The 219,813-nt window shown below is 40.4% G+C and overlaps 3 protein-coding genes across 11 annotated transcripts; all 3 read left to right on the top strand.

The window, feature by feature from the left end:
- The first annotated feature begins 21,785 nt into the window (after positions 1-21,785).
- Positions 21,786-22,430, top strand: CLDN34 (claudin 34). Its single transcript, XM_068395285.1, has one exon. It carries the CDS (start codon positions 21,786-21,788, stop codon positions 22,428-22,430), a length of 645 nt encoding a protein of 214 aa, XP_068251386.1.
- Positions 22,431-58,007: 35,577 nt separating this feature from the next.
- WWC3 (WWC family member 3) lies at positions 58,008-165,476 on the top strand. 5 transcript variants are annotated; one of them, XM_068425094.1, is made up of 23 exons: positions 58,008-58,481; positions 98,879-98,988; positions 103,775-103,978; positions 107,040-107,116; positions 109,527-109,606; positions 115,833-115,962; positions 121,645-121,794; positions 123,884-123,957; positions 132,961-133,203; positions 136,419-136,508; positions 137,652-138,226; positions 146,127-146,247; positions 147,023-147,097; positions 147,810-147,896; positions 150,424-150,616; positions 154,727-154,894; positions 155,537-155,688; positions 156,449-156,608; positions 157,792-157,956; positions 159,268-159,360; positions 160,395-160,625; positions 161,382-161,509; positions 162,940-165,476. In XM_068425094.1, the coding sequence occupies exons 1-23, from the start codon at positions 58,273-58,275 to the stop codon at positions 163,004-163,006; spliced, it is 3,582 nt and encodes a 1,193-aa protein (XP_068281195.1). In that variant the 5' UTR covers positions 58,008-58,272; the 3' UTR covers positions 163,007-165,476. The 5 variants fall into 5 exon arrangements, with proteins under 5 accessions (XP_068281195.1, XP_068281199.1, XP_068281198.1 ...); XM_068425098.1 differs by having other exon boundaries at positions 58,196-58,481; positions 146,127-146,175; XM_068425097.1 differs by having other exon boundaries at positions 58,196-58,481; positions 154,727-154,876.
- A 668-nt stretch (positions 165,477-166,144) lies between these two features.
- On the top strand, positions 166,145-213,050 carry CLCN4 (chloride voltage-gated channel 4). 5 transcript variants are annotated; one of them, XM_068423526.1, is made up of 15 exons: positions 166,155-166,206; positions 171,705-171,950; positions 173,704-173,814; positions 180,521-180,783; positions 181,150-181,301; positions 181,647-181,746; positions 187,623-187,810; positions 193,299-193,421; positions 195,018-195,224; positions 195,317-195,397; positions 195,947-196,492; positions 198,789-198,975; positions 201,398-201,796; positions 207,415-207,631; positions 208,749-213,050. In XM_068423526.1, exons 4-15 carry the CDS (start codon positions 180,774-180,776, stop codon positions 208,837-208,839), a joined length of 2,301 nt encoding a protein of 766 aa, XP_068279627.1. In that variant the 5' UTR covers positions 166,155-166,206; positions 171,705-171,950; positions 173,704-173,814; positions 180,521-180,773; the 3' UTR covers positions 208,840-213,050. The 5 variants fall into 5 exon arrangements, with proteins under 5 accessions (XP_068279633.1, XP_068279627.1, XP_068279652.1 ...); XM_068423551.1 differs by lacking the exon at positions 180,521-180,783; XM_068423532.1 differs by lacking the exons at positions 171,705-171,950; positions 173,704-173,814 and having other exon boundaries at positions 166,145-166,206.
- Positions 213,051-219,813: the final 6,763 nt, after the last annotated feature.

Here is a 219,813-nt window from a genome sequence, read left to right as displayed (position 1 = left end):
ATGACTTTGTGTATATGCCATTTATGTTGTAGTACGGAAAACATTTATGTCTCCGTAAACAGGTTGCCTAACAAGAAGCCATTTTTGAGGCAGATGTGAATGCCAGTCTGTAGCTAAGCAGGTTGAAAATACAAGTATTTAGATGTTGAAAAGAGAGAGAAAATAATTCTTCCCACTATTCCTGCAGTAGCAGCATTCACAAAAGGTTTTCTGTCCTTCTTACCTGAATCCTCTCTTTTGCGGTGAGAGAAACAGAGAGGTGCTGATCAGCGAATTCCTTGCGAGTTGGGGAACTGGGGAGCAAAAATCTTCCAGAAGCAGTTCCTTTACAGACAGATGCAAACTTTAAAAGGACTGTTGTCCCCCTTATACTGCACTACTTCTGTATACCTGGACCAAATCTTTAATGAAATTACGTTGATGTGTATCAGCTGAGGTCAAATGGAGCTACCATTCTACAAGACCTACAGCTGACTTTAGTTTCTTCCTCCTAGTTCAGAAATGTAGTCTCTGGCGTCTCACAGTTATTTGCTGCTATGTTCCTAGGACGAGTGATCCCTTTGTACTTAAGCTTATCCCTTAACCGTAACAAACCCAAAACTAAACAATTCCCAAATAAATTATGCTTGTCTTTTAGCTCGGAGAAAAGTGTGCATTGTTTTATCTGTGGCATTTTAAAAATTTTACATATTGTGGTTACTCTGAAATGTGTATGTGAAATGTGAATAATAATATAATTGCAATGTGTTTGTATACAGTACTTTGATTTAGATCTTTCTGGTAAAAGGTAGCAATATTGTGAATGCTAGATATATTGTCCTTTTCACAGAACAGTTGCGTAGACACCGTTCTCTCCTTTCCTTTTTTAAAACTGTGTTGAAAACCTGTCACCCTGGGAACCTGAAGATGGTTGCCTCCCAATGTTATATGTAAATCTGTAAATAGCTACGCTGTTGCTTTTTGAAAAAATCTGGTGCTAATGTTTTGCCTTTGGCATCCTGGGGATGGCTGTTTCTTCACCTTACTTTGTTCTCAATTCTAGATCTCTTTGTATAGTGAAAGATTCCTGCTATGTTTCTCCAACTGTTTAGATCCTGCAGCCCAGAGTGAAAATGTACAGTTTTCCTGCCTGACACTTATCACTTACCTACTGACAAATGGTATTGCTTGACTTTGAGAAAATAAACTGTATATTTCGATACAGAGTTAGTTTTTATGTGCAGTTTAAACTGTCAAAACCTACTGTTTTGCTGTGTAGCGTTAGCCATCCTGTGGTGCCCATCAACAGTGCCTGTAGCTTTTAAAGGCCAGGACAGTTATCTGATGGTCTGAAGTAGCTTGCTGTCTTTTCACAATTATTTAACATGTTGACTTAATTGATAATTCTCAAGTTCCCACTGTAAGTAAGTACCAGAAATGTGTTCATGTCTATTCAGTATTTTAACTGTGTGAGTATGAGAGCACAGAGAGAAAGATGTGTTATGAGGTGGATAAAATAAATCAGTTTCTTGTGACTTACGAAGTATGTACCAGGGAAGGAGTTAAGATTTTTCTACTTGTGCAATTATACTGTTTTGGCTTCATCTTCATCCCATGTTTAGAGTGATACTTCATATGGAAATATCTAAAGTCAGTGGTTCTCAAGATTTTTTGGAAGAACGGATCACTGTGAACTCTTCATCTCTAACAGACTTCCACAGAAACTGTTTGATTTCAGTTTAATGGAGGTTCTCAGATTAACTGCAGAAATCTTCTGCCTCATTGGGAAACACTGTTAAGGGTACACAGATTTGTTGTAGAGGTAACCACAGATAATGTTTTATGGCTTGATAAATCATTGTGGAAATTAATTGTCTGTGAAGGTCTTTGTTGTAGAAACTATCTGGGAAAAGGAAGTTAAGGAAGGAAAAATACTTGGGTATTTGTAGGATTTTTCTCAACTTCCAATGATGCTTTAAACCCTCTTCTTCTCTCCCTCTGCATGTGCATGGACCCACCTCTTTGTGCCTGCTTTGCTGGGCACTTCCTATAATCCAGGATGGCAGCTATAGGGGAATAACAGTCTAGTTGTTGTGTACTGTTTGAACTGGAAAAAAATGCTTTTCTTTAAACCGAAATTAGGCATTTTATTTTCTGTTTTGGGGTATTTGAGACCCTCAGTTTCAAAGGAGTCACTGTTTCACAGTGTTCTTTCCTAATCAGGCTCTATTGATTAATCCTGATGTACTTAATTGTCTGTTTTTACAGCTGAAGTAATCTGTTGGCAATTTAGTAGCTAGCAAGGTGTTAACAATGAGCATGCAGTAGTATAGTAACTCCTATTTTAATGGTGTCCAGTCATTTATTGCAGAAGTTCATAGATTTGTCCTAATTAAAGGCTTCTCAGTTGTGGGGTTTTTTAGAGTATAAATTGTTTTTTCTACACAGTTGGGTGGAACCTGCCCACAGAGTAGATGTTATAAAAATTAATAATTACATCTTAAAACTGCTGGACTATATCTTGTCAGTTGTCAGCAGTGGTAAATTGGACATCCCATTCACTTACTGCAGTTCCAGTCTGTAACTTAACTACTTATAATGATCCACAAATTGTACAATGGGTTACACCTCAGGTGAAAATCTGAATTGATGTAAATTTAATGTAGTTCAAATAGCAGAAGGTGATTTCTTTCCCAGACTACAACAGCACACCTACAAGCAGAGCAGGTATAATATTTTCAAGACGAGCCATGCTTAGGACCTTTTTCTCAGTTGTCGCTGTGTGGGCAGATACTTTATACAGCTGTTGTTTATCTTAGGCTAAGAGTTTTATTTCCATCAAAGCAGTTGAGCCTTTCCTGAGAACAAGGCTAGTAAAATGCCCTTTTTTTAATCTCCTATATTAAAAATCCTCACAACAGCTTCATGTTTAGGTGCTTTGATATCTCTGTCTTGGAGGCGGTCTCCTAAATTTGGCAGGGGGAAGTGGCCTTGTGACTAGGCTGTGCCTTCAGCTGCTGCCAAACATGTCAGCATTAAAGGAGTCTGTTGCTACAAACCTAATTCTCACTTCCTCTAATTCTTCTGGGTGCAACAAACTGCTAACTGTAAGGTTAACAAGAAACTTACCCACTAACTGTCATTACCTATTGTCTGCTGCTTCTTTCAAAAAACTTGCTGGATATTGGCTGCTGCCATGGGTGGGATACCGAGAATATCTGGACTACTAATGCGGTGGTTCCTGGTATCTCTTCTGGGATGAAGCAGGACAAGGAATTCTGTGCATCTCCTGCTCACTAGGTGTGAGTTGTTAACCTAAAATACAATAGCACCACTAGAGAAGAACCAAATTCCCACCACATATCCACTTCTATTTAAATATTTTTATTTGCTATTTGTGATTGCCTGTCTTGACAAGGGAGAAAATTTGATTAAAGCACATAGATTTGTGACAGGGGAGCTGAAGATTTAAAAGGTGTTGAAAGATACAGAAGAATAATCATACTTATTTTCAGTAACAGAAATCTCTGGCAGAATGGTATCTAAATGAAACCTGCATGCCACAAGTCACAGATGAGAATACTCAAGAATTCTAGATCTGTGTTCATGGAGTTAGTGAAAGAAAGGCTTTTCTTAAGCGTATACTAAGTTGCACCTATGTTAACTAGACTTTATTCATTCCAAGGGACTGTTTTAAGAGGAAAAAAAAAAAGCTGTGGTCTGACAACAAGAATTGTTAGTTTGCCACTGTTCCTTGCGATGTCATCATTCGCTAGTGTCCTGGTGGAGAGCATATTCTGTAAACCAGGTAGCAGATGTATAGTTACGAGAGTTTTACCAAAACGTTATTTTGGTAGAGCTATGAAGTCCAAAAGCCTGAGAGGAATTCGCAAAATCCTCCTGATGAAGATTGTTTCAGGCATTTAATTTCAACATCTGTTTCACTTCCCAGCTGTCTTCTCTTCATAAAGTGTTTGTTACTGATAAATTAGGCTTGTGTCTTTTCTAACAACCTCAGAGAAATATAAATACAATGAGCAATTGCGGACTAAGTAATAAGCAATGGAAGATAAGATTATTTATCTTAGTATCTAAATATAAAAGCATGAGTCTTGTGGGTACCATTCATAGCCACTCCCAAGAGTCACAGCTTCAGCAGTTTTCACAGGCAGGTATGGTTCCTCCAAAGATAAAAAGGGAAATCAGACTGTTCTGATTGAAGTGGCCAACAGTGACCTGAAAGGGGTGGAGCAGGTCAAGTTCTTTTTATTTAGTAATAGGGTGATACAGATCTCAAGGAAGTGAATACTAAGAAAACCTGGAAGGATCAGTGCCCTGAAGGAAGAAAAACTGAACAAGCAGCAAAGTGCATCAGGGCTGTGAATTTCCTGCTTTTCTCTTTCAGCATAATGTGATACAGCAAAACCATACTGTCTCCATATACTAGGCCAGGCATTTTTAATTACTGTAGTGTATAAAAAAAAATTAAAGCATCTTTGAAATTTAAACTTACGGGGAACAACTCAGAATTTCAGATTCTCAGGTCTTACCGTGTTAGGAGGAGATCATCGTGCTGTTAAATGCACTCAGTAACGCCCCTTTCTTGACTCGGGAGACACTGGCACGGCTCTCTGGCACTAGCGAACACTCAGCATTGAGGAAGGAGACATCCTTTCTCTCTAGTCATCCTGAATTCCCTAAACAGCCCAGCTAGCTGGGCGTGCTGAGATCCTTAAGTCACTCGGGCTGCGAGGTGAGGGTGTTCTCCATCTTGTACAGCACACTGCACATTTACCAAGTGACTGACCTGGCTTGTTCTCTGGGGTTTTGCTTGCACAGTTGTCGCCCCTTAAGAGCTTGCTTTACCACCAGCCTTTTGGTTCAGGGCAGAGCAATATCCAATTCCTGCTTAAGCTGGATCATCGTGTGCTGCCAGAAAAGCATGATTTAGAAAGCCAGAAGCAAAGCAGGCCTAAACATTCAGCCCTGGCATCTGGGTATCAGTCGGGAGCAGAGGATCCTAGGACTACTTACATAGTTCATGTCAGGCAACCAATGAATTAGAAAATATAAATAGTCTAGGGAGAAGGGTGACCAGAATCTGCCCCAGTGCCCTACCTACCCTCCAGATGCAGGAGATAACATCAGGCTCCGAATCCAAGCTTAAAGTGCTGGCTGATTGCAGCATAAGTGCCAAAGGCTGTTGAGGATACAGCTAGAGATGCACCTTTCTCCTGTGTTGTTTCTAGTCTGAGGTGCCTGGGTGCAGAAACTGATATTAGGATCTGTATTGAAGTCCAACTCTTCCTCTTCAGCATGTATGGGGTGCTAATCTGGATTACCATTTAGGTACGTAGCTGGTAGCCTAAATTAGGAGCCTAACTGGCCTTGATTCCCTCTCTAGGCAAGCTGAGATCAGGTTACTGAAAGAGCTTGGTTCAATCCAGATATCTCTCCCTTCCCCACCTCCTCTTTCTCTAGGAAGACAAAGCTAATTTAGGCATTGAAATCAAAAGTGGGATTAATCAATGCCTTAGGTCCCTAACTCCACATTAAATTCTAAAAGCCCGGGTGCTGTGGTGCAGAGCATTAATTGCAGGTCTGTTTGTCGACTGCCTGCGCATACTGAATCCTTTTCGTTTGACTACAGAAGACATGTCTGCTGTTTGAGATCTAGGGATTCTTCCAAAACTCTGTTCACCTACTCCATTCTCCAAATCCTCTGTGGTTTTGTATACATTTATAATTTGAGAAGTAAACAAAATAGCTTTTCCTCCTATTTTTACTGCAGTGCGGAAAAAAAGAACTAGGTGAGTAAATTCTGTTGTCACGCTGGTTTTGCAAAGGTGGAGTTATTCAGACCAGTGTTTTTATGCAATGGGCAGTTCCACCACACAAATAAGAGATGATTACAAAAGAGGCACGGTGATAATGGTCACCACTTGTGACATATACAGCAAACAATGAAGAGGAAAGTTTTATAGGCCAAGACTGGTAGTCTGGGTGTGTTCAAACGAATTGCTTTTTCATAGGGTGACATGCAAGCAATTAATTAAGGAGCAAGTGATAGAGATCACATGGACAGGGTGATGGCATATAGACCAGAAAACAATGACTCTCAAAAACTGTGTGGGGTCACAGTAAATGAACAGCTCGTATAATTCTATGCTCTAGGAAAAATGCTGAAACAGTACCTCAGAAGAGAAGGGGAACACAGGGAAAGTAGTATCTTGCTATGCAATATTGCTGAAAACTTTATAACTTTCTAAAATATTGTGTCTAATTCTGCTATCCATATCCAATGCAAAGGTGCTGAAAAACTGGAAAACATGAGAATAGACTCGTCTAAATTATTAGAGTAGAGAGAATATCAAAACTGAGATTTAAAGATAGCTGTGTATGTGCTGCCAGCATCACATACAAAATGAGATTCACTTAGGAGAGAAAGTCCTACCAAGAACCCGCAAGCACAAGACAGACACATGAAAATAAAAATTAAGTGCAAATGTTCAAGGGCATCAGGAGTACAGTACTGGTGTCATGAACGGCGGGGAAAGTGTGCAGTGTGAAGGTCGGGCGTTAAGTCTCTGGAAGTCGGGAAACTTGGAATGAAAATTTTATGGTCACCATAAATCCACCTTTCACGTTTGAAGTTCTTACATTACATGCTCACCAAGGTGTGACTACTTTGGTAAATATTTATATTGCCAACGGTTTTATAATTGGGGTCTTAAAAGAACAAAGGTAATTATAACACGTGGCTTTTGTAGGCTGACAGGTCAGGAAAATAGGTGGGAGTTTGCAAGTCCTCAGCTTGTGAGTGGGGCTTGAATGCTCCAGGCAGCACGTCTCAGTCAGACGATCTTTCTTCTGACTGAGATTACAAACTATTACAGACCCTCTCCACACATGCACCTACAGAAATTGCCACAAATTCTTCTACTTGTAGTAGGTTGGTTAGTTACTAAGTTTGCTTTTGGTTTTCCTCCTGTCTTCTGAGATAACGCATTGTATGTGGGCAAGTCTCCTACCAGTGCTCCCATACTGACAAACTTAGCTGTCCGTAAAACATTCCCTGGGCCAACATAAAGCTGATCTCCCTTCATCAGCTCCTTCCAGGTGGTTGCTTCCGCCCTTTTTGAAACTGTCCCCCGTGTGTGCTGGAGCACACATCATTGGAGGAGGGATGGCCTTTCATCTCCCTTGCCTTGTAATTTATAAGCTGGCTGCGTAGTGCTTTGAGGGAAAGCAGGGGCAGTTTGACACCTCTTTCCCCCAGTGCCCAGGTAAATGACAGACTAGCACAAGGATCAAGAGTAGAGCTGTCTTACCTTTGCAGCAGTGTTGCTGCAATAAAACTTTTTTGAAAAGCAGCTGCTCCTCACATATTTAAGGAATTTGCCTTGTCTGGAGCTCTTCTTACAGAACTGCATCCTTCTGCTCCCCACCAGCACCCTGCTCGTGGTGATAAGGGAGTTAATAAGAAATCATTTTGCTTTCTGCAGAATCCTGTTTTATTTGTGTTCTGTCTCTCCAGAACCTTTGTATCTATTTCCTATTGTGTCAGCCTTAATAGGGTATCGATCCGTTGAAAGCTCATGGTCATTGTACAGCTATGTCGATAACCAGGAAGGGGGTTAAAGGCACAGAAAATCTTTTAGGGTGTCGGTAAAGATCCTGAAGATCTTCACGTAGCAGGGGTCACAGCCATGATCGAGTTCAATTTCAGCTAATGAGCAACCAGTGATTCACATGTTTCTCCTAAAGTAGTACTTTAATAGTGCCCCGTCATTTGTGCAGGGAGTTGCTTTGTAAAGCTTTAAAACCCCCATGATATGTTACCAGCTAAAGGTTCCTGTTGATCTCTTACTTTTGTTCCCTTTAATGGTAATTTATAGGAATTTTATTTTCTTGTGACTTCTAATGGCTGATAAGAACAAGCTGCTACGGCAGCTCTAATGAAGTGAAAAAAGCCTGGCGTTGGAACGCTGTGGCGCTCTCGCGGTGCAGAAACGCTGCCAAGGCGGAGTGAAACCCGAGTGTGACATGTTGATAACATCCTCCCATCAGGTGGTCTTTTCCACTAGCTCTAAAATGTCAACAAGTCTGAGGGAAATGTCTTTGTTAAGCTTTGAATGACCTACTTTTGGGTATGTGGGAATAACCAGAAGACAACCCAAACCACAAGAGTGCATCTAATTTTAGCAGCCCTTCATTTTGTGCATGCGAGCTTTTGTTCTGCATCTCCAGGAAAAAACATCAATTCCCTGCTGAGCCAAAGGCAAATTTTGTAGGTTTTAAATCAGCCACTTGTTGAGTCATGATCACAGTTTAATAATCCCTCTTAAAATTATTGAGCCTGTAACTGTCACCTCAATTTTGCTTCAAAAACTAATACTGAGCCCATTCCAAAGGATCTATGGTTGCTGGTCTCTGAAGAAAACATCTAAACAACCCATGCTGGAGATAATCTGGGCAGCTCTATTTTGTGTGTTTCCATTTCCCCCTTGTTTTTCATTGACCAACAGTAAAAGGGTCAACTTCTTCATAGGATGTTTCTGCAAGTCTTCTAGCTCAGTTATGAGGGCAATCGAGGAAAAGTTAAGGACAAAAAAATAGTTGTTAGTGTGTCAGCAGGGAGTCTGAGGACACTGCTGGTGGTGTTGATGGTGGATGAAAGATCTCTGACATAGTTTGGATAGAAGAAGCACTAAATAAGTATTTGACCATTGATAGGGATATTAGTGCTGTGCAAGACTGTTTGGAAGGAAGCAAGTCCAGACATGGGTGAAGTACAGGCTCCCCAGCTTCCAATACCTAAATTGGACATTGAACACCGTCTCTCTTGCTAGGAGGGACAACATATGATGTCCCTCATATAATGTCAGAGTCCACTGGAGTGTTAGACTAAAACATGTGTTTAAATCTCATACACGCTGGACAGAAAAATTATAAACAGAACTGACACAGAGGATGGTAGGGACTGAGCATTTTGGACACTTATTTGGGACTTCACAAAATAGAAGAGAAAACAAAGCCAACGAAATGCAATGACATAATGGCAGTAGCACAACAAAACTTATTACCAAGTTCTCTGCAGCCAGAGAACCTCCCAGCTGATGGGATCAACCATAAAGCAATCAGCACCTGCTGGCAACTATGAACGTGGTGAACATAGTTTGGGATTGTGTTGAGGATCTGATAATGTGTAGCATTTCCCAATGGAGTCAGTTGAGCTTGGCAGTGCGTGCGTCTCTTTTGAGGCAAGCCTTGAGCAGTCTGACTGCTGCGTGCTTGCAGCCTTAGCCAGGCCTTGCAGGACAGAGAGTGAAACCACTCTAAAAGGAAAAGTCAAGCTGTTTAATAACTGAGCCCTTTGTGGCGCCATGACAAGAGCACCCCTGCCCCAGGGTTGTGTTTAGCAACATGGGGAGGATCCTGCTGTGGCCCATCCATCCCACCACCGCTGGCCACCTCCATCTGCAGAGCAACAGGAAGCCTACCCACTTGGAGGGCTCCCAACCCCCTCGCCTAGAAGCTTTCTTCCCCCTTCCTAAGGCATGCGTGATGAAGTGCAAGGGGTTTTAACTCTTTCAAAAGCCCATCTTGCTTGTGAGTGTTTATTATTGCAACAGCTGAAGAGTTTTATCTATGCAGGTGTCCAGTGGGCTGTTTATGGGATTAGCCTCAACAGTGGGACAACGATTGCAACTAGGTCATCGTGCATTCTCTGTAAATTCATCCTCATTTTTTAAGTGTCTTGCTTGTCAATGTCATTTAATGTACTGTTGATAATGTATTTGTGATCTGCGTTGGAAGAGGCACAGGCAAAACGGGCAGGGAGTCTACTGCTGCTGGGCTGTGAAGCACTTTGTCATGTGAGTTGTGTCATTTGGTAGAGTTGTTCATCTCATCTCTGAATTTCCCAGGTTTCAAAGGACAACTTATTTTGGCCGTTAAGGTGTACAGTTAGGAAAGGTGTTTATGTAAACACTTTTCTCAGACTCAAGCTGTGATTTTGGAGGCCCACACTTAGGTTCAGTGTTGGATTTGGAGAAGCGTCAGTCTGATGAACTGCTGAGGACAAGTTGTGACAAAGAGTGAGGATGCAACAAGTCTAATCCCCAGTTCACCGATCACGGACAGGCAAGCTGCGTGCAGGAAGGCTGCTGTGCTTCCTGGGAGAAGTAACCTTTGTCTCAAAACAAAAAGCGGGAAAGTACTTGTATCTGAGCCTCTGAGCTGGTTACGGGGCTCCATCAGCTGCCAGTTTGGTACCAGTCATTGGGCAATGTGTCTTGCACAGCATCGTGATTTCAGGCTGGCTTTTTTAACGTGGTAAATGAAAGGAAAAATAACTTGAAACAAATATTTCCTGTTCTGTGGTGTTTAACAATGAAATTGTAAACCACAGAAGGGACCGGGCTTGCTCTAAAGGTCTTTGAAGTCAGCAGAACTATTCCTACTTATTTCAATGCGCTTTGGGTCAAGGCCACAGGAGGAAGAAAGCAAATGTTTTCTGCCCGAAAAAGTATTAACCATTGGCATTCAAAGAACAATAAAGTCTGATGTGTAGAATGTGTTGCTTTAAATAAGGCAATTAGAAACTTATTTAATTTCCATCTGCTTCCTAGTAATTTGTCACTAATACACTAAAAAGGAACATGTCTATAAAAGTCATAATCATATACTGGGAAGAAAAAAACACTTAATACTGTAGTTTTTTTCTTATCTCGCCTCCATTCCATTTTGTGTGTATCGTGTTTTGCACTAATGTCGTGGTGCTTACGCTGCTGGTTATGGTATCACAGACTAGGCGCTGTAAATTTCCAGTTGAACTAAACTTCATTGCACTGATCACGGTTGACAAATATATCAAAATTATTATTTTTCTGTACAATTCAATCTTTAAAACATCACAATGTTTTTTTGTGACTGAGAAGAAATAGGTCAGAGATACAGAATTTGAGGGGCAAAGGACTGTTGTTCTGGGAGCAGCATAGCCCGCTCCTGTTGCATGGTCAGTCAAATAGGCTGCGTGCAGCAGCTGCGTATGTAAAATCAGCACTAGATTTGCCTGCAAATGTTGTCTTGCACAGTTACTAAATCCAAGAAAAGGAATCTATCTGCCAGCTGCCTACTGCCCAAGGATGCTGTCCTTCTGAATCAGCAGACCCATCACCATGTCAAAAGGCCATACTCAAGTCTAACACGTGACAACAAGCCCATCGGGGTCTATACGTGTCAGGGCTTTTGGGGACACAATAGCAAAGCCTGAGTAGCTGAGTTTGCCTGTGCAACAAACTAACACCATCTAGCTATGACCAGCCAGAGAGGAGATCCCAGCCTGGTGAGCTGCAGAAGGTAAGACTGCGTTGCCATAGCCAGGCTGTGTTACCTGCACATGAAACCAGTGAATTAGCATCAGCTGGAAGATACAGCAAGAGAGGAGGGGAACTGGTTTAAAGATGATGCAGAAAACTGAAGGATATGGATTAATGCCATTTTGCAGTTTTCTTTAGTGGTGGCAATGACCAACCATGGTGTGTGTTACAGGTGAGAAGAATTTTTCAATGAGGGCTTCCCATGTCAGGATATTTCGGTGAAATAAACTTCATCTTTCAACACCAGCCCTGGAAATGTCCTCCCACTGTAGGAGCCAGTGCATCATTTGGAGATTAGCATAGTTTATTCTAGGTTTCAAAGAGGAGAAACCAGAACGGAGCTTAGGATTCTCTTACCATTTGTAAGAACTATTGTTTACATTCCCGGGCAAATTACAAAGCAAGGCAAACATAACATAATAAAAAAATGTGTTGTGTTTTTTTTTTTTTAAATCATCTGAGATATCAAGCATGGTACTCTTTCTACTAAAGTATGGGTACTGCCAACCACAGTCCAACGAGAGACCAGTTCAGCTTGAGTTTACTCCGTGGAAAACCTCCTCTTTCTCCCCTATATTTCTTCCCACTGCAGAGCTGCACTAATTTGCGTTGCATAAATACAGGAGGAAAACTCTAACAAAGAAGAAAGGGTTATGAAATCACTTCATTCTCTTTCAGATGAGAATTCTATGTCCTTCAGGCTGTCAGGCTGGGACATTGTGGTGGTCTCAGGCTGGAAAATCATGTAATCACAAAGGCAGATTTTGTGAAAGGGTGTCTTACAGAGAACTGAGTTTTCCATGGGAGTTATCTATATACTTTGATAAGTGTTTTAGAGCTATTAGAAAAAATGGCATATGATAAAGCTTTCATATTTTTATAATATGTTAATGATTAACGTACTTCCTACATCTTTGTTGACTTAGTGGGAGAGTGACAAGGAACTGTGAGGTACCTATTTGGTAGCATAACAGGTCGGACAATTTGCACTGGCATTTTTTTCCACCTCCCTTCTGGAACTTGCTTCATCCAGCTGACACTGCTTCAAAGCCTTAGGCAACTCTCAGGCTCACAGAAGTAAGTCTCCTTTTTTTTTAATATGACTTATTTTATGAAGTGCTGATAGAGAACAGATGGAGAGAGATTTAAATATTTATTTGTTTCCTATAAAGAATGTTTTCCCAACTGGGAACTGAAGAATTAAGTTTTCAAGCATTAAATCATAGGGATATTGCTAAGAAGAGACATTCTTAATTACTGTGCTGTTGGGGTTTTTTTAAACTTTCTTTCTGCTGCAAGTTTTAGATTGAACAAAGGATTTGGTTAGTAAGCCATGTCCAGTATAGACCAAGAAAGCTGCATCTAGGCTATAAAACTTTACAAAAGCAGGACTTGAATGTTGATTTCAAAATGCATGTGGTGCCTGGCAACATCTAAAGCAAAAATATTTGCTTTAAAACATGAAATAAACAGAAATAAATGAATTCCTGCTTAAATGGGCTGGGGAAAATAACTTTGTGTGTATTTTATGTAGGAAGAGTTTATCATGAACTTTCTCTTCAAGGTGGTTACAAGTTGCAGGAGAATTCCTAAAGCGAAACTGTCTTTCAACAGGTAGACAGGCTGCAAACAGGGAGACTCATACTTCGCTGTGCTATCGCAACATTTTTTAGTGTGTTTTATTTTAGCTGTGCTGTCACTTACAAAGAAACAAGTATTGTGTCCTATCCTTTTGGAAAGCTCTCCTTTCAACCACCCACCCAATGTTTATGAAGAAAATCTCACCATCAGGTTGTTGCTGATGATGATCAGTGTGCAGGTCGTGAGCTCTCCGATTCCCCCTTCTGTAGGCAGTTCCTTACGCAGTGTTGGCACAGGCAATGCACGTTCCTCCTGACTGGGTGCCTGTGCAGCGTCTCTTTGTTCTTCAGGTGTTCTTCATTTCTCCTGCAGGCACCAGGCAGCATTAGTTCTGTTCTTTTGGCTGGAAGGTGAGTCCTAGGTGACATCTTCCCATGCCCCAAGCCTGTATTCAGTGCCCTCATCTTCCCGGTCATGTGTGAGCTGTTTGGTACCTGGATGTGGTTGCCTTAGTCACACTTCTGACCCCTTAGTGCTCTTTACTCTGTGCCAGACACCCAGAGTAGGCAAGCTTTTGGGCTTCCCTCTGCTTTCTAAAGCTTCCTAAGAGGATCTCATCTCAACACAGCCAGTGTATCTGCCTTGTTTATTCAGGGGCTGTCATTCCTGGCATGTCCCTACACTGTTCTACTTAGGCTCTAAATGGAGTTCCCTTCAAGGCAGAGGCAAAACTGCCATCTTACTGCCTACAAGCCTGCAACATTTCCTTATTTAACAAGAGCTTAAGGTGAGCTCAACCACAGAAAAGTAAATTATGGCCTGAAAAAACAGTGAAGAATATATAGAAATTATATATTCCTCACCCAAGCTGACTGGGGCTTGGATGGGTGGACTCTTAAATGGGTTAAAAACTGGCTGGATGGCCGAGCCCAGAGAGTGGTGGTGAATGGGGCAAAGTTCAACTGGCGGCCGGTCACTAGCGCTGTTCCCCAGGGCTCAGTTCTGGGGCCGGTGCTGTTCAATATCTTTATAGATGATCTAGACGTAGGGATTGAGTGCACCCTCAATGACACCAAGCTGGGTGGGAGTGTCGATCTGCTGGAGGGTAGGAAGGCCCTACAGAGGGATCTGGACAGGTTAGATAGATGGGCCGAGACCAACAGCATGAGGTTCAACAAGAACAAGTGCCGGGTCTTACACTTGGGCCACAACAACCCCATGCAGCTCTACAGGCTGGGGGAAGAGTGGTTAGAAAGCGGCTCAGTGGAAAGAGACCTGGGGGTGCTGATCGACAGCCGGCTAAACATGAGCCAGCAGTGTGCCCAGGTGGCCAAGAAGGCCAATGGCGTCCTGGCCTCTATTAGGAATAGTGTAGCCAGCCGGTCTAGGGAAGGGATCGTCCCTCTGTACTCGGCACTGGTGAGGCCGCATCTTGAGTACTGTGTCCAGTTCTGGGCCCCGCACTTCAAGAAAGACGTTGAGGTGTTGGAGCGAGTCCAGAGGAGGGCGACCAAGCTGGTGAAGGGTCTGGAGGGTCTGACCTACAAGGAACGGCTGAGGGAGCTGGGGTTGTTTAGCCTGGAGAAGAGGAGGCTCAGAGGTGACCTTATTGCCGTCTACAGCTACCTGAAGGAAGGTTGTAGTGAAGTGGGAGTTGGCCTCTTCTCCCGGGCAACTAGCGATAGGACAAGAGGACACAGCCTCAAGCTTCGCCAGGGGAGGTTCAGGTTGGACATTAGGAAGAATTTCTTTACAGAAAGGGTTATTAGACATTGGAATGGGCTGCCCAGGGAGGTGGTGGAGTCACCATCTCTGGATGTGTTTAAGAAAAGACTGGACATGGCACTTAGTGCCATGGTCTAGTTGACAGGGTGGTATCAGGGCAACGGTTGGACTCGATGATCCCTGAGGTCTCTTCCAACCTGGTTGATTCTGTGATTCTGTGATTCTGTGATCAGTTTCTCTTCATCCTACCATCAAAGCAAATCAAACAAAATCTTTTCCTGAAATAGGCAAAGAACTTTTACACAGCTAAATTTCAATGTATTCTTATTCTTTGGAACAGAAGTGAAGAATGCTTTGGTTTGCTTGTTTTGGAACACAATGAGAAAGTGGAAGCAGCAGAGTTCATAACACTGTGTATTGGCATTTGGGAGGAAGGGGGTACATAAGGTGTGTTAAATCTGGAGATACTCTATAATGACTTTTAAGACACTATTGCCGACTAGTTTTGTCTTTTCTAATTTAAAATGAGTATGTTAGTGACAGCTGAAACCTAAACATGAGACGTCAGGGTTCAAGACTTCATGAATGTCATGGAGACTGTATTCAAGGAAGGGGACATAAATGCAGCTAACTTTGTATCTAGGAAAATAGAAGCAAAAGAATTGCCACACTGAGTGTTTGTTTAAATGTCTTTTGAAGAAGCTAGGAATAGACTGATTTAGCAGCCACTGCTGGAAACTCTTGTGGCGAGGACCACAGCAAGAAGATAACCTTAGAGATAAAGCCATACTTCAATCAGAGCTGTGCTGAAACAGTAATGACAGAAGGACAAAAAACATTTCTGAAATTCTGTTCTAGATGCATCCAAATTCAAGGGTCTAGAGCATTAGTACAGTCTTTGAGTATCATGTCAAGGATCATGCAATTTGTGTAAGACTTCCACTAATTCACATGACAAGCCCTAGCTCCATCTCACACTTCCCTGCAGCCTCTTTCTGTGTCTGAGATCTTATGTTCCAGGTGTTGATGACTGGCCCATCCAGCTCTGCCTGGTGCTTCAGGTCCCAGAAGGGAAGAGATACTGCAGAGGGGATGCTGCTGCTGGGGAATGTATTACCTAGCACATACCAGCTTCTAAAGGACCTCTGCTAAATGGCAAACTCCCTCCATGCCGCTGAAAGCTAGTGCCATCTGGCCCTCAACCCATCATACGAAATGATGCATTTAAAGACAAGTCTCGTGGGTGATGGCGTGATTGGGGGCATTCTCTTATGCTGCCCTACACATTGGACATCACCCCTGGCACAGGCCCTAACCCCACAAGGGAGTCTGAGACCCAGTAACCCACAAGGCCCAATTACATTTAAATGCACTAATTAAGAAAGTATGCTAGCTGCATTTACCTGAAGGTTTTTAAAATCTTTTTTTCAGGAGCTTAAGGCAGGTTGAGTTTTAGAAAGCAGATCTAAAACCCAGCTGATGCATATAGACTGCTGAATGTAATTAAAACAGCTTTTCAGAAGGCCCAGTATTAATTCCAGAAGTGAAATGCATTTGCTGCCATTTAGATTTCTCTGCTCTGAGAACTGATATCATAGCCCCAGCCTTTTGTCACTGACAATTACTGGAAGTAAAAGAACTATTGACAAAATTTCAGGTATAGCTCCATTTCTGTTTGCTCCTGCTGCTGAGAACATCAGGAGGTGGGACTGTGGCCACAAAGAACTGACCTTTACCTCTTTGACTGCAGCATTTCCCCCTCTACTCTGCCCTGGTGAGGCTGCATCTGGAATATTGTGTCCGGTTCTGGGCCCCTCAGTTCAAGAAGGACAGGGAACTGCTAGAGAGAGTCCAGCGCAGAGCCACGAAGATGATTAAGGGAGTGGAACATCTCCCTTATGAGGAGAGGCTGAGGGAGCTGGGTCTCTTTAGCTTGGAGAAGAGGAGACTGAGGGGTGACCTCATTAATGTTTATAAATATGTAAAGGGCAAGTGTCATGAGGATGGAGCCGGGCTCTTCTCAGTGACATCCACTGACAGGACAAGGGGCAACAGGTGCAAGCTGGAACACAGAAGGTTCCACATAAATATGAGGAAAAACTTCTTTACAGTGAGGGTAACTGAACACTGGAACAGGCTGCCCAGAGAGGTTGTGGCGTCTCCTTCTCGGGAGACATTCCTGTGTGATATGATGGACGCGTGATGGACGCGTTCCTGTGTGACATGATCTAGGTAATCCTGCTCCGGCAGGGGGATTGGACTAGGTGATCTTTTGAGGTCCCTTCCAATCCCTAACATTCTGTGATTCTGTGATTTCATTTTATTCTTTTTAAAGGTAACCCTGATGCACAGATGACCCAAAAAACCCTCTATGAAACCACTTGGCAGTTGAGAGAGCAGCTTGCTTCCATTTTTTCTCCTAGAAGCAAGCTTGCAGCTGTAGGAAAGTCAACACAGCTCCCGGGCATCCTCATCTGTTTCTTGTAGCTGAGGGGAAAGTCCTGTCTCATTCTGTCCCTGAAGTGTATGGGCAATGGCTCAACACACTTTTCATAAACAGCTACTCACTGTGCGATGCTTGACTTAAATGAAAATAAGCAATAAAGATGAAAGGATCTTTCAAGTTTCTACATTTCGATGAATTCACTAGCATGTATCATCTTTTACCATTAGCTTCTGTCTTCTCTGTGCAAATTTCTATTGAATGCCAGCAAGTTTACACTTTTCTTTTAGTCAGGTAGGGTATTTAGTTAAAAATACATCCATGAAGGAAAGCCCTTACAAATTAAGATTAAAGATGTATTAAGAGAGAAAATGACAGCAAGGGACTACCAGGTAAGAAGCCTATAGAAGCAGTTCTCCTGTTTTAGCTATTGCTTCTAGACTTTCTAAAGACTGTCCCCAGAAGCTGCTGGAATGCTTGTTGGATTGGACTGAATTGATTTGAAATTAAAATGTTGATGAAATCATGGGACACCAAGAGATGGAACTGTAGCTGCCTCTTATCACAATTCTCTCGCTTCTTTGGGTGAAAAGGGTTTTCAGCTGTGCTTTTTGTCTGCTGGCATACACACCACATAGACCTAGCTTGTTCCTCCTGGCAAGATTGCCTTTGTAGGCTAGCTCCATCCCATGAAATAGCTGGCATGCAAAATTTGAATGATGAAATCTGCAGCTCTGAGTGAGCTTCCAATTCAAGAACTGCAACACCAACTAATTGTTCAGAAGACCTCCTGTAGCTGACTGAATATGAGTTCATTTGTGTTAGGAAATTTCATATAGTGATCATGTTACATCATTTTATTGTTCAGACCATATAGGTAATCGTACTATACTAATTAAATTAATTCAAAATATTTATATAATTACTAAAGCATGAAACCAGCCAATAGATTATGCCAATGCTGTCCATGTTAGTACAGACTGCCATATGATCTGGGCTTTGAACAGTGTTTTATCCAGTATACATCTAAACATGCAGGGACTTTTACATTTTTCTCTCAGAAGGCTGGAGAGGGCATTTGCACGGGGACTGAAAAGTTTTATTAAAAAAAAAAAATTTCTTCGCTTTTTTTATGCGAATGGCAAGTTAGTGATGGATCAAATTCTTCCTTTGCTAAGGGGATGCCGCTGTCTTTGTAACCCACAGGAACGGCACTGCTGGTGTGGGAGCCGAATCAGCGCCAGCATCACTTCCCGTGGATGGAGACTCGTGTGGGGTCACCCCAGTCCACACGCTGCCCACCCAACCTGGCTGCCAAGGCCATCGCTTGGTCCCTGGCCGCGGAGGGTGCTGCTAAAGCCACTTGTCCCTGGCTGTAGAGGGTGCTGATAAAGCCCGGCACTGCTGTGAACCCCAGCCATGCCCAGGGCCCTGTAGCTCTTCTTGCTATGAGGTTTCCTTCTTCCTTCCTGCCTTCTTCCTCGAGGTCTCACAGCAAGGGAAGCTGCTGAGATGGGTGAAATCCTGGAGGGAGCCGCCCTCTGCAGCTCACTCCCGGCGTTACTGGGCACCTGCAAGTGAAGTGTCTGTGTTTTTTTGGAAATGCTTCCCACAGTAGTCCTGAAAAATAAACGTTTCTCACTACATTTGGGCGAAAATGTGTTCTTCTGATGCTCTTTGCCCGCTAGTAGGCCCACGGTGTGACCTCGGCTGGTGCCATGGCTGGACCACCTCGTGGGATGGTGGCATGGCCGAGGAGCCGTGGATGCTGCGAGCTGCGGCAGTGCTCAGGCTTAGGGTTTATGTCAGGAACTGGAGACTAAATATGTTCTTATCCAAAGTCTTTCCTTAAAATCAATGCTTCTGGCAAGTGATACGTATCTGTTCTCATTTGATGATACCAGAAGAACCAACTGTGTGTTTATTAATATTCATAACCATAGAGACTGGAATCAGGAACTAGAACTTTGTTTTGATTTTGACATGTTTTCATATGGCAAGCAAATGCTTGTAACTACCACACCTTGATATTTTGTTCCTTATTGTCTTGCTGAATCTTAATACTAAGTGGTCATAAGTATAGGCTTCTGTCTGACTTTTCAAAACAAGCAATATGATAACTGTAATTCAATTTCATCATCAATCTCAAAAGTACACCTTCTTCACCTTGATTTTTCTCTGAGTCAGTCAGTACTATCAGGTTAGATCAAATAAGTTCCAGCGGGCAGAGTGTGGAGAAATGAGCCAAAATGAATCATTTCCTACATAAGCAATTTTTTGCGTCTAGACATTTGGTACCTTCTCTAAAGCCCATCTTTGTTAGCTGGTTATTCTCCAATGTTTTCAGAATTTTTGTATAAGCCTTGAATTCTTTCATCCTGCCTGTTTGCTTGTTCTATGTTTTTTGTGCATCTCATGGGGAAAAAATATCTTTTCCTATTTTTTAGTTTTATAATTCAATTCTGGACGCCACCTTAAGTAGCTTAGAACATGAAGGTTTGATAGAGGGCTCGGTAATCACGGATACAATCTCATTTAATTCTGTGAGCAGGTAGGTGGGTAAATTCAATCCATAAAGACATACACTAATATCATACTGTGAACAGCTCTCAATGACACGGATCGTCCTGCTTGCGTATCTTTTATGACCTTGATATCAGCAAGTTGTTTAAATGTATGTTTATGATGTACACAAAAAGTGTTACAGAAATATGGGCTCTGCACAAAATGGTTTTTTAATCTGGTTCACGTCTGGCCTCTGTGTGCTCAACTGAGTGAAACAGAAGAAGAAGGGAGTCAGCGCAGGACTCCTTTGATCGCATTCTTTTCCGCCTAGCATCTTCCCATCACTAGACAAAGACAGAAATGACGTTATTTGATCTGGAACTGGGACAGAAAGAAAACCATTCCTAATGTCCTGTGCGGCTACGATACTGTATGGCTGGTAACAACTGTTAATTACATAGGGGGTTTTATAATCACTTTGTAAATAATGTAGCAGATTGAGATAGCATTTATAAATTGGTTTTGTTTTAAGTAGATAAAAACACAGAAGGCTATTCCAGAGCAATTTCCTCCACGCAAGAAAGGATTAAATGTACATTTGCAATAATGGAGATTAATATGTCCCGCAGGAAATCAGTCCTATTGGAAATACATAGATGAACTGGGAGGCCAAAATGATAAAATTGCAGATGTTGCTGTGTTTGGCTGGCGTCAAAAACCACTCTCTCCCATCCTCTTATCACTGGCATCAGCTTCGGGACTGAAGTAAGTATATAGTAGGGACCACTATGAGAAGATGGACAGTGTTTGCTTAAGGCCACATTGTTATGAAGATATTTTTTATTTAAGACTTCCACAGATGGATTTTTGCAACGGATTGTATCACCAACTGAATCTGTTAGTTTAAGACAAGTAAATAGAAAAGTTATTGCTTTAGTAAAAAAACATAGTTGCAGGTTTATCTTCTTGTTATTGGAGTGAACTTCGTACAATATTTCTTCAGTCTTGAATGCAATGGGAGCAGGATAAAAAGTATTTTAGGTAACTCCTAAAACATAAAGATGCCTAGAACCTTTCAAATCTACATAATAACTTCAAGGCCACATCTTCCCTGATCACAGATCATTCCTATAATTGTTCAGAAGGTTGTATGAAAGGTGTGGGAATTTAACAGATTTTTTTAATTAGAATAAAACCCTAATTTGCACTCAGAATGTACAATCAGCAAACAAACCTAGAATATCTTCCTAGGCTAAATGACTACAATCTTTTCCACCACAGTGTTAGGATGATTTGAACCAGAGGAGTTGGGCAGGTTATGAACAAGTGTGGTTTGTGAAGGGAAAACACTAAAGAAATCTTGGTTAAAGTTTGAGGCTGGGAAAGCAATGGCAGCACATCCAGGCTCCAGCCCCTCCACAGAGCGTTATATTTCTGGTTAATTCAAGTGTTTTTGCTAATGAATTCACGGCTAAATAAGCTAAAAATGGTCAAAGTTCAGTGGTCATTATTAGACTTTGTGACCTGGATGTGCCCGTGCCTCTGAACTACGGCACTTTCTGTCTGATGCCGGTCCCAGCAACCCTCAGTAAGGGCAGCACAAAAGCAGCAGTCTGTTCAGGCTGGGCTGCTGCACCGAAAACACAGCTGCCAGGGGAGAGGAGCGTGGCTTCTGCAGCTGCTTCGCAGAATCTCTTGCAACAGCCAGGATCCCGACGATTTTGTCAGATTCAGTTTCCGTTAGCCTGTAATCCTAGGGCCTCTGATTATATGTGATGTGTATACGGATCTTTGAACCAACGTTCATTACCAAGGAAAAAAATAACTTGGAAAAAGATATGAATTTTCCTTTTGTGAAGGAGATTGTAATAGGAGCTAATCAGAGGCCCTTTCTTCTCCATATGATACAATGATATATACAGAATTAAATCCTAGATGTTATTTGTCTATGGGCATTAAACTTCAACAATTCATTCCAGTTGGGGAAAGATGACTACCAACCTCCCTCTGTACACATATTCACTCCTGTTTTTTTCTTTTTCACTAACAGGTTCACCTATTCACCCAAATAATAACTGCCTTTGTAATTTTGTGCTGTGTTTCTTTCCAGTGCCTCTTTCTCTTCACATGGCAACCGTGTCTGCGACAGGGTAGAGGGCTTCCAGAGGATGAGCTCCCTGGTCAGCACCTCGCACCTCCAGCTAGCCGCCTTTGCTCTGGGTACGGTAGGCTGGATCCTGTGCACCGTTTCAATGGGAATTGTGGAATGGAGAGTGTGGCACGTGGACAACACCACCATCATCTCCTCTGGCGTTGCCTGGGTGGGGATTTGGAAAGTCTGCTTCATCAGTTACCTTCACGTCTCGCCTGGCTATAAAGAACAGTTCTGCCATAAATTCAGTGGCTATGACTCCTCCATCCCCCACGAAATTTATGCTGCTCAGGGTCTCCTGTTGATTGCCATGTTCATGGGCTTGCTGGGACTGACTGCCACAATATTTGCTCTGAGAAATATTTATATGGGAATCACTCACAAAACTCTCATTACCCGTTTCTTCCTGGTGGGTGGCTGCTTCTACATATTCGCTGGTCTGTGCGTCCTGATTCCTGTGAGCTGGAATTTTTATTCTGTAACGCACAACCAGAGCATTGCTTTTCCTCCTTCTTACTACATGCCCTCCAGCCCAGCAGCGCAGGAAGCTGGTGTTGCCATTCCTATCGGGATTGTAGCTGCCATCCTCCTGCTGCTAAGTGGGACTTTTTCTCTCTCATACAGATTTCCAGTTACCGCAAACACTGTCACGAAATCCTGACAGGATAAATCCCTCCCATGCTGTTTCAGAACAAGAGCAGAGTCAAGAGATAAGGATGGCAGCACGAGTGATTTTGTAGTCAAGGAACTGCAGAATTTGATTTTAGTCTATAGTAGCCACACTATTTTGTTATATGAACCAGCTGAATTGCCATCTTAGTTGTCACATATGACCACAGATTCATCTTTGAGATATTTGCTGTTGAGCAGCAACTGTGATTAAGTTTTACCAGTTGTCCTCTTTTGTATATATAAATATTATTGATTAATTTATTTTTTGTGTAAGATATTTACCATGCTCAAAGAGCTCACTTTAAATTAACTGTCCTGTTAGAAAAATGTGAAATAACACGTGTTAAATGTGAACTTGTTTCCTTGTTGGTACTAAACTATTTTGTCCATTATTTAATTATATCCGTAGCAAAGTATGTTTTGCGACAAGTCAAGACTTAATACCAATAACATGAGTGTCATCATGGTTTTGTCAAATGACTCTTCTCTGAATTGTCACACAAAGGTCTTGCCAGTTTCTCTTCCTCCTCCAGGACACGTAAAGAGCTGTGTCTTTAATGCTTCTATTTTTCTTTCAAGGTATTTGCATTTTATGTTGCAACGTGTTTGCCTGTGGGCAAGGTGTGCTCTCAGTTCTTCACTTAGGCAGAGCCAATAAGTCTGCAACTGTTTGCTTCTTCATCAGACACTTCACCGAATCCAAAGGTATTGCAAAAGACGGAAACAGATTCTACAAGTTATTACAAAACTGCTGTCAAAATCAGTGCTTTCAGTAACCAGGAATATTCAGTGCAACTTTCAGGGTATGATTCATCTGATGTAGTCATCTATACCTAAATCAGTCACTTCAGGCTCTGTTTATAGTCAATTTAGAGACAAAGACAGTCTTTTTCCAAAATAGATGCTTAGAATGGCTGGATGGTGACATGCTGCCTAAAAACCTGTTTCTCTCAACCCACTGTAACGGCTGTAATAACTACAGTTGCTAACTCTGGCGTACACAACCAAACTTCACCTAAGATAGATAAAGTTAGGTGAAATGAATCTGACATTTAAGTGGTATTTCATGTGCCAGTGCCATTAAAAAAAAAAGAGAGAGAAATGTCTCAAATGCTGCAATAAGGGCAATTAAAAAAAATTAAGATGTTGGGAGGAATGAGTAAACGGTGTTGACAAACTGATGATCTCTTGAAAACAGGTTCCTCAAAAAGTTATTATGCTTTTAAAGAAATGCTACAGGAATCCAAGTAATTTAGTTTTACTCTCTTAATTGTCCTCCATTTTCTAAAATACTCATGGATTCAGAGAAAGAAGAAAAGAAAATGCAACAAAAATGTAACAGTTCTTGTACATTACAAGGAAAGGTAAAATGCCAGCAAACCAGGTGTTATTGCTTGTGGCTGTTACTACCTCAACTTGTTCGAGCAATGCAATTTTTCCTCCACATCTTCCACACAGCCTCGACTTTGCTGTACTGACTGTCTATACAGATTCCCTACAGCACCTTCACTTCTTAACCAGTCTTCCAGTCTCTTCTGAAACAGTAGCTTATCACATCATTGGTAATTTTTTCATCTGCTGCAAGGGTTTGTCTTTTGACTGTTTACAATGCTGTAAAGCACTTTCAAGTGGTGTTTCAATGAAGGCAACTGATTTAATAGCTTGTTTATTCTATATTGTTTCTAGTTTGATTTCTACTATACATCCTTTACAATGTTGGTAGGTTTCATTTTTAAATGTGCAAGTCAATAGAACTGTTATCTCTTCCCACAGGGCCTACAATAATACTAGATTTTATCTTATTGCTGTTGTAAGGAAAAAAAAAGATCTACCCATGTATTTATGCCAGCATTTCCCCACCCTAATAAACCACCAATATACCCTGGCAAGGAATTTGAACTTTACCAGAAAATGACTGATTCTTTAACTTTATTTGAGCTCATGTATGCACAGAAATGTCAATAACCACAACTGTATTTCTCAGCTATATTCACTAAATGATTGGGTTCAATTTACATTTATTCTTCTTGGCTAAAAGAAAAAACAACAGCATCAGACAGATGCCAAGTTTCTGCACTGCTGCCATAGCTGTTTCCATCAGGGATTCTGTTGATCTGTCCTGACATGTGGCTATAAAACACTGGTGATTTCTCAGACATAGGCTAGATGGTGAGGAAATTCCCCATCTGAACACTGGAATAGACTACCTAAGGAGATGTGTGGTTTTTTAAAATAACATTTTGTCAAAAATAAGTTTAGACAAATAGTGCCATGAAGACTGTAGGTATGAGTGAGCCTATCTCAGGACAGAGGGGTGATCTAGATGGAGCTCTTGGCATCATTTCCCACTGTACCTCTGAGATCTCTAATGCAGAAGTCCATCAATAATCATATGGTCCAGATTACATGTTGATATATGATAAAATGTAGTCTATAGTCAAATACCAGGCTATATTAAAACTCCCAGTCCTTCCCTGAAGAAAAGATAGGAGAAAAAAAAAAATCTTAGCTCGAAACAAGGGAGAGACAAAACTTCCATTGATTTCAGTGGGATCGGGCCTGTCTAATCTTGATCTCTCAAGGCTGTGTGATTCATTAAATTTTAGAGAATGTTTGTGTTCATTAAGATTTTGATATTGGAGGAAAGTAAAGCTCCCGTGCTTTTACGCCGCCAGCGAGGAGGCATAGTTTGTATGTATTTTCATGACACATTTGTTTCAGAGTTTGAGAAGCTAAGTTACCTTTCCATAGGTCAGTTTGTTACCTACTATTTTTAGGGTTGTCTGCAAAATCAGGCAGCTGAAATTATTTCAATTTAAAACCAGAAAATGTAAAACTCTCCTGGTAGGCTATTTTTAAGTTAAATCAATTTAGGGAGTTATGCTATAGCCTGGCCCCACAATCATTTGTAGTAGCACAGTTGAGGACAGGCAGTGAGCTGTAGTGCACAGACAGGAGTGAGCGGTCGGGGCCTTGAGGTAGAGAGATAAGGGGCAAGAACCTCTTAAGCAAATTTTGACACTGAAGAGATCACATCGCCCAGCTCAGTCTCCAGCTTCAGTGCAGACTGGGACCCGCTGCCTCCCCAGTGACAGCACCGCTCGCCTTGCGGGCTCCACCCTGTCTAGGAATGTCTCCACGCTGGCCTCAGTCTACACATAAACCAGTCTCACTTTATTTTTTCTCAGTTGACAATAAACAAGAATCTTGTGTTTCACTCGTGTGTCTGAATTCACCGTTGGGGGAATGATCTGAATATCAAGACTCTCTTTGAGTTCTGCTGGGTATCTGGGCATAATGATAAGGCATCCATCTTTGACCTCCATAACATACTCTCTGGCATTAATCTACTACATGATGTGTTTTGTTAACCTTATTTGTGTGTACCATCTACCTCACCTGTCCATTCATGGCTGCAGACCAAAATGTGTATGAATATATATTCAATATTCTTCTCAAAGACGGATGCTCAAATAGCAGATGGAGCTGAAAAGTGCCTAATAGTAAAACACACCAATAGCACAAAGTCTACTGAGATTTTCTTCCTGGGTAAATATGCAATTCTGACTAACATCATTTGTGTGCAGCTGAAGGAAGAGGGAGGAACTGGAGATGTTGTACTGCAGAGTAAGTCACCAAATTATTCCAGTTAAGTCTGTAAACAAAATTTTTATTCAAGTCAGCAGTTTTATATAAAAAGAGTCTTAATTGCTGATTGTGAGTTCTTTAGCTGATTAAAAACAACGCTAGTCTCAGAAAGAAATGTCTTTGTTGTCACATGGCTTATGGTATATTACGATGATGAGAGGGAGGGTGGTTTTCAGGAGAGAGCTATTTTTAGACTTTGGACCGTTTTTCCCTTAGAATGGAAAAACTGAAATGTCACAGGCAATTTCCTGCTCTTTAGGCCATTAAAATACTTCAGGACAAAGAGTTTTTGCTTAAAAAATATAAGTCTGGCTGGCATAGTGTTTAACAGCAAATTGTTGTCTTAAAATAGGAAACCAACGTACATTAAATTAAAGGTTCCCAGAAGAGGGATGTCATCTGAAAAAATATACCTTTTTCAAAACTGAACTGGGATTCCTTTCATTCTTGCCAACATCTGTATTGTCAGATCCAGTATCGGTTCATAAAAACATATTTTTCAACCAACATATTCCCTTTCCACTACTCAGACAATTTACTCAATTTCCCTTGGTTGAAAGAGGTGAGATATTGTTCAATAATTAGCATGGTGGTTTGCAGTGTATTTGCTCTCAATGGTGTCAAAACCAACTAGATGCCAATCAAGAAAACATAAGTGAAGCTCATCTCAGAATCATAAAACCATTAAATACCAGCTCATAATTGGGAATGGGGTACAGTATACACTGTTAAGATCCAATCCGCAGAACGTCATGTCACCCTCTTTCTCTTGGGATATATGATGTGGAAAACACCAAGTGTCAGGATAATTCCCAGAATGATGTTTTGAAAAAGCATTTACATTATGGGCAGGATTTTATACCCAGCACTGTCCAAGGTTACTGCACGTGCAGGCTGGTTTCCAGCAGATGAATATGCATACCCATTATGGAATAAATTGGTAAAAGTAAAAAAAATAGATCTCACATTGAATTAACATTGCCAAAATATTACCAGATGCCCAAGATTAGGTGATGAGAACAATTTGTACCTGCCCACTCAGGCTGCCCCACATGGTCTCAGGAAAGATATTGCAAGTAGGACAAAAAACACATGGGAAATTGGAAACTAGAGGCATTGCACCCACTACGAAGGTATATCGCAGCTGCTAGATGACTGAAACTGAGGGGGAAAAAATCGCTTGCACAACAGAAATGCTTAAAAACCCCCTCAGGCTACAGAACTGGAAATGAAGCACTCATCGCTTGGGGAAGAGATTGGAAATATCAGTGCTATTGCTGAATAGCAGTTTGAAGGTATGGGAACAAAACTGGCCAATATGGAGGTGTTTCATCTTTCTCTAAAACAACTATGTAATATCCAGTAGCTAGCCATGGCCAAAACAAAGGACTAGATCTTGGGGTGAATTTGAAATTAGTTAAAGCCAGACTTCTAGTGATTTGTCCATGTAAAGATGTGGTCATCCACATCCTCTTTCAGAAGTCCTACTGAAAAGCTTAAGCTGTCCATACGTGACTTTTGGAATAATTAATGTCAGTGGACCTCAGAGCCTTATTTACATCTGAGCTTTAGTATTACAAATATGTGTAAAGTCTGACCCATGGCCTTTCCATACGACAGTTTCTCGTTTGTAAAATGAAGATAGTGGCAACTCACAAAAATTTAGAGCAATAAATACATTAAAGATTAGTATGATGTGAGCCACAGAAGGCACTGAAATAGACCTGCTGAACTGCTGGGTTTTGTTTGTACTCCGAAGCCATACTCAGGGATGCAGAAGTCCCTTGGGTGTGTGAAGCTGCCTTGCTGATATTAACAGAGCAGAGGCAGAAGAGGAATGGTGTCAGGCAAGGGAAAGCAGAGGGGGAGAGGGATAGCAAGGGAAAAGAAGGAAGCAAAGGAGGGAGTGAAAAGGAAAGAGGCAAATTCGAGGATGCTATAAAAATACAAAATATTATCACTATTTGACATCATGATAATAAATATTTAATAGAAATTCCAAGAAAAGGCAGAAGGGCTGACTAACAAGTGATGGGTCAAATATGGAAAAAAAGATGAACAAGAAAGCAGGAATTGTGTTTTGAAGAGAAGTGAAAATGAACTGAAGAAAAGCAGAGGAAAAAAGAGGTAGATGATACAGAAGGCAACATGGCAAAAGAGCAGGGAGGGGTAGCACCATGCTCCCATCTAACCACCAGCTTTGGCAAAGTCCTCCTTGATGGCAGTGATTCAGGTGGGAACCATGTCCTTTCACAGCACTGAGGATACCAGGGGCCCGACCGACCGAGTGCAAGCAGCAGCCGCATGTGCTGAGCCCCACTGTGCTGCTCAGGCCAGGCAGTAAAATAATGTCCCCTACTTATTTTTTCCCCCCAACGCATCCATCCTGGGCCACGTTTGCCTGTGGCATGGCTGTGGCAGTTTGCAGAGGTGTCTGGACCATGCCCTGTTTGGTACTACCTTCAGCTGATCGGTGTCAGGTATGCTGGGCTGGATGCTGGGTGTCACCTCCCAAGCAGCGCCAAGCACAGCACACCAATGACACCTCCATCATCTCCTCCAGCACTGCTTAGGTGGGAAATGGGAAATTTGAGCAGTTGCTGCGGAGTCTCCAGGGACTTTGGAATAAAGGTCTTTCAGAGTTAGGCTCAGTGAAGATGTTACCCCCTGGAAACCTTCTTTGCTCAGATGCGTTCACTGGCTGCTACGATCCTGGGAGCACTAGGAAACCCTACAAGCTTTGCTCTAAGAAATATTTATAGGGTTGTGCTAAAATTCATGTACCAGCTTTTTCCTAGCTGGCGGGATGTTAAAAATGTTCATTGGCATATGTGGGTTAATCTCTGTGAACCGCAATTTCTGTTCTGCAGCGTGGTGCCACCGTGTCCCATTTCCCCTTCTCCCCACGCCAGCCCAGGGCACAGGAAGCTGGTGCTGCCGGGATTACAGCCCTCGTCCTGCCGCTCGTGAGTGGGACCCTTTCTCTTTAACAGAAACGTGCTATTGTGCTGGATGCCAGGGCTCCTTCTGACAATACAAGCTTCAGATGCCTGTGAGAAATGTGAGGCAGGGCTACAGGATAAACATAGCAACCCAGTGACTTCATCTGCTCAAGGAGCTCTCTGGGCTCAGCTGTGACTCTTCAGTGACATTTGTAATTTGTTGTTTGAATTCAGGGGAACAGAAATAAACTATGAGACAAATTATTTTCACCCCCAAAATTGTTTTTTATTAACTAATTGAAACACTGCTATGTCTTGGTCAGGTAGCTGAGTTCACTTCAGTGTTGCTGAGTTTTATTTCTAAGGTGACCTTCTGCATAGGCGGACTTTTTCAGAAGTATGTAAATTCAGTGTGCATTTAATTGAATTTTGCCTAGTGTAATCAAATACTGTATCAACGGACTCTTTACCAAAAGTCACCTAAAGGATCCTTTTTTTAATAACATAATTTTAGAACTGACCTGCACTAGTTCACACAGAGATCATGGCCTGCATTATGCAGGAGGACAGACATGATATTTGCCATGGTTAAGTGTAGCTTTAAATATTATAACCCCTGGTAGGAATAAAATGGGATTGTTGAAGTGACTGTACTTTTTACTGTCAGGCTTTCAAACTAACTGGCATAATCCCTCTCTGTCAGGAAGGTACTCAGCACATGCCAGTTCATCCTATCTTTCTGTGAGCGTAGACCGTGAAAGCATACCCCATGAACCTATCAATGTGATTAGTTGCAAGAGCATAAATACCTTATCTTCTGGCCTCTATTTCTCAGAAATGTTTATATCCGCCAGGACATCTCTCTATAAATATCTTCATTTCCAGTGATAACTCAGGAATTCTGAGACTGACATTTTGCAGCTGTACATAGTAAACGTTGCTTGTTTTGCTAATAGTCCAGAATTCCCAGATGGTCCTGATGACGTTCAAAGCCAATGCAGACATGCACCGAAGTTGGTGGCAGTCTTCAGTGTCTCCAGGGTCCTTGTAGCTGCCATGCTCAGCCCAGGCCTCCAAAGCTGCTGTCAGGTGCTGCTCTCTCTTTTGAAAGGCTGGTCATCAACCCAGTCGAAGACAGCATTGACATCATCCATACCCTATGCCAGGAGGAGTTTTGTCCACAAATTTCACAGGCTTTGACATGAACATTTAAACAGCAGTCATAGGAAGATTGTTATTATGAGTCAGAAAAACTTGCTTCTGACAAAAGCATTGCTTGCTTCTCAGAGATCTAGCAGTGCCTCAGAAAATCTGTTTCGTTAGTGAAACTTTGTATTTGTGGCAGCAAATAAAAAGTACTCTGGAGTAGGTATAATTAAAACTAACCGGAGCGTGAAAAGATAATTCAGGCTTTTAGCCTGAAAAGTGAGTCTTACAGGAGTCTGATCATGGAAGTCAAAGGGAATTTAAGAAAGTACTTGCAGGGTTGCTCTTTAATTTTAGGCTAAAAAAGCCAAGCTCTGACATGCAATGTAACTGCCTAAGGACATGCTGTCAAATTTCTTCGTTTAAGCTGAAGAAAAACTACATAGTTTGAAGAAAACTATCAGAAGTCCATGCCACCTAAATGACCCAATTATTCTATTTGCAAATCATGTTGTTTCTAGAAAATCTGACAAGGAACTCAAATTATTTTTAAAAACCTAAATTAAAACCATTGCTATCGTAATGGCCATTCCAATGCCTCAAGAGATTTTTTGTTGTCTAAACAACCTGTGCAAACTGAAGATCAAGAGTGAGACAAAAGAACACACAGGCATATGAGAAATGAAGGACAAACCATGGGAGGCACAGGAGAAGAGCAACACTGAACAGGAGAACTATATAAAAAAGGTTGTGAGGGGTAAGGGAGAAGAAAGTCAAGTGAGTCACCAAGGACAGAACTGTGTAAGAGGCAGGAAAATGCGAATGAAGAAGAGAGAAGCATAGAGGGAAAGCTAGAGGAAAGTGAATTAACAAAGACGGGGAAGAGTAGAGGATAAAATCTGGCTGGAGGTTCAGAAAATACAGTTTTTGCATATGCAGAATTCAGCCTGAAATGTTTTTCTACTCATAAAAGGAGAATAGACACTTTTACTTTAGGGGTTTAGATTCAGAAGGAAGACAAAAAGAATAAGTTACACAGAGAAATAACTTAGCTGGCCTCTGATTTCATGGTTGACTGAGGGCCTAGCACTCAAGTCTGGAGAGCTTAGGGTTGGTACATCTGGCAGTGGTGAATGCAAATGACTGCAGATTTATATAATGTATATAAAATATATTTTCCAGCATACACGAGTCTTGGCAGTTCCTGTCCTCATACTAGTATTCATCGACCTAAGCCTTTCTCAGGAATTAACTTTTGGAGTTACAGGGGTTTGTAAATGGATCACCAACATCTTCATCCTGAGGGGGTATATCCACGTTAGTTTCTCTCAACTAATAGTTTTCTCTGTCCATTCACTGCAGTCTGATGAATTATGCTGCAAGAAGAAGATTTAACTCCAAAGCCAGTTTAATCCATTGTTTATACAAAATCTTAGAAATTGTGCTCAGTTACTGGAAAGCCAGCAGAGGAAGCCCACGTTAACACAGCCTTTTACAAATGCGATCTCTGATGAATTCAGTGCTCCTGAGTAAACAAAGCATTGAACAAAGAAAGTCCCAAAGAAAAAGAGCTCTTTGTCCTTTAAAGCAGGAACAGTTTACAGCAGAGTGGATAGACTTGATAAGAGTAGCTTCTGCTTTCAAGCTTTTACAAATAACAAAAGTTTTTTCTATCAGTCCTCTTTGAGGTGTTGGTGACCAAAGTCTGGATTAGGAACCACAAAAATGCTATTACCCAGCCCCTGTGGTAAGTGATCTAATCACTGTACCATGGCTAGACACAACTGTCTAGAGGCATTCATGTCCGTGAAGTACTCAGAAAATTTTTTGCATTGCTCAGACAACACCTGGATGGGTGATCTAAGGATCAGTGATTTAGTATCATTCAGAGTGAGTAGTAAGCAAGTAGCTACAGATACCAGCTTGGTTTTACAACAGGCTGCATTTTTGCCAAATTATCACTGGGAAAAAGATTATCAGCTGACATCATAAAATGAAACCAATTAACACTATTTGAAAAACTGGGTCTTGTCCTATAATAGACATACATGAAGATTAAATACGCTTAAAAACTCTACTAACCTTAGTTCAGCCTTCTTAGAGTAATCACCTGGCAATGGCATTATGGAAAAAAAAAAAAACCCACAAGTAATTTGTGATGTCTGTGCTAGTTATTTGAATCCCCTTTTCTGATCACTTGTCCAATAATGCTTTATTTACTTTGCATGAATTCTTTTTCCTCTTTTTTTATTATAAGTATTTCTGATGGGCTAAATTTTGCTTCTTTAGACTGAAAGGCTGGAAGGTAATTATTGAGAGAACTAACTGATTCAAGTCTGGGAATTCTTGCAGAAGGAAATTATGAAAACTGAAAGGAGTTGATCTTGACTGAGAAACTCTACTCCCATGAAATGCATAGAAGTTTGTTTCCTTCTTATGTATTTAAGCAAAGTTGTTAAAAGAGAAAGATTCCTCTTAAAATAATTTGGTCAAGTGTTTTAGACAACAGATGCAATTACAGTGCTGTTGATTTGCAGCTGCCATCCATGGCTCCTTACCGCATTCATTTAATGGAAATCTACCTCCTTCAACAATTTCAATGTTGATTAAATAAGTTAGGTTATCATTTTAGTAACAAATCAAACCGAATCGAATAGAATAGAATCATTTAGGTTGGAATGGACTCATCGAGTCCAACTATTAACCTAATGCTGCCAAGTCCACCACTAAACCATGTCCCTAAGCACCACGTCTGCATGTCTTTTAAATGCCTCCAGGGATGGTGACTCCACCACTTCCCTGGGCAGCCTGTTCCAATGCTTGATAACCCTTTCAGTGAAGAAATTTTTCCTATTACCCAATCTAAACCTACCCTGGAATAACTTGAGGTCATTTCCTCTTGTCCTATTGCTTGTTACTTGGGAGAAGAGACTGCTACCCACCTCGATACAGCCTCCTTTCAAGTAGTTGTAGAGAGTGATAAGGTCTCCCCTCAGCCTTCTTTTCTCCAGACTAAACAACTCCAGTTCCCTCAGCTGGTCCTCATAAGACTTGTTCTCTAGACCCTTCACCAGCTTTGTTGCCCTTCTTTGGACATGCTCCAGTACCTCCATGTTTTTCTTGTAGTGAGGGGCCCAAAACTGAATACAGTATTCGAGGTGCGGCCTCACCAGTGCCGAGTATAGAGGGACGATCACTTCCCTAGTCCTGCTGGCCACACTAGTTCTGATACAAACCAGGATGCTGTTGGCCTTCTTGGTCACCTGGGCACACTGCTGGCTCGTATTCAGCCAGCCATCGATCAACACCCCCAGGTCCTTTTCCACCAGGCGGCTTTCCAGTCACTCTTCCCCAAGCCTGTAGCAGTGCATGGGGTTGTTGTGACGCAAGTGCAGGACCTGACACTTGGCCTTGTTGAACCTCATATAATTGGCCTTGGTCCATCAGTCCAGCCTGTCCAGATCCCTCTGCAGAGTCTTTCTACCCTCAAGTAGGTCAATACTCCTGCCCAACTTGGTGTCATCTGTGAACTTACTGAGGGTACACTCGATACCCTGGTCCAGATCGTTGATAAAGGTTAAATATCTAAATTAAAATCTTAGGACAGTAACTTGAGGATTTTTTTATAGATGCAGCCCACTAGAGTGAAATCAAGCAGTAATTTGTTATTGCTACAAGCTCCTGAAATTACTCCTTTGGTTTACCTGCTGGAGACCTGGGCTGGGATGAGGAATATCTTGGTGCCAATTTCAGAGAAAAGTTTGGGTGCCCACATGTTAACATGCTCCAACATACAAATACTAGAAGCCCAGAAACCTGAATTTTTAAAGCTTTGTTCCAGCACAGCAAATGGGAATAAAATTCAATATTTTTCTTCAATGGGATTTTAAAAAAACAACCACATTCAAATCTTATGCACAGCACAAAATACTACACAGAGTTAAATGTCTGGAAACTCTGGGAACGTCCTCCTCCTCTGTTCCCTCTGATGAATCTGGATCACCCAGTGACAAAACAAAAAAGTAAGATTTTGATCATGTAGAAAAGCTTGACTGCACAGCTGAGGGCTCAGCAGTGCTAACCACAGAACCTGTTTTGTTGCTCAAGACAAGGAGGGCCTTGAAACCGGGTCACACACTTTTAAAAGAAATGTGCTCTTATGACAGAAAATGGTGATTAAAGTCCTGCAGGCATTTTTAAAGTAGCTGTTACTGTATGTTTGGAGAGGCTGGATCGTCTTGATGAGAGTCAAATGTGCTTTGTCTGCAGCTGCTGAGTTTTAGGGTATTCCAGAGGTGTGAATGGATCATGTTTCTAGAGTTTAATGGGCTTTAGCAGGAGTTACCTACCTGGCCAGGAAAGTCTTGGGCTCTTGCTCAATCCTGAATTTCAGGCATCACTAAAGCTTTGCAGGACACAAATATCATAACTTAGACTTTGGACCATCCCAGAACTCAGGCCTTTCCTCCTGTGAATTCATACTCATCTCATGCACTGGGTTTTTCAGTGAATGTTTAGTTTTCTGCATGGCTAATATCATACCCAAAAACATATGAAAACAGCTGATTACCTTCAGGTTAAAAACTTCTTGTCCATAATTATTTATATCACTTAATTGGAACTGCTTTCCATATGTTAGGGTGGAGTTTGTGTATAGCATTAATGCTTTCTATAGAACTAAAAATGTGGTATACTGAGAACGCTACTTTCAGCTCATCTGTAGATGTTTTACGGTTCAGAGTCTCAAAAGCCCCACATTATTTGAAAGAACTCTCCTAAAAGTTTTTGTCATTTGTGTTATAATCTTCCTGCCTCCACAGAAATTACTGCCAACCAAGACTGCTGTGCTATCTGCTGCCATAGAGATAGCAGCAATATGCTGGGCCTCTTTGCTCTCCGGAACATCTCCAACAAAGAGTTTCAAAAACATATCGCATTTTTGTCTAGTGGGAGGAATCCTAAACACCATTCCCAGCAATGCAGTTTTTAATGCCAATAATCTTGAGTTCAATTAGTAGTTAAAAATCAGGGCATTTCTTTTTTTTTCCTGAATTCAAATTCTCCTCCAACCCAGGAGGAGGGTTCCTCCTCAGGAAGCTGGGGATGCTGTTTCTATTGATTTCACTTTTGCTGTTACGCCATTCTTAAGTGGGGTCTTAGTGATCTTTGGCAGACATTTTTTATAGACTACATCCTACCAATAAAATAAAATAATCTAACTTTGGGCTCTTGCAAACAACAAAAAAAGAAAATTCTTTCTGTTGATTCAGAACAAACCTGTCCTCCTTGTAGCTCTGCGTTATCAATTGATTCATAGAGCTCAAAGAAAGTATGTGCTACCGACAGTTGCTCTGGGACTGTCTGCATGAAATATCTTGCGTTTTTAAAAGAACTTTTGCAACAAAAACCTGAGATGAACCTCTCTCACATTGCTTTTGGATATCTTCCATGGCAAAATTGTAGGTATGTAAGGGCTATCATGGATCTTTCAGCAATTCATAGAGAAAATATTTATCTTTAGTTTGGCTAACCGGTTTCAAACTGCATCTTTAAAACAGGAGTTTCATAAAATCTCTGGAAACAGAATAACAAAGTGAAGGATATCTGTGCTTGCCAGAAGACGGAATGCCACCTCATATGTTATGTTGTTTTGAGGCTTTAAAAAGCTTTGGCCTCTTATCTGTTGCTTTCATTGAAGTTCTTTACATTACGCACTTAAATATATCTACAGTGTGGGTAAGCAAATTCTGTCACTTGTAACACAGGTGTTGCACCTGTATAAATGGGAAGAGAAACCAGCTTGGAGTGTCTTCCAGTGTGTGCTGTGTCTCCTACTGCCTCCTGCAGGATATTATCCCCCATCAAGGTCACACGTTGGCCTGACCCCACCAAATTCCAATCTGATACCTGTGGGCATGTACAAACACTAAAAGACTGAACGCCTTTACATCATTAAAGGTAATGGATGGTGATATTTTACATTTTAGACTCAGCATCTCATTAAATTGTCTTTGAAAATAATGTATTATTATTGATTGACAAAGTCATAAGCTATAGCGATGTGAGGAATTGTTTAGCTCTACAGCTGGTCTTTACATTCAGCTGTTGCCTTCTCTGTCAAGTTATTCCTTTAGTAAAATTAAAAAGGTTTTAAAAAGTGAAAGAAAAGGTAGGTGTTTTTTTTCTTGATGATATCTGGTTCATGAGCAGACTTTCTACCTCTTAATGTCCCATGCTTTGGGAAGCAAAACTTGATGCATAAATTTGTTGTGGCACTGCATGAAAGTAAGTAAATCCTACATTTAAAAGTGCAAGAAATTAGTAGAGAGTGCTCTTTAAAAGCAAGGACTGCAAATCTGAGAAATGTCATCAAGTGGGCAAACTTGCCAAGACTGGGATGGGGACATATTGTCCACAACAGCTGTGTCAAATATTTGCAGTTTTTTAGGCTAGCTTTACTTTCCATGGCTTAACTCATGTATATGTCCACAGCCACAACTTTGTGTTTGTTTTCACCTTTCAGAATGTATGAGGATTAGAAAAAATTAGTAATAATCTTTGTCTGTCTGGAAAGGGGTTGTCCTAGAGGAGTTTTCTGCATTGCCACTGAGATGGTGCAGTATCTTCGGAGCTGCCCCGAGTGCATGTGCAAGGGAGCTGCAGAAGAGGACACAAGGAACCTTAGGCAGCATGGTTGTGAGCCCATTGTACCTGCCTTAATTCTTTTTGCAAATAAGTCACAACCCTGGTTTTCACAGTAAAGGAAGAAGAGGTAGGTTTAGCACTCCATTTTCTTGCCTTTAACTGAACTTGCAAGGGGAGGTACACACCTGCCAACGATTCACTATGAAAACCAGCTGGGAGATCAGCGGGTGGGCACCAGGATGCATGAGTAATTACCCTGACATACCCAGAACATGGCAAACTTTACTGTAAATGTGCAGGTCAATACGAAGTCACATACATCACATACGACTAGCATCGTTGTTTTGTATCGCAGAGAGGTTTTGGTAAGCGTCAACTTGCTTAATTTTTGAGAAAGGTAAATTAGAGGAAACACTCTAAATATGCACCAGATGATACACTCAATGTTTTTGGAGAGGCAGTGGGTATGCCATTCTGTTGATGAGGGCTGTTATGCCTTTAAAAGGGATTCATCCTCGTGGGCAGCCATGGAAAGCAGAAGTATCGTGATCTTGTCAGGATCTCCCAGTCGCATTATCTGAATGCAGAGTGTTTGGAGTTTGGCTTTACAAGCACAGCTTCACCAGAACTGACCAGCCACGCTGGTAGATATGTGGGGCTGCAGTTCTCCACAGGGCACAACTGCACTTCAGAGCTCCCCGTCAACATCTTGGTCACTGACTACGATTCTGTGACTCTAGCTGATGGCCAGTGGTCTCGGCTGTGCACTTCTGCATCTGAAAGTTTTGCAGCTACTCCTGTTATCCCAGGGGTAATGTGGTCCCAACATACTCTGGGGGAAAGCAATTGTGGTGACAAAGGTTTCCCAGAAATCATTATCTGAGCCTTCCTCCTCAGACAAAAGGACTCCCACGGAGGCCAGTTCATTTGGGATGTCCCTCCAGGGTTTGTCTGGGAGATGATGGTGGCAGTAAACCCACAGTTCCTTCCCTACGGTGCTTCTGTTTTGAACAATAACCAGATTCAGGGTCACAAAAAGGTGTGGACAGCCTGCACCATGCTCATTTGTGAACAAGCCAAAGCAGAAACAAGGCAGGAGTGTCAGCAGCAACAGAATTAAAGGTTGCTGTCACATGCAAGGCTTTATACAAGCAATGGTGGCAGGGGCAGGGAGCCAGTAACATCATTTGTGAAAGACAGACACAGGGACTATAAGAGGCATCCTAGGGCAGCCTGCTGAGGGGTCTACAGTTGAGAAAGGAAAGCTTTCCTTCAAATAGCTTCAAACCATATATATGGTTAATAATTGGGATGTTCAGTCGAGGAAAAATAGACAAGTCTGAGAGAAAAGCCTATGAAAAGGATGTAGTGTAAATGTCAGGGGCTCCTCAGGTTCTAGGGCCAGTTCTGTTCAATATATTTATCAATGATCTGGATGCAGGAGTTGAATGCAGCATTAGCAAGCTTGCTGATGATACCAAACTGGGAGGTGCTGTTGAATTTCTTGAGGGACAAGAGGCCTTGTAGAGGGATCTACATAGAGTGGAGCATTGGGCAATGATTAATGGGATGAAACCTAAAAAGCCAAAATGCCGGATTCTGAACCTAGGACAGAGTAATGCTGGGCACAAGTATAAATGGGGAGAGGAGAGGCTGGAGACCAGCCCTGCAGAAAGGGATCTGGAGGTGTTAGTTGATAGCAGGTTCGATGTGAGCCAGCACTGTGCCCTGGCAGCCACAGCATAACCAGCTGGCCAAAGGCAGTGATTATCTCGCTGTATTCAGCATTGGTTCAGCCTCACCTTGAGTACTGTGTGCAGTTCTGGGCCCCTCAATTTAAGAAGAATGTGAAGGTCCTTAGATGCGTCCAGAGGAGGGCAACAAAGCTGGTGAAAGGGCTGGAAGGAATGTCCTGTGAGGAGCGGCTGAGGACTTTGGGCTTGTCTAGTTTGGAGAAAAGGAGGCTGAGGGGCGACCTCATGGCTCTCTACAGCTTCCTGAGAAGGGGACATGGAGAGGGAGGTGCTGAGCTCTTTTCCATGGTACCCCGTGACAGGATGTGTGGGAATGGCTCGGAGCTGCACCAGGGGAGGTTCAGACTCGACATCGGGAAGCATTTCTTTACTGAGAGGGAGGTCAAACACTGGAACAGGCTTCCTAGAGAGGTGGTCAATGCCCCAAGCCTGTCAGTGTTTAAGAGGCATTTGGGAAAGGCCCTTAATAACCTGCTTTAACTTTTGGTCAGCCCTGAATTGGTCAGGCAGGTGGACTAGATGATCACTGTAGGTCCCTTCCAACTGAAATAGTCCAGTTCTGTTCTATTCTATTCTATTCTATTCTATTCTATTCTATTCTATTCTATTCTCGAGGCCCTCAGCACCCCTGGCTTCAATCGACTGCTCTCTTCCCATCAAGCGCCGTGACTCGCTGGTACGGGCCTGGCGCTCCAGCACCGCAGGGCTCTCTGGAGGCGGTACGCGGCTTCTCGCCCCCTCCCTCCCCCGCAAAAAAGACACCGCAAGCTGTCAGACGGCTGCCGGAGGACCGAGGGCACCACCGCACACCCCCAGGCCGGCCCGGCAGGAGGCCGCGGGGGCGTGCAGCCCGCCGTGCCGCGCCGCGCCGCGCCGCCGGCAGGGGGCAGAGGGCGCCGGGCGGAGCGTCGGGGCGGGGCGGCCCCGGGCAGGCGCCGGCGGTGGGCGGTGGGAAGTGGCTTCCCCAGGCTGCCGTGCCGTGCCCACCGGCCGCCCGTGTGTGTGTCTGCTGGAGCCCCGCAGCGCTGTTTGTGCCCCGTCGCTCGCAGCCCGGCAGCCGAGGCTGTCGGCAGCAGGAAGGCGGATCGAGCCGTTCGCATCCGTACGCGGGGCAGGCGTTTGAACAAAGCACGAAACTTCCAGCACGCAGCAGGGAGAGCAAATAAATAACGCCTTTGTGGTGGTGGTGCCTTCTCCCTGTTCAGGCCCGGCAGACCCGTGTGGTCTGCACGGGAAAGCCAGCGACTCTTCCTTCGCACCAGCCAGAGAAGGAGCGAGGGAGGCTCATGGCCGGGCGGGCACACGGATGCGCTCCCAAAGGGCTTCAGCTGCCTGGGCCGCCTCTGGGTAACGAGACAGAGCTGCTTTGGGCACAGAGAGAGCTTCGTCTGGAAGCCCTACCCCAAATCGTTTGCCTCAGAAGGCTGCATCTCCCCACTGCCGACAAACGCGATGGGGAGAGCAGAATACTTGTCCAGGCAGGAGGTTTTTAAGGTGATTTATTGTAACCCCCCATAGCGCACCCATGGAGAAGACAAGGCGAGGCAGCATGTGAGCGTGCATCAACGGAGGTGTCCAAGAGTGATGTTCGTAAATGTTTCTCAGGAGATGTGTGGCCCAGGTCCTGGAGAACTGTTTTTGATGCAGGACAGATGTGATACATCCTCTACATCCTTTTAGCCCTTTTTCTCATAATTCCAATCATTTAAGTAGTACCTTTTTTTTTTTCCGTTCCTTCTGTTGTTTCATTGATTTTTTTGTAGGTTATGGTGCAAGGTATATGAGTTATGGTCATTCAATAAAGTTTGTTTCCGCAAAATGATACATAGTTTAACAAACTTGAGATATATTCGTGCAAACCTCAAGGCCAAGTGCAAGGTCCTGCATGTGGGTCAGGGCAATCCCAAGCACAAATACAGGCTGGGCAGAGAATGGATTGAGAGCAGCCCTGAGGAGAAGGACTTGGGGGGTGATGGTTGACGAGAAGCTCAACATGAGCCAGCAATGTGCGCTTGTAGCCCAGAAGGCCAATCATATCCTGGGCTGCATCAAAAAGAGCGTGGCCAGCAGGTCGAGGGAGGTGATTCTGCCCCTCTACTCCGCTCTTGTGAGACCCGACCTGGAGTACTGTGTCCAGCTCTGGGGCCTCCAACATAAGCTGTTGGAATGAGTCCAGAGGAGGGCCATGAAGATGATCAGAGGGCTGGAGCACCTCTCCTATGAAGACAGGCTGATAGAGTTGGGGCTGTTTAGCCTGGAGAAGAGAAGGCTCCGAGGAGACCTTATAGCAGCCGTCCAGTACCTGAAGAGGGGCTACAGGAAAGCAGGAGAGGGACTTTTTACAAGGGCATGTAGCGATAGGATGAGGGGTAACACTTTTAAACTGCAAGAGGGTAGAGTTAGATTAGAAGAAATTCTTTCCTGTGAGGGTAGTGAGACACTGGAACAGGTTGCCCAGAGAAGTTGTGGCTGCCCCCTCCCTGGCAGTGTTTAAGGCCAGGTTGGATGGGCCTTTGAGCAACCTGGTCTAGTGGAAAGGTGTCCCTGCCTGTGGCAGGGGTGTTGGAACTAGATGATCTTTAAGGTCCCTTCCAACCCAAACCATTCTATGATTCTATGATTCTATTTTTTTTCCTTTGAACACAGTGACTTTTTTACTATTGATGTTCACGAAGTAATTCTTGAGGCCAAATTTAAATTTGCAGGATGAGGAATAAAGATGCTCCTACTTCCTTAACATTGTTTTTTTCTGACATATCAATACATTGTGTCCTATTCTACCTACTTTGAAGTTTCTAGCACTTCTAGAAAATTGATTTCAGAAATTCATCTGACTTCAGGTTATACAGGACTGAGACCATTAATCTTGTTGAAATGTGCAATACTGGCATGCTGTATTGAGCTGGAGCCCTCCTAGCGTGCTTGCTCTGCTCCCACAGTGCCCAATGCTACTCTGGTGTGGTAAAAGGATGTTAGTGTTACTTGAAAAACATATGGTCCCATATTACAAGAGAAGGGACTGGTATGTCTATATCACAGGGTATAAGTAAATTTACATATAACATTTCTAAGGTTCTGGTTTGTTACACTGAGGATGAAGCCCAGAGGCACGGGTCCAGTATAGGAACAGCACTGGACCATAATGCTGGTTTAGTTGCCCTGGAAACTGCAGCTGAGTATGGCAATGTGGTAGACCACTCTTGTCTACTGCAGCTTGGGCTGAGACAGTCACTTGCATGATAATGTATTGATGTAACTACAAAGGATGTTTATTGTACAGCAACTCTATTTTTTTTAATGCCTAAATTACACTACTGTGGCAAAAAATAATTCTGAAAGACCATTATTCTGAAAGACTTCTTTCTTTTTCACTTTTTAAGGCAGAAAGACAATCTTTGTCTTCTGAGGACCTCAGTTTCCTACTGCCAGAGAGGTTTTTCTCCTTTCTCTCTTTAGTTTTCTTGGTGCTTGATGTTGTTTGGTAGTCCCTCCATGGTGTTACCACATCTCTGACAGTTCAGGAAAGCAGACATTACAAAAAATGTGTCCTGAGAAACACGCAGTGTATCACATGCCAGACTCTCACGAATGTTTCAGGTTGTTCACATTTTAATCTGGCTGGTGAAGTCAATCTGGAGGAGGGCCTGGACAGGCAGTGATGTGATGTTTGGATTCAGTTTCAAGGCAAACCATCAAACGACATTTCTTATGCCAGTAAAACGAAACCAACCTGAGGAGCCTTCTGGTAAAGACTTCCTTCCTTTGGAGAATTTATGGAAAGGAAAAAAAAAAGCTTTTTATTTAAAAATAACTTGTGGTTCTCTCGAAGACACAACTAGAAAGACTCTTGACCAGGTAGGAAACACACAACTTTTAATATTTTCTCTACTTTTAAATCTATCATTAAGGTATATGGGTAGCAGAGTATGACGTCTACTTTAGACTGTATGATAAACATTCAGAAGGATTTATATAATTAGATATTACAGAACTAAGATAACACAACGGTGCAGAAAACTTAGAACTATCAAAGACAGCTAAAGAGCTGCCCTTCACTCTACCATTTAAACACACGCTACTTGAGCTGGTGTCATTCCACATTGATTGAAGGAAGCTGGGAGAGGAATCTAGCTGAAGAGAACGCTGTACTCACACACCATTTGGGCTGGGATTTTTCAAAAGATTTAAGAGTGATTGGTGCTCAACTGCTTTTGACCAGAAGCTTTTCTTTCTCTTTGACTGGAAGTTAGTATCGGATACCTAAATCTTTAAGTTCACTCACATTCCAGCTTTCAGGTTTTTATCTAAATGAAAAACTGAAAATTCAACTGCATGAAAAAGGGAAACTCCTTAGCAGGTAACATTGATAGGTAACACAAGACAGAAGACAGAAGGCAAAAACTAGCTATGCAAGACTAACACTGCCCACAAAATGAATGTTGCTACACCTAGTTTAATTCAGATGCTTTAATGACAGCTCTAATTTGGATAAGCATTACCCATAAATGTACTTTCTAATAAAGATCTACAAAGCTGGAAAGAAATTGCAGTACTGTGCAGCCAGAGAGAGCGTTTGCATGTACATAGGTACGTGTGTGCCTGCCTAGTGCACAAACATTTTTTTGGCTGACAATTTCTGGCTTCGTCTGGGTTCCAAAATAGATGAGATGGAAAGAACGAACTTAAAAGTAACCTTAATTCTGGGAAAAGATGCTATGACCTATATATAGGCAGCTTTCAGTAAATACAATGATATAAAAGATGACAAAAAAGTAGTATAAAATACTGAATTAAAACAACAGACAGAACTATGAAATAGGTAGAACTTCTATTCTTTGTTCATGATTTTTAAATATAGGTTGATCACCAAAATGCATATGCCATGCGAGTGAGCAGCTTCATCGATATGAATGAGTAAAGTTCCTGTTGAACAATTTGTAGGACTGTGGCCAATATTGCAAACACATTTAAAAAGATTTTATTTTCTTACAACCAGGAAATAAAAACCCACAAACAATATTAGCAATTAGACTGTTTTACTTTTAATTGGCATGTATATAATGATAATATTTAATGCATTGGTTTTTACTTCAGTGCTGCCATAATAATCTGTTTGGCTATTTAGCTTTTATAAAGACTTCTGAAGGTTTCCTTGTAATACAAGTTATTTCCTTTGAAAAGATAGCTCGTTTCTCTTTTGGCTACTGGCTTTTAACCTGCAGTACCAGGAGCAGGCAAAACTGGAGGCTGTGGTTGGTGAATCACACCACTATCTCTGCCTCTGGCATCGCTTGGGTAGGAATATGGAGAATCCGTTTCCTTCCAAACTAGAGGTGTCTGTTGAATATAATGTAGTGTGCTGCCTTGGTTTTCATGTCAATTAAATATTCTTCCCTCTAGAAATGTGTGTTGTTCAGATGCTCATGTTCTGTGCATGTTTGGTGGGAAGATCAGGAATACTTTTCACCTTCTCCTCATGGAAGGTAATTATGGAAACGTTTCTCAAAGACCAGTTGGAGGTGAACACGTGAGGCAGAAGGAATGTCATTACCTCTTTTCAGGCCTCTGCCTCTCTGTCTCTTCGAGATGGAATTTCTATTCTGTTGTAAACAATGGAAGTATCTCCTTTCCTCCTCCTTTCCGCCTGCCCTCCATCACAGCCAGGCAGGAAATTGGGTTTGCTTCTCCTCTAGGGACCCTGCACAGCTTCGCATTGCTTACATACGGGATCTTTCTCCTCTTTTTCAGATAACCTGTGAAGTCTTCTGCCGAGATAAAGCCTACAATCGTGCCACCTTAGCTGTCGATCAATGGGGCACGCTCGGTGCCAGCAGCCGGTTGCAGGAAGCTCTTTGGCCTGCGATCCTATACGTATAGGTAATATTTGAGTTAGCTGCAAACAAATGAAGCTGACGGTTGGAAGTCACAAAAAGAAAACTGTTGTTTTTGCTAACTGGCTAACATTTGCAAGGATTTGGCAATGTGATTGCCAGCTGCTACAGCTTGCAATTGATGTCACCTTCTCTTTGTATGTAAACATTAGTCATTTACTAAAGAATGTGAAAAACAGGTGTTCAGGGTTCACTGGTAATCTGGTCTTTTAATGGGATGCTGTAAGATAGCACCTGACATAGAACAATTCCTTGTATGCTTGTTGTTATTAACATAAACACACTTGTACTGTTACTTATGCAGTGCTGCTGGTATGCGTGGTAGAGAAAAGATAAACAAAATGACAGATGCCTAAGCCAGATGAAATTACAATTAACCTAATGACAGACAAAAATAAAGGAAGTATGGCAGGAAAATGTGAAAGAACATAAAAATCACTGCAAGCTATGCTCACTAACATTTTTTTTTCTTTTTAAAGAGGCAGTTCTGCATTTTGTGGCTTATACGGGAAGTGAAGGTTGAAGCCGCAACTATCGCAGGGAAATCTGGCTTCCGGACATGAGTCTTTAGAAAGATTTTGAAATGCAGGAGTATGTTCACACAGGATGAGAGAAGATATTGAAGACCAAGAAATTTGCATGGGAAAAAAACACAGTGATTTGTAGAAAGAGGGAATTAAGCTGTCTCCTGAAGGTGTGCCCTCCAGAGAGCTTTAAACTTAACCTTCCTATCAGCTGTATAATGTAGCAGGACTTCTGATGCCGTGGCCTTGTCTACACTCAGACCTGCCCATTTTGTCTGAACTGCCAGGAACAGATTTCATTTGATCATCTCAAATTTATATGTAGACAAGTCCAAAATTAAATTAAGAAAGCATTTAAATAAAATACATCTAAATGAGAACGTATTAATAAAAGGTACCCTTTTTTCTACAGTATGTTTTAAATTTCCCTAAAAGGGTTACACACAGACATTTACACATAGCTGCTTCGGTAGAGGAAAGGCTTAGTCAATCAAAATCAGGCCTCTCCGCTTTTCAACCCACCAAGTACCCGTGGAGACTGAGATTCACCTAGCTGGCTGCTGGCCGTTGCTGCCCCGCAGCCAGACCACTGGGTCGGTGACTTGCAGCTCAGGTCCCGCTCTCACAACCCCGATGGAGCTGCCTGGCTGTCGGTTCCCTGCTTTGCTCGTGGGGGTACAAAGCAAAGGCAAGAGGGGCACACAGCAGTGGGGAGCGTGCAGATAGTGGGCTCTTGCTCATGGGTGCTTCATTCAGTGCGGTATTGCTGGAGCTGGAGGTGAGCCTGTTTGCTTTGGTCAGGAGGTAACAGCTGCATGGAGCCGGGAGTTGGTCAAGTCACATGTTCACATGATGTGAACATGCACGTTTTACCTATGTTGACTATACCCTAACAACGGACTGTCCTTTCCCATTGCAATGGGATGATGTGATTTACGTCGCCATTGAAAAACTCAGCATAGCTCTAAACTAAAGACACTGGATTTTTTTTCTCCCAGGTATAAGACGGGTGCTAAAAATGAGAATGAAGAAGCTGCTGTTCCTAATTATGCTAATTTTGCTAATTATGGGCTAGTGATTAAGAATGGTAGGAACCTATTGTGCTGAAGAAGGAGCTTGAAAAGTCAAGATAGACACTTATAAGGAAAGCGTGATAGAGTATTAGTGTAATACACAGTCATAGCATACTGGCAGTCTAACTGCGGTCGGAATGTGTGCAGATATCATCAAAATGTACTGAGAAGATTAGTGGGGTAGCTTTGAAGATACTATTGCAGCACTCCTCCTCTTCAAGGTAAGTTACACTGGGATGATACACATCCAGAAAAACAATGATCCAAAGAGAAAGTAATCTCAGTTTTCATTGATGTATGGTAGTTGCAATTACATTTTTAATGTAGAAGCTAGAAAACTACATGAAGTAGCAAATTTTTTAAAAGGTTAAGTTCTTCCAGAAGAGCGTGAAGTGCTCAGCTGGGGGTGAGCAATCAAGCAGCACTCTAGCAGAGCTAAAAGATTTTTCTGCACTTGTGACAGCATCATTTTCTTTCTGTCACAAATTGTCGTAGCCTCACAGCCAAAATTATTGGAATTTTTTCCATTGTGCATGAAGCATTTTTGCACAATAATTCCATCTATTCTTAGCAAGATGTTCTTTGGTGTGAATTCTATCTATTGTTAGAAAGTGTTTTTGAGAAAATATGATTCTAATCTTGTGGCTTTTTGCCTTGATATCAAGAGAGTTGCTACCAAATATGCAGTCATATCTTTTGTTAATAAAACCAAGTTACAGGATCTATTCATAGAGTAGTAATAAATAATGGTGGTGTTGGGGGGGGGGGGGGAAGATTACATGTCATTTTACTTCTAGTAAAATGATACTCCCAAAGGGTAATGATATTAGGAAAATTAGCTGCTGTTAACCTAGTTCATATACAGTCTGTCTCACAGACAAAAAATAATGCATTGGAATAACCTCTGTGGAAAGGAAAATGTCATTTATAAGTTTTTCCAGCCAAAAGCAAAATTCTACTATTTCAGCCTTAAAGCATACCACTGACATATGCTTCAAGAGGCATATTTAGCACAGTGCGGTCCTAAAACTTCATCTTAATGTTGACAGCCATGGCAAACAAAGAAACCACAGACAGGAATCTCACAACGGAAAGAGAACGCCACCTGAAATGGTCATTGCTTATTTTCTAGACTTTCCTATTCTCACAGCAGAATATAGGACATCCTAAATATGCTGACCAAAACTTCAGCAGAGCTAGTGGTTATAGAAAAGCACATACTAATAACGTATGCCAGCTGGATGGCAACAGGAAGATACCGTGGACTACCGTAGCTTTCGTGCACATAACTATCGCATTCTGAATAGCATTGTAAATTAATGCTTTCTTTTTTCTTTTTTTCTTTTTTCTTTTTTTTTTCTGTGTCACCTCCCTATTGTTCTATCAGATCTGATAATGAAATTAAATCAATATAATCCATAGTCTTAAATTCAGGCATAAATTAAAACTATGTCTCACCAGACATAAAGCACATAGCACATACTGATTGAGTTTGGGTTTTTTTTTTGTTTAGTTTGGTATGGTTTTTTGTGTTGATTCAATTCCATGAAACGTTTAATGGCTTGCAGATTTGTTTTTTCCCAGTCATATCAGTGATTGGCAGAAATGGTGTCCGAGACCTACAAACCAAGGAATAATTTAGTAGGCAGCTCACCTTTTTAGGACAGCCAGCCCTGGAAGCTGGGCATGGCAGCCCCCTTTCCATCTTTCGACTGGATATCTGCAGGTTACTGGCAATTACTAAAAGGAAAAAGCTGCAGTCCCTCAACTTTCCCCCGCAGAAATTTCCCCCTGGATATCCAGTGTCAGAGCTTGTGAAGGAAACACATGTGGCCCTTGGACGCACGTTGTCTAATATCAGTGGCATTGGTCATCCAGGAAGGTCTCTTCAGCTGCATATGCGGTGTCATTTTTAAACCTTTCAACTCTGGCTTTGATAGAACTTCGCATTTTTCACTTTCGCATCCCAAATGCTGGAAGTGTTTAGTGAATGATGCAAGACACTGCACAAAGAAAGTCTAGTGATAAGTCTAGTCAGCTGCCTCCCACCCCAGAGAACTGGGTTGTGGCCCTGCCTTTGCCACAAAATTCTTCATTCTTCGTGATGATGGGCAGCCATTTGTAACAGATATTACTAAAGGGTAGTGTCTTCCTTATCTGCTTCAGGCAATTCAAAGTGTGTAACTAACTTGGACATAAAAATCCAGAGCTTCCAATGCCTACATTGCTGGTAGAGTCAACAGAGAGGAAAATACATTCACTTTTCCAGAGGTGCACAGAAGAGAAACTCTCTCTGCTTGGAGCCAGACCAAATCTTCACTGTCATATTGGCATGACACAAGGAGTAACTCAGCACGGATCTCCTCAGCATCAAACCCTTCTGAGAGTACTGACCTTGACATAAGGATTTTTTTCTGTGCAGATGAGGCACTGGATAAAGTAATGAATAAAAAACTAGATTTTTAACTTTGTGCCAGATTGCTCTGTTTAGTGGCAGAATCTCACTGCTGGATACTGATCTTAATTCAATATAGTGAGCTCAGCAGATGCTTTTCCTTAGGCTGTATTATTGCTATACCACGTATAGCAATATGGGTTTTACAATACTAGGCATTACAGAAACTTGCAGATTTTCCTGTAGTAAAGGTAAAATAAAGGAAAAGAGCCTTGATTTTACAAGTTTGGTTTTAAAGGGCTGAGATATCTTAGAATTAAATTTAAAAAGCCAATTACAGGTTTTTAAACACTGGAAAAAATTCTAAGCAGCCAAAATGACCATTTAAGTTTTCCTTAGCATTATATGTGATCCACTGAGAATATTAATCCAGCTATATTTAAAAAAATAATCTCTGGAGGTCAGTTTAAATGTAAACGTTAATGTAAACTTAACAAGAACTTGAGGATATCTGAACTTTAAAAGCTCTCAGAGCACACAGAAGTCTTCTGCCTAGGTAATTTGTCTAGGTAGTTTTGGTGAGACAATGTTCACTAAGGGATAATGGAGAACAAAAATGACAAAGGACAATGATAAAACTAATTTTGCTTCTTTTTATTTTGCTGTTTTGAGCATTAGAAATTAAAGAAATGAGAAATTCTTTGCATATATCCTGCATCCATCAATGACCTGTTACACCACTACAAAATATTGACTTGATTTCTGAGGGTATTGTTGGCTTACAAGAACAGTATCCATCCAGCTGTGTTGGCAGTGCTGTCCAGAATAAATTAAAAATCCAAACAACAAAACCCAACAAAAAAGAAAAAAGAAAAAATCCCTGAATGAATATCAATGACTGCTATATAAGAGGAACTATTCTGGTTCTGAATGTAATACTCCTATAACATTAATATAATAGTACTATGGCTGTTTTTTTCTGATCTGGGCATAGTGGGGAATTCTGTAAGGAATTCTGCTTTTCTGAACTGGTATAGCCTTTGGGGGTTCTGAGATTCAGCACTTCCATGCACATCTACCACCCGTGAAACATACACCAAAGGCCAAAATAAACCATCAAATTGTATTTTTGCCTCATTTCAGAAAGGACAGACTAGTGAGGACTACTATCCAACTCTTGTTTTCTATTTTGTCGGTCAGTCATCATGGTGAATGAATGAGGGGCAATGATCACTTCAGTCCAAGCTGAGTGAAATAAAGCAGAGATGTGTTCCTCAATAAGTCTGGGAAGATCACAAAACACACATCACAGCAAGGATGGAGGGGGGATATGATGCATCTGCATGAAGAAGACAGAGAATAATCACAGTTTTCTTTAGCACAACAGATAGGAGGCATCAACTGGTAATAGCATGAAGGTTCAAAACAAAAAGTAATACTTCTCAAAGTGTACAGATAAAGATCTTTGCCATAGATATTGAGGATGCTAAAACAATTGGATGAATTCAATAAAGAAAATCCCTCAGGAGCTGTTGAATGCAATGATAGGAGCTCTGGGCCAGAACATCCTGTGCTGGAATTCGCTGGAGATTGGAAGATGGTTCTTGAAAAATGTCACTTTGTGTCTGATTTGTTCTTATACACCTCTGGCAACTGGTAGTGGCCACTGTTAGAAACACAGTACTGGGCTGGATGGACTTTGGTTGTACTTGATACAATCATTCTCATGTTACAGAGGTTTTATAGGATGTTTCCAGTATCTGAATCACAACGCGCATTGCCAGTGTTATTCTCATATCACTGAATTGGAATGTGTACTTACTGGAACACATGTGAACTGGCATGTTTCTTTAGGTGGAAAAAAAAGGGAGGTTGTGGGGGGTTGTTCTGTGTTGTTTCTTTCCCTAAGAGTATGCAATACCACAGACAATACATCTTTGGATGAAAATGAAAAATGAACTGTAATAATGTGCTTTTGTAAAACAAAATTGGGCATATTCTGCACAGCAAACATCTTGTGTTGGAATAAATATCTCTCCGGTGATGTCAACGTGAGAACAAGCACTACAGTGTTGAAGTAATTGGGAGTCACTGAGCGAATGTGCTGGGGAATCCTGCAGAAAGCCTATATATGGTAATTTATCTATAAAGTTCTCTATTTCTATCTTTTGAAAGCTTTGTGCAGGAGAGTGAATACATTTACCATCTTTCAAATGGACACAAGACGCACACCATCCTTCAGGCCTTCCACCGAGCACCCTGCCCGAGTGGTAGGCAGTACCCGCAGCAGGGAGGGGACCCCCTCGCCATGGGGTGGCACGGCACGTGCGCTGTCTCTGAGGCCAGGAGGCAAAAGAACATGTTCTATTGGGGCTGACATGCGGTGGGCTGTGGTCACCGGCTGTATAGAAGTATGTGGCGCATGAGAGGTGTCTTTATAAAATCTAATGGGACAAATAACTCTCTCTTACTTTAAGTATAAAGTGAAATGAAAACTCCAGAAGATAACTTTTTTCCCTCCAAGTTTAATCAAGGTAAATTCACATCTCAGTTAGTTGAAATATATTTTGTACACTGGAGTTCACAGTTTTCTCTGTTCATGTCTCCACAGGTTCTCCCTAGCACCCACCATCTCATCCTCCAGCCTTTGGGTTACTCGAGGTCAGTACCACCCTCTCTTCCACCGTCCTGTTTTACTTTGGGCACGTGAAGTCTGAACTCGGACTGAATCTCTTTCTCAACATTATTTTTTCAATAAAAATTAATAGCAGTATGAATAATGAGGCAGAAGGAATAATAACGTGCCAGTATACAATCATACTGCAAAATAGTTTGAACCGTTTAAAGTGTTCCAGGTCCTCTGTGGCCAATTGCAAAGACCTGGATGGAGGAGGAAAAAACAATTGCATTCTGCCAGGAGAAGCTGTTAAATTCCTGCGAGTGAATGTGGTCCTGACTTAATTACCACTTCTAAGAGCCTATTTATAGTTGTCTGGGAAAGCGCTTAAGTGAAATAGGCTTAAGTTTGCAAATAGAATAAGTGGGTGAGCATTCACACTGAAGACAGAGATGAGAGAGAGGCGACTTTCAAGTAACCAGCCCCTACCCTCTCAAGCCCTGCAGTGGGATGTTAGAGCAGGAGTTTTACATTGACTGAACTACCTTGATGATGCACCAGATCCCCACAGAGAATTTTAAAAATCTGAAATTTTAACGGGTGTGCAATTTATGCACAGCACTACATGATGAGCTTCAGACTTGAAAGTTGACTGGGACAGAATGTACCACAGGAAGACACATGAAAAATTTCTTGTGTCTCCGTGAGAAAAAAAAAAATTAAACTTTTTATAATTATAAATGTCCTAAATGTTTTGGTAGATAAAATGCTGAATCTGGGCATTTAAATGTTTGGCAAGCTGGGGTATAGCACAAAAAATGGGATTTGTCCAGGGAAACATGGTCAGTGGGATTTACTGCACTTACACCTTTCGAAGCAAATACTACTGACAGCTGATAAATAACTGGAGTGAAATGTTATATTAGGAATGATAAAGAAAAATTCACATTGCCTTTATCCCAGGCCTTTTAGAGACGAACGAGTAGGTGCCATGCAAGGGAGAATTAGAAAGGAATGTGCAAGCTGGACATAAGCAGGCCTGCACACTCAGAGGAATTGATCTATATTTCAGTCTATTGCTACAGTTATTAATATCTAACTCCTGTATATTTCATAACTTTTCTGTTTGTAGCTAATATAGTCTTATTAAGCTGTGAAGCCTGGAGGATTATCATGTCATACTGTTTCTATATAATTTGGTTTCTTTAAAATTTTCTGTTTAATAATTCCACCTATATACTGTGTATTAAATCAATGTCATAAATGAAGAATTTTGGCATGCCATGGAATTTCAAATGTGCATTATAAAAGCATATTATATACATATTTCAATGCTGTATGGGCATAATTACACGAGGACAAATAGTTGTGTATACATTTCAGTGTATACATTTCATTGCAGTGAGTATCTAAGCACTTGATTCGCATTCATTCAAAGGCTAACCACACCTTTAACACTTGAACTAAAAATACTGTAAGGCAGTATTCGGCTTCATGTGCCCCAGATGTACTGTCCTATTTGTCATCTACCTCATGTGTCATCTATGCATACTATGCACTATGGTAATGCAACTCTTTATACTATTTCCCTACCAGGAAGTGAAGCATCAAACGATAGCTTGTTATTATTTCTTTGGCTGGATGTGGACTACTGACCCAAAGACTGTGACTACAGACCTTCCATGGTCCATTTAATTGGAATTACCATGAAGAAAAGAAGCAGGGGGAAAAATATCAATGACTACAAAAGGCTTGTAGGACTACTACTCCTTTTCTCAGATGGACTTGTTGCTGCAGAATGAATAAATCTTCCCCAAACACTCTTGTTTGTGAAATCTTTCAGTTACACTTCTTGTTAGATTCAGACTTATCCTCTGTTTTTTTTGTCACTGATTTGGGATTTTCAGTCTATTTTCTATGTGGAAATACCCTGCCTCAAGAAGAGTATCTTATCAGACATGCTCAGTGTGTAGAGGGAAAGATGTGCTTCCTTCGTGTGTACACAGACCCAGCTCCCTCCTCTGTCTGCCATCCTGAAAGCTTGGTGATTTTACATTTATGCTTTCCATCTTGGCACCCTTCACACCTGTAGCTGAGCCAGAGAACGATCATTGACACACCTTCTATTCCCAGAGCCCTGCTCTTGGCTGCTGACAGCAAGTGAGGGTTGAGGGTTTGCTACTTTTTGGTTCCTCTGAAGTAGGTGACTTGATCACGCTTCCTACTACATACCATATCTCTCCATGTTGCCTATTATGCCATACCTGAATCCCTATGTAATCCACAGGGACTGGTGCTCATCCAGTTCCCCTTCCATGCCCTCTTAATTGCTACCTTTAAGGAACAGCCAATAGCCCACCTTGTTTCACGTATTTAAACACAAGATCCCAAAGGTCTCTCCTTGGCCCAGTGACCCTCTGAAAGAACTTCAGACAACGCACCAGCCATTGGCTGCAAAAGCAGGGCAGGCAGCCCAGTTTCCACCACGCTGGAGGATGCTTAGGCAGCCCAAGGAGAACCTTCCCCCGGACAGATTTCTCAGCAGTGAAGAACTTCAACCAGCTAATCGGTTGTCATACGCAGCGTGTAGATTTATTTGGTTTGGAGATATGAGTACATGTATATGTGTGCGCATCTATCTCTATCTCTAATTTATCTTTACATTTATATTTATATTTCTACATATATGTGTGTGTGGTGAACAGAAGAAACCTGGAGGGACAGAGCTAACATGTCCCAGTCTCTTATGAGCCTTTTATTCTGTTGGATATGGGAAAAGTAGCATGCCTCAGCTTGCAGGACGAGTGTGACAGCTGCCCATCAGAAGGACAACAATGACAAAGGAGCCTTTGCTTTGCCTTTCCAGAAAACATTTATGATCCCACAGAAGCAACAATTTTTAGTTAGGTGTGAGGGCAGTATAAAGGGCCCACTCAGGTTGGAAAATATTGGAAATGGGAAATAAATTGCAAATAAGTGCTCACAACTAGAAGATGAGGATGGAGTTGTTTGTTATTATACACAACGAGATAACAGTTCTGACTGGCTGCCATTTTCCAGCAATTGTGAGAAAGAAGTAGAGTGCCAAAATGAGTTTGGGATTTTTATGCAGAATTAAGGGCTTTTCCTGTGGACAGTAGGAAAGTTAGAACTTGTTATCTACAACCTACAGCGGGAAATGTTATCTACATTTTCTATGGAAAATGTTGTGATATCAATTATGGTCCTGGGTATAAAAGCATGTATAACAGAGAAAAATGTGTAGGTAGAATCTGTGATTATAAACACTGAAGATGGCAAGGGAGGGTACAGGAAGAAAAGCTACTTATGCAATTTTGAGTTAATGGGAACAGGTGTGCCTGAGGAATGAGTGAACGAGTGAGCAATGTTTGTGGGTGGAAAAAATGGAAGGAAAGGAAAACAGGTGTGGAATGAAGGTGTGTGAAATACATGAGAACTGAGATCTGTATTTTATATATATGGAAAAGATATAAGTGAAACAAGGGACTGGTGTAAATTTATGTCGATGTAACTTTATACAAAATATGATATATTGGCGTTTCTGCACATTGATTAAAATATGCACTGTAAGCATTTAATTTCCTGTGGCAGACTTCTATCTCTTCTAAGTCGAAATCTTCCGTGTTATTACTTGTTCCATACTATGCAGGTTGTCTTTGTTGGGCAGAGGGGTTTCTTTCTGCAACCAAAACAGAGATATGCTGTGTTACACCAGGTTCTCCAACCCCCTCTTTCCCTTTACCCTCTTGAAACATAACAGGCATTGAAGAGGAAGGAAAATAAAAGGGAGGGAGCAGTGATGCAGGCTCAGGAGGGTTTCATTGTAGGGTAAGGATGGCACAGAATGCATTGCAAATTAGTGCTTTGGCATGAAAACTACAGTGACTTTTTCAGGTTCTTCTCTTCTTGCCTTTTCATGTTACCCAAAAATAATCCTTGGCTCCTTGAATGCTTTGTTCATTTCCTCCTGAGGAACAGGCAGAAGGATGAGGTAACACCCAAGGAAGGGTACCATTCTGGCCTGAAAAATAATTGAGAGTTCCTGCCTGGCATCTTGGCATGAGCGTGATGCAGACAGAGGGAGTTTCTGTTCTCATGAGGCAACTGCTAGCCCTATCTTTTCCTACTGGTTACTGTAGGCTGCTCTGTGCACAGTTGGCTGGATTCTTGGAATCAGGTTTTTCAACACCTTTATTCACGAGCATTTATGAAGCTTCATCTCCTAACCAAAGCTAATGATTTTTCTAAACACAGGAGAGCCTAAAACTTAAATCTGAAGTCTAGGACAATTTTAAATCTGAGGGTTTTAGGACATGTTCTCATATTTAGCCTGCAAACTTTTCCCAGGCAGAAGCTAAGGATTTTTTTCATGTTTGTTCATGACTTAGGGAGATGTAACCTATCAGTTGCAGAAGCAGCTACAGTGCACCTGAAAATCTTAGACCTGTCCTTTACACAGCGGCATAGGCATCCTCAGCTGCATTTATAATGAATCCATGAGATCCAGGCCACGCTGGACACAAAACTCATGTTTTACACAGAACATGTGCATCATAATTCTGCCTGAGAAACCACAGCCCAGCCAAGTCCTTTTCTGGCTCTAACCTGGAGCAATTTGCCAAAGTTAGGACAAGAACTTAGTCAAAGGGCTATGAGCTGAACAAAATGTTCCACATTTAGTCCCATCATTTCCCCTCTCGCCCACTGCTGTGTTGAGCTCTCCACCCTCATTTGAAATTTTTTTTCTGCCTCCATGGTCAGTCCCACACTGTTTCTGCAACCTCAGTCTGTAGGTTCTTCACTGAAGCTTGACCCTCTCTTGGGACTCTGGGGACCGATGAGGAAGAACCAGCCCATGCTGGAGGGCGATGCTGCACATATTCTCAGCAGGGCTAATTAGTCTTGGTGGATTGTTACAGCAACCTGGCTCTACTGCTTCCAGGTATAATGAACTAGTCCAGTGTCTTGGCATGGCGCTGTGCTCTACAGACATTGTGCTAAGGCAATTGCTGCAAAGACCTTAAAAGCAATGAAGGGAGAGTTGAGCTGTGGTGCACAGAGGACAGTTTGGGTTTTTTTTAAACAAGAAAATCCAATGTCCCAAAATGTTGTTAACATAGACCTTGGCCATTTGAGAATGCCTACTTTGCTAAATAAAACCTCTGAAAACCTAGGAGACATACTTAGAATAATAGAAACTGCAAGTGCTGAAAAATATCTAATTTGTACTGTGCCTTAACTCTGCACTCTTTGAAATACGCCTCAAAAACATCGTAGCACACAAGCAGCACCTTGCTCCTGGAGATCCTGATGAATGCTCGAGACAATATGAGACAGTTGAACACCCAGTCTTTGCTGAAGGAAAACCTCTGTTGAGATGAGCTGATCCAAACATAAGCTGTTGTGCTTTTGAAGATCAGATCTACAACCTCACATTTGCTAAATTTTACACCTTTACCACATTTTTAATTTATTTCACTATTGCCCTCAGAGCTTCATACGCTGCTTTGCTTTCATCACTAAATCCACGTATTACTCTCCTATCAAACCTCACTACTGACGACAGTCCCGGGAAGAACACTCCAGTCTACTCCTATTGAAATAACCTACGAAACATACGTAAAATGCCCCATCTGTCCTATTATCTATACTGCCTCTCTCATGCACAGTTCTGTTCTTTGATAGCTAATGGTTTGGGGGGGAATAAAAGAAAGAGGAGAGAGAAAGGCCTAAGAAGTCAGGAGCAAAAGTCCTAATTTCCTGCATTTATAACCACTCTGCAGCAATTAATGTTCATAGAGCTGTAACTTAAAATGTTGAATGCAAGTGGAACATAATTGCAATTGCAATATAATCCCTGGTAGAGTATTGCCAGTTTCAGGGGGCTGAGTCAAGGTTGTTTGTGAATATATTGTTAACTCCTTTCCTAGTTTTCAGAAGCTTAGGCTGCATTACCTTAACTCTTTAATTCCAGATTTTCAAAGGTTTAGCTGAAGTCAGCCTCCTGGAAAGGCACGGAGTACCACAGGCCAACTTTAACTCAGTTCTAACTAAGTTTTGGGGAATTTAATGCTAGGTGGTAGATGGAACTCTGTATTGCGGTCTCCAGCAGGCTCAGGTCAAATCAGACCCAGCTGCTTTTTGCTCTACAGGATGAGGTTAAGGGACCGGGTTGAGATGTCAAGCAAGTCGGGTGTATATTGTTCCACCATCCATTATCCAAGCATTGAAACAGCGTGATCGCTGTGACTCGTGGTCTTCAACACCTCTCCTCCGTCACCTTTCCTGGCCCTGCAGAGGAGCTCTGTCCCTTCCCCACGTCCCTACACGCATCCAGATTGCTCAGCACCCCCGAGGTTTTTCGGGTGGGCACGGAGGGATGCATGACCCCCCGAAAGCCGGGCATGGCTCCCCTCTTCCTTCGCTCCCCCGGTCCCCAACGAGCCGTGGCAGAGCACAGGCCCCGGGGCAGGACAGGATGGGCCTCGGTGGGGCCGCAGCCACCCTCCCCCGGCCCGGGCGCAGGCGGGAGGGCTGCCGACCTCTTTCCGTAGCCGACGTGTCTGGGTTTGGGCCCGGCTTCCGCGCCGCGGGGTGCGGCCGCCCGGGCGGGCCTCGCCGCTTCCCTCCTCCCCCGCACACCGGGCCGGGGAAAGGGGCCGGAGAGGGACCCTCCCGCTCCGGCCCCTTCCCCTGGCCCGGCCCTCCGCGGCGTGGGAACAGCCGAGCGGGGTGGAGGTGGGGGCCGGGCCCTGGCAGAGGGAGGGAGGGAAGATGGCCGGGGCAGGCGCCGGGCGGGAGCGGGGGGAGGCGACGGCGGGGCGCTGCTGAGCGGCGGGGCGGGGGCGCTCGGGCCGGCGGGCCGAGCTCGGGGGCTGGGAGCCGCGGCGGCGCGGGGCAGGTCCCGGGCGGGGTTAGAAAGCGCGGCGGGGCTGGTCCCGGCGCGGAGCGGGGCTTGCGCGGGGGAGGATGAGCCCGGCGCGGCGCAGCCGGAGCCGCCCGAGTCCCGCTCTCTGCGGGGCTGCCTGTTAGTGCTGGAGGAGGAAGAAGAGGAGGAGGAGGAGGCGGCGGGCGGCCGCGGCCCGGGCGGGACGGGAGCTGCCCCGGCGGCGGCGGGCGGGGAGCGGGTTTCGGCCGAAGCTGGGCGCCGGCGGCGGCCCGGCGGCGGAGCGGCCATGCCGTGGTTGAGTGGCGGTAGACGGCGGCGGCAGCAGCAAGTGGCGGCGGGACAGGGCGGCGGGCCGCCGGCGGGCGGGCAGCGGGGCCGGGAGAGCTCGGAGCTACCGCTGCCCGCCGGCTGGGAGGAAGCGAGGGACTTCGACGGGCGAGTTTTTTACATCGACCATAACACCCGGCAGACCTCGTGGATCGATCCCCGGGACAGGTAAGGGCGGGAGGGAGCCGCCGGCGGACGAGGGAGATCCCGGGGGAAGGAGGGCCCGAGCCCGGTTCACTCCGCCGGGCGCCGGCACGGCCGCCGGGGGGGAGAGGGCGCGGAGAGAGGGGGACGGGGAGGCCTCGGAGAGGCCCTGTCTCCGCGCCCTTTCCCCCTCGGCGGCGGGGCCGGGCCCGTCGGCGACATTTTCCTTCCCCCGGCCGTGGCCGCGGGGAGGGTGTGGGCGGTGGGGCCGCCGGTGCCGCTGTCGGCGGGGCGCTCCGCCTCGCCTCACTTCGCCCCGAGGCGGGAAGGCGGGCCGGGCTAGGGAGGCCCTGTCACACCGGCCCTCCTCGGCCGATGCGTGTGGAGACCTGAGGGGCAGAGCCCCTACCCCAGCGGCTGACGAGTTTGCCGTCAGTGTTAGTGTTAAATTAGATTAAAAAAAAAAACGGGAAAGAAGGCTTTTTTTGCCCATTTTTTCCCCACTCAGGCCGAGTGCTGTCTCTGTGTGGGGGGAAGATGAGGCAGACAGGAACATACCGCCTCTGTTTATACTCCTCAAATACTGGACTATCCCCACTGTAACCGAATGGCTTGGCCATCCTGATTTATTAGCCGGGCTGAACTAATTGGCAGCAGCAGGCTGGAGGCATGCTGAAGTAATTTGGTAGATTACCTCCTCATAAAAGATAACGCTGCGTGGAGGTAAGCAAACCGGTAAATTCCTGCAGCTAATTTGACAAATACGCCGTCTGCTACAAATTAACCCGTCTTCTGCGTTCTTTTGGGGTAGTGTTTTCACGTCTTTCGGGCCTGGCGGTGCGTGGTAAGGTTGGGTTGGGCCTTTTCGTTTTAATTAGAGAGAATAAATACAGACAGGGTTTACATATTTCAGCAGATACTGCGTTATAAGCAATAGTTAAGTGTCATAGCTTAAAACTGGTGGAAGCGTGGACTATCCATAGCGGGTACTGCCTGGTAAATACAACCTCACTTGCAAGTGTTCGCCTAAAAACTTCCACGCGGAGCTGATGAACACAAGTGTCAGTATGCTAGGTGTCTGTGAAATAAGAAACATATGTCTCTGTGTATACTTTTCTATATTAAACAATGTTTTTATAGTAAGTGAAAGTTGGACAAGGACAGTTTGAACCTCAGCCAGAGTTACCTTGCCAGAAGTACGCCTGGAATGTTAAGCAGGCCACAGAAACATTTAAGCACAGTCTGGGTTAAAGACTGTAGTAGTTTGAGCGATTCCTGCCGTCTTGCACAATGATACATAACTGTTTAAATAGCCTAAATATTTACCTACCAGATCAAGGTCTTTTGTTGTTTAGACATACTTAGGTATGCACGTATTTTTTTTGCTGAGGCATTGAATATTTGTTAGTATGCTTTAGATAGCACATTTTTCTACAACATGTATATGCATTTTAATGTTCGCTTACTTGTAATATGCTGTTTTAAAGGTAACCGATGGCATAACAATGTGCCTGTGACTTGTTTGCATGTCATCCTTTCCATTAAATTTTAGAGGGTTTGCGGTTTTGTATTCTGGAATATCTTGCATACAGACAATAACCAAAAGGATTTAGCCATTTACTGCGGTGTTTAAATTCAGTTACCGTTCAACTTAAATAGTATTGCTAAAATTGTGACTTTGTGTTTTGAAGAAATGATTGAAATGCCACACGATGCTTGAAAAATTGTCTAAATATTTTACACCAATGTTTAAACTTAATTTTTTTTTTTCACATTGGGTAAGAACAGGCTGTAGAGCAGAGATTGAGACACATTGGGGCAGACAGAAAAAAACATGACGTTTTCATGAGCACATGTTGGTAGTTTCTACAGAATTCAAGTAGCAGAAGCTAGTTTTATGATTCCAGAGTTAATCTCTAGTTGAGAATAGACTACTGTTGTTACTTTAGTGAGATGTCTGTGTTCTTCTGTGTAGTGGAAAGTGACCAGTCTTTTTGGTTTTCATTGCGGCTATTCAGATTCCCGTGGGCAGCAGCAAAGTAGGAAAGGATCAGGTTAGTTGTGTTCTGCCAAAGTTTGGGAAAGAAAGGTCAGAGCAGCAGGGAAATGATACCAAACCTGTATTTTTGCAAACAGTATTTGAAAAAGTGGAGGGCAGAATAACCTACTTGTATCATATGTACCTCAGCATTTTGAATTTGGCACAGAGCGACAGATATCAGCCCCCCATTTCTGTGTTTGAGTGGTTTTGCTTCTATCCAGGAGGAACTGGACAAAACTATGGGACCTCAGGCCATGCTGCACTTGATCAGGGCTCTCAGAATCAGCACCTCCGAGCTTTCCTGTGGGCAGTAGTGTCATAAGCATCCCTACAGGCTCCTCTTTCCCTGTAGCTGGTGCTTATCAGTTTGTTTTTCTTTTCAACATTCCCCCTGAGATTTCCCAGCCTATTGTATAATTTGGTTAGAAAATTTAATTTGAAGCAGCTATTCGGTTAAAAAAAACCAAACCAAACCAAAACAAAAATCTCCTGCCTCCCCAACTTTTTTTCCTATTGAAGCCAAGAAGAGAAGGAAATACTAATGGGAGAAGTTGAGGGAGGAGAAATGTGCTATATAAAGGATTTTGGAGTTTGGGAAAGAGAAGGTGACAAGGGCAAGGGAGGTAAGTCAAAATAATAAGTGAGAGGGGATAAAGGACTCAAAAGTGGATAGCTTATGATTTTCTATGGTAAGAAAAAAGAGGCAGAATAGTAGGAGAGTGATAAAATGAGCAGATTTCAGAAGCATCTTATCTTTGGTATTGAATCAGTGGTTAGGTTGGGGAAGATACTGTGTTGATCTGTGCAGATGGTGTGTAATGAATGAATAGATGGTGGATGGTTGTCTAGCAGATCCCATAGATCTCAGAACAGAGCCATGCAGTGCTTGTTTTCATCTTGCGGTAGTAGTCATCTTTTATCTTAATAGATTGCAAGTTCTTCAACAAAGTGAACTGCCTTTTTATCTTATGTTTGCACAGTACTTGCTATATTGAGATTCTGGTCAATAACTGGGGATTGTAAATGATCTTATAAAAGACTGACTATGTTTGTGGTTGATATTGATGATCCTTGTGGCACCAAGGATCTTACTACTGTTGCTGTTTGTTACAAGACTGTTTTCAAGTGATTAGAGCTTAGCCAAAACTGTTGGAGTTTGGCGAGAGCTTTCCAAGCTGGTGAGTCTTGTTAGATTTGTTGTATGTGGAAAATTCAGCTAAAATACGTTAGTTTTTTTGAACAATGCTAGAGGAGAGGGAGTGTTTCCTTCAGCTTCTTAATGTGAGTTGTCTTGTTTGTTTGAAGATTTAAATGATCTTGTTTTGGAGTGAGAATTTTAAACTTGTAAGGTGTAGCAGTGTTTTTGCATGGAGAAATCATCCATTTGGGTCAGTTTGGGAGGCATTGAAACATCAGGTTGGGCTGGGTTAAACTTAGTTTTTAGCAGCTGCATTTGCAGAAACTTGCTGCGAGCTGGACTGCTGGTATGTTAATTGAAATCAGGGAGTGCTTGTGGCCTGTGTCCTCATCAACTTCTTAATTCTGAGACCTAAAAGCTGGTTAATTTAAGTACAGGAGAAAAACCCTCGTCTTGTAGAGGAGGTGGGTTGGCACAAGGAGTATGGGAACAAGTGGAGTTGGCGTTGGAATTTAACAGAGGGGAGGAAAATTTGGTAGGGTGTGGAAAGCAAAGCAATTGGGAGTTGGGGGTAGGGAGAAGGAGGATGGTACCTGAAGCCTGGGAAGAAAAAAGTAGGGGAACTGGACTGAAAACTAGTAGGGCAGGGAAAAACAGGTAAGAAGAAACCGGTCTGGTGAGGGTTCAGGGTGTGAGGGTGTCAGATCTTTTCTTGGCTGTACAGGGAACCCCGAGGGAAAAGAAGGAGCATTGAGTTTGGATGAGGAATCTTCAGAGTCAGAAAATACGCATGCGAGGCAGCGTGCAAAGTGTAGGTGAAGAAGGGAAGATAGTTGGAAGGTGAAATATAAGAACTATGTGTGAAATTTGAGGACAGGGGTCAGGAAGTGTAAGATGTGCTGGACAAGGAGACTGATGAAAAATCAAAATTGTAGAGATTGGAAATAAGCGGGAAAGGCTGGTGGGCTTGAAACGAGTCAGCCTAGGAAAGTCACTAGGCAGGTAATTATGCTATTAGGGGTGCAGAGTAGAAATGCTCAAGTGAATAATGGCAGAAAAGTCCAGAAGTGCTGGCTGTGTTTTGCCGAACTATTTCAGGACTTACCATTCTCATCATTTATTTGCTTTTAGCAAGTGTCTGTATTACGCAGTTTGCCTCTTTTCTCTGTGGGGTAGGACAGAGACAGTCCTTTACTACTATTGCTTCCTCTGTTACGGCAAGTGGCGAAGCGAGGTGTTCGAACCCACATGGCAGTGTGGTGCTGCACGATGCGATTTCTCTTTCCCCGGTTTGGTTTTATAAAGGAATAGGAGATTGCAAGTAAGAAGCTTAAATCAAGAGAATGTTCATGTCAATATTCAAAGCTAGAAAATTGCAGACTTATGTTGCTTAATTACTTCTTGTTATGTATTAGGAGGGCATTTTTAGTGACAAACTACTTTTTCATATATTTTCTTGCCTTATTTGATACGTGGAGAGGAGAAACTCTGAGGCCAGATCAGAGGGCTGTGAAGTGGATGAGAATCACTTCTAAAGTTTTTTTCCGAAATTGGAAGATGTGCCTCTCTTCAGCGAGGCAAAGGATCTTTTGGCGCACCGGTGCGTGATATGCTTAGAAAGGCAGTGGCCTCTTTGTCAAGGCAAGAGAATATCTCCGAGAGTATTGGATTGTATCTGTCCAGTTGAAATTACTCAGCAACCCAAAGACAATCAGAAGAAGCATTTAAATACAGATTTTTCACAAATAGCATTTTTCTGGGCCTGGCTTAAACCCCTGCACTGACAGTTGCAATTAGTGTCATTCAGTATTAGAATTCAAATACTTCTCTTCCAAAGCATCAGAAAGATGAAGGCAACAGGATAGTTAGTACCACTGCCATTTCTGAAAGTTTGCTTCAAGTTTGTATGTGTTTTCAGACTTTTTGCATCTACTTCCTTTTTGTTGTATTTTGATTATCAACTGTGTTAACACATGATTTTGTTTTGAACTAAAGCTATTTGTGGAATGGGAAGAAAACAAAGTGATTGTTGATCGTTATTTTAATATTCCCTCTGAAAACATTGCGATGACTGGACAGATTTAAATCACATGCTTTTATCTGACTGTGATGCAGACTATTGACATAAAACACAACATGTAACCTGTAGGGTACAGAAATGTATCTTTAGAAGTGATGCTTTGAAAGTGTTTAAAGGGGAGCAGAACTACTGAAACACTAATTTGGTTGTGATTTTATCAATAGGCTCTCTAGGCAGTCAGTGCCAAGCTCACAAGAGATGGAGATGATTGTGAAGGAAAAAAAAATTAAAATTGAATGAATATGGATCTGGAAAATATTCTCTCCCATGAGAGAAAAAGAGCTGAATTTATTCAGCTGAAGAGGTGTTAAAGAAGCGGTTTAAGTACTGTTCATAAAACCAGATGATACTGGAGACTTAAGAGCTCTTTTGTTTGGTAGATTTATAATAATATCTGATAGTCAGAAGTTGAACCCAGAAATATGATATATTTTTAATAGTAAGATATTAAATGTCAGAGTAGTTTTTCCACTCCTTTAGCTCTCTAGATTAAATTATCTAATTCATTTTTTTTCATGATTTGTCAGCTATCTCTTGAAGTCTCATTGTCTATGGCCATCTATTTTTAGTGCCTCCATTGTGCGATATATCATTTGACCTATATATAATATATATAGCTAAATGTATCTCATAAGGATTGGCAGAGCAGCCATCCTTTCATTAGAAAGTGGAGAGCTTCTCTATCTGGTTGTTCCTCTTAACACAGCAAGGAAGAAATCAAATTTATCCCTGTCACTCGAGGCGTCTGGGTCACTGCAGTTGCATCATTTGATTACCTCAAGTTAGCAGTGAATACATTGGGCTTGATAGAATTTGTATGAAAAACATTGCATACGAAGCAGTGCTTGAGATCCAGATGTTTTGAATTTTCTGTGCAAATGTCAAGCCTGGATGCAGCCACAGCGTGGATGGGAAAGCTGTGCAGCTGTGCGACTGCTCTCTTGGCATGTGACTGGGAATACATGCTGCAGCACACGGTGTTGAGAAAGGGCTGCGGTGCCCCAAGCCTCCCTGGGCAATCTGCACATATTTGTACTTTAGTTCTTGTTCAGAATAAATCAGTAATATTTTTAAAGGCATGCTGTAGCTGACATTTGTTTTGAAAGTTTCACCCATACATATATGCCATCATAAATCTTCTCTGCCTTTCAGGAGGGAGATACAGTCATATTTTTTTTTCATTCTGGTCTGTAGGTTTTCGAATAGGCAGATATTTAACTTTACGTTGTGACTGACTTCCAAGAAAAAGCTTATAATTAAAAATGAATTGTAGGCGCAAGCATCCTAGAATTCATGTTAGTTAGTATTAGGTATGTTTTTCAAGCTGAATCTTTCATTTGATTGATAGATTCTGATAACAAGTAAATGTTAACCAGCTGATTTCACGGTAAACATTTTTAAATTATTGCTTTTTTTTTTTCTTCTTGATCTCAGCTCTCTGATTTAAATGTTTTAAAAAAGTAGCTTTTAATTTCTTGTCAGATTCATGTTGCTTTGGAAAAAGCAATGCCTGTATGAAGTGAGCATTCATGTTTTCTGATAAACTACTCCTGTGATTCAACGTTGTTAAAAATGAGTGCTACATCTCCAGTCACTGAGGTGTATAGATGTTTTCAGTAGTATTTCAGTGTCTCAGAAAGTAGAGGTGGGAGGCATCCACTCTTTCTTCCTGAAGGTGAAAGGTTTTCCTTATAGTACAGTAGTAATTAATTATGGTTTACTTAATTGGTTTTTATTGGTTAAAATAGATATACTTTGAAAATCTAGCTTAGGTAGCATAAAACTGCAAGATCTAATGCATATGTGCTAAAGCATCAGAACAGCTATTGAGCCATGGTAACCTCATTAAGAAAAAAACGCTGTTAAGCATTTTGTAAAAGGTGAAGGTTATTTTGTGTGCATGTGTAGTTTTTAACCTCTAAATGGAAGTGTTTTCAGCAATTAAATAGTGAATGCAGACACCTGCCTTATTGTATTTGTGTGCATACTAGAAAGGACTAAATTAGCACTTGTGACTTCAGTGTGTTACAGCAATGTGATGAAGATCTTGTGAGGGCTTTTTCTTGAAGAGTTCTGTATTGGTTGCCTCACATACGAATTGGATCTTATAAACTGAGAAACCGTGATCTGTCGGATGTTGTCAGTGCTCAAAACTGTCAGAAAAGGTACTTTCCGATTTCTTGTATGTGTAAATCAATGTATATCTGCGTCAGTGTAGGCGTAACGGTTGTATTTATTGTCATTAAACAGCACCAAGCATTGGTAAAAGAAAATCGGGTATATGCATTAACATAGTGTGGGGGGAAAGTGTCTGCTTTTCAGGATCTATAATCTGCACGTATGAGAATGCAAGATTTGAAATGTCACAAGGCTGGGGCTGGGTTTTAAGTTCTGTTATCTGGAGAAAAAATTACAATTTAGGCTTGGATTCTAGTGATAAGTTTAGTTTGAGAGATAACAACTTTGTATTTTTAGTGAATGTAAATATAGTGACAGCACTGTGCAAACATAAGAAAAAATGACTTGTAGGCAATAAAAAAAAAAAATTAGAAACTTATCTATAGTAAAGTCCTCTTAAGAAGCTTCACAAAGGTGTCTGTTAAATGTAATGTTGGCTTATGATTTTGTGTTGTTTACCAGAAAGTAGAGCTTTGTAAAATTCTGAGGCCAAACAGAAGTATTTAGTTGATATTTTGGTGAAACAAAGTAAAACTATTACTTTTTCTGCCTACAGTTAAAAATAGAACTTCCTGAATATCTTATCTCTTGCAGATGTGACAGTTCACATTGACCAGCAAAGCCAGCCAGTATCGCAGCTTTTAAGTAATCTTCAACTTGTTTCTGGTTGAAAAAAGCTAGCTAAAGAAAACGCGCTCTAGGTACTGTCCCTACCTCTCTGCCTGCCTTGGCAGAGCAGCGTGCACGCTCAGCAAGGTTTCGCAATGCAGCACCCCTGAGCTACTAGTTAGCTGCTGCCAAAAGCAGCAGTGTCCTCCCCACCAGCCACATGGTCTCGTCCTTCTCTTGCACTGGGACCAGTGCTTATCTGACCTTAGGGTAAGTCAAATTAGCAAAAGAACCTTTATGCAGTATTTCATTTGTCTCTTTTTGGGGAGGGTGGTTTTCAGCCAGTTTAGTTCCCTAAGATGACTTAACCTTCAGGGCAGATGAGTATTTAAGTGGCTTATGTCAATTAACTTTAATTCAATAAAGAATTGGATTAGCCAAAAGCGATGAGTCAGTTTAAAACCTTCTTTGAGTAAATCCACTTTGTGAATGGCAGTCCTGACTACTGATTTTTAAAATACCTCCATAGTAAAACTCTGAATAAGCTTCAGGTTATGTTTAAAATGGAAGGATTCACTTTTCAGACATAAGGTGGATGTATAAAAGCCAACAGAAGTCAATTAAATAGGTGTCAGAGTCAGTTTTTCAGTCGAGTAGCAGCACTGAAGTGGCTATTAAGAAGTGAGAGGGCTACAAGCAGCAGAACCAATTTGGGGACTGAGTTTGGGTAGCAGCAGCAGCTTGGAAACACTCATGAAAGATTTGGTGAAGTCAGTGGTGAGCATTGCCATCACTGGCAGGGCATGAAGTTAGTGTGTGAGAGAACTGGATGTAGGACCAGATGGGTGTCTGGGGAGGATATCAGCAGTGTGGTACCTTAGAGGTGTGTGCGAGAGGGAACTGAGTATAAGATCAGCTAGATGCGAGGAGGATTTTGGTTTGGTGTAGAGGTGTAGGGTGTGACTGGGGAAGGGTGGAGCATGAAAAGGCATGTTGAGGTAATAACAAAAATTACATAGCAGCTACTGGGGGGACTTGGAAGGTGGCTTCATCACCAGTGTTTGGAGCTATAACTCATCAAAAGATTGTGACAGTGTGACTGGAGAACTTTTTAAGAGACCTGAATGGATCAAGGTTGAAATTGCCAGGTTGTAGAGGAGGAAGTTGTAATATTTGAATTAGATGAACAAAACTTTTGTTGCTCTGCTTATGGAGAGGAACAGGGACCTTGATGTTGTTTTTTTTTGCCTTGCTACCAATCCCAGACCTGTTTTGTGGAGATAAATCCCTCAGTTCTTAACTGGTCATTAATGGCAAGGGCATGGGGAGGTACGCTTTGTTCTGCCATGCTACAAGGGTCTTGATCATTTCTTGATTCTGTTCCAGACAGGAAAATTAATTTGGACTTAGTACAATTAGGGTGTGCTAAAAGCATGGCAAGACATGATTTGTCACTTTTAATGGCCCATTGGATCGTTTGAGTCAGCCATTTAGTACAGCTAGCCTTCTGGCAAGGCTTGCTCTAGATATATGTTGCATGATCAAATAAGCTGGAGTATTTCTCAGTTTGTTTCTCTGCCTTTTTGTGGTCGTTTGCTGGAGTAGGAAAGGCTCTTGCATCCAGTGATGAGCTTGGTGGTCTCCCTGTGGTTTGCAGGATGGAGGCAATTCTGTGCTGTACTGTTAGCTCTGTTGGCTGAAGGAGCTGGTTGCCATCAAGGGCTGAATTAGTGAATATCAAAAACTGAAGTGACTAGGTTTTTTATTTTTGTTTTCAAAGACTTTTCTATTTCAGTATATTTAATTGGCAATGGGACAAAAATAAAGTGCAGTGATATCAACACCCTTGAACCAGCAACAGAGAATCAAAGGCTATCTTTCATAGCTTTCTGAAAGAGTTATTTTCAAGTTGAAATATCTATGGAGAATCTTGTTGAAACTATTTGATTTATATTGTACTTAGGCTGAAGCTCTTTCACACACACAGTGATTAGGATTCTTTATGGCAAAATGCAAAGTTTGGTATCAAAGCTGAAAATGCATATTTCAGAATTGATTTATTTAATCTTGGATTACAGTTTAAACAGCTAAAAATATGAGTTTTAAAAACCTTAATACACAACACGTTCTTAGAAAGAGTGGCTTATCCATGTTTGGGAAGGCAGCTGAAGTACTACATAATTATCTAACTCTATAGCATAAACAAATTGTGACACACTTCTCAAAGGAGGATACAGTCCAAAGTTACTTGGCTTGAACAGCAATTCCGTGCATGCTTAAAAGAGAATTTCAGAATAAAAAGTAAACTACCATTGTTTTTTTTTTTTTGGCTATATAGGGATAATTAGTAGATGGAGAAAGTATTGCATGTGTTTGGAAATTACTGTTTAAACACTTGTGTGTCTTCTGCTTCCCCCTGATTACATCTTGTGGATAAGACTAAGACTCTCAGTATTAAAGATATAATATGGCACGTAGGTAAAATCCCCGGACCTCAAACTTCAGAATAAGTTAACCAGAAAACCCAAGAAAAATTGATTTAGTGACCATCATGGCTGTTGGATCATAGATCAGTTTTAGTAGTATCTAAATAGTCTCTAACACTATAGTTGATGACTAACACAAATTGACCTGATGATTATCCATTAGGAGCTAGAGAAAGCGTAACTGACCTCTCCTTTATATAATAAAAAAAAGTACGTGGAAATGCATGTAAAGACTGGAAATGCAATAGACAATTTGTCAAAATTCATTTAAAGAACATGTATTCGTTGCGTATTCATATGCTTATTTCCAGCTGTATGCAGTGTACTGAGTGATGACAAATTAAAAGAAGTGTATGCTACTTTGTGTTGGTTTGAGTTGTCTTATCTTTACTTTTCTGCCAGCTCATAGTTTATTCAAGGAAAAACCTAGTGGTGCTCTTGTGGCTATGGGTGTACTGAGATTTGTGATAAATAGGCACCATGTGCTCAACACTCTGCACAGGCTTTTGAATTCCACTTCTTGTTTAATGGAGCTGCTCAGTTGGACCAAGTAAATTATAGAATTATTTGTTTATAAAGATATTTACTGGTACCAGCTTGCAGAAAGATGGTTAAAAATGCTCGCCTTTGAAATGATGGTCTAATTGCTTGTGTCTTGAGATTCCTCTTGAGTAATCAAATACAGTCCTTCTCTAAATATACCTATGCATGTGAGCTTCCAGTGTCTTCATTTGATAATGCTTCAGACAGTGAATTCTTGGTTTAGAAGCACTTTGATAATCCATTGTAGCCTACTTCTTAATTGCAGTTTGATTTTTGATGCGGCTGTCTCGTCTGTACGGCAAAAGACATCGTTTTGACTAAATCTCTCTGTTTCACAGAGGTTTTAAAAAATTATTTTTCCCCAAAGGAAGGTAAAAGCATTTTAATTAAAAATGGTCAGGTATGATCAGCTGTACTTTGCGTCTAGACTGGTTAGCCATAAATGTGTGTTGGCTCTAGGGGAACTTTGGGAGTAAATCTCATGTCATCAAGAGGAAGATCTGTTGTGGAAATTTCTTTTTAATTTTGCTTAGTTCTCAAGCCTTGGAAACCACAGCTTAATGCACACATGGTCCAGTATTTTAATGTACTTGGTTATATCCAGGACTTCAGAAATAAGTGACTCTCCAGTTACGTGTATTAATCAAAAGTGGATACAACATACTTATACAGGAATCCAAGAAATACCAGATTTCTTAAGCCTTTTGCTTTAGTCAAGGGGAATATGCACAGAGGCAGAGAGATCCTAGGGCTTGGCCTGATCCTTCCTTTTATGTTGTTTGTGTTTAATAGTTCTCTACACTTTGAGAGTCTTGGGTACTGATTCAGCTAAACTTCTTGATTTCTCATAACACCATATAATGCACTGAATTTAAGCAGCTTTTTTTTTTTATCTTAATGAATGGCTAGTTTCAGGTAAGTCCCTTTAAATTGATCTGCAGTGTGGAGCATGATTACTGTTCTTGAAGTCTGTTAGTTAAGTGCCTTCTATTCAGGAAGATGATGATGTTGAGGAAAAAAATTAACTGCTGAACCCTGCATATTTGTCTTAAGCAGTGTTAAAGTGGTAGGTTGGGATTTCTTGGGGGGGGGGTTGTTTTGGGGTTTTTGTTTTGAAGAGATATAGCTGCAAACTTTTTTCCAATAAATTGTTAAACCCTTTAATTTTTTGCTTTTAAAAAAATCTTTCCCTTTAGCCTATTTTTGGAGTAAAAGTCAAGATGTTTATGTTCAGGCTGACTCTTGGATTCTGATTGATTGATGGTACTATGAAGATACTGTATTTCCAGTTCCAGGAATTATTTTCTTATTGTAAAATAAGCTGCTTTGCAAATTCCTGATTGTCTTTTTAAATAGCTTTCTTTATGCACTTGTATGAAGTTTTGGAGGCATGTTTCACATTTCTTCAGTTAAACATGATAGAAGGCTTTCAGAGCAAAAAGCCCTTTTACTCCATGAGCATGTATCCAAACACAAATGTGTAGGAAGGAGTATGTGAATGTTTTGTGCAATATCATTTAATCATCTGAAATTTCAGGTAACTTACCATCTACAAGCTGTCTTACAGCTGTAGCCTGGATGCTTCTGTTGGTAAACATTATTCTGACTTTACAATTTGGAAGGCTGGAATTGAGCAATGTTTGTGGGAAATGATCTATGGAAGATTTTCAGAGACATGATCAGTTTTGTTGTGGTTTTGTGTTGTTTTTTTTTTTTCTTTTTTTTAAAAAAAGAAAAAACACAATAGTGTTTCCTGTCATTGGCTGTGAATGTCACTTGGAACCTCCTAATGCTTTGTACTGAATCTGTTCTTAGGCATACAAGGGTGTCTTAGGGAATTATCAGCTACCTTCATTTTTAATACATTTTCAGAACAGCCTGTGGAAATTTTGGCATAAATTTTGATATCCCAGCTTTTTCTCTTTTAGTGTCATGTGCTTAGAAAAAAAAGTCTTAAGTTTTCCCAGAAGGACATCTAAAAAAACCTTGAACATTTCGTTTAACTTAGATGTAAACCTGTTTTCATGCTAAGCCAGGTTATAGGGTGTCTTTCTATGACTTAATAAAAGGCAAAACACCAGATGGTTCATATGGATGAAGTGAGAGAGATATATATGTGTATTTTTTTTTTAAACAAACATTCATAAAATTTGTCACAATATTCTGGAAATCTGACAGACCAGATAAAACTCCAGTAATTATGGAAAATAGTCCATTTTTGTCAACTTCTCCCTTCCTCTGAAATATTAAGTGCCTTGTATGTAGAGCTTGTTATAGGTACAGAGTGAACTCTCTTGTACCACTGTATGCTGTAATATTGTGTTAGGTAAATTACTTCTGGGAGTATCTTGTAGATCTGCCCGTGCCTGTTCAGGGCTTCTGTTTGGTAACAGGATGATGTGGCTGATCTTGTTCTCTGGACATCTCCATGCTAGGAGTCAGCCACGTCCTCCCTTCTGTTTCACAATATCTGCCAAACAACTCTAAGGCAATAGTGCGCTTTCGTTGGTATTGACCAGGACTCGATTTGGATCCTTGAGTTAAAACTTTCTCTTCTTTTGCTGGTTTCTGTCTTGTACGAAGGTTTTTGGCCATTACCTGATTCTTTTGGAAATAGTATCTGAAAGAGGATATTGATAACGTTTTTTTTTCTAATGCCTTATATGTAAGGGGTTCAGAATTTTTAAAAAGTTTTGTTGTTCTTGTTTTAAAATACAGCTGCTTCACTTTATCGTTAAAACTTACTGTAATAAATTTCTGGAATATCTCCTTTGTGTAATTATGTACGGTATGTGAACATCTGGGGTTTTTGAAGTTTTGCACATATGACCGTTTGCCCACACTGTTCTTCAGATATTTGTTTTATTCTTTCTGAAGTCAGTTGATAAAGAAAATCATGTTTATTTTTTACCTTAATCACAACCATAAGTTTCTTTTCTTTACATTTAGAATCTATGGAACATTTATAAAAAGCTTTTCTGTCCTTTTTAAAAAATAAATTACTCTGTGTCCAAAACTGTGGTTCCATTAGGAACACCCCAAAACTGTGGATAGTGTCCTGGCTGTGGAAATTTTCTCCTTGCCCTCCAGTCCATGAATGGTGTTCTTTAAAATGCAAGTCTTTCAAGATCATATGTTCATTTTTCTGTCTTTGGCCTTTTGTGTATGTGTTCTGAAGCTTATTTTCCAAAGCAGATGAAGATTTTAATACTGATGCCTGTATCCAGATATTTTTAGGATGTGTCTCCTATAGAGAAAAAAATATTTTCCTGAAATGTTATACAGATTAATATGCTCTCAATGTAATGTTAGTACATTATGTTAAAAATGAAATAGTTCCCCTTCACTGTGATTTCTGTCTGAAATTCGGAATACATCGGGTTTTTTCTTCCCATTAGTGAAGATGGTCAGATGTCTAGACTTTTACAAGAATAAATTCCAAATAGTTGTCAGAGCACTTTGGTTAAAGAATTTGTGAACGTTTTAAGATCCTACACCTGGTAGAATTTAAAATACATGAGTTTTTCTGGGGTTTCGGGGGTTTAGGTTTTGTTGTGTAGGGTTTTTTTTGTTGCTGTTAGGAGAGGGAAATCTGTGCTATGAATAGAACGCTAATACAGGAGATTTTCCCTGAGTCCACGTTTTACCCATTTTATATAGTCTCTGTGTGCTAGCAGGCACGCTTTTAAAATGTTGGGTGGGTTGTTGTTTTTTTTTTTCATGGTAAAAATAGCTTGCAGCTTATTGAAAAACAAGGCAGACCTGTGCCTCAAAATCCAAATGAAACTGCTGCTTAGATGAGGCTCTAAAGAGGGCATTTATATGTTGTGGAATGAATGGCATGCCTGCGCTAGCTCCCGCAGGCCGGATATTTCCAAGGTATCAGCCCGAGCTGTATATACTGCTCTCTTCCCCCTTCGGATCCAAAGGTTTCTCCCTTGGCAAGGTCCAAAGGACCCCTGGCCGCGGTGGGGAGATTGGGGTGGTGAGTGGGGAGTGGCAGGGGAAAAGAAAAAAATGAGCAAGGTAACCATATGTGTGTGTTTTGGGTTTTATTTTTTATGATTTTCCACCCCAACTGTCCTGTGATAGTTCGTAGACTCCTTGTACTTTGTGAGCTAGCGTTGTTTTTCTAATCATTGTTCTTTGAGCAGTGCAGTCAGGAATTTCCTGTTCACGTTTTACTACAATGGTTTGTTTAAAATGATAGACTGCAGTCTTTTTCCTGACCTAAAACTAGATTAGCCTTGAATGTCGAAGAGAAGTCGGACAAATAAAGAGAATAGACTGTATTTGCTTATGTCACCCGGAGAGGCCTTTTAACCATGGGCTCCGTTATATCAAATACCACAAGTCATGTTTCTTAAATATTTATTAAGAGAAATAAACATAGTTATTGTATGAACTGGCACGTCTCCAGATTCCTAGGTCTTTGATTCTCATGGGTGGGTCGCTTTTAATCAGGAGAAATATTTTTAATCAAGACTGCTGATATCTACTGGATTACTGAATACAATGTTACCTCAGTTCTCCCCTCGCCCCTCATTGTTACATTTACAAAATGCAACAAAATAAACCTTAGCAAAGTTCAAGTTATAAAATGTGGCAACAAACTATCAGGAAATACCCAAATTGGGAATGAACCTGCCTTTTCTGGGTGTACCTGGTGCCTGTGTGAAGGAAAAAGTAGCATACTCTTTGTATGTATTGCCATATGTTTGCTTTCAAATTTGCGGGAAAGAAAAATCTCCTAAGCCCAGCAGTGTTACATGCACAAGGAATTGCAGCATCCTTATTATACAATTTATGCTTATTTAGGCCAAGTTCCTTGTATAACACTGCTAATCTATGTAAATAGTGCACACCTGTATTGATGGAACAGTACAGGTAATAAGGCTATTGATTTTTATCTGGAAAGAGATAACATTTCAGTGTTTAAAAACAATGTATGACCTCCACTTTGGGTTTTTATTTTACAGAAAAATTACTCTAACATAAATTGTATTATGGTGTGGCGCAGAAGTTTTATCCCATTTTGGAGGGATGGTGTATCGTCCTGCCTGAGTTGGCTACCGAGATCGTTACTGACAAGCGTCAAACTCATGAATATACACTTTATACAATGCTCTTGGGTATTTTTAATGCAAGAATGTGTGTGAAAACATGCATGTGAAATTCTGATAAACCTGCTAAATTAATTTTTCAAGCTAGGGGAGGTCGGATTTGTAAGGTTGCAGAGTCTATAGCTGATATGACACACAGGCATGTCATTACAAGGGTGTTGCCAGTTAAAATACTCAGCTGTTATGGTATTTCCAGCTTAGCATCTATGTTCCACCCAGCAAATAGTCACATAAATAGGCCTAGCTGTGAATTTTTACAGGAACTATTTAACGTATTTTTAAAGAAAATAACATTTGGAAGGGAAAACATTTGGGTAGCTTGCATGTGAATGTCTAGGGTAGGGCAGGGAGATGCCTTGCAGGGTACTGAGCCTGATATACTGAAGAAGCTTGCAGTAGATGTTATGTGGAAAATGTTACCGTTTATAGAAATCAGGTATTTCCGTGAGTACGGGAACTAATGAAGTCTGGTTTCCTGTGGGTTTGTGTCTTACGGCTGGTTGACTTCAGTGTCTGGGAAGGTGAAAGTTCTGCCGGACGCTTTTTGCCTTGCATTTGGGGTATTTGTATCCACTTGCTCGTGAGCAGATTTTCTGATACCTGATTAGGTGTCAACACGGGTTTCTCACGTTCTCCAAGGCCTCTTACTTTCACAAAACTTCTCAGGTATTTGAATTATCTAGGGGGTTTCCCTAAAATTTGAACCTCATCAATGGAAAAAAACTAATAGACTTAGGTCTATTAATTAATAATGTTATTAATAAAAAACACATCCATATTTTTATAGGAGATGGGACTACAAGCCCTTGATTTTTTTTATGCCCCTGTTGTCTGCTAGCTTCTAGCAGCCAGTTCATTGAAACAGAAGCCAATTCCTAAAGACAAAGTGGCATTTTCACCTAATAAGAAATACAACTTGAGATTAGTGTGCCAGATTTTCTAGTAAAGGCTTGAACTATAATCGTTCTGTGGTGTGTGTGCAATGGATGCGCTATTCCCCCACAAATGAAACAAAGCATTAGACAGATTTTGGTTTCCAGTGTAGCTGTTGGGGTGCGTTGCCTGTGGTATGCTGCCTGGCTTTTAGGTTTGGTTCCCTGTATGCGTGAACAAACAGTGCAATCTTGAGTAGAGAACCAGAGTTCTGCAGAAGGTTTATCAGTGCGATACCTGCTATTAATGTACCTCCTGGGGCTGTTAGCAGTCGTTTTTTGTTTATAAGGATCAGACATGTATTGTGTGGAATACTGCCAAGGGTAGTGGGTGCCAATGGTTTTGCTGTCAGCAAAGATTGTTGACCTTGGTTTTGACCTTCATTAAGCACATATTTTTCTACCTGGAAAAGCTGGAGTTCAGTAAGCTTGGGTGTGAATAAACAGAGCCCTCGATCTTCCATGTGAATGCTTTTCGTGTAGCAATATGGGTGAGTAGTTTATTCCACTAGATGAAGTAAGTGAGGTGAATAAGGTGAGTAAGCAATTTCATTATGAGACGCTCTCAGTTGTGTCTAAATGCTATGTTGCAAATTCGGCTCGTGCTTTGAGCTGGTCGGGAGCCAAGTGGCTGTGGTTAATTCATCACCGAACCTGAGCTAACAAGCCCTGTGCAGGCCAGGTTATATTAGATGGAGCTCCGTGCCACACTGAAGTAGCTGGAAGCTGTACGCATGGGAGCCAGGGCAGAGCTGCTTTGGGTCTGCTGGATACACCTGGTGTAGACAAACTCTAGAAGTGTGTGTGTGGAGTAATTAATTTACTATATGAATTTACAGTATCTTTACTGTAATGTTACTTTCTTCACAGAGATCAGTTAACATTCTTTTTGTGCAAGCTGTAGGCGCTAGTTATTTCTCGTAGGGTTGTATTTATAAAGTATGCATAAAATGTGCGTTGTCATATTATGTATCACCAGTGTTAGTTAAATGTATTCATAACTTTCTTACCTGTTGATTTGCAGTAGTATAGCATTTTGTATATAACAAAGTTATCTTAAACAAAGATCTTTGAAATAAAGCCATGACTTCAGGAAGATTTCTAATATAATCCAATCACAATAGCTACTTGGAAAGATAAGTTGAATCTTCAAAGTAGGCAATTAAATTACTCTTTTCAATACTTGATAGAAACAGAAAAGAGCCTTTAAGTTTTTATTGCCAGTCTTCCAAAATCTTGCTTTAGACTCATTGTCCCGTCTCCCGGCTGTATTACTGCAATGCCTTTTCTGACCTCCTCTTCTAGTTGTTGTGAAATACCAGTCCTAAAATGCTGTTTGCCTATTTTAATCACATTTCTCCAAAGCAGGAGAGAGTATGGTTCAGTGGTACCAGTTTGGGATTTGGGAGACTGGTGTTCAGTTCTCTGCTCTGCCAGATGTTTTTTTTGTGTACTGTTATTTTTAAACTCGTTGTATCTGGTGTTCAGGTGGGTACTAATTACGGTATTTCTTAACGTTATGGTGGTGTTCTGATCATAAATGAATAATGTGATTGTATGAGTACAACTAAAACAAGAGTAATGTAAAGATTCAGTTCACTTTTTGGCTTTGTTTGCTAATGTTCGTGCTTTTCGTTTGTAAAGCGCTTCCTAAAATCAGTGATACTTCGGCAGTTTCAGTTAGAGCCTTCCAAAGGTAGAAGACCTCAGTTCCTGAATCTTGTGTTACTTTGCCTAGATATTTGAAATAAAGTTTTGCTGATGACACCAGGAAGAAATGTAGCAGTGAGCAATCTTGATTTGAGGATGAAATGGTGTGGTCTCTCTCTCCCTCTTCCCCGTCCTTTCTACCTTGCTCTCAAAGGCAGTAGGTATAACGTTTTTTAAGGAGTATTAAAAATTGTTGGGGTTTGTTGATCTTCATATTCATATTACAGTTGTGCTTGCCAAGCACAATGCGATAAATGTAGATGTTTCTCATTTTCTGCAAGTGTACTTTCTCTCGTGTTAAGCTGTGTCTTTTAGCTATGTAGCTTGAGTTAAAAGTTTTTTGTGTTAGGTTGATGAGGGCGAGTAATAGGTGTCTGCCACGGTACAGAATGGTTGGCAGCTTAGCCTGTAGTGATTTTGTTTGGGGAAAGCATAGCCGTAAGGTCATCAGAATACTTTGGAAATTAATAAGATGTGTGTGACTATTGACAGTGTGCAATAGGAAAAACTGTATTTATAAATGAGTGTGAAGTAACTCTCCAGTTTCTCCTCTGTGACACTGCATCATGTCAGCATGTGCTGCTCCTGTGCCAGCTCCTGAGGCGGGAGCTGCTTCCCACTCCTGTGCGCTGGAGCAAGCTCGAGGAGCGTGTGCCATGAGGCAGCGTGGTGACACTGGCGTGACGCTGGCAGAGGCACTGCTGAAGCCGGTCCTCCTAGCGTAGGAAGCGGCTGCCCTCTGCTCTGGAGGACTGGGGTGGCTCCCAGTGCTCTGAGAAGGCATTTGTGTGCTTCCAGGAAAGAAAGATGGAGATAGTACTAAGAAAGGAGGTTTTTTTTTTTTTGTCGTTGTTCAGATAGCTACGTATTTTGTACAGTCAAAATTTACACTTATAAAAGCTTGTGATTAACAGCAATGTAAAGGGAACAGAGTAATTTGTGCCATTAATTTGTGTATATATGAGGAAGCACACGTCTGATCTGGAAGGTGTGTCTGAGAATGCTTTTGTAGTTCTCTTGTTTTGGAAATTGGAGATCAAAGCGGTGTAGGTTCAAAACAATGGAGGAATGTGCTGGACTTAATTGTACAAAATACATGAGGATGAGCTGTTTATTGAGGACAAGGCGAGTCTATTTCCATGGCTACTTTTGAAGGAAGCAAGAAATAAAAATAAAATTAATCGTGGATCTCTGAAGACAATTATTTTTTTTTTTTTTTTTCTTCTCAACATTAAAGTTCGGATGTTAAAAGTTGCCAGAAGAACTTGTCTGTGCTTACAGTATCTCACAATATCTTTCATACCTGTTAAATTAAACCGTGTGTTAGACAAACTGCATTTGTAGAATTTGTTTTCCTTTTAAAAGCAATTACAGTCTGTACACAAGAGCTCTTTAAACATTTTTGTTTACTTTTATACTGTTCTTGGATTGCATAAAATGTTACATTGTGAAATCATTTTGCCTCAGTTGTCAATAAATTGTGTGTTATCCTTTCAAGTATTCTGAATTTACATTATGGCAACAATGATGGTATCCCATTCTTTGCTCCCATCAGCATTCATTTTCTGGGAAGAAGTAAATGCTGAATAGTGCCCCTTTTATGTGCTTGCTGGAATTTTGAGAAGTACAGATTATTCAGTCAGTAGAAATGTGCTTGCGTCTGTGGATGTCCACCCTTAGCATTGCTGTAGTGCCACCTCAGAAAGCAGTGTGGTTTAGAGATATCTTGGGTAGTTGATATGCTGCCTTGCACGTAGCTCTCTGTTTTAGAGAGTTTGGCGTTTCTTTTTTGTGTTTTTTTTTTTTTTGGGGGGGGGGGAATCGGTGTTCTTCCCCAATTATCATTCCACTTGAGGCTTGACTGGTGTCTTAAATTAGTGTATTTATTACTGCTTCTTTCTTGAGAGGAGTTAGGGAAAATTAATCACCTCCATAAAACTAATTTTTGCAGGACTTAGAAGCATTAACTCGTTGTGAGTAAGATGCATTGCTCAATATATATCCAGAAGGAAGGAGGGGGTCTAGACCAGTCATATCTGTAAAACTTAGGCTTCCATTAAAATGTAGCACAGCAACAGGATTCAACTGGGCGTGCAGTGAGGCTCCTTGCATCAGAAGGCTGTTCTGAAAAGAGATTGAAGATGATCCGATAGGCTGAAAAGCAGTGCTGATGGATGGTGATTAAAAATACCTTGTTGATTTGGGTGGGTGGAAATAGATTTAATGCAATATGATAACATTTTATTTAACTGGTGGTATCTTCATTGTACTTTAATTAGAACTTGAGGGCAAAATTATCAAGGAAGTTAACTTCTTGAGGACATTAAAAATTTAGGATCAGACTTTCAACTATGACGATGAGTAGGGAAGGGATGGGCTGAAGACCTTTGCTCTTCTGACAGCTTCCATATTCAGTAATTCCTTGCTGTCGTGCTGCAGCGGTATGGAAACAGAAAATCTAAATCCTGTGCATAAGAATCTTGTGCATTTAACGCTGGGAAGAGCCAAGAGTGGTGATGTATGTAAACATCTGAGTTCACTTATGGGGAAGTAAGACCTGCAAAAGGAAGCTAGGCAAAGGGTGATGGCAGAAGACAGGCTTTCCTGGCAGCAGCGGCGGTCTAGGAACAGTGAGAAAATCTCTTTTTCAAATTAGTTGTTCAGTTGTGGCATAAGTACAAGGTGGGGAAGGAAAGAGGGAGTACTCCTGTTTCTTTTTCCACAGCTGTCTTATGAGAGGCTGTCGTCTTGCTTAATGGGTAATAGTAAAAGGTTTTTAGAAAGTGATACAACATGAAAATCTGTGGAGCAGAGTAAGTGCGTAATAGTCATTACCACGTTTTTCTGGGAATTTCCTGTCCTGCTTGTACGTTCTCCTGCCTTCCTGTGCGCCATCATTTCCCTTTCAGTTCACTGGGGCTTTCTAATAGCCTTTGAGGAGCTGGTGGTAAGTTTTTGAAGTCTTGGTCTCTGAAACATACTTTAGTCACAAAGTTTTCAGCACACATTAGACATCTGCTGTCTGGAATAGTAATAGTGGTTCAGCCTGCTTCATGCCCTCCTTTTACTGGATCTCCTGAAGCATTGTTCATCAACCCAACTAAGCAAGCAAGTTTACAACACTTCTAAAAACTGTGGATTTTTTTTATTTTTCAAGGTACTCAGAGACTGAATTAGTAGATCTTTCAGTAATTGGAAAGAACTGGTATTGTTGGGAAAAGTTTGCCACCTGTCTCAAATTTGGCTGATCAACTCCTAAGTCCAGGAGACAGTTCCACCTACCATCCCCACTTCAAAGACCAAGAGTGCCCCATTGATGGTTAATTTTGAAGAAAGTTGGTAAATTGGAGACAAAAAGCCTAAAAGCTTAGATGCTTCCTCTGCTAGTAATACAAAGGGCTGTGAAATGCAGGGGACAGTTACTCTGACAAGGCTTCATATTGTTTCTGTGGACAGGTATTTTTCTGTATTTTAAGTAAAGGAAACATTATGTCCTGTCTGCTAGCACTGAGAAGAGCTTAGATTTCTAATATGTGAGACCTAAACCCACACTTCTCTTCAGAATGCATCTGTCCAACCTGCCTGTTACTCAGTACCAGACAGGCCTCTTGGAAATGCAAATGTTTTTCTCCTTTTTCTGCTTCTCCTGCAGTTCATTTAATCTGCATTTCTGATGTCTTTGTGGCTTTTCTGTTGTTGCATATAAGTGCTCTCTGCATTAAATGTAGACTTGATCTTATTTGAGAAAAAGAAGAGAAGCTGGGTGGAGATTTTAATTGCAGTTACTATGAAAAAATAGTTTTTAATGAGCATATTGTTGAAGATATGTCTTAAAACACAGTAGTTGTCTCCCTTTGCACACCTTTCTTTTAACGGTTGTTTGGTCAATCAATCATTACACGTGTTTTAGTAGTTCATTTCCGTCATGAATATCTACTTAGTTCCTGAGTAGCTCCCGGTGTGTGATGTTTTTTTTCTTAATCAGTCTTAGCAGATAAATGGATTAATTAGGTGGTTTCCAAACATGTTATCCATGTCAAGTTCCTGTGTTGTTAGGTCTTAACCTTTCATGAGCAATGTCAAAAGTGTTCGTATGGGGGATTACTGTTCCTGGGGGCAACAGTACTATTGCCTCGCAGTGGATATTGGTGCTTTTGAGGTTTTGTTTTTTCGTTTGCTGTATACCTGACTTTCTCAGGAAAGAATCAGACTTTTAAGTAGTCTTTGTTCTTCCTCCAGACCTTAGAAGGCTCTTTAAGGTAGGGATCCTGGTTCCTAAATGTCCTCTTCCTAACTGAGATACTTTTGTGATGTATATGTAAGGTTTTTAAATGTTTATTAAAGCTGCATAGCCAAACGTAGACACATTCTAAAATGCCAGAATTAAGGTCTGCATTGTCATTATTGTGAAATCGTCTTTATTTATGTGACTGTGTTCTGTCTTTTTCTGGTCGTGTTCCACCCATCCACCCCCCGCCCCCAAAGGAGTGCGTACCCTTAGGAGACTGCAATTTGGATTAACAGCTTTTTACGAATAGTACAGAATCACAGAATCAATCAGGTTGGAAGAGACCTCAGGGATCATCGAGTCCAACCGTTGCCCTTACACCACCCTGTCAACTAGACCATGGCACTAAGTGCCATGTCCAGTCTTTTCTTAAACACATCCAGAGATGGTGACTCCACCATCTCCCTGGGCAGCCCATTCCAATGTCTAATAACCCTTTCTGAAAAGAAATTCTTCCTGATGTCCAACCTGAACCTCCCCTGATGAAGCTTGAGGCTGTGTCCTCTTGTCCTGTCGCTAGTTGCCCAGGAGAAGAGGCCGACTCCCACTTCACTACAACCTCCCTTCAGGTAGTTGTAGACTGCAATAAGGTCACCTCTGAGCCTCCTCTTCTCCAGGCTAAACAACCCCAGCTCCCTCAGCCATTCCTTGTAGGTCATACCCTCCAGACCCTTAACCAGCTTGGTCGCCCTCCTCTGGACTTGCTCCAACACCTCAACATCTTTCTTGAAGTGCGGGGCCCGGAACTGGACACAGTACTCAAGGTGCGGCCTCACCAGTGCCGAGTAGAGAGGGACAATCACTTCCCTAGACCGGCTGGCTACACTATTCCTAATAGAGGCCAGGATGCCATTGGCCTTCTTGGCCACCTGGGCACACTGCTGGCTCATGTTTAGCCGGCTGTCGATCAGCACCCCCAGGTCTCTTTCCACTGGGCCGCTTTCTAACCACTCTTCCCCCAGCCTGTAGAGCTGCATGGGGTTGTTGTGGCCCAAGTGTAAGACCCGGCACTTGTTCTTGTTGAACCTCATGCCATTGGTCTCGGCCCATCTATCTAACCTGTCCAAATCCCTCTGTAGGGCCTTCCTAGCCTCCAGCAGATCGACACTCCCACCCAGCTTGGTGTCATCTGCAAATTTACTGAGGGTGCACTCAATCCCTACATCTAGATCATCTATAAAGATATTGAACAGCACCGGCCCCAGAACTGAGCCCTGGGGAACAGCGCTAGTGACCGGCCGCCAGTTGGACTTTGCCCCATTCACCACCACTCTCTGGGCTCGGCCATCCAGCCAGTTTTTAACCCATTTAAGAGTCCACCCATCCAAGCCCCGGGCAGCCAGTTTGTCTAGGAGGATGCTGTGGGAGACAGTGTCGAATGCCTTACTGAAGTCTAGATAGACTACATCCACAGCCCTGCCCTCATCTGCTTAGCGGGTCACTTTGTCATAGAAGGAGACCAGGTTGGTCGAGCAGGACCTGCCTTTCATGAATCCATGTTGGCTGGCCCCGATGCCCCGATTGTCCTGCATGTGCCGTGTAATGGCACTCAGGATGATCTGTTCCATCACCTTACCTGGCACCGAGGTCAGGCTGACAGGCCTATAGTTCCCTGGATCGTCCTTCCGACCCTTCTTGTAGATGGGCGTTACATTCGCTAATTTCCAGTCAGCTGGAACTTCTCCAGTTAACCAGGACTGCCGGTAGATAATCGAGAGTGGTTTGGCACGTTCACTTGCCAGTTCCTTCATTACTCTGGGGTGAATCCCATCCGGGCCCATAGCCTTGTGGGTGTCCAACTGGCACAGCAGGTCACTAGCCGTCTCCTTCTGGATCATGGGAGTTCACACAGCCCCCCGTCCCTAACTTCAGGCTCTGGGGGCCGAGTCTCCTGAGGACATCCGGTCTTGACATTAAAGACCGAGGCAAAGAAGGCATTGAGCACCTCTGCCTTTTCCTCATCCCCTGACACTACACTACCCTCCTCATTCAGCAAGTGGTGGAGTCTCTCCTTGACCCTCCTTTTGCTGTTGATGTATTTGTAAAAGCTTTTTTTGTTGTCTTTGACTGTAGCAGCCAAATCGAGCTCTAATTGAGCCTTGGCCCTTCTAATCTTCTCCCTACACGACCTGGCCACGTCCCTATAGACCTCCCAAGTTACCCAACCCTTCTTCCAGAGCAAGTAGGTTCTCTTTTTTTCCTTAAGTTCTAGTCTAAGTTCCCTGTTTAACCAGGCCGGTCTTTTTTCCCCGACGGCTTGTCTTCCTACAGACTGGGACAGCCTGCTCCTGAATATTTAGCAATTCCCTTTTGAAGCATGTCCAGCCTTCCTGGACTCCTTTGCCCTTCAGGACCGACTCCCAAGGGACTCGGTCCACCAGCCTCTTAAACAGGCTAAAGTCAGCCCGCCGGAAATCTAAGGCAGAAGTTCTACTCTTGCCCCTCCTTACGTCCCCCACTATCGAAAACTCTAACATTTCATGGTCACTACTCCCAAGACGGCCACCGACCCTCACATCTCCCACTAGTCCTTCTCTGTTCACAAACAACAGGTCAAGCAGGGCCGCTCCTCTAGTGGGCTCATTTACCACTTGCATGAGGAAGTTGTCCTCCACACATTCGAGGAACTTCCTAGATTGCTTCCTCTCTGCCATGTTGTATTTCCAGCAGACATCCGGCAAGTTGAAGTCACCCACAAGTACAAGGGCCGGCGACTGGGCGGCTTCTGACAGCCGCTTGTAAAACGCCTCATCCGCCTGCTCATCCTGGTTGGGTGGTCTATAACAGACTCCCACTGTAATGTCCGCCCTGCCAACCTTCCCCCTGATCTTCACCCGTAAACATTCAATAGTAGGAGATCTTGCTCACCTTCCACCTCTTCTACGTTGCATTTTTGCTCGTCTGTTAGTAAACTGATTCATTGCAGTAACTGTGGGAAAAACCCCAAATTAGTACTTTCCCCCATCCTCATTACTTTTTTTTTTTTTTCAGTTCTAGTGAGTTGAAGCATAACCTACTACTAGCTTACTGTATGACCAGACGAGTGTCAGAAGTAGCAGTGCTATGAAATGATGGGATTGTGCAGTTTAGGGCAGCAGAGGGGAACGTATTTGAAGACAACAGGGATCTCTCCAGTTCAACAGTGGCAAGCTGTTAATCCAGGTTTCATACAAAACTGCAAGTGGAGTTCATGGTGTAGTTGGAGGTGGGTAACTATGTTGAGTGGAGTGCACAGAGGAGAATAGAGCCATGTTCGGCTTTCTGGTTTTCAGAGTCTCAGAGCAGAGGGATGTAGAGGGCAGCACCTGATACATTGGGTAATCCTGTCTTTCCCCATCCTGCTGTTTAGGCTGTGGTCTGTTCACCCTACTCCCAGCCATTCCCATCTGCTCCAGCTCTGCTGTTAGTCCTTCTCCCTGTGCATCTCCTCCTTCTCTGTCTGTGCCTCCCTGCACCACTTGTTGCTTTCTGATTGCTGCCTCCTCTTCTTCCAGCACCTGGTTCCTGTTCTCCTCATCCTTCTGTATTATGGTGTGCCTGCTTCCTTCTTTTCCTCCGTGGTGTTCAGGTGTTAACAGAGATTGCATTGAGACTGGAAGAAACTGGTTTCCTAGTCTCTGTTCCCGGACTACAAGGAGCGGGGTTGTACTGGAAATGTTTTTCTGGAGCTGCTCTCTGCAGCTGGAGCAAGCCTCGTAATATCCTGGCACACTGAGGTTTGGGTGGGTGTGTAGCCAGGAGAGGTCCTGAGAAGCTGGCGCGTGTTCAGTGGAGATTAAATCTGCAAAGAACAGGGCTTCCATACTTCAGAGTTATGTTGAGTATGTGCAACAATATTCCCCCTCTTCCACTCCCTTGTGCCTTGACCAAACTTGCACGTTTTTACACGGGGATAGAGAAGACCTAAAAAATTCATGTCCCGGTGTTTGTAGCACTGAGATTATGTGGGAGACTGCTGTAGGAATTCTGACATGGGGGTGGGGAGAGACAGCATTTTTTCCTCTGCTTTATTGTTTCAAATGGCTGAGCTGTTTTAATTGAAACTTCTCACAAGAGATGAGAATGAGGCACACCCTCAGGAAGGAGAACTTCAGCCAGAACGATTTCAGTCTAGCAAAATTAGAAGCAATCAAAAAATTGCCTAATGAGACAGTGCCTAATGAAGCATACCAGACTTTGTAATGAATGTGTGGCACTGCATTGTAGTAACGTGTAGATGATACAACTTTATACTAGAGCAGTATTTGGATACCTGCTACTTTTTGTTTGTTGATATGCAATACTTCCAGATAAACAGTTCAGATACTTATTCTGCAATGTACATCTTTTTCAATATAAACAAAAACTGCTTTTACCACTATGGAAAATATGCTCTAGGTCAACCACGAGATGTTGGGCTAGATGCAAGAATTACCAGCCAAAGTTTTGTGGCCTGTATTATGCAGGAGGTCAATTAGATGATGACATTGATTCCTTCTGACCTTAAAATATGGACCTGGACAGCTGGGGCCACTCTGTGCTGCCATGGTGGAAGTTAGAGGCTTCCTGTGGCTCCAGCTTCCTCGAAGGCTCAGGGCCGGGAGGGAGGGAGCTGAAGCTGGCTTTCTGCAGCTCTTAAGCTCTCCTTCCTAGTACTGGAGCTGCTCTTGGATCTGGGGAATTGAACGCTGTGCGCTGAAAATATCTGCGTTGACTAACTGCAAAGGAATGCATAAATATAGAAAAATATGCAAGTACAGAAGATTACCCCCAAAATATGTTACTATCTGGTGCAAAGGGCCTTTGGGTGAGCAATATTCAAAGGCAAACTTTGGAAGAGACACCTACAGCTTCTAGAGGGACTTGTCATTTACAAATGATAATGATAATGCAAACCGCAGAAGTTGGCTTCCTGAGTTGCTGTAAATGGAAGCGTGTTTTTAACACTCCTTCTTTTCTAACACAAATGTAGGAAGCTGGCAAAGGAGCTAATTTCAGTGCTCTAGAAAAGTTTAAAGTTAAATAATCTAAGGAAACGGAAGCCTCTATTTTTAACCTTCTCAGTCATGGGAGATGGGGAGGAAGAAGAGGAGGCCATCTACAGTTGAAGTCTCTTTAGCATGTTACTGTATAAATTTAATCTAATTTCGACTGTTGTTTTAATGAAGAGGTACTTGTTATTGTGGATGTTCAGTTATGTTCAAATTAAGATCAGTGTAGGTTTGATGGCATGGTGTGTCTTCTGTAATTGTGCTTTATTTCCTGTTGATTGTTTTTTACTTTTCCATTTTTTGATAGATCTGAAATTTTATACTGTAAAAAAATTACATTACTTGTGCTGCCTTACTGTTTGATTTAGTTTCTAATACTGAAAATGATTTTTTTTCTAACAGTTCTATATATTTTTCATATTGGGTTTGAGCAGGTTGTCTTAAGATTTTTTTTTTTTTCTTCTTGCAGTATTACTATTCATAAAAAGTGCACTATCTGACTGGATTTCTCTGGATTTTTCACAAAATATTTTTTATTCCTGTATTTTGGCAAAAGTGTGACCGTGAAATTATGAGTAATTCTTCGTATTACTTACTTTGGAAATACTTTATTGGTCTAACTTAAAGCTTAAACATAATATATTGCACAAATACTGGCAACCATAGAAGTAATAGCATCAAACTTCATAACTTCAACCTCTTAAAAAATTTCAGATGAACATAAATCTGTAAAACTGTCTTTTTCTTTAGGATATGTTACTAAATTCCTAATATTGATTGGGGAATACGCTGTGTTAGTTTGCAAGGTCAGTATTAAGGAGGACTGTAGGAGGCAAGTGTATTTGGGGAATGGTAATAATAGTGGGATGATTAAATATTGGGAAAACAGGGGCTAAGTTTTCCTAAAAGCTTGAAAATTACTGGCTGACAAGGGGGTCTGTCTGGAGTGTGGAAGCAGTTGTAAGATTTTAAGTATGTGTTTTAGAGAATCTCCCCGACGCCTGCATTAATAATATATATTTGTAGCTTACATGAATTTGTATTTGTGACTGGTATGTTGAGAATCAAAAGCTTAGAAATTATATAAACTAGCATGTCATAAAGTGTAAATAATTTGGCAGCTCTATCTATAATTTTAAAGTAAAGGCAAAGAGTGAGCTGTGGAGAAGAAAATGTAGCAAATCGTTGCAGAACCATTGCTTTTTTCCTTATGTAGTTACTGGGCTTTAAAGAAATTACTTTACTTAGCAGGGGGTTGTTGGTCCAGCGATGTAAGAGAAGCAAAGATTTTAGGGAGATGCAGTTGCTTTTGTTAGGTCTCCTGATATGTTTGGAAAATAAAAGAACCTTTTAAGCAGTTTTCTTTAATGGGTTTATTTTTAGACTGCTTTTAATACCTTAAAGGTAACAATTAACTGTTTTTGTAATACCAGTTAAAATATGGAGCTTTTAAATAAGTAGGTAGATGGAGGATGTCTGTATGTGTATGCTGATGTATACAGTATTCACTAATGACTTGTCCATGGCCACTTCTAGGCAGCTGAAACATGCGCCCATATGTGCTTGACTGAGGGTCTTTAACTCCTGGAAGAGCGGAAAAACCTTAAATAATGAGGTGACCGCCATAGATCATTGCTTGCAAGAAATGGAGTCTGAAGCGAAAAGCATCAAAGACCCTGTCAACATATTTCCACTTCAGTTGCTTAGAGCTAAGTTGAGCTTAGTAGCTCTTCAGGCAAGCAATTGAAACGGTGCCCTTGGATTGTGTGTGTGTGTCACATTAGTTGCACTCCTTCACTCTCACATGAAGTATTGCTTTATTAACGTCGTTCAGAAACTTAAGAAAAGAAGCAGTGTGGAAGGCCTGCCTTACTGGTCTGTGGAGTAGTTTGGGCAGGGGTCTGCTGGAGCACAGTGTAATGCCCTCTTTGCATGCAGGTTTCCTTCTGTGCCCATGGGCACCCACTCCACTAAGGGCGGCTTGGGGCCAGGGCTGTGGCCTTTTACAAGGCAAAATTTCTCAGTATAACACTGTTTTTAAGCAGGCTGGAGGAGGAGAAGGAGGAGCAAAGCTGTTCTGAAAGGTTAAATGAGAAACTCTTGTCTTGAATTTCTAATATTAGCTGGCAGTGTAGGCTTTTTTGGGTGTGAGACATTTGTTTACTGTTTTACCTCACAATTTGTTTTTAGTAGGATGTATGTGAAGTCATGGTATGCATATTCTTTTGGTACTTATCTACACATCACTTTGTTCTGACACTTGAAAAGAATGGTCTCTTGAATATATATTTTTCCAACCATTGTTTTATATTCAGTCCAGTTGCATTTACTTTTTCCTCCCATTGTTATTTTCTGCTTCGTTTCTCTAGAAACGGTTTCTGGTAACTTTTAACATGTGTCTTCTCTTTTATTAGTATCATTGAGTAATACTTATTGGTGGAAATAGTTCAATTAAATTTTACTGAAATTAATTTCATTAAATATACTCCAACTATAGTAAGTTTTTGCAGGATTGGGGCTTAAAATATTTTAAAACATCAAATTACTTGAATTTTCATTGATAGTAGTGCTGAGCTTGTTTGTGCACATAGACATGACAGATGTCTGTCTAATCTCATTAAACTTCAGTTTACCTCTAGGGGAACACTAGTAGTTAAGTGTAGTTTGGCTATAGCCTATTCTAAAACATTGTTTCTCCCGGACTACAGAAGTATAAAATCCCTTTAGCACCATGTTTGTTGGCATGTTTTCTAGCATGATGGGCCTTCTCAGTATATGAGAAGGGTTTTATTCGGTTAATAAGCAGTTGTAGACCACATCAGGATGTAATTGTGTATATACCTCAAGGTTCTGGTGTTAACCTCTGTGCCTGTTCAACTACTTGCCTTCTAGTCGGCCCAAAGATTACCAGTTAATCTAAGATTCTCAGTTTTGCTGACTGAGACTCGTCTAAAGCTATAATCTGCTCACAAGTGTTTTACAGTGCTTTCTTTATTGAAGAATGTTTGTTAAGCCTATGTCATTTGCACTTTAATGGTATTTGGGCAAATCAATAAATCCTGTGCGCACGTGTGTGTGTATATGTATATACATACACACACATACACTTATATATATTTAGTTATTTCTAATCTGGTTAGTTGGTAAAGAAGAACGATAAATTTAAGGGGGAGAGGCCTTCAGCAGTGCAGAGCCAACCATTAAAATGTACAGAAACTTGAATTACCAATAGCTGTTAGAATATTTTAGAAAAATCTCTGCCATAATGTTTGCGATAATCACACAGACTTCAAAATTTTGAAGAAAAGTTTAGTCTAGCAAGGTCAGAAGGTAAGAAGCTAGTCAGCAAATGCTGACATAATCTTTTTGGATAATAGGACATGTGATGTTAGTGAGAGAACACAGTAGATGGGAAGGCAGTTTTGAAGAACTTTACCCTTTAGCTTCTTTACTACTGGAGAGATAGCCAAGATACTTCAATAAACTAGAAATGAAGGAAACAATGTAATACTGTGGATGTGCCAATCTTTTTTGATATAAACTTGAAGTGATCCTGCAAGATCTGCAGAAAGTATTCCACTGCACGATAGTGTCTTGCAGCATTTAAGACCATTTTAGTTACTTGTTATTGAGACGTAAAGCTTCTTTTGATGCCTCCTTTTCTTCTCACACGTGGAGCTTCATGGGCTTGAATTTGGAGGTTTATGTCCCATTTTTGTTCCTCCTTGTCTGCTGGGGACCTCCGTTTTCCTGTCTGCTTCATTTTCTTCCTGCTTTGAACTCCTCCTGTTAGTCTTGTTCATGTGCAAAGGGCTTATAAGACTTACTAAGAGGTAAGGTCTTGCAGATGCACCTTTTCACCCTTGCGCAGCTGACTTCCATTAGGAAAGTACAGGTGTTTCCTCCTCATCTGGTAGTTGCATACAGAAGTTGTGACCAGCAGTCAGAAGAGGACAGTTTTGTATGTGTATGCATATACTTACAAGCACATTTATAGTCCTCTGTGTAAGGGTGTAGGAACTCATCACCTCTCCCAGTGACTATTCTACGATGGTTTAGTTAACTGGTGGGCAGGATTGTGCCCAAGTAAGCTAGTCAGAAATCTGAGTTCTCAAACCAGAAGAGTAATTGTAAAACTAAGGATACAACTGCCAAGCAGTTTGTTAGACTGAACTGAACCTAGAAATAGGATTGTGTATGTACTGAGGATGTAAAAATCTGAGAGCTGTGTGACTTGCTCTTCTCCAGCAGAAGGTTGCAGAGTTGTGGTTTGCAGGATGGAAGAAATAAAGAGATAATCTGCAGGGCTGGCTTGTACTAACTAGGACCTCAATTACCCATAGCATGTAGTTGGAAAACAGTTATTCACAGAAATTGGTGAAAAAGTTATAAACACTGATTCAGAATCAGTGAAACTAGAAAACTAGAGCACTGCTTTACTTGCCCACTTCAAAGCTGTGCTGTCTGCACAGGTGTAGTGTCATGTTAGGCTTCTTACACAGGTGGAAGAATTCAGCTTGCTTCTCAGATTCTGAAGTTCTCCATTAATTTTTCCTTATCTTTCAATTTAGGTTTTGATTTTTATCTGTATATTTTTTTAAAGTCTCTCCCAATATGCAAGTCCTTAAGAAGATCTTGTTACTCAAAATCTCTAAATATTTACAAAGGCAGCTTTATTAGGATTGGCAACAGAAAAGTCGTAAATATCTTGCATGTTACTGTTTCTAGCTAAGAACATATTCAGTACGAAGGTCCAATTTGACATCAGTTTAGAACTGTAGTCTCCTAATTTCTGCCCCGTAACTGTCTTATCTGCCACATATTCCTGCTGTCCTCCTCTTATGGCTTATCCCCAGCTGCCATATCTAATTTTGTCTGTTTTCTGGTATAGATGTCAAGTCACCTGCTGCCCGGGCTGCCTGCCTTCAGCCAGCCCCTCCAGTGGTTGCCTCTGCCCTGCCGCTAATCTTAGGTTCTGGCTGACGGCTTAGTACAGTTGCCTGTAACTTCGGGCTATCTGTGCATACACAAACAAAACATGTTTTAAAGCACTCACGCACAGTCTTACTTAACCCCTCTGCCCTAATTTTTTAATTGTTTATTCTCTGTAAAAAAAAAAAAAATAGTAGAAACAAAAGCAATTTTCTTATAAGCACTGACTTTTAACCCAGCTATGATTTTTGAAGGAGGAATTTCAATTGTCTTGATGAAGTGCGGGTATATTTTCAGTAAGTATTTCCCATAATATTTGTGTCCTGAATTTGGATATGGATCATAGATGCTGTTAAGAAATGGATAACTCCTTGGAAGACTTGGCTGCTTGTGTGGAACTGTTTCAGCAGTTCCTGAGCAGCCAGAGAAGTCATGCAAGAGCTGTAACTGGACGTAGCATTTTATTTTAGGTTTCAACATACTAAGCCAGTATTTCTTAGCTGTTTTGTGAGTATGATAAAGGATAAAAACAAAAGTATATTATTTCTCTGTTGTTACTTGTTAGTGAATGCTTACTGTTTCTGTAGTAGTGAACAGGAAGGAAGTTAGAGGGAGTCCTCAGATACATTTATGTAGGTGTTTGAAGCAGGCAATATAAATTTCTGTTCTAAGTTAATATCATATAGGCTAACTCCTATTCATAGAGGTAGGTGCCTTTGCATCATGAAATCTAACGGGTCAGGGTTTTCATGACCACCTGCCCTATTTGGCATTATATATAGCAGAGAATATGTTACATATGATGAACAGTTTTCATGTAGTATGTGTATAATACTCTGCTCATCAGAAAAGTGTTAGTGAGATTTAAAAAAAATGTGAAGGGACCGCCTAGCATGAAAAAGTGAATTCTTCTTGTTTTGGAGTCAATTGAGTCAATGTAGTCCACAGCACAAGACATGGTGATCTGGAACGCTGCATGAAACAAAATCATTTCATTGAGGTTCAGGGCACCAAAATAGAGTACTTGTGCTTGTTATTTCCATTCTTCTTGAATGGTTTTCTTCAGCACAGGGTCACAAAAGAGGTATATAGCTGATACCACTTACTTCTGTGGTTAAAGGCAGGTAACACTTGTTTCCATTTAAAAAAAAAATGAAAAAATCGTCTAATAACGAATACACATTTTTCTCTATACTTAAAGTTGTTGATTCATTTCTGTAGCTGCCTAATGCCATTCTGTACATTCTGTTTTGCACTTTGATGTGTGCTGTGTTGGCTTATGTTACTGTAAAATTAATTGAATGAAAGACACTGTTTTGACACTATTAGCACTCTTTCACGTGCTTATTTGCAGTTGATTTAAAAAAGGAATGAAAATTACTGCAAAACACACTGTGATCTTAGAAAGACTGTATTTCAAGTGACCTTTGGAAGAGCTGATGCTGTTATTTCCTTGCTGTAGGGTAGCATTTTATTTCTAGGGGAAATGTATCCCAGCGATGACTTTGAATGCAAGTTACCTTCTTTAAGTCTTTGTCCTGAGCACAGAATCTCATTTGTGCAAGTTTCTGTCCAGCCATCTGTATTGTGGATTTATTTTAATGAAGGGTTGAGTGGATGTTCTGTAAGTTATCTTATTCAGAACTCGAGGTTAAATTATGCAGTAAAATGAAGATATATAATTTGGATTAAGAAAAAAGTTCTAAGGGATTTTTATCTTGAAAATATATATGTAGTTTGGTGAACTTTGTTGTACTCTTGCCTAATTAGTCAGTGTGTAATTTGCTAAACCTTATTTCAAAATCCAGCTCGTTTTTATGTCTTGGATACTTGAGGAGAGCTGAGTCTGTGATAGAGGATGGACAGTGAAGAAGACCATGGTGTACTCCAGAGTGCTGTGATCTGGAGTTCATGGCGGCATTTGGTACAAACAGCCCATGCCTGCCTGGTGCTTGCTGCCATGAGGTGAGGCTGCGTGGGTCTAGCTGGTGCATGGCTGTTTCTGCACTGTGTAGGAAGCTCGTTGCCTGTGCACGTCCCTGTCCTGCTTGGTGGGGCGGGAGGCAGGGGGGTGCTCTCTTCAGGGCAGGCTGCTTGGAGGAGTCAGGTGGGTTGGGGCTGCTGGGAGGTCATGGCACAGCTGGGTGGCCACAGGTGCAGAGAAGGTCCTACAGGCCCTAGAGCACATGCCTGGCCAGGTCTGAGCTGCAGTGGTGGAGGATGTCCATGAAGTGCCTCCAGCACTGCAGCGTGACTTAAAAACAAAATAACAACAACCCTCCCATCTTCCCCCTCAGTGTAAACAGCTCTTCTTGCCTGTGTCTGTGAAACAGCCAAAAAAAAAATAATCTTCCGTTCCTGCTCAATGTCTGGGTTTTTTTGTTTGTTTGTTTGTTTTTTTTCTGTGTGGTTGGGGAAAATAAAGAGCCACAACACAAGAGAAAGAGGATTAGTTGAATTTTATAACAATGACTGTAATATAAATTTGTATTTGAAAGAAGGTAAGAAAAAAATGTCTGGCTGAAAGCTTTTTAAGTGTGCGCATGACTTCTCATTTTGCCTTCTCTCTGTCTCACCGTGTGATGCTTCAGTAATATACTCAGCATAATACTTTACTTTTGCCAGATTTATCAGAATTTTTAATTCTTTTCTAGTTATGCTGTTACTCGTTTTTAAATTGCCTGGTATTTTTCAGATCCATAATGTGAATTCATAGAGTTTCCGAGCCTGTAATTCACATTTATTGGGCAAAACCATCTGTCTCATTAGATGGCTATTCAGACTGAGATCAGATTTAAGAGAATGTTTCTCCTAGTTGTCTGTTGAGGAGTATCAAATTTTATTAGACATTTTCTGCCTCTGCTGGGGGATCTGTCCAAAAATAAAAGCACTATTGGCTGTTGCTGTTCTTGCATCCTTTCCTCTGTCTCCCCTACAAATGGTGGCTTTTATTCAGAACTTGCGGGTTCTTTTTCATAATTAGCCCTCGTGGTTAGTGCATTCCTCTTAATCCAGGCCCACTTTGGAAGGTAAGGTGACCCTGGATGTAATTTAGGCATATAGATGTTGTCTGAGAGATGGCAGCTAGTCTGCAGTGGTGCTTCTGCTTTGGAAACACCTTTTTTGATTTCCTGTTCCGAGATCTTGCAAAAACAGGCTCTATTTGTCTTAATTTAGTTCCTTCCAGGGGAAGTTTTGCGCAATTAGACCTAGGGATTTCAAGCAGCCAGGTCTCTCTGATGTGGCATCAGGGCCGTGGGAGGACTGAGGATCTTATCTAATATTTTCTGATGCCTTGTGTTTTTAGTGATCTGGTTGTTTTTGAAAATCCATGACAAGGAAATTGCTGCCCCGCACTACTGGTCAAACTGTGTTTTGGAGAGTTGAAGTATGCTTTTTCTTTGAACCCAGAAGTGTTCCTTTATTACTTAAAAGTTGAGGTTTTCTGTGGTTTTTTGGGGGTTGAAATTAGATTCTGTTAACAAAGTATACTAAAGCTAAGAGCAGTTTTGCAGTAATCTGTCTAAAATGGTATTTAGCCATTACCTTTGGTGTCTTCTTTCCTTCACACCCACTCCCCACCATGAACTGATGCATTCAGGAAATAGCTGTTGCTGCTGCATACTCAGAAAGCTGTAGTAATGTATTCTGGAATCCTGCTGTGTATGGATAATGGATAAAAATATGAAATAAGTATCCGAGGAGGAGGAAGAATACCTCTTAGTCAGAAACAGTTTTATTCCATGGCTCGGTTTTATTTTGTAGTTTGATTTCTGTATTCTGTTTAGCTTTATAATTGATGCAGAGAAAATATTACTGAAACTTGTATTTTCAGATGTACCTCTTTTACTGCATGCAAATACCAGACTTCCATTTCTTCTTAGCGAAAACATTTCATTTGAGCAGAGTTAGAGGTGACAGATCCAAGGTGCATGACAGTAATCAAATTTTTCTCTCAGCTTGGTTTGCAGGGTTTGGGTTATAGAAGCCTTACGTGTTTCTGTATTTGCTTTTGAAGGATTTGAGAGTGACAAAAGATTGGGTGCCTAATGACTGAGGAGTGTCATTACTTTTGGAAAGGATGAACATTTCAAGATAATGAAGAATCAGCAAATCAGTTAATCTGAAGTTATGGTTGGCTCTTTGATATATGCAAAATTGGCCCCCGTGGACGTCTGTCATTTGTACCCGGGCTGTAGATCCAGTGGCCACAACCAGTTAATGTTGTAAACTGGTCCCAGAGGAATTCTGTCTTCAGCTGGAAGTTCAGAAGCTTCTTATTAATGTCTATCCGTTGTTATGGGGAGGACAGGAGGTGATCACTGGTGACAGATAAAATGCCTTAGTTTGTTTCTTTACTACTGTGAACAGCATAGTTCAGGGTAGCCCTGATTAGTTTTATTTAATTAAATGGCAGCATTTTTATTCTGTCTGTGTCTGTCTTTATAATGCTTCGTAAAGTTTCTCTCTTTATTTTAATACTTTGAAATGTTTTGACAGATGTACTTGGACCTTGTACAATTCTTTATATAGAAGCAGAAAAGACCTGTCCTATTTTACAGTGCTTAAGCTAATTAAAAAAAAAAAAAAAAAAGAGGATAAAGCAGTATTTCCAGAAGATACTTAATTTCAGCAGTCTAGTGCTGTAATTTGTGGCTGACCTCCAATATCCATATCTGCATCTGTTCCATTTTGTCTTTGTTACTCTGGAAGCCCTTAGTTTCCCTAACTGGGAAAAAAATAATCTTGTCCTCAGAGTTGTGCTTGTTAAACCAGAAATGTATTTTTTCAGTTGACTTAGTTAAATGGCTGCAGAACACAGGGAGAAACTTCTAATTCTTAGTTTAAACTTTGCCTGTTTTGACCTAGGTGAATTGAATGAAGAAGGTTCAAGCTACGTGGATACAAATGTGACTGAATTGAGAATCAATGTGGTGATGTGCTTTGTCTGAAGGGAATTCAGTTTGGAGCAACTTTGAATATAGTTTAAAATGAGCAACATGAACTTAATAATGGTCTGAATATCTGGAAGACAGCTTTTTATGTGTTCTTTTTCTTACAAGGTTTCCTTCAAAACCATTAATTAAACTGTTCATGCATGCTTTATAACATTGGAATGAAAACCAGTTAGACCAGATGCATTGGCTTTCTTCAGTCTCCCTTTTCCAGAAAGTGAGCATTGTCCTTGTCCTGGGAGTCTGAGCCCTGGTGGGATCACAGAGAGCATTGAATTAAATTCTTGCAGTGTGAAAGGTTAGAGTATCATGTGCAGGTTTTATTTATGAATAAAGGGTGAGGGTGTGTTTGTATAACAGGCAAGCATGTCTCATAACTCATTCCAAAGAAAATCTTGTCTGTAGTGTGGTAATTTAGGAGCCAATGTCTAGACTACTTTGAAAAATTGTAAACATGATGTCTTCAGAACAAAACCATGAGAGTTTAAGAAGAAATGCTGCACGTTATATTTTTAATATTTGACTTAATTCCAGGGAGATCAGAAGTATTTTGGCAATATTTGGTCTGCCTGGCTGCTAGATGAATTACTGACAGAATGCATATGCCAGTCTGTAATAACGTTTTCTTTCTTGAATACAGCAGCTTTGGATTTGCATGATTACATGATGTAAACTACGTATTTGTTGGTAATGGAAAAATTTTACTTTAAATAGTGGTGCACAAGTTTATGTACATCTTAATCTTATTAAACTGTTTGTACATGTTTGAGAATCCACAGCATATGATCAAGCTCTTTATTCTTTGACCTAAATAACTTGATCTTTGTACTGTTGTACAGAGCTGTTCAAACATTACATTTAAGCTAGTGAGGTTTTTTTCTTAATTCTACTACAGTTCATGTCGAACACTTTAATCTCAAGAATACTAAAATAGTTTTAGGAGGCAGGTAAATGCAGTTTTTCTGTTTGCTGTATGCCAAGTTATGTGCTTTTCGTTAGTGGTCGAATGGTGCGCTTACTGGACCTTTGGAATAGCTAGAAGGTAGCCGTGGTAGTATTTCCATCATTTGAAGTCTTTACCATTGGATTCTTCTGGTTGGTTTAGTTTTGGGGTGGGGAAGGACTTCTAGTTCAAAGACAGACATGTTCTAGTTCAGACAAAGTTATTGTTTTATACAGGTGTTACCAGATGAAGTGCAAATACCAGTCCCAATGATCTCTCTATTCCGCAGTGTATTTGTAAGCATAGTCCAAATCTGGTGTCAGGAAACCTTAACTAGATATTATAAGATAGAAATGGAATTTCCATTTTACGCCAAATAGTATTATACCATAGGATGTGCTGAACTTTAATCAGTCCCTAATTAATGCATGTATTTAATCTTTACAAAGTTGTCATCATTCTAGGTATTAGAAATGCCTCAACAAATAAACATTGAAGGTGTTGGATTTATATCCCATGTATAATTGAAACGATTATATTAATAGCTTTTCTGTAAAGGAATTTTATGGCAGCTTTTAGAGTAAAGCATTCTCTCAGGCGTTAAGGAATTATCAAAATGATCATTTGGGAAGTAGATGTGATTCATCTGAATGTTAAAGATTTTTTTTATTTGCATCACTTGTTCTTCCTAGTTTGTTTGTTTGGGTTTTTTTTATATACCTTGATGTTCTAGAACAGTGTTGCTATAGAGTCTTTCTGTAGAATTTATAACCCAGTGTTTTCAATATTCCTGTCAATACTGAAATTGTTGTTTTGGTTTTCTGTTACCCACTGGTCTATCAAGAGTTTCCCTGGCAAGGGGTGTGATATTTTAAGCTGCTAGATAGTAATGCTGTTACTTATTAGTTACTATTTCTGCTCTAATGGCTTCAGAATTCTTTAGAGACATTTGTTTGTCTCTTCTCTGTTTTGAGGGAGAGGAAGTAATTTGGGTGGGTCTTGGCCAAGAGAGTGTCATTAATATTTAGAAATGTATCATTGAAAAGAGGAGAAATCTATTATATAGTGCTCTTTAAAATTTTATTCCTTTTTTTAAGGATAAACAATTATTCTGCTTTGACACCTTAAAACGTCAAAGCCTGTAAAGCTTTTAGTGATTTTTAGCAGTGATGAACTCCAGCTTCATCAGTTTCGGTTTGTGTTCTTTGCAGTATGGGAGAAAAACTGGCAAGACTGCATGCCATTGTAATTAAGCTGTTAAACATAGAAACTTGAAGGGAGAAGCTTGTCCTACCTGTTCAGGGAGTATCTGTCAGCATATTTTAATGAAATTTTATTTTGAAACTGTATGTTTGTAATTATTAGCACATTCCTAAGCAGCATAACTAGTTTGTGATCAAATGATGGAGGTATTTTCAAAAAATGTAATAACATTCATTGCACTGTAAACTCTGCACCTTTTGTATTTATTTGGGTTATTTTTATTTTTACAGGATTACAAAGCCATTGACATTTGCTGACTGTGTCGGTGATGAGCTTCCTTTAGGATGGGAAACTGTTTATGATCAACAGATTGGAGTTTATTATATGGACCACATAAATCGTGAGTAGATGTATGATTATTTTGAGGAATCCTAGCAAGCTGATGTTAACTGATGAAATAAACTTTGTTTCTGATACCATTTATGCACCTCTTACTACAGTGAGAAAGTGTATACAAGTAAATCTTGCAGTGTCTATTTTCTCATCTTTCTAATGGGGGCACAATCCTTCCACGTGTAAATAATTTTACAATCTGTGATTAAGATATAGTGTATAAAACTATTTTGTTTTGCTTTGTCGTACTGTGGAGTATCAGTAATTTTGTTGCTTTTTGTCATGTGTCAATTAACAAGATTTTCATACTATACTCTCATATTTCCTGTCTTTCCAGTTATCCGTAGTTCACTCTTCTCTACTGAAAAACAAAATACGTTCTGAGAGAAAAATGCTGAGTTTTAATTAGAAGGACTATGAAATATAGTAATCTCATCCTCTCTTAAGCAGTGTTTTATGCTTTAATACAGTACAAAGTGCTGTCAAAATGACAGCAGGTATCCCTTTTAGAAACTAGGAGGGAGAGATTTCCACCATTTTTCCTTTTGGACTATTGCTGAGCTTCATATTGCCACTGTCTGGCACATTTGCAAGTTCTACTTTTAAAATAATGTCTTAGCTTTACAGCTTTGTACTACTGCTGCTGTTACTTTTGTGCTGCTATCATTAAGCTTCTTATCACCAAACAGTAAATGCTTTCAATGTTATGGGAATTGGCAGTTGGCAGGGAGGGAGAAAAGAAGAAAGTAGTTATATGAGCTATCACAGCAATGGTAAATAGTATAATCTTCAAAAACAACCTCAATACTATCTACTTAAAATCTAGTCAATTAAAAAATAAAAGTGTAGAAATAGTTTTTGGCTTCCTGCCATCATTGGAATTACTTGTGTATTGTGGTTTCACAGTTACTTATTTTAAAAAAAAAACACAACAGAATAACAAATGTTCCAATGATATTGTTTGACCCACACAGGCACTTATTTGTTGTGAAATTAACAAGGATCACAAATTAAATAATAAACTTTAAAGAGCTGTTAATGCACTGATCACAAGGATAGATAGCCTAGACAATTGAAAGGCAATAAATACAGACTGTTAGGTAATTCTGTTTAAAAGAAGTAGTAGCTTAATGATTGCTGTTTAAACTGTCATACTAACTTTTATTAATGTTGAAGTTTAATTAAAAGTGAGGTTTACGTCAGAGTATAGTAACGGAGTGCACTTGTACCAATATATGTACATGTGCATGAATGCACATACTAAAAAAAATACAAATGAGGATATTGGCATCTTCTTATTTTTTTTTCTTAAACTTTGTAAAAGGCTTTAGGAGCCCCTGTAGATAATGAGTAGAACATGAACTCCCATTGCGATGCTGTGACTAAAAAAAGCTACTAAAGCATCCTACCAATAGGCATCTTGATAGGAATAGTAATCACCATTGCATGCAAAAGAAATCACTCCCTTTTGCTTTTCAGACTTTGTTATTAGCTGCTTTATCACAGGCATCAAGTTTGAACTTACAGAAAGAATATTAATCATTGTAGGCATGTCAGATCTGGCTTGCATTTTTTTCTGTGCAATTGAGAGCAAAAACTTCAGAAGAGAGTCTTTGCAGAAAGAAATTGAATTCCCAAATGCTCAGTGGGAAGGCACAGAAAGAGAAAATTAATATAAATGGGTCTGGGAAAGTAAAGCTAATCATATTGGGAATTAAATAAAGGTAATATATGAACAGAGGGATAGAAACTTCATAGGGCCAGTGCTGAACTGAGTGGAAGGAATCATTCTGCAATTAACAAGGTTGCAAAATTTGTCTCTCTCATGATAACTAATTACTTGTAGCCCACAGATATTATCCTAAGTGGTAATTCAGCCGTCACAGCAAAATGGGTTTGTCACCCTTAGGCTAATACAGTGCTTGCATATACAAGCAAGATTTTTATTCAGAGGGAAGGCAGAATTGATATTACAGCAGGATGATCATTATTCAAAAATTACTAGGATACTTGGTCCAGTTTTAAACTGTGGACTACAAAGATACCAATCAAGACTGCATTAACCTCCTTTGTAGAATTGGGAACTATTGAGCAGACAATCATGTACATCATGAGGTGGTGTCAGGCAAGTGGCAGAGTTGGTGTAGGAACTGAAGAAATGTTATTCTGAAGTGAGTCCCTTACATTGTATTCTGAACTATGTCTAAAATACTTGGAACGGCAACTTCCACAGGAAAACATTCAGGCTGCCTTTTGTGGCTGACCGGGTTAAATGCTTTATGCAGCACTGGGGCTCTGTGTTAATTGACAAAACAGAAGTGCTTCAGTTTCAAGAAATACTGTGAGAAAATCTAAGGGGTGATTCAAAGAGAGTCTTTCTGAAGTTATGCTTACCAAGGACCTCTCGCGCTTTGTGCACCGTCTCAAGCTTTTTGCCTTTTTAAAAGAAAACAGTAATACATCTGATTTTTCCAAGCCTTGTGCTATGTTTGTTTACCCAGAATGTAATAAAAAGATTTCTAGGCAATAACTTTCCATTTATATTGAAAAACCCCAGGAGCAGAGGAATCTTCTGCAAATCTCAATGGTGCTTCCATCCCTGATCTCCATCTTGTTCTGTAAATTCAGTACTTTGTTGACACCCTTACTAAGCTGCTCTTGGCTCTTGTCCAGCCATTGCTTAAAAACCTTGGCGGCTGCCAGCCACAGAATTCCTTTCCCTCCTCCTCAGAGTCTTGGGAGCCTTTGAAGTCTCCTTTAACCAGTTGGGCATTCCCCGGTGGGGGAATAATATATTCTCTGCATTTGTCTGGGGCTGTTCTTGAATTACTGTAGTATTTTTTTATTATATTTTTTACTGGGTTATCAAGAAATGAAGGAAGTGAATTTTGCCATACAACGTAGCTTTAGTTTTGTTGTTACATGGCAAACTTGTTTAGAAATCCAGGGCAAAGTGAAGCCTCTGTACTTTATAAAACAGAAGAGAATGTCACTACTATACTGAAGGAGGTTTCTGCCTCAGAAGAATGCTGGTAGCTTTTGAGAAGGCTTCTGAAATAATTTGATAAGAGATGCAGCGCCCTGTAGTATAGGACCTCAGAAGCTTAACGTGTGATAAACCATAACATTTTAGCCTTGGCTGTTTACTGAGAATAGAACTATTAATTTCCTGTTCAAAAAGAGACACTTACTAGGATCCAGTTTTTCTGTCTCATTAAGTATTTATTAATTTCTACATAGTTTCCATGGGGGATTAGCAGTTTTAGGAATATTAAATTTGCACAGATTTCAGGAATACTTATGGACAGATGAAACAGCATTGCAAATTATCATGCCCTCAGTAAAGGATGGGCTGCCATGTGAACTGTTTTCTTCTACTTGCCCTGCATGCAGAGAAGGATTTATGGAGACAGGAACAAGCCACAGCACATCCTGTCCTGGGCTGCAGAGATAGGCTGGGGGGCACTGGAGCCAGAAGGTGCTTCTGGGTATCAAGGGTCCCTAGGATGTGGGGAGAAATTGCAGAGCTATAGGCACAATCTTTATACTGTTGCAATGTGGGGAGCTGTGGGGAGAGAAAAGTTACAGCTGTTGAGAGAAAAGATTATTAGGAACCTAATATACAAATCTGTTGGAAGTACTGTTCATAGATGAACTTCATGTTTTTGATTATGTACTCTTCAGATGGCTTTCAAATGGTAGAGCTTCTAAGCATGACCTTGACACCATCAGGGTTCTTAATGCATTTGGCTCAATCTTTTATAGTTTCTTATTTCATCACTGACATCAATATTCTGAATTAAGTACACAAGATTAATACAAAACATAACTGGCTTTCATCTCATGAGAAACAAAGTTTGGAAAAAATGACTAGGTGCTTAACTCCTGACTGTACTGCAGGTTCTGCCACTACTTTGAACACTGACATTGCATCTGCAGCACCTTCTTACTGGTAGAGCCTCAATCATCAGAAATTAACATTCACTTAAGCACAAGACTTTACATGGGCATCCTTATGTAAAACATATTTGCTAGCTTGAGCATCACCACAAAAAGAAAACAAATGAACCAATATTTTTTTAGGATTTTAATGCATGCGTCCTCCTCAAATGTCTTTGCAACTGCAAAGAGATTGCTCTATGGTAATAACTTTGAAAATCAGTATATACAGGAAAGATTTTGTACTGGAAACCTTTTTTTGATTTGTATTTGAATACGAACTGTATTAAATCGTGGAAAGGGAAGCATGAGAGTGCTGTTTCTTAAGACAAAAAAAGAAGCAATTTAAATGATAAATTTATGGATTTGAGATTAAAATGCTAACTTTTCTGTTGAATGACCTTATTCTTCTTAATTATGCAGGTGTAGTCACTGACCTTTCAGGATGTTACACTTGTGAAGTTGTATGTAGTACCTTAATGTTGTTCCAACCATTTATACAGTTATGGGTTAAGCATTGAGATACCTTTCATTCTTATACTTGGTTCTGGTTTTTAGGTAGTTCTCAGAATTTTTAAGTTGGCTACAAAGGAAAGTTAGAGCCAAAACACTGTTTTCTTTGGGTTTGCTGTAGTTTGTAAAGAACAGAATCAAATTTAAATGCCTTTTATATTTGAAAGGGCTTTTCCTGTTCTTCCACTCTGCATCCTTCCTTCTTCTCGTTCAGGCTGGAGTGATTTTGAGCACTGTAGTGTTAGGTGTGCTAGTTGAGAAAAGACCTTAACAAATTAATTTGTACGTTGTGGAATAAAGTGTCTTACAGGTTTGGTTTTTTTTTATGCTTTTCTCCTTAGAGCTCACACAAATTGAGGACCCAAGGGAGCAATGGAGAAGGGAGCAGGAACGCATGCTAAAGGAATATTTAATAGTTGCCCAGGAGGCACTCAATGCCAAGAAAGAGATTTACCAAATAAAGCAGCAGCGTTTTGAACTAGCTCAAGAAGAGTATCAACAATTGCACAAAATGTGTGAGGATGACAGCCGTTCTTATGCCAGCTGTGAGTTTACTACTCTTTTCTTGATTTACCCACCTGCCTCTCACAACATGTGGTGTAAGAAATAGTGTAAAGTGTTTCCATCACCCGGTTCTTCTCTGAATGAAGATCCTGACTACAGAAGTGAGGCACTATCCCTTTGACTCTGCTATTCAGGGACTTCCATTTCCTGTTAGGTCTCTTAGAATATGCCTTTTGAACATTAAGCAGGGTTATATCCCAGCTAACATCTCTAGCCATCTTGGAGCAAGCTGCAGAGATGCTTCGTGAAAGGCAACAAAGACAAGGCTGAATGTTGCAGGACCAGTCACTTACTTGCACTCCTAAATTCATAGATTATTCCACACTTGACATGGTGGGGACATCAGCTTGGGGGAAGTCTTCTGTGGATCCATGGTCGGTTGTCCATGGTCCCATGTCCAGGGACCTTGTCCCTGGCCCTGGTCTAGGGACAAGGTGTCGTGGTCAAGAGTACCTCTGACCACGAAGTAGGAAGCGGTGTTTCATTAGTGCATCTCATTCTTGAATGCCATCCTCTGATCCTAATGCTGGTGGTGTAGGTCGTAGAGCCTTGATTTCCTGCTCTTTTCATTCTTCAGATGTCTCTGGTAGCTTGGAGTAGACGATACACTTTTTCTGAAATCTGAAGTTGTTGCACCTCTGTCATGGCTGTTGGCTGGTGCAACAGGAAAAGGTGTCTTTGCTGAAGAGTCAAAACAGTCTATTTCAAAGAAGTGTATCAAATGGATATGTTCGCCAGCCATGTGGAAACGTAGTGGTGTTTCATTACGCTGGTGGCTTTTCACTGGCTACTGTGTGTACAGGCATTGTTTAACTGCAGGATTTGCTGGTAAATGTCAAGTACTTGATAAGTATGGGAAGCTCTTCTTAGCCTTTTCTGAAAATGTTCAAGAAACCTGGTCATGGTGGGGGTCAAAGCAGATATCTGGATAGAATTGTTTAGCTACTGATCCAGTGGTATTTATTAGTCCAAGGTAACTCAAATGTATGCCAAAATCCTGAAAAAAAAGATGTTTTCTAGGGCTGAGGTGTCCCATGCGGTCTTGACCTAGTGTTTTTTTACTGTTGAAGTGGGATTATCTCACCTTTTTGTTTAGTTTTAAATATCTGTATTCTGTGATTTAGTTTGTGACATAACTGAACAGATGTGACTTACAAGAATTATTAAGATTAATTTTTTTTTCTTCTTAAGAAAGAATTTTTAAAAAAGAAATTGTTTAAAGAGTGTTTACTGTTTAAAGTCTTGGAATAGGGTAAAAGATAGTGTCGTTAGTATTTTTTTAGATCATAAAATCCAAATATATATTTATTGCAATACTTTTCTAGGAGCTTGGACTTTTTCATTTTTGAAAATTTGCAATAGTTCTGTGGGATATCTTGTTGCATTAATTCAGATGAATATACAGAAAGAAACTGCTGTTGAAGCTAGAAAAATATAACCTGTTTTTCATATTTTTAAAGCTCTTGGAAAAACAAATTCCTTGAAACAGGAACAAAATATGACCAAAAATGACAAAACTGGAGGTTATCTGTAGCGTAACTGCAAATGGTGTGTCAATTGACTTTTATGTTTATTAATCTTTTGATAGATTTTTTTTCTTTTTTAGGTGTATCTGTGGAATTGATAATGAGATAATATAAAATCATTTAAATAAAACCTTTTTTTCACCTCAAGACAAGTAAATGTTTTAATTTTCTACAGATGCGTAAATATGTTTTATGTTGGTTTAAGATCATAGGCATCTGCTTTGAGAAAATGGGATGGGCTGATTAGTGAGATGATATATTTTTTTTAAAAAAAATCCCTTTGGGGATTAATCATGCTGTCAATTCAAGATTCCCCAAGGCTTCTCCACTTGTTTTTCTTAATTTAACTCCTCCACTCCACTCTGGGATGCTTGCATCTCCATTTATTGTACAGAAATCTTAGGCTCCTAATTCAAGTGCAGTTAGATGGCCAAAGTTGAGTGCTTATATTGTGAATATTCCTGTCTCCACCATCACTTGTTTCAATCTGTTGCGTTAAAAAGAACTAAAACTTCACAGACTGTTTTCCTCTTCTTTGCTTGTGGGTGCTGCCATTGACTCAGTGTCGTGTGCTCATGAGTGGGAGGTGGTGTGAGCTCAGCGGTTGTGGGTTGGCAGGGAGGTGCCCATGCAGCAGTTTTGTGACTCAGTTGTGATCAGCACTGTTTAAAAAAAAAAATCCATAGAAAATCCTGGATTTAGAGAATTAGTCCAGGCATGACTACTCATTTTGGCAAGTTCCTGCACGTTTGACATGACCTTGGCATTGTAGTATTCTTTCGAGAGACGAAAGGCTCAGTGCAACACAGACACGGATATGGATTTTAAAGCAGCAGCCTTCAGCTCTACAAAAGGATGGTAGATCTAACAGCACAACCCCATCCATTCACATACCAGGCATTTTTCAGTGGGCCAGTGCTGCTGTGAATGGCTCACCCAATAAATCATGGCTGGTCTTGCCCAGCCTGTCCTCTAGGGCCTTTACTTCATCTGTCTAGGCTTTAGCTTGTAATGCCACAGCTTGAAATCATTGCCTGACTCTAGATACACTGCGTTAAGAGCTCACTTGCCAGAGGCTGATCTGTATGTCAGCTCCCTACACTGTTGCTTTAGGAGGCAACTTCTCTTTGTAGCTGATTGAATTTTATTCTAACAGTAGTTTTGTTACTTTAGTCCCTATCATACTGTTAATTCAACATACCTAGGAAGCAATTAGCAATTGTTACACAAATTGCTTGCATCGGTAAATGCCACCATCCTGCCATGAAAGCTAGTTGCTTTTAGGCAACATGCAGTGCTGCTGTATACAATTTTTGTTGTTGTTCAGGAGAAAAAAAAATTCAAGCAGGCCAAAGGTAATTATTCAGTTGTACTTCAGCACAGAGGATTATTTTAAAAGCTAGTGACTTGTAACAGAAAGAATGAATGCAATGGTCTATTAAATAGTGCCACAGCTTTAGAATTGTATTAAAGAAGAAAAAAAAATTTATGTAAAATGCTGTTTTCCATTTTTTAGCATTCTCTGGATTTTCAGCTAATACCAAGTATGACCCATATCAGATTAAAGCAGAAATAGCCAGCCGTCGTGACAGAGTGAGTAATCTTTTTTCATTTTGTAAAGATACGAATTAGGCATGGGGAAGGGAGGAGAACTATGTGTTTTTCTTTTCCCTTAGCATTTACACTGGATGTTGCATGCATTTTTGGAAATATTATATTAAAAACTGCTTTTCTACTTTGACCTATTGTTCTGTTAAAACGATTCTATATTTACTGCATTTCAGTGACTTGCAAAGTAATGCTTTTTCCATGTTACAAGCATAAAGATTTTTGTCACGGGTGTCAGAAGCAAAGTCATCCAGGCTTTCAGAAATTGCTTTCTCTGTGCAAACTGCCACAAGTAGTAAATACTCTGCAGCCAAATTCTTTCTTGATTAAGTCTAGTTCAAACCCACTGCCTTCATATTTTCCTGTTCCATGGATGTCACTGAACTCTAGATTTAGCCATTTATTTGGAAATCTGTTCACGATTCAGTAGATACGTTGTCCAAATAGAACTTCTTAGCTGATTTGGCCAGAGCTCCTCTATGAGGGGAGGGGAGTTCAAGCATTCTGACAGAGATAGGCAGTTCTGTAATAAAAATGTTCCTTTTTTATATACATATTTTTTTAATCTAGAATCATGCTTTTGGTACTGTCTTTGCTAAAAGAAGAATAGTTGACTTCCTGAATTTCTTCCGTGCTGCTTTAGCAAACAGTTAAAGTCTGCACATTGGTTTCAAGAAAACTGGTGTAGCAGTCATAAACAATTATAAAAAGCAGCTTATAAAATTAAGTTCTAGAACCTGTTTCTAAATTGTATGTTTCTTTTTATTAATGGATAAAATGAGATTTAGCACGCCAGGCACTCAGCTCACAAAATAAATAAAAAATACTTATCTTTGCAGGGTAGTGTTCCATTTTTGTTGTAGTGACCACTTTTCACATGAGTGCCTCTGAAAATAAATCCCGTTCACCACCCTTCAAAGGCATTTATTCTATCTGTATATGTTTACTACGTGCTGACTAGTGTTTGCTTGTTTTACATACTTTAAATGTCAGCATATTCTAAACAAGAAAATAAGCCTTATTTATTTAAATAATACTTAAAGAAAACAAACAAGGTCTTCACTTCTATGACTATTTCTCTCTGTTCCTGCATCTTAAAACAAAATGATCTCTTAAGTGCATAGGATGACCTGTTCAACTGAATGTGTGCATAGGCATTGCATTGTTTCGGGTAATAGAATAAAATATGCACTATAAAGTGTTTGTGTACATGACATTAGTGATGTGTTTTTTCATTTTACGTTTTTTCATTTTACTTTTGGTGAGTGTTGAAAGAGTTGGTGAGAGTATAGGAGTGTTTTGGGGGCTGGTGCGATGAGTTTTGAGGAAAGGGCAAAAACATGAGGAAGGGAGGGCCACTCAGGACGGTGGGACTCTGACAGTCCTGGTTTGCATCCTCAGAACTGCTGTGAAGCCCCTCACTGTTGGAGTAGAGCTGACAACTCTTTTTTTTTAGTAATGGTTTTGTCATTTATTGACATACATGTGAAAATCAAGAGCATTCTGGGTAAATTTTAGAAAAGGTACCAAGTTTGATAACTTGAGACGAAAGAGCTTTATTCTTCCATCCCTGCTCCTCTTTGGGCTCTCAGTTCAGTCTTACAGTTTACCACCACACACTGAAACACCTCCATTCCCCCCCATTTGTCTGTAGTCCCTTGCATCTTCCTCCCCCTGCTGCCCTCAGTTATCAATCAGGAAGGGCAGGAAGGAGGGGAGGGCAGGAAGCTATTTCCTTACAGATCATTCTTGGTGTTGATAGCGCTCTTCTAAGGTCTGCCCAACCTACTCAGGTAACTGTTTTCGTAAAACCACAAAAAAAAATGGTTTTGGAGACATCGCTGCTTTGTCACTTTCGATATATCCTCAGTAGTTGGATCAAGGTAAAGGACGGGGGGATTGAGAGGGCAGGACAATATGAAAATAACTAGAAAATCAGGCTGCCATTTCTGGGAGGGAGACCAGTTCTGTTGCCAGTGATTTTGTTTTCCCAGATTGAAAAATTAACAGCATTGAATGTTCAGTCTTTTTTTTTTTAAAGAGTTGAAGACAGTTGAGAGGTGTCTGTCTGCTACAAGGGGAGAAGAAAAATCATAAGGATTGCAACTTGCGACCTGTTAGCATAAGCTATTGGAGATAGAAAACCAATAGAATAGATGAGGAAATTGATATTTTGAAAGCTGAATGTGTGACCGCTGTTTGATTGGGTCTTACGATATTTCAGAAGGTCTTCTGTTATTTTAATGCAAATTTTAAAGCAAAAAAACGGAGAACTTAGGTTATCGCTTCCAAATTTTTTGAAGTAACTTAAGATTTTGTATTAGAAAAACAATTATTTTTATTATGAAAATTTCTGTTACATATTATTACTTTAAATTATTTTGTTTATATTCAGCTTTCTAGGCTAAAACGGGAATTGACACAGATGAAGCAGGAGCTGCAATATAAGGAAAAAGGAGTGGAAACTCTGCAAGAGTAAGTTAATGAGTTTGTGGGAGGATCTTTTTTTTTCCTTTACTTTATTCGCCTTGGAATGAATTTCTTAGAAAAGCCTTGCCAAAAAAAAAAAAAAAAAGAAACCTCTTAATTGCTTTGCTTCAGAGTTTCTGCTGTGATGGTGATGCTGGGTGAGAACAGTGTGAAATGATGGAAGAAGGGTTGGACAGAATTGGTTGGAACCATGATTTCATAGATCCACATACAAAAACAGTTTTATAGGCCCTGTTCTTTAACTCTTCCTGGAGATGTTGTCGAAGTAGAATTCGATTTTGAGAGTATTTTCCAAACTTTTTCTGGAGATATCTACTGCCTGGAGCACAGCTGGAAGCACCATGCAGTAGAGTAGTTTTCCTGTGAACAGTATCAAGACTTTCTGGCTGGGCACAGTACTTCTCCTTGGGGGGAAGCTGTATACCACAACACTGCTTCTTGCTTTTACCTGATGGTCAGTCTCATTCTGCATAGTATAGCTGATTTGTGTGTATACTGTAAATCAGATGGTCTGCAAGACCTTGGATTTTGTTGCATGTGTGCAGAATGAGTGCACGTAAATGTGACTCCTTGTCTCCTCCCTATGAGGAAAGGTAGCTCAGGGCAATTTGCCACTGCTCCCAGGGCTATTAGGTAGCCTGTGCTCCATTTCCTTTGTGCTCAGTGGTGGCAAATGTTGTGAACTGTTGTGGTGACACTCTCGCTGCCACTCTTCCTGCAGGCCATCAGATGGGGACTGAGTGACTTCCATCTGTGCGCTGCTTAGTCACCTACACACGTAGCACATACACGGGATGCCCAGTGGGGTAGGGAGAGAGTTTTGCCAGGCCATGGAAAAGATGGCAGGTAAACACAGGTGGTTGTGTCTTCCAGATCTGTTCAACAAGGCCAGGGGCTAGACCATATGTTGAACAGCTCTCGGATTTGCCTTGAACATGTGGCCGTGCATTTAGAAATCTTGGCCTTTTTTCCAGCATGCATGTGAACAAGCTGCCTAATGCAGGCGCTTCCTGAAAATGTTGGAACTGTTGCACGTCTGATGCATTTTGCAGCATAAGTACAGTATCTGTGGAAATATTTTGAAGCTTTGGATTTATTGCGTTGGTGCTACAAAGCATGGGCACACACTTTCGCTTCAGGAATTCTGGCAAAGTTCTAGAGATCTTGGAGCAGTTATGTTACTTATTTTCCAACTTTGATTTTGATTGGTATTACGTTAACAAAATGATACAAAGGGAGATACTCAGATTTTACTTTTAAAGGAGAGGGAGTAGCCCATGCAATTCTATATTGTTTTGTGGTTTGTTTTTTTTTTTTTTAAGCTTACAAAGTTCTTTTGTATTATAATGCATTTTAAAAGCTTCAGGGAGAAAAACTTGTTCAACCAAAATCCTTCATTGGCAGATATAATGTAATAATTTTCAGGCATAAATATGTTTTTATTGACGACACGAAGCATTTACAGGTAGTTAGGGGAATTGTTAATGTATGATATTAACTGAAAATTAGTAAACTAAAGCACTCAGTGTATTGAAATGGCAAATATTTTAAGTATAGGCAATGTTTTAGGATGGTGGCCTAGATACGTAAGCAGTAACAGAACAAAAGCAATTTTGTCTTAAGATTCTTAATCATGTATTCTTTAAGCGAGTAAGAATTGCCTTACCTTTTCTACTTTCTTCATTTGTTTTCCTTTTCGTGGTTACTGGGTTATTTTAAGGGTATAGGTTCAATTGTTTTATAAAAGGACTAACCACTTGAATAGGATGATGAAAGTATTTGAAGGACATTTGAAACTCAAGATTGTTTTAATTAATATAATTCAATTAAGAGAGTCTAGCAAAGTAGTGCAACTTTTTGAAAAATAAAATCTGTGAATGAGTAAGAATACAAATGTTAGTCTTGGATTTTAGCCCGGGTGAAGTTGCCCATGCTCCAGGATGGGGGTATAAGAGAGATATTTGAGAGAGGAATTCTTTTAAAGCATATCTGATTCGTCAGTGGTCACTCTAATGGTCTAGCTTAAAAGTTCAAGCATGACAACTCAGTGCTTTGGTGCTGCTCATTGCTGCTGTTGCTCTGTGTCACTCTGTGCCATTGGTGCACTGGGTGGCATTTGTTGTTGCTTGCTGAAGCTGGGGAGAACATTTTGCCTGTGCATAATCCAGGGTTGAAGTGAATTTCTTTCAATGTTTGTGTCTTGCTGAGCTCTGCTCTCTGCAGTGACTTCTTCACTTGTGAACCAGAGGCTTGTGGGATTGTTTTTGTTTTCTGTTTTTAATGAATTTTTAAATTGCATTTCTGGGGAGATATATGCTTTCTTTTGAGTATTTTGCTTCTAGCAGGAAGTGAGCCAGTTTGGAGAGTACTCGCACTGTCTAACAACTGAAGAGAGAAGTTTCTCTTGCCTCCTCATTTAGTCAGCAGACAAATCAGGCTAAACGCCTAACTGAGCTCTAGGTTGTCCCTGGGTGCTCTCTCCCCTGCTCCTTGTATTTGTCAGGAGAAAAAGGGTCACTCAAGTCAAGTACTAAAGCTGAAGTATTTTACTTTTTGCATATCCACAAAGTAAGTGTACTGTCTGAAAAGAAACTCATTGCTCCTTCCTTAAAACAAAAATTCTAGGATTCTCCCTCACCCCCTTTTTAAAAAAAAAAAAAGTTTCTTGAATCTCAGACATTTCACCTTTTTATTACCTTTTCTAAATTTTTTGTCTGCATAGTTTTTCTTCCTTCTTGTGCTAGGTCAAATCTTCAAGTAACTGCCAAACTGAGAATGGCATGCATCCTGTTCAGCTATTGTAAAGCCATGTTCTTCATTTTATTTCAAGTCCAAGCCAAGAACAATATCGGGAGCTGTCACACTTTGGGCTTTACATCTGACTGAATGTTTGCTTTGAAAGTCTGACCAGAATGGCATTGTGAGCAGGTATCAGAACCTGCTGCTGTGTGCCTCCCTCTGCAACCTCTGCTGGGTATAGCTTTCAGAAGAGACAAATTTTATGGTGAGGGTGGTTAGGTTGCTCAGTATTTCCATCATTTTATGTTGCTGTCTGATTCAGATGCCTTACTGAAACGCAAATCTCTTGCATTGACATTTTCCACATACAGTGTCTGCATTGGACTGTGTTTTGTTTTCTGTTCTTTTTAATATTACTAAAATAGCTTAGCCATCTTTGAGAAGAATGAAAAAAAACAAAACAAAACCACAAAACAACTAGAGAAAAGTGGGGTTTTGTGGGGGGGAGAGAGGCTTGAGCTTGTTTTAATAGCCCTACAACTCAAATACAGTCAGAATTTCAAATTTTGTAGTGCTTCAGCATTTTGTTAGGGCTGTATTTTCTACACTTTCATCCAAATTTGGCAATACTGTGATAAGCCTTTGGACATCACAGTCTGCCTTGGCCCGCTGGAGACTTTCTAGAGCTCACTGTTTTAAGCACGACGGTGTTCCTCCACCTCTGCCCTGAGGTGTGGCTGATCCTGTCGCAGTCCAGAGTTACAGGATTAAAGAAGAGCCTTTCCTGGAACAAACTCCTTCCTCTGACCTGGTGGCACGGACTGAGAATGAGGAGCAGTTCCTTCTCCCCTGTGTTTTCAGTGACCCTTCTGCTCGAAGGCAGGAATTTTGGAGGAAGAAGGTGTTTAGTAACAAAGGAAACGAAAACACAGCCAGCTGGCTGGGAGAGCGGAGTGAATGCTGAGAGAAGTTGGGAGAGACAGGGAATTAGGACTGACTAAATAATTTGTAGCTACAGACTAGTTTAGAGGATATGAGACCTGACAAAAGCTTTAAAATTGAATTTTAACTCAACTACAGACCTGTGCTTTGGTGAGGATGGGGGGGGGTCCTGCGTATTTGAAAGCATGTGGAAGAAAATAGAGGAACTCGGAAACTGCCCTATAGGACTGACGCTATTGCAAGTGTATTAGTAGTCTGTATATCCTAGAATTATCTTCCTCAGAAAATGTACATTTTATTCGTAGTTTTGTGTCTTAGTTGAATGTTCTTTCTGTTCGTACAAAGGTCTAATCTGTATTTGTATCATGCTATTTTCCATTAACAAAATGGAAGATTCATGTGAGCTTTGGCTTTCAAAACCAGAGCTTTATGAAAGGAGGAAAAAAAATAGCAGACAATAAATAACAAGTAATTTTGTAAGATACTTAAGTCAATTTGGGTTGACAGCAATACTGATTTAAGTTCAAATATTTCTGGCAGTAGAAACTTTTCTCATTCTTTCCTTAAACAAATATCAATTCATAAGTTGGGCTTCAAAGTGACGTCCAGGAACATGAATATGTGGGTAACTGGACAAAAATCTGGTTGGAATTAAATAATTTCCTTTTCCTGAAATGCCACCTTGGACCTGGCAAACAGTATAATGAGCAGCTGTGTAGGAGGCATTTTCAGATCTAATGTTTGGGTGGAATCTATGTTCTTAACATTAGGGTAACCTTCAGATAAAACCACATGTTATCTTTTTCATGTAACTTTTAGTGAATTGGATTAGTTGTTTTACCATGGTTTTATCTAATCTTTTCAGGATTTTAACTAAAAATTAGTGAAGACTCAAGTGAACATCTTAAAAGGAAAACAAAACCAACCAAACAAAAAACCCAACTTTAATCCACATGACATTTAAGTCCTTCCTTGTTCTTGAACCAAAAATCATAAAGGCTTATATATTTTCTTGTGCAACATTGGGAAAATTGTGTTTAAGTAGAAAGCTTGAAGGTTCAGACTTATTTTGTGCTGTCTCCAAAAGCAGGAACTGTCAGGACAAAAACAAACAAACCAAAACTGTGAAACCCAACCTGCATTTTTTTCCCAAATAATTGTGAATTGCACAATAAAACCACAGGATTTTCATTCAAGCCTTTTGATTTTTCATTTTAATATTTTAATTTTAAAGCAAGTAATCTGCTGCAAGTGGAATTTCACTAATTTTGTTTAACTGGCAGAATATGCTGAGTGAGTGTTGTTGATACTATTAGCTTATTATAATACCTATCTTGAAACTTTTAGTTATTTTCAATATTTTAAATAGAGTTTGAGTATTCTTGTCATATATGTATAGCATACCCTCTTCTACTGCATCTTTTTATAAACTGATGTCCTGTGTAATGACTGATGTATGTTTTATCTTTAATTCTGTTAACCAGAGACACCTTTTCCTGGAGATGTTTGTTCTTAGCATTGGCTTAGGGACCATTACACATACCACCTTTTTTCTGTATACACACTTTCTACACTAGATTACCAGGAAAACTAAGGTTTTCATATTTTAACAGGAATTTAACACAATTTTCACTAATTGCTCTGGGTAGCCTGTTAAAATCCCATAGTTGTTTGTTATAAATCCAAGACCAAGTGGCTCTTCTAGTAAGTTCTGCAGAGTCTCTGGTCTTGTTCTTTATCTACAAATCAAAGCAAATTATTAAGATGATACACTGGACTAGGCTTCTGTGTCCTGATCTGTTGTCCTTTACTATTGCAACCTGTTGGGGAAAAAAGTTGGAAACTGAGACGGTGGTTGTCCCACTTAAGATGAGAGGTTTTTATGTCAAGATGGAAATGTTAGTAGCACTTCAACCTGATGTAGCGAGTAGCGCTCTTACTCCTTGCTGAGTTTGCATTTGAAATCTTCGGGGATGGTCCCATGTGATGTTCCTTAGCGGGGGACAATGATGTCTTCTAGAAAAGATACTCAAAGATGCCCATAATGGCAGGAAAGCATTTGCAATAAAATTTTAGGAATTAAAAATTTCTTCCCAAGCAAATGAAATGCCTTTGTTAGAAACTTCTAAAGCAAGATCAGATGGAAGATGTTGCAATGTGTAGTGCTGCATGGAAAATGTGACAGCTAGACTGCTAATATATTTATCTTTTGAGTTATTACCATGTAGGTTAGTTTTAGGTTGATTTTACTTTTGTTGCCTGAAATGGCCCACAGACATTGCCTGTAAGTAAGCTCTTTATTAAGACATTAAAACCAGGAAATTTGTTGGTTCTGCAGAACCTGGGTAGATAATTGCCTTGCTTTGTCATTAGACAGTGTACCTGACATTGAGTGCTGTGTTAATTCCAAGTAGAATATCATTTTATTCCTGGAAATAAAGTGGTACCTGAATAAACAAGAGGTCTTAAAACATCTATGTGCTTTCTAATTATGTGAAAATTTCTGAATTTGTCTTAATCTTTTCAACAGGATTGATCGTAAGATGTCAAGTGCTCATACAAATTATAGACTGGATGAAGCACAAGCTATAATGAGTGAGCTTCGAACCATAAAGAAAGCTATATGCACAGGTGAAAAAGAAAGGCAGGACCTTATGCAGGTAAAGAATATGCAACTGAACAAATAGCTGCTAAAAAGTAATAACCTACCTCTATTTTCTTGTTTGTGATTGCATTGGGGTTACCAAGTTTAAATAAGGAAGTGGAGTGGCCTAAACTGATTTTTCTGGTTTATAATTGCCAATAGCAGGCAGCTCAGAAGAGGTAAGTAGTCATTGTCTATACTGTGAACACAAGACTTCATATGCAGTTCATATTTTTGTCTTAGAATAATGTATGACCCTTACATTTAGATCAATGTCTTTGTTGAATGTAGCTTTCCATTGCTGCTGAGTATGTCAAAGACTGCTATGGAGTAATTACGCTGCATTTAAAAAAAATCTTTTATAGTATTTGGTTTTCATTTTGTTTAATATCTGTTTGTACTACCTATACTGAAGCAGGACTGTGAATTTATGTGCTAAAATGTTTACCAGTTTGTCTGCCATGTTTTTCCTTTTATAAGCATTTCACAAAAGTGCATCTCTGTGTCACTGTGCCACACTTTGGCAGTTCTCCTTTTTTACCCCAAACTCTCCTCTCAAGTACCCATATCAAGACACATGTTAATTTCAAATGTTCTCACAAAACCCTCAAAGAGTATGATTAAATGCAACGTATACAGAAACCATCCTGCAAGCTTTAAATTATTTTATGAATTGGAGCATGAGGATCGAGAGAAGATACATGCCTGAGTACTGATCTGACTTTTGAATGAATTCTGCATCCTGCTCTGAGCTCTCAGTTGCTGTGTATGCATTATTAATGTGATGGGAGCTTGATCAAAGAGCCACGAGCCTCTGCCACCACAGGGACTTCAGAATAGACTTGCCCAAATACACTGCAGATACAGAGAGGTGACAAGGACAATTCTCTTCACTCAGTCTTCAAACTGCTATATGGAAAAAGGCATCTTTGTTACCTGAATTTTTGAGACTGTACTAATATTGCCATTCAAACATTTTCTTTCACTTTTCTCTGCAGTGGTGTTTCACTGGTATTTTTTTTAATTGTTAAATGATATGTGTAGCTTGTAATCTACATATAATGAATTTCCATAGTTATACAATTATTCAGTCTCCAAAGCATTACCCAAAGGTCAGCTGATGGACCACAAATCCTTGTTCAAGTAGACAGAACACTTAAGTCACTATGAAAAGTTTCTGCCTTGGCAACTTTTAACATATTTGATATTTTGTGTTGGCCAAGTTTTAAAGTCATTCTCAGTCTTCCACATGCCTGGCTAGCAAGAAATGATTAGAAGGGCAGTTCTTCATGGATGCAGTGACGCACATTTTAGGAAACTAACTGGTAATTTAAAGACTTGTGTGTGACCTCTTGGAGCAGCTTAACTACTGGCCTTGTTTTGACTCCCCCACTAGATTCCACTACCCTACCCCTACCCCCCCTTTTCCTTACATTTTCAGTCCTCAGTGGCACTAAATCCAGCTGTAAACATTGAGATGCCTTAAAAATCATATCTGTTAAACCAACTTTAAGTGCACTTACAGTTTCTTTAAATACAGTGTTGAAGGAGTTAGAAGTCTAGGATCAAGCTTAGCATCAAGGATTGGGCAATGCTGGAAGCACAAACTGTAGAGGTTGCACAAGACAGAAGCGAAAATCAAAAGTGTTGCCATTCTTCTTCATGGGTCTACGTGACATACAGGAAATATCAGTCTAGGAGGTATCATTTTTGTGATTACTGAGAATCTGTTGTAATCGCACCCAATAATAGACATATAGTCCAGGAGAATCTAGAAAATAGTTGTTCCACACAGGCCTAGCATGCAAAACAGTTCTGCGTGTTTTGTTGCAATTGTAACAGAGGATTAAATGCCATAGTTTACAAGGTCTACAGTTGTAAAAATTGTGTATTTCTGCCAACTTATTGTGCTCTGCAAAAATATCCAGCTTTCTGCCTGATATTTTTTACATTTTGACAAAAAAAAAAGTTTTTATCACCAAACTTTTCTGTGCTTTGCCTTTTTATAATTAGTTGAGATTATTGTTATGCGTTTACTTAGCTTTGTCAGAAAAGTGCAAGTCTATTTTAAGTATCTTCCTAATGAGTTCAGAATTTGATTTTTAATTTCCTATCAATTTTGAAATTGTTTTGTCCTAAAAAATGCTACATTTTAAAGCTATTGTTGGTAAGACAAGCTTTCTTATGAAAAACTTTTTGTTTTGAAAGCTGTTTATAGAGGAGTTCAGAATACTGTGTAAACAGATGGGGATTTATTTCAGAGGAAGGAAACAGACAATTTCTTACTATTTCTTAATTCAAATCTGGCCAGTGTAAGCGACACAGCTAAACATAGTAGAAGTGACTCAGTCTCGTGTAGGTGCTTGGAAAACTGTAGTTGTCATAGAAATATGGTAATTGGATTGAGTTTTGTGGGAGAGGAGGCTGATGAGGGACAGAGGGTGGTCAGATTTAAACTGTGTGCTGTCGTTGCAAATAAAGCCAAATATGCAATGTCACTGCTCCAAAAAAGTGGACAAACTTTTTATATGAGATTGAGTAATCAAGGTGTATGGTTAGGTTCCTGAAAGCACCATGTGTATCTCTCCCACCCTCCCCTTTTCATACTTTTATTTCTGTTCCAGTATGTGCATATGCTTTTAAAATGTTGTTCTTTATCCTTAAGAAGCATTGGAGTTTGGGTTTTTGTGGGTTTCTTTTCTTCCTTTTTTCTTTTCCTTTCTTTTCTTTACCTATTAAATAGGCTACATAGGTTAGATAGCAACTGCACTGACATTGTATGTGGCAGAGAACTCCTGAATCAGATAGCAACAGACAATGATGAAATGACAGTGCTCATTTCTCTCTTTTTGGGTAAGTCTGGGCTGGTGTGCCTAGATCTTCGCATCCATACAATAGGCTGGTCTGGCAGTTTCTGTGAGATTGCCATAAACAATCCATAAACCCCAGATGAAAGATGGATTCCTCCATATCGCTGGAGAGTATATTACTCCTAGCAGTTGGTGTAAATTGTTTCTACCTAAGAGTATGCTAACTTAGGTTGTAATTTTCCATGTTAGGATTGCTGGAGGCTGTGCTTTCATTCATCCAACTAGAAAGACTCAAAGCTTAAATGCTTACCCTACGGCACAGTCACCTATGCACGTAGATGTAAGTTAAGGTGATTACCACCTGCCAAACACTGTGCAGTTTTTAAGTAGTATCCAGGGTTCAGCGACTGTGCCCGAATAGGAAGCCTGGCCAGAAGCCGAGCAGCCCTTCATTACCTGCTAAGGAGATGCTGAAGGGCGTCAGGAGTGCACCAGGAGTGCATAAAGTAGCTGAAATATGGGCAAAAGTTTAGATTTAAGTTCTGGCGTCAGGATCTTTGGTGTTATATATGCCTGTAATGTAATATGTGTTAGCCACAGATGCTAGATGGGACAGAGCTTATTTGGGAGAAACCTCATGCTTTCTGAATCCTCCGTTTTGTTCATGTGACTGGCTCTGCTTTACTGGGAAGAGGACATGTTAGATGTTTGATGTTTGTGTAACTGTGATTTGAAGTTGTTATTTCCATGTTATAAAACCATTAGGGATCCATCTTCATCCTCCATGCAGCAGGAGACTGACAGGACTGGATGATTTCCAGTGAGTTTTGAATAAGATAGCTAGACAGGAGTCTGCCATTTTCAATTTTCATAAAGTGGAAGACACTCTGGTTTCCTTTTTTTGCCATGTCGTGGAGCAGTTCATTTTGCAGCAACTCTTGAAGGATAAAAGGACACTAGCTAGGGACTTCTCAGCAATGTAGCTTGAAATGGAATTTTGCTGTCTCAGGACTAAGAAGAAACTATTTTGTTTGTCCTTCATGCTAAAATGGCACAGTTCAGTTGGGAGGTGGGAGAAGAATTGACTTTTTTTGGGGACCCAAGACAAATTGAGCTTCTGGAGGCAAGTAGTGGTAGCCTTGTCCAGCAGCCGCATATCTGGTGTGGCTCTGCCCTGTCTTCAGTCCCTGACAGTGCTAAGCGCAAAGTGCCAGCCCCACTCAGACCTTGTAGTACCAGTAGACGGAGACTGAAGAGGGAGCAGCATGTGCTCTCTGACATGTGACATGTACTTAAGTCTCTCCCTGCCTTTCCCTAGGAGGAAGGTGACAAAGTGTGTGTGACTTGTGGGGCAGCAGGGAGGAACACAGGCCCCCTGCTCTTGTGGCTAGGGAGCCCACTCACTCATTCATCCTGCACCAGGCTGGGTATTTTCCCTCTTTTTCATCTCTAGTGGAGGCAGGCCTGAGGAAGGGACCGGTATATAATGAGAACAAAGGGATGGACCATGTATGACAGAAATGGAGGCTGACAGAAAAAGCTGTTTTTTCAGGATAGTTTCAGGCCTGCTGCAATTCCTGTGGATGCTTCCTAGGCTCTGAAACTGGGCGCCTTCGTCTTTAAGGCAGCCTTGCTGTTATAGAGGTTCGCCTTCTTGACTCCATTAGTTGAATTTGTTGTAAGAAAAGGCAGCACTGATGTGTTATCCTTTTTAAACTGCATTTTGAAGACTGAGAAATCTCCTGGTAATTGGATATGGACAATAACTGGGGCTTGTTGCAAATCACCAGTTGTGAGAGACACTGAGATTCCTGAGGGCCAGCCTTTTCCCAATGCAGTGCTTCAGATTTATCTCTGATTCTGTAGTTTAGACACTGGAGTAAGCAGTTTTGGGAATTCTTATGTCTACTTTTAGAACCAAATGGTTTGATTATGTTACAATTTATAAATTGACACAGCTCTTCAAATTTCTGATAATTTTTTTTTCCCACATAATTTCATTGTCCTGTATCTTCTGGGGAGGGGACAGAATTTAATTTTTTAGTGTCTTTTTTTGTTTTAATGTTCTTTTGATGCATTAATGCTTAGGGTCTCTGTCATAAATGACAGCCTGCACAGTGGTTTTGTTACTGATATAATTGATACTATTGATACTGTAATTTTTGAAAAAGAGAGAATGCAGAATCAGAAAATAAAAGCTATATTAACAGTTTTATCTTTTTTGAAAGGAATTTGAAAAGCCTGCCAACCAAGCTTGTATTGTCAAACAAGTTATTGTTATTATTCTGTCTTAGTCCCTTTTCCCTTAAAGACTACTTGAGGTCTCTGCTTTACCCTCACAGTTTGTGTCATTGTCTAGACATCTGAGAGATGTCCCTTGCTTAACCCAAAGTGTAAAATATCTCTTAACTATGTGAACCTTGGGAAGAGAGCATAAGGGTGAAATCAGCTGTCATAAACATACAGTCAATACAAGGTATTCATCAAGTTGGATGTGATGGCAGTAGTGGCTAAGGAATGTAACCTGTGCAGAAGATGGCAAAAGGGCAGGTGAATCACATTTGTCTTCCCTATCAGCTAACCTGAAAGTTGACAGCTGCTAGATTTAAAGAACGGTAAGCCATACAAAAGCTAAAACATTCATAGATCTAAACCAACTTAAAATCTGTTTACTGTTAGATACATCTTTTAAAAGGAGAGGTTTATTTCAAAGCAAAACTTCTGTATGTTAATAACACTACAATGAATTTTACTTTCTGTGAGTAGCCCTTTATAGGCAAGCTACCTGTCATGTTTCTAAAATAGAATTTTTTCTTTGTTTTCTATTAATAAAAGAATTATAAAAATCAGTTTTTCTAATTTTTCTTTTTAAATCACTTCTCCTGTAGAGCCTGGCCAAGTTAACAGATGGATTCAGGAATAGCTGTTGTATTACAGATTCCCTGCAGGATCTCCAGCACAATTCTAGTTCACTCAGCGACTCCTGTTTACCTCAACAACACTGCGATGCTTGTTCTCAGACTGACATCACTGGAGAGGTATGCGTTCCTATGCGAGACATTTGCTGTAGAAAATAAGCTGGTTTTGTACTGTAGTGATACATTGTTATTTCCTGTTTTAATTTAAGAGGTGTTGGCTGTAGCAGAACGAAAAATCCAAAGCAATATTGGTGGCGAGGGAGCTGCGTTTGCTTATTGTTTTCAGAGCGTGTGAGCAGTCCTCATGAGTGGTGGGCTTTGCAGTTCTGCTACTTGAGTGTGGCACAGGGGCTTAGCAATGTACTCACAGGTCAGTGACAGGTAACATCAGCTCCCGGACTCGGCTTGCCAGAGCACTTCTTGTGTTATCACTTTGGTGACTGCAGGTTCATCTCTGAGTAACAACTCTTGCTGAGGTGTCCACAAACCTCTTCTCTTCATGTCACCAGCTCTGACTTACTGCTACTTGTAATGAAGGAAGGAAGAAAACAGTTTAGCCAGCTTGAAGTTGCAGTAGAGACCTGATTGTGCAACAGCATGAGATATTAGTATTCTGGTAGTAGTGATGGATGTATAAATATATATATTTTTTAAATCTTGTTTTTATCATGCTTGTCATCATTGTTCATATCCATCAAAGATGTAGGGTAGACCTCTGTTTCTTTCCTCTGTCTGAGACAAGGGAAGTATTTGTTAGAGTCTCAAAGTTTTTTTTTCTTAAAAACTAACAAAACTTATGATCTAGTCTGTCATACCTTTATGGTCGAATATGCCTTTAAATATGGTATTTGAGGAGAACATATTAGCATTCCTTGGAAATAGTGAATGAAATTGTGTATTACAAATAATAAAAATTTGGCTTGCACTAGTACTATGGCAGCCTAGCTGTTCTTCAGCAGTAAAATGTTTGTTTCTGTGGATGAGATTGACACCAAGGCAAGAAGACAACCTGTTTGTAGTTTGTTAGTACTGTAGTTTAGATGTTACTCCACATTTGGTTAGAAATTTTTATTGAACTATGTAACTTTTTAATTGTAGGGTTTTATCATCCCATTTCTCCTCTGTTGTCTTCTTTCACTACTGACTAGTTGCCAAGTTGGATGTCTCCAGATGTCTACAGAAGAGGAAATATGTGTTTTTAAGAAGATATACTCCTAAAGCACCTAAGACAACACTAGGCTGTCTTTCAGTGTGTTAGGTAGATGGTGCCTTTGGGATGTCATTTTTCGGACTGGTGTTGGATGTGATTATTGAATTCCGAAATGAATTACCCAAAGGAGCATAGCAGTGTTTTCCCATTCACAACACACATTGAATGCCATCCGAGACAAGCCAAGTACTGTCTGAAAATTGTGTTTATCAGGTATAGGTTTTTTGTTAGGAAAATAAAATTACATAATTATGTTAATTATTGTCCTGAATTATTAGTAGTGGAATGTGAGTAAAAATAGGTAGATTTTTTTACACATGTGATGATGAAGAGAGCAAAAGCAGCAGTTAGATGAGAAATGCAGAGGTACAGCAATGCACTTAAATAGGGAGTTGGGTTTTAACTATTAAACTATATGCTGACTTCTGAAGAGGGGAACTGCTGATGCCCTAAGATGGAGAGAAGTTACTGTAGAAAGGACTGTATATAGTAGGAGTTGTAGCATAAATGTTCATACTACGACTGGTTCAAGGATCAGCTGATGTTTTTGTAATAGTGTTTAAAACGCAATAATGATCTAAGTGCTGGGTAACACATCACAGTACAGGGAATGTAATCTGAATTACTTCTAATTAAACTTTCCATAAAATGGCTGTATCAAGTAGTAAAATATTTCAATTAAAACACTCTTTGTGTTTTAGGCTTGGATACAGTTGAAAAGCTTTGACCATTCATCAATGATTCTATTTGCTAACTCTTAATTTCCAGGCTCATAATTCATTGAAAGGGCTCATTTATCTTCTGTATTTTTAGCAATAAACCAGTTTTGTATTTCTGAAGCATAAAATAGATTTTTATTATGTTATTGCTTAAAGCATTGAGGTTTTTTAGTGAGTCCAGTAAGTAAGACTAATTTATCCCTTTATTGTGAAAGTGTTTTTAAATTCTCATTTCTCCTTCTCTTTTTCCCCTTCTCCTTGCTCTTCAACTCTGCAAAAGTTTGTGTTTGATGACAAAACAAGACTTGTAGACAAAGTAAGACTGAACTGGCAGTATGAAGAGGCCAAGAAAAGGTAATTAAAGATAAATTTGTTGGTTTTTTTTTTTTTTTCTTACCTTTGTGACTAAAGTTTTCAAAGTAGAACTGGAACCAGCCTCCTAGCTGAAATGTCTTTAGGAAGACTGATTTGCTTACTATTGAGTAGTTCACAGATAATAAAAGCTTTGGTAAACATAAGACTTTATCATAAGATTATTTTATTTGTTTGCAGAGATAAATCTAAATGTCAGCCCCATTCTACACTTGTATAAACACAAAATTGCAGTAGTTTAATTGAACTGTTTTCCCCCTTATTCTCAAACCTCAATATAAACAGTCTTTAAATTTATAGTTATCAGCCTGGTCTGTTAGTATATTTGGAGCTTTGCATACCTGTGTTCTAAGTTCAATGTACTGAAGTCATGAAGTCAGTGTGGAGAACGAATGCAGAATTTCCTGTGAGATGAATGAAGATGTTCAGAGCTGAACAAAAGGGTACATAAAAATAAATGTTGATTGTAAAAATCTGATAAAAATAAAAAACAATTACTTGAAATAGATTAACTCTTCACTAAGTCCTTCAATCTAATTGTTTATTGTGTTTCTTTTGTGGGGGTCAGTCTTGCAATGTTTTTTCATGGCTTTGTAAAAGTAATCTATTCTTATTTTAGTACTATTTTTAAAATACTATCTACTAGTATAGGTTAGCAGGTCCTCATTTAACCTCATTGCTTCAAACTATTTGCCACATATCCAGGACAATAGTGTAGGTATAGATGATGACTTGAACACAGTAATTTTATACACTTATTTTAATTTGTGATGATAGAACATTCTATTATTAAAATTGACAGACACTTAAAAGGTTCTGTATAGTTAACTTTGAAAACCTTAGTTTTAAACTTTTTTTTAAGTTAAGATTTTTCTTTATTCTTTTGAACTTTGTCTATTTTGCCAGTTTTTTACATCTCTCAGAACAAGGGTTAAAAAAAAGTTCAATACATTTGCCTCATTTTTTTTCATATTATGGTGACTTTTTCTTTGGGTGAAACTGTAATGCTGTCATATATCTTGGCAGGGATTGGAAGCTTTATAGGCAATTCTCCATTTTGTTGTTCTTGGAAAATTTACCCACATTTGAACACAATACAGGCTTTAAAAAAAAATTAAATTGGTGCAAGCACGTTAGAGATACACAGCTAAATCTTCAGGATTTATAACTGGAATGAAAGTCTGCATTGTAAAATACTGCATGTGAATACCAGTGACTGTTACCTAATAAAGGTTAAATAATTGGGGAAAAAAAAGGGCAAAACAAAAACCCATCAGTGTCCTGTTTGGTCACAGTTTAACCCTTAGCACTTAATAGGCCAGTGATAATTTAGATGTTCATGACAGTTGCTGAAAGAAGGAGGATAGAATTCAGTTTTATAGTGTCTAGTTTAGCAGAGTCACTGGTGCTGTGAAGACTGCATTAGATGTTTTCTGACATACCTTTTCTATGTGTTTTTCAAAAACAATTATCTTCTTGTGTGTTATTGCAGGGAAAAAAAGATGAATGGTTTTTTTTTTTTGTTTTGTGGGGTTTTTTTGGTAGCAGAAGCATTTCTCAGCTGGAAATGCCGGACATTTGTTTATGCATTGGAATGCAGTATTTCTGAACATCAGAAGTAAGCTGGAGTTTGATGTTAATTAAGTGTAGAAAATCTGGATAACTAACCTTCCAGCTAGAGAACAGTAATTGCAGTAAGGGTAGTTTTGCTGTCCCAGGATAGCAGCTCTGACAATGGTCCGTTATTTAGCAAAAGCATGTTAGTTGCTTTAAAATAGTAGCCTTATTCTGCCCAGTATGTTGTACGGAAGTGTAATCAGCTTTCGGCTTTTGAGTGGAACTGCACAAAGCTCATTGCCCCTACCAGTTATCTCTGTGGTTGCATTCTTCATTTATCATGCATTCCTTCCCCTTAGCTTGCTGGCATTTCTGCAGGGCTTTTGTCTCTACGAAATATCTTTGTCTTTGTTCTCCCTTGGCTGGTGAAATATCTACTGTTACTGCACAGTGTGGGTGATGGAATGTGCTGCGATGGATTAAAATCTACAAAGTAGAAAATTAAAATGCTACAGTATGTCACAACTGTAAAGCGGTATATTATGACTATTTGCTTGTCAAAAAGGGTGTGGAAACATATAGCAAATAAGTAGAACACACAGGCTGTCTTATTTCCAAGTTTTAGTGGGAGACTCTTAAAATACACTGTAGGAGAAAAGTATGTCTTTTCCCTTAAAGAAAAGCAGGAAAAAAGCCCCACAAACTGGGGCAGTGTGTTGCGTTTGAATCACGCTTGTGAACCTAGCCACATGATCATATAGCTCTAGATAGGAGCAGAATATTTGCCATATGTAGTAAAGAATTTTTAAAAATAAAAATATGCTCTCTGTATATGATGTCTGAGCAAGGAAATGCAGTGTTGGGATTTCAGAATGAACTATCTTGAGGAATTCAGGAGATGACACCCAGCGACAGTAGAAAAGTTGGCCTGTGCTCCCAAAATCTCTCTTCTCCCTCATAAAAGATAATTTGATTTTAATTCCTCCTTCAAAAATGTCACTAACTACTGAGTGGTTTGGCCTTTGAATAAATTAAGACATTCACATAGCTTTTTTTCCCCTTCAGTTTCACACTGGAAGGAAGTTGGATAATTTGCAATTTAACTTTTTCCATGGGTATTTCAGATGTGAGCTGTGGGTTGTGACATCTTCAGCATGCTGGGGAAGAGGTCCTTTCTCCTGTGTCTGATCCAGGCTCTGCGAGGAGGCATGTGAATTCAGCATGATTGGAGAGTTAAAAAGCAGAAGAGAGGCTCGATCACTTTTCTTCTGCTCTTTACTCTTCTCTTCCCCCCCATTATTTTTAAATAAACTGTATCTTATTTCCATGAAATTTGTTCTCTCAGATCTGTCAGTGTGGCCCTCCAGAGAAGCAGGAGGGAGGGAGGACGGTCTTTTTGAACAGACAGCCCCAAGCTGCCTGGATAAATACCGTTTTTAGTTTCAGTTGCTATTTCAGTGTGACCACCTCTCATGAAAGCATTTGCACACTGGAAAGCGTACCCCTCTAGCACTTTTCTGAATAGACTGTTTCATAGAAAGAGAAATCAAAAGCAAATTGTTTTTGTTTGATAACTCTTAAGGTGTTCAGTTCAGTATAATGATTACATGAGGTATATTAGCAAATGATCGTGAAATGTCATTGCTGCTGTGCCTCATATCCTGTGATGTGTATGAAAAATGATCCTACCAGTAAGAAGGACTAAAATTTTTAACTGTAATTTTTTTAAGTTTTTTTTTTTTTTTTATAATCCAATCTGATGGTAGCTGACTTTAATGAACTAATAATCCAAGCATCTTTAACCAGTTTATCTAATTTGGGTACAAAAGCAGTAATTTGTTTATGCCTTCTCTAGATTTGAATCAAAAGATGTTATTTTTCACTTAAATTGTTTAAATCATACAGTGTCTGTCAACAGATGTATTTTAGCCTTGAAAAAGCCTTCTCCTTAGCTGTGTTTAGTATCTCCATGTTCTGTTTAAGAATGTTACTTCTTTCTTTTCAGTATAGTTGCTGAATAGTTACTTTGTTGCAAACTTGTCTCATTACTGAAATTAATTTTCAGTTGGACTTTTAAAAGGCCTAGCACAAGCAGAAGTGTATCAGTGTAATTCGTGCTTGTACTGACAAAATACACATCGGTTGGATATTGATAGCAACATTCCAGTATGGATACAATAACATAGTCAAGTATTTTTCTGTTAAAATTCATTTTGTATAGGCTTGTGTAGGTTTCAAGGTGTAATTGCCTAATTTCTAGTGACATTCAGTGGATTTGTATGTTTTATTCTGCTAAACTAATCTGAAAATCTGGTTTAGGGATGAAATAATTTGTCTGATATCACATAAATACCTGGCTCAGGCATGTCAGCTAAACCTAAATCTCCCAGTGTCATTTTTTAAACATAAAACTTTCTTTGGGTTATAAAGGGAGCTGAGCCATACTCTTGAACTGTCTTTGAAGTTTTCGTTATACCAGTTTACCTGTGAGTTGGGGAAAATACTAATTTCTGTCCTCCACTGGTTTTAGCAGGCTTTGCAATTTTCTTAAAGGTGAATACCTAATTTTATCTGCAAAATGCCACTGGATTCTGAAGGTTTCATGAGTGTCTTAAGCCAATTTAAGACCTCCTTGTTATTGAATTGGGCTGCCAGGGAGGTTGGATATTCTACAGAGCATGCTCATGTTGTCCGCCAAAGCCACAGTGGCACATACTTGCAGGGACAGCCAAAGTAGACGCAGTGGAGAAATTTTGTGAGCATTTGGCTGAGTTCCCCAGCTTCTTGTTCTTTCCATTTCTTCCTTCCCCTTTCTCTAGCCTTTCCCTCTTTGGATATAAATCATAATCCACTCTCAAGAGGGTCTGTAAATACCAGAAATTACTGAGTTCTTACACCCTTCATTACGTGTCTTCAGTCCCACAGCAACCTCCTCTGGGTATTGCATGTGGAAGAAGTTCCCTGTTACCTGAAGTGGCAGAGAACTGGCTCCAATTATAAGCCTGTTATAAGCATAAGGAAAGAGTAAGCTGGGCTGATTTAAGTTGATCATCTCTGCATGTTTGTGTGATCTTAGCCACTGTACTCCTCCAAATCATAACTGTGGATTTTTTTCTTTATTTTGTCCTCACTAGTCATCCCATTCCACAGGTAACAAAGGCCTTAGCTGTAGAATGGTCTGATATGTCACCCCAAAATCTAGGCATTTACATATAGGGGGGTATTGGGTTTTTGCCTTGGAAAATTCAAACAAAGTAAGTTTGAAGAACTTGTTTAAGGTAGAAGAAACAGAGCCGGTAGGTTAGGAAGTGCCAGCTGCAGGATACCCATAATTTGTCCCTTTTATGAGCATGAGTTAGGACCTTTGTATTCCTTCAGAGTATTTCCTTCCTCAAGACACTTGTCTTGTTCATAATCTTCATAATCTGAGTAATGGTCTAAACATGCGGTTAATCATAATTGTAAATCAGACTCCTCTCACAAAAAGTGATGTTTACTTTAATCTCACTTCTTATGCTATATTTTAATAAATAACCTCTTCTAAACGGAAATGTTCTTGAGCTCAGCAGTATAATTTCATTAGTGCTGGGTTCAGACAGCACTCTCGAAAATGAGGTTCTAGATGCTAACAGAATCTTTTAGGTTCCCCCGATATTTCCAGTGACAGCAGGGTTGCTCTATTTTGTCTAGGGCCGTCTGCGTAAATTCTGAAAATACATGCTTTTTTTGCCCCCGTGTTGTAGTTTGTGTAGTAAACTACTGTCTGTACTGATCTCCACCCTCGTGCTATATCTATGTTATCTTGGGTTAGGCATCATTCTAGCTACATTAGTGTGGCCATTTCAGGGCGTTTGCCATTTCGAATCAGTGTTTACTTAAGATCAACAGGTTAAACCTTTGCCATTCCATCTGTGCCCCTCCTGCTTTTCTGCTTAACAGGAGCGGTTATATTCATCTCCATTTGAAATTTTTAAATACTGAAATAAGCAGCAAGCCGGTCTGCCTACCTAGGAAACCAGTCATTTGATACCACCTACTTGATGGTGGAATGCAAGCTCCTCAGCACTTGTTATGCAAGGATGGGAATGGGCAAAATGCCTGGAATCTTGATAGCTCAAAATTAACTGTTTTTTTCCCCAGGAATATGTTAAATTACTATATCAGTAGGGACCTCAGTATCAGGCAATTAGGCCAGGTAAAAGTACCCTTTTACAGTAACTATGCTTAAGAAGTAGTATCTTAAAAAAATACCCAGTAGGAAGGAAAAATGTGGATCCTAAACCTTTTTTTTTTTTTTTTTTTTTTTTTTTACTTTAAATTACAATCTATGTCAGATCATCGATTTATTTAAGTGAGTGCTTAAGGTAGGTGAATATATGCACTAAGTCTGAAAATGTAGAACAGCCACTTTTTTGTAACTTACCAGCAGTGAGAATGGCTGGTGTAGTAAAAGTATAAAATCTGGCGTAGACAAGCACAGTGAAATTGATTATTTATGCATTTACTGTGTTTTGGAAGAAAAGCTTGTGTTAGGAGAAGACAAATTGCAATTATGGAACATGCTTAAGAGATTTTTTTATTATGGTTTTAGCAGAACTAAGCATGACTCCTCAGATATTTTTCTGAGGTTTGAGTGAGTGAGACCGTAAAAGCCTTAGGGATGTTTTCTAGCCAAAGAGATAAATTTTAAAAAGTTTATCACTGGTAGCTTTTTGGAGCAACTTGCCATACAGAGGGAGTTCTTGGTGGAAAGCAAGCAACAAAATTCCCCAAAAACTTTGGTTCGTTTGCAGGAAGTACAGGTTGCAGAAAACTGGCTTTACTGGTGCTGAAGTTCGTCTCCCAACAGATTCCTGCATTATATAGTGTTTTGTAAAGTAAATACCTAGTCAGATGTTGGAACTCTTCAGTGATACAAACGTTGTCCACAGCAGTACTTTTGCCTTTAATAACAGTATAATTAAGTTACTGTACGACAACTTCCTACTTTCAAAGCATCATCATAACAGACATTGAGGGGAAAAAACCAAACTTTAAACCAGAATGTCATACATAAAGGGAATTACGTGCTTTCAGCAAGCTCAAGAGTCTAAATTAAAACCTCTTGCATTGAGGGTGGTGGTTTACTCTACAGCCGAGCTGATTCAGTGGTTAACTGGTGCTGAAAGAGGGGATCCCACCTTCCCCTCTTGCCTGCTGGTACTTCTCTCTTGTTGGCTGCATTAGCATTTATTTGCTCCTATGGTCAGCTTCTTAACCAGATCATCCTGCGTTAGAAAAATAGCTAGCAAAACAATTGTGAGTGTTAAAATGGAGAGGGTCAGTCCTTCAGCTATCTTATAAAACAACCCAGAGACTTCACCAGACACGTCTCATCTTCTTTCATCCACAAGCTGTGTAAGAGCTTATGAACATGGTCACTCAAACACATTGCCAGGGCTCATCTGATTCATGCTCACTTGCCAAGCTAGGATAACCCAATTGTACCTGAATTCTGTAATTCTGCTGAAAGGACCTTGAGTTCCCATTTGTTTCTTTTGGCACCAAACACTTGAAAATAAAGCTGTATACGCCTTTGGGAGTGTTTACTGAATCTTTCACAGCATAGCAGCCTGGGTAGGGGAGAGGAGGGGTACTGGCTCTGCTCACTCTTCCTGGCCCTGACAGTTTGGTTGATGGGGCGAGGTGTTCTTCAGGAAGCTGCATCTGGAATTCATGCACAATAGCTGAGGCATGAAATATGTAGACTATACGTATAGATTCATAATGGTGCTTTCAGTAGCTTTTGGCAGGAAGTTGGTTATTAATGCAAGGAGGAGGAAATGGTATTGAAGTGCTTAATAAAGTATTTTACTTAAGACTAAAATGTAACATAGTACGCAAATTCTTTACTTCCTGTAAATGAAATCTAAGGGGGGGAAAAAATCTATTCGACAAAATTCCTATACATATATTCAGTCATTGCAAAATGAATTATATTGATATTTTATTTCCCTTCCCCTGATAACAGGATGGCCAAATACTTTCCAGATGTCAGTCTGAAATAAACAGTGCATGAGGTTTTGTTTCTAGATGAGGAAAACCTTACCTTTGTCATGTCTACGCCTTTTATTTTTAAACAGTTTATCACACTGTGGGTCTTCTGTTTGCTTGTTACATGTTTTTGCTTTGCTTTGTTTGTTATTACCTTCTCTTTCTTACCAGATATTTTGAAAAAAAAATTACTTAAAAAACTAAGGTACCAAAAGAATGAACGCGTATCCCACTTTTATGGCTGGCTTTAAATGTGCTTTTATTTATTTATTTAAAGGGTGATCATCTTTTATGGTGCACTGAACTTTGAATGCTACCATTTCCAAGTCAAGATGAAACTGAGGTGTACAATTGCATAACTGTTGTACAGTTCTTTAGTTTCAAATGTTCAAAAATCAGAAAGCTAGAATTTCTTTTATTTACTTTTAATTTTAACTGTAACATTCTAAAGTGCCTAAATTGACCATTATAAGACAAGCATAGATACCTAACAGTAAAAGAGGGTTCTCCCTCTTATGCTTGCATACCTTTTGATTTTGCCAAAAGAAACATTTGTGAAATTTCTGGCTTTAGGGTTCTTTGTAATATTTAGAAGAGTTCAAAATTTGTTTTTAGCAGAACATTTTCTTAAAATGTCAACTGTGTAATTATTCTTAGAACTGTTGTGTTTGGTAGTGGTTCAGCATATTGAGATATAGGAAACTACTTTTGGCTATACAGCCTACTACAAGAAAAATCAAGTTAGCTTATTTAATTGCTTGATTTGATGGTGGATCCATCTAAATCTTTTTTCCAGACCTATTTTTTTGTTTTACTGACAGCTTATTTATTAAAATTTTGCTGTTGGTCAGGACTGCCTAATATTTTCAGCCCCTTGAACCATTCCTCTACTGAGGTGGGGCATGAATATATGGACCTATTGTCACTAGAGAAGCATCTCCCCTTCATCGCCTTCAACTTCTTACTGCACTTTTGAAATCCCAAGTTAAGATCTGATAGTGGAAAAATGAGGAATGAAAGGATGTTCATCATCCTGTACAGACAGCAAACTCAAGAGCTCTAAAATATGAATTGATTTATTACAAAATGAGAAACCTGTGAAGACGGGTATAGTCCATGTGATAGATAAATGCACTGTAGTTCTTATACAGCTACACGCTTAGAAGCACTTGCCATTCTTTAGTGTTTTAAAAATACACAAAACAAGAAAAAAAAAAACACCCTGAAAAACAGAAACAAATAATCCTTCCAAATTCCTCTAAATTTTCTTGTTTCGAAATTTAGAAGAAAAAAAGTCACAGAAATCAACAGGCCTCACCTTTTAGTATTTTTTGTCTTGATTGTCTTCATCTTTGTCTCTTCTGAGTTTTGAAATATATTTATCCTCTTTGAAAGAGTTTCGAATATACAACAGCAGCTGGCCTTGCTAGACAATGAATCTTGGCCGGGAATGGCTGAAGCGGACAGGGACCGTCTTCAGCTCATCAAAGAGAAGGAGGCTCTTCTTCAGGAGTTGCAGCTCATCAGTCAGCAGAGACGATCTCCAGAAGACATTGCACGTTTGGAGGAAGAAAAAAGACGCTTGGAGGATGAAATTCAACGGGCTCGAGCAACATCTGCTCATGGGGCCACTGAAAGGTTTGGGAACTTAAATAGTTTTCTCATCTACTGTAAGATCCATATAGGTAGTTTCAAAAGGAAGAGTAGGGAATTTCAGTTTGTTTAACAAACCAAAAAAAAAAAAGTTACTTGAGTAATTTGCTTTCAAAAAAGGAGGAGACTGCTCCTGACTGCCATTATTTAATTCTGTCCTGAAGTTTTGTGAAGGAGAGTTAGAGTGATGTCGACTAGTTAGTTCTCCTTTCATTCATCTAAAAGGTCTGAATAGGAAGAAGAGATCAGAATAGAGTCACAAAAGATGCTTGGGAAAAGTCCAGAGTGATATTGTCTGATAATAACAGACCTGAATAACAGTACGTGGGTAGTGAAAGATTTTTCTGCTATTTTGCAATGGAGTAATATTCATCTCCAAAAGCATCAGAACAAAGATCCTTCCTACATTTGGTTTCTGCCTTATAACAGGAAAGGTGAATGCTTAAGTTTTTGCTGCCTTTTGTATACAATTTTTCCTTTTAATTTGCAATCTCAGCAGTGGGAGCACATCCCAACTCTGACATTCAGAGAACATAGTAAAAAGAGTCATTCTTGAAAACTTAAATTAAATATCAAGTTATATGTAAAAACAAACAACCCCAAAATATATTAATGGAAACATTGTGTTTATTTCAAAGTTGCCCATTTTTTTCTGTAGCCAAAGAAATAGAGAAAACTTCTTAACCTCTTCTTGTTACCATAGACTGCTTCTAGTGAAAGCGAGGAAGTGCTTGTTGTTGTTTCCCAGGCTTGCTTCTCTTAAATAGTGGTAAAAAGCCAGGTTTGACACTTGAGTAACACTGCACAAACCAGCTTTAATGTGATCTGCGTAAAGGTTAATAATTAAGACACTTTTAAAATATTTGGAATTGCCTTCCCTATACAAATTCTGAGAACTTCAGTTCCTTTGAAAATGCTTACTTCAGACAGTAAATTGAGGCAATAAGTAGAAAATTCACACCCAACCTCTGGTTCAATGTTATATATTTTGCAATTTTTGCAATATCGTTACATTGGCTTTCCAGCTTAAACTGACAGAAAACGGAGTTCACTTTACACTGTAGTGTAGTAAGTTTTATTTGTTGTTTTTGGGCTCTCATGTTAGGTAGTGCATACTATGTTGGCAACAAGGCCAAGCTATTTTTCCATGTAGTTCATGCTGTGGAAACCAATGTTCCGATGTGATACTTGATATTTCACATGCTTGCAAAAACTTGAGTAGAAGTTAGAATAATATTGAAGCACTCTGTTTTTGTATAACAAATTGGAGGAAAGCTTAACTATTACTAGCCTTAATTTATTTATTTATATTAGGCTCAGGAATAACCAAACCATTCCTAGTTCTGCTTTTCTATTTCCGTTGTCTTCTAATCATGAAAGATGAAACGAAGAAGTTTCCTCTTTAAATAATTACCAGTTCTGTTCTGTTACTGAGTTTTAAAGGCACTGAGCTATGCACAAATCAGTACTAACTTAAAATCTGTATGACAGAAATTAAGTTTTTTTGTTGGTTTTTTTTGGTGGTGGTGGTGGTTTTTTTTTTCAGGTTGGCTGGCAGCCTTAGTTGGAGGCATCTCTTCTCCTTTAGTGCAGGTACCTACCTTACAGCATTGATGACTCTGAAGTGTAGGTTCCTAAGTTTGTTTTTTGAAGTAGGTGCTATGGATACCCCTTCTTTCCCTGCAAGCTTTTGAATCAGTTAAGTTTCTTGCATCCATTTGTCTTTTTCTTTTGGTTCCTGTGTGCAGTGCCTTTTTCATGTAAGTTTACATAGCTGAGCTGAAGCCTTCATGCACCACTTGGTTAGTCAGGTCCTGGGGTCCACCGAAGCAGGAGAAAAGCTTCAGCGTTGCACACACTGGGGTGTGCAGCTTCTACCGTGTGGTTGCAGTGAAGGGAGCCTCCCCAGAGGGTGGTGGGGTTGCTGGAGCGTAGTACTACAGCCCCTTGCCAGCATATGAATTGATGAAGTTGGAGGCCAAAGAAGTTGAGAGATTTATGTTTTCACTACTAACAAAGAAGTACTTTTTTCATATCTTAACCATCCAAAGTTTATTGAAACTAATGCTGACGTTTTGTTTTATCCAGAAGGACTCCATTTTTGTTGATTTTTTTTTTCTTTTCCCTTTTTTTTTTTTTCATCCTACCCATTAACATGTTGAATTCTAGCATCTGTCTTTGCAGTTGAGGAAGGCCTGAAGCACTCAAATAAGTTTGATCTGCTTTCTCCAAACTGTCAGAATCCCAATTTCCAGCCAACTTGTGAATGTAGGGCTGGAGCAGTAACTTTCCTGGACATAAAAATGTACAGCACAAACCAGATTACCAACCTGATTTTATTTTGAAGTTCAGTGATTGACCTTGGGAAAAGAAAACACCAGGAATACTTATAATTCTGGATTCAGGAAAAGAATGTGCTATCAATAGATAAAATCTATTCTTCAAAGTTTTAACTTAATAATCTCAAAATACAGATTTTATCTTATAGGTGTATGAGACTGACAGCATTATAGGTACATTCCATTTGTGTTACGGCAGTGGTACTGAGTAATTCAGCTGCTTGTTATTAGAATGGGCAAAAAATAAGTTGCAGTGAGAGATTTTTGTCATAGCTTAGCATTCAAAATGTTGTATCACCTGCTTAAATATAATGATATATAAATGTGCTTGGAACATCTAGAATTAAAGCTTAAAGCTGAGTTTTATGGTTACTGCTTAACAGAAATCCTCCAAAAATTTACTTTCTGTCTTCAAAATTTGTCACTAATTAGCTTGGATAATAGGGCTATTTGGAATATATTTTTCCTGCCAAGGCAATGAAAGTCATAGTAGTTCTCTGTATTTTACTGGCACAATCAGGTTGATGCAAGGGAAAAAGAGAGTCTGATGTTTTTACCTAGGACTTCTTAGGACTTCGCTAATTGCTGCAATGTATTTTCAACATCATGACTCTTACATTGTGCCTCAATTACTTTTCTTGTCTGCGAATTCTGCTGGAGTCTTGGTTCTTGTGTTCTTGCTGGAATTTCCATTGCTACGTATGAGCTGCGTAAATTAAAACTTTTCATTAAACAGCGAAACATCTTTGTATATTCCAAACTGCAATGCAGTGATATTTTTCCGTACTTGGAAAGCTCCTAGCACTTCTTGAGTACTACTGTAATGAAGAAAAATAGTAATACATATCTGTTTAATTACAGGATACTGTTACAGGAGAAGAGAAATTGTTTGCTTATGCAACTAGAAGAAGCTACACGTTTAACCTCATATTTACACTCCCAGTTAAAAAGGTGAGTTAGGTAAAACCAGCAGGTTTTGAATTTTAACCACAGCAGAGAAGAATATTAATAATCTATGAAGTTTACCTTTTAATACTTCTACGTATGTGTGCCAAGTAAATTAATTTTTTACTGAATTTACATAGTTTGGTCTATGGAATGTGATGATTTGAATAGAGTTTTATAAATAGTATTGATGATAGCTATTTGGCCTAGAATATTATGTCTATTTGGGAATTTTATATGTTGCATTATTTTCTGAAAAGAAGATACGTACTTAAAACCCATTGTAATATTGTTACAGTTTACTAATATGAAGACAACATTCTTTTAAGTTCTGTGAGATTTAATATTCTGATACCTTCTCCAAAGGAGGGGGTTTTGATCCTTGGTGAGATGACAAAATTTTGCCATTTAAATACGAGAATGTGCTAAGACCCACACAGAAGCCCAGAATGTTTTGCATATTCACACTCGCAGCTGCCTTTTTAGATGTAGCTCTTGGGGATTCCTCAGCTCAACACCATGCCGACATCAAAAGCTCAGTTCCTGCTGTGTCTCACTTCATCTCTCTGTCACTTACATTCTTCTCTCCCTAACTGTCTGAGAGTGGTAAGAGGAACTGGAATAGGATTCCTCCTAAAGTTGTCTTTTTTATTTTGCACTACAAAAACCTGTGAGGGTGAGGCTTACACAGCATTTTGTTAGGACTTTCCAAATCCCTTCTCACTTCTTCTCCCTGATATGTTTATGAACCATCATTAATGCAAATTCAAGCTGGATCATGGTAGTCTACCCTTCCTGGCTTTACATTGAGTCCACTGATCCAGATCCTTCTCTGGCCTCTTTTCTACCAAATTATGGCTGCTTACACGTTGGAGGAAAGAGTAGGCTTGTCCCGTTGGACCCTTTGTCTTCAGACACATGGTCCTGATTTGGTTGTCACTTGTGCTGTTCCAGTCATGGTTGTACTTGAGACGAGGGCAAGAGACACGAGCTAGACCTTAAAATGCCAAATCATCTCTCCACGTCACTGTACTGAATACATGTAAAATTTCTTGTGTAATCTGGATTGATGTTTTTATGTCTGCGCTGGTATTTCTGATTATATTTCAAAGGGCCTTTTTTTGTTTTCTCTTTCTTTGCCTGCCATAGTCTGTCAGCTAGCACCCTCACAATGTCCTCTGGCAGCAGCAGGGGATCCCTGGCCTCCAGTCGAGGATCCTTGGCCTCCAGCAGAGGTTCTCTCAGCTCGATCAGCTTTACGGACATCTATGGCCTTCCGCAGTATGACAAATCAGACAGCGTTACAGACTATGGGCAGCATTTACGCTTTGACATCATTCCCTTCGAGTCTCTCACGAAGGATGTGCCATATGCTGATCCCATTGGACACACAAATTTCAGTAAGCAGCGGAGGTCTCTGGATACCCCGCAGTCCCTGGCGTCCTTGTCATCACGGTCCTCCTTGTCATCGTTGTCTCCTCCAAGCTCACCTCTGGACACCCCATTTCTCTCTGCGTCTCGAGATTCTCCCTTGGCTCAGATGTCAGAAGGTTTTGAGGAGATGGCAAGCATAGGAGCCCTGGAAATGCTCAGGGCTCAGACCACAGCATTGGGTGACGATGATACGCAAGGAACAAGCTCATCTCAGACATCCACTTACCCTGTGGACAATGAAGGGCTGCGAGAAATGGGACCACAGCTGGCTGCTGTCCAAACCGGTGGAGGTGAGTTTTTGGACATTATTATTTTGTCACATTATCATAGAAAATGTCACACAGACCTAAGCATACTAGCACAGTAGAGACTGTTCCTCAGTTTGGTTTCTTATACTTCCATCAGTTAAAAATCATATGGTAGATGTTAGCTGTTAAAAAAACCCAACCAACCAACCAAAAAACCCCCACACTTTAGATTTAAGGCACAGAGGTAGAAGAGTAGAGAAATCTTGTAAATAGATCTTAAAATGGTCGTGAATTGTGTCGAAGAAAGAGAATGGAATATGGACTTTCTTTGGAGTGTAGTGCATCAAGTAATAAATATTTTGGTCTTGGATTGGGAATTAGTAAAAACACGCATGGTTTAATTACATCTGAGGCTACCAGGTGTCCCCATGTTGCCATTACTCTGATAATTTAAAGCCGCACAAACCCAGGGGAGATAGAGAAAGAAAAAAAAAAACACCAAAAAAAACCACCACAACCAAAAAAAACCCCAAACACAAAATCAGGCATGAGGTGATGCTGCGACAATGCAGTTAAACATCCACTTGAATGGTTGTCTCAGAGAACCTGTGCTCTGTGATCGCAGAGGAGCGATGTGTGCAGTTACCACAGCACACATACTATAGTTTTCTTTTCCTACTTGACTGTGAAGTTGATGGACTTCCTTTAGCTTCCATTGCTGGAAGCTTCCAAGGCACTACAGATGAGAAATGTAAATTAGATCAAAAGAGGAAACAGAAACCCTTTAAAAAAACCCGAACCAAACAAATTTAAAAACCTGAGCATACAGGCATGTAAGAAATTTATTTTCCCATTTTAATCAATCAAATGAAGAAGAATATTCTTTCACAATGACTTTTTTGTGTTGGCTTGCTCCTATTGCTAATAAAACCATACCACTAGAGAACGGCTTTTAGAGAATATTTTTAATATTAAAGATCACAGAATCACAGAATCACAGAATGTTAGGGATTGGAAGGGACCTCAAAAGATCATCTAGTCCAATCCCCCTGCCGGGGCAGGATTGCCTAGACCATATCACGCAGGAACGCGTCCAGGCGGGTTTTGAATGTTTCCAGAGAAGGAGACTCCACAACCTCTCTGGGCAGCCTGTTCCAGTGTTCGGTCACCCTCACCGTAAAGAAGTTTTTCCTCAAATTTAAGTGGAACCTCCTGTGTTCCAGCTTGCACCCATTGCCCCTTGTCCTGTCAAGGGATGTCACTGAGAAGAGCCTGGCTCCATCCTCATGACACTTGCCCTTTACATATTTATAAACATTAATGAGGTCACCCCTCAGTCTCCTCTTCTCTAAGCTAAAGAGACCCAGCTCCCTCAGCCTCTCCTCATAAGGGAGATGTTCCACTCCCTTAATCATCTTCGTGGCTCTGCGCTGGACTCTCTCTAGCAGTTCCCTGTCCTTCTTGAACTGAGGGGCCCAGAACTGGACACAATACTCCAGATGCGGCCTCACCAGGGCAGAGTAGAGGGGGAGGAGAACCTCTCTCGACCTACTAACCACACCCCTTCTAATACACCCCAGGATGCCATTGGCCTTCTTGGCCACAAGGGCACATTGCTGGCTCATGGTCATCCTGCTGTCCACTAGGACCCTCAGGTCCCTTTCCCCTCCGCTGCTCTCCAACAGGTCTGCCCCCAACTTGTACTGGTACCTGGGGTTGTTCTTGCCCAGATGCAGGACTCTACACTTGCCCTTGTTATATTTCATTAAATTTCTCCCCGCCCAACTCTCCAGCCTGTCCAGATCTCTCTGAATGGCTGCGCAGCCTTCCGTTGTGTCAGCCACTCCTCCCAGTTTGGTGTCATCAGCGAACTTGCTGACAGCGCACTCTAATCCCTCATCCAAGTCATTAATGAATATATTGAATAGAACTGGTCCCAGAACCGATCCTTGAGGGACTCCGCTAGACACAGACCTCCAACTGGACTCTGTCCCACTGACCACTACTCTCTGGCTTCTTTCCTTCAGCCAGTTCACAATCCACCTCACTACCCGATCATCCAGACCACACTTCCTCAGTTTAGCTGCGAGGATGCTGTGGGAGACCGTGTCAAACGCTTTACTGAAATCGAGATAGACCACATCCACAGCTTTACCATCATCTATCCACCGGGTAACATCCTCATAAAAGGCTATCAAGTTGGTTGAGCATGACTTCCCGTTGGTGAAGCCATGCTGAGTGCCCCTAATGATCCCCCTATCCTTGATGTGCCTAGAGACAGCACCAAGAACAAGTTGCTTCATCACCTTTCCGGGGATGGAGGTGAGGCTGACTGGTCTATAGTTACCCGGGTCCTCCTTCTTGCCCTTTTTGAAGACTGGAGTGACATTCGCTTTCCTCCAGTCCTCAGGCACCTCTCCCGTTGCCCACGACTTAGCAAAGATGATGGAGAGTGGCCTAGCAATGACTTCCGCCAGCTCCCTCAGCACCCGTGGGTGCATCCCATCAGGGCCCATGGATTTATGGACGTCCAGGTTGCTTAATTGGTCCCTGACCCAGCCCTCATCAACCAAGACAGATTCCTCCTCTATCCTGACTTCTTCTGAGGCCTCAGGGGTCCAGGGCTCCTCAGGACAGCCTCCAACAGTATAGACAGAGGCAAAGAAGGCATTCAGTAATTCCGCCTTCTTTTTATCCTCTGTCTCCAGGACCCCCACCTCATTCATCAGTGGGCCTACATTGCCTCTAGTGTTAGCTTTACCTGCAATGTATTTGAAGAAGCCCTTTCTGTTGTCCATGACCTCTCTTGCAAGGTTTAATTCCAAGGAGGCCTTAGCTTTCCTAGTTGCCTCCCTACATCCTCTGACAACAGACTTATATTCCTCCCAAGTGGCCAGCCCCTCCTTCCACGATCTGTACACCCTCTTCTTCCACTTGAGTTTGCCCAGCAGTTTATAAGATTTTAATTCATTTATTTTAAATTTATTTATCAATTAATTTAATTTATAAGATTATAATTCCCATCCCATTTCTATATCCAGAATTCTGTGTTAGCAGTTTTGTAGAATGTTGCATTCAAGACTTATGACACCAGGAGTAATATGAAATATAAACAGAGAAAGTATCATATTATCCTACCAAAACCTTGTCGAGTGATAATGAGAAGGAACATTGACAGTATCTAAGGAAAAGCTTTCAGCTTTCTATTTTTAAAAAGAAAATGTCACCACTTCGCTGAAAAGCCTGTGTTGTTCAATCAGCATTTGAGTCTAGACTCACCTACTTTCCTTAATGCAGCTACCATTGCCAGAAGATACTGCTGCAGAATTTACATTTACTAGATGTAAACATTTCTAGTGCCCACATTGCAGCATTCAGACCAAAATAAACAGAATTCCAGAGACCAGCATGTAAGCTTGTGCTTAAATTTGTGCCATGAAGAGGCTTCCTGAGGCTTTCTTTAAACCTCAGATCAGACCACAGCATGTCTTCACCCATTGTGGTAAGTGAAACTATGTTAGTAGTTCATTTATAGCTCGTATGTGTTTCCTAGAAGTGAAGGCCTGGTTTGAGGGCCTAGGGAACAATAGGATGAGGGTCAAGTTCCTGCTTTAGTTTTACTTTTTCTCCCTTCTCTTGTCACATTTCTACACATTTCACATTTCTCTGAAAACCTCTGGCAGAACATGCCTGTGCTGCCTGCTGTCACTGCTGCGGTGTCGAGCTCGAGCTCCTTGTCCAGGGGTTACAAGTTTTCTCTGTGTACAAGAGTGCTTTGTGTTGCCTTTTGAGGAAGAATGTAGGTTAAAAGGTAGACAAACTGTCTTTTTTTTGAGATTTATTTTTTTTTTTTAATATTTGAATTTGAAAACAATTGCTTAACAAAAATTTAACTTTTCTGATTTTTGGCTGGAGTCATGACTACTTTGAACTCTACACTTGCTAGCTGGTGGGTTTGCAATTGTAATGCAGTTGTTTGCAAGTAGCATTGAAAGTTTTGAAATTATTTTGGTTTTGTATTCTTTTATTGAAGAATTTGATGGACCGTCAAGCTTGTATATCACAGTTTGGGAACCCCTCGATGTTGGGGGTTTTGGTTTTCACTAAGGTGGTATGCAGTGTGCTTTGCTGCTGCCACCCAATGGTCTGGTAGCATAATATGATGCAGGAAAACCAGTAAGTACCAGCTTGGACAAATCTTTTGCCTGTTCCTTCACTAGACAAAACATGAGGTAATTTTTGCAAATTCTGGGGCTGGGAGGGTTAACACTGAATAAACTGCACATACTTTGCACTGAAGCAGCACTTGAGCAAGTTCAAGGAGTTCTTCAGGAACTGCAATTTTGATGTTCACTTGCTGATCTGCTGTTTTCTTGTACTGCATCTGTTTCAGGGATGTACTGTGAAATATGTTAACATGTGTGAATGGAGGGAATATGCTTGAGAGGTTAAGTTCGTCGTATTTATAAAGCTGGGAGTGGGAGGAAACATGTTAATAAAATATTGGGCTTTAGTATCTTCACTATGTCTTCCTCTCTATCCTAAAATCACCTTTCAAGTGCTAGGTTTCCTTTAATGCCTAAATAATCTCTTGTTTGGAAAAAATTGTGATAGATCTAAAAGATGATTTATCATGGTATGCTTTTCATTTTGTCTTGTTTCTCATGCGGCACAACAGAAAAAGTCACTGTAAGTGAACCTGAAATTACTTATTGTGCTGTTTTTGCCTGTAATTCCCAGTGTGTTTTCCTGTGTGAAGTGTTCATTGTTAGTTTTTTTTTTTTTGAGTTGCATGTGAAGAAAAAAGAGATCTTGCTACATTTGGTTTTGTTTAATATTGTGCTGTATCTGTTTAATCATTATGGCATACTTAATTTTTTGCTATGTCAACTAAAAAATATATTCATGGCTGTAGTTAAATTCCTGGAAAAAGGGTGCTGCAAGCTTCAGCTTTATTTTATCATAGTAATGCCTGACAGCATTCATTGTAGGTAAGATCTGTTTGTGTCTCTGATTTAGTTTTTATGAGAGTGTTTGACTCTTTTATTAGTGCATTTTGAGCTGACGTGCAGTATTTATAGTCTCCAAAGCTTGTGAAACATGCTTTAGATTTATTTATGTATTTTTTAGCTAATGAAATCTTGGACACCAGAATTTCCTTTGAAGTTCACTTTTTCGACTAATGATACCCGAGAATATTCTTTTAATCGGGGCTGTCTTCTGTTTATCATACTTTGGCGCCCAGTAGTTCTGGGAATTCATAGATATTGTTCACTGATTTTGTTATTTAAATAAGAAAATGAAAGGTAATTGTCTATCTTAGAAACTTTAAACCATTCTTTACCTTCCAGCATTGGAAAGTCTGTAACCCGTGCTAAACCTTGTTCTGTCTAAACCAAATTCTGATGTTTATTTCTCCTTGACCAATTTTTCCTGCTGACTTTTTTCTAGTCAAAGGCATATTTTGGTGTTTGCATCTCTCCAAAATTCTCTGGGATTGTCCAGATGTTATCAAATGCTTCCATGGCCTGCAGGCAGCGAGCAAAATCATTGTTCAGTTACAACATTGTTGCAACATGTCAGTTTTTCATGACATTATATTGATGCTTCAGACTATTTTTTCCTTACAGACAAATTGGGAACATGAACCTACAAAGGAGAGAGCCCGTGAGGTCTTTCGTCCACTACATCTATACAAAGTATTCACATAGAGGGGTGAGCCAAAGGCTTATTTGCGAAAAGAAGTCATCCTAGTGTAACTTGTTGAAATTAGTACAGAAATTATGGAAGCACTTTCATACAAAATTTATACACTTTTGTGAAGTTCAGCCTCTTTCCAGTGATGTAAAATAATGGGGAAACTTTCATATTAAAAGATGTCTCTACAGAGTGCTAATTTTGATTCTGCATAAATACCAGTGACAGAACTCGGAGGTGTGCTCACCAAATTAAAAGTTTTTAAAAAAAACAAGAAAAAAAAAACTAACAAAAACCCAAACCACTTTGTACAAGTGATATGGAGGAGAGTGTGTTTTCTTTGCTTTCTGTGAGCTAGCTTGAACTTGGCTCTCATTTGTAGTGAGGATGACATGAGGAGCATTGCATGATGTGTGGTGTGCAATAAGGGTGGGAATGCTGTAACTGGGGTGATAGGGGAAAGGGTGGTTCTTTCACCAGGCACAGAGACAAATACAGATGGGGATGTTCCTGGTCACCAGATAAATTTCCTGCATAGCTGAAGATTACTAAATCCTTCACTGAATTTGGAGGGGAGGTCCATAGGGCTACTTATGGATCCAAAAGGACAGAGAACTGGCTCTGCTGATATACAGGAATTTTAGCTCCAAACAGGACTCTCTGATTTCTGGAGCATCTTTTAGGATTTTGTGCTGTTGGTGCCCTGATAAAAGGAACCTACCTCGGGCTGGCGCAGGACTGCTGTGCTCAGTGCGTCCTGTCTGCCAGTCTCACAGTGGGTTAAAGCTAACTTAGCCAGACACTTCTGTTGATAGCAGCAGCGTGGCTGTGTTAATTTGGGGGATTTTTATCAAGCTTCAAGTCCTGACATCCTGTCCTGGTGGTGCTTGGGTGGGAGGTGAGATGGGTCCCATGCAGGGTGGTAGCTCACTGTTCATACCTCAGCTGGGCTCTGCAGGTGGCACTCAGGCTGTGGGCTGGTGCTCTGCTGAAGGAAACTTACTGATTAGGTACCAGCATTTTACTTTTGATGCCTTAAGATACTATATAACAGGTACTTAACGAGTTATTACTTACTTTGAGTAAGGCATGTTTCATCCTTAGTCAGGGTAGTAAGCATTAAACATCATCTGGTGCTTGCCTCCTGTGTGATGTGCACTGTGCTACTGTCACTCCAAATGCTGTCTGTTTTAAGTTTCTGAGCACAGGTAGAAGCAAATAAGATGCTTTCCCTACCTGTGAAGTGGCAACTCTTTGCCATTGCTTTTCTGCTTTGAGGACAGTCATTGAGCCTGAAGCAAAAGGGGGAAAAAGTTGGCAAAAGTTCTTCATTGCGCAGTGAGGAAACTGCATTTCCACAAGTCTGTTTAATGGTTCTCTCTAGGACATGAAAGAAAACAAACTTAAGTTAGGAGCTGTCACTGAAGTGTCGAAACCTTACCTATGCAGTTCTTGAGCATTACCACTTGTGCACGTACCTGAAAGGGTTGGTAGCTGCTGTACCTACTTGCCTGTGCAAACACTGATGTATAACATCATTTTTGTTGATATGCTTACATAAAAATGGTTGCTGAGTCGCTATTTATGGTGTTGCTGGTGATTTGGGGAAGGGTGGAAGAGAGGGTTGAATATTGCTTCCTATTGCGCCAGTCAGTTTTCAAAGTCATTTGCTAAGAATTTGAAAAAAAAAGTGGTCCAAGTGAGCTGGAAAGCACTGTTTCTTTTTGATAATGCCTCTCTGCCTGTAAATAAAAGCTGCTATTATGCGATGGTATAAACAGTGTGCTTTGAGACTTTGTATTAGGAAACAAATGAGAACAAAACCTCACACTGTATTATCAGATAACTTCTTAAAAGAATTAGTCTCTGTGTTTGTTTTCAACCTATTGTATATTCAGTAGGTAAATCTTCAAAGTTTAAGACATCATGTGTACATATGCTGAATTAATGCAAGTCTTCCTCCAGGAGGGATTATTCCACCAGAAAAGCACTGTAATAACAATGCAATCGGTTTATGCTTAGTCTTGTAAAAGAGAAATTAGACACAAACTTCCTTCCTTAATTCTCCCACAGAAAATCTCCGGTTGATTGTATCCTAGGTTCAACTTAAAGTTAGATGAAAAGGCAATGAATTGTGTTTGTGCCAACTGTTTTGCCACTAGTTTTGATACAATGAATGTTTCTTGTTTAATTTTTAAGAGATTGCCTTCAGCTGAAGTTGTCTTCACTTTTTTCTCCATGACAGCTGTAACTCTGCGAGGAGACAGTGGTAGAAGATCGGAGAGGAGAGCCAGGCGAGTTTCAGCATGTCTCTCAGATCATTCACTGGCTAGTGACAGTGGCGTGTTTGAAGCTTTAAGCAAAAGGTCAGGTGTATAAACGCATAGTAAGCTGGAAATATTCCTGTTCTGCCACATGATCCAAAAGAATTTGTTGTGAATTTCTGAATACACTTTCAAAAATGCTAATTCTTAGTAACGTAAGAATATTAGGTTGCATGTTTTAACAGAAAGAAGCTTTTTACATACAGTTCCACTGTCATCTTCACAAGTGCCAAGTCCCTTTTGCTTTATTGTCTCTAACATTTTAACATCATATGTTTCTCCCTTGAAAGATAGTTTTCTCAGTTTATTAGTCATAAATCAGTAATTTTATTTCAACCACGTATAGCAAAATGAAATTATACAGCATGTGACTTACAATTCTGAGTAGCATGTGATAAAAGTATAACTGCAAGGAAGAAATATATGAACTGCTGAAAATCTAAAAATGTGTGGGTTGACCAAGTGATTGAAGGGTGGGTAAAGATGTGATTACTTTATACAATTGTTTTAACACAATAAACAGTAACTGGGGAGAAGATAAGGTTGTGAGGATGCTAAAGAGAAATGGAAGGTGGAATAAGTATTAAAATAATGTAAATATCTTGAAAGAGGTATTCTAAAACCTCAGTTTTTAAAATTGTGAATTACTACTTCTGTGTGTTTTTAAATAGATATCTCAATTCCTTCTATATTACCAGTCCCTCCTGTTTTACCAAACAATTGCTTATAGCCACAAATCACAAAATAAATGTTCATTTCATTATGTTTTAACAGCTTAGGTCAGTATGTAGTTTACAGTACTTTCTGTTCCCTGCAGGAATGAAGATCTGGAAGAGCCTGTTTATGGTGACACTGCCAGTAATGAAGAACCGCAAATACACGTTGGATTTCTGTGAGTAGTGTTACTCTTCTTTCTCCCTGTCAACTCAGCAGGAATTCCTCACTCGTTTTCTTGGTTTTGGTTTTCAGCTTTTTAATAAACTTAACTGCTGTGGATAGTTATAAGAAGTTTCTGAACTGAACGCCAAAGTTTAGTGGATGTACAGATTAGTCAGTCACATGCTGCTTTGTGCTAGGTATGTGCCTTAACCATGGTTCATTCAGTGTCCTTTCAATGCTGGCTGATAAAAGGGCCTTCATTACTTCTTTCAGTAGCATTTATTTTCATTGTCTGGGCCATTAGTTTGAGTATGGATATAGGGATATGTCTCTGTGAGTGAGATCTTTTTATGCCAGATGAAGGAGGATTACCTCAGGAAAGTCACAGGTGAAGAGACACAAATACAGCTTTGAAATCCTGTGCTTAGGGCATGTTGTTGTTAGTAGCGGGAGTAGCTTGGGGAAGGGCAGATCATAGCAGTGCTAGGCAGGATGTCATATCTTAGGCAGCCCTTTTACTTTGTTACTGTAGCTAATATTATTAATAAAGTTCTGTTATCAGAGTGTGATATCTGTAATTGCTTTTGATTCAAACTGATCTATGTAAGAGATTTGTATAACAGTGAAAGGTGCTTTTACATTCTTTAAATCTTTTAGTCTTTCATCTCTATCTCTTGAGTAAAACATTGATGCTTGGTGACTAATACAGGAAATTTATTTTTCAGGCATGACAGTGGAAGTGAATGTCTGTTAGTCCATGTATTACAGCTGAAGAACTTTACTAGTCTAGTTGTTAAAGAAAACTGCAAAATGTAAGCTTAAATTTCACCCGAAGTCTGATCATGCTTGTTTTGTGCCACAGTCGTAAATACCATAAATTTGTTTGCTTTCCTGCGAAATTAAGCCATTTCTGGAGAAGATGGTATGTCCTAGCTTACATGAGGAAAAGGTTAATTTCATGGACACAGTGTCTCTTTTGTAGAACCTCTGTCCTAATGGTCAGGTAACAAGCATAGTTTCTAATGACTCATGGTTTTGTGTTTATTATGCACAGGGAAGTTTGTTCAAAAACATCGAAGTCATGTTTCCATCACCCCATGCCTTCTGGGCAAAAAGCTGTCTACATTATTTGCAGTATTCCAGAAATATTATTTCCTATACAACTTCTCTACAGCTTATCTCTGATGTATCCCAGAATAAGCTTAGTGTAATTTTCTCAAATTCCTATAGTCGCATCTAAATTAATCAGTAAGAGAGAAACCTTGCCCTTTATCTTAGGGGGGAGAAAAAAACCAAACCAACACACACAACAACAACAAAAAACAACCAGGACGTCTGCAGACTTTTGTGGCCATTACAGCTCTCCTTGAATATCTGTGAAACACTTTCCAAAGATAATTTTAACACAAATGCAAGCTGGGAATCAGTACAAACAATTGAATTTTTTAATCTCTGGCAGCCTGTGCCACTTTTTCAAATTCCATATTGCATTATATGGAACACTGCTTAGTTTATTCTAATAAATCTTTCTTAAATAATGGCAATGTTGCCATAAAACACAGTCTTATCTAGTGATATGTATCTTAACATATTTCAAGGAAATTTGACCAGTGAAAATTGTTGATCTTTATCTCTGGGAGAGATTGTTTGAAAACTGTAGAAAATGGAAGTGTGATAACGTATTGAAAAATAAGTCATTTTGTGGGAGTAGTTAAGTAGACATACATCTCACTGAAGGAGCTGATCTTTGTTGAGAACACTTGATCTTGCTAACCCTGCAAACCTCTAGCAGAAATTCTTCATGTAAGTCAGTGCATCAGTGTTGGTCTCTTGCTTTGTTTTCAATCTGAGTGCAAGGGCACACGATAGGGACAAAATGTGAATATTGAGTAGTACTCAACCATGTTGCCTTGGGATTAGAAAAAGAAATAAGCATCATCAGAAGGAAGTAAAGTGGAGTCACTAAGGAAAAAAAAAAGCCTCCAGGGGGCTTGTTGAACATTGTCATCAAGGCAATCTGGCATCTAAGCAACTCTCAAAAAGGCAGTTCTGTTCCCCATCCGTCTCAGTTAACTACTTAGGCTGGAATCAAGAAATTGCGTGGCTGCAGGGTAAATCAATTGGTTTGGCTGGTCAAACAAGAGTTTATCTTACCAAAAACAGAAAAAGCTTTTAGCCAGTTTAATGAACTCCGTGCAACTGTACATTCATTGAATCAGTTGCTGGGGGCAGCAGGGAGGAGGTTACGTGCAGCAGCTAGCGAGCAGAGGAGTTGGATCATTCCCTTTTTACAGCATGGGAGGCTGTTTAGCTAACTGATGCTCCACACTCCAGTACTGCAGTTCCACCACAGTGAGCTCTTCCAATTGTCCTCTAACCATTTATTTGCCTGTCAGTGTCAGCCCCTCTCTGGTGGTGGCCTAAGAGTTCACGCAGCTGTGTAGTCAACTTGAGTGAGCCTCTGAGCTGTTTTTTTTGTTTTTTTTTTTTTAAAATCCTTGAGGCTTTTTTATTTTTTTTTTTGCTAGGTTAGCTTTTTAACTCAAATAAATTTTCTAATCTGGTTCACAACACAGTTGTATGAAGATATTTGCTGACACAAGGGAAGGTATGGCAAAAAATAGGATATTGCAGGGGCTGGACAAGCAGTCAGGAGAGGGAGAACACAGAAACACTTCTCTAAGTAGCTCTACTGCCTTCTGTCAGATTAAAATGGTTGTGGATTTTGTTTTTGTCTTGGGAGTCTCAAATGAGATGGTACCAGATATTTAAATTTGGTTTTTAAGATGGCAGATGGATGCAATGATTGCAGGTTTATTTTGCCGTCATTTTGTGCAGAGTTTCTTAAGAGGGGGGGGGGGAAAAAAGGTATGCTTAGTGGGTGGAAGGAAGAAATGGATCAGTGACGTTTACGGGGCAATTCAATCGCTTAAACATAGGCATGTGTTTCCATCTGAAATATCATAGCATAGCACCTGGCTTCCAGCTGCTGCTGTTCAGGGGAAGGCTGTAGTTCTCCCATAGATCCTATGTCGTATTTGCTAGCCCCATGTAAATGCCTTGGATACCTCAGGGCATCTCAAGTGCTGCTTGGTGCCTCTGCTTAAGCACCAAGTTAAAAAAAAAATTAGTTTGCGTTAGAAAAAGATACTGTTTCCAAATCAGCTTTGCAGTTCTTCTGTTAAGAATGCAAAGTAAATTCCTGTAACGAGGAGATCCCAGAGCAGATTCTTAATGTAGAAGTTACGCTGTAGAAGTTTTTACTTAGCTTGATTTTGAGAAATGCAAAATGGCTTTCCTTGTCTGAATTGTTCTATTTGTCTGTTTTGCTGTTCCCAGTCATGTGAGAGTTTATTTGCCACCACTTGAGTCAGGCACGCCAACCACTTACTGCTCTAGAGCTTTGGAATTCCAAACTCCGTTAATATTTAATGAAGTTTTCCGAATCCCTGTGCATTCAAGTGTTTTGAAATTAAAATCACTGCAGCTGTATATCTGTTCAGTTGACCATCAGCAACAAGAAGAACTATTGGTAAGTGGTCCTTTTTCTTAAAAGCCATGTGATATGGGAAACTAAAGTTACCTGAGGAATAGTTTTTATGATTAAAAAGAGAAAGTGAAGACTATTTTTCCATAAGAAGTGCTGATAAGAGTCACATGTTAATGTGTCCTTTTGCTCATATACGTAAGTATAGTTCTGTTAATAAAAAAGGTGGGATTTTTAAAAAAGTTGAAATGTGTGCATTTTAGGTTACAGAAAGTCTTGGAAATGATTAGCAAAATTAGCAGAGGTTGAGAATTGAAGCATTTTAAGCAGTGTTGAAAGTAACGTTGTCTGTACTACTGTTTAGTGTTACATTGCAGAGGCGTGTTAAAAATATGATATAAGGTTTACATTCATTGCTATGGGATTTAGTTGATAAGGTGTTAATTTTTTATTTAATGCATTTCTTACAAATGTCTGCTTTGGAGAAAGGTGAAAAATCTGCTGTTGCTAAATTTTGGTGCAAGAACGAAAGCATTGTGTAAAAAAACCTCAACTTTCCCCCAAAGACTTCGTCTGACAGCTTTTAAACTACAGTGCGCTCAAGACTTCTGTTTCTGCATGGCACTGTAACATGCATCATGAATCGGTATCATAAAAATAGTTTTCTAATAAAAAGATAACAAATACAGACCTCTTGTTACTATATAACAGTGGGCAAAGACGACTACTATTACATCAATCTTAACTTTGTTGCAGGATAATAGCGGTCCAGGCAGGTTTCTGTTACATCAACCTTTTACTTTAAACTGATTGAGATGTCTGATGTAGATGCATTCAAATAAGTGTAGCAGTTGTTTAAATAGGTTACATGCGTTACCTGTGTTAAATTTAGATGTGTTAAATGTTAGCTTCGTTTAGCTATTGTCAAGTGTAAATATGCTTAAATAAATCTGCCTCGGGGTTAGTGTCCTGGCTATTTTGAAGTGAGTGGGCTGCCATTTCAGTGAGGGGTTTGGGTTAGTGAAATTTTTTTTAAGGCTGTCAAAGTAGTTAAGAGGTACAGGCATTTCACTGTCATGCTGGACTATGGATAAGAGGTGTTTATTTGAGCAGATCTCGTCGAGAATGACTGTTTGTTAGTCCACCTTTAAAACTAGGTAGCATCTTATATAAACAGTGCTCTTAACGTTGGCAGAAGTGGACCCAAGGTTTTGTCTGCAGTAGGAAGTTTTGTCATTTTTGCACTACAACGTAATGAAAAAGAAAACGTCTCAAGAATGGGCTGGATATATTGGTGTAAAATGCTTTATACTGGTATAGCCTGTTCCTCTGGGAAGCTAAATAGCTATTTCAGTGTAAAGCATCTTTATATTGACACAAGTGCATTTAAGTTCAGGGCGCTTTTATCGTAACTGCTATTACTGAATTAGCAAAAAAATGATAGGTCTTCAGGTTATGTTGGTAGAAATTTTTTCTCTTTCATAGTCTTAGTGTAGTTTTGTCAGAAATATCTTTGCCTACAGTAGTCGGTAACATACTTTAGGGTAAGTTAACAGTGCTACTCAAAAAGAGAGAAACAATGCCAAGGTTTCTTAAGGTAGGTGCATTGAAGTATGTATTTAGACATTATGATCGTTGCCCTCTTTTGCTCTAAATTGAAAATAAGCATTTTCTCAAATTGAGAAATCATTTGCTACCTCTCCTTGGAACTGCTGTGATGGCCTCTGTCAACAAGGCTTCTGTCTTTCAATGTGTCTTCCACTGAGATTACAGTTTTTTCTGTCTATTTAATCATCCAAATATTTCTGAAGTTCTTGATGACTGCTTCCTTTTCAATTAGATTATGCCAGTTTAATGCCTTCCTAAATACGGAAGCCAGGCTGGAGTTTATCCTAAGTTATACAAATATTTGTACATAACAGGGAATGAAAAAAAAAAAAAATCTACTAAACTTGTGGGATGGTCTTTCCATTCCCTCTGCATTTTACTCATATGCCCTGCCTTGCTGAAAGATACTTTTCTGTTTTCCTACAGCTTTCTGAAACTGTGCTTCCTTAAGTTGGCTTATTCTTCCCTGGTGGCCTCATCAATGTTGAGATAAGGGAGTTGTTATTTTCTGTGATTAGCATATACAGCTCATGTTAAAACATCAAAGAAATGCAATTGCCTTTCTTGTAATCACACGGCATTGCTGTTTCACTCCCAGTTTCTGATCTTTTACAGCCCTGACCAACCAATTATTCCCCGTGTTGTAATTTATTTGAATTCTTCTTCTTGAGTGTAACATTTGTCTTTTTGCATTTCGTGTTTGTATTTCAGAACATCTGTCCCATTTTTTAACATCATTTTAAGTTTTGATCCTTTTCTCATAAATTTTACAATCCCTCTGACATCACTGAGAGATTCATAAATGCTTTTACTGTTCCACCATTCAAGCTGTTAACAAATGCATCAGAGCAGGCACATGACAGACCGCTAGCAGACCCACCTTGGTTTCTTCATCCTTTTGAGAGAGCTCCCAGTCTTGAGGTGCAGCTGAAATATTAATTAGTCCTTTCAGTACTTGTAATTGAGAGTGGAGTTTGATGGTGATTTTCTACCCAATTAGTCATTCACTTTGTAGTAACAGCTTCCTTGGCATCCTTCCTTAGCTGCTTAATAAATGCAGTGTGTAGGGCAGTGTCAGACATCTTAAGAGTCAACATGTTTTTTCCAATATTGATGACTGGACAACAGCTTTACCCTCTACCTCTATAACCAAACCCAGCATGTCTTAAACATTTTCCAACTCTGATGCAAAAGTGTAAGTATCCGATATATGTTTCTTTCTTACACTGCATCAGAGCAAGTAGATAATTAGAAGACAGCTCTGGTTTATATATAAAAGAAAAGTAGCGTCCAGTATACTGACACAAAATGACATTCTCAGTAACACGTTGTATCCTGATATGACATTATTTTGTTAGTCGCAAAAACTTTTCTCCATTGTCCTTTTATATACCTGTTTAAACAGAGCCCCAGGGAACATTCATCTTGGAAAAACAATACAATGATTTTTTTCATTATTATTTTCTAGTTAACTGTTTCTTTACTTGCTTAAAGTTGAATGCAGTTTCTGTATACATTTCCTACTGCCTTTACAATTAGAATCATTGCATCCAGCTATTTTTGTGAGAAGTAAAAACAACTTTTACATTATTTTTCCAGTGATGTAAACGAAAACATTCTTGGCATGTGGTCCATTAGCATGGAAATGAACAGGTTGTAGAGATAGCCAGATAAAGTCAAAAGCAGTAATTAAAGGCTAGCTAATATAAAATCATCAGTAGGTCCAGCTAGTGAACCGATTAAAAAAAAAAAAAACCAACCAAATCAAAAACAAAACAAAACAAACAAACAAAAACAAAACAAAAAACAAACGACACAAAAAAGAAGGCATGGATTTTCTCACAGCTATTTTTCGTTTAGGTCAGTACCACTCAGAAATTTCTTACATGAGCACTGTCTGATGGAGTAGGGCTACTTTAAAGTTGGGAATACTTTTAATGGGAAGCCTCCATTAAACCTGTTTTCACCTAAATCTGGGAGACATAAGGATGGCTTGGAAAGTGGAAAAATGGCTTTATGGCCAATTTGACTACCTTATGATATAAATAGGCAGAAAAAAATAAGTTGTTTTGCAAGACTTTTTTTTTTTTCCCCTTTGGAACGTGCCTCTGAGGACCATAGAACAGAGGGGTATCTCAGAATATAGTTCTCTCAAAAGATACCAGATTAAAGTAATACTGTTAAGAGCAATATTAATTTAAGCAAATGTAGAAATCAGATATGTAATTGAGAGGAGCTTTTTAACAAAACATTAAGAGCTGTCAGCTGTTACAATCATGTCTACATCAGTCATAGAAATTTTATTTTTCAACTTAAAAGAATGCAATATCTACTCTGATCCTTCCTGGTAGTAAGCAAGAGGCAAGAAATTCAGTATCTTAGACATCATAACACAACAGAACAAAACTATCTCTTTTTAAGAGACACTATTAGTATTTGATAAAGTGGATTTTTTACATTATAAGTAAAATACTCTTTAAATGAGAAAGTGTCTATCCTGCAGTATATGTTGGTCTTACTGTGGTCAATGTTGTTTGTTGTTTACAGGGCATTGCTCAGATAAACCTGACTGATGCAGAGAGTTCTGGTGAAATGCAGCTTCAGTGGTATACTGTTCAGATCTTCACTGGTTCAGACCCCCTGAGAGCAAAGAACAAAAACCAGTGTGAAGAAAGTATTCCCCAGTCTTCTGGAAATGTAACTACAGTTAAAACAGTATGGCTTTAAAAAAGTGATTTGTTTACTTTATTTGACTTGCTGGGTGGTTGTTTGTGATTTTATCTCGGGTGCAGTTTGTTTTCGAGGTGCGCAGAAGGTGATACCTTAATTTAGCTCTTGGGGCAAGAGCTGGATTTTAAAAGAATAATTAAAGCTAGATCGTATCTGGACAGGTGCTTGAAATAGTACTCTGTACTGTTTGTGTGCACACTGCCAGTCCAACTAACTAAACTCATTAAAAATTTCTGCCACTGCACTTCAAGAGGTTGTCAAGAAAGGCTGTGCAACTTCCATCCTTGGAGATTTTTCAGCCCTTGATTGTACCCTGGGCAACCTGATGTGGCTATCAAGCTGTCCCTGCTTTGGGCAGGACATCAGACTAGGTGACCTTCAGAGGTCTCTTCTTACCAAACTTGCTGGATGGTGCTCCACAGTGAGATAAAGTCTTGTGGTTTCTGTGAGAAGTTGCATTCGTGGAACTCCACGTACTTTTTGATCATTAAGATTCGGGACAGATTTTTTTTTTTTTTTAAAGGAACATACAATGGTTATGTTTTTATTTTGCTTTCTCTGAAAAATGTACATTAAATACATTGGCTTGTTCAAATGGTTTTATCTGAAGTCTAGTTTACCTTTCAGGACGCAGTGACAGCCCTGTTAGCTAGGACCACTGCCCAACTGGAAGCAGTTGAGAGAGAGTTGGCAGAAGAGAGAGTGAAACTGGAGTACACAGAGGAGGAAATCCTGGAGATGGAAAGAAAGGAAGATCAGGCAGAAGCCATATCAGAAAGGTAAAAATAGTAGTTTAAACACCTCATCAAACAGACGAATGATATTTACACTATGGGTATAGTCTGAAATACAGCAGGAGAAACAGCAAGTCGTTATTCTGAGATCTGCTCCCTGTTAGTGTTATGAGTATAAAATTCTGTTATTATGTGGTGATGTGCAAACAGGAAAAAACCTTATTTGAATAGCTGGCTGAGTTTAGAGGACATGGTGTTTGGGGAGTGGGAAAACAGTATATCAAACAGAAATTTAGCTAGGGAGGCAACTGTAATGGGTTTGCAATAGCACTGTACTAAAAAATAAGTAAAATTTTGTGGTGACATGGGAAAATGTCAAAGATAGATATGCAATGCACTGCTTATGGAGTGAACACAAAACACAGCTCTTAACTATTTCAGGGTTTATTACAATGCTATTTCATCATTAATAATACTCCTAGTTTTTTATATGAGTTGTGTTGTTCTTTTTGTTACTGTTTTCTTAGTATTGTTATAAAGACCAGAACATAAGCTTTAAGAAAATGAGGGAAGGTGGTTTGTTTTTTTTGTTTTTTTTTTTTTTTTGGCATGAAGTGTGTTTACTTGTGTGCATCTGCAGAAATACAAGTGTGATATGTTCTGCCTTTGAAAATTCTGTGTTTTTATTGCAGAAATAATACTCTAAAATGCTAAACTGATCTGGATAATGAAATATATAAACGTGACACATAATTGCATGGGTTTTTTTAATACCTACAAAATTCTTGTGATGTTCTGACTTCAGGAGTTGGCAAGCAGAATCTGTTGACAGTGGATGCAGTAATTGCACCCAGACTAGTCCTCCTTATCCAGAGCCATTTTGCGGGGATTCGTTAGCTGGACACATGTTTGCAATCCAAGCAGGCCAGTACAGTTCTGGAAAAATGCAGCCTCCACCACTAAAGGTAATGAGAGAAGTCACTGCAGTACAGCAACGGCCACGCTGCCTGGTGCACACAGAGTGTGTTACTGCTGCTCCTTGAGTTTGAGTCCGAATTGATCAGGAAAGAGAAGAATCAAATATGACATTAACAACTCAGAATGACCACTGCCTTAATAACAGCGCTGTGCCTTTTGGGTTGTTAAAAACACCCTCGTCAGGGCTGGATTTTTTGTTTGCTTACTAGTTATTTCTGGACAGAGTTAGTTTTTTTATATCAAAAGGCAAGCTATTTTTACTATAACCTTTATCTAATCTGCAAATATGTGCTCCTATCAATGTCTGTGTTGACCTGAAATTATAACAGAAAATATCATGATCAAATTTCCAATGCTCTTAGAAATAAGAATTTTTGAAGGAATTGGGAAGAAGCTTAATGTTTTAAGACCTGCATTGTTGTTTCAGTGTTACAATAAATACAGCGGAAATTTTGACAACAATTGTGCTGAAACTGATGTATTTAAAATCTTTTGTATTCAAGATATGAGACATTGAAAATAATCTTGAACAAGCTGAAATCAGCACACTTCCATTGAAGTAGAGGAACATAAGCCACTTGTGTTGCCTTTAGGGAAGATCATACCTCCTTATTGAGGAGTGAGTTATATTAAAGTTTGGAAGCTTTGCTACAGTAGCGTATGTTTTCTGTATTTCTGAATATTTTAGTGTTCTTTTATCATTGTTTCAGCAGTCTTTCAGTTCCCTTTTGTCGAGTTTCTTCTCTTCATTTGACTTCCTCCAGTTTTAAGGTGGTTGCTGGCTTCAGAGTCACCTTGCTTATTGAAAGATGACTCAGTTTTCTGTTGAGGCTGGAGATCAGGTGGTAGCTTGGTTAATGCCCAGTTGCCAATGCTGAATGCAGTCTTTGTGCTCTGCAGCTATGATTCATATTATAACTGCAACTCATAATTGTTACTGTTCCAGCAAAGGCTTCTGAAAGGTAATCTTATAATTTTGAATGACCTAGTTTTAAAACCTTTTAAAAAATGAGGTGATTCATCCTCCGTTCTCAGTGCTCATTAAAACTTGAACCTAACTAGCAGGGCAAATTGTTTACTTTTGATATTGTTGAATTGTCTGATTGTTTTTGGCGAGAGAGAGAGAGAAATAAGGAAAAAATAAAAATGTTTTCTGCATTGAAATTTTAGGTTGATAAGGAAACTAACACTGAGGATCTGTTTCCCGAAGAAGTTGCTATTCTTCCAAAAGAGAGAACTAGCCGCAGGCCACGGGGTTCTGCTTTTGTTCGCAGTAGCACTATTGTTCGTTCCCAGACCTTCTCGCCTGGAGCACGAAGTCAATATGTTTGCAGAGTGAGTAAGGCTTGAAAAGAAAGGGGGGGAGGGGCCTCCACACAAGTATTTTGTACATTTTTGATAATTTCTTCTTAAGACTTTATTAGATTTATAGGAAACGTATGCTACTTTTTAATATTATTGAATAATCTTTCATTGAATTTAAACGTTGCAGTGAGGAAGAGGTCCCCTTGTTCTTTTTAAGAGTTTAAACCTGAATCTATTTCATTTAAAATTTAAGCATCTGTGACAAATTAGATATTAAGCTCTTTTCCCTGGCAACCTTAGATGTTAGGCTAGGGTGATTGATTTTACAGAGGTACAATGCTGTCTAATGAGGTGTATAAAGAGTTAGCTTAGAAGCTGTGTTTAACTTTCAGGTACCTAAAAGTTTGGGAAAGGGGACTGAATGCATAATCTTAGGGTTATTGCATAAATATTCTTATGACTCTGGTTACTGTCATGAATGTCAGTCATAGGATGCCTGTTACAGTGTGACCTAGGATTCCTGGGTGCACTAGTGAAAGTAACTGAGGATCGACACAATAGTTTTCGAGCTCACGTTAGCTCGTTGCTATGTTCAATGGCAAAAGACATAATCAGTTGGCTCACTGTATTGCAGATCAATACACGGGTGTTGATTTTGCAATATTGGTGGAATGGACATAGCTTTTGAGAGCTTGAGTTTGAAAATGCAGTAATGATTTTTAACTTTTATGTTTTTTTCCTAAACCAAGCATCTTCTGGTTTTTGCTCTCTTATTTACATTGCACACAGTGCATCTATGGACCCCTTCAAATTCTTCAGTTTGATTTCTGGGTTCCATATCTGTTTATGATATAGGGAATGTAAGTAAAACACCCTTACATACCAGAACAAAGATAGTGCAAAAAGGAAAAGTTTGTTAAACACCCTCACTTAATCTGCATTTACTTAAAATCAGAGGGGGGGAAAAGTGTAAGACTATATTGTTCCTGCCCATGACAGTAAATGCTTTAGGAAGAAATATTATTGCCTTTAACTCTCCCCTCCCCCTTTTTTTTTAGGTTACATAGTCTTGGATATTTAGTAGAATACTTGATGAAACTTAGCTGTAAAGCACTGATGGTTTTGAAGTTTTCTTGAATTATTGTAACTATACAGTATGAGCACTACTATATATAAATTTTTGTAAAAAATTAAAGCTGAAAAAAATCAGTTGCTTAAAACAAGGCAGTTTCAGTGTATTTTTAAAAATAAATCTCAAATGCAAAAGAAAAAAAAAATCCAGATTTCTTAATGTAGACAACCTTGTAAGCAACGTGTATTTTCAATATCTTTTCTAATCAGCTGTATCGCAGTGACAGTGACAGTTCAACTCTGCCAAGGAAGTCCCCTTTTGTCCGGAATACATTGGAGAGGCGTACTCTACGGTATAAGCAGGTATACCCAGGAAACTGATTTTTACTTTACACTAAGTAGAACACTGGTTCTTTTATACCTAATCTTTAGATGTCTACAGATACACTCTGATGTTTTTAGGAAACGTATAAGGCTTCGGTAATGTAATTGGAGGAGGGGTGTGTGTTTTGGGTTTGATTTCGTTTTTTTTAAGCTAAAAGGTAGACGAAGAGCAGTGAAATATAGTTGTGAACAATTATTGAGGAGGGAAAAAAAGCACGGCAGACAAAAATTAGTTTAACAGGGACTGAACTTGTATTGATTTAGATGTAAACTTTGTTAAATCTTTAAAATCTAGTTTATGATGCAGGCTGCAGGCCCAAAGAAGGGTGTGTGAATGTGACAGTAAAATATCCAACTCCCCTCTCACACAGCCTAGCAAACTGTAGTATTTGAGGTCCAAGTATTCAGGAACGAATAGGTTAAGCTCTCCTTTCACCCCTGTGCCACCCCGCACACTGCAGAACCAGTGGGCAGAGAAGGGCACGTAAGGCGTTAATGTCTTGTATATGAATTGCATAAAGTTTAGCCTGGTCAGCAGAAGTTAATTTCTTGCTGGTGCAGGCAAGTAGACAGCCATGCCTTCCATTTTGATTCAGAATGTATCTTAAAACCAGTATTGAATAAAGCCCTTTAAGGGGAATCTTGCTCAGTACAGTTTTTTCTGATGTCATGACTCCATTATGAGTTTTTCATACTGCATCCCTTTTATTATCATCATAACATGAAAGTTCAGTCCATAAACTTAAATTAGTTAAATATTTATAAGCCAAAAGGAGACTGTAAAAGGAGGTAGTAGAAAGCATTAATTGAAAAAGTTTATGGTACAGAAAACCCCTACAGCTAGTTAGCCTTTCACTATGGGATATAAATAATCTCTCCAAAACTTTGTGTCAAGAAAGACTTTGTGTGTGAAGCAAGTACAGAAAACGTATGCTCTGTATAGCTAAAGATAGACCAGTATACCATGTTGAGAGTAATATATTGTGCATTTTATTTGAATCCTAATAACTCAGCAGTCCTGCAGATCATCTTTGGCTGAGCTTATGGCAAGGACATCCTTAGACCTGGAGCTGGATCTCCAGGCATCCAGAACTAGACAGAGACAGCTGAACGAGGAGATATGTGTTTTAAGAGAGTTGAGACAACGTCTGGAAGATGCCCAACTCAGAGGGCAGACAGATCTACCCCACTGGGTCCTTCGCGATGAGCGATTCCGAAACTTGTTGAAGGAAGCAGAAAGGCAGGTATGGTAATATGAGATGAGCCCTCAACATGTTCAGAAACTTCTGGTTTCAAAATTTGCTGATTGTGACAAGATCTCTGAAGAGCTGTTTTTACAGAACTTCAAACAATGAATGTTGCTTCTATATTCTTGAAGTCAGCACAATAAAAATTATTGCATTGGTTATTACCACACTATATTTGAGGACAGTTACTGGACAATGGTGATATTTGCCAGTGGCACTTTTCGTTTTCATTTGGGTTTTTTTTTTGTTTTGGTTTGGGTTATTTGTTTTAGATATTTATTATTGGAACTTTAATAATTTCCTTACTTCTGGTCTTTGAAATAAATGTTGCTGATTTGATGAAATTTCATTTTTTACAAGTATTTGGAATGTTCTCTAGGTCTGTGATTTTTTTCCTGTTCTTAGAGAAAGAAGTTACAGGCAAAAAGTGGCGAAAACTGCACAACAAACAAAATTGTCATTGGATTATCAGAGATGAAGAGTGAGCCTAAATTTATTTTAAGGTCGTGTTTGACAGATCTATGTACAGTAAATTTCATTAATTTAATACATGTCTGTCTGAAGAGCATTTAAGAAATGAAACAATGCTGTCAGTCTTTTGAATTTATAGTTCTTAGATGATCAGCTGTTTCAGACAATGTACTTGTGTGGTTTTACTGTGGTGAGTGGGAAAAAATCCATTATTTTAACGGGGGTATTCTTGTGTTTTATTTATTTGCATGACCATTTTAAGCATTATACTCCTCTTTTCAGACCAGACAGACCAAATTTGAACATCACCAAGAGCAAGCAGCTGAAAAGATGCTAAAGAAAGCATCAAAAGAAATATACCAGTTGCGTGGGCAGAATCAGAAGGAGCCTATTCAGGTGCAGACTTTTAGGTAAGTCGTAACATGTGCTGAAATAGCATAGCAACAGTTCATTAGAGAGGTTAAAGCGCTCTGAAGCATTTAGCTGAAATTCTGTGTGTCTTCTCTATAGCCAGTAATTTTTAACTATTGATTTAGACACATGAGCTTCCTTTGAATTATTTGTAGTGCAAAGAGCCAAAGCTAAGGTAAAATTGCAGTGTTACAATTCTAAAACATGTGAAATAAAAAAAAAAAAAAGTCTTTGAGTGCAAACATAGCTTAGGTAATTGTTTTAACTTAGCCTAGTCACTATTATGGTCAAATGATTTGTCAGTTCTTCAGTGTAAGGGTGTGGGCATAAATAGTTTCTTTAATGTAATACATATACATTACTATTAACACTCTCTCCTTAAAAATTAATCGATAATATTCCAGCTTTCTCTCAAGAAGCCTTTTCTTTGGACTTTTTTTCCTATTTCATCTGTGTTCACATGGTATGTGTCCTCTCTTAGCTTCATTTTTTTTTGCTGACAGTTTATTTTGTGTACAAGTGGCATTGATAAACAATGTGCATTTCACAGGAAGACTTTATTCAGCATTAAGATTTTTGTAATTTTTATTGTGAGAGTAACAGAGTAAGAAGATGTTAGTGCAGCATATATGTGGCGGATAGCTCAGCTACAGTGTGACATTATACTATTTCATCCAGTGTTTACATTTTTTGAACTTTTTTGCAGGGAATACTTAAGTGCAATAGAAAAGCTGTCTGTCCTTTAATGTGATTGTTTTGCTTGAATTATATTGGAAAGGTCTTTCTCACAAAGGTGGGGAGAAAGTAAGAGGAATAGAAATTTTAAGGTTGTTTTAGCATCTTATCTTTCTGGTAAGAAGAGAAGGGGTTTTATGCTTTGTCTACTGAGATATAAAAAGATATGGGGAATTGAATAAAATCAGATGTAGAAAATGAAGCAAAAGCTGCCTGCCTTGTTTAAACTCGTGCCCTTTTTATGCACACATCCATTTCTTGTGACGCTTTACAGCACGTACGGTTTGCTCAATAAAGAAGCAAAAAGATGAGTCTGAATGCTTTTTTTTCCTCTTTTTTTTTTTTTTTTAGGCATTATTGCAAAATGTACAAGGGTGAACTTTGCATTGCAGAAGGGGTTTATGCAGGGCTTGTCCTGTGAAACCTTTTTTACAGTCAGCTGTGACTGATGTTCAATGTGTTGTATAAAGCTTCCACCTAAATTTTCAAAAACAGTAGTTGTGTTCAATGGAATGTTGCCAGAAGTATACAGTGAGGTTTAATAGTTTTTGTAAGTTTCTTGTACTCAAATAAACCATCAGTTCAGTATGTAAGTAACAAATACTAACTAGAGTAAAGAAACCATGTTCTTAGGGGGAAAAAAAATGTAGGCGTATATGTGACTGACTTCCTTTTTATCTTGTTTTGATCACAGAGAGAAGATAGCTTTTTTTACAAGACCAAGGATTAACATACCTCCTCTGCCAGCTGATGATGTATGACATGTTACATTGTAAACATGAAGTATTTATCGCTTTTATTTTAATGAAGTTATTAGATTAGCCAAGTTTCTTTAAAAAAAAATTGTGCAAAAGCTAATATACACATTTTGTAAAAAATAAAAAAAGTAAAAAAAGTAAAAGTAAACAAAAACATATATATAAATATATATACGTATATATTTTATAATAGCGACTGCAACAAGGCTTGGTTTTTCCTTGTTGTGAAACTGACATCTCTGAAGACAACTTATTTTATAAAAGATCGACTATCCTGTTAAGAGCGTGTACAGTTTTTATGCTGTTTTATTTGACTTAAAGGCTGGAAGACAGAAACAAAGTGAGTTCAGGCAAATTCACTGTAGTGTAATTTATTTATAGTGCCTTTTTTCCTTGAAGGAAAATACCTACTTTAAGATGTATTTTAAGACTGAAATTTTGTTCTTCAGTATTTGTCATACAGTAGAATGGAACCATTGAGCTGGTTTTGTTTCTGATACCTGAAATGAAAATACTATGTTCTAAAATTGTCACTTTTTTCAGCTTTATTATCTGTAGCTTATTATGTACATTGTATCCTTTAGCACTGTCTGTGTTATAGCAAAATATTATCACCTGCAATGTGTTTAACACTGATTAGAAGTGATGTTAACCATTGCAGAATTCATTTGCATGTTCTTACTGTGCACTAATAGATTGTTTTCATTTCAGTTGTGTCTAAAGTATCTTTATATTCTTAACTAGATTCTCAATTTAAACGGAGGAAGGAAAAGGGTGACAGGTCTTTGTTTTGCTATTTAATGAAAAGGGAGTTAAAAGAGCAGTGTGAGCTGGCTGTGTGGAAAGACTGCTAAAGGAATGCTATAGTAATTTCTACAGTTCTAAAGATTCTGATCTGATTCAGGAAAGTACCTATGCACTGATTTCGGAGAGCAGCTGCATTAAGTAAGGGTGCTTAAACATTTGTTCATCCTAAAGGATGTGCTTTGAGGCTACTGCATGCAGGTTCTGTTGAACAGTGACAGTTCCCAGGAGGAAGGTGTGTAGTGCTGGAAGGTACAGCTCACTTGATTGCTGGTTGGACCAGCTAAAATCTGCTAAGAAATATTTTTACTTTAATGGAAGACTGTCGCCCTAAATTCCCGAGAATGCCAGTTTAGTGTCCTTGCATCCTGCAAGTATGTAAAAATACTTCTTTACTAAGCTACTATAATAGAGTTTCTCATATTTTTCTAATTATACATTACCTGCAAAGAGAGGTGCCCAACACAAGACTGACTTTGCAAATTGCTGGAATCTCCTAGAAGGAAAATCACGCTGTCTCTTAATTAAAGGTCAAATTGGTTCCAGATTTTTATATGTCAGAAAACCAAAACAACAACAGTCAAAAACTAAACAGACTTGTCAGAACCAATCAGAATATTTTCAAATATTTTGTAAGTGTTCTTTGTGAGTTTCAAGAGCTTATACTCTGTTACCTTGTCAAAGATCAGGAAAACCTGAACGTGAAACTGAATTGCTTTTACTTGTCCAAACTGAGGCAAAAAGTAATGGAAAAAAAATTGTAAACCTAAATCATTAATCAATGAGGATGATCAACGCAGACATTTAATTTTAAGGTAGTATTCCCTGTTTCCTAGTATGGCCTATAATCATTACAGGCATCAAATGATTCGATCATATAGCAATATATGTGAAATTAAAGTATATTTAGCATTTATCATGCTAACCATCCTGAAGTCTGTTTTTGCCAGCAAGCTTTGGTGGATGTATATTGGGTTCCTTGGGCACAACTAGACATATTCAGAAACTATGCAGATAAAAACCAAATTCTGTAAGAAAATTTTAGTGTTGGGGTAAAAGTATAGGGACAGCAAGCTTTTCAGTGCTCATTACTTGAAAAGACCAGTTAGTCAGAATTTCGCATCTCATTTTCAGTGGAGGCCCTCACATAGTCGTGTTTATCAAAAGTTACCATGCAGTGACACCGGAAGTACTTGCTGTATACAAAGAACAGACAACACCGTGTTCCCATGAGGGTGGTCAGATACTGGAAGAGGTTGCCCAGAGAGGTGGAGCTCTTAGTCCATGGAGGGGTTGAGGACTTGACTGGATGTAGCCTGGAGCATCCTGGTTGCGTTAGGCCTGCTTTGAGCAGGGGTTGGGATAGGGACCTCCCTTCCACCCTAAATTGTTCTGTGGCTGTATAACGAAGTGGCAACATCTGGTGGTCTCTCTGTCAGGGGGTTCAGTTGGTGTTTTTAAATAGTGACTGCTGTGAGATGCCGTCGGTGTTATCTTGTGGGTCCGTGATTCTGACTGCTGCAGTGAGTTCTGTCTTGATGTGGTAATGAGTTATCATATTCAGTATTCATCTCTCTTGTTTTTGTCACAGTTCTGTATGATTGTGTCATTTTTGTATTATTTGAAAGTATTTCTTCTACAAAATAAAATAATTTGCCATAAACAGAAATAGAGTTTTGTTATATGTCACAGTGTAAGACATTGTTTGAACGGTTTATATTTGCCACATTCACGATGCTTTCATAAAGAAATTTTCTGGTTTGAATAACACTGTCATTTAGGTGAATGTAATGAATTTTCAAATAAGAGAGGAAATCTGTGAGATCAGAGATCCTAGAGAGGTTACGCTGAAGACCTGAAAGGGATGCAGAGTGTAAGGAATGGCAGGTATGTTCACCCACGAGCTTACTGCTCACGGTAAGCTGACAGCTGTATCAGTTGAATGTTCCCGGAATTCTTGGGTAGCTCCACTTATGACATGTTGAACTGCCTTTTTTTCCAACAGAAGTTTGTACTTCGTAGATTTGTATTGGAAGTAAGTTAACATTATTAGTTCTGTAATATCTTTCTTATGACTAATTCCAAGTGGAAGCCACGCAAAAAGAATACAGGTTAATCTTTTTAGGCTGAACTTTACTGCTGCTTTCACAAAGGAAATGTTAAACTTGCATCACTGCAGAAAGGCTGTTTCTCAGTTTCTCTCTGCAACCTTAAGCTGCAGGAGCACAGGCAAAATCATGGTACTGACATTTGACTCCTGTCTCTGTCCAGTATTTGCAAGGCATTAAGGGTATGACAAAGTTTAGGTTATTTTTAAACAGTCTGCTAGAAATAGTCATTTGGAATACCGGCCCTCTCTGTTTCACTACCATCAGGATCAACAACAAAAGCTATCATGGGTATGTCGGTATGGGTTTTCCGTTATAAGAATGAAGTCTTATATGTATTACTTGCTGCAGTTCTTGTAAGCACTTTGCAAGACATAAAGGTTAAGTGCTATATAAAAAGAGCAAATATTTTTTAGGAATTAGGTGAGCTATGTATTTTGTTTTCAGCAGATGTAAACCTAAAGTTTGAATCACGTTTTTAGGGAAGAGGGCACTTTACAGCTTGTTTTGAGTCCAGTCTCCTTTTTAACTATGGAGTGCTATATCTCTGAGAGAAGGAAAATGTATTTATTGAGAGACTTGAGAAACTGCAGGCTAGCAAAAGCAAGAGCAATCTTTTCTGAAACATTATGTGAAGAGTATTTTCTTTTTCCTGAGACCACACAATTAACAGAGTATCATTGGAAGAAAATAACAAAGAGTGAAGTTGATTTGGTTTTGGAATCTCTAAATGTCAATTTAAATGATTTGCTTGCACTTTGGAAAATCTCAGTATTCTTGGAGTTAAAAGCTTCTTAGGAACTGTTTCTTATGATTTCTAATAATCTCTTAAATTTGAACATACATATCTAGGTTATAGAATCACATTTTCTATAGAGAATTAGGTATTCTGTCCCTTTAGTTTGTTTGCAGTTAGACCATCCAACTAAAAGTACATGTTCAGCAGGAGACTGGATGAGTTCAGCTGTGGTAATAGAGACAAGAAAACTGGGAAGTGAATTTAGGGAAGCCTGTCCAGGAAAAAAATGGGAGATTGAGACCGTTCCGCTCATTTGGTTAGTGCATGAAATTAGTATTCTGTGTCTAGGACATCGTGTTTGTGTTACAGTGTGTGTCCTGTGGCACAAAAGTTCCCAGGTATAGATGTTTGTGTCTGACGAACTAAATGCTGCTTGCTGTTTTCCATGTTTCCCTCATAAACTGATTAAGGAAAATTGCAGATAACATTATCAAGAAAATTAAGTGCTCAGTGTTTGTTTAACTTCCTCCACAGAATTCAGCTGGCCTATTAATACTGATTCTAATGGGCACAAAGAGCAGACACTGGCAGGAAGTTAGGACTTCTATCACTTTTCCACGCTTCACTGACATGGTTATAGTGGGCCTGGGGCTATTACTGATCTATGACTGGTAGAGAACTGTCGTCTGCAGTGCCGTGTATGAAGGGCATAATCAAATCTCTTCTCTAAAGGCATGCTTCTTGCTCCAGAAAGGTGTGGGAACTTCAGGTGAAGCAAGCTAAGTGTTCAAATTTCATAATAAAATCCAAAATGTGTCGCTTCTGTATGGGGAGTCCTTACAGGAAATAAGGAGGACAGGAACTTTCTTCAGCTTATAGACAAGATTTGGAGGAGTTGTGCAGCCATTCTGAAAAAAAGGTTTTGTACACCTTGTACCAGCTGGCTTGCTTGGCTGGGCCAGACTGCCTGCTTAGCTCATCCACAAATACCTGCCCGAACACACTGGGACAAAAAGGTCTTCCAGAGCTGTGTTCCTTAGCCTTTGAAGTGAGTGGAAGTCACATGTGCGCCTTCAATCACCTGTGGATGTTTTCATGTGTGCTTGTGCAAGATCTCCCTCTACCTTGCTGTTGCATCTCCTTGGTAATACAAAGAACATCCCTGGACACCCTTAAGGGGTAAAACCAGTCTGCACAATATTCAAATACAGGAAAACAAGCAGAAAGGTGCAAGTCCTGAAATCAAACAGCATTGCACGTGTTCAAACATGTACACCATCTTCATAAAGAACAGTTACAACCTCTGCCTTGCAGAACATGATCCTAGTGGCTCCTACAAAATTTGTACAATCAGAACTTTTGAAATTATTATTTTCTTGTAGAACTCAAAGACATTGTAGAGTATAATATTCCTTAAAAAAAAAACCCAAACCGAACCAAACAAAAAAACAAAGCCCAAAGAACCCCTCAAAAATACGGTTCTGAGGTGTAATACACTGTCAACCAAAATGTGAAAGGATAATTGCTTTTTTTTAAAAAAAATAAGACATTTTAGGATGTTATAGTTTTTAAATATTTGATGGTAAAATTTAAGCAGAAGTTTTGAAAAGGAAAAATAGGTTGGTATATGAGAGGGGATCTTTCAAGCAGTGACAGTTGCCTTCAAGAAAAGGCAGAAGGCTGCAAGTGGGGTGAGAATGAAGACATGAAGGTAACAGGGACAAAACCTTTGAGGTAAGCTTAAGAAGCTTAAATATGACACAGAAGATGGAGGGAAGTCAGTCTGGATGAGCTTGAAATGGAGCACCAGGAGAAGGAAAAATGCAAGGGATGGTGAAATTGTGGTTTGTCTCATTTCCAAGCTGCTGTGTTTACATATTTCATAGAGATATGACACCTGGGCATTGCTGCAGAGTCAACAGGAATACTTTTTGGTTTGCAAGCAGCATACTTACTATGCTTCTTCCTTGTGAAAAACGTGATCGTTATTGCTCTTGCAAAAAAATCCACAAACCCTTTTAAAAATAATTAGCTCAGGTTGGCGATGGGGGGGGAAGCAGCACATGTTCTAATGGTGACCGAATAGGTAGGGTAGGGTAAAGAAGCTTGCAGTTTAATCCTGTGGGATTACAGACTGGTCTGTCTCCCTCTGGCCCCGTCTCCTATCAGATATCCTATAGTGGGAGGATGCAGTCACATGATTGTTACTGCTTCCTCCCCATGACATCACTGCTTTTGCAGCCATACCACCCAAGAAAGGATGCTATTAAAATCTCTGAGACTGGGCTAAATGATGTTGCATTGCAGGTAAGCAACATAATTCTTTGAAAAATTGATCTGCCAGTTGCTGTCGTGCTGCTGTCCTAGAGCTCCAGCTCTGTCGGGCAGAGTTTCTGCTGGGAAATCAAGCGGCACGGTTTCTCTGCAAGCAGAGGGTTTGCAGGTGCAGAGGCTGCCTGCTGGCTCTGTGCTGAGCTCCCGGCTGACATCTCCAGTAGAAACGCTGCCAGATGGAGCTTTAAAGCTGAAGAAGGCCCTTTGTCCCTGTATTTTGCTATGGTTCCTTCGGGTGTCTGCTGAATTCGGTATTTACGTGAGCAGCCATCATCATCCAGTCATGCAGAGAGAGAGCAGCAATACTGTTTTGCTTGCATTCCCTGCTTTTTTTTTTTTCCTGGATGCCGAAAAGAAGTTGTTGTAATACAGATAGATGTGTCTAACCTGATAAAGGAGTGAGGATTAACTTGCTTAGGGGGTTAGCGAATGTATTTGGCAAAAGAAGCTTTTCCTTTATTGTTAATTTTTGCTGACTTGGTTTGAAAAGTACCTAGTCCGGCAGGTTTCCTGCTTAATTTGCTGTAGTGTAAGGTAGGTTTTGCTCGTCGTCCAACATAAGCATGAAAAATTATTTTCCAGAAGGAACATACGAGATGACAAGCAGATTTTTGCTTCTTACACAAAGCGCCAATCACCAAAAGGCTGAAAACTCCACACTGAACTGCTTTTTTGGACTATCGGTATTTATATAAGCAAAGTCCAGAGTCTGTTTTCTTTTCCTGGTGTGGGTGTTTAATTATGCACTCTATACAAGTACATGAAGACATACATTTGTGGAGAAAAAATGGTGACTTTTCTGTGCTGTTTTTTTTCTGTATTGTGTTTTTAATATATTTTAGGGTTTTATTTCAATGTTTTATTACTTTTTACAATTATTCTAATACAAATGTTAGAGTGCAAGAAGCTAAATTAATTTTTGAGCTTATACTAGCGAGAAAAATAAAATTATACCTTTTTTTTTTTCTTTTTTAAGAATTCTGATAAATAATTCTGTGTCTTTGCCGGAGAATGGAGGATGACTCAGCCGCAGCTTCATCAGGCAGAGTCAGGTGACTTTTCACTCCTAGTCTGCAGGAAGTTTTCTTATTCTTGAAAATCCCGTTCTTTGTTCAAATAAAATTTTCCCACTATTGGAAAAATCTGAAAATTTGGCAGGCCTAGGATCTCTGTGTGCTCACTCATATACTCATGGGGGAGATTTTGGATATCCTGTGCTGAAGGAGGTTGTACGTCCTAGTGAAAGGTGATTTCTGGTTTTCTAGTGATCAGGAATGCAACAGTGTCAGGATCAGAAAATAAGGGAGGAAAAATAGTATATAATGAAATATTGAAATGAAATAAGAAAGGAAACAGTTCTTCAAAACTAAAGCTAAAAATAAATGTCAATCTTATTTCTCTTCAACAGAACCTCTGGGTTTTTTCCAAGACTGATCCTCAAAAGTGATAGAAACACAAACCTGGCACTGTACGAGATGGCAGGGGAGTTGCATCCTGACGGCCCCCATGCTGGGTTTGTTCTCCTGACTCCCTCTGAAGTCAAGGCTGGGTCAATTCTCTCCACCACTGGCCCTGAGTCAAGCCGTGCTCTTGCTCACCAGGCACATGGAGGCTTGGCTCTTTGCCCACGCGAAGTGCACAGCGGGGCTGCTGCACGTGGGTTTGACAAGCGCAATGGGTTTCCCTCCCACCCTGGATCATACTTGAATGCCCTATGGAAATACGTGTGGGGCAGCGGTTCTCCTGGTCTCCTGGTTTGAGTCAGGCATCCTTTGTGCAACAAAAGACAAGGTGCCAGCCTTAAATGTATGCTGGGGCAAGTCAGAAATTAAGGAATTCAGTCCTTTAACAGTTACTTAGTATAAAAGGGTGACTCTGGAAACATCCCCAGCTGGAGGGCTCTCTGCCCAGCAGCACGGGAGTGCTGTACCCTGGCTCCAACGCGTGGCTGCACAGGTGCTCAGCCCCTGCGCACGTTGGGGACTGCTGTATGAAGGCAGTACCTTTTCAAAGGTAGTGGCTGGTGGCTTTTAAGCAAGGACTGGAGGAGGAGAAGGGGATGGTGTTGGAGGGGAGCGTTTGCCCAGGGATTGGGTCCCTCCCATCTACCTGGAGCAAACGGGCTCTCTGGAGTGCCGTAATCTCCCTGATGTAGGAGCTGCTTCGTTGTGAAGCTGTTGTTTGTTGGGCTGGAGAGGAAAGCGAGTGGGATCATGACTGTAGCCCAGCGCTTGTGCAGGGGGAAGGGGGAGGCTCCCACTCCCGCACCTCACCTACGGTTCAGGACCATCTTGTGTGTGTCGGTGGTAAGTGTTGTGTCGCGTGAGCCTCTCTCAGGTCTGACCTGCTCTCAGCCCGGCATGGTGCACAACCCTCAAACATCAGTGTAGTGCACGTAGGTGCCAGTCCTTTTCTCGTTTGCTTTTGCCATGAGGCTGCAGCTTGCAGGGTGCCCGAGGGGGGTGCATGTGTGTTGATTTTTCCATTTAGTGAAATGGAATCAAATTGTGGAGTAGAAGTCTAATTCGTTAGTGTGTGTACCAGGTATCGGGTTTGCTCAGATTTCTTCATCTCTAGTCCAGCAGAACCAAGAAAATCACACACGATCATTAATGCCAAAAGAGAAACTCTGGCAGGGTTACGTTAGGCTGCTATTCCAACCACGTTTAACATGTTGCTCTCAAACCCCAAGGAAAAGGTTTCCCCCTTTTTGCAGGTGAGGGAGCTTCCTCTCAGCGGGATGAAGTAACTCATCTGTAACTGCGCAGCCCATCGACATCAAACGCAGCAGTAAAAACCAGTGCCCTGCGAACAGGAAAACATTGCCCTCCATCTGTGTGAAAGTGATCTGTCTCCACTCACATCATGAGGAGTGACATGGTAGAACAGATTAATGGCTTTTCTACTGCAGGTTTATCAGCTTTATTTCAAGCTGAAGGCTTAAAAAGGTTTTCAGCAAGAGGTGAGTTTAATACCATTGAACACCCCACTTAAGGGGAAAGCTTTTTTAGGAGTAACTATATACCAGGGCTTTTCCCTTCTGACAGTGCAGCTCTGTTCTCTCTGAATCTATTTGCCTTTTTTGCAGCCCAAGAACCATTTTTTCCCCTCTTAATCCTATCATTTTCTGAGTGAGGAGACAAAGAGCAGCACTGGAAACCCAAACATGGTGCTGCAAAACTCAGCCGTGGGTGGCAGGAGAAGGAAAACTGCACAGCACCCCCGACCCTTCAGCCCTGGCTTCGAGCTCGTGACAGTAAAAACAGCTACTCCAGGAGGAAAATTCCCCCTCTTTTTTGTGAGGAAGGGGACTAGAGGGAAATCAAGAATAGAAACTATACCTGCTGCTACGTTGGTAGCCTGATTTCCAGTCTGTCTTGTCTTCTGAAGTTTAGTTTCTTACCCCGGATGCTGAAGGCTTTCTGAATTTTATCTAATCAAATCTTGTTTCCTTCAAGAAGCAAGGGCGTGTGGGGTTGGTGCAGGCCCACGGGGCTCATCTACCCAAGTTGATGGGCTGTGAGCAGAGGGGCATCCTTTAATAGAGATGTTTCAGCTCAGTCTGAAGAATGCAGGTGGATGTTTCAGAGCCAACAATGCTTCCCTACTGCTTTTTCCACGGCCCCGACAGCTGCACTAACAGCTGAGTTTATTGGAGGGACCTTTAAGAATCACTGGAAACAGATATGAGTTTAGCATTTTTTTATACAGAGCTGATTTTGAGTTATGTGAGTGCAAAAATTCCACTTGGAGCTCTCGGGGAGAGCTGGGATTTTTTTCCCCTTCCCTTTCTGATATAACTCAGCAGCTGAACTAATTTTGCTCAGATTTTCCAAGAAAACTCGAACAGAGACCAGACACATGATATTTCATACCAAAAGGAATTGGTTTCTAAAGGGAGAGTTGTCCTGGAAAAGAGTGGAGAGTGGGACGCTGGGGTGAGGTTCGCCCCTCTGAGGAAGAGAAGCATGGGGCCTCCCAGGAGAAGGAAAGGAGAAGAGGGAGTCAGGCTGTCACTGAAGGGTTGGGAAGCCCTGACGGCTGGTTATCAGCTCCTGGGGTGTGCTGGTGCTCCCCGTGTACCCCTGTGCCTCCCTTCACCTGCGCTCCCAGCCAGCCCTGTTATCTCCTCTGCTCTTGCTCCAGAGCACGTGTGGTGGTTCAGGAAGGGAGGTTGGAGGCTGCGGTTTGGTCTGGAGGAGTCTTTTGTGCCTCAATTTTCCGCCATTTACCCCAAATGTTCCCTCCCGCCTTCCCCTTCTCTCCCGGGCCCTCTCCCCTGTGATCTGGTGCCCTGTGTTTTTTGAGCTCTGATGTGGCTTCGTAACTTTTTCCATAGAGGTTACTCAGGGTAAAGCTGCACATCAAAGACGTGACTGTACTGAGCTTGCCCACGCTATCATAGCAGGAAACTCCTTAGTATGTGGTGGTGGGGCCATACAGTAAAATGCTGCAATATTTTACAGTAACGTTTCCGACGCTGCAGCCTGCCTGCGCTTGTGTGGCGGGAGACTGAGGGCTTGCAGTGCTGTTTGCTTGCATACGGAGGCTGCACAATTAATTAGTCCTTGAGTTGTAGGAAAGGCATTTGCCAATTTTAATATCCTGTCTTCCTTCTGTGTTTTCCCAATTTAACTATTCTCCAGTTCTTATGTGCCATATTATGTTTCCAAAAAAGGCCTGTAACTGAGTTCAGCATTGTCTTATTTTTCCAGGAGTCTGAACATTGCTCTGATCCAAGACCATTTTAACATTTTTTTTTAAACACCATCGTTAAGACACAGGATCAATAAATCAATCGGCTTGTTCAGTCTGAGGCTTCTAAGGTGAGTAGTCTTAAATTGCCCGTGGATATTTTTCAATCTCCAGAAAACCACCCGTTTAACTCGCCAGTGATTCAGCCAAGCAGCTTTTGCTGAAAACATCTTCCTTGTAAAATCACCACCCAACAGCATCTTCTTGTTTAGAAGTGTTTCATGACCGTGTACCTGCAACCTATATCCTGCAGGGTGCGATCTCATGTCGCAGTTTCTAGATCGTCTTCTCCTACGAGGTGTGGCAGGTGGTCGAAGATGGAATTACATCCACCCCCCTTGGCCTTCCTGGCTTCAGGCTAAACAGACCTTATTCTCCAACCTCCCCAAAAGACATACACCCCTAATCATCTCCCCGTACTTTTCATTCATCTCTTTCAAGGTGACCCTGTTAATAATCTTACTTGCCGACTTCCTGAGCTATCAGGCCCATTTTCTCTGGCCAGGTGGTACTGAAGACCTGTGGTGTAACTGTGCTCAGCTCTAGGAACTTTCTCCCTCAGCCTTATCCTCTTATGGCACTTTCAGAATGCTGACTTCCTCAGCTCAGTCTGCAGGCAGCACTGACCTCCTAATTGCCTGGATTTGAGGCCTGGGTGGAGAGTGCTCTGCATCCATCTCTGGGTTGGATAGATGCTGGCAGAGCACCCAGATTTCAAGATAAGGTGCCTTTGCTCAACAGATCACATTGAGCAGTTAAGGGCCATGACGCTGGGGCACCATGCTTGGCCGTTTTAAGAGTACGGTACTAGGAACAGTCAATACAAGTATTAAGGGCATGGAGAGTGGCAAATCATTCGTCAGTGCGAAGGGGTCTTGTGATGATCACCAGTTAGTACACCAGTAAGACTGCATTGTTCATTATTGGGTACTATGGAACATAAATCCCGGGATTTTCACAGCCCACATGCTCCTTAGTTTGTGCAGCACCTGCTGTCATGTCATGCCCTATGAGCACAGCTAATCTGACCAACCATCCAGATCAGTGGCGTGCTCAACCCTGATGGAGTCATGATTGAAATGATCAGGAATCACTTCAAAAGCATTGTGTCTGGAGTCGGATCTCCACTGTTTTGTCAATGTATGTACATTGGTACCAGAGCATAGAAAAGCCCTGAGTTGCACTATATTCTGCTTTTGTGTGTTGGCTAACTCATGCCACATTTGGATGAGATGGAACAGATGATGCTATGGACACCCTGCAAAAGTTACTCCAAACAAATGTGAACTGAGGAACTTGCAACTGGCCTTTAAACTTCTGCTTTCTCCCAGCCTTTTGCTAGGTTCACTTCTTCATGCTACAGCAGCACAGTCACTGAAGAAAGGTATGTTTTGCTGCCTGCATGCTGTTACGTTTCACATACCAACCCCTCCACTGCTGTCTTCAAGGAAAACAGCATACAGATGAAAGCGTGTAGGTGAATGTTCATCTGCTAGAAACATTTGAAGTGTTGAAGTAATTCAGTAACTGTGATCTGTTGAAAGTAACTTGAAACTTGTTGGAATTGCATTAAAAAATGTACTGCCGGCCTCAGTGTAATGTGTCCAATTAAAACAGAAAACAGGATGAGGAGAACATAGCATGGAACTAACATGTCCAGTAGCAACAGGCCAGGGCCAAGACTTTTCCTTTGATGACTGTTCAGCTACTTGGTTCCCATCAGTGTACTTTTCAGCTTCTTTGAACCATGGGACATTTTGGTCTATACTTGCCATGTCAGATACATTTCCGATCCGATCAGTCAGTCAACATAACACCTAGAATGTCAGTTCACCGATAGAGCTCTTCTAGCTGTGGCTTTTACATTTGCACATGCCGTAACAGTGCTATAAAGCTGAGAGGTTGTCAGCATTTCCATTGTAGATGTAATTTATCGCTCTTCTATAAAACTTAGCTCCAAGCTGCAGTGTATCATACAGCTGGTCCCAATCACATCACTCACTGTGAGACCTGCAGAAAAAGCATGACCTTAAGTATGATAATAATACTACCTTTTGGTTCTTTAAAAAATAACAAAAAGCCAGTAAATGTAACAGAAGAGACCTGCAGTCCATGGGATACCTGCTGTGCTGGTTGGTGTCTCCAAGTCCGTCGGGCAGCTCACTGTGTTCACACCCTGGCTTCTGTAGGTTTTTGCACTAATGTCTTTGCTTTCTCTACATAGGAGGCTTCAGTGATTACTTAAAAATTATCTGGCTTCCTGCAGGCCTTGCAGGCTAATCTTTGAACTCCTGCTTTTGATCCTTAACTTTTGCTGTTCTCACGCAACACCTTCGATGTTTGTAGGGCAGGGTCTCTTTCTTTCTGGCTTCAGAATCTTGTGGCCAATCACAATCTTCAAACATGGCTAGCTGGGAGATCACGGGCTGAACATCAGGTTGACCTGGCCCAAGGTTTCTGGCAGATGTCTAGGGTTATATGGCAGCCAGGAGAGTGTTTACGAAGATGCACTGTGACCTCTCTTGATTTGTGAATCGATCCCTGCCAGGACCTTGCTTCGTCTACAAACAGTAGTAGTCTGGCATGGGTCTAAATCCACGGAAATCTGCTAACCAGAACCCTCTGAGTTCAGGAGATACCTAGTTCAGTCAGATTTCTTTGTTTCCTCATTCAGTTTTTAGCAAGAACCTGTTTACAATCATTAAAGCAGAGTGCTGACAAAAATGTTCAGTTGTAGACATACTAAGGTAGTCAGTAAAAATGAGAGCTCACTGTGAAGAGCTGAAGAAGGCTCTCTACTGAATTGCACGAAATGAAATGGCAGATGTAGTTCAAAGTTGATAAAGGCAAAGAAATAGGGAAAATGACCCTAAGAGACCACAGAATGATGGACTCCAAACTGGCCGCTGCCTCTGATGGCGAGTAGCCTGAAGTCATAGCAGACTGCTTGTTGAAAATGTTGGATGTCTGCCCTGGTAAAAGCTGGTGGAATGCCAGGAATTATTAGGAAAAGAATAGGGGACTAAGCAGGAAACATTTGTCCTGACACAAATTATGTTGCATCAGCATCTGGAAAACTAGTGGAAGGGACAGCAAGGATGTCTAAGACATAGACCAACAAAGGGACAAAATACATATGTCAACCACTTACTCAGCAAGATTCAACACCTTTCAGTGTATATAAGCTCTATCAGAGTATCCAGATCTCTTAGATGCTGAGATGTTAGGAGTGTCTGTGAGTTGCATTTGTTACTAATTCTGCATGTAATGGTATTGCAATGTTTTCTTTTGAATTGGTAATGACAGACTCATTTGATGAGATGTGAATGTCTGTCTCTGACATCTCTTTGTAATCAGTAAAGAGAAATTAGCACTTCTAGAAAACAATCTGTCTCATTCTAATGTAAATATCTAAAATACATCAGATAAATTGCATCTGAATAGAGTTAACTTCCCCTCATCAGCTATGAAAGGAGTCTAGATTTTAGTGTCCAGAGTCTAGTGCAGTTTTCTCATGCTAGACAACTCAAACCACGAATGCTCATACTTTTGCCATCATCAGAGTGGATTACTGCTGTACACCTGTCTACAATTCATGTTTGGATAAGATTAATTTGCCCTTAACCTATGTGTATTAAATTACAATATCTATAACTGAGTTATTTGTGTAAGGCTCCAGTTCTGCTGGCAGAACTGGAAGCATCTCTGCAAGCATCTCTAAGAGGGCAAGTTAGCTCATCCTGAAAAAAACTTTGGAGGTTATTTCAGATGCCAAAGTAAGGTTAGATAAATAAATGCAAAATAAAGAAAGTGATACTCATGGTGCTTAGGGCTAGAGCACAAGATGGGAACTCTGTAGTATGCAGTTCAAAAGTGCTGTAGCCAGATTTTATTTACTGAAATTGGGTTTTGCATAATCTGATATCACATCTCTGCTTTCAAAAGCATAGTACCTGAAGTGAACTTTAAGGTTGATAATCATCCAGCTAACTGCAATTTCCAGGTATCGGTATGCTAGCTAGAGTTCAAAGTTTGTTTGTTTTCTTAGTCTTCCATGGCCCTGTGGTCTCTAGCACATTTTTCTGCCCTGGACATGTTGTATAGCACGTATTTTTGGGGTAGATTCAGGCTGAGATTGTAATTATTCTACATACTTGTGGTCTGGCCTCGTATTATCCATCACAATATTGTCATGTGCGGGGCATTGACAACATACTTAAAAAGCTATTTTTTATGTGCTAAAACTAGCATGTTGGGTAGTTTTCTTGCAGCGTTAAGGAAAACTTGCCAACACTTTCAGCACAAGAGTTCCCAGAAGTTTCTTTATGTAGCAGGGCGGGCTGCCTCATGCAGGCAAGCAGTCTGAACTGCATGTTCTTTACAGGTCCTTCTTCACTCTATGGGAAGTATAGGCTGAAGTAAATGATCTGCAAAATATCACAGCATTACAAAATAATAGCATGGTCTAATCCTTTCACCTCATTTCATCTTCCCATTCCAGTCCTCGCTCATGGTTAACAAGACACTGAGTTCAAGGTCCACTTGCAACTTCAGCTCCTTGGTGTCAGCCACAGCATCCCACCTTCAAACTCTCATTTCCCTTAGCAAATGTCGGAGCATGCTCTCATCTGTTTGGCGAAGTATTGCTATTCTCCATTGTCACTCCTCTTAACCACTGCTTTTTAAATAGCTTCAATCCTGCAGCAGCTTGTTTGTGCTCAGCCATGCCATGTGGGACACCTGATCTGCATTTGATTTCCTTCCCTGGGCTGCGTCTTCCTTGCTTGATTCTCTTTCAGACAAACATGCCACGGTGCTTGGAGATTACTCGATTTCCACACTTAAAAGTGCTTCTATAGAATTATAATGGTGACCTGCTTGTTGCCTGTTATATAATGCTTCTCTCAGCTGCTTGTGCTGAGCACATTGTCTGTGTCATCTGAAAAGTCCTACCCGCTGGAGTGCAAGGAGCAGACAGTGACAAAGCTGAGTATTCGTGCTTGTTACATCCCTAAAGCCACCACTGGGGAAAAAAAATTAAATGGAGAGGATTCAAGTGAAACAGTTGAAAATGGAGAGAGGGGGGGAAAAAAGACAGTAAATAAAGGGGGCCGAGCAGAGCAGCAGGGTGTATGGACATTGATTAAAAGCTTATCTGCCACGTTTTTGCCTGTTTCAATTACAAAATTGGGAAATTTCCTGACTGGTTCAAAGATCCAAATTCTGTACTCATGAAATCCGCATTTCTGTACCTGATGGAGAAAAGTGGGTAACAGTCATTAGTAGCGTGCTAGCCTCATCACTGACCTGCAAAAGTTATCTTGTTTATGTCAAGGAGCTACAGGCACTGCACGGTCAACTCTACAAAACCCCTAAAGTCTGTACCTGTTCCCATTTTTTCTTATGTTTTTTTCTTGTGGGTGTTTTTTTTTTCTTATAACCTCCTGTTAGCTTTTTTTTTAAGCTTGCCATTTCAGTTTACAAACCCTAGATACTCTCTGGAAGACCCAGTTTCCCAGGCATCTATTTTAGGATGGATGGGATTAATCATTCTTTAGAGAACACTTTGTTAAGTGATGTAGAAGGGCACGGCCACCTCCTCCTGCCGCCCCAGCCCAGGACCCTCCTGCCCAGCTGTTGGATCCCAGCCCAGGGACTCAGGGTCTTTGCCCAGGCTGGGGGATGCAGCTGCTGCTTTTCCCCTCTGTAGGCTCAACCAGCAGCGAAGCTGAGCACATATCCCAGAGGCATACACATAATTAATAGCCATTCAATTAGTGTGAGTGGTGAGGTTTGTTTCTTGATGTTGTCTCCATGTTTGCTTTGTCAGGTCTATGTCTCTGTGTGTTTTGTTTCTTGTTTCCCCTTTTTTTCCCATAGTTTCCCACTTGACAAGGTCCCCGATCAGACAATCTCACTGGAACAGACATTCTCACGCTCCCACACGCCCTCACCAGTGAGTGTGACTGACCAGGTTTGGTTCCCATCGTAACCTTATCATTTGCCTCCCTTATCATTTGCATCAGGTTTGTGTCCCTGTATGTTCTTGTTCGTGGCTTCCTCCTTTTCTTGTTATCCTTTGCTGCAGTGAAAAAGATCCTTGACCAGGTACCTGTAAAGTAGCAGGCACTCTCCTGCCACACACCCTTACACACATCTGTCTCTAGAGGCAGCCTAGGTGGTTCTTACAGTCCAGACACCAAACTTTGGATGGCTAAAGTTAAGTTGGATGAATCCAACCCTGTGTGCCTAAACTACTTCATTGAATAGATTCTTATGCTACTAAAGGCTTCTCTCATCGTGAATGATGTCAGCCATCTTTGGAACTTGTCATATTAGTGACTACTTTGGGACCTGACTTTTAAAGGAGATAACAGTCATTTTTGCACCTAGCCGGATGTTGCTGAGCTCTCTGTGGGAAAGAGAGGTATGGTGGTTATGAATTAACTTCTTCATGCTTTGATTGTGTAGATTACATGAACAAGGTCTAGCTTCCAGGGCTTCAGAGCAATGGGCATGCTTGTTTCTCTGCTTTCATACATAAACCCAGAGAGCATGTCCCCAAAAACTTCTGGGCTGAAAATGTCCACTCATCCTGTATGCCACACTCTAGAGTGTATGTTATTTCACAGCCTACTTTGATCTCCTTTTTAGCTATCAATCAATCAAATGCCTCTCATAACTGCTCATTATAGTTTGGGGATAGGTATCTTTATATTTCCTCTTGCACTCTAGCAGGACATGTGGTGACTGTTTCTCCTCCTGCTTTCTTAAAAGCAATCTTGCAGAGTTTGTCTATGGGATAGAAGGTAACCTCCCAGGTTCTCCTAAGAATAGTTCTGCTCCTAGCCCTTGAGAAGCAAACTTGAAGAAGATACTGCATTTCTAGACCTGATGCAGAGAAGACATATTGTGATATCGAGCTTTGCCTTCTGAGCAGTGGAAGAGAAGTGGATGAATGCAGGGAGCATGCAAAACCAGACAGCACTGCCGTGTTATGACTAATAGTGCCACGTAAAATCTGTGGTTCATGATGAACGGTAAATTCTAGTGTATTGTCATTTGTTTTCTGAGCTGGTGACCTTGCCTACTGGATGATGTCCCTGCAGGCAGGGAACTTCTTCTGACACGTGATCAGGATGTATCATTGCAGAAGACGTCCAGAAACATCCCAGGCTTTCGGGCTCTGTTTTCGGGAAAGCTGGTATTTCTGCACTTGGACACTGTTTTTACTATGTGCTTTCTCGCATTTGCTAAGCTGTTGAAGTAGTCTTCAGCAAAATACTTTTTCTAGTGGCAATGCGTAGATTTCAGTAAGTGCCCACCAGAACTGGAAAACTTGATACTGAAATGTCTGGCAAAGCTGCATGAATTTGTTGACATACTTGTTTTTCCTCTACATGCAGACCCTAATATGGTCAATGCAGGAGACATGAATGGTTCTGGCAACCTGATGGATTTTCTGGATGAGCCTTTCCCTGACGTTGGGACTTACGAAGATTTCCACACCATCGACTGGCTGCGGGAGAAATCACGCGACACTGACCGCCATAGAAAGGTAAAGGTGTCTGGCTTTGATGCATTGCAGTCCCTGGGTTACAGCCATCCTGGTGGTGAGAAAAACAAGCAGTTTTCCAAAGTTATTGCTTCCTGCCTTGTTGTATGACTTGAGGAGGACTTCTAAAAATATGGATGTGTATGTCTTGAGTTTGTAAATATGAAAGGGCTTCCAGCAACTTAATTAGCAGAGAATCTCTAAAAAATAATTGAGACTAGGGGGAGTAGAGAGTAGAGAAATTGTGTACACCTTCTAGGAGGTTAAATATTTTTTGTTTTAAACATTATACACTAAAACTGTGTCAGCCTGAATCGGCAACATGTCTATGTATATGTTTAATTTCAGATTACAAGCAAGAGTAAGGAATCCATATGGGAGTTCATCAAGAGTTTGCTGGATGCCTGGTCAGGATGGGTTGTAATGCTTCTCATAGGACTGCTGGCAGGTATGTGTGTGTTAGTGTTACAGTTAGGCCCAAAACCATCTCACCCAAGTTTGCTGCAGTGCCATCTGCTTCTCTTTTTACTTCATTGTCTCTCCACTGATGTTTCAAGCTAAAAAGACAGCTATGCATCCATGCAGTTATAATCCTTAACAAAAAAATACCCACTTGCAAAGTCTCCTGCTGAGTGCTGACCTAGAAAAAGTGTTATTCACCAGTAGAGGGATTTTTCTATTGCTTTTGGAAATACGTATCTCAGCGCTTCACACTCTATGGACTACTTTGATGTTCTGAATCTTTGATTCATAGAAGTCAATTTTATTGGTAGGATTTTTTTTCTTGTCTTCACTTAGTTTAACTCTGCAAGTAGATATTGTGGTGAAAACGTTGGTTGTGGACATTCAAAGGGGAGCTTTGTAAATTGCTATATCCACTGGGTTATCTTCTTTGTACATGTGTGAAGGGAAAATACAGTTTCAGACTCAGTTTCAGATCTGCTTCCAGGCCAGACAGACATTACATATTTAACAGCCTGCTCAAACTCAGATGGGAAATTCATTAATTTCTGGCATTGCTCCAGTCTTCTGCTCAGTTTAGCACATCTTCCAACTTGGAAAGCTGTACTTCTCTTACCAAGCTGAAACAGCTGCCATTTTTTATGCTTTTTCAGTGATGTCAGGGTGCTCCTGTATCATGCATGTATGATGTAAAGCTTCACATTTCCAAGCGGTGTGAATTTCCTGCTTACTGACTGTTGAGTTATATTTATTACAGTTGTTCAGGAGCCTCAGAAGTACTGGGGAAGTTCTTGAGAAAACATTGATGAAGTGACATTTTTGGCAAATTATGTTATTTTGTAGAGATACTCTTGTTTCTACAAAAGCTTTGATGGGAAGGTGAGATGGGAAGAGAGTCTGATAGACTGTGTAATACCAGGGCTGCCAAAACCTCCCTGAAGGCCAGTGTTGGCCTCGTCTGGGATGGAAAGTTCTGCTTGCAAATAAATTTAGAGCAAGCCCTCGAGGGCTCTAGTGACCTCCCACAAGCTGGCCAGTAATCCCCTCACGCATACAGAGAACGTGGTATACACTCACACACTCCCATTTTAGTAAAAATATCCAAGAAGGTTTGTCTCAGTTTGAGTTTGCAGTGAAACCTCATGCTGAAATCCTCAAGGGTGTTGAAAGCCAGAGTTGCTGACCTCTGATAAGCTCTAATGCTGGTACATCCAGCTTGGGAATGGAGGTCGAGGGTAAGCTGCAGCTGAGATGTGTTAGCTTTTACAACCTTTTCAATGACGGGGTACAGAGCAACGTGTTTTACCTCAAAGAGTCAAATCAGATTAGTCTGTTTTTAAATTGGGACAAGGACTTGTGAATCAGCTAGAGAACAAAAGTCACCTGTGTGACTGTGATCTGGGCTGAGCCTTGTAGACTTTTTCTGCCTGCCGTCGAAATGACCCATGTGTTCTGTGCCTCCAGTGTTTCTGGGACAGGGGAAAGATGGAGGGCCACCATCTCAGCCTCAGAGAGGGTTCAACACCCCTTTGATGAGTAGAGGGGTTATTGATGAATGGACAAGGTTTCTAAACCAGGTTAGGGGAGGGACGAGGTGAGGCTGGTGGTGCAGTGAAGAGACACTTCACATCATTTCCCTCTCTACTTGAAATATTTCCTGCTCAGAGAAGCTGGCCCGCTACAAGGGTACCTGTGTGATCACACAGGGTTATTGTAGACCAGCCTTGCTCCTCAGTGGTCCCTCTTCCCTTGCTGAATGAGCAGAGGGTACCACTCCAAGGGGAGCAGCCTGGCTCAGCTGCACAGACACTGGGTGAGTTCTTGGGCAGCTGAGTCCAGGCATTGCGATAGGGGCAATGAGAGAGGATGCTGAGGAGGGGGAAAGCAGCAGCAGTAGCATCAAGGGTGTGAGGGTCTTGCAGAGCACCCTGCCCCTGCTGCCCCCTTGCTGGCGATGGAGGGTGGCAAGATGGGACTCCTGGGGAAGGGGATGGCAGGGGTGTCTATGTATTTCCAAAGGCACTTGGAAGAGTTACTCACACCCAGGAGTTTAAAGTGAGCTTAACTGATCTAGAAGCCTAAATCCCACCAATATGGTCAACTGAATCTTTCAGGTTTTGCAACACTTAAAAGGTTGCACCTTCACAGTCAACACAAGCTGATGTGGCCAAAAGGAGTGATCCCTACCCTCCAGTGTCCCCGCCATCGGGCTCTGTTGTCTCATACAAGTGCAGCTACACAGGGCAGGTGAATCTGGGAACAGGTTTGGTGGAAACAATGGGTTTTGTCCAGATTAGTTTTCAGTTGATCAGTGGGCTCAGCAGGCTTGGTCACCACAGGGCTGCAAGTGATCAAAATATTGCTGACGGGAAGAAGATGATGGAGGGAGGAAGTAGAGGACCATCCCATTTGTCAGTATGACTCATGCCATTTTTGGCGTGTCACCGAACTTGCATCCTTTGTTAGTCCCAGAAAAGCATAGGTGGAAAGGGACCTCTGGAGAAGATCTGCTCTGACCTCCTGCTCACAGCAGGGCCAGCTTCAGAGTTAGAGCTGTACGTTTTGAGTAACATCAAAGTATATTAAGAGTGTAACATCAACCATTTGGGATCAGACCAAAGTTTCATGAGGGAGTGTGCACATGTAAATTAGCCCGAGTAGAGTCCCTTGCTGCCGCCACAGTTCGACACAGCTAGCTCCAGCTCCCAGGTTCTTTCAAAGCCATGTATCTGCAGGGCCCCGAACCCTCAGGTGCTACATGGAGGGAGAAGATGGTGTATGACACTGTCAAGTGTCTGGAAAGGCACTAAGGAGTGCCTGGAAATGACGTCTTGGGAGCCAGAGCCTGCTTATTTCAGGAAGGGGGAAGGAGCAGTAACACTCACGAATGCTGTTTGGTGGAGATCAGGTGAACACTGCACACGATGCTCCAGAAAAAGATACTGAGCACTACCTGAGCCTGTCTCAGTCAGAAATTTTGTGCACTTTCTGGAGAAATACAAAGCAATGTATGGGTAAAAGAGCCTAATAATTTTAGGTGTGAGTGCCAAATTTTTAGGCACTCGTTTTTAAGGAATTCTGAGTTTTTACTTTGCCCTTCCTGCCTGCAGACCATTGGCCATCCCTCAACCTAACCATTACTACTAACGAACTGAAGGTATATGCTATTTATAGATCAGCAAAACAGTCTGTGTTTTCCAAAGCTATGTGACAAAAAGTGCTATCGTACTAATACGAAAATGCTCTGGTACTGGAGCTGGATGTGCAAAAATCCCCTTTGTAGTTCAGTCCCATGCCACTTGGATGATGCAGTTTTCTGGTACAGTGCATCGGGAAAAATATGTTTCCACAGCAAATTTTTAGCATTCTCATTAGAGCATTGTAAAGGATGAGTATTGGCCATCATCAAACAAAGCAAAAGGAAAGAGGTAAAAGGCTAATATCTAAAATGAAGTTCAGCGTTTCCTGACTTTGGAATGCTTCATTATTTTCCATTCCTGGCAGGAGGTTACATAGAAGGGGAAACAAGTTCAGTTCCTTTGATGGAAAAGTAGGGAAATAAACTTATGCTGTATTGCAGAAGTGCAGTGACATGTCTAGACAGCCACCGTAAGCACAAGAAATTAAAGGCTTGACTTTCCGAGATACTGAACACTCTTTGACTTCCATTAATCTCACTTAAAGTTATAAAGATTCAGAACTTGGAAGAATTCTAGTCCTGGTCACTTGGCTTGTGAAGCATTAACTATTGCATTATTATCCTGCATCTCTGTAAAGCATGTAGCGTTTTCCTCTTTATGTGGATCCCAAAGCATTTGGCAAAAGGGATTTTTTTTTTTTTTTCTAAAGGCACGTTTTCCTAGAGAAACTGTGGTGCACGTGAGCTTGTTGTATTAGAGAACTGAATGTTTGTTCCTCACTCTGTTTATTAACTTTATTCAGGAAAAACATTCAAAAGCCTACCTTGCTTTGCACCTTCTGCTAGGTAGCATTAATGCTCAATTGGCTGATTAAGTGTGATTTGAGCTTTGAAGACTTGGGTAACTGCAGAAGATGATAAAGGTCCATCAAGAGGCGCAAGAGGCACAGCATTTGGTGCTCATGGCCAAGGGCTGAGGATTCTTTGTGCTATTTCCTAAATGAAACTATAAAGTTTCCTTCCAGAAAATTGGAGGAGAATTTAGAGTTTATTACAAAACTCAGTAAGCTATGCATGCTGACGTTAGTAGCAATGCAGTGATTTATCATCATCTAAGAATATGGTTCATTGTTCCCACAGAAACTTGGGAAAATGGAAAACAGCAACCAAGAGAAAGCCAAAGTCTGAATGAAATAAAATAATTGGTACAGATATCATTACTCAGTTCTTCAGATTATTCCCATTAAACAAAAATTCTTCACTGCTACCTGAGTCACATTGCTCGTCAGTGTGGTGGCAAGGATCCTCCTTAAGGGAGTGAGCAGGTACACTTATGTGTAAGGCTCTGTGAACACTTGTGGGTTTTTTTCTGTTCTGTGGAATAAAAAAATGATTACACATGCCTGAATTATTTGAAATGTGTTTTGGGTTTTGTTTTTTTTTTTCCTCTTTCACAGGAATCAAAAGCAGAAAAATTTAGTTCCAGGTCAAATAAACTGGCTCTTGAACCCACCTGTATGCCTCAGCTGCTAGTGGAAAGAGGAGCAGCCCCAACCACTGCTTCATGTAATTGCATTCTTAGCAGGAGCCACAAAGCTCTAAAAGTTTTGGAAACGTAAAACCAAACCATTTTGCATTTTCCAAAACATTTTTTTCAGTGTTTAAGTCCTACTGAAATGCACTGATGAATTCTGTTCAAATTCTTTACTGGTTTCCTGAAATTATATTAGTGATTACCAGTAAAAATGCAGTTGACTCCTACTTTGCATTGTATGTGAGGGGGGGGTTTGGAAAACACTAAATGACTTTTCTATCAGTTGGTGGTTTAATGCTTTCCAGAAACTACGGACATAGGGACCGAAGGCAGGTCTGGCTTTCTGTGTTGTGGCTGCTCCCAGCCTCCCCGTTCCTGCTGGTGTTGCGTTCGTGAGGACACATCTGCTCTGGGGGTGCTGGTGCTGGGGCAGGTTCTTGTCGCTGATGAGCAAATGCCCTAGAAAAGCAGGATTTTTTTTCCCTGCGGTCTGGCTACGTCAAGTTCACACGTGTCTGTGTCCAGTGGCCACCGGGTGTCACTGTAGCTCTGTGGAATTGCTGGGGGAAAACAAATAAGGGTTAGTTTGGTAACTAGAGGATTTGAAGGATAATTTTATTCTGCATGTTTGGATTGCTAATGAATGTACACATCGAGAGCCCGATTCCATTAACTTCGTAAGTCAGAATTTGGCATCCATATATTTTCTATACTGAAATCATCCTTCTAAAAGGTTGCTGCATTGGGACCAGTAAGGCTATAGGAAAACATATATATCCTCCTCCTCCCCTACCCCTGAAATACACAGTGTCTCAACCTGCAGCTTAGCACGTGTATAGAGACCCTTCATCAAGTCCTGCTTATCTCAGTCAAATGGTACCCTTGCCTGGGACAGACTGCAGGATCAGGCCCTGCACCAGTTCTGCCTTCCTTATTCGGCAATCGGTCAGTATGAAAATGATAATATTTAAAATAAAAGCTTATGAGAGAGCATCGAAGGTCAGGCAACAAGCTGGTGTGGCTGTTTCTTTGCAAACTCATTATTGCCCCCAGTTGTTTGGTATATTCGTGCTTACATGCAGCTGCTTCCCCCAGTCAGGTTTTTTTGCTGTTATAATCAGATGTATTTTCCTTGTGACTTGATATTTTTTAATGCCTCAGTTTCTTTTTCTGCCTTTTCTTTTCCCAGGCACATTAGCCGGAGTGATAGATTTAGCTGTGGACTGGATGACTGACCTGAAAGAGGGTGTCTGCCTGTCTGCCTTCTGGTACAGCCACGAGCAGTGCTGCTGGACGTCCAATGAAACGACATTTGATGACAGGGACAAATGTCCCCAGTGGCAGAAATGGTCTGAACTTCTTGTAAGCCAGTCTGAGGTATGAGAGACCTGATTAGGTTGGGGTCACAGCAGGCCCTGAAATGCCCTTTTTTCATACTTGCTGAGGTTCCCTCCAGAGAGTTCCTCTGAAAGAGAAAGTAATGAACTGAGAGCGTTGCAAAAAAAGGCATTTCCACAAGCAATATCTGCTTAACTTGGGAGAGGTCCCATTGTTTCAGTGTTCTGTGGGATGGAAATTGCAACACTGCGAGATCGCTCTCTCTTTTTAGCAGTATTAAACCAAAGTGTTTCATAATACTCACAACATAATCACCAGGGGACCTGAGCTGCTATCCATTTTTTTTTTCATTTAAACACGGTTTTATGGGACCAAAAAGATAATCCCTGACAAATACATTTAAGAGGAAATTTTTGGGATTGCAGATGTTTTTTATGTATTCAAATGCTGTGAGTAGTAGCGGGAGCTGCATAAGAACTGCTTGTTATGCCGCTGCAATTAGTTTCTCTATTAGATAGCAAAATATTTAACAAGCGCCGAAAGCTGTGGAAATAATCGGCTCCCTGGGAGATGGCCAAAGTGAAAAATTTGCAGGGGGAGAGGACAGGAAGGGAAAAAGCTGGTCTGGATGGACATGAAACTTATATTTTAATAACTTTTTTCTATCCTTTTTAAAAATCATAGTAATTTTAAATATGAAGAATGTTATTTCAAAGCAAAGCAGGTGAAAGTTTTGTTTTGAAGACATCAGAAGCAGCCTTTCTATACATACTCCTTTTAGCAGATGATACTTTTATAAAAAATATGAAAAGGACATTTTATTTTCAACCTAAGCTCTTCAATGTATTGAATAATATTGATCCCTTCATAACTCGAATTTTTGGGCAGAATTATTTTCTTGAATCCCCCTTCCCCCCCCCATTTCTACAGGTCGAATCAAATATGACATGGAGGTGGGATGAATGTGGCTTTGAAGAGAACTGGCTTAAGTATGTAATGGGACTTCTAAAAAAACATCTGGTAATGCAGTTTGGTCAATAATAGGAGAAGAAAATATGTACTTCTATCATATCCAGCCAGGGAATTAAAATCCAGAAATCATATCCAGCCAAGGAATTAAAAAATGGGTGACTTGGAGAGATTGTCTTGGATCTTCCCCCAGTGTGGAGATGGTCTGGTCCTGCAGAAAGTGTTCAAGGGCACCTTCATCGTCATCCAAGTTTGTCATTCACTTTCCCTTCAGTGCCACTTTAGGTTTACAGTAAAGTAGTACTAGATGAAAGCATCTGTGAATATGTATAGCCTGATTTTCCATAGTTCTAATTAATCGTAGTGAAAGTAGTGGGGTACTCACTGTTCCTGAATATTCCCACCATTTGAGCGCAGGCAGAAATCTCTCTGCACAGTTGCCAGTCCATAGTGCCTTCGCCAGAGGTTTGCTAGGTTCACACTGGTCTTCATCAACAGATGGTTTGGGTGGTTGTGTCTTTTAACAGTAAAGAAATATGAGCCTGATATGAAGTTGCAGGACTGGGGATGATGTTGTAATTTAAGAGAACAAAAAAAATGTGGGAAGGGAAAAAAGAGGAGAATGTTACAATTGTTCTGGGATTTGGAAATCCTGTGCATGTGTTTGACATGCTGTTACTCTGAAAGGCTGGGATATATGAACAGAACATATCCTTGAGAAAATTTATTGCTTTCACCTGCTACTACTGGAAATCAGCAGTCATGACTGTTGTATGCTGGGGCTGATAAGAACGGTATCAGCTAGGCAGGCACCATGAAACTTTACTCGCTTTGTGTTCAAATTTGGCTTCTCATCCCCTAGTATACTGTCACAGTGGAAAAAAAAAGTTAATCTTGGCTTAGTTTTAGGCTCTTTCTCGAAAAAAATGGGCCTCTAAGATCTGTGGGTTTCTGGCTGCCATGGCCTGATGGATGCTGTAAATATGAATAATATAGCTGTCTATTACTGTTACATTGAAATCCCAGGCAAAGCCCAACAAAAATGTGAATATGGAAAGTAAAAATTCTGCTTTGCAGCAAAAGGCTTACAATACGGGCAAGCTTTGCATGATTCGTGTAGCTGTCGAGGACTCTAGGAGGGATCAAAATACACTGAATTTAACTGCGTTTCAGGGTAATTTTGCCTTTTTTTGTTATGTTGCTTCATTTTGTGCCTGATATTTGGGTAACAGCCCTATAAAATACACAGTGCACAGAAGGACTAATTTGGAGCACATTTTAGACAGAAAGTACTTAGAACAGTTTCCCTAAAGGTACTCTGGTCAGACGTGTCTTCTTTTTTATGCATGACTGTGACTCTCTCATCCTAGGCAGCTAAATTTGACATTTTGGGGACTAAGATTTAGATCAGTTCTTCCTTGTGGTTTTGGCGATTTACGGCTATGATAAACCTTGTACATATGTTCTCATTGAGAATTGTGACGTTTCCTATGGCATCTCTTGAAAAATTTCTTTATTCTAGTCCTCCTATAAAATGAGCCCAAAGCAGAGTCTTGATATAAATGATTATGGAAAGCATAGTAGCACATCTGAAACATACCAGGCTATGTTTTCTTCCCTAATCACTGTTTTGTAGGCCAGTGATAACCTTCATCCCTCTGGTCCTGAACTGCTTCCAAAGAGCAGGTGAAGAGTTTTTTGATGCAAGAGAGTTTCAAAACCTCAAATTCACTGGAGGAGTGGGTATGTTAAAGCACATCAGATGCAATCCACTTCAACTAGATCTCTAGCCTATCTGGTGACCTGGAGCTTCCCTATACTGCAGATACAGGTTGGTCCTAACCTCAACTTCACTGGAGCTGAGCAACCCATTTTTGGTGCCTCACATCTATCCAAAGCAGAGGAAAGGGCCCTGTGTCTTCCATGGCTCATGGCACTGTATCCAGCAATGGACTGGATTCCCACCCCAGGGCTTCTGGATCTCCTGTCATGGAGCTGAGACCTGCAAGACAAGGAAGATCCTCTATACCTGGAACCTACTTCCCAATTGGTAACGTCCGCTGGAGGGAGTCTGCAAGCTGTGAGATCCCAAGTCAAGCCAGAGTAGAGCACTCAGCCTCTGGAGAAAACAAGCGTTGGTCAGCCATGGGTGGCATCCTAAGGGATGTGTTTTATTTCGGTATTCTGAGTTTGTGAGGGTTGTTTTCAGTTGTGCTCCATTTGTACCTAAATTGGAATGACACCAGATCTGAAATAGTCCTAGGTCTTGCAAACTAAAATACAAAGTTTTGTTCAGTTTCCCTGCATGCTTCATTGCTATTGCTGCCATGGTGAGTCCTAGGAGCCACTAGTGGAAAAGGTCTTAGCAGAATCTCTGCTGATGAGCATTTTCGGTCTATGATTCCAGTGTATGTGCTTAAGACTTCTAATGATTCAGAGCCTTAGTAATGGTATATAATGAATGAGAAATCAGCCATTTGCTATACTGAATTACTGCTACTTCACTTCTCAAAGGTTTTCTTATTATTAATCATTAGAAACTCCTGCAATTGGACCTGCAGAATGCCAGATATCTGGAAAATGTAACGAGAGTTGTCCCAAAGGATAAGACTGAACTGGCCGTATAGACTCTTCTGGGGTTCTGCCACAGGGCTGTAGGTGTATGTATGATTGCAGTAATGAGCTGACATAGTTTTCACGTGACTTCTGAGATGTGAAAGAAGGGGAAGTAAAAAGAAACAAAGTTAATTTGACTCCAGTGAATTTAGAAGCAAAACTTCAGCTTTCGCTCAACATTGTAGGGCCAGATTGCTGTAATGGCATTGATTGTTTTTGGAGTTACTTCAGGTTCACACTGACAGGAGAATTTTGGCCCCGGGGCAACATATCCAGAGTTTTCTCTAGAGGAAGAGTAAATGTTGCCATAGCTGTTTGTAATTGAAAACACTAAGAGAAGACATTCATGAGGAAATGAGACCTTCTTCAGCTGTAGCAACAAAGATCCATGGTTACTACAGACGGATGTCAATCACTGTAAGTGTGGGGTCCATGACTGCTTAGTCTCAGGGCATTAGGGGATGGCATCCTATTGCTCTTCTGCCGTTATCAGCAAAGCCATCTGCTAACTTCAGCAAGTACAAGAGGACATGAATAAATTGCCCCTCTTCCAAATATGTCCATAAGGATAAGGGCAGTGTTTCCTTTACTGTCTTTTCAATTGGACAGAGACCTGGAAAATGAGGCTAGCAAGCATTCATACTGCTAAAGGCTGATTCCTTGCAGGCTTGCAAACAGGGAGACTCCTCAGCTCTAGGTTTTTTATGACTGGGAAATGGGCCTGGCCATCTCCGTTAACTGATGACACAATACAACTGATTAATGCCTGTTTTCCTACTTGATTTATCATAATGTTGATATTCAGACTGCTGTCCTGCAGAGCAAAGACAGGGGCCCCAATTTTCTTGAGCAGCTGGGATTGCATCCGGTAGAAAGAGTTCACTTAGAGGTGAAGGATTCATACCAGTTCATGCTCTGAGGTTCATCTTATTTTTTGTTGTGTAGTGTCATGTTGCTAGAGGAGATTGTTTGAACGCTGAAGTTCCTTGTATCAACTTGATGCCTCTGACTAGATTTTTCTTTTGTCTGTGTAGGTGGGGTTTTGAAATTAGTCTAAAAAATTATGTTTGTGAGGAGGGAAGGGTATTCTAAGGCAGATTTTTAACAGCGGTTTTGACTTGACCAGTGGAGGCAGGTAGAAAGCTTGAAGGTCACTACTGACTATGATTTCACTATGGCACTGCATAGTCTACTGTTGCTAATGATCATTAGCATTTTCATTCTGTCAGCAAAGTGAAGCTATTCAGTTTGAAGACAGGTTTTATTATTGACTGGAATGCTTCTAAAATATCAGGGCAAAAATAATTGAGATGTGTCTGATTGGGATCTGCCAAGCTATTGTGTTTTCAAATGATTTTCAATGCTATCAGAGATAGCATCATATACAAGGAAAGAATTTATTTATGGTTTTACCTTTCCCATTTGTGAACTGAACTGGCTACTGAAATACACAGGGATATCGTTTGAAAGGACTAGCATCTGCATGGAGAACTGATGTTTGAATACCAGCCCTCAGAAAAAGTTGTATCAGGGCCTCATCCCCTGTCACCCGCCACGGGATGAAACAGCAGATTCCTTCATTAGGTGCTTTTTAATCACCAATTACTTTTGCCCTTATGACAGATTTGTTTGATGTTTTGGAACTTTTTGTGGCTGGCTTAATTTTTTAGTGCTTGAAAGATGCTCTGTTTAAGGTGTTTGGGTCCCTTGCAAACAGACTATATGGACTGGTTTAGGTATATATTAGTATGCTGATTCTTTCCATGAGTAATGAAATTGCTGGAGTATAAAAAATATAAAAAAGTATGTGCTTCCTGAGAAAAAGCAGCAGCTAGCATGTAAATGAAAAGACCAGGCTCCATGCCATCATGCTCTCCAGTAGAAGTGTGAGATTTACTAATCTGCATTTGTCTAACAATGTTTGTTACTGTTATTTTTCTAGGGTGCAAGTGCTTACATTCTAAACTATTTTCTATACATTATGTGGGCTCTATGTTTTGCTTTCCTGGCAGTCTCCCTGGTCAGAGTGTTTGCTCCCTATGCCTGTGGCTCTGGAATCCCAGAGGTGAGTTTCTCTTTGTGGGTGAATATCGAAAAACCAAACCAAACAAAGAAAAGATAATTTGCTACCTTTTCCCATTTCAGAACTGTACTATGAGACAGCATAAGAACAAGAAGATTGTCTTTGCATCTCATCTGCCTTCATTTCTTTGTTTACCATGCCTTTTTGGTCTTCATCTAAATTTTTCACAGTCAAAAATGTTCAAATGCCACTGTGACAGGTTAATGTACATACCTCTTCATTTCCAGAACTTGAATTAAAAATCAACAGCTCCCAGTCATCACTTTGTGTACTCCAACTTTTTGTGGCTGAGGCACATACTCACTAGAAGATTATATAGAATTTTCCTTGGATGAAATTACTTGGGCCAGTTACAAACACAGTCATTTTCTAGGCTAGGCTTTAAATAAAACCAAAATAATAAAAAGAAGGAGGGCTACAAAGCTACGGTTTCCTAAGCTACTGATGATGCGAGGTGCCCATCATTTGGGATGCCCGAAAAGTGTCTGGCTGTCCATCTTCTGCAAATTGTGTCCTTGTACACCATGTCATGCTGACATGACAGCATTATGGCAGCCAAAATCTCAACTTGATTTTCAATACTTTACATATTGAGCCTCGGTCCCTATTTAAGCTGTTAAAATGAGGAACCCTGTAATTCAAGCAGCATAGCTACTCAAAATTTTTGAAATTAGGGCAATCTTTTGTTAAAAGTGCTATAGAACCACTGGGATTATTACTTAGGAATCTGGCAGACAGAATCAACAGCCCAAACTTTAGAAATCTTGGCATACTTTTTTTTCTTTATCTCTAGGAGAAGCATCCAAATGTCTTGTAGCCAATCAGGAAAAAAACCCACCACAAATAATCTGAAATTTTTAAATCATTTCGATGTTTCAAAGTAGTCACATGTGTGTGTTTGTTACATATTTGAGATATCTGTAAGTGCTTTTAAAAATTTTTCAGAGTTAACTGTAAATCTAGTTTCCAAGTCGTAAATTTCTTATGTGAGGTGATGCTCATCTCCAATCTATTTCCAGGGCTAGAGTCCAAACCCAAATCCCACCCTCCATCTGTGTGTCATGCATGTGCATCATGTTCTCTTCTAGCCACTCACATGAAAAACTAAGAGAAAATGTGTAAAAATAAGAACTTGTAGACTTACTCGTTTCATAATACTTACATGCTTTTATGGCATGGCCATTCCAAATATTTAGAACTTTTTTTTCTTGCTTTAACTGGGAAAAGTCTGTGGTTGTTTATTTGCTTTTTTCCTGCTTTGTTAAAGTTGGGTCTAGTTTAACTCTGATAATGTAAGCCAAGGAGATATGTAACAGTTTCGTATTTCTATTGATCTCTGTAAGACTCCTTACTGATGTAGGGGACCACCCATAAGAACAGTAAAAGTGTGGTCTGTTTAACCCCTGCTCAGCTATCACTGTGGGAGAGTTGCCCTTCCTATGGTTTCTTTCCCTCCATCACTGTCTCTTTTTGAGCAGTCTGTGATTTTTTTAACTCCATTGGGGTTTTAACTCCATTTGCAAGTTCAGAGTAGAAAAGGTTTCTTCAGCTCTTCAACATGTTCTTCCTGCTTTGCAGATAAAAACCATCTTGAGTGGGTTCATTATTAGGGGCTACCTGGGAAAGTGGACACTTTTAATCAAAACAGTCACCTTGGTTCTGGTGGTATCTTCAGGCCTCAGCCTTGGGAAAGAGGGGCCGTTAGTCCACGTGGCCTGTTGCTGTGGAAACTTCTTCAGCAGCCTTTTCTCAAAGTACAGCAAGAATGAAGGAAAGAGGAGAGAGGTGAGGTTGGCTCAAATCATCTCGAATTTTCCTGTCCAGGTACTTGGCATTTCAAAGGACTCATGCCTTGTACGTAAATATTTGCTCTGTAGGTGCTCTCGGCTGCAGCCGCTGCAGGAGTTTCTGTTGCCTTTGGGGCTCCAATTGGAGGCGTGCTTTTTAGTCTGGAAGAGGTGAGTCCTGGCAGTTTGCTTTCTTCAATAAATATACTTTTACTTGATGCCTTTTTCTAATATTCCTCTTTATTTTTCATATATTTATATGCTTATTTTTCTTCTAAAGCAGAAAAAATCTTTGGTTTCTAGTAGTAAGAAATAACCAAGTATTTTAGCATAATTTGAGTAAAAGAAGAGCATTGGCTTTCTGGAAACAAACAAAATTATTTAGTCTGGGAATGTATCACTGTGTTGAGCTTTCTCCAGCTTTCATCTTGCTGCTGCATGGGCCGAGCATGCATGTCTCTAGCCAGCAACTTTGGATTTAGATTTGTTGATTTTTCACTGGTTGCTGCTCCCTATCTGAAATCTGAAAATGCCTTTTCTGATACCTTTGTGTACATGTTCTGGCTGTGGTAAGGACTGATGTTCCTAGTAAAGCCAGATGTAGAGTCATAGATGAAAGACATGGCCATGGCTTACTGTGCACAGTGCTCCAGTGAATAATTAAAGCAAACACCCTCTGTCACACTCAGTGAAGTGTTTACCGTTTCTGCTTCATTTTAGGTCAGCTACTACTTTCCTCTAAAAACCCTCTGGAGGTCATTTTTTGCTGCTCTCGTGGCTGCCTTCACACTGAGGTCCATCAATCCTTTTGGAAACAGCCGTCTGGTCCTGTTCTACGTGGAGTACCACACACCCTGGTACATGGCCGAGCTCTTCCCCTTCATCCTGCTCGGTGTCTTTGGTGGCCTCTGGGGGACCCTCTTTATCCGATGCAACATCGCCTGGTGCAGGAGGCGAAAAACCACCAGACTTGGGAAATACCCAGTTCTGGAGGTTATAGTGATAACGGCTATCACTGCCATCATCGCCTACCCCAACCCCTACACCCGGAGGAGCACCAGTGAGCTGATCTCAGAGCTCTTCAACGACTGCGGTGCCCTGGAGTCCTCACAGCTCTGCGACTATATCAATGACCCAAACATGACCCGGCCAGTGGATGACATTCCCGACAGACCTGCTGGCCCCGGAGTCTACACCGCCATGTGGCAGCTCGCCTTGGCTTTGGTGTTTAAAATTGTCATCACAATATTCACTTTCGGCATGAAGGTAAATCCGGGACGGGCGCAGGAGCTGTCGCGAGCACACGACACAGATGGGTTGCCATCAGCAGCTGTGGTCTATGTGGCAGGGCTTGTGTGCCTCTGACATACACCCAGCCACACATGTGTAGTTGAGATGTCTGCTGGTTCACCTGCGTGCCAGCATGTTGCTCTGCAAGCCCCTGTCACAGCAAAGAGATGAGCCCTGCTTTTCCACCTTCTAGTCATCTGCAGTTTTATTAAGTGAAACAAGAAATCTGGGTGTGAATTTAAATTCTTGCCAATAAGCAAATTCAAGATGATTCCCACTGCAGCTCTCTCAGGGATAGGGACTATTTACACTGTTGTTTGTCTTGTTGGATTAATGTCTTAACGTGCCTCAAGGTAGATATGCTCAGGGAAGTAATAGCTTTGAATTTAGCTATTTACATATTTAAAACCTCACAAAAATATAAAAGTAGCTGAAAAGTTCTATTTTTGAATCTTTTTAAGCACTGTATCTTGGGAAAAAAGAGGGAATGAGTGGGAGGACTGACAGATGTATCATCTGATTATTCTGAATTTGCAACTTTTTCCTTCCATTCCTCCTTCTCCCCATAAATGGGTGATGAAAGGTCCAAGAACAATTTATCCAAGCTTTAAATATATATACAAAGCTGTTTGTGGTGAGTTATATATCTCTGATCGCTAGAGCCCATATAAAGCACGTATCTGTCTGTCTATAGCTCCTATTATCTGAGCATTTAATTCTGGATCTGACTGCAGCAGGTGATGGGAAGTTTTTCTGAATTATACACTCTATGTTATGCCACACTCAAAGCTAAAGCATCTCATCTTCCTCTTAAAAACTGAGCTAGAACTGACGATCCATCCTTTAGAAGGCCTGTTACCCCCAAAATAGTAGGAAGTTGTTGGAGTTTTGCTTTTCTTCCTTGTTTTCTCCATTTGGGATGTCCCTGATGACAAGAACTACTGAATGGTAGAAGGTCACTTAGGACCAGTGACTGAGTCCTGCTGATTTCCTGAGCAGGGAGAATGAGAGCATAGGTGTAATATTTCTGGAGGAGGATTTGAAGTGAGATGCTATTCACTGCAGAAAGTGATTTGTGCTGGGGCTGGCAGCCAGTCATTATGCTTGCTCATTTGTTTAAAACTTCTGAGTTTGGTTCTTTGTTTGATATGTGGTTCTTTATTTATTCTATATTATTTATTCTATATATTTAAAATTTGTTAGCAGCAATTAACAGCTTCAACAGTTCTGGAAAAGAACAGACAACATAGCTTTACCCATCAAATCTTGAAGGCCCAATCTGACTGTGTCAACAAAATTAACACTGTATGGTGGAGAAGATAGCTCCTGCTCTTATCAGCCCTAACGCCCCTGGGCCATGCTGAGGTTGTTAGTTTAGTTGTCTGGGAAGCTCAAGGTATATTTTCAGAACTAAAAAGATACAACAACCTTTCCTCTCTAAAACCAACAAAATCTCCATGCAAGCCCTTGCAACAATCTGAGTTGTCTTCTCCACCAGGAAATTAGTCTCCAACTTGACAGGTGCACTTGACATCTAAGAGGAAATGCACTTAGCCAAGGCAAAGTGAATTTTCATTTTAATTTCTTTTTTTTTTTCATTTCAATACTGTTTTTTAATGATTTGTGACTTCTCTGTGTAGCAGACAGCAGGTTAATGATTCACAGAACTTCCTGGAAAATATATAGCAAACTGAGATGAAGAAATAGCTGCCTCTGAGCAGTAAGCCTCCTTTCTCTAAATTTTTATTCTGCATTTGACATTTAATTTAAAATCTGGTCTGATTTAGCCTGAACGAGTAGTAATAAAACTGTAAAGTAGTCTGTGTGATAGAGGTTGAAATCAAGATGTTATTTTCAGTGAAGCTTATTCTCAAGCCCATGACAGAACCATCAGCAGTTGTTGACTTCCTGCTGAGAAAGAAATAAAGGTATAAACAGGAGCATCATGACTGCTAAAAAAAAAAAAGCAGGCTATTATTGGGAACCACTGTTTTATCTATCAACTTCAGTATGATGCAGCAGGTAGGATTCAAAATTGCTTTTAAAAATGCATTAAAATTTTATAAGCTATTAATACATGAACTCAGACATTGCAAAAACCTATCTCAGACCACAGGGAACATCACTGTAGGCTGTCAAAAGGCTGTGGCCTTCTGAGCTACCATTTAATAAGGAAACTGGGTTCCCTTACCACTAATAGTAAATTTAATCAATAAGTTCATTACTAGTAATTTTTGTCAATGTTCTCTCATGTGTGTATATTTTATTCAAGATCCCTTCAGGCCTTTTCATTCCCAGTATGGCTGTTGGAGCCATGGCTGGCAGGATGGTTGGGATTGGAGTAGAGCAGCTGGCATATCACCATCATGACTGGATCATCTTCAGGAACTGGTGCAGACCTGGAGCAGACTGTGTCACGCCAGGACTTTATGCTATGGTGGGAGCGGCAGCTTGCTTGGGTACAGTACCTGCTGATCATTGTTTCATGCATGGATAACACTGATGTTTGGGGACGTACAAATTGTTTATGAGGGCTTTGTGTTTGTGTTAGGTGCTATGCTGGCATTTCTGGATGTAATAGATGTGATGGGCTAAAGCATGGGCAGCTTCCTCAGATGGTCTCTCCAGTGATCTGCCAGGTAGTCAACAAAAGAGAGGCTTGCAGTCACCAATGCCTTGTAATCTGCCAAAAAGCACATAGAAGGAAAGAAAAAATTAAAGTTAGGCTACAGGTTTCCAAGCACGAGTGGGTTTTGCTTGTTTGGTTTTTTTTTTCCCTTTTGATGTAATGAAATCCACTGTATCTGGACTAATACTACTTCCTCGTTTAGACTGTGATCTGTCAGTGCAGGGAACAAACTTCCCAGTTCTGGCCAAATTTTAAGCTACACAGAGGTAAATTTCTGGGACTCATTTTGGCTGTGTCACACTGTGGTCAACTGGGCTGTCTTTTGTTTTTTGTTTTGACCATAGGCAAATATCTGATTGCATTCAATGAGATTTATTGGATATAATAGGAATGATCTGTTAACTATTAAAGCAAGATCATTGAATAATACCTCACATATCAAATTTCTAGTCATAGATGCAACAGGAATGTTACAAGCATACCATCTGAACATGTTTTTGCATGATCATTTCTTTCCCCTTCTGTACTTGTATGTTCTACCTCCTTTTGTTGTTGTTGTTGATACCATCATTAGATGATGAAATAATAGTGGGGAGGCTTAACACATAATTAATGTAATTGGGTAGATTTGAAATGAAAGGATGTACTCAGGGAAGAGCTGGAAAAGTTTCACTTCTGGAGTTTCATGTTAGAAAATTAGGATCATTTGTGCAATCAGTTACAGGGGAAGGAAGGGTGGGATTTGCTTGTCTAAATGTAATGTAGACATCAACATCTGAGCTAGCTGTGTTGATACCTTCACAGTCAAAACAGAAAAATGAGATACTGGAAAGATCAGTCTCATCTGGCAATAGACATCTAAAACCAGGCAAATGAACAGACGAATTTGGCCTCAGAAGTGCCTGGTTTTCTCTAGCGATTATAAAGGCAATCTGGATCACCCCTTTGGATGTGAACACCTACTGCAGTGTAGATACATTAAAATAGCTAGGATGAATCTTACTGTCAAAGAGTGAAGTACTTCCTCTTGTCCATAAATGATCTTAATGTTCATAAAAGAAATGGTACACAAAAATTTTGCTCGGATATTCCAGTTGATCTGCTAGTCAGCAATCACTTCCTCTTTTAAAAGGTCCAAATCAAGGCACAGTGATTTTAATAGTATGGTGAGATATATGGCAGAATGGTCACTGCTCATTCTTAAGCCCAAGACCTATTTCGCTTAGAGTAAGAGATACAGCGTAAGTATTAAGTGATCCTTACTCTGGTATCTGCTCTCAGCTTTTCAGAGTGAATTCCTCAGATGAAAGTCATATCTGGATCATCATGTTAAATAATCAACAATTTAATTTTCCTGTATACTGCTAGATTAAAAGCATCTTTCAATGACCTGTTTCTGATTTCTCTCATCTAAAATGGTGCTGTATTTTGAGGCCTAAAAATAGCAGATTTATTACATTTACCTTTTGAAGAGAGGCAAAGAAATGTTACCTAATAATTCAGTGATAAATACACACTTGTCTGCAGTTATGTGATTATTTTATCCTTTAATGTAAACCAAAGGAGTAAGGAGCTTGCTTATGAAATTAATACAGAAAGACTAGATTGAAAAATACAACTACAACCCTGTCTATGGCTGCATGCCTAGATGGCCTCAAACCAAGTTGTATACAGTTCAAACTGTATGTTATACTGATATCAAAAGCTAGGGTTTAAGCTGTAACATAGTTCTTGCAGTGGCCCTGAACTTTCCTTACATAGGATTTTGTAACTATGTCGTGCCCAAAGATAATGCTTAGCTTTCTCTTCAGTGTGAATACGATAGATAAATCAATGTGAAGACCAGCTCTCGATGCTCCTACCTGCCCCAGCCATGGTAATAGCTGATTCTTGGAGTCCTTTTAGAAGGCTAATGGTAGGATTCAGTTTTAGTTTCTCAAGTATAGCTGATTTTTTGGCATGCTTTCTGGTTTGATAGCTCAGTCTTTTAGCATTCATTATTTGCTTTTCAATGTTAGTATCTTTGGCTTGAGCAAGTTCACTCAATCTTTTTGATGAAAATTGCAGTAGATGGAAAATCTCTTTCTTCAGTGAAATAAGCCCAAAAATGCTTCACAAAGTATAAGGGCAAAGTACTCAGCATGAATAATCTAATGCCTTTTTGAGTGTAAGACTCAAAAATATAAATGAGTTGCTTGGTATGTATGCTTCAAGAGCACTGAAGGAAACTTGACTGCTTTCCTTGTTGGCAGGTGGTGTTACCCGAATGACAGTCTCTCTGGTAGTGATTATGTTTGAGCTAACTGGAGGCCTGGAGTACATAGTACCTCTTATGGCTGCAGCTGTCACAAGCAAGTGGGTGGCAGACGCCTTTGGGAAAGAAGGGATCTATGAAGCTCACATTCACCTGAATGGCTACCCATTTCTGGATGTGAAGGATGAATTCACCCACCGAACCCTGGCAACTGATGTCATGAGACCAAGGCGTGGTGAAGCTCCTCTCTCTGTTCTGACGCAGGACAGCATGACGGTGGAGGATGTCGAGACACTAATCAAGGAGACTGACTACAATGGCTTTCCAGTAGTGGTTTCAAAAGACTCTGAAAGACTTATTGGATTTGCACAGAGACGAGAGCTGATTCTTGCAATAAGTGAGTAGAGTATCAGTGTACATAAGTTTTAATTTGATAGGAATTTTGATAGAGTAGGATGTTACCAGTGTTATTAACCTAGAAGAATGGATAAATAAGAACCAAACCTAACTTTTCCCCCAAGTCTGGCTTTTACTAGTTGCTAGGACCTGTAGCTGGAAGCTTTTCTATTGTAGCATACCACCTGATAGACTTCTATGGGCTTGACTTTCGCGGGCTTAATTTTGTCGTCACTCACAACAGTACAATACAATTCTGCTACAGAAAACAGAGATAAACCTGACTCATATGGCCATAAGTTTTGTCAGAACCAGACGAAAAGTCACTGCAGTGCTGAGCTTCATGGGCCACCAGTAGCAGATGGAGCAGTCGTGAACCTTTGTCATCTTGTGATGCAGTGCAAGTCCCTGTGCTTCTTTCTGTTATACTATCTCAATTTTTCTCACATGCAGGTCTTTTGCGCTAGGGGTGGAAAACTTTTCAGTGGAAGATGTTGTTTGATAAGGATGGCTGAGTTTTGTCAAGCATCCCGTGGATAGCCGGCTGGTTGCCTGAGAGCCTGATCCAGGTCATTACAGGTTTTGACCCATCAGGTCCGTTCCTGGTTGGCCTGATGGCTAGCTGGGGATTGAAAAGACAGGTATATTGGATGAAAGCAAGTGTTCTCACCTTCCCTGTACCTAGGGTATCCAGAGCTGCAGTGGTCTGTGAGCCTGGCAAATTGGCCCCATGGTCTGCTCCCAATTCTGGCAGTCCTGTGGTGCTGAGAGTCAGCTGGGCAGGCAAGCAGGTTGCTGGCTGGGCGTGGTGGCCTTATACTTTGCAGGGGAGTGGAATGTCTGGCATATCCGAATCTCCTTGACATGGAACTATTCCTCTCTGTGTGGGCCTGTTTCATCCCTCTGCTTCATGTACCTTTAAAAATCTGTTGTCTCAGATGGAAACTCCCATATTCTTCAGAAAGGAAAATCCATAAGTGGAAAATCAGGGCTATTTTAGAGGGCCACTTTCCTGCTCACTTCTCACAAAGCTAAAATAAAATTTGAAGTAACAGTGCTCTTTAAAGCACAAGTTTTTTTAATGCATATTTATTTCCATCTCCTGGATGTAAAAAGACTCCATCTAAGTGATTAGACCTAAAATATATATTCATTTATTTAAGGACACTCAGCTGTTACTTGATTCCCTTCTTCTCATCCCATAGCAGAAAGTCACCAATGCTGCATCAATACTACATGCAGAAGAAGAAATGACAGAGCCCAGTTTTCTCCCCTTAAAATGTAGTGCAGAATTGTCTTCAGTATGGAGTACTTTTCTCGTTTTTCTCTTCTGTGGTGTAAGTTGTCATTTCAGCAAGAGAAAACAGTTTAAGAACTGAATTCATTTTGCATTGATTTATTTCACTAATGTCTCAAAACACAGGAAAGGAGAACAAGCCTTACTGCCAGTTCTACAGCTCCTCTAATTGTACAGTTGTAATATAACTTTCAAGGGGTGTGGGAATCTAACTTTTTAATTAAAAGCCCACTATTACTGATTGTTCTTCCTCCCTCCTCCAAAAACAATCAAAAAAAAGTCTCCATGATGTTATAATCCTCTGTATACCAATCTCAGTATAAGAGGATTTTAAAGACACCAAGATGAAATCCAAGGCTGCTAGCTGCAAATACCCTTTTCAAACAACTGATTTTCTCAGAGGGCTAATCTTTTTGGTAGCAACAAAAGATGCCTTGTATGGCCAAGCTAGGAAAGTAAATATGTGTCTGAAGTTTTGCCAAATGTGTAAATGCCAAGAGCTGATACCATTTATACAATAGTTTGTATTTTATCCTGCTTTTGCTAATGATTTTTAAATGTCTTCTGCATTCCCCTGTGAGAAGTAAAAAACTTTAATTAGATGTATTTAGCCTAACCTGTGTTTGGCTTTTACACTGTCTGTGCCATGTCATGGCTGTAACTCTTGCTGCCATCCTAACTTTAATAGCCTTTTGCATCTTCTTTGCAGGGGAGGTATGTCAGTGGGAAAATTGCACAGAGTGAAGATGCAGAGCCCTCACTTTAAAAGCAGAAAGATCAGACACTGTCTGAAGCGAGTCAGAGAAGTTTGAAGAACTGAGTCTTTTGATTCAGGTCATAAATGGCAACATGGCCGAATGGGCTTGCTAGGAGATGTTTGAAAATGTCCAGCTATGCACTGATAACCAAGAAACCAGTTAAAAATAAACTCGGTGAACATTTTAGATCAAAATGCTTTCTTGTTTGAAAACTGTTTCTTTGACATCCACATTTTCCAGAGGAAAAGATACTATTTCCTCATCAGTTCTAATTAAGAGAATCTTTCATAGGATCTGAAGCAGAACTGAGATTTAAAATTAAAAACTTCTCTCCATAGATAAGTTTTGCTAAAATACTCAGCTGTCAGGGGCCTTTGGTGACCCTTTTTCTCTTGGGTTGAGTATGACAGCTTCTGATGTCATTCTGTGCTGACTCTGTGATAAACGGTTAATATTTCCAGTATGGTTTGTGTCTTTGTGACCTAAAATCTGGATTTGGTTTCACTTTTCCAAAAGACACAGGATATGGTTCCACTACAGGGCAAAACACTGGTTTTGTACCATGCTAGCAACTTTTTAATAGCTATTCCTCTTTCACTGAAGGCCAGAGTTGCTTTGCATTTACTGCAGAAGTCACTGCTCATCATTACCACAGAGTAGCTAATGTGTTATAAACCTTCACCTCAGCTTGCTTCATAGTTGTGCTCATGGAGCCATACACTAAGTCTCCTTAAACCATAAAATTACTCGCCAAGAGATAAGCGTCACATGTGGTGAAGCATCTTTTATTCTCCTGATCAGGTTCTTATCTGCTGCTCAGCCTGACAGCGTCCAGAGATACTGGAGTTATGTCTGGGAACAGTATAAGCCCCATCTGTGCAGCACTGTAGCCGGGGAAAGAGGTCTTCTGAAAAGCAGAGTCAGGCCCACACCAGAATCTCTTCTTTCACTGCATTGTGCCCTGCAGAATTCCTCCTCAGTTTGAACTACCTTTGGTGTCTTTATATGACAACACGTTGCGCTATGTAGACACATGCTTTCAACCAAGAAGCTTCAGCTTCTTTCTCAGGCCCAATAAATTGTGCATCAGCAGTGTGGTGACCCAGAGAATACTCTGGGTAAGTACTCTGATTCCCTCACGCAACTGACTTCTTGGATGAAGGCGACAGCTATTGAGTCCTGCATCAAATATGTGTTCACACACAGTGCTCTGCCTCATGATTAACCCCTACATAATTTCTTTCTTACTGAGTGGAGCACTAAGCATGCTCTAGAAATGCATCCAGTCCCTGAAAAGTGAATGGAAATGCCAAATTGCTCAGAACCACCTTCAGGAAGATTGTGTCCTTCCACTGGTCCTTGTTGAGCAGGTAGGCAGGTCAGGTGGGCAGAGTCACCCTCTGGGAATAGGTGTCGACATTTTAGATGGCACCTACTTTACAAGAAGGGAGTATTTGACCCTGTAAAGCTCTTCTTAAATTTGGCCAGCTTCAGAGGTATCGTACAAAAGGCAGAGCCTTGGACACAAGCCAGGTGGCCTGTATAATGTACTTTTCCCAGTGTGGAGTTGAGAGAGCGACGTAGTTAATATAGGCTGTGAACTGTGAACTCCTGAATATGAGAGGCCATTTCACATTTGAGAGAACTAATTCACTCTGTAGCTATGACAAGAGCCTTCTGCATAGAACACTCTGTAAAACCAGACATTGTCATCCTTTTGCTTTGCTCTTTCTGTTAAGCTATATCTGTTTTTCTTTCTTACCTACTGACAGCAAAAATGATCTGTTCTCCTGTTCTGCCTTTACTCTAACTCCTCCATCCAGTGAGACTGCATACAAAGTCCACCATTTTTCTGATGCCACTGAATTTGCTCAATAGTACTACATCATTCAAATTTCTCAGGAGAGATGTTTGACTTTGAAGAGTGAAGTCATGGCTTTGGCTAATCACTGTTGCCCAGGGTCCTTGCTGCCTTGGGAACAGCAATGTGGTAACTCAAATGCTTGGGCCTGTTGCTTTGGGTGTAGCTTCAGGAAGGAAATACCTAGCTGTCAAGGGTTTTTATCAAAGGGTGGGAGTTACCTTCAGTTTGATTAATGTTACCTCTTACCACAGATCATATATCAAAGAGCTATTCAAGCATGTTCACACTTGAAATTAGATGTATGAATCAAAACAAGATGAGACAAAGTTAGTATCATTCCTGTAAATTGCAATAGGGCTTGTAATATGTGGGGTGAGAAGGTTGAAAATCATATACTGTACCGATATTAGGTTTGAGCCAGCACTGCTCCAGTTCCAGAAATATTACAAGACAATGATCGTTAAAGGGAAAAAAATGCAGCTGGAACTTGTTGGAAAACATTACTGTCTACACATTACAAGTCACAGAAGCAGGTTTCTGCACTTTGATTGATGGCAATGAGCTCCAAGAATATATACATACGCTTTGAGTATGTCTGATTTGCTGTACCTCTCAAGAACAGAAGCAACCTACATTAATCAAAGATAATAATTCCAGCCATTTTCAAGAATTTATACAAAAAAGAAGAAAAATTTAAACCGTCAGAGCCAAACACATGATATGCTTATTCTGGAGAAAGAGAAGTTGTCTATCATTTGGAAATCCATCTCATATATTGTTTGTGCCCTGTAATGTTGAGTAGAAATGAGGTAAACACTACAAAGAAAATAAACCACTTCAGTGCTAAGATTCTTGTTGCAGCATGCTTTAAAGTGCAAGGCTTATACTGATCAGAAGTCCAGATATAGTGTAAAGTTCACTTCATAGTTGATCAAAGTATGAATGATGGCTTTTGAACTGTTGAAAGCGGTCAAATACGTACTGTTGAAAAAAAGTATCCAACTCATTTACTGCTATATATTGTTCCTTCCTCTACTATTTTCCTTTAAGTATGATGCTATTTTTTTCTGCCCTGTTAAAATCTAGATAGACAAACTCTATTTAAGGCATTAAGTAGAAACCCACAAAATTCACCCTGCATGGCAGAGAGGTGTGCTGGTCTAGAACAACACCTGCACCGTCCCCAGATCCCTGGGATGTGAATTTGTCTTTCCCTCGCTTTGTGTTCCTAAATCCATCTACCATGTCCAGATTTCCCCCACTCCACTGAGAAGTTTGAGAACAAACATACTGCTCCAAGCCAGCTGAGAATGTACACAGGCTGTTGACTCCACTCCTTTGGGCATATAATAGTAGTTTCTGTTGTGACTCTCACAATGGAGAAAATGACATATAATAGTTTGAATTTGACAGAAATTGGATTAGTGATGTTTGTGAATGCAATGAGCTGCATATTTATTCAGAAAAGCATTATCCCAACTAAGCAAAAGTATGTGTTTGTAAAAATATCACTTATGTTTGCTTCAAGGGAGCAATGTCTCAAGAAAATTCAAGTTTGCTCTGTAACCCAAACTTCTGGGACCTCAGTATGTTAAAGATAAAAAGCTACTACTACCTTTGTTTTCCAAAGGAGAATAATTTTTTTTTTGTTTTGTTATCAAGCCTAACTCACTGTCTACCTTGATCTTTCTGTTGTACAGAGAATGCAAGACAGCGTCAGGATGGGGTGGTGAGCAACTCCATCGTCTATTTCACTGAAGAGCCCCCAGAACTGCCACCCAACAGTCCTCATCCACTGAAGCTGCGGCGTATTCTCAACCTGAGCCCTTTCACTGTCACTGACCACACACCAATGGAGACTGTGGTAGATATTTTCCGGAAACTCGGACTCCGGCAGTGTCTTGTGACTCGCAGTGGGTGAGTAGATGCTGAGTCAAGCACGCTTAGAGAATCTGAGAAGATTTTCTTCAGCATTAACAAACCCACCATTTTTCCTGTTTAAAGCCAAGTATAGAGAGTAGCTAATTAATGAGCACCTCCAAGACAGTCAAGTGAATATTTTGATTTTTGTCTATTTTGTGAATGGAAGAATAAGTAAAGCTCACCCAGTGTCTTTCCAGGGCAGCAAAAGAAGTCAGATTCAGAACTAAAAATGGCCCTTCCCAGGTGTCATGTTTCATTCTATTCTCCCAAATCTTTAGTATATTGTAATTTAGATAAGGTAAAGATAAATACAAAATAAACTGTTCTGACTCCCGCTATCGTTCAGTTTTTGACAGAGGCAGATCTGGCAAATAGTATTGTTTGCAAAGGATGTGCCTGTTTCTAGACATCCAGCTAGATTAGATGCTTGTGAAGACTCTGACAGAGATGCCAGTGGAGGAAAATTAAACTGCTCAGCTTTCTTTAGAGGAAAACGGAAAGGCATATAAATCGAAAGTCCACAAAAAAACAGCAGAAGTGGAGGCAAACATGAAATTAGAAGAGTAAAAAGCTGCACCATGTGCACTAGAAATAACATCCCATAATTCCAATGGGATTTGAACTATTTTGGGAGATATAATTTTGACAAATATAATTCATTTATGTTCACATAAATGAGAAATTATCACTCAAATTTGACAGTGAGAGTTTCAGAAAGTCTGTGCTTTAGCTTAGTTTGTGTATTACTAAATCCCATGCCCTAGCTCAGGGCACTGGTGCCTTGGTTTTGTGCTGTTGGTCCTCTGCAGCCTGAGCCCAAGGAAACTCATTACTTTGTTGTACAAATTGTCAGCAGTTGTAGCTCCTAACTCAGCCATGTTCCCAACAAAAAAAAGGTAACCATTCAAAGTATTTCACTTAATGATCATGGCCAGGGCAGTAAAAATACATGAGGTGAGAATGCTTTTTATAAAAGATAATCATTGGGGAACGGATGAGATGGACAGTGCTATATGGAAGTCCCCACAAAATGTCCCTGCAGCCAAACAGGGGAAAAAAATGGATGATATATGAGATGATTATTGACCTTTCCTTTCCTTTTCTCCTCTAGGAGGCTGCTGGGTATCATAACTAAAAAGGATGTATTAAGACATATGGCTCAAATGGCAAACCAGGACCCTGAATCTATCATGTTTAACTAGACTGGTAAAAGAAGAAGAAAGTAACCCCAAAGGAATCCCTTCTAGATTAACACAAAGGCTGTGTTTGGTGTTTCATTTTGTTTAAAGAGAAAATGTTAACACGTATGAGGAATGGCCCAATATGCCTCTGATAGAGCGAGTGGATGTAGGATGGCACTTATTTAATGAGGAAGGCAGTTTAGAAGCTCTGAGCAGCTGCAGACATCAAGCTGTGTTTCCTTAATGAGATTCCCAACAGCTCAATTGGAGCATTGGTGAGTGTAAGTGATGTAGTGCTTAGAGACAGAGCCAGGAGTGCATCAGTGGGATGCATCAACATTCACAGTAACTCTCGGGGCAGGTGTGAAGACTAGCAGACACTGTTTATGTATAAGCTGTTAACAGATACAAAGATTTGTGTTCCAAACTAGAGAGTGTTTATGAGTAATGTCCGTTGTTTTTGTTACTGGCTATTTATTTGCTACTGAATTCTACCATTTTCATGAGGGAAAGATGGTCATATTTTAAAAGGAAAAATTTCGTCATCTTCATTTACTTTTGTAAAAGTTAAGCGAATCAGGACTGGAGTCAAAGCAGCAAGAACATATTTCAACTCACTTCAAAACGTAGTGTCTCCCGCTCTCTGCTTTAGTCCTTTGAATTTTATACAGTATGGCATTTCTGTCAATCAGCTTCCCTTTATTAATGTTGAAATGTTACTTATTTGTAAGGATTTATTATTTCTCTATGCAATTTTGCATACAGGTACTGTAATATTTAGTATTATGTGGTTTGCTGTGACAACAGGAAAAAGCATAGAAGCCTATGGAGGAATTTTCAAAGGTACTAAAGGGAGACTGGTATCCAGCTCTCATCAATGTTAGTGACAAGAAATTGAATCCCTCGCCTGTCTCTCCTTGTGTACATCATCATTTTTCACAAACTAATGAAGTTCTACATTGATTCCTGATTCGCCATTTATTTCATCATTGCTATTTCTTGGCATTTGTCTGCACCTGCCAAGAGACTGCTGAAGCTGATCTAACAGTCACAGACATTTATTCTGTAGCAGATCTACTCTTTATACATCTGCCAGTCATAGGACTGTGGAATCCATCCCCACAACACTGTGGCTGGATAAGGTCAAAGGGACTGAGAATGCAAAAAACAATAGCAAAGCTTCAATTATCGATCTGTTTACAGCAGGAACACAAGATTTAACAGCCCCCGGTAGGGACCTCCAAGTCACTCAGGTAAAAACGCTAAATTTTCCTAAACCCTTGTTCTGGTCCTATGTGAGATGCACAGAGTCGACGTTGTCTGTGTTAATATACCAGCATTTTACTGCTATCAGTAACAGAAGACCAAATTCTACTCTCCGTAACACATAATCCACACTACCCAGTGTTTGCTTTATAACTGTAAGCTTAAAGATTGGAGAAAGGTTGCATCCTAACTTAGATGCCCTGAATCCTCTTAAGACCCTCCAGGAGTCTAGACCCTTCATTTAGGCGTCTAATACCTCTGATATTTTAGTTCAAATTCATACAGATACCGGTAGCTCAAGTCCATTGTGTCCAGATGGTCTTCACGGACAGAGATGAGGGGAGTCCTTTCATGCCAGAAGAGCTTATTACTTATTCCAGACAAAAGCCAGACTGTTGATCCGACTTGTAGGCAATGTGCATGATTATTGTGTCTCTGAATATTGTGTCCCTGAACTGAGACAACTAGCCAGGTGCACCCTGTTAGATGCCAAAAGTTACATGTCACAAATTCCTCCTCTTATCTCCAGTGACCCTGCTTCCTTCTGGCATGTGTCCCACTGCATTCACACAAAATATGGCCCAAATAGTTTAAGTAAGTAAAAGAAACGGAAGTAAAGGGATAATTTAAATCTGCTAAGTACTCAATTTAACAATAGTCTTTGCAACAGACTGACATAAATATATGTAGTTCTGGCCAAAGCCCATAAATATTTCAGTGTATACTTTTTGTTAACTGAACATCTGCAGTATAATGTATTATTAAAGGGGTATTGTTAAAACTATGTAAACTGCAGAACTGAACAACCCTTTCCTTCTGAAAATAGGAAATATAACATAGTATGGTTGTTTCTTATGTTTTTCTGTGAAGCTATCATCAGCCAAACTCATAAAAAAACCAACCAAGTCAACAACCAAGCTCATAAACATTGGATTCCCTCATTTGAACAGAGATGCCACCGTAAAGCCCGTGCATTCCCACAACTAAATGCAAAAAGAACTGATTACAAATGCCAGTTCCTAGCCAAACCTGGAAGCTAAGGGACTTGGACCAAGAGAAATAGTCTGACTTTTGAGGGTAATCTTGTTCTGAAATTAAAACTGAAGGACTGAGTTCTATAGCTTTTATAGCTCTTAATGTTAATACATACATGTTTGATGAACAGTTTCTCCATCTTCCTTTATGTTTGCATAGGAAACAAGTGTGTGTACTCTCCCCACTTGAACACTAAAATACCTCTTTCACTCATAACCCAAGATAAATAAATTGAGAAGTTAATTTATCTACTATTTGGAATCAAACTCAAGGCTTCATGTATGTCAGGGAAAAGGAGGGGTCTAAAGCCTTCTCTGTAAGTCAAGGAAATTTCACTCCATGCTGCATTAGCATGTAGCCAATGTCAGAGCTAACTCTGAAGAGCACTGATAGTACTGAGGGCAATGTTTGCTAACAGGAACCAGGATGGTATATCAACACTGAAAAAATTATCATATCCTGAGAAAAAGACACGGAGTCACTTAACTGAGGTTAAACTGGCCATGAATACAAACTCACTTGAGTACTGACTTGGGTTATCAGCTTAAACTCAGTCCATGGCTATGCATAGGCATAAACTTTTGTAGCTAATTCCCATTAATACTCAGGGGCCTGATCCACTAAAACCAACAGTCAGCCCTATGACAGCTTGTCACCTTGTCTTATGAGACTGCATATGAAGAGCCCTCAGGGCTTAAGAACAGGATCCATAAAACCACCGTGGTGGTTTGTAAGAAACAACAGAAGGAATTGAGATTTATGCACTTATTGTGGGTGCAGTTTGACCCTGGGCCTACCCCCCAAGTAGAAGGCAGATAAGTGAGGGTCCAGCTCTTTTCTATCAAACGTGTTCCTCTTTAGATGGAATGGTTTAAATATCTAAGGGATCATGGAAAAAAGCTTTGGATGTTTAATTGTATGTGAGTGGTTAGACTGCTGCTTCTTGTTCAAAATACAGTAAACTCCCTTAGAGCAAGGACTGATATCTAGCTCTCCAGAAACGGCATAGCCATCACTAACTTCAGCTGCTTGGCATTATCAAGGCTAAGGTGGTGTTAGAATGACAAGAAGGGTTTTGAAACTGGACAGACTTTGCTAATTAGAAAACTTAGCACTTCAGAGACTTCCAGAGACAGTAATTGGCTGTAGGTCTTTCTGTTGAACTTCCTTCATGCTACAGTCTTCATGCCCTTTTAGCTTGAGTGGCTAAATGGGGAACACTTCCTATATAAATTAATAACATGCTTTTCTCAAAAAATGCAGTTGTGATGTACTCATTTAATGTATTTACCCATAATGAGCCCATTATCAATCACTGTTTTCCATCTGTATTCCCAAATACGTCTCAGAAGTTACTGAATAGACTCCAAGAAGCATAGATCTCGGCCTTAAGTATTTATTTGACATTTTAGAACTCAAGATAGTCATGTAGCCTGATCAATCTGAGAGTTATATAAGTACTTTAGTATATAGTGTTCATTTTATGCAACCCCAGTCCAATCCTCATGTTCAAGCAGTTGAACTTCAAAGATGTCAAACTAAACACGAGAACAAAAATCTTTAAATGTTGCAAGTTCAGTATTGTACCTTTGTTTTGCATGAACTGTGTTACAGTTACATTCAGCTTCCAATGTGTACTTGAAGCAATCTGTACTAGAAAGTTTATTATTAAAGTACAGAACATGGATGACATTAGCCAGACCCTTTGGCTGTCACAGTGATACTAATTATTAATTCTTATGCTTTGATGAAGCAGGAAAAGAATGTTTAAGCATTACAGGAGACCCACTGATTCTGTGTTGGAATGACACTATAGTTATGAATATTGTTTTGTTTTTTTTGATTGTAGAAAATAGTATATATGTTGCACCTTATCAAAAACAATGTTTGGACTCTATTTTTTAAATAAAACTGACTTACAGTACTGGAAACATTTGTTGAACATCTTATTAATTGGAGAAGTATTTCACTTAATGTCTCTGTATGATTTTGACCTTTCCTTTTCCCACCTATAGGGATAAATCAAGCCTGATGAATGATTTAGGATATCATATCTAATTCAGTTACGGATTAGCTAATATTAAGTAGGGAGTTAGTAAAGTTCACAGAGTGGTCTTCAAAGAATCAGTCTTACCAGTTGGTTGTTTCATTTTCAGAGAGAAATGTTTTTTACTTCAGCATCATAAATCTTTAATAAAAGAAATCTGAAAAGAGAAGAAAAAAATTTCTCTTACCAGGTTGGTCTGTTTACAATAATCATGAAACTTCTTTATAGCTAGATGTTGCAAAGCCCTTATGATTTCAGTTTATGTATGTATTTTTCAGTTGGACTTTAATTCAGAGCTAAGCTCAAAGACTAAAAATGGCAGGTTCAGTCATGCCCATTTAATTGGATGAAACATCCCTTAAATCTGTGTCAGAGGCTTTTAGGTAGTAGCAAGGCATATGGGCTTTAACCCAATTAACATACTAATGAAGCAATTAAAAAGGCACTATGACTTTGTGCAAATTAGACATTAATTTATGGTTTTCCAAAAGAAGCATTACGGATATCAAGACATGCTCTGGAGAACAAGTTTGATAAAATTGAAATATCAGCAATATCTTAGTTTAAGTTAAATTACTTATTTCAGAGGATGGTGCTGGAGTCCCAGGGCCTCCAGCTTCTTCCATGGATTGCTGTGACCCTAACACAGCCCAATGCACACACAGAAAAGCCAGGAGGCATCGGGCATGCAGCAACTTAAATAAGTAGTAATAGTTCCTGTAGTTTGTAGCTGGTCACGAGGGACTGAGCCTTAGACCTGCCTGTCATCGCTTGTGACGGCACAGCTGGGAAACGGGAAAGAAAATGTTGAGAGGAATTCAGCACTGCCCTGTTGCAGCTGTGCACCGTATATCCTGGCCTAGGTCCTCTTTTGGTCTAAACCAAATACCCTATTGCCATCCATGTGCCTTTTTGCTCCTTTAGGAGGCCCTTCCTCCCCATATATTTCCTACAAGCAATATTATTCCCCTGTGCTGTCCTGCTGCTCTACTCCAAACACAATCTTGCTTCCAAGTCCTCTCCACTGTGGTGGCCTGGATGCCCACCAAGCACAGTCTTACAGACACTGTATCATCCCACATGAGAAACGTGCACCTGTGGTGGATGGGCTCCTCTCATGGCATACATGATTTTGTATTTCTCCTTGCTGGAGGACACGGCAAACACCGTGTTACTGGTACTGGTATGCTGCATGGAGTCCTTTGGCTTTTGGCTTGCTATCTTAATGCAATACCAAAAAGATGGACTTCTCAGAAAAATAGCTGCTGCATTTGCAAAAATTAATCTGTACGTGTTCACCGTATCAACCAGTAACAACTGAATTCACAGTGAAGGTAACCAGGAGCTGTGACATGACTGAGAACTGTATCCTGAAGCAGTTATGAGCTCTTAGGCAGAATGAGACAGGAACTGCTGACCTGTAGCTGCAGCATTTTGTCAACTCTGCATCCCTCCTTTAATCTTTCTTGCATTCTGAGCATAATTAATATGCTCAGTTTGAGGACATTATAAGCACTATTTGAGCACAATTAATGTTTTCAACCCTTGCTATCCTCAGAATTATCTCATATAGTCAGGGTCAAAACAATCTCAGTGTTCCTACAGATACAGTGCTTTCCCCAGCCACAGAAGTTAACTGGTTAGGAAGACACTACCATATGTAATGGCCAGATTGAGGAGAGCCAGTATTTGGCCCTTCAACTGTATTTCATTTGAGAAATGATTCTGCAGCCTGGAAAATCAGTGCACGGCTCTTTGTGGGGGTTTGCAAAGCCCCTACAGTCCATTCCTGGCTTGCATGGAATTCAGAGCAATGTCTGCATGGGCCAGCCGTCATTATAGAACACATACCCTACAGATTAACCAGCCTTTCTTAATCCACAAAGATTCAGTAAAGGGCACAGAAAAAATGTGCAGATTTCTTAGGAAACTAGACAGTCAACTATATTAGCTAAGGAGAGTCACTTCATTGTCTCAAAGCTATGTCCACAGAGGCATCTATCTCTCAGGAGAACCATCCCCTGTGAAGTGTTCACTGTCTAGTTTCATCACTAGGATGGAGTAGTACCTAAAATAAAGCTAAAATTATATATGTTTCTATCGAGTACAACCAATGTTATAGTTTTTCTTTCCTAATGTATTCTAAAAGATAATTTTTTCCCCCTTTGAAGTAAGCTCTCTCTTTCAACAGTTGCTAGAGACAACTAGACTGTGACTGTGCTGCACACAATTTGGTGTGGAGTGCTGCAGAGCAGGTGCATCAGATGTTAGCTGAGTGTTTCTCCTTTGGTAAAAGCAGTAGAAACGAGTGGCTGCAATAATTGTGCAATGGGAAAGGACCATTCCAATAATTAAAAACTGAGATGAACTGTAGTTCTCTACCTCTAAAGTTTGTCACCAGGTAGCATGGAAAGGTATTTTGCTATTATGAAGCCTCATGACTTATAAAGTATGTTTATGTTTAGATCATTACCAAACTTGTGTTTTGCCTAGAGACAAATTTTACTCACCTGACTCTGAGATTAGAAGATCATTAGGCACCAAAATCTCTGAATGAGTTAGAGGGGACAACCAGACTCCTGAAGTCCCCAAGCCTGGGAAAAGAGACACCTAAGCTCTGCTGCAATTCAGAGATGAGGTGGAGGACACACGCTCTACCAATGGCCTCGGTCAGTGCTGAGTTCCAGAAAAAAATAAAGCACAAGAATTGCCATCACCAGCCCATTCCTTTTTCACAGTTGTCTCATGGTTAGAGATTCTTGGGATCTGGTAGGGCTGGGATCTAGTTATAATGTTAGGTAAGGGAAGGTCTAGGGAAGTGATCATCCCTCTGTACTCGGCACTGGTGAGGCCGCATCTGGAGTACTGTGTTCAGTTCTGGCCCCGCACTTCAAGAAAGATGTTGAGGTGTTGGAGCGAGTCCAGAGGAGGGTGACCAAGCTGGTGAAGGGTCTGGAGGGTATGACCTACGAGGAACGGCTGAGGGAGCTGGGGTTGTTTAGCCTGGAGAAGAGGAGGCTCAGAGGTGACGTTATTGCAGTCTACAACTACCTGAAGGGAGGTTGTAGTGAAGTAGGAGTTGGCCTCTTCTCCCGGGCAACTAGCGATAGGACAAGAGGACACAGCCTCAAGCTTCATCAGGGGAGGTTCAGGTTGGACATTAGGAAGAATTTCTTTTCAGAAAGGGTTATTAGACATTGGAATGGGCTGCCCAGGGAGATGGTGGAGTCACCATCTCTGGATGTGTTTAAGAAAAGCCTGGCCATGGCACTTAGTGCCATGGTCTAGTCAACAGGGTGGTGTCAGGGCAACAGTTGGACTCGATGATCCCTGAGGTCTCTTCCATCCTGGTTGATTCTGTGATTCTGTGATTCTGTAAATGTCCTAATCACCATAATACAGGTCTTCTAGGTGTTGAGCAGCACCTGACCTCCTGATGTAAGCACAGCTCACTTACCCCAGTGCAGCTCCTTCTTTGCTAACTGCTGCTCTGGTTGGCTTTCTGGCAAGCCAGAAGGAGCATTGCCCTACAAGCATTTGTAGACGTCTCCTTAGAGATGTGTCAGCTGGCTATTCTGAGTGATGTTGAGATGCAGACTCTGTATCTTGAATTTTATAAGGAACTTAGGCTCCTGCTTATACTCTCATAATTACCATACTGGGGGGGTCCACCACATTTGTAGGCCTTGCTGTAGCCTGAACACAGTACTTGGCTTCATGTAAGTACAATTACAAGAACAGAATGGACAAAGTCTGAGTTTGCCTCTGTAAAATTCCTTGCTTTTAAAAATCCTGGTTTCCAGACTGCTAAACAGTCACAGTTTCCGATTCCTTAAGGTATTTCCCTGGTACAGAATATTCAAATGGTCAAATGGTTGAAAAAAACCCCAACAAACAAAGCCAAAGAACAGAACACCTAACATCTATTTGTCATTGACCAGAATATTTAATCTTCATCTATTCATTACTGCTTGAGATCAATCATCATCTGGATTATTGTAGTAATTCATGATTTTTCATCTCTGTCCTACATTTAAGCACCTGTTTCATCATATTATTTCTTTATTTATCCAATTAACTAAATCAAGTGGTACTACAATTAGAGGTAGAACAAAGCTATAAATACAGTCTGGCTAAAGTTTTTCCACATGACAGATCACAGAATCACAGAATGTTAGGGATTGGAAGGGACCTCGAAAGATCATCTAGTCCAATCCCCCTGCCGGAGCAGGATTACCTAGACCATATCACACAGGAACGCGTCCAGGTGGGTTTTGAATGTCTCCAGAGAAGGAGACTCCACAGCCTCTCTGGGCAGCCTGTTCCAGTGTTCGGTCACCCTCACCGTAAAGAAGTTTTTCCTCATATTTATGTGGAACCTCCTGTGTTCCAGCTTGCACCCATTGCCCCTTGTCCTGTCAATGGATGTCACTGAGAAAAGCCTGGCATATGACAGATAATCAACATTGAATCTGAATTATGTTTTGGCCACATGTCAACTTTCAAAGAGTACTACCACAAAGCACTAGTCACAGGAGCACAAGAAATAAGTCATCATCTTCCACTGCACCTCTTCTTTCCAACCCTGTGGGAACAAATGTACGTGAAACCATTCGCTTTCTCTCTGGCAAGCCGGGTTTGGGCAATAGAAATCCCTGCGCTTTCAACAGCTACAGCAACTCCTGTTGTTTAGTAAATCTCGCCATGCCAGACTGCCTCCTTCTACATACACAGGCACTGTTCCAAGTGTACCAGTTCTCCCTCTGTGTAAGGATAACCATAACCAGGTAGGGCAGGTAACTAACTCCCCCATCCCCCTCCTTCTTTTCTCACTTCCCTGCTGTGCTCGGAAAGCTTCTGCCTTTCTCCTCGTTCAGCCTCCAGTCCCAGCCCACTCTGCCGCCTCACTGCAGCTTTTCTGTAATAACCCAAAAAAAAAAACCAAACCCCAAACAAATCAACACATCTGCTCTTTCTGTTGAAGTGAGACTACTGTGCAGAATGCAAATTTGCCAGGAATAAAGTCATTAACTAAGCAATAGTCTAGTTCCCAGCATTATTTCCACTGAATAAACATTCAGTGCTGGTGAATTGTAAAAGACAAGCTGTTGAGGGACCAGGACCAGAAGCCAGATTGCTCATCTTATGGCCTGGTACACACAGACCACAGTAACAGATTCCTTCTCATTTGTTCTTGTTCTGGCTCCATATTTATACTGCTGGCTTCTTGGTGTTCAAGCTTCAACAATATAGGTGTAGAGGGGGAATTATTCCCATACCAAGATATCTTTTTCTCAAGAGAATGCCCCGTTCATGAGCACATGAAGCATTTTGCCTCTCTTACTGAAGTTGTTTAATTTTTCATGAAAATATCCATTAGACCAGGGAATAAACCAGCCTTTTTGACAGTGGTTACATTTGCTTACTGGATGGAGAGGTAAGAACCGAACCCAAGGCTACTGCCTCCCAAGGGGATGCTGAAACCGTAGAGATGTTTGTGTTCGAGAGGTAAGTTTGCGCGTGCAGGGAAACAAGGGAACTGTGAGAAATGGCTGGTCTAAGTGCCAAAGCCAGCCAAATCCAGACGTGAAATCCAGCTGGACTTCCAGCCCAGAATAAGACCTGTGGAGAGGCAAAGTTGAATGCACATCCATGCTCCATGTTTCTAAAAGGCAGCACCCCACCAAGACAATCAGCACCTGCATTTTCTATTATAGGTGCCCAGAGTTACACCAGATGTCATATAGGAAGTGTAAGCCCTTCACATCAGCCTGTTAACGCTGACCATCCTCTCCAGTGTAAAAACCTGCAACAGCTGTGATAGACATGGAGGGAGTGAGGGGCAAGACTGAAGTGTTTTGCTATGGCAAAGAGGCATGCTGGAGCACATGCAGGTGCCTGGTGGCCAGCCCCTCACAGACATGTATGGGACCTGCTCTTCTGTGCATCACATAATGTGGTGCCACAAAAGGGTGAGCCTTCTCTTCCCACCCCCTTATGGAATTTTACTCTTTCTTAACTGGAGAATTGCAACTCACTATTGACACAAGTCAAGGGACAAGAAACAAGCGCTTGACCCTTTCCACCCCTGTCAGGGTAATGCCTTCATAGAACCATAGCATGGTTTCTGTTGGAAGGGACCTTAAAGACCATCTAGTTCCAACACCCCTGCCACAGACAGGGAGACCTTTCCACTAGACCAGGTTGCTTAAAGCCTCATCCATCCTGGCCTTGAACACTGCCAGGGAGGGGGGGCATCCACAACTTCTCTGGGCAACCTGTTCCAGTGTCTCACCACCCTCACAGGAAAGAATTTCTTCCTAAGATCTAATCTAAATCTACCTCTTGCAGTTTAAAACCATTAGCCCTCGTCCTATCACTACATGCCCTTGTAAAAAGTCGTTCTCCTGCTTTCCTGTAGGCAGCCTTCAGGTATTGGAAGGCTTCTAGAAGGTCTCCTCGCAGCCTTCCCTTCTCCAGGCTGAACAACCCCAACTCTCTCAGCCTCTCTTCATAGGAGAGGTGCTCCAGCCCTCTCATCATCTTCATGGCCCTCCTCTGGACTCATTCCAACAGCTCCATGCCCTTCTTATGTTGGGGGCCCCAGAGCTGGACACAGTACTCTAGGAGGGGTCTCATGAGAGCGG

This window comes from Nyctibius grandis, chromosome 2 (genome assembly GCF_013368605.1).
Source record: "Nyctibius grandis isolate bNycGra1 chromosome 2, bNycGra1.pri, whole genome shotgun sequence".
NCBI classification, from domain to species: Eukaryota; Metazoa; Chordata; class Aves; order Nyctibiiformes; family Nyctibiidae; genus Nyctibius; species Nyctibius grandis.
Note: the sequence above shows the minus strand (reverse complement) of the source record. Positions and strands in the feature narration are given on the sequence as shown.

Coding starts and splice junctions, on each gene's coding strand:
- CLDN34 (XM_068395285.1), top strand. CDS start 21,786: ATGAGCTCCCTGGTCAGCACCTCGCACCTCCAGCTAGCCGCCTTTGCT.
- WWC3 (XM_068425094.1), top strand. CDS start 58,273: ATGCCGTGGTTGAGTGGCGGTAGACGGCGGCGGCAGCAGCAAGTGGCG. Junction 123,958..132,960: donor TATGAAGAGGCCAAGAAAAG/GTAATTAAAGAT, acceptor CCTCTTTGAAAG/AGTTTCGAATATACAACAGC. Junction 136,509..137,651: donor TTACACTCCCAGTTAAAAAG/GTGAGTTAGGTA, acceptor TGCCTGCCATAG/TCTGTCAGCTAGCACCCTCA.
- CLCN4 (XM_068423532.1), top strand. Junction 181,747..187,622: donor TCTCATAGGACTGCTGGCAG/GTATGTGTGTGT, acceptor TTCTTTTCCCAG/GCACATTAGCCGGAGTGATA. Junction 193,422..195,017: donor GTGGCTCTGGAATCCCAGAG/GTGAGTTTCTCT, acceptor CCTGCTTTGCAG/ATAAAAACCATCTTGAGTGG.